Source organism: Aulonocara sp. 'chitande type north' Nkhata Bay, linkage group LG15 (genome assembly GCF_057382095.1).
Source record: "Aulonocara sp. 'chitande type north' Nkhata Bay isolate Kocher_YH1m ecotype deep benthic linkage group LG15, A_spYH_male_GT1.1, whole genome shotgun sequence".
Lineage (NCBI taxonomy): Eukaryota > Metazoa > Chordata > Actinopteri > Cichliformes > Cichlidae > Aulonocara > Aulonocara sp. 'chitande type north' Nkhata Bay.
In genome coordinates, this window is record NC_141358.1 from 13,623,785 (window position 1) to 13,865,675 (window position 241,891).

Genomic DNA, 241,891 nt, shown 5'->3' on the forward strand with positions numbered 1-241,891 from the left:
TTTATTAGTTATTTTTGTTTTTGTTGTTACGTTAATTTTAATAAAAAATAAATAAATAAGTAAATAATTGTCATGGTCCCCGTGCCTGCCCAGCCGGCCTCACAAGGCTACACTTGTGTTTTTTTTCTCTTTCTCCCCCTATCTCTCTGCCTGGGCGGAGCTCACAGCTGGCTCCCGCCCTTGGCTCTCACAGCTGTTGGCGATCAGCTGATTATCCGTCTTCTATTTGAGGCTGGGTCACAGATCCTCTCATCGCGGGATGATTGCGCTACTGACGTTAGTCTACCTTTCCAGCTCCCGTGGTCTTACACCTTTATGCCTTCGTGATTTGTGAGTGATATCTCCCTTTCCCTGTTCCAGCTTATCTTCCCGGACCTGTGACCTCCCCGCGGTACGAACGTGTGTGAGGACGTGAGCGAGCGTGAGAGAGAGAGAGCCTTCCCCTAATCCCCTGGAACCCTGAATTTCCCGTCACTGTATATATTATTGCACGGGTGTGTAAATAAATTGTGTTTTGAGACATCAACCTGCTCTGCGCTTGAGTCCCTGCTTTCAGCCCGTGACAATAATATCTTTATTTTATTTTATTATTAATTTATTTGTTGTTCCCAGAGAGCAAGCCAAACACTGGTCCTGACTATCTCTAGTAGTGGTGCACTACTAGTGAATGACCGGTGAATGTGGGGCGACGGTGGCAAGAAAAAACTCCCTCCTGGAGGAAGAAATCTTGGGAGGAACCAGGCTCTCTGGGAGGACCCTTCCTCCTAAGGGCAATACTTACCAGCGGTCTGAGACGACGGTTGTTCCTTCTCAGCACGATGATGGCTCTAACTTGCTTCCACACCCTGTTTTAGAATGAAGAGAAAAATGATTAACAAGGTAATAGGACATTTCAAAATTCTCTCAGCTGCTGTGTCTTCTTACGTTTCTCTTGTAAAACAGGATGTAGGCAGACTGCTGCTGTTCCTCAAAAACTGCCGATCCAGTTGTGTGGAGCACCCGTGCATCATTATAGGTGAGCCAATGATCTGATGTAGACTGTGGGCTCTCCTCAGGATGCACAGAATGACAGATGTAGTGTCCTAAGATCACATTAAGACAAATGAATCCAACTTCTAAAAGTCAACTGATTCAAGCAAACAGTGGTTTGGACTTAGTGCTTCTTAAAACATCAAAAGCTTTTGTGTGTGAGTCCTTCACTCAAAAGTAGCATTTTCTGTTTGTAACAAGTCAGTTGTTTTACCTGATTCTGTGCCTCCATAGTGACTAATGATGCTTATGAGTTCATAACGGCCATCACCCTGAGAAGGAACAAATCCAAAGATCAGTTTCATAAAGTCTCACATCAGTGCGATAATTAAGCTGATTCTCTGAGATGTTCTGCAGTCTGTTTTTACCTGTTTGGATGACACCACCAAGTCCCTCTGCAGCCTGACGGGGTCATTCACCTTCTGAAGCTTGTGGGTTTTTGTAAAGCCAAACCTCTTCAGGTGAAAGATGAGAACTCTGGCAGAAAAGAAAAAAAAAACCCAAGGTACAAAATAAGAAGAATGAGTGTCAAACACAAACCGAAGATGGGAGAAAATGACTGCTCAAGTGTTGTCTAAAAAACTCTGATGTTTAGTGCGCCACAGTTTGGAAATCAGGTCAGTCGATCAATTCTGATGTGACCTTACTCACCTTGGCAGTGTATCAAAAGACTGCTTCACTTCCGAGGTCGTCCCTCCACAGTCACAGGTAAATTCGATTTTTTGTTCCTAAACAACGGCAAAGAGAAAACAGGCTTTATGGTAGAAAAAAAAATCACAACCTATGCGCACACACAAGATCAGTGATACTACATCTCTACTGGAATTTGTGATCTTACCTTCAAGTATGTCCCTAACATGTCCTCAACAGACCCCTCTGGAACCAGGTCAAGGGACAAGCTTGTAAATTCCTCCTGTTGTGATGACTGGTGACCGCAGCTACACATTTAAGGAGTAACGTAGTTAAAGTAACGATCAAGTAGGTGGAAAAGAGGTATATGAAAATGTTGCAATCAGCCCTGTGTTTCTGAAAGACTGGCTTACCTCTTGCATGTCCTCATGTTTTCCATTTTGAAAACATGATGGTCTTCTACTGGGCAGGTATAACTTCGGCCCAGGAGAGCTGCTTCCCTCTTCAGGTGAGGTGAGAGGCTTTTCACCTCATTGAGGAAAAAGGTTAGGAATTCATGAGCGTCCTGAAAGAAAAACACAGAGGAGATTTAGAACATAAACATTAGAAGGTAAAGCAAAAAACAAAATGTCCAAATAGCTGACGCACTTTCTGTGCACTGCCTTCGTATTCAGGAACCTGTTGGCTGAATGCCTTCTTAAAAGACATTAGGCGGCGTTTTTTAAGGTCATAATCTCTTGATTCATGACAGTTCCTGATGTTCATGAGCCTTCTGTAAAAAGGAAAGGGTAAACAGACATTTCTGGTGTTAGATATCTTTGTTCTTCAGGTTTCTGAAGAAAGTAGAAGGTTGACGTAGCGCACCTTAAGAGCCGAGCTTCTGGGACTGCTCTCCACAAAGTCTCCTGACGGCTGACATCTCTAATGAACTCCTCATTGTTGAAGAGGCTCTGCAGGCAGGAGTTCATGTAGCAGCTGTTTACAATGTTTGGAAACCTGCCACACATACACAAAGTTTACACTATCAGTGTAAAATAACTCATTTCCACTTTGACAAAGAGAGCTTTGGTCCTCGTGCACCACGTGTACTCACCCGAAGCGGTCCACAGTCTGAACTTTATTTTTCTTTTTTTTTCTATCCTTCAAATTTTTCCCTAAACTATTGCAAAAAGGTAAAAACACAAACACACAATTAGGAAAGATGTCAAGAAGCTAAGCAGTGTATGTGCATGTATGCATGAGCTTTGAAGTTTAAACATTTTGGAGGACGTTTTTCTCTTACATGTCAAACACCTGCTCCAATCCATCCTCTTGTGCCAGAAACTCCATAAGCAAAGTGTCCCAACTCAGGTCTGATGGCTCACTATGTTCAGTGGTGTTTCTAACCTGGTTGGAACTTTCACCACATTCCTTATGGGTGCTGCTGCATGCAGAAAGAAGAAAGGAGTCAGGGATGCATAGCAAGCACAACAGGACAACAAACAAACATTGTCTCTCTGGAGAAAAGCATTCAAACATCTAATTCTTATTGTGATCAGCAATCGGCCAAAATATTAAAAGCACTTACCTGGGATTGTCTGTAGTTATGACCTGTACTAGGTCCTCTGAACTGTTCAGTGGAGGCTTGATGTCCAGTTCTTGGCCTTTTGTTTCTAGGCAGTCTTCTTTTGGTGGTGCTGCCTCAGCAAGTGTACAGTCCTGCTGCAGGTTCTTTAATCTGCAAAAATATACAAATATATAGAAGATTAAGTATCAAATCTGCAACCAGAAGGATCCCAAAAGAATTTTTCTTTAAAGTGAGAAGATTAAAGTTTCCCTTACTTGTCACTCTTTTTATCAGGTTCCCCTGTTGTTTCTGGAGCAACCAGTTCTCGACCTTTTGTTTCTAGGCAGTCTTCTTTTGGTGGTGCTGCCTCGGCAGGTGTACAGTCCTGCTGCATGTTCTTTAATCTGCAAAAATATACAAATATATAGAAGATTAAGTATCAAATCTGCAACCAGAAGGATCCCAAAAGAATTTTTCTTTAAAGTGAGAAGATTAAAGTTTCCCTTACTTGTCACTCTTTTTATCAGGTTCCCCTGTTGTTTCTGAAGCAACCAGTTCTCGACCTTTTGTTTCTAGGCAGTCTTCTTTTGGTGGTGCTGCCTCGGCAGGTGTACAGTCCTGCTGCAGGTTCTTTAATCTGCAAAAATATACAAATATATAGAAGATTAAGTATCAAATCTGCAACCAGAAGGATCCCAAAAGATTTTTTCTTTAAAGTGAGAAGATTAAAGTTTCCCTTACTTGTCACTCTTTTTATCAGGTTCCCCTGTTGTTTCTGGAGCAACCAGTTCTCGACCTTTTGTTTCTAGGCAGTCTTCTTTTGGTGGTGCTGCCTCGGCAGGTGTACAGTCCTGCTGCAGGTTCTTTAATCTGCAAAAATATACAAATATATAGAAGATTAAGTATCAAATCTGCAACCAGAAGGATCCCAAAAGATTTTTTCTTTAAAGTGAGAAGATTAAAGTTTCCCTTACTTGTCACTCTTTTTATCAGGTTCCCCTGTTGTTTCTGAAGCAACCAGTTCTCGACCTTTTGTTTCTAGGCAGTCTTCTTTTGGTGGTGCTGCCTCGGCAGGTGTACAGTCCTGCTGCATGTTCTTTAATCTGCAAAAATATACAAATATATAGAAGATTAAGTATCAAATCTGCAACCAGAAGGATCCCAAAAGATTTTTTCTTTAAAGTGAGAAGATTAAAGTTTCCCTTACTTGTCACTCTTTTTATCAGGTTCCCCTGTTGTTTCTGGAGCAACCTGGTTTCTTCTCTGTAGAAAGAAACCAAAAGACAGGACATAGCTGTGTGCTTCATTGCTCTTAATTGCTCCCATTTCATTGTGATGAATAAATGCTTGATGATAGTGACTCTTTCCATAAAACATACCTTCCAGAATTTGAAAATAGACCAGCGGGACTTTTTCTGTGGCTTTACAGTGGGGGTCTCTGCCTCTGTATCGCTGTCAGTTTCCTGTAGAGAACGAACAAACATAATGTTATTAAAAAAGAAAAGTCACTTAAAATTAACAAATACATTTTAAGGAAAATATGCATTTCATATGTCTTCTGTAAAAGCAAACCGAGAAACAGCAGAAGAAGTGTCTCCATTTTATTTTCTTCTTCTTCTTTATACCATTTTCATGGTTAGGTGTTGTGGCAGCAACAGAAGCATCCGGGACGCTGATCGAGGACAAAAGTGTAAATGTTATTTTTCAAAGTGGAAATTTTTAACAAGGAGCGCATCCTGGATATTGCAAATAAAAAATAATAACTGTTATGAAATACCAAAATGAACAAAATCATGTATTTTGTACATTTACACTCTATATTTTCAACTAATCTCTGAATCGATATAAATAATAGACAAAACTAGAAGTAGTAAAAACGATATAAACACACAAGGCGGAAGAAAAACAACAATAAAAGGGAAATAAAACAGCTCACACTAAACCACTGCTATAAATATCTCCGGCAACATTGGATTAAAGAGTCACATTTCTTTACCTCTGTTGAGACGTAGAAGGAATTTCCTTCTCTGCCACGTTTTGGTTTTTTGATCTCTGTTTAGAAAGAAGAAAACCAACATCAGTAATGGCATAAAACAAACATTCCAAGGGAGGCTCTACATGAAAAGTGTCCAGTTAGAAAATTTGGTATTATTTTAGATTATTTATCAATTTAGTGAGCTATCGACTCATGAAGTGGACCGATATGAATATGTTTAAATAAATTAAAAACAATTTATTCATGCCTCAATTTGAGTTTTAAAGTTTATGGTATGAAATACAAAATACTTCATTTGGTTCAAAATTCAGTTTTTACAAAAATCATCTATGAAGCTCCATTAAAAGCTTCAAAATGCTTATTTACTGTAAGAAAATATACAGAGAAATGTGCTACAAGTCTCGTCAAACTTACCTTTCTGAGAAAAAAGCGTTTGAACATCTTTGAACCTAATTTGATCGCAGTGAAAATCTTCTGTGCTATGCAAAAGTTCAACTGAAAACAAGTTCAATAGTTGTATATTTATAAGCTTTCAGCATAGAATGTTCATACCCTGAACATATGTCATCATAATGTATGGGGCTAGTTTGCATATTTTGGAATGTATGCTCATTGGAACTGTGTGGTACTCGTCTCCAAGCAACCCCACTGTACATGCTTGAAATGTACAGTGCAATGTGCAAAAAATTGCAAAAATAAACAAGACAAGACAGTGCAATGGATATGTGCAAAATGCTGAGTATTGTGCAAAAGTAACTTGGTGTGTGTGTGTGTGTGTGTGTGTGTTTTGGTTAGTTTAGTTAATGTTTTACTTCACTCAGTTGTGTTGGTGTTCAGCCATGAGTGTATTTGATGACTTACCAGCAGTTTCTGCTTCTGTTTATGTGACATTATGTACAAGTGGTAGTTCGCTAGCATAACAGATTTGTTTACTAATTAGCTTCTAGGAGAGAGATTCGTTGTTATCGTGTTGTTGATTCTGTGCTCCGTGTAACAGATGATAAACCAATGTACAGTTGCCTTCAGTGCATAGTTGTATGCGGTGTGTTAATGCATAATGTCTGACTTTAAGTTTATGTAACCAGGCTGAAGTATAATGTCAGCTTATTTAGCTATATACTGTACTTGAGTACACCTCAGTTGTATCTTTATGTTTATTATGTAATCTGATTCCTAATTGATTGTATTATTATGCTTTGTCTGCAGAAACCACACATACACACACACACACTCTATCTCGCCCAGCTGCGGGCACATTCTCAATTGAAAATACAAAGAATGACAACTTTATTCCTGGACTCTGCCTGTTTGTTCCTCTCACATCTGAACATTTGCAAGTGTCCTGACCCGACACTCTGAAGTGATTGCTGCCAGCTCAGATTTCTTTAACCCTTCTGAACACCTATGGTACAAATTTGAGCAAACTAGGTGACTTCCTTCCTGTCACCAAGTTGTAACATTCACAAGATTTTCAGAAAACTTGACCTTTGACCTTGAGGTCAAGGTCACTGATATTCAAACTGAATATCAGTAGATGCACCATTGGTATTAATTCAAAATCCTATGCCTCTTGTTCTGGAGTTATTATCTTGACCAAGCTGAGTATACAATTATGAAAGAATTATTTTCCATTTTATTTCACTATCTGTAAATACGGCAAATAAACAGTATTTGTGACAATTACTAGTAAAGCGGTTAGTGAGAATCCACATCTGATTACAGTATAATACACTGCTTATTTATGTAAAATCATCATCAATAAATGTGTTCAAAACAGAAGCTACACTGGCTTTAAAAGTTTTTGTTAACTCTGGCTAGGGCTAGGGCATATCATACCGTTCACAGTAATACTGGTATGATGTTGGGCAACAACAAGAAAATGAAATATCGCGATTAGGGATGGGTACCGGTGTTCTGACATAAACGGTAGTAACCAGACCGAAAAGCAGCGCACATTTCGGTGCTTTATTTCGGTGCTTTTTTTTCCTGAGCTGTGATACACTTCTAGCCAATCATTTTACGTTTCCGAGGATAGTAGGCGGGGCCAGGTACGTACGTTCTTTTATGCAGAGCTACAGATTAAAAATGTCCAAGGCGAAGCGGTCAAAAGTCTGGCTGTACTTCATAGCAAAATATGCAAACTCAGCAGCCTGCAACAAGTGCTTTAAGCTGATACTGTGATACTGTCAAAGGAAGTAACACCTCGAATCCGATGAAACACCTGGCGACGCGTAGCGTTTTTTTTTTAAAAGCCGAGAAATGCGCCGTATTTGATGGCAGCAGCAGCCGTTCTTCTCTGCGTGAGTAGCTTAATGTTGTTTGTGTGTAATTTACGTTGAGTAGGCTAACCACGTTATTACATTAATGCATGTAAGGTGAACTAGCAAACATCATCATAGCTACATGCGGCTGTCTTCTTGGTTGATGGCAGATACTCCCTTCACCCTGGCCAAAAAGGCTAAAATGACCAAAGAAAAAGTGGGAAACAGCTAAACATGAGAGGTTTTTGGACAAGGTTTGTATTTTTTCCATTGTTTAAGCACTGCTTCCAGCTAAGAGTGATACCATATATGCCCCATAGCTGCAGAAAAGGCTAACATTGTTATCTTTTTACAAAAAACCAGCTGAATATGAGAGGTTTTTGGACCAATTTTGTGTTCTCCATTCTTTAAGCACCGGTTTGAGCACCGTTTGAGCACCGGCACCGTTTCAAAAGTACCGATTTGGCACCGGTATCAGATAAAACCTAAACGATACCCATCCCTAATCGCGATAGAATATGGGTAAAACGCGCATGTGCGGTACCTTTGTTTTCATACGCACATGGTGGAAAAAGCGTGCTGGCGACGGAGAATGAGAAGGGCGAAAGTGGATCGCTGAATGAAACGGATGAACCAGAATTGGTTTGTAAAAATGCTGCAACCTCAGTGGTGTGGAACTGGTTTAGCTTTCGTCCATCAGATACACAACAAAGCACATTTTTGGTAGAGCATGCTAGCAGGCCGTCGTTATTACCGTGTTTTTTGGAAAATACGGCACACTTAAAATCAATCCTTTGATTTTTCTAAAAATCGACAGTGCCCCTTATAATCCCGTGTGCCTTATGAAGATAATGGCACTATGCAATTCGCCCTTTGATCAAATGATGAGAGCTGATAGTCAAATAGTGCGCCCTGACATTTCCACATTTTGTAACGACAGACCATGTTGAGCGTGTCGTGACACTTGTAAAATGGAAGAACACATCTACTTGTTGGTCGCAGAAGAGCCACTGAGAAATGATTTTTTTAGGTGGCTCGTTACAACTCGATGGCTGGTCACCTGGAATAAGATAAGACTCTGGACCCAAAAATTGACCGATTTTACTGGCCAAGAATCTGTTTGGATGTGCGCTGATGTTGTGCGTCCAGTGGTGTCAGCTGGTGAACCAGCTGGCCATTCCAAAAGTGCCTTTATGCCCTTACTGCCCTTAATGGAGGTACCATTTGAGCACATTGGCATGGACCTCATCTGACCATTTTATCGACGAGAAAAAGTAAATCTTTCGTTCAGCTGTTGTTAACTGATCTTGACTTTGTTAATTAAACGTTGTAAACCTGCTTTCAGTGTGTCCTGTACATGAGTTCTTTCAGTAAACCACAGCACGGTGTGTTTTTTGAGCTGATGAAGTTAAGCCAAAACAAGAAACATGCAGCAGGAGACAGTAACTTGTTAAAATGTTTGTGGCGAGAATAAGGCACGGCGGGACCACGGAGTATCATTCGGAGCCATCTTTATTTACATCTCACCACAACAATCCCCAAACCCCCGAGTCCCCGTGTTTTTAACTAGGCGGGCGTGATTAAGGATGCCGTGCAGGTGCGTCCGCCCTCCCTGCACGGCACCGCAGACCACGCCCCACCACATACCCCCATCGCCTGATTGAGGCTGGGGAGCCATCCGGCCGAACCTACTCCCCCACCGCCAGTGGGAGAGGGAATCAGCCCGGACAGCTGGCGCCCCCAGGCCCCGGCCAAGCGACGGGGAGGTGCGAGTTCAGGTGGCCGCCCGCGAATCCAGCGGTGCAGGCCAAGCTGGTTCGGAAGTCGGACGCGTGGCGTGTGCACCCGGCGCGGCCGGCACAGTCGTGAGCCCCAGCTCACAGGTGGCTGGGCAGAGGTGTGGCGTGTACTGGCCTCTGGTGGTGGTGAGGCCGATCTGGTGAGCACGGCGATCTCAAGCGTGGCACACGCCTCGCTCGCCAGTTCCACTCGAGCAGGCTCCCCTGGCACGGGGACCTCCAGCTCCTTGCGCGGTCCATCCGTCACTGCCGTCGCTCCCCGCTGGAGCAGCCCATCGCGCGACTCCTCCGTCACTACTACTCCCTCCGCCGCCGCCTGCTCCCGCTGGGCGGCCGCCATTTCGGCCACCATCTGGGCCAGCTCCTCCATTCCCTGGCTCCGATACGGACCCGCCGTGCTGCCTCCTGGGTTTCGGCACCAATGTGGCGAGAATAAGGCACGGCGGGACCACGGAGTATCATTCGGAGCCATCTTTATTTACATCTCACCACAACAATCCCCAAACCCCTGAGTCCCCGTGTTTTTAACTAGGCGGGCGTGATTAAGGATGCCGTGCAGGTGCGTCCGCCCTCCCTGCACGGCACCGCAGACCACGCCCCACCACAATGTTATAAAAGGTACAATTAAAGATTTTCATGGATTTTTCAAGGATAAATGTCTAATTTGATCAAAAGTTCTATATGCCATTTCTGGAGAGAGTGCAGTGGAAATGTTGTCACTTTTGGACTTTGCTACTTGCAGCTAAACATTTGCAGCTAAATAATGTATAATGTAAGCAGAAACTGCAACTGAATGAGGGAATATTTGTCTAAAAACTTAAACTGAACTAGAAGGGTACCAGTGCTCCAGCTTACCATCTTTACCTGAGTAAATCTGTTTGTTGAACAATCTAAATGGTTGATTCAGAAACTTCTGTGACATCAACTTAACTGAGACTCATTACAAATTTCACAAAACACAGTTGAATACTTAGTTAATTAGTTTTTATTAGTTATTTTTGTTTTTGTTGTTACGTTAATTTTAATAAAAAATAAATAAATAAGTAAATAATTGTCATGGTCCCCGTGCCTGCCCAGCCGGCCTCACAAGGCTACACTTGTGTTTTTTTTCTCTTTCTCCCCCTATCTCTCTGCCTGGGCGGAGCTCACAGCTGGCTCCCGCCCTTGGCTCTCACAGCTGTTGGCGATCAGCTGATTATCCGTCTTCTATTTGAGGCTGGGTCACAGATCCTCTCATCGCGGGATGATTGCGCTACTGACGTTAGTCTACCTTTCCAGCTCCCGTGGTCTTACACCTTTATGCCTTCGTGATTTGTGAGTGATATCTCCCTTTCCCTGTTCCAGCTTATCTTCCCGGACCTGTGACCTCCCCGCGGTACGAACGTGTGTGAGGACGTGAGCGAGCGTGAGAGAGAGAGAGCCTTCCCCTAATCCCCTGGAACCCTGAATTTCCCGTCACTGTATATATTATTGCACGGGTGTGTAAATAAATTGTGTTTTGAGACATCAACCTGCTCTGCGCTTGAGTCCCTGCTTTCAGCCCGTGACAATAATATCTTTATTTTATTTTATTATTAATTTATTTGTTGTTCCCAGAGAGCAAGCCAAACACTGGTCCTGACTATCTCTAGTAGTGGTGCACTACTAGTGAATGACCGGTGAATGTGGGGCGACGGTGGCAAGAAAAAACTCCCTCCTGGAGGAAGAAATCTTGGGAGGAACCAGGCTCTCTGGGAGGACCCTTCCTCCTAAGGGCAATACTTACCAGCGGTCTGAGACGACGGTTGTTCCTTCTCAGCACGATGATGGCTCTAACTTGCTTCCACACCCTGTTTTAGAATGAAGAGAAAAATGATTAACAAGGTAATAGGACATTTCAAAATTCTCTCAGCTGCTGTGTCTTCTTACGTTTCTCTTGTAAAACAGGATGTAGGCAGACTGCTGCTGTTCCTCAAAAACTGCCGATCCAGTTGTGTGGAGCACCCGTGCATCATTATAGGTGAGCCAATGATCTGATGTAGACTGTGGGCTCTCCTCAGGATGCACAGAATGACAGATGTAGTGTCCTAAGATCACATTAAGACAAATGAATCCAACTTCTAAAAGTCAACTGATTCAAGCAAACAGTGGTTTGGACTTAGTGCTTCTTAAAACATCAAAAGCTTTTGTGTGTGAGTCCTTCACTCAAAAGTAGCATTTTCTGTTTGTAACAAGTCAGTTGTTTTACCTGATTCTGTGCCTCCATAGTGACTAATGATGCTTATGAGTTCATAACGGCCATCACCCTGAGAAGGAACAAATCCAAAGATCAGTTTCATAAAGTCTCACATCAGTGCGATAATTAAGCTGATTCTCTGAGATGTTCTGCAGTCTGTTTTTACCTGTTTGGATGACACCACCAAGTCCCTCTGCAGCCTGACGGGGTCATTCACCTTCTGAAGCTTGTGGGTTTTTGTAAAGCCAAACCTCTTCAGGTGAAAGATGAGAACTCTGGCAGAAAAGAAAAAAAAAACCCAAGGTACAAAATAAGAAGAATGAGTGTCAAACACAAACCGAAGATGGGAGAAAATGACTGCTCAAGTGTTGTCTTAAAAACTCTGATGTTTAGTGCGCCACAGTTTGGAAATCAGGTCAGTCGATCAATTCTGATGTGACCTTACTCACCTTGGCAGTGTATCAAAAGACTGCTTCACTTCCGAGGTCGTCCCTCCACAGTCACAGGTAAATTCGATTTTTTGTTCCTAAACAACGGCAAAGAGAAAACAGGCTTTATGGTAGAAAAAAAAATCACAACCTATGCGCACACACAAGATCAGTGATACTACATCTCTACTGGAATTTGTGATCTTACCTTCAAGTATGTCCCTAACATGTCCTCAACAGACCCCTCTGGAACCAGGTCAAGGGACAAGCTTGTAAATTCCTCCTGTTGTGATGACTGGTGACCGCAGCTACACATTTAAGGAGTAACGTAGTTAAAGTAACAATCAAGTAGGTGGAAAAGAGGTATATGAAAATGTTGCAATCAGCCCTGTGTTTCTGAAAGACTGGCTTACCTCTTGCATGTCCTCATGTTTTCCATTTTGAAAACATGATGGTCTTCTACTGGGCAGGTATAACTTCGGCCCAGGAGAGCTGCTTCCCTCTTCAGGTGAGGTGAGAGGCTTTTCACCTCATTGAGGAAAAAGGTTAGGAATTCATGAGCGTCCTGAAAGAAAAACACAGAGGAGATTTAGAACATAAACATTAGAAGGTAAAGCAAAAAACAAAATGTCCAAATAGCTGACGCACTTTCTGTGCACTGCCTTCGTATTCAGGAACCTGTTGGCTGAATGCCTTCTTAAAAGACATTAGGCGGCGTTTTTTAAGGTCATAATCTCTTGATTCATGACAGTTCCTGATGTTCATGAGCCTTCTGTAAAAAGGAAAGGGTAAACAGACATTTCTGGTGTTAGATATCTTTGTTCTTCAGGTTTCTGAAGAAAGTAGAAGGTTGACGTAGCGCACCTTAAGAGCCGAGCTTCTGGGACTGCTCTCCACAAAGTCTCCTGACGGCTGACATCTCTAATGAACTCCTCATTGTTGAAGAGGCTCTGCAGGCAGGAGTTCATGTAGCAGCTGTTTACAATGTTTGGAAACCTGCCACACATACACAAAGTTTACACTATCAGTGTAAAATAACTCATTTCCACTTTGACAAAGAGAGCTTTGGTCCTCGTGCACCACGTGTACTCACCCGAAGCGGTCCACAGTCTGAACTTTATTTTTCTTTTTTTTTCTATCCTTCAAATTTTTCCCTAAACTATTGCAAAAAGGTAAAAACACAAACACACAATTAGGAAAGATGTCAAGAAGCTAAGCAGTGTATGTGCATGTATGCATGAGCTTTGAAGTTTAAACATTTTGGAGGACGTTTTTCTCTTACATGTCAAGCACCTGCTCCAATCCATCCTCTTGTGCCAGAAACTCCATAAGCAAAGTGTCCCAACTCAGGTCTGATGGCTCACTATGTTCAGTGGTGTTTCTAACCTGGTTGGAACTTTCACCACATTCCTTATGGGTGCTGCTGCATGCAGAAAGAAGAAAGGAGTCAGGGATGCATAGCAAGCACAACAGGACAACAAACAAACATTGTCTCTCTGGAGAAAAGCATTCAAACATCTAATTCTTATTGTGATCAGCAATCGGCCAAAATATTAAAAGCACTTACCTGGGATTGTCTGTAGTTATGACCTGTACTAGGTCCTCTGAACTGTTCAGTGGAGGCTTGATGTCCAGTTCTTGGCCTTTTGTTTCTAGGCAGTCTTCTTTTGGTGGTGCTGCCTCAGCAAGTGTACAGTCCTGCTGCAGGTTCTTTAATCTGCAAAAATATACAAATATATAGAAGATTAAGTATCAAATCTGCAACCAGAAGGATCCCAAAAGAATTTTTCTTTAAAGTGAGAAGATTAAAGTTTCCCTTACTTGTCACTCTTTTTATCAGGTTCCCCTGTTGTTTCTGGAGCAACCAGTTCTCGACCTTTTGTTTCTAGGCAGTCTTCTTTTGGTGGTGCTGCCTCGGCAGGTGTACAGTCCTGCTGCATGTTCTTTAATCTGCAAAAATATACAAATATATAGAAGATTAAGTATCAAATCTGCAACCAGAAGGATCCCAAAAGAATTTTTCTTTAAAGTGAGAAGATTAAAGTTTCCCTTACTTGTCACTCTTTTTATCAGGTTCCCCTGTTGTTTCTGGAGCAACCAGTTCTCGACCTTTTGTTTCTAGGCAGTCTTCTTTTGGTGGTGCTGCCTCAGCAAGTGTACAGTCCTGCTGCAGGTTCTTTAATCTGCAAAAATATACAAATATATAGAAGATTAAGTATCAAATCTGCAACCAGAAGGATCCCAAAAGAATTTTTCTTTAAAGTGAGAAGATTAAAGTTTCCCTTACTTGTCACTCTTTTTATCAGGTTCCCCTGTTGTTTCTGGAGCAACCAGTTCTCGACCTTTTGTTTCTAGGCAGTCTTCTTTTGGTGGTGCTGCCTCGGCAGGTGTACAGTCCTGCTGCAGGTTCTTTAATCTGCAAAAATATACAAATATATAGAAGATTAAGTATCAAATCTGCAACCAGAAGGATCCCAAAAGAATTTTTCTTTAAAGTGAGAAGATTAAAGTTTCCCTTACTTGTCACTCTTTTTATCAGGTTCCCCTGTTGTTTCTGGAGCAACCAGTTCTCGACCTTTTGTTTCTAGGCAGTCTTCTTTTGGTGGTGCTGCCTCGGCAGGTGTACAGTCCTGCTGCAGGTTCTTTAATCTGCAAAAATATACAAATATATAGAAGATTAAGTATCAAATCTGCAACCAGAAGGATCCCAAAAGAATTTTTCTTTAAAGTGAGAAGATTAAAGTTTCCCTTACTTGTCACTCTTTTTATCAGGTTCCCCTGTTGTTTCTGGAGCAACCAGTTCTCGACCTTTTGTTTCTAGGCAGTCTTCTTTTGGTGGTGCTGCCTCGGCAGGTGTACAGTCCTGCTGCATGTTCTTTAATCTGCAAAAATATACAAATATATAGAAGATTAAGTATCAAATCTGCAACCAGAAGGATCCCAAAAGATTTTTTCTTTAAAGTGAGAAGATTAAAGTTTCCCTTACTTGTCACTCTTTTTATCAGGTTCCCCTGTTGTTTCTGGAGCAACCTGATTTCTTCTCTGTAGAAAGAAACCAAAAGACAGGACATAGCTGTGTGCTTCATTGCTCTTAATTGCTCCCATTTCATTGTGATGAATAAATGCTTGATGATAGTGACTCTTTCCATAAAACATACCTTCCAGAATTTGAAAATAGACCAGCGGGACTTTTTCTGTGGCTTTACAGTGGGGGTCTCTGCCTCTGTATCGCTGTCAGTTTCCTGTAGAGAACGAACAAACATAATGTTATTAAAAAAGAAAAGTCACTTAAAATTAACAAATACATTTTAAGGAAAATATGCATTTCATATGTCTTCTGTAAAAGCAAACCGAGAAACAGCAGAAGAAGTGTCTCCATTTTATTTTCTTCTTCTTCTTTATACCATTTTCATGGTTAGGTGTTGTGGCAGCAACAGAAGCATCCGGGACGCTGATCGAGGACAAAAGTGTAAATGTTATTTTTCAAAGTGGAAATTTTTAACAAGGAGCGCATCCTGGATATTGCAAATAAAAAATAATAACTGTTATGAAATACCAAAATGAACAAAATCATGTATTTTGTACATTTACACTCTATATTTTCAACTAATCTCTGAATCGATATAAATAATAGACAAAACTAGAAGTAGTAAAAACGATATAAACACACAAGGCGGAAGAAAAACAACAATAAAAGGGAAATAAAACAGCTCACACTAAACCACTGCTATAAATATCTCCGGCAACATTGGATTAAAGAGTCACATTTCTTTACCTCTGTTGAGACGTAGAAGGAATTTCCTTCTCTGCCACGTTTTGGTTTTTTGATCTCTGTTTAGAAAGAAGAAAACCAACATCAGTAATGGCATAAAACAAACATTCCAAGGGAGGCTCTACATGAAAAGTGTCCAGTTAGAAAATTTGGTATTATTTTAGATTATTTATCAATTTAGTGAGCTATCGACTCATGAAGTGGACCGATATGAATATGTTTAAATAAATTAAAAACAATTTATTCATGCCTCAATTTGAGTTTTAAAGTTTATGGTATGAAATACAAAATACTTCATTTGGTTCAAAATTCAGTTTTTACAAAAATCATCTATGAAGCTCCATTAAAAGCTTCAAAATGCTTATTTACTGTAAGAAAATATACAGAGAAATGTGCTACAAGTCTCGTCAAACTTACCTTTCTGAGAAAAAAGCGTTTGAACATCTTTGAACCTAATTTGATCGCAGTGAAAATCTTCTGTGCTATGCAAAAGTTCAACTGAAAACAAGTTCAATAGTTGTATATTTATAAGCTTTCAGCATAGAATGTTCATACCCTGAACATATGTCATCATAATGTATGGGGCTAGTTTGCATATTTTGGAATGTATGCTCATTGGAACTGTGTGGTACTCGTCTCCAAGCAACCCCACTGTACATGCTTGAAATGTACAGTGCAATGTGCAAAAAATTGCAAAAATAAACAAGACAAGACAGTGCAATGGATATGTGCAAAATGCTGAGTATTGTGCAAAAGTAACTTGGTGTGTGTGTGTGTGTGTGTGTGTGTGTGTGTGTGTGTGTGTGTGTGTGTGTGGAGCAGGGCGATATGACCAAAAATATTTATCACGATATACATTTGAAAATTTGCGATAACGATATAACTGACGATATAACTGACACTAGACAAAATACTTTACAACTCCACGACTTTATTAGTGCAAAAAAACCATCAATGTATTTTCACTTAAACAAGCAGCTGTTTTTATGTGCATTAAAGTTATATAAAAATGTAACAATGCAAATTCCTTGCTGACAGTTTAACCAAAAGGCATTTCCAGTGGAAATTGGCCGACATATCCTGAGCATAACAATGTATAATATCCACTAAACTTAAAAAGAGGTTATACACACACAATACAGTAATATTATGTTGAAGCACAGTACGTATCACTCCGCGAGGCGCCTGCCTAATATAGCCGTAATGCTCCACTTTCGCTCTTCTCATTCTGTGTCGCCGCCATGTGCGTATGTAAACATAGGCACTGCGCATGCGCGTTTTACCCATATTCTATCACGATATTTCATTTTCCTATCGTTGCCCAAAATTACACCGGTATTACCGTGAACGGTATGATATAGCCCAGCCCTATATGTGTGTGTGTGTGTGTGTGTGTGTGTGTGTGAGATACTGCAGATAAGTGCTTGGTAGCGATGTGTGAAGGTGTGTGTGTGTGTGTATCAGTCCAGTCACTGAGTGTTCAGGAGTCTGACGGCTTGCTGGTACCTCTTTCGAGAAGGCAGCAGGGTGAAGAGTGTGTGAGGTCCTCCATAATGCTGGTGGCTTTGCGGATGGAGCGGGTGCTAAAAGTGTCCATGATGGAGGGGAGAGGGGCTCCAATGATCTTCTCAGCTGCTCTCACTATTAGTTGTAGGGTACTGCGATCTGATACGGTGCAGTTACCATACTAGATAGTGATGCAGCTGCTCAGGACGCTCTCGATAATCCCTCTGTAGAAGGTGGTGAGAATGGATGGTGAGAGATGGGCTTTCCTCAGCTTCCGCAAGAAGTAGAGATGCTGTTGGGCCTCCTTAGTTATGGAGCTTGGGTTAAGGGACCAGAAAAGGTTCTCCGCCAGGTGGACATCAAGGAATTTGGTGCTCTTGACGACCTCCAAAGAGGATCCAGTGATGTTAAGTGGGAAGTGAGCTCTCTGTGCTCTCCTGAAGTCAACAATCATCTCTTTTGTTTTGTCCACGTTCACAGACAGGTTGTTGACCCTACATCTCTACAGATGGCCCCTAGCGCAACCCTTCAGCCTACTAGTAATTGCACCTATTGTACAAAAGGGTTAGGGTTGTGTATGGGATTTCCTATGCCCCCTGAATGCACCATCGGGGTGCATGTCCGCAACTTTAGTTCAGAGACAAACGGCAGCCAAACAACGGACAGTGTGTGCGTTCATAAGACCGTAAGTTAATGTTTTACTTCACTCAGTTGTGTTGGTGTTCAGCCATGAGTGTATTTGATGACTTACCAGCAGTTTCTGCTTCTGTTTATGTGACATTATGTGTGTTGGTGGCCAGGGAAGGAACGTGCCCTCCGGTTGTTGCAAGTGGCTGCCATCAGTCTCTCCAGAAGACCATCACAGCAACTTTCATGGGGCAAATGGGGCTGGAGGACCAGTCCTCTGCCTAAACCAGGTGGCTGCAGCCTGGCCCCACACTTAGAAAGGCTGGATTGCTGAAAATGGTAGTGCTAGAGAAATTTGTGGGGGGGGGCTACCGGCCAGGACAGTGAAGTGAGTCTGCTATCACTAGCCGGTGAACCTCGAAACTGCCATCACCCTGGCCAAAGACCAGCTGGCGACCTGTCCGGCTCAGTCATGGATATTCACAAATACCCCATAGTACTGGTGGAAATGAAAGATCGGGGGGAAATGCATAGAGTAACGGCTGCGGTTAGCTGGCGGCTAGCATACCCCTTAAATCTCAAAACTGATTGGTTGGGGTTTGGTAGCTCAATAGGGCAGTATGCTGGGCTGCACACACAGCCAATAGGGACACGTGGCGTTTGGGCCACGTTCAGCTTGCCGGTTCCAGCAATTTGCTACACAGAAGATAATGGCACTATGCAATTCGCCCTTTGATCAAATGATGAGAGCTGATAGTCAAATAGTGCGCCCTGACATTTCCACATTTTGTAACGACAGACCATGTTGAGCGTGTCGTGACACTTGTAAAATGGAAGAACACATCTACTTGTTGGTCGCAGAAGAGCCACTGAGAAATGATTTTTTTAGGTGGCTCGTTACAACTCGATGGCTGGTCACCTGGAATAAGATAAGACTCTGGACCCAAAAATTGACCGATTTTACTGGCCAAGAATCTGTTTGGATGTGCGCTGATGTTGTGCGTCCAGTGGTGTCAGCTGGTGAACCAGCTGGCCATTCCAAAAGTGCCTTTATGCCCTTACTGCCCTTAATGGAGGTACCATTTGAGCACATTGGCATGGACCTCATCTGACCATTTTATCGACGAGAAAAAGTAAATCTTTCGTTCAGCTGTTGTTAACTGATCTTGACTTTGTTAATTAAACGTTGTAAACCTGCTTTCAGTGTGTCCTGTACATGAGTTCTTTCAGTAAACCACAGCACGGTGTGTTTTTTGAGCTGATGAAGTTAAGCCAAAACAAGAAACATGCAGCAGGAGACAGTAACTTGTTAAAATGTTTGTGGCGAGAATAAGGCACGGCGGGACCACGGAGTATCATTCGGAGCCATCTTTATTTACATCTCACCACAACAATCCCCAAACCCCCGAGTCCCCGTGTTTTTAACTAGGCGGGCGTGATTAAGGATGCCGTGCAGGTGCGTCCGCCCTCCCTGCACGGCACCGCAGACCACGCCCCACCACATACCCCCATCGCCTGATTGAGGCTGGGGAGCCATCCGGCCGAACCTACTCCCCCACCGCCAGTGGGAGAGGGAATCAGCCCGGACAGCTGGCGCCCCCAGGCCCCGGCCAAGCGACGGGGAGGTGCGAGTTCAGGTGGCCGCCCGCGAATCCAGCGGTGCAGGCCAAGCTGGTTCGGAAGTCGGACGCGTGGCGTGTGCACCCGGCGCGGCCGGCACAGTCGTGAGCCCCAGCTCACAGGTGGCTGGGCAGAGGTGTGGCGTGTACTGGCCTCTGGTGGTGGTGAGGCCGATCTGGTGAGCACGGCGATCTCAAGCGTGGCACACGCCTCGCTCGCCAGTTCCACTCGAGCAGGCTCCCCTGGCACGGGGACCTCCAGCTCCTTGCGCGGTCCATCCGTCACTGCCGTCGCTCCCCGCTGGAGCAGCCCATCGCGCGACTCCTCCGTCACTACTACTCCCTCCGCCGCCGCCTGCTCCCGCTGGGCGGCCGCCATTTCGGCCACCATCTGGGCCAGCTCCTCCATTCCCTGGCTCCGATACGGACCCGCCGTGCTGCCTCCTGGGTTTCGGCACCAATGTGGCGAGAATAAGGCACGGCGGGACCACGGAGTATCATTCGGAGCCATCTTTATTTACATCTCACCACAACAATCCCCAAACCCCTGAGTCCCCGTGTTTTTAACTAGGCGGGCGTGATTAAGGATGCCGTGCAGGTGCGTCCGCCCTCCCTGCACGGCACCGCAGACCACGCCCCACCACAATGTTATAAAAGGTACAATTAAAGATTTTCATGGATTTTTCAAGGATAAATGTCTAATTTGATCAAAAGTTCTATATGCCATTTCTGGAGAGAGTGCAGTGGAAATGTTGTCACTTTTGGACTTTGCTACTTGCAGCTAAACATTTGCAGCTAAATAATGTATAATGTAAGCAGAAACTGCAACTGAATGAGGGAATATTTGTCTAAAAACTTAAACTGAACTAGAAGGGTACCAGTGCTCCAGCTTACCATCTTTACCTGAGTAAATCTGTTTGTTGAACAATCTAAATGGTTGATTCAGAAACTTCTGTGACATCAACTTAACTGAGACTCATTACAAATTTCACAAAACACAGTTGAATACTTAGTTAATTAGTTTTTATTAGTTATTTTTGTTTTTGTTGTTACGTTAATTTTAATAAAAAATAAATAAATAAGTAAATAATTGTCATGGTCCCCGTGCCTGCCCAGCCGGCCTCACAAGGCTACACTTGTGTTTTTTTTCTCTTTCTCCCCCTATCTCTCTGCCTGGGCGGAGCTCACAGCTGGCTCCCGCCCTTGGCTCTCACAGCTGTTGGCGATCAGCTGATTATCCGTCTTCTATTTGAGGCTGGGTCACAGATCCTCTCATCGCGGGATGATTGCGCTACTGACGTTAGTCTACCTTTCCAGCTCCCGTGGTCTTACACCTTTATGCCTTCGTGATTTGTGAGTGATATCTCCCTTTCCCTGTTCCAGCTTATCTTCCCGGACCTGTGACCTCCCCGCGGTACGAACGTGTGTGAGGACGTGAGCGAGCGTGAGAGAGAGAGAGCCTTCCCCTAATCCCCTGGAACCCTGAATTTCCCGTCACTGTATATATTATTGCACGGGTGTGTAAATAAATTGTGTTTTGAGACATCAACCTGCTCTGCGCTTGAGTCCCTGCTTTCAGCCCGTGACAATAATATCTTTATTTTATTTTATTATTAATTTATTTGTTGTTCCCAGAGAGCAAGCCAAACACTGGTCCTGACTATCTCTAGTAGTGGTGCACTACTAGTGAATGACCGGTGAATGTGGGGCGACGGTGGCAAGAAAAAACTCCCTCCTGGAGGAAGAAATCTTGGGAGGAACCAGGCTCTCTGGGAGGACCCTTCCTCCTAAGGGCAATACTTACCAGCGGTCTGAGACGACGGTTGTTCCTTCTCAGCACGATGATGGCTCTAACTTGCTTCCACACCCTGTTTTAGAATGAAGAGAAAAATGATTAACAAGGTAATAGGACATTTCAAAATTCTCTCAGCTGCTGTGTCTTCTTACGTTTCTCTTGTAAAACAGGATGTAGGCAGACTGCTGCTGTTCCTCAAAAACTGCCGATCCAGTTGTGTGGAGCACCCGTGCATCATTATAGGTGAGCCAATGATCTGATGTAGACTGTGGGCTCTCCTCAGGATGCACAGAATGACAGATGTAGTGTCCTAAGATCACATTAAGACAAATGAATCCAACTTCTAAAAGTCAACTGATTCAAGCAAACAGTGGTTTGGACTTAGTGCTTCTTAAAACATCAAAAGCTTTTGTGTGTGAGTCCTTCACTCAAAAGTAGCATTTTCTGTTTGTAACAAGTCAGTTGTTTTACCTGATTCTGTGCCTCCATAGTGACTAATGATGCTTATGAGTTCATAACGGCCATCACCCTGAGAAGGAACAAATCCAAAGATCAGTTTCATAAAGTCTCACATCAGTGCGATAATTAAGCTGATTCTCTGAGATGTTCTGCAGTCTGTTTTTACCTGTTTGGATGACACCACCAAGTCCCTCTGCAGCCTGACGGGGTCATTCACCTTCTGAAGCTTGTGGGTTTTTGTAAAGCCAAACCTCTTCAGGTGAAAGATGAGAACTCTGGCAGAAAAGAAAAAAAAAACCCAAGGTACAAAATAAGAAGAATGAGTGTCAAACACAAACCGAAGATGGGAGAAAATGACTGCTCAAGTGTTGTCTTAAAAACTCTGATGTTTAGTGCGCCACAGTTTGGAAATCAGGTCAGTCGATCAATTCTGATGTGACCTTACTCACCTTGGCAGTGTATCAAAAGACTGCTTCACTTCCGAGGTCGTCCCTCCACAGTCACAGGTAAATTCGATTTTTTGTTCCTAAACAACGGCAAAGAGAAAACAGGCTTTATGGTAGAAAAAAAAAATCACAACCTATGCACACACACAAGATCAGTGATACTACATCTCTACTGGAATTTGTGATCTTACCTTCAAGTATGTCCCTAACATGTCCTCAACAGACCCCTCTGGAACCAGGTCAAGGGACAAGCTTGTAAATTCCTCCTGTTGTGATGACTGGTGACCGCAGCTACACATTTAAGGAGTAACGTAGTTAAAGTAACGATCAAGTAGGTGGAAAAGAGGTATATGAAAATGTTGCAATCAGCCCTGTGTTTCTGAAAGACTGGCTTACCTCTTGCATGTCCTCATGTTTTCCATTTTGAAAACATGATGGTCTTCTACTGGGCAGGTATAACTTCGGCCCAGGAGAGCTGCTTCCCTCTTCAGGTGAGGTGAGAGGCTTTTCACCTCATTGAGGAAAAAGGTTAGGAATTCATGAGCGTCCTGAAAGAAAAACACAGAGGAGATTTAGAACATAAACATTAGAAGGTAAAGCAAAAAACAAAATGTCCAAATAGCTGACGCACTTTCTGTGCACTGCCTTCGTATTCAGGAACCTGTTGGCTGAATGCCTTCTTAAAAGACATTAGGCGGCGTTTTTTAAGGTCATAATCTCTTGATTCATGACAGTTCCTGATGTTCATGAGCCTTCTGTAAAAAGGAAAGGGTAAACAGACATTTCTGGTGTTAGATATCTTTGTTCTTCAGGTTTCTGAAGAAAGTAGAAGGTTGACGTAGCGCACCTTAAGAGCCGAGCTTCTGGGACTGCTCTCCACAAAGTCTCCTGACGGCTGACATCTCTAATGAACTCCTCATTGTTGAAGAGGCTCTGCAGGCAGGAGTTCATGTAGCAGCTGTTTACAATGTTTGGAAACCTGCCACACATACACAAAGTTTACACTATCAGTGTAAAATAACTCATTTCCACTTTGACAAAGAGAGCTTTGGTCCTCGTGCACCACGTGTACTCACCCGAAGCGGTCCACAGTCTGAACTTTATTTTTCTTTTTTTTTCTATCCTTCAAATTTTTCCCTAAACTATTGCAAAAAGGTAAAAACACAAACACACAATTAGGAAAGATGTCAAGAAGCTAAGCAGTGTATGTGCATGTATGCATGAGCTTTGAAGTTTAAACATTTTGGAGGACGTTTTTCTCTTACATGTCAAACACCTGCTCCAATCCATCCTCTTGTGCCAGAAACTCCATAAGCAAAGTGTCCCAACTCAGGTCTGATGGCTCACTATGTTCAGTGGTGTTTCTAACCTGGTTGGAACTTTCACCACATTCCTTATGGGTGCTGCTGCATGCAGAAAGAAGAAAGGAGTCAGGGATGCATAGCAAGCACAACAGGACAACAAACAAACATTGTCTCTCTGGAGAAAAGCATTCAAACATCTAATTCTTATTGTGATCAGCAATCGGCCAAAATATTAAAAGCACTTACCTGGGATTGTCTGTAGTTATGACCTGTACTAGGTCCTCTGAACTGTTCAGTGGAGGCTTGATGTCCAGTTCTTGGCCTTTTGTTTCTAGGCAGTCTTCTTTTGGTGGTGCTGCCTCAGCAAGTGTACAGTCCTGCTGCAGGTTCTTTAATCTGCAAAAATATACAAATATATAGAAGATTAAGTATCAAATCTGCAACCAGAAGGATCCCAAAAGAATTTTTCTTTAAAGTGAGAAGATTAAAGTTTCCCTTACTTGTCACTCTTTTTATCAGGTTCCCCTGTTGTTTCTGGAGCAACCAGTTCTCGACCTTTTGTTTCTAGGCAGTCTTCTTTTGGTGGTGCTGCCTCGGCAGGTGTACAGTCCTGCTGCATGTTCTTTAATCTGCAAAAATATACAAATATATAGAAGATTAAGTATCAAATCTGCAACCAGAAGGATCCCAAAAGAATTTTTCTTTAAAGTGAGAAGATTAAAGTTTCCCTTACTTGTCACTCTTTTTATCAGGTTCCCCTGTTGTTTCTGGAGCAACCAGTTCTCGACCTTTTGTTTCTAGGCAGTCTTCTTTTGGTGGTGCTGCCTCAGCAAGTGTACAGTCCTGCTGCAGGTTCTTTAATCTGCAAAAATATACAAATATATAGAAGATTAAGTATCAAATCTGCAACCAGAAGGATCCCAAAAGAATTTTTCTTTAAAGTGAGAAGATTAAAGTTTCCCTTACTTGTCACTCTTTTTATCAGGTTCCCCTGTTGTTTCTGGAGCAACCAGTTCTCGACCTTTTGTTTCTAGGCAGTCTTCTTTTGGTGGTGCTGCCTCGGCAGGTGTACAGTCCTGCTGCATGTTCTTTAATCTGCAAAAATATACAAATATATAGAAGATTAAGTATCAAATCTGCAACCAGAAGGATCCCAAAAGAATTTTTCTTTAAAGTGAGAAGATTAAAGTTTCCCTTACTTGTCACTCTTTTTATCAGGTTCCCCTGTTGTTTCTGGAGCAACCAGTTCTCGACCTTTTGTTTCTAGGCAGTCTTCTTTTGGTGGTGCTGCCTCGGCAGGTGTACAGTCCTGCTGCAGGTTCTTTAATCTGCAAAAATATACAAATATATAGAAGATTAAGTATCAAATCTGCAACCAGAAGGATCCCAAAAGATTTTTTCTTTAAAGTGAGAAGATTAAAGTTTCCCTTACTTGTCACTCTTTTTATCAGGTTCCCCTGTTGTTTCTGGAGCAACCTGGTTTCTTCTCTGTAGAAAGAAACCAAAAGACAGGACATAGCTGTGTGCTTCATTGCTCTTAATTGCTCCCATTTCATTGTGATGAATAAATGCTTGATGATAGTGACTCTTTCCATAAAACATACCTTCCAGAATTTGAAAATAGACCAGCGGGACTTTTTCTGTGGCTTTACAGTGGGGGTCTCTGCCTCTGTATCGCTGTCAGTTTCCTGTAGAGAACGAACAAACATAATGTTATTAAAAAAGAAAAGTCACTTAAAATTAACAAATACATTTTAAGGAAAATATGCATTTCATATGTCTTCTGTAAAAGCAAACCGAGAAACAGCAGAAGAAGTGTCTCCATTTTATTTTCTTCTTCTTCTTTATACCATTTTCATGGTTAGGTGTTGTGGCAGCAACAGAAGCATCCGGGACGCTGATCGAGGACAAAAGTGTAAATGTTATTTTTCAAAGTGGAAATTTTTAACAAGGAGCGCATCCTGGATATTGCAAATAAAAAATAATAACTGTTATGAAATACCAAAATGAACAAAATCATGTATTTTGTACATTTACACTCTATATTTTCAACTAATCTCTGAATCGATATAAATAATAGACAAAACTAGAAGTAGTAAAAACGATATAAACACACAAGGCGGAAGAAAAACAACAATAAAAGGGAAATAAAACAGCTCACACTAAACCACTGCTATAAATATCTCCGGCAACATTGGATTAAAGAGTCACATTTCTTTACCTCTGTTGAGACGTAGAAGGAATTTCCTTCTCTGCCACGTTTTGGTTTTTTGATCTCTGTTTAGAAAGAAGAAAACCAACATCAGTAATGGCATAAAACAAACATTCCAAGGGAGGCTCTACATGAAAAGTGTCCAGTTAGAAAATTTGGTATTATTTTAGATTATTTATCAATTTAGTGAGCTATCGACTCATGAAGTGGACCGATATGAATATGTTTAAATAAATTAAAAACAATTTATTCATGCCTCAATTTGAGTTTTAAAGTTTATGGTATGAAATACAAAATACTTCATTTGGTTCAAAATTCAGTTTTTACAAAAATCATCTATGAAGCTCCATTAAAAGCTTCAAAATGCTTATTTACTGTAAGAAAATATACAGAGAAATGTGCTACAAGTCTCGTCAAACTTACCTTTCTGAGAAAAAAGCGTTTGAACATCTTTGAACCTAATTTGATCGCAGTGAAAATCTTCTGTGCTATGCAAAAGTTCAACTGAAAACAAGTTCAATAGTTGTATATTTATAAGCTTTCAGCATAGAATGTTCATACCCTGAACATATGTCATCATAATGTATGGGGCTAGTTTGCATATTTTGGAATGTATGCTCATTGGAACTGTGTGGTACTCGTCTCCAAGCAACCCCACTGTACATGCTTGAAATGTACAGTGCAATGTGCAAAAAATTGCAAAAATAAACAAGACAAGACAGTGCAATGGATATGTGCAAAATGCTGAGTATTGTGCAAAAGTAACTTGGTGTGTGTGTGTGTGTGTGTGTGTGTGTGTGTGTGTGTGGAGCAGGGCGATATGACCAAAAATATTTATCACGATATACATTTGAAAATTTGCGATAACGATATAACTGACGATATAACTGACACTAGACAAAATACTTTACAACTCCACGACTTTATTAGTGCAAAAAAACCATCAATGTATTTTCACTTAAACAAGCAGCTGTTTTTATGTGCATTAAAGTTATATAAAAATGTAACAATGCAAATTCCTTGCTGACAGTTTAACCAAAAGGCATTTCCAGTGGAAATTGGCCGACATATCCTGAGCATAACAATGTATAATATCCACTAAACTTAAAAAGAGGTTATACACACACAATACAGTAATATTATGTTGAAGCACAGTACGTATCACTCCGCGAGGCGCCTGCCTAATATAGCCGTAATGCTCCACTTTCGCTCTTCTCATTCTGTGTCGCCGCCATGTGCGTATGTAAACATAGGCACTGCGCATGCGCGTTTTACCCATATTCTATCACGATATTTCATTTTCCTATCGTTGCCCAAAATTACACCGGTATTACCGTGAACGGTATGATATAGCCCAGCCCTATATGTGTGTGTGTGTGTGTGTGTGTGTGTGTGTGAGATACTGCAGATAAGTGCTTGGTAGCGATGTGTGAAGGTGTGTGTGTGTGTGTATCAGTCCAGTCACTGAGTGTTCAGGAGTCTGACGGCTTGCTGGTACCTCTTTCGAGAAGGCAGCAGGGTGAAGAGTGTGTGAGGTCCTCCATAATGCTGGTGGCTTTGCGGATGGAGCGGGTGCTAAAAGTGTCCATGATGGAGGGGAGAGGGGCTCCAATGATCTTCTCAGCTGCTCTCACTATTAGTTGTAGGGTACTGCGATCTGATACGGTGCAGTTACCATACTAGATAGTGATGCAGCTGCTCAGGACGCTCTCGATAATCCCTCTGTAGAAGGTGGTGAGAATGGATGGTGAGAGATGGGCTTTCCTCAGCTTCCGCAAGAAGTAGAGATGCTGTTGGGCCTCCTTAGTTATGGAGCTTGGGTTAAGGGACCAGAAAAGGTTCTCCGCCAGGTGGACATCAAGGAATTTGGTGCTCTTGACGACCTCCAAAGAGGATCCAGTGATGTTAAGTGGGAAGTGAGCTCTCTGTGCTCTCCTGAAGTCAACAATCATCTCTTTTGTTTTGTCCACGTTCACAGACAGGTTGTTGACCCTACATCTCTACAGATGGCCCCTAGCGCAACCCTTCAGCCTACTAGTAATTGCACCTATTGTACAAAAGGGTTAGGGTTGTGTATGGGATTTCCTATGCCCCCTGAATGCACCATCGGGGTGCATGTCCGCAACTTTAGTTCAGAGACAAACGGCAGCCAAACAACGGACAGTGTGTGCGTTCATAAGACCGTAAGTTAATGTTTTACTTCACTCAGTTGTGTTGGTGTTCAGCCATGAGTGTATTTGATGACTTACCAGCAGTTTCTGCTTCTGTTTATGTGACATTATGTGTGTTGGTGGCCAGGGAAGGAACGTGCCCTCCGGTTGTTGCAAGTGGCTGCCATCAGTCTCTCCAGAAGACCATCACAGCAACTTTCATGGGGCAAATGGGGCTGGAGGACCAGTCCTCTGCCTAAACCAGGTGGCTGCAGCCTGGCCCCACACTTAGAAAGGCTGGATTGCTGAAAATGGTAGTGCTAGAGAAATTTGTGGGGGGGGGCTACCGGCCAGGACAGTGAAGTGAGTCTGCTATCACTAGCCGGTGAACCTCGAAACTGCCATCACCCTGGCCAAAGACCAGCTGGCGACCTGTCCGGCTCAGTCATGGATATTCACAAATACCCCATAGTACTGGTGGAAATGAAAGATCGGGGGGAAATGCATAGAGTAACGGCTGCGGTTAGCTGGCGGCTAGCATACCCCTTAAATCTCAAAACTGATTGGTTGGGGTTTGGTAGCTCAATAGGGCAGTATGCTGGGCTGCACACACAGCCAATAGGGACACGTGGCGTTTGGGCCACGTTCAGCTTGCCGGTTCCAGCAATTCGCTACACAGAAGATAATGGCACTATGCAATTCGCCCTTTGATCAAATGATGAGAGCTGATAGTCAAATAGTGCGCCCTGACATTTCCACATTTTGTAACGACAGACCATGTTGAGCGTGTCGTGACACTTGTAAAATGGAAGAACACATCTACTTGTTGGTCGCAGAAGAGCCACTGAGAAATGATTTTTTTAGGTGGCTCGTTACAACTCGATGGCTGGTCACCTGGAATAAGATAAGACTCTGGACCCAAAAATTGACCGATTTTACTGGCCAAGAATCTGTTTGGATGTGCGCTGATGTTGTGCGTCCAGTGGTGTCAGCTGGTGAACCAGCTGGCCATTCCAAAAGTGCCTTTATGCCCTTACTGCCCTTAATGGAGGTACCATTTGAGCACATTGGCATGGACCTCATCTGACCATTTTATCGACGAGAAAAAGTAAATCTTTCGTTCAGCTGTTGTTAACTGATCTTGACTTTGTTAATTAAACGTTGTAAACCTGCTTTCAGTGTGTCCTGTACATGAGTTCTTTCAGTAAACCACAGCACGGTGTGTTTTTTGAGCTGATGAAGTTAAGCCAAAACAAGAAACATGCAGCAGGAGACAGTAACTTGTTAAAATGTTTGTGGCGAGAATAAGGCACGGCGGGACCACGGAGTATCATTCGGAGCCATCTTTATTTACATCTCACCACAACAATCCCCAAACCCCCGAGTCCCCGTGTTTTTAACTAGGCGGGCGTGATTAAGGATGCCGTGCAGGTGCGTCCGCCCTCCCTGCACGGCACCGCAGACCACGCCCCACCACATACCCCCATCGCCTGATTGAGGCTGGGGAGCCATCCGGCCGAACCTACTCCCCCACCGCCAGTGGGAGAGGGAATCAGCCCGGACAGCTGGCGCCCCCAGGCCCCGGCCAAGCGACGGGGAGGTGCGAGTTCAGGTGGCCGCCCGCGAATCCAGCGGTGCAGGCCAAGCTGGTTCGGAAGTCGGACGCGTGGCGTGTGCACCCGGCGCGGCCGGCACAGTCGTGAGCCCCAGCTCACAGGTGGCTGGGCAGAGGTGTGGCGTGTACTGGCCTCTGGTGGTGGTGAGGCCGATCTGGTGAGCACGGCGATCTCAAGCGTGGCACACGCCTCGCTCGCCAGTTCCACTCGAGCAGGCTCCCCTGGCACGGGGACCTCCAGCTCCTTGCGCGGTCCATCCGTCACTGCCGTCGCTCCCCGCTGGAGCAGCCCATCGCGCGACTCCTCCGTCACTACTACTCCCTCCGCCGCCGCCTGCTCCCGCTGGGCGGCCGCCATTTCGGCCACCATCTGGGCCAGCTCCTCCATTCCCTGGCTCCGATACGGACCCGCCGTGCTGCCTCCTGGGTTTCGGCACCAATGTGGCGAGAATAAGGCACGGCGGGACCACGGAGTATCATTCGGAGCCATCTTTATTTACATCTCACCACAACAATCCCCAAACCCCTGAGTCCCCGTGTTTTTAACTAGGCGGGCGTGATTAAGGATGCCGTGCAGGTGCGTCCGCCCTCCCTGCACGGCACCGCAGACCACGCCCCACCACAATGTTATAAAAGGTACAATTAAATATTTTCATGGATTTTTCAAGGATAAATGTCTAATTTGATCAAAAGTTCTATATGCCATTTCTGGAGAGAGTGCAGTGGAAATGTTGTCACTTTTGGACTTTGCTACTTGCAGCTAAACATTTGCAGCTAAATAATGTATAATGTAAGCAGAAACTGCAACTGAATGAGGGAATATTTGTCTAAAAACTTAAACTGAACTAGAAGGGTACCAGTGCTCCAGCTTACCATCTTTACCTGAGTAAATCTGTTTGTTGAACAATCTAAATGGTTGATTCAGAAACTTCTGTGACATCAACTTAACTGAGACTCATTACAAATTTCACAAAACACAGTTGAATACTTAGTTAATTAGTTTTTATTAGTTATTTTTGTTTTTGTTGTTACGTTAATTTTAATAAAAAATAAATAAATAAGTAAATAATTGTCATGGTCCCCGTGCCTGCCCAGCCGGCCTCACAAGGCTACACTTGTGTTTTTTTTCTCTTTCTCCCCCTATCTCTCTGCCTGGGCGGAGCTCACAGCTGGCTCCCGCCCTTGGCTCTCACAGCTGTTGGCGATCAGCTGATTATCCGTCTTCTATTTGAGGCTGGGTCACAGATCCTCTCATCGCGGGATGATTGCGCTACTGACGTTAGTCTACCTTTCCAGCTCCCGTGGTCTTACACCTTTATGCCTTCGTGATTTGTGAGTGATATCTCCCTTTCCCTGTTCCAGCTTATCTTCCCGGACCTGTGACCTCCCCGCGGTACGAACGTGTGTGAGGACGTGAGCGAGCGTGAGAGAGAGAGAGCCTTCCCCTAATCCCCTGGAACCCTGAATTTCCCGTCACTGTATATATTATTGCACGGGTGTGTAAATAAATTGTGTTTTGAGACATCAACCTGCTCTGCGCTTGAGTCCCTGCTTTCAGCCCGTGACAATAATATCTTTATTTTATTTTATTATTAATTTATTTGTTGTTCCCAGAGAGCAAGCCAAACACTGGTCCTGACTATCTCTAGTAGTGGTGCACTACTAGTGAATGACCGGTGAATGTGGGGCGACGGTGGCAAGAAAAAACTCCCTCCTGGAGGAAGAAATCTTGGGAGGAACCAGGCTCTCTGGGAGGACCCTTCCTCCTAAGGGCAATACTTACCAGCGGTCTGAGACGACGGTTGTTCCTTCTCAGCACGATGATGGCTCTAACTTGCTTCCACACCCTGTTTTAGAATGAAGAGAAAAATGATTAACAAGGTAATAGGACATTTCAAAATTCTCTCAGCTGCTGTGTCTTCTTACGTTTCTCTTGTAAAACAGGATGTAGGCAGACTGCTGCTGTTCCTCAAAAACTGCCGATCCAGTTGTGTGGAGCACCCGTGCATCATTATAGGTGAGCCAATGATCTGATGTAGACTGTGGGCTCTCCTCAGGATGCACAGAATGACAGATGTAGTGTCCTAAGATCACATTAAGACAAATGAATCCAACTTCTAAAAGTCAACTGATTCAAGCAAACAGTGGTTTGGACTTAGTGCTTCTTAAAACATCAAAAGCTTTTGTGTGTGAGTCCTTCACTCAAAAGTAGCATTTTCTGTTTGTAACAAGTCAGTTGTTTTACCTGATTCTGTGCCTCCATAGTGACTAATGATGCTTATGAGTTCATAACGGCCATCACCCTGAGAAGGAACAAATCCAAAGATCAGTTTCATAAAGTCTCACATCAGTGCGATAATTAAGCTGATTCTCTGAGATGTTCTGCAGTCTGTTTTTACCTGTTTGGATGACACCACCAAGTCCCTCTGCAGCCTGACGGGGTCATTCACCTTCTGAAGCTTGTGGGTTTTTGTAAAGCCAAACCTCTTCAGGTGAAAGATGAGAACTCTGGCAGAAAAGAAAAAAAAAACCCAAGGTACAAAATAAGAAGAATGAGTGTCAAACACAAACCGAAGATGGGAGAAAATGACTGCTCAAGTGTTGTCTAAAAAACTCTGATGTTTAGTGCGCCACAGTTTGGAAATCAGGTCAGTCGATCAATTCTGATGTGACCTTACTCACCTTGGCAGTGTATCAAAAGACTGCTTCACTTCCGAGGTCGTCCCTCCACAGTCACAGGTAAATTCGATTTTTTGTTCCTAAACAACGGCAAAGAGAAAACAGGCTTTATGGTAGAAAAAAAAATCACAACCTATGCGCACACACAAGATCAGTGATACTACATCTCTACTGGAATTTGTGATCTTACCTTCAAGTATGTCCCTAACATGTCCTCAACAGACCCCTCTGGAACCAGGTCAAGGGACAAGCTTGTAAATTCCTCCTGTTGTGATGACTGGTGACCGCAGCTACACATTTAAGGAGTAACGTAGTTAAAGTAACGATCAAGTAGGTGGAAAAGAGGTATATGAAAATGTTGCAATCAGCCCTGTGTTTCTGAAAGACTGGCTTACCTCTTGCATGTCCTCATGTTTTCCATTTTGAAAACATGATGGTCTTCTACTGGGCAGGTATAACTTCGGCCCAGGAGAGCTGCTTCCCTCTTCAGGTGAGGTGAGAGGCTTTTCACCTCATTGAGGAAAAAGGTTAGGAATTCATGAGCGTCCTGAAAGAAAAACACAGAGGAGATTTAGAACATAAACATTAGAAGGTAAAGCAAAAAACAAAATGTCCAAATAGCTGACGCACTTTCTGTGCACTGCCTTCGTATTCAGGAACCTGTTGGCTGAATGCCTTCTTAAAAGACATTAGGCGGCGTTTTTTAAGGTCATAATCTCTTGATTCATGACAGTTCCTGATGTTCATGAGCCTTCTGTAAAAAGGAAAGGGTAAACAGACATTTCTGGTGTTAGATATCTTTGTTCTTCAGGTTTCTGAAGAAAGTAGAAGGTTGACGTAGCGCACCTTAAGAGCCGAGCTTCTGGGACTGCTCTCCACAAAGTCTCCTGACGGCTGACATCTCTAATGAACTCCTCATTGTTGAAGAGGCTCTGCAGGCAGGAGTTCATGTAGCAGCTGTTTACAATGTTTGGAAACCTGCCACACATACACAAAGTTTACACTATCAGTGTAAAATAACTCATTTCCACTTTGACAAAGAGAGCTTTGGTCCTCGTGCACCACGTGTACTCACCCGAAGCGGTCCACAGTCTGAACTTTATTTTTCTTTTTTTTTCTATCCTTCAAATTTTTCCCTAAACTATTGCAAAAAGGTAAAAACACAAACACACAATTAGGAAAGATGTCAAGAAGCTAAGCAGTGTATGTGCATGTATGCATGAGCTTTGAAGTTTGAAGTTTAAACATTTTGGAGGACGTTTTTCTCTTACATGTCAAACACCTGCTCCAATCCATCCTCTTGTGCCAGAAACTCCATAAGCAAAGTGTCCCAACTCAGGTCTGATGGCTCACTATGTTCAGTGGTGTTTCTAACCTGGTTGGAACTTTCACCACATTCCTTATGGGTGCTGCTGCATGCAGAAAGAAGAAAGGAGTCAGGGATGCATAGCAAGCACAACAGGACAACAAACAAACATTGTCTCTCTGGAGAAAAGCATTCAAACATCTAATTCTTATTGTGATCAGCAATCGGCCAAAATATTAAAAGCACTTACCTGGGATTGTCTGTAGTTATGACCTGTACTAGGTCCTCTGAACTGTTCAGTGGAGGCTTGATGTCCAGTTCTTGGCCTTTTGTTTCTAGGCAGTCTTCTTTTGGTGGTGCTGCCTCAGCAAGTGTACAGTCCTGCTGCAGGTTCTTTAATCTGCAAAAATATACAAATATATAGAAGATTAAGTATCAAATCTGCAACCAGAAGGATCCCAAAAGAATTTTTCTTTAAAGTGAGAAGATTAAAGTTTCCCTTACTTGTCACTCTTTTTATCAGGTTCCCCTGTTGTTTCTGGAGCAACCAGTTCTCGACCTTTTGTTTCTAGGCAGTCTTCTTTTGGTGGTGCTGCCTCGGCAGGTGTACAGTCCTGCTGCATGTTCTTTAATCTGCAAAAATATACAAATATATAGAAGATTAAGTATCAAATCTGCAACCAGAAGGATCCCAAAAGAATTTTTCTTTAAAGTGAGAAGATTAAAGTTTCCCTTACTTGTCACTCTTTTTATCAGGTTCCCCTGTTGTTTCTGAAGCAACCAGTTCTCGACCTTTTGTTTCTAGGCAGTCTTCTTTTGGTGGTGCTGCCTCGGCAGGTGTACAGTCCTGCTGCAGGTTCTTTAATCTGCAAAAATATACAAATATATAGAAGATTAAGTATCAAATCTGCAACCAGAAGGATCCCAAAAGATTTTTTCTTTAAAGTGAGAAGATTAAAGTTTCCCTTACTTGTCACTCTTTTTATCAGGTTCCCCTGTTGTTTCTGGAGCAACCAGTTCTCGACCTTTTGTTTCTAGGCAGTCTTCTTTTGGTGGTGCTGCCTCGGCAGGTGTACAGTCCTGCTGCAGGTTCTTTAATCTGCAAAAATATACAAATATATAGAAGATTAAGTATCAAATCTGCAACCAGAAGGATCCCAAAAGATTTTTTCTTTAAAGTGAGAAGATTAAAGTTTCCCTTACTTGTCACTCTTTTTATCAGGTTCCCCTGTTGTTTCTGAAGCAACCAGTTCTCGACCTTTTGTTTCTAGGCAGTCTTCTTTTGGTGGTGCTGCCTCGGCAGGTGTACAGTCCTGCTGCATGTTCTTTAATCTGCAAAAATATACAAATATATAGAAGATTAAGTATCAAATCTGCAACCAGAAGGATCCCAAAAGATTTTTTCTTTAAAGTGAGAAGATTAAAGTTTCCCTTACTTGTCACTCTTTTTATCAGGTTCCCCTGTTGTTTCTGGAGCAACCTGGTTTCTTCTCTGTAGAAAGAAACCAAAAGACAGGACATAGCTGTGTGCTTCATTGCTCTTAATTGCTCCCATTTCATTGTGATGAATAAATGCTTGATGATAGTGACTCTTTCCATAAAACATACCTTCCAGAATTTGAAAATAGACCAGCGGGACTTTTTCTGTGGCTTTACAGTGGGGGTCTCTGCCTCTGTATCGCTGTCAGTTTCCTGTAGAGAACGAACAAACATAATGTTATTAAAAAAGAAAAGTCACTTAAAATTAACAAATACATTTTAAGGAAAATATGCATTTCATATGTCTTCTGTAAAAGCAAACCGAGAAACAGCAGAAGAAGTGTCTCCATTTTATTTTCTTCTTCTTCTTTATACCATTTTCATGGTTAGGTGTTGTGGCAGCAACAGAAGCATCCGGGACGCTGATCGAGGACAAAAGTGTAAATGTTATTTTTCAAAGTGGAAATTTTTAACAAGGAGCGCATCCTGGATATTGCAAATAAAAAATAATAACTGTTATGAAATACCAAAATGAACAAAATCATGTATTTTGTACATTTACACTCTATATTTTCAACTAATCTCTGAATCGATATAAATAATAGACAAAACTAGAAGTAGTAAAAACGATATAAACACACAAGGCGGAAGAAAAACAACAATAAAAGGGAAATAAAACAGCTCACACTAAACCACTGCTATAAATATCTCCGGCAACATTGGATTAAAGAGTCACATTTCTTTACCTCTGTTGAGACGTAGAAGGAATTTCCTTCTCTGCCACGTTTTGGTTTTTTGATCTCTGTTTAGAAAGAAGAAAACCAACATCAGTAATGGCATAAAACAAACATTCCAAGGGAGGCTCTACATGAAAAGTGTCCAGTTAGAAAATTTGGTATTATTTTAGATTATTTATCAATTTAGTGAGCTATCGACTCATGAAGTGGACCGATATGAATATGTTTAAATAAATTAAAAACAATTTATTCATGCCTCAATTTGAGTTTTAAAGTTTATGGTATGAAATACAAAATACTTCATTTGGTTCAAAATTCAGTTTTTACAAAAATCATCTATGAAGCTCCATTAAAAGCTTCAAAATGCTTATTTACTGTAAGAAAATATACAGAGAAATGTGCTACAAGTCTCGTCAAACTTACCTTTCTGAGAAAAAAGCGTTTGAACATCTTTGAACCTAATTTGATCGCAGTGAAAATCTTCTGTGCTATGCAAAAGTTCAACTGAAAACAAGTTCAATAGTTGTATATTTATAAGCTTTCAGCATAGAATGTTCATACCCTGAACATATGTCATCATAATGTATGGGGCTAGTTTGCATATTTTGGAATGTATGCTCATTGGAACTGTGTGGTACTCGTCTCCAAGCAACCCCACTGTACATGCTTGAAATGTACAGTGCAATGTGCAAAAAATTGCAAAAATAAACAAGACAAGACAGTGCAATGGATATGTGCAAAATGCTGAGTATTGTGCAAAAGTAACTTGGTGTGTGTGTGTGTGTGTGTGTGTGTTTTGGTTAGTTTAGTTAATGTTTTACTTCACTCAGTTGTGTTGGTGTTCAGCCATGAGTGTATTTGATGACTTACCAGCAGTTTCTGCTTCTGTTTATGTGACATTATGTACAAGTGGTAGTTCGCTAGCATAACAGATTTGTTTACTAATTAGCTTCTAGGAGAGAGATTCGTTGTTATCGTGTTGTTGATTCTGTGCTCCGTGTAACAGATGATAAACCAATGTACAGTTGCCTTCAGTGCATAGTTGTATGCGGTGTGTTAATGCATAATGTCTGACTTTAAGTTTATGTAACCAGGCTGAAGTATAATGTCAGCTTATTTAGCTATATACTGTACTTGAGTACACCTCAGTTGTATCTTTATGTTTATTATGTAATCTGATTCCTAATTGATTGTATTATTATGCTTTGTCTGCAGAAACCACACATACACACACACACACTCTATCTCGCCCAGCTGCGGGCACATTCTCAATTGAAAATACAAAGAATGACAACTTTATTCCTGGACTCTGCCTGTTTGTTCCTCTCACATCTGAACATTTGCAAGTGTCCTGACCCGACACTCTGAAGTGATTGCTGCCAGCTCAGATTTCTTTAACCCTTCTGAACACCTATGGTACAAATTTGAGCAAACTAGGTGACTTCCTTCCTGTCACCAAGTTGTAACATTCACAAGATTTTCAGAAAACTTGACCTTTGACCTTGAGGTCAAGGTCACTGATATTCAAACTGAATATCAGTAGATGCACCATTGGTATTAATTCAAAATCCTATGCCTCTTGTTCTGGAGTTATTATCTTGACCAAGCTGAGTATACAATTATGAAAGAATTATTTTCCATTTTATTTCACTATCTGTAAATACGGCAAATAAACAGTATTTGTGACAATTACTAGTAAAGCGGTTAGTGAGAATCCACATCTGATTACAGTATAATACACTGCTTATTTATGTAAAATCATCATCAATAAATGTGTTCAAAACAGAAGCTACACTGGCTTTAAAAGTTTTTGTTAACTCTGGCTAGGGCTAGGGCATATCATACCGTTCACAGTAATACTGGTATGATGTTGGGCAACAACAAGAAAATGAAATATCGCGATTAGGGATGGGTACCGGTGTTCTGACATAAACGGTAGTAACCAGACCGAAAAGCAGTGCACATTTCGGTGCTTTATTTCGGTGCTTTTTTTTCCTGAGCTGTGATACACTTCTAGCCAATCATTTTACGTTTCCGAGGATAGTAGGCGGGGCCAGGTACGTACGTTCTTTTATGCAGAGCTACAGATTAAAAATGTCCAAGGCGAAGCGGTCAAAAGTCTGGCTGTACTTCATAGCAAAATATGCAAACTCAGCAGCCTGCAACAAGTGCTTTAAGCTGATACTGTGATACTGTCAAAGGAAGTAACACCTCGAATCCGATGAAACACCTGGCGACGCGTAGCGTTTTTTTTTTAAAAGCCGAGAAATGCGCCGTATTTGATGGCAGCAGCAGCCGTTCTTCTCTGCGTGAGTAGCTTAATGTTGTTTGTGTGTAATTTACGTTGAGTAGGCTAACCACGTTATTACATTAATGCATGTAAGGTGAACTAGCAAACATCATCATAGCTACATGCGGCTGTCTTCTTGGTTGATGGCAGATACTCCCTTCACCCTGGCCAAAAAGGCTAAAATGACCAAAGAAAAAGTGGGAAACAGCTAAACATGAGAGGTTTTTGGACAAGGTTTGTATTTTTTCCATTGTTTAAGCACTGCTTCCAGCTAAGAGTGATACCATATATGCCCCATAGCTGCAGAAAAGGCTAACATTGTTATCTTTTTACAAAAAACCAGCTGAATATGAGAGGTTTTTGGACCAATTTTGTGTTCTCCATTCTTTAAGCACCGGTTTGAGCACCGTTTGAGCACCGGCACCGTTTCAAAAGTACCGATTTGGCACCGGTATCAGATAAAACCTAAACGATACCCATCCCTAATCGCGATAGAATATGGGTAAAACGCGCATGTGCGGTACCTTTGTTTTCATACGCACATGGTGGAAAAAGCGTGCTGGCGACGGAGAATGAGAAGGGCGAAAGTGGATCGCTGAATGAAACGGATGAACCAGAATTGGTTTGTAAAAATGCTGCAACCTCAGTGGTGTGGAACTGGTTTAGCTTTCGTCCATCAGATACACAACAAAGCACATTTTTGGTAGAGCATGCTAGCAGGCCGTCGTTATTACCGTGTTTTTTGGAAAATACGGCACACTTAAAATCAATCCTTTGATTTTTCTAAAAATCGACAGTGCCCCTTATAATCCCGTGTGCCTTATGAAGATAATGGCACTATGCAATTCGCCCTTTGATCAAATGATGAGAGCTGATAGTCAAATAGTGCGCCCTGACATTTCCACATTTTGTAACGACAGACCATGTTGAGCGTGTCGTGACACTTGTAAAATGGAAGAACACATCTACTTGTTGGTCGCAGAAGAGCCACTGAGAAATGATTTTTTTAGGTGGCTCGTTACAACTCGATGGCTGGTCACCTGGAATAAGATAAGACTCTGGACCCAAAAATTGACCGATTTTACTGGCCAAGAATCTGTTTGGATGTGCGCTGATGTTGTGCGTCCAGTGGTGTCAGCTGGTGAACCAGCTGGCCATTCCAAAAGTGCCTTTATGCCCTTACTGCCCTTAATGGAGGTACCATTTGAGCACATTGGCATGGACCTCATCTGACCATTTTATCGACGAGAAAAAGTAAATCTTTCGTTCAGCTGTTGTTAACTGATCTTGACTTTGTTAATTAAACGTTGTAAACCTGCTTTCAGTGTGTCCTGTACATGAGTTCTTTCAGTAAACCACAGCACGGTGTGTTTTTTGAGCTGATGAAGTTAAGCCAAAACAAGAAACATGCAGCGGGAGACAGTAACTTGTTAAAATGTTTGTGGCGAGAATAAGGCACGGCGGGACCACGGAGTATCATTCGGAGCCATCTTTATTTACATCTCACCACAACAATCCCCAAACCCCCGAGTCCCCGTGTTTTTAACTAGGCGGGCGTGATTAAGGATGCCGTGCAGGTGCGTCCGCCCTCCCTGCACGGCACCGCAGACCACGCCCCACCACATACCCCCATCGCCTGATTGAGGCTGGGGAGCCATCCGGCCGAACCTACTCCCCCACCGCCAGTGGGAGAGGGAATCAGCCCGGACAGCTGGCGCCCCCAGGCCCCGGCCAAGCGACGGGGAGGTGCGAGTTCAGGTGGCCGCCCGCGAATCCAGCGGTGCAGGCCAAGCTGGTTCGGAAGTCGGACGCGTGGCGTGTGCACCCGGCGCGGCCGGCACAGTCGTGAGCCCCAGCTCACAGGTGGCTGGGCAGAGGTGTGGCGTGTACTGGCCTCTGGTGGTGGTGAGGCCGATCTGGTGAGCACGGCGATCTCAAGCGTGGCACACGCCTCGCTCGCCAGTTCCACTCGAGCAGGCTCCCCTGGCACGGGGACCTCCAGCTCCTTGCGCGGTCCATCCGTCACTGCCGTCGCTCCCCGCTGGAGCAGCCCATCGCGCGACTCCTCCGTCACTACTACTCCCTCCGCCGCCGCCTGCTCCCGCTGGGCGGCCGCCATTTCGGCCACCATCTGGGCCAGCTCCTCCATTCCCTGGCTCCGATACGGACCCGCCGTGCTGCCTCCTGGGTTTCGGCACCAATGTGGCGAGAATAAGGCACGGCGGGACCACGGAGTATCATTCGGAGCCATCTTTATTTACATCTCACCACAACAATCCCCAAACCCCTGAGTCCCCGTGTTTTTAACTAGGCGGGCGTGATTAAGGATGCCGTGCAGGTGCGTCCGCCCTCCCTGCACGGCACCGCAGACCACGCCCCACCACAATGTTATAAAAGGTACAATTAAATATTTTCATGGATTTTTCAAGGATAAATGTCTAATTTGATCAAAAGTTCTATATGCCATTTCTGGAGAGAGTGCAGTGGAAATGTTGTCACTTTTGGACTTTGCTACTTGCAGCTAAACATTTGCAGCTAAATAATGTATAATGTAAGCAGAAACTGCAACTGAATGAGGGAATATTTGTCTAAAAACTTAAACTGAACTAGAAGGGTACCAGTGCTCCAGCTTACCATCTTTACCTGAGTAAATCTGTTTGTTGAACAATCTAAATGGTTGATTCAGAAACTTCTGTGACATCAACTTAACTGAGACTCATTACAAATTTCACAAAACACAGTTGAATACTTAGTTAATTAGTTTTTATTAGTTATTTTTGTTTTTGTTGTTACGTTAATTTTAATAAAAAATAAATAAATAAGTAAATAATTGTCATGGTCCCCGTGCCTGCCCAGCCGGCCTCACAAGGCTACACTTGTGTTTTTTTTCTCTTTCTCCCCCTATCTCTCTGCCTGGGCGGAGCTCACAGCTGGCTCCCGCCCTTGGCTCTCACAGCTGTTGGCGATCAGCTGATTATCCGTCTTCTATTTGAGGCTGGGTCACAGATCCTCTCATCGCGGGATGATTGCGCTACTGACGTTAGTCTACCTTTCCAGCTCCCGTGGTCTTACACCTTTATGCCTTCGTGATTTGTGAGTGATATCTCCCTTTCCCTGTTCCAGCTTATCTTCCCGGACCTGTGACCTCCCCGCGGTACGAACGTGTGTGAGGACGTGAGCGAGCGTGAGAGAGAGAGAGCCTTCCCCTAATCCCCTGGAACCCTGAATTTCCCGTCACTGTATATATTATTGCACGGGTGTGTAAATAAATTGTGTTTTGAGACATCAACCTGCTCTGCGCTTGAGTCCCTGCTTTCAGCCCGTGACAATAATATCTTTATTTTATTTTATTATTAATTTATTTGTTGTTCCCAGAGAGCAAGCCAAACACTGGTCCTGACTATCTCTAGTAGTGGTGCACTACTAGTGAATGACCGGTGAATGTGGGGCGACGGTGGCAAGAAAAAACTCCCTCCTGGAGGAAGAAATCTTGGGAGGAACCAGGCTCTCTGGGAGGACCCTTCCTCCTAAGGGCAATACTTACCAGCGGTCTGAGACGACGGTTGTTCCTTCTCAGCACGATGATGGCTCTAACTTGCTTCCACACCCTGTTTTAGAATGAAGAGAAAAATGATTAACAAGGTAATAGGACATTTCAAAATTCTCTCAGCTGCTGTGTCTTCTTACGTTTCTCTTGTAAAACAGGATGTAGGCAGACTGCTGCTGTTCCTCAAAAACTGCCGATCCAGTTGTGTGGAGCACCCGTGCATCATTATAGGTGAGCCAATGATCTGATGTAGACTGTGGGCTCTCCTCAGGATGCACAGAATGACAGATGTAGTGTCCTAAGATCACATTAAGACAAATGAATCCAACTTCTAAAAGTCAACTGATTCAAGCAAACAGTGGTTTGGACTTAGTGCTTCTTAAAACATCAAAAGCTTTTGTGTGTGAGTCCTTCACTCAAAAGTAGCATTTTCTGTTTGTAACAAGTCAGTTGTTTTACCTGATTCTGTGCCTCCATAGTGACTAATGATGCTTATGAGTTCATAACGGCCATCACCCTGAGAAGGAACAAATCCAAAGATCAGTTTCATAAAGTCTCACATCAGTGCGATAATTAAGCTGATTCTCTGAGATGTTCTGCAGTCTGTTTTTACCTGTTTGGATGACACCACCAAGTCCCTCTGCAGCCTGACGGGGTCATTCACCTTCTGAAGCTTGTGGGTTTTTGTAAAGCCAAACCTCTTCAGGTGAAAGATGAGAACTCTGGCAGAAAAGAAAAAAAAAAACCCAAGGTACAAAATAAGAAGAATGAGTGTCAAACACAAACCGAAGATGGGAGAAAATGACTGCTCAAGTGTTGTCTTAAAAACTCTGATGTTTAGTGCGCCACAGTTTGGAAATCAGGTCAGTCGATCAATTCTGATGTGACCTTACTCACCTTGGCAGTGTATCAAAAGACTGCTTCACTTCCGAGGTCGTCCCTCCACAGTCACAGGTAAATTCGATTTTTTGTTCCTAAACAACGGCAAAGAGAAAACAGGCTTTATGGTAGAAAAAAAAATCACAACCTATGCGCACACACAAGATCAGTGATACTACATCTCTACTGGAATTTGTGATCTTACCTTCAAGTATGTCCCTAACATGTCCTCAACAGACCCCTCTGGAACCAGGTCAAGGGACAAGCTTGTAAATTCCTCCTGTTGTGATGACTGGTGACCGCAGCTACACATTTAAGGAGTAACGTAGTTAAAGTAACAATCAAGTAGGTGGAAAAGAGGTATATGAAAATGTTGCAATCAGCCCTGTGTTTCTGAAAGACTGGCTTACCTCTTGCATGTCCTCATGTTTTCCATTTTGAAAACATGATGGTCTTCTACTGGGCAGGTATAACTTCGGCCCAGGAGAGCTGCTTCCCTCTTCAGGTGAGGTGAGAGGCTTTTCACCTCATTGAGGAAAAAGGTTAGGAATTCATGAGCGTCCTGAAAGAAAAACACAGAGGAGATTTAGAACATAAACATTAGAAGGTAAAGCAAAAAACAAAATGTCCAAATAGCTGACGCACTTTCTGTGCACTGCCTTCGTATTCAGGAACCTGTTGGCTGAATGCCTTCTTAAAAGACATTAGGCGGCGTTTTTTAAGGTCATAATCTCTTGATTCATGACAGTTCCTGATGTTCATGAGCCTTCTGTAAAAAGGAAAGGGTAAACAGACATTTCTGGTGTTAGATATCTTTGTTCTTCAGGTTTCTGAAGAAAGTAGAAGGTTGACGTAGCGCACCTTAAGAGCCGAGCTTCTGGGACTGCTCTCCACAAAGTCTCCTGACGGCTGACATCTCTAATGAACTCCTCATTGTTGAAGAGGCTCTGCAGGCAGGAGTTCATGTAGCAGCTGTTTACAATGTTTGGAAACCTGCCACACATACACAAAGTTTACACTATCAGTGTAAAATAACTCATTTCCACTTTGACAAAGAGAGCTTTGGTCCTCGTGCACCACGTGTACTCACCCGAAGCGGTCCACAGTCTGAACTTTATTTTTCTTTTTTTTTCTATCCTTCAAATTTTTCCCTAAACTATTGCAAAAAGGTAAAAACACAAACACACAATTAGGAAAGATGTCAAGAAGCTAAGCAGTGTATGTGCATGTATGCATGAGCTTTGAAGTTTAAACATTTTGGAGGACGTTTTTCTCTTACATGTCAAGCACCTGCTCCAATCCATCCTCTTGTGCCAGAAACTCCATAAGCAAAGTGTCCCAACTCAGGTCTGATGGCTCACTATGTTCAGTGGTGTTTCTAACCTGGTTGGAACTTTCACCACATTCCTTATGGGTGCTGCTGCATGCAGAAAGAAGAAAGGAGTCAGGGATGCATAGCAAGCACAACAGGACAACAAACAAACATTGTCTCTCTGGAGAAAAGCATTCAAACATCTAATTCTTATTGTGATCAGCAATCGGCCAAAATATTAAAAGCACTTACCTGGGATTGTCTGTAGTTATGACCTGTACTAGGTCCTCTGAACTGTTCAGTGGAGGCTTGATGTCCAGTTCTTGGCCTTTTGTTTCTAGGCAGTCTTCTTTTGGTGGTGCTGCCTCAGCAAGTGTACAGTCCTGCTGCAGGTTCTTTAATCTGCAAAAATATACAAATATATAGAAGATTAAGTATCAAATCTGCAACCAGAAGGATCCCAAAAGAATTTTTCTTTAAAGTGAGAAGATTAAAGTTTCCCTTACTTGTCACTCTTTTTATCAGGTTCCCCTGTTGTTTCTGGAGCAACCAGTTCTCGACCTTTTGTTTCTAGGCAGTCTTCTTTTGGTGGTGCTGCCTCGGCAGGTGTACAGTCCTGCTGCATGTTCTTTAATCTGCAAAAATATACAAATATATAGAAGATTAAGTATCAAATCTGCAACCAGAAGGATCCCAAAAGAATTTTTCTTTAAAGTGAGAAGATTAAAGTTTCCCTTACTTGTCACTCTTTTTATCAGGTTCCCCTGTTGTTTCTGGAGCAACCAGTTCTCGACCTTTTGTTTCTAGGCAGTCTTCTTTTGGTGGTGCTGCCTCAGCAAGTGTACAGTCCTGCTGCAGGTTCTTTAATCTGCAAAAATATACAAATATATAGAAGATTAAGTATCAAATCTGCAACCAGAAGGATCCCAAAAGAATTTTTCTTTAAAGTGAGAAGATTAAAGTTTCCCTTACTTGTCACTCTTTTTATCAGGTTCCCCTGTTGTTTCTGGAGCAACCAGTTCTCGACCTTTTGTTTCTAGGCAGTCTTCTTTTGGTGGTGCTGCCTCGGCAGGTGTACAGTCCTGCTGCAGGTTCTTTAATCTGCAAAAATATACAAATATATAGAAGATTAAGTATCAAATCTGCAACCAGAAGGATCCCAAAAGAATTTTTCTTTAAAGTGAGAAGATTAAAGTTTCCCTTACTTGTCACTCTTTTTATCAGGTTCCCCTGTTGTTTCTGGAGCAACCAGTTCTCGACCTTTTGTTTCTAGGCAGTCTTCTTTTGGTGGTGCTGCCTCGGCAGGTGTACAGTCCTGCTGCAGGTTCTTTAATCTGCAAAAATATACAAATATATAGAAGATTAAGTATCAAATCTGCAACCAGAAGGATCCCAAAAGAATTTTTCTTTAAAGTGAGAAGATTAAAGTTTCCCTTACTTGTCACTCTTTTTATCAGGTTCCCCTGTTGTTTCTGGAGCAACCAGTTCTCGACCTTTTGTTTCTAGGCAGTCTTCTTTTGGTGGTGCTGCCTCGGCAGGTGTACAGTCCTGCTGCATGTTCTTTAATCTGCAAAAATATACAAATATATAGAAGATTAAGTATCAAATCTGCAACCAGAAGGATCCCAAAAGATTTTTTCTTTAAAGTGAGAAGATTAAAGTTTCCCTTACTTGTCACTCTTTTTATCAGGTTCCCCTGTTGTTTCTGGAGCAACCTGGTTTCTTCTCTGTAGAAAGAAACCAAAAGACAGGACATAGCTGTGTGCTTCATTGCTCTTAATTGCTCCCATTTCATTGTGATGAATAAATGCTTGATGATAGTGACTCTTTCCATAAAACATACCTTCCAGAATTTGAAAATAGACCAGCGGGACTTTTTCTGTGGCTTTACAGTGGGGGTCTCTGCCTCTGTATCGCTGTCAGTTTCCTGTAGAGAACGAACAAACATAATGTTATTAAAAAAGAAAAGTCACTTAAAATTAACAAATACATTTTAAGGAAAATATGCATTTCATATGTCTTCTGTAAAAGCAAACCGAGAAACAGCAGAAGAAGTGTCTCCATTTTATTTTCTTCTTCTTCTTTATACCATTTTCATGGTTAGGTGTTGTGGCAGCAACAGAAGCATCCGGGACGCTGATCGAGGACAAAAGTGTAAATGTTATTTTTCAAAGTGGAAATTTTTAACAAGGAGCGCATCCTGGATATTGCAAATAAAAAATAATAACTGTTATGAAATACCAAAATGAACAAAATCATGTATTTTGTACATTTACACTCTATATTTTCAACTAATCTCTGAATCGATATAAATAATAGACAAAACTAGAAGTAGTAAAAACGATATAAACACACAAGGCGGAAGAAAAACAACAATAAAAGGGAAATAAAACAGCTCACACTAAACCACTGCTATAAATATCTCCGGCAACATTGGATTAAAGAGTCACATTTCTTTACCTCTGTTGAGACGTAGAAGGAATTTCCTTCTCTGCCACGTTTTGGTTTTTTGATCTCTGTTTAGAAAGAAGAAAACCAACATCAGTAATGGCATAAAACAAACATTCCAAGGGAGGCTCTACATGAAAAGTGTCCAGTTAGAAAATTTGGTATTATTTTAGATTATTTATCAATTTAGTGAGCTATCGACTCATGAAGTGGACCGATATGAATATGTTTAAATAAATTAAAAACAATTTATTCATGCCTCAATTTGAGTTTTAAAGTTTATGGTATGAAATACAAAATACTTCATTTGGTTCAAAATTCAGTTTTTACAAAAATCATCTATGAAGCTCCATTAAAAGCTTCAAAATGCTTATTTACTGTAAGAAAATATACAGAGAAATGTGCTACAAGTCTCGTCAAACTTACCTTTCTGAGAAAAAAGCGTTTGAACATCTTTGAACCTAATTTGATCGCAGTGAAAATCTTCTGTGCTATGCAAAAGTTCAACTGAAAACAAGTTCAATAGTTGTATATTTATAAGCTTTCAGCATAGAATGTTCATACCCTGAACATATGTCATCATAATGTATGGGGCTAGTTTGCATATTTTGGAATGTATGCTCATTGGAACTGTGTGGTACTCGTCTCCAAGCAACCCCACTGTACATGCTTGAAATGTACAGTGCAATGTGCAAAAAATTGCAAAAATAAACAAGACAAGACAGTGCAATGGATATGTGCAAAATGCTGAGTATTGTGCAAAAGTAACTTGGTGTGTGTGTGTGTGTGTGTGTGTGTGTGTGTGTGTGGAGCAGGGCGATATGACCAAAAATATTTATCACGATATACATTTGAAAATTTGCGATAACGATATAACTGACGATATAACTGACACTCGACATGTGCAGTAGTAGCAGCAAGCAGGTGAATTCTGTACATTAATATGAATAGACATCTGACTATTTTACAGGATAGACAATATAAACATATTTAAAATTAAAGGAATTGAAATGTACATTGTGCCTTGGTTTAGAGTGTCTGGAAGAGAGTCCTGTCTCAGTCAATTATAGATGATGTGAGAGGGCGGGTGTGTGTGTTTAGGGCACGGATGGCTTGGGGATAGAAGCTCATTATCGCAAATCTTCAAATGTATATTGTGATAAATATTTTTGGTCATATCGCCCTGCTCTAACTCGGACTACCTGTCCGCTCTTACCTGTTTCTTTTGCTCTCTCTGCTGTCTTCATCCTACATCCAACTTTACAGCTATTGTTTGGGATGATATGATGAAACTAAAGGGTGGCTGGGCACCTGGAAAAAAAAAAAAAGAGGTTGGATGAGGCTGCAGCTCGTGTCCCAGCCTTACTGGCATTGCCCCTCAAACCTGCTGCACCACCCCTTCCCTGCAGAAATGACAAGAAAAGAAATGACAAATGATGGGTCTCTGATGGGCAAAGACAGACAGACAGACAAAGTCCCTAGAGACACAATTTCAGTCAGTTCTATGCCAAGTTGTTGTGAATAAGGGTAAGTATGGAATTGAGTGCCTTTTTTATGTTTGAATAATTCATGCTGGTGTTACAGGGCTTAGTAAACAAAAACTAATTTTGATGAAAGAAGCCAAGTACAAGGACCTCAAAAAAGCCTACAATGAGGTGTGCCTTTTGGAGAAAAAATACAAAGAAAGTCAGGTTGGCTCAAAGCATTTGTACAGTACTGTATCCGAGGAAATCGATGATATTAAAGCCAAGTTCATAGAAACTTTATATAGCTTACAGTGAAATTATCAAAGAAACCTCAGCTACTTACCTGCTTTTGACTAACAGTTCTCTGAGTTTTGCTTCAAAGAAAGTTTTTTGGTTTATTTCAGCTGTTTTCAATTGATATTGACTTTGTTAGTTAAACATTGTTAACCTGCTTTCAGTGTGTCCTGTACACGAGTCCTCTTAGCAAACCATGACATAGGGCTGCTCGATTATGGCAAAAATGATAATCACGATTATTTTCACTGAAATTGAGATCTCGATTATTTGACGATATTTATTTAACCCTTTAAGACCTACTATAGAACCAAGTCCGCCAGAGCTTATATTATTTTTTTACATGTTGTAGTGCCATTTGTGGGAGCATTTCAAGTTGCTATACAACTGTTATAGCCCATATTTTAATAATATGTATGCATTAAGTCCATAGTAACTACATTAATTGCAAAAAAGTGCAATAAACTACAAAAAAAAAATTGAAAATCGTTTTTGTTTGTTTTTTACATATATTTCTACTTGGAGAAATTTAAGAGGCTTATCCCTCAAAACTTTAAATACAAAAAAGTTGCAAAAAATAGTTTACAACAACAGGAAATTTATTTTGAGTGTCTTCAAAGTTTTATTTTGGAGATACAGCAATTTTTATATACACTGCAGGAAAAACGAAAAAACAATCCTATGATGCAAATTTGCAAAGAAAACAGCATGTGCATCAAAATAAACTATTTCCAGCAGCGCAATTCGAGTTCTAAGCATCCCAGGAACTATTCCGAAGAGTCAAACATGACCAGTATAGGCTTTTAAGGCCTACAAGTAAAAAACTACATTTTCCGCGAAAATGATGTCACTTCCGGTTTCGGCCAGGGAATGGCGGACATGTGATCGTTCGCGCTGACGTCTGTTTCACTGTGGGAAGTGTTACGAACAGCTGATCGGATCGGCAAAGCCTGTTTCTGGAATATTGTGTTTTTGTTCCTGCAAGCGCTTTTTATGCAGTTTTTGCAAAGTTTTATGTGGAAGGAAACCGTGACCGAGGACAAGCTGATGGCATCAGATGTAAGTACAACTCCTCTGGTTTCATATGTAAAACAAATTATTGCGCTAGCTTACACAGTTCAGGTTCTACAGGGATTTAAAAATAGTTACACAAAACGGAGCGTGCTGCTCTGACCGGCTTTAAAGGGTTAACAATGACTTTAAAAAATAATGTAAAATAGTGTGCAACACCACTGAAGTTTTTTTTTTTTTAACCTCTCTTTTCAACCAACAGCAGTCACTCTCCTCTCCAAATAACTTCTGCTTAGCTTTCCGAGCTTCCCTCGGGTCCTCTTAATCAGCGGTCTCCAACCTTTTTTGCGCCACGGACCGGTTTATGCCCGACAATATTTTCACGGACCGGCCTTTAAGGTGTCGCGGATAAATGAGGGAGGGGCTAATAATCGGCTCAGTCATTTTTAATGATCGTTGAAAGCCCAGATCGTAATCGTGATTAAAATTCGATTAATTGAGCAGCCCTACCATGACATAATATCTTTTTGGAGCTGATGAAGCTAAGCTAAAAACTATGGAGGACCACAAGAGCCACGCGCATCGAAATAAAGAATTCTGTGCTTAAATATTGAATTGTAGAATAAATTCTCCATTTGTAAATTCATTTTTGAATTCCAATTTAATAAATTGCATTTCAAAATCCATTTTTGATTCCTGTTCGCTCAGGGATTAACCTTTGGATTAGCTGTTGGATTAACAACTTCATTTTAAAAATACTGCAGCTATTCAAATTTGCCACACTGTGGGATGTAAGGAGCTCTCTGATTGGTCCATCTCTGAGGCCGTCTCTCCTGCATGAAGTCCAGGCGCTGGTTTTCCAGTGTGTGCATCTGTCACACCATCAATGGCTGCAGTATGGAACAGATGTGGGTGTGTCCTCATCTCCCAGAGGAGTCCAAATCATCATCAAACAGCCCTACAGACAAAAACAAGAGGAAATATAAACAACCAGACTATCAGCAGTGATTTAACTACTTTAAGATCTCTGAGAAAATCATTTACAGTATATATCACTGAATTTAAGGCCTTTAAAATCACAGAGCATACAGAAAAAAGTACTAAACTGAATCAATTTCGGCTTTCGTTTTTCATGATGTATATTGTATTAATAATTAAATTTCATTATCTGTGTCTTTACCACACATTTGCCACACAGGTTTAGATACTGTAGGTTAAGTGAATGCTTAAATTGCACTGATTAGAATATACTGGACATTCAAAGCTAAGATTCAGCGCACTGTGTTAGAGGCTGGGATTTGATGAATTTATCATATATACAACCTTTGATCATCATTTATGTCCAGTTGAGAATGAATCTGTGCACTCACATATTAAATGAACTGAAATCAGTAGTGTGATCTCCAGTCTTGATATAAGGAATGAGAGAACTGACAGCTGTTATTTTAATCTGCCTGTCTCAGTTGTTTTAACTCTAAGTATCATAAAGTAATGTGGTAACATCTGGACTGACGAGTTTACTGTCAGCATTTTAATCGCTAGTTTAAAGGCTGTAGGCTGCAGCCATTGCTCTAACACTGTATAAACGTAACAGGCCTCAGTGCTGGTTCTAATAGTCTGAGCTGCTTCCAGCTTTATTTGTGAAGAGCACAGCAGCTTACAAAATCACGTAGCTAGCTCGTACAGCTGCCACGTAAAAATTTCATAAGCTAAGATGACCTTAAAATAATGGGGCTAAGTGCGGTGATGCTAGCGTTAGCCATGTTAGCACGTTACCTTCAACAGGTGGTCAGACTGCATAAACAGGCACTCAGTCAGAGGTTGCGCTCTTCATTTTGCTGCAGGGTCCCTTCATTCTTCACATATCCGTGTTGAGCCGAGTGTAAATCCCGAGGCTGAACGGCCTTTGTACAAGTACACACGCTTAGCATGGCGAAGCTATGAGCTAGAAAAATCCAGGCAGACAGCCTGTGTCTGTCCAACCAATCAGAGAGCTCCTTACATCCCACGGTGTGGCTAATTTGAATAGCCACAGTATTTTTAAAATGAAGTTGTTGATCCAACAGCTAATCCAAAAATTTATCCTGAGCGAACAGGAAAGGGAAATGGATTTTGAAATGCAGTTTATTAAAGTGCAATTGGAAAAAGGGTTTTGAAATGAAGTTTATTACATTGGAATTCAAAAATGTTTTTTGAAATGAAGTTTTTAAAAAGCATTTTAAAAATCAGTTTATTAAATTGGAATTCAAAAATGAATTTACAAATGGAGAATTTATTCTACAATTCATTATTTTGGCTCTTGTGGTCCTCCATAAAAAACAGTCATCATGTAGCAGGAAGCATGAAGTTAAAATCTTTTAAGTGGTACAATAAAGTTTTCATCCTGAAGTGATATCATTGTTCCAGGATAAATGTCTTGTCTGAACAAAAGTTGCCGCTAGTCAGGGAGATGCTAACCAGGTGCTGGGTTAGTTCAAATCCAGCCTAGAGCATTTCTATGTGAGATTTGCATGTTCTCCCTGTGCCTGTTTGCTCTGTGTTCTCTGGTTTCCTCCTACACTTAAAAAATTATTTACAGGTTAGGTAACTGTTCATTCTAAATTGGATGTAGGCGTTCAATGCTTGTCTGTCTCGCTGTTTTATCTCTGTGACATGTGTACCGGGCTTGCCCCATGACATCTAGGTTAGGCTACAGCTACTCTGTGGGGGAAAATGAATGGATGGTCTCGTCTAAGTCATGTACCCAGATTAATTTTGGGGTAAATTATATAATGCTATTGTTTTTCTCAAATTATGGAGCCAAGAATCATAAGGATGATCACCATGTTAAAACTGAGGCTTCAGACCACATTACATAGGTGGTCCATTTTATTATACAGTATTTAGTTCAGCCACAGTTAAACAGAGATGACAGATCACATCAGATTTTCCTCAGTCCAGCATATCACTGATTTATAAAGCTTTACTGAATGATTTCTCAGCATAAAATTATTTATTACAACATAAATGTTTATGCCACTCTGTCTAAAGATCATTTGCGCCAGACTGGATCCGGTTACAGGCTTCCCAGGTGAGAGTTCTTGTCAAAAATTTCTAAAAAGAGCTAGAATGTCACCAATACGCTCTTCTACATCTCCCTCCCTACTTTATACATAGCGGACAGATGGAACTAGGCTATCGGTTTGCTAAAGTTAGCCACGCAATTAGTTCACACACTAATTAGCTGTGAGAGGCAGAGGCACACCAGATTTCCCCAGTGTCTAAAACCCGTTTCCCAGCCTGAAAAAGAGTAAATGAGGTCCTGGCAAAGACAGCAGAAAATATCCAGAAAGAAAAACATGGCAGCTCATACAACAACATTTATCAAAGAGTGGCGTTGTTATGGGAAATGTGAATGGAAATTTTAATCCTTCTTTGTGGGAGAAACAAATATTCCACATTGCCTAATCAGGAGTAACTCAAACATCTATATCTGTTTTATATAATATCATAATATATATATCAGCGGGAGAAAAAGAAAGAATTTAGATGGTGTCTAAACTTTCCATGAACCCTCCCCCACTTTTGTTTATCACCAAATAATCTTGTAAAAATTAGACCATCTTAGGGCTTTAATTTCATGTAAATATCTCTCATCCTGCCCTCCTTGCTGCTGGGATGAACTGTGGTTTCACTTTAAGGCCAGGGGTTCTTTAAAAAGCCAAATTCCCACATGCTTCTATTTGTTTTTACTGCTAGCCAAATGTTTTACTTCACTGGAAAGAGAAAATAATGTCTGGTGAGTGTTCCTGCAATGTGTGGGCATGTGTGGAAGCACATGTGTATGAGTGTATACTGAGGGGAAACTGCACGCCCGAGAATGTGGAAGAAATACAAAACAATTAAAGCTCTGTTAAGAGAGTGCAGTGCTGGCAGGCATCTCATATCAGGTGCAGCAGAGACCCAACAATGGAATGCTCTGAGGTGGTGAGCAGATCGATGTCAGACGTCTCACTTGTCATGAAAAAGGCCCAGATGCTTCACTTGATGGACAGTCTGGACACATTAGCCATTCAAAATGGACACAAGTCATGAGAAGGTCAACTTGATGCCTTCAACCTTGCATGAAATCCCTGCAATTTCCCTGCAAAGTCTTTGATGAGAATCATTACTGTTTGCTCTGATTTTTTTCTGGCCTGGTTCACTGATCAGGTCACGCAGTAAGAGCCAGTTTTATCATTTCTATTTATGGTAATGCCTCCAACTAGCACAGCTATAGTCTTTAAACCAAATCTCATTTTCATCAATGGCATCATCTCAAAGCACATTACTTTTCAGTTTCAACATTTGACAAAAGTAGCAGAAATCACACATTTTCATCATCTGGGCCTTTTGTTTTAGGCAAAGAAGGAGGGAAATATTTGAAGCTTCCCATTCCAGGGAACATTTTGTAACAATCAGGTTTCTGAGCAGTGTCCAGCAGACTTCACATTGTTTCTCTAAGGGGGAGAAAAAAATTCTCTGGCATCATATGAAAGCGGGGGAGGCCTGATTGGAACATTAGCTATTCATGCACTTGTACTTCCCTGGGGGGACGGGATCGGGAATCCCACCCATTTACCAGAAAACGAGAACGTCTCAAGGAAACTGATCCCGATCTGATGGATCTGGGTGGAGCTCTGTTAAGCTGTTTTTCCTTTCACTTTTAGACCAAATCTTTTTCAGAATGTAACATTCTAAAAAGAAAAAAAAATACTTCTTTCTTTTTAAGATATTTAGCTGAAACTCCTTTACAGAGCTGACTGACAGTTGACTGACAAGTCAAAATTTAAATTAAAAGAGAGAAAAAAGTTCAAATCTAGTTCTTTTCCCTTCTTGATTTTTTTTGTATGATCATTTTCATCTACAAAAACCTAATTAACCAGCCGATACATTAAATAGTCTGTGAAGACAAATACAAACAAAGCATATATTTAGTATTTATTCTGTTTCCCACACATCAAGCGAGCACAGAGTAAAATGAACATTCATTCAGGGTTGGGCTCTGGATGTACCTCTGTTTCTCTTTTTGGTACTGCGCATGTTTGCATGCATACGAGTTAATCGGGGCATTTACTGTATCCTTCTTCAGTTGCTTGCTTGTGAGTTGTTCATCATTCAGTTTTGTAGTCAGTAACTGAAAAGCATGCTCTGTTGTGTTGAGATCAGGTGACCCACTTGGTCACTGAAGAATATATCATTTCTTTGTCTTGAGAAACTCCTGCTTTTGCGGTATGCTTTGGATTGTTATCCATTTGCAATGTGAAGAGTTGTGTTCTGTTTTGCAGCATTTAGCTGAATGTGAGCAGAGTATAACTCTGTACATGTCACAATTCATCGTTCACATCATCAACAGCTGTTTTATCCTCTTTGCAGACCTCTTTCCATTCATGAAGCCTTCTAGATCGTAAACTATGATATGTTTAGCTCCTATAAAGCATTCTTGATTTGTTGTGAAGCAGTTTTCCTTAACCATGGAAATAATTCTGTCATCATCCACGTCTGAGGTATTTCAGTCCTTCTGGTGTTGCTGAGCTGACCACTTCTTTTTAAGAATGTAGAAGATTGCTGATTTGGCCGCTACTGAATCTTCCAATGAATAGCCATGAAATGCAAGTTCAATATGTGGAATCACCTCCATTTCTTTTATCTGCCTAATTTGTCATGGAATAATGAGAGAAATTGCCCCTTTTGCCGTGAATTGTCTAATTACATGTTAGCCTCTGAAAAATGGGCCCTATGTCTAAAAATGGCCATATATTTCTGGCCCATTTACACCAATGAGGTGCCATAAATAGTGTAGGAATTCTGTGTGTCAAAGACCCTGAACCCTACAAGGCCCTAAGGACTGAAGGCATGCGTGAGCCACTACCTCGTAACTTTCCTTTTTCTTCAGTGACAGAGAGCCTATTTATGCCCACATTTTGAGAATAAATCACATTTGGGAAACATTTTCATGAAACTTTTTCTTCCTTTATGAGCAGTGATGATAGCGGCCTCTCTGAAGGCATATGCAGACGAATCCAGAGTTTGTGTTCAGATTGTTTGTGCAAATCCAAGCCAGTGAGAGATAAGGACAGAGACAGAACGGCTGAGACAAATGTGCGTCCACATAATCCACGTAACTGTTTTACCTAGACTGAATTCTAGACAGATAGATGAATGAACAAGGTGCCAGAAAGTCCCAAGGTTTTGAAAACTGATATTATCACCACCACCTTACTTGATAAACCTCAGCCACCTAATGCTCAAGGTAAACAAAATCAGCCTTCAGGAATTTCCCCGTTCCCATAAACTTATTATTCAAACCAGATCAAATCCACTTTTTTGTTTCTTCCTCTTTTATTTTTTGTTTTTTAATTTTAATTTTAATTTTCATAGTTTCTTTGTGGTTTACTTGCAATTAGTGCGCTACCAATCCGTTAACATAAGCCACATACAAATGCTATGTTAATTGATACATTTATATACTGTTGTAAAGAGGGGTTCAGCCACGGTCAGACATCTGAAGGGTCAGGGGGTTGTTGCAAGTAAGTTTCTGTTAAACCTCCAAGAGTGATTCTATTTTCTGAGGCACCTCTGACACTCATCTAGACCTCAACAATGCCCCCTTTCTCCTGTCTGCCTCACGCTTGGCTGGCCTCTCTGAATACGACCCAGGGTGAAATAATCCATACTCCTGATCCCCCACACAGCACTTACATAAAGAGCACCCACCTAACCACAAATGCAAAGCTACACATTTTAGTCCTTAAATGTTTTTAGGAGCTCATTGAAACACATGCATAACCTGTATAGAGTTGGCAGCCGCCTGCAACTTTAAACCTCAACAAACTATAATTGAGAATTCACATTTGCAAAGGACAATAAATAAAGCACACATAAAAAACGAGTTGGTGCACATAAAAGATACAGAAAAAGTGTATCTCAACCTTCCTAGCTTCCACAGAAGTGTATGGAAAACTTAGCTAAAAGCGCCATCATGTGGAAATGTTTGGAAATACACAGGCTTTACCATCAACACTTTCAGCATTACACACACGCACACACACACACACACACACACACACACACACACACACACACACACACACACAAAGAGATAGATAGATAGACCATAGTATCTAGTTTCTTTGGATTATTGTAAAGTAAAAAAATAAATAAATAAAGGTGAGGGTGCATTAGCGCACGCAGCATGGGTGTCTTACACATCTGTGATGTTTCATTCAGATGACATTACCAAGCCACTTTCTGCATGCATTACATTTTTATGGCTCCAGAGTAAGGATCCGGGTGCTCTGGAGCATTATATGAAATGCCAAAGGAGACCTGAAACTCCTGAGCAGCTGAAATCTTACACCAAGCAAGAATGAGAAAACATGTTACTGTCAAAAATAGAGCTTAGTATTTCGCATTAACAGTTACAGAAGGGTTTCAACATTTCATATGCTGTCCCATTTTAAATATAGGGATCACCGGAATTTGAAATCATTGCATTAAATTTCCACAAACCATTATGATTTTACACGGTCCCAGCATGTTTTGAAAATGTGGTTGTGAATGAAGAAATGAACTAAAATAAACTGCAACATGTTCATCATGATGTTGCCTCTGAAAAGTAAAAGGTATCTGTCCTTTACAACTAAATGTTCTGCGTTGATAACGTACAGCAGGGTTTAGCCCTAAATAGCACCATTGTGGGCATCATAGCACAGAGGGAGTGAGTTAGGAGGAGGGCAGGCCTGCTGCACTCTGGCTGGGATCCATACTTAACACATAATCTATATTATCTTTAGTCTGCATGTTGACACATTCCGGATACGCTCAGTAAATAACCACAGAGACAAGTAAGACTTCATTTTCTTGTATTTCGCTGATGGGAAATTTTTAAAGTTTATTGATATGTTTTGTTGAATACTATAATGAATACTTTGCTTGATTTTTGTTTTATTGATCGGTTTTTGTCTGGTTTTGTCTCTTCGTGCTTTAGTGAAGAACTGATGAGGGTCTTTTTCCTCCTGATCTGTCATACCAGTATTTTTTGTGAGCTTTTGCTTTGAAAAATTAAATCTGCCACCTCATAAATACGAAGCAATATTTTTTGAGTAAAATGCAACTCAGATATTCAAATACATGAAATTAAAGGTTTATTTATTCAAATAATTGATCATTAAGGCAACTGTACTTGGCATAAACTGTATGTGTACAAGTGAATGTAATTCGACCAGATTCCATTAAATGTAACATTTTATATTGTACTTATGCAACAAAATTACATCAGTACAAAAAATTTACATGTAATGTAACTGCTTAAAGTCTTACACACACACACACACACACACACACACACACACACACAGCTGCTGTCTTTGTTGTCTAGGTAATGTGTCCTGAACCGATTCATTAATAATTCATTACTTTTCTTTTGAAACTTACACCCTTGTATTTTACACCACTTTCAGAGTAAGGGTATCCCCCTGACATTGGCCTCCATCGAGCAAGTTGTCATGTTTTGATAAGAGACCGAGGGTGGTGAGGTCATCGTCTAGACTCCTTATCTTTACAGCCATTTAAAGGGTAGGAACCTTTGGTGGCTCTTTAACACATTTTTGAAGATTTGGATTTTGTCACTGTTTTAATGCATTTAACTATTTAATTCTTTAAAGACTTTAAAATTGATTGAGTGTATATTTTAAAAATCGAATCTTTTAAAAAATTAAAAATAGGAAAGAATACTTTTTTTTTTTGTTTGTTTTACAGCACTAATTGAATATAAAAATATTTTCGTATCCAAAGTCCTATTATTACTTTCCTTGTGTTTTCACCTGTCTCATCACTTTTCCCTCCCTTTTCTACGTAGCCCTTGTGGTTTCCCGTTCTTTTCCCCGTCACCTCTGTTTATTGCCAGCATTCTTTGGATCTTCTCTGACGTTTGCGCCAGAAAACTCCGGGAAGATGATTATACACTGTTTTATTTTAGGCTGTTTATTTTTGGGATAACCAATGTAAAAGAATAGTGGCGATGTCTTTGGTCCAGGCTGTGAAACGATCACTTTACACTTTTAGAGAGGTCCCAAAAATTCATTGCATTGACAGCACGCCGGTGCATTAGTGCATACTGTTGGCCTGCTCATCTGTAAAGTTTCCATTACTACTGAACAATATGCAGTTGTTAGAGTAACTGCTGGCATTTGCCTGTAATTCCTTAATGTAAAAGAATGGGCCAGCCACATTCTGCATTTATCCAAATGGCATGTGACATTTCAAACTGACTTGCAGTAGTATAGCTCCACGTGTCTTCAATAGTTCAGCTTATATTATAACATGCATATGACTGTGTGCATGTGTGTCAAGGCAGAGGACGAGGTTAATCCATCTGCTCAGACAGCCGAAGGAGTAAATAGTCTCAATTTGGGAGGAGGGAAGAAACACATAATCTCATGTCCCGCCTGCCCCTCATCGAAGCCGGCAGTAATTTGGACTAGGGGGTGTGGGTGTGGGTGGAGTAGGGGGTTGTAGCTTGGTATAGCCATGTCAGTGAAAGGGCACTTGGATACACATAAAACACATACAACTATACACACATACACCCAGGGCCGCCTCCAGAAATTTTTCATAGGGGTGGCCATATAGGAGTCACTGAAAATATTGGGGGTGGTACACCAAAAATAGCATTTTCAGTTTTATTATGCTGTTGTCAAATATTAATTACTTGAAAAATATAGCAAAAAACAGAGTAAGAAGATAATGATATGCCTAGTTAATTTCCTGCTATTAAAGTTGTTAGATAGAAATGCATTTTTCATTCCCTGTGAAGAGCTTAGATCTGCATCTTTGACATTTCTCACCCAAATTGAATAATTTCTTTGCAGTTGAACCTATCACAGCTATTGGCTACAGCTAAATGCTTCCCTTTTCTTCCAGAAAACTGCTATACTGAAGACTGACTTGAGTATCAGGTGACTGAAAGTTGCTACAACACGAGGATGGAGACAGAACCAAATCCAGAAGAAGGAGCCAGCACTCCAGACAATTCCAAGGAAGAAGGAAGTCTGGACACATCAGGGTTTGAAACAACTGCTGAGTGTCTGGTGGAGCTGATAAACAGCATGGAGGTGATGCTTTTGGACGTGGAGCAGTTGAGGACCACCTGCAGCGAACAGGTTTCTGAGCTGACGCATGCGGCAGCAGACCTCAGGAAGCAGCAAGAGGACCTTAAAGAGAGCTACTCCGAGCTGTCCCGAGAAATACAGGAAATCGTGGAATCAATGGACGACCTGTTCAGCACCAAGAGTGCCTTTGAACCTCAAGAGAAGCAAACAGAAGCTGAACCAGCAGCTTTGAGGGACAAAAAGTGACTGGCAGATTTAGCTTCTCTTTGTATCGTGTTTGGGATTGTGGTTTTGAGTTTGGATGCTTACATTTTGAATGGATGGGTCGGTGATGGGGCGAGATGCTGAAGTTTGACATCGCTGAATCGTGCTTTATTGTCTTTGTTAAGGTTTTTGTCATTGATTGCTAAGTCTAGCAACAACAATATTTTTTCTTATTTTTATAATATAATATCACTGACTTTATGTATATATATATATATATATATATATATATATATATATATATATATATATATATATATATGAATGCTGGATTTTCCCTTAAAATAATAGTTTCATTCAAACATTAACAATATGAACCCAACAAAGGCACAGTTTATTGCCTTTCTTTTTTGTTTGATTGCTATGTACTTGCATCTTAAAGGCGATGACAAGAGACTATAACGGCTCCTCTAGTATTGCAGCTCATTGGCACAGGAACGTTGATGTTCACTGATTCCCGGTGTTCCTTGTCCTCCATGCTACGTTCACATCCAGGCCATGCTCCACTGTGGTTTCTTGCTAAAAATAAAACTAAATAGAGCTTTAAACCTATGTTTACCTCCCACTAGCTCCCCTGTTGTGATTTACTCGTCTGTATTTAGTGGTTACAGGATGTGTGAAGGAGACAATCAATGGTGAGACACTTCAGAAAAGGCAATCAATGGAAAATTCTCTTTCACACTGAGTCACGTTTTAGTGCGCTTCGCAAATAATACAACTTTAAGATATGTTGCAGAGACGTATTTAAATTGCACGTGATGACACATGTAACCTCCTTTATATTATGAAATGAACCAAACTTTGATGATGTTCCATTTCTGCATGAATCTATATATTGCCTCTACATTTGCATAATTTCTGTACCTCCAAAACATTTGTGTGAATAAAAAGACTTGATGTAAATTAACAACATGAGTCTCGGTACGTGGAAGTTCTAACTTCAGACATTCTGCTCCAGCAAGAAACATATTTACGATCAAAACAGAACAAAAAAAATAGAAAACCAGTGTTTCTCTTAGTGGTTGAAATCTGACACTTTATGGGCTGTGGTGTCAGTAAGCAGTGAGAGGGTGATGGAAGAAGAAATGCTGGGTGTCGTTGCCTGCTGTCACTGCTGAAGTGCACATCCCACCGTGCAGCTTGTCAGCAAGCTGGGAATTCACTTCAATCAGGTAATTCAGTAATAAGATTTTACATGTTTTTTTTATCCAGCTTTTCATTTGTATTTGCATGGAATAGATACTTGTTAAGACATTAGCAGGGGTCCTGAGGGACTCAGGTTTCATCTGATACACGTTAATCTGTTAATGGATGAATGAACTGCACGCACATCATTTGTGTTAAATGGAATTTCTTGCACTGTAAGTTGCGTTAATTAATTGCTATCCTCGTCAGTAGTTCAGCAGTGGCTTCAGGTGAACATGAATATCCTGCAAGTCCTGGGACTCCTACAGCTGCTGGCTGTACCTGCTTTTACAGTGAGTTTTTTTATGTTAACAATATTAATAGTATTGTATTATTACAGATTCATATCAACAGTACCTTATGACACAGGAAAATATTCCTTTGATTTTTTTTTAAGTGGTAAATGATTTATTTTCTGATGTGCAAGCATGATTAGTTCAATGTGTCACAGAACAGGTTTGTAAAAATGTTGTGTAATGTATAAGTGTTAGTTTGTGGCTAAATGCTATATTTTTTTAGTGCGTCTTGCATGCGTTTAGTGTGTGAGTTAGGGATTTGTGTCAGGTCCTGATGTCCCATGTGGGAGCACAACATGTTCCAGAGCCTGACTTTGAGTTTCTCTTATTTGCTTAGTTGACACGTTCGACCCACGACTACTGGGGTGAGTTTGGAGCCTATGGACCCTGCAGCCGCAGCTGTGGCACAGGGGTGGCAGTGAGAACCAGGAAATGTATTACTTCAAGGTAGGGCAAAGAAATGCATGAAGTAAAGAGCCTCATATTTATATTCATTGCTATTGTGTTTTGAATATGTGAACTTAAGGTAATTTTGTATTCATTTGTAACATTACAAAAGACTCTTTGTTAAGTCTAATTGTTGAATGTTGCCATTGTGTTTCTTAAATTTGTACAGTCTTAGTTCAAGCAGTAGGATCAAAGCCATTCCTTTAATCCTGACCACCTCTCCAACCACTCTGTGCTGGGGGAGGTTTTATTGTAGATACATCCTATCTGAAAGATCTGTTTCTTTTGATGTAAGCTTCCTGGGTTTACGACCCTTTGGTCAGCAGGAGGTCTGACACACACACACACACACACACACACACACATTCTCACATAACACACACACACACACACACACACACACACACACACACACACACACACACACACTCTTACAGAAGTTCACACATATACATAAAATGCTTTGTCTTAGAACCAAGGGGGCGTGGCTTTGTTCTGACGTGTTTTGTGTGAACTGTCTCTCAATAAAAGGTAGCAGGAGGAGGTCAGATCTGGGGGTCATTTTCGTGGTGGACACAGACGAGGCCTCCCTTGCGCAAATAATCGATCGATCGACTGTCTTGTTTTCTTCATGATGAATAAGTCTCTAGAATTAGCGGGGCTTGTGGAAACACAGACCCAACACTCTTCTTATATCGTTTTTAATTTGTGTCTTTTTTAACACTTGAGTGTGCAAATGCCATTTATTTCATTTCCTTCTGCAGGACAGATGGTGGACATAACTGCATAGGATCCTCCAAATCATTCCGCACCTGCAATACACATGTAATTATCCTTTAAACCCATTTAAAAATACTTTCACAAAGAGAAAACGGATAGTATCTTGTTTAAATGTTCGATTTCCTGTCATGCAGGAATGCCCAGTGAGCTCAAGGGATTTCAGACAGGAGCAGTGCTCCCAGTTTGACAGAATGGACTTTAATGGCAAACGCTACACATGGTTGCCTTATTGTGGAGGTACATGTACAATATGTACAACAATATTTAAGTGTTTTTAGGTTTGTGACTCCCTAACCTTTTCTAGCAGCTAATCCATGTGAGCTCAACTGTGTCCCGAGAGGAGAGGATTTCTTTTACCGACACAGAACTGCAGTGGTAGATGGGACCCCGTGCTATGTGGGCCGCAGTGATATCTGTGTGGATGGTGTCTGCAGGGTGAGATTTGGAGCTGCAGATTAGACCTATGCATGTGACTCTTACTTAGTTTGAATATTTGGGTTTCAATGTACCAAATAATCCAAGAGCAGGGTGTGACGCTAGAATAGAGCATAAAAATGAATCTAAATAAGGTTGAAAGATCGTCTGTATAGTTTTTACTTTTAAAGATGCAGATTGTTCAAAGCAAAGAAGTTTTTTCTTTATTGCTAACTCTTGTTTGTCAGCCAGATTTAGAAAAAAAGATTGTTGAAGTTAAAGGTAGAAAAAGAATACATAAGATATTTCTGTTGTTATCCTCCCTTTCTTTGATGCAGTCTTTTAGTTTTGTTTTAGTCACAGAGAATTTTACTCTCCTAAAAGGCGATTTATAGGACTCTTTTCACTTTTGTAATACCTGTTGGTTCTTTTTCTTATAGTTATTTCCTAATAATTTGTCTTTTTTTTTTAGATACTGACCCGTGGAGAGTTTATGGGCTTGGATGAAGACACTAACTCAGTACACTCCTCTGCTCCAGTTGTTGTTGCTGCTCCTCGTCCAACAGAGACATTCACATATGTCTATAGAGCTAGTGTGTTTGGCGAGTGCTCTGCCTCGTGCAGCGGAGGCATGCAGCATCGTAGTGTGGAGTGTGTAGTTGAGGACTCAGTGAACCCCCATGTGGTCGACGAGACTTACTGCATTGCCCAGCGCCTGCAAAGGCCACCGAGTCAGCAGGCCTGCAACATGCATCCATGTACTGCAGAGTACAGCGTGTCCAGCTTCAGTGGAGTATGTCTCCTACGGTTAAAAACTATCATATTTGAACTATCCTAATGATATGAAACAGTTATGTCTACTTAGACCATCTTTGCCATTTTAATTTTTTTTTTGGCTGATACAACACCTATCTTGGATAAAGTATGACCTTGTTCATATGATTGTTACACTGCTTGTATTTATCAACTCAAATCAGTTAAAAATATTAACTAAATTGTTGCATTTGATGGTCAGTGTTCAGCAACCTGTGGAGAAGGACAGCAGACAAGGGAAGTTGTTTGCGTTGGACCAGGAGGCGAACATCTGCCTGATCATGCATGCAGTGGACTGGTTCGACCTCCTTCTGTCCAGGCCTGCCGCAGACCTGCCTGTTACACACGCATAACCTGGCATATGACAGAGTACGGCCTGGTAAGGGAACAGAAAGCAAAAAAAAGCTTTAACTGTTATTTTCCTTTCAGCGTTACTAGCTTTGTTTATCTCGCAGTGTTCGAGAAGTTGTGGTGGTGGTGTGAGGGAGAGGAGAGTTGCCTGTTTTGACACTGATTTGAACCCCTACCCTGAAGATCGTTGTGGGTTAGCTCACAGACCACATTCTGTGGAGGAATGCAACACGCAGCCCTGCCCTGGGGTGCAAAGTGAGTGACATCTGAATGCAGCAAGTTCTGATCATTTTTACTTTTATTTATTTATTTTATATTGTCAACCTTGTTTCTTTTCCAGCGGCCCCAAGTGTGCAGGACCCAAGGCCAGGTGGAAGCACTATTAGAGGATTTGTGCCCCATATTCCAGAAGAACCTTCAGGTATGATGAGTGCGGAAATGTTACCATCTTTCTTTGCATGGTTGAGCATGCAATTTCTTTATATGTGGCACTACAACATAAGATCACCCTTGTGTGTAATAGAACCTCATAGAATCATATCATCCCAATAGAGCACTTTTCTCTCAGACTGCAGGCTTGCTTGTAGTTTCTAGAGATTTTAAAAGCAGAATGGGAGGCAGAGCCTTCAGCATTCAGGTCCCAGTTTGGATTTGGGGGAAGTTTACTTTAAAGACTAAGCTCAAAATGTTCTTTTTTTGATGAAGCTTATAGTTTAGGCTGGGTTGGCTGACCCTGAAGCAGATTGTAGCTATACTGCTATAGGGCACAGACTGCTTCAGGAACTTGTCTACTCACCTCTTTTCATTGCCCACATGTTTACACACCACTGCAGCACCAAATCTTTGTCTTCTCTGTCCCGTAGTCTGTATTTAGTCCTGTCTCTATGCTCTTACCCACTATTGCAAAATGGTTGTTCATATGGGGTTGTTTGATTTTTGGGGTTTGCCTTATAGTACAAAGCTCCTTCAGGCATTTTTTCTTGTGATTTGGTACTACTGAATTGAATTGAACTAATTTGAACTGAACTGATATTACAGTGCTGAATAATGAATTAATGAACATTTAGAGACACTCACCCACACAGACATAGCAGTGTTTCACAACTCAGAGTGCATTTTATATATGTGAAATCAAAGCCACTGTAAAAAAACAAAAAAAACCCAAACGTTTCTTAAGACGACGCAGACAGTAATTTTAGTATTGTAACACAGTTGAGGGTTCTTCACGCAATAAAGATAATGTACGCTTTCGGCATGTTGTAATTGTTGCTGTCTAGACTATGACTGTGCTGCCCTCCCATTGCCTTCTTGTATTTCATAGACAAACAGAAAATTCCAAACTTGTTTTAGCCTAATTTCCAACTTAGATAACTGGAGGTAAGCCACAAGCTCAAACACAGCCATTTCTTTTTCCTTCTACGAAGCGTTTTCTGTATTATAAAAGCTGTTTTGTTTTTTTTAACTAAAAACAACAACAACAAACTTTTCATGACTTATCTTTTATTACCTACAAAGATGACTGAGAACCTACACAGACTTATTAAGAAATGTTAGTCAAAAGCTTTTAAAATTAGAAAGGAATGCATGCATACAGTATATTTGACCTCATTTGTTTACTTGCTTTAGTTTCAAGGCCAGCTACAAACAGTGTGTATGACTCTTACCCTAATGAGGTGAGACCTCACTGTACGCAGTCGCCTTACGGCTGCTGTCCTGATGGCCGTACCTCTGCCACGGGGCCCAGGAACCTGGGATGCTCACAAGAATGTGTCCGCACTAGGTAACATGAGTACCTCTAAACACTATTTTGCAGAAAATGATGTGAAAGTGTAGAGAAATCTTTTCCCCATTTTCAAACTGAAATTAAAAAAGAAAAATCATCGTCTCTGTTTTAGGTATGGCTGTTGTTTGGATGGGGTGACACCCGCTCAAGGATTCGGACAGGCTGGCTGTCCTGAGTACCAGACTGTGGTAGGAATCACATTATTAACTAATTTTATGAGCCAGTCACAGTTAACCTTTCTGAATAATATAACAGCTGTGTATATAAATCTAGTGATGACCTTCACTTAGTAACAAAGTATTTGCCAAGTTTACTAAATTTGAGTGTTCACCAAAAAGATATGGTCAAATAGAAGCACCACAGGGATAAAATATCATGTGTTTTTAGAGCATTATTCACAATAACAACCATAAGAAAGTATCTTTGTCTCTGCAAAACAATTATATAATCATATATGTAACGCTTAATATTTCTTTCACCATTTAAAATGTCTAACAATTGCAGCTCTTTTTCTGCAGACCACACTACAAATATAATGTATATATTGCTTTGTTTTCTCCTATATCAGCAGCACCCATCACCCACTCCTCCATCCACTGGCAATTTGTGCTCCCTGCCTCGTGATGAGGGCCCCTGTGAGACCTGGACGGTCCGGTTCTGCTATAATCCTGCCACTGCCAAGTGTACCGAGTTCTGGTATGGAGGCTGCCAGGGCAATCCCAACAACTTTGTGTCCCTGGAGGCATGCCAACGAGAGTGTGGAGGTGTGGCGAGGGTGCCTGTATCCACATCTCCAAGAGAAACTACAAGGAGAGCGACACTCAGGGACCTTCTGAGAGCAAGGCCATAACCACACATGTCACTGATATCTCCAAAAGTGCCCAGTCATGCTCTCTGTTTAAAGAAAATCAAGTGATTTTGGTACACAAATGTAGCCTATAGTATACACACCAAATAAAGAAAAAAAGAACAACAAACCACATTACATATTTCATTTAAAAATATGATTTGCCATCACAAATATTATAGCTATTTTTCCTGGTTTCACTGTCTTTCAGTTTGTTTTTGTGATCTCCACTATGTCAGTGTATGTGTTGTTGCCCTGTAGGTCGGGATTCAAACAAAAAATTATTTCATTGTAATTACTCAAATTAAATCATATATCCAATTAATAAATGTTCAGCTATGTTGTAATTTTGAAGAAAAAAAAATGCTTTATTTGCATCTTCATTTCTTGTAGGGCATCATTACTGACATGTCAATACACGAGCAGGATAATAGTAAAAGCTACTCAGAGGTGCTCCCAAGTTCACAAGGGGTCACCACAACAGCTAGCTCCACTTGTATGCTGGATGTCTTTCTTGATGCAGACCTGAAGGGTTTTGTGTGTCCTCCCAGGGATGAACCAGAGATCTCTCTATGTTAAGTGAATGTGTAAACAGCAAAACAATATAATGACTACAATTTAAATTTACATTTTCCCCCATTAAATAATCAGCAAGTGAGTTCACAAACTCATTAGAAAAGTAATTTATTGGGGGGCCGTTTTCCCACAAACTTCTGTACAACTAGAAGTCTTCTATGCAGGAGCCTTGCAGGGGCTGACAAAGCGTTCAGCCCCTACTGGCTATTAAAAGTAAGGCAGCTTTAGAGCGCTTCTCTGCTGGCTACACTTTTCAGATGCACAACCTGGGTCCATTTAAATAATGTCTATGATAATTAAAAAAAAGAGAATTTAGAAAAAATAATGTGTACCTTTACAAACAAAGTCTGCTGAAAAAAAAATCACATTTTAATCATTACTGTTGCATTATCGGACTTTTATTTTGAAGCAAAAATTATACTTTGAAGGGACTCGATTTTACAACCGGAAGAGGTCTTTTTCACTTCCTCTAAATTACTTTTAGACCAAACAGCTACATCGCACGGGGTTCTGAGAAGTTACACCGAATACGAGTTTTTTCAGTTTTGCATAGCCAGTAAATAGCGAGGCTTTGGGTTGAAAACAGAGATGGTAAGTGTGTTTTATTTTACATCTAAAGAGCTAATAATTCTCAGTTTAGGCCACAACTAGCTTGTGCTAATCACACAGAGCTAAGCTAATAAGCTTCGAGGCTAACGCTTTGCTATTCTTATCAAACACGCATTTTTGCCCACCGCTTCGTTGTTTCTTAAAACTTAATTTCACCATCTAATCAAATTACATATTTCTATTAATGTGAGATGTGGCTGAAGTAACGTTATGGTGGATGTTTTGTAAAAGACTGATGAAGTCGGTGGTCTGCAGCTGAATGACCATCCTTACACTGGTGTTGGAAAATGTCTGGGCAGAAGGTTACACAAGTCTCAAAAACTCGCAAAAAACTCGCATCAGCTGCCCAATTAAGGTGCTTTGGTTTGACACAGAGAAACTACGTGGTGGTGTGTATTAAACATTATCAATCATTTTACAGTCGCACACAATTTTGCTTGTCCAACCAACCAAGAGACCAGAGGGCCGCACATACGCTGACTATGAGTCAGTTAATGAATGCATGGAGGGTGAGTCTGTTTAATGTTTTCATTCATAAATCATCTCGCAGTTTTTTTAAATATTTACTTTCAGTGTAGTAGTAGCAGCAGATGCAATTTTATTGAATTCATCATCTATTGTGATTCCTCATTCTTTTAAAGGATATTTTTCTCATAGTAAATACATACGAATGATAGGCCAGTGAATAATAAATTAATCCTGGTACCAAGTATTGTCTGTGTATGGGATTATGTGGTTCATCTTAATTTGTGGAGAAAAAAACAAAAACCCAGACTGACAGTAATCACTTTCTAGTTTCTGGAAAGTAAAAAAGAAAACATGAGAAAAGACATATATATTAATTATGTGACTCTCTTTAAACTATGGACTCAGGAAACAAAATTCTTTTATGTCAACTAGGGCTGGGCCATATTATACCGTTCACGGTAATACCGGTATAATGTTAGGCAACGATAGGAAAATGAAATATCGTGATAGAATATGAGTAAAACGCGCATGCGCAGTTCCTTTGTTTTCATACGCACATGGCCGATTGTTGAGTGAAACAAATGAACCAGAATTGGTTTGTAAAAAATGGTGCAACTTCAGTGATGTGGAACTGGTTTGGTGTTTGTCCGTCAGATACACGACAAAGCACATTTTTTTGCAGAACATGCAAGCGGCTGTTGTTATTGTCGTATTTGTCGGACTAAGATGCTCTTAAATCTGGGAGTAATCTGTGTCCTAAACTCCGTATACTTCAGGTCAAACAACACTGCAGCATCACTGAGAGTTAAAAACTGTCTAAATTCTTTCATCTTTAATAAAACGATCAGCATTGCTGCTTTACCAGGTGTAACTATGAAGTTTAACTTCCAGGCATCCATGAAAACAAAATTTATTACATTTAACGAGTTAGAAGTTAGCAGGAAGTTAGCTAGCGGAAGTTAGCTCGCTAGTTTCGCTAGTTACCTAAGCATGATATTGCATGTTCTGACTGAGAGATTTCTGAAAAAATTCAAACGTACAGCTCTGCTATCACTTCCAACATAAATGAAGACAGGAAACTAAACAGCAGTGACATTTGTAGGGTTACTGAAGTTGGGCTAGCTGGTATATAATGATGTGCTACGTGATCGCTAGCGACACAGCTATGTTAGCATAACATAAACAGTGAAGCTGGAGGACGAACACTAACACTTTTCCACTTATAAAAGTTAACGTTAAGGTTCCTGATAGTTAGAGACAAATTCAGTCGCATGGCAGGATGCTGTAAACGGACCAAACTTCAGTCAGGAGAACAACTGAGATAATCCATCCGCAATACGAGGTTAGTCATTAATATACTGCAACAACATGGGAATAGAGCAGCTGCCAGAGAATTCAACATTAATGAATCAATGGTACAGAAGTGGAGGAAGCAAGAATGAGTTGAATAAAGTTTGATTTATCTGACTGCTTTGTTTCGCTTAATGTGCCTTATAATCCCGTGCACCTTATGGTCCGAAAAATACGTACTGCACACTGCAGTTTAATGTTGCAAAGCACCTCTTTTTAACTTCAGTGGATATTATACATGGTTATGCTCAGGATATGTCAGCCCATTTCTACTGGAAATGCCTTTTGGTTAAACTTTCAGCAAGGAATTTGCATTTGCACTGTTACATTTTTATAAAGCTTTAATGTACATAAAAACCAGCTTCTTGTTTAAGTGAAAATAAATGGAAGGTTGTCTTTTTGCGCTAGTAATGTTGTGGAGTTGTATTTTGTCTCGCATCAATTATATCGTCGGTTATATCGTTATCGCAAATTTTCAAATGTATATCGTGATAAATATTTTTGGCCATATCGCCCTGCTCTAATGTCAACATCATTTTTATATAGCACAAATAACATGTAAACTTGTGCTTACTATAAAAGTTTAAAAATAACATCAAAAAAACTTAGTAAAAAAATAAAGAATTCAAAGGTTTTATACCTGTTTTTGAATGTTGACACAGCTCTAATTGACCTCAGGTCAGCAGGCAGCTTGTCCCAAAGAACAGGGTGACTGTGACTGAAAGCGCTCTCAGCACACAGACTAAAAGTATACACTGGAAACCATTTGCTTTACATTAATGGGTTTTGAACTGCAGTTGAGCTCTATTGAACAGAGATTAATCAAGGTTCACTTACACAAAGAATAATCATTAGTATGATATTCAGAACTGACTGCGATTAAAAATACGTACATTTACTCAAGTTATGCATTCCGTAGTAATGGGGTTATCATATACCTTTTAATGCCTTTATTATCTGTAAAGTAAGAGTTGTTTACAATTGTGTTGTGTGTCTTGAACTGCAGTATACACTTTTCAGATTCAGACTACTGTATTAATCCCAGAGGAAATGATGTGGTCACTGTTGCTTCAAGACAGTAAGACCAGTAAATAACAGATTAACGTACCAGTTAAATATAAGGTATTTCAAAATAGCTCTAATAAATACAGATACAAATACAGAAAGTGACGCCAAAGGTTTGTTTGTTTTCACTTATTACTTTATTCCCTTTATTAGGGCCTCTTTATTTATCTTGTCTTTCTCTTTCAGTGATTACTGCACACTGTAAAGTCTATGTAAATTACGCTTGTTTTTTGCTGTTTTAGCTTTTTCCTGTGGATTGCATTTTGTTGTTGTTGTTTTTGCTTCCATTCAGCATGTCATTTGCCTCTTCCCCAGGTGTTTGCAAAATGTATGAAGAGCACCTCAAGAGGATGAATCCAAACAGTCCCTCCATTACTTATGACATTAGTCAGTTGTTCGACTTTATTGATGACTTGGCAGATCTGAGCTGTCTTGTGTAAGTATAATTAGCTGTGTATGAATTTGAATGCAACACAACATTCCCTTTGGATGCATTGGTCACGTTTCAATAAAATATTTTACTTTTTATACAGATACAGAGCTGACACTCAAACATATCAACCATACAACAAAGACTGGATTAAGGAGAAGATATACGTCCTCTTACGGCGTCAGGCTCAGCAAGCTGCAAAGTCAGTTTGACAGGGGGAATTATTTCATATTGTACCAAACATGAGGAAGAGAGATTGGGGGGGAAAATTGGGGGATGTGAAAAAATTTGGGGATTTTCTTTTTGGAAATGTCATCCTTGGCAGCATGTGTTTGTAATTTTTAACGCAAAGCCCTTTTCAGACATGGTTCCACCACTGTGCTTAAGTGACGGCACTTTTTCCATTCAGGCCACTTTTTGCAGTTTCATTCAGACACGTAAGCTCTTTTCACATGTGCACTGCAGCCTGAAGTCTTTCTTGACATTACCTGAGAGAGGTGCATGTAAGAACACAAAGGTGTGATGCAGTTGGATTGGACATTGAATGGATTTCAGCCAGGAACAAAATTCATGTAATTTGCATAGGAACTTAGTCATATTGTGTCCTTTCTATAGGATCATGCAGCTCCCTCACCTAAACCACATGGAAGGCTTGCTTTTGTGTTACATGTGAGAAAGAAATTTACACAATGTCCTGATGTGCCTGTTCCAACATTTTAAGTTTGTGTGTGAAAACAGCTATACTGGCAACTGTGGCAAAAGTGTCATTGATCTCGCAGGACATTTGCCATACATGAATTCATTCGTATTCATTACCTTTTGGAAGTAATACATAAAAAAATCTGATGAGGTTAGTAATTTAATTATGAATCTGATGTGTGCCATCAAAAAAGACTACATGTATGAAAAGGGCTTCTTTTCTTTTTCTTTGTAAAGACTGCATTGCCCATTTTAACAAAGGGAATGTTTTCACATTGTTTTCATTGGCAAAAGAGGTTTGGAATAATTGGGGTGAAACTGTACATTTTGGGCTTTATACTGAAAAATTGGGTCATGGTTGGGAACCTGCATGTTTAAGTTGTTACACTATGATGGGAAGAATGGAGAAATACTCCACGAGGTAGAAAAACTTTTTTTTTGTGTGTGTTTTTCAGTTTCCCTAAAAGTTATGTGAATTTTATTTCATTTTTTTTCCTATGTACATTTTCCTGGGTGGTTGAATTTCAAGACGTTGTGGACTTTGAAAGCAGCCGTTTTATTTTTGAAGTAGATCAGTGGCTGAAGACTGATGATCACATGATGACCCAGGATATTTGTTACTATAATTAATGGACGTTTTTGAGTTTTCATTATGTTTTAAAAGCCCACCATTGTGATATAAAACGTTTTTGTAATTCTGCTGTGTTGCATAACAACTGATTTCAACTCTGCATTTCTGTTTTCTTTTATTGAAACAAAATAAACGATTGTTTCTGACTGGTGTCCACTCGTGTATATGCGACCATTAGTGCGATGAACACTGAATTTTTATACACAATGATAGTGTGACTGGCAGGTGAGTATCGCAAAAGTTAGACCCATTCATGCTGGACGTGGCCTCAAATACAGTTTATTTTCTCTGTTACTGTCTCTTTAAATGTGGCGGGCTGCCCTGTTGTTGCCGTGCTGGAAACCCCGTACTGACTGTGAAGGGACCCAAGATGGCTGAATACTCACGGGGGGCACTTAGCAATTATCTGAGCAAGACATCGGCAATGAATGGCAAATAGCAGTATAATGTAAAGCGTAACCTTCAAGTAATTATACGACTCCAGTTTGTTGGTTTGCACAGTTTTGGGGATGCATGAGTAAGAGTAAGGAGAGAGTGGTCTCTCCGCGGCCCCGAGCCAGAACATGGCGGAACACTTGGGAAAGAAATAGCAGCTAACGTTAGCTAGCTGGCGTATTATTTAAAGAAGAATAGAAACATTGTTCCAGGCTTAAAACGGGTGTCTGTTGTCCGCAAGTATAAAGTAATGTTATCGACAGCTAACTCTATAGTTAATCTGCTTCAAATGGTAGTTTAACATTGGATATGTGGAGCATAGGTACTTAGCGTACTAGCTAGCGAGTTAACTCGTAAGGGTTGATAGCTAACGTTACCTGTAAGCGTACAAGCTGTACATATAAGCAGGAGTGTTTCGTGAGCCAGTCATCGTAATATCTGCTTCTTTTTCAGTACTCTGTTCTCAGCTGTATATTGCAGTGACATTCGTTGTTTTGTCGTTTAACGCGTAAGATAACGACGTCCTCCGCTCTTTAATTTTGTCGTTAGCTTCCTACAATGGTTTGTACGCGGAGTCTGCGTGGCGCCTTGCCTATAGCGCTGGCAGTGTAAGTTTTGAGGCAGCTCGTCAAGAAATGCGAGATATTGCAGTAGTAATTTTAACAATTATTGCGGAATCCTGCTGGAAACTTGTTGAGGCGATCCACTTTTAAGTTGCTTTTAGAACTTATCCTAAGTGACCCCCCGCCGATTCATATTTAGTTAATACTCTTGTAGAAGTGAGCAGCTGTAAAAAGTGAATTGAAGTTGTGGCGTTACTAGGTGAAGAAAGCACCCCGTAAAAGGCCCGGAAGGGGAGAACGGGTTACAAGAAACTGCCAGGATGACGGACACTCGTCGGCGAGTCAAAGTCTATACCCTCAATGAGGACAGACAGTGGGATGACCGTGGGACCGGGCACGTCTCGTCGGGCTATGTGGAGCGCTTGAAAGGCACGTCTCTCCTGGTGCGAGCAGAGAGCGATGGTAAGCGAACGCAGGAATACCACACGAAGATTGTAGTAGCTCAGTTATTACTACAAAAACAAGACGTTCCGCACTCATTTTAACCACCTGTATCACCTGAAATTTGTACACGTATTACTTATTTGAAGCAAATGCAGTAACCTACAATTTTGGGCTACCTTTGTTTTAAACCTGACAGGTTCCCTTCTGCTGGAGTCCAAAATTAACCCAAACACAGCCTACCAGAAACAACAGGTCAGTACATAACATGATGAACATCCAAAACTGATTTTTTCCCCCCCCCATTCTGCTCTGTTTATTGTAAATTGGCTTTGTTTTTCTTTTGAAAAGGACACATTGATAGTGTGGTCAGAGGCTGAAAATTATGATCTAGCACTCAGTTTCCAGGAGAAGGCTGGCTGTGATGAAATCTGGGAGAAAATATGCCAGGTTAGTGTACTTAATTTGTGTGGGTTTGAGTTTTTCATCTCCATTAGTTTGTGGGTTTGATGCTATTTGTGTTCCTGGTGATCCCTTATGTAGTTACATCCTGAGGTGCTAATATGTTTGTCCGCACTTGTGTTTTATTAAGGTGCAGGGAAAGGACCCTTCAGTTGACATCACACAGGATGTGGTGGACGAATCGGAGGAGGAGCGTTTTGATGACATGTCATCCCCAGGTTTGGAATTACCACCATGCGAACTGAACCGTTTGGAGGACCTGGCCGAGTTGGTGGCCTCTTCTCTCCCATCACCACTGCGGCGTGAAAAACTAGCACTGGCTGTGGAGAATGAAGGCTATATTCGCAAGCTCCTGGAATTGTTCCGTGTTTGTGAGGATTTGGAGAACAGAGAGGGACTGCACCACCTGTATGAAATAATGAAAGGCATCTTCCTGCTGAATCGTACTGCACTCTTTGAGGTGATGTTTTCTGATGAGTGCATAATGGACGTCATTGGTTGCCTGGAGTTTGACCCAGCACTCCCGCAGCCAAGGCGGCATCGTGAGTTTCTCACTAAAACAGCCCGGTTTAAGGAGGTGATCCCCATCTCTGATCCTGAACTGCGTCAGAAAATTCACCAGACATATCGGGTGCAGTATATTCAGGATATGGTGCTGCCCACGCCCTCTGTTTTTGAGGAAAACATGCTGTCCACCTTGCACTCCTTCATCTTTTTCAACAAGGTGGAGATTGTGGGCATGCTACAGGTGAGATAAGCAGACATGTAGTAGTATGATCTAACAGTATGGGGTTGTTGTTTTTACTTTGTATAAACACTACATTTTAAACAAATGGTTTAATTGAAGCAAGTGTTATAAATAGGTAAACTTGTGAATATACTGTAATCCTCACAAAGGAGAATTTCTTTTATGAAATGTTAGTGAGCCTCAAATTACAGTAATTATAGGATTGTACATTGGTTTTATTTTTGACTGATTGTACTTTTACCCTGTCTGAGATTGTCTGGCACCCTTTTATGATCATGTGACCTTTGTGTTTTTATCCTGTGTCAACTCAGCATTGTTTATGTATGGCTGTCTCCATGGAGGCACAGTAGTGTTGTGTAAATCTGTTATGCTGCGCTAGAGGAAAACTGAAACGGGCACATTGTTGACTCTGGTGTTCTTTGCTATATCACGCTCTGAAGTCAAACACTACAGATATGAGTCTTTGCTTCCTTAATTAGCATAAGGCAGGCAAGCTTAAATCAAACCGTTCACTAACCAAGGTTTTAAAAAATATTTAAAGTGGTAGTAGATGTCATTGAATGAGATGGTGTTTTCAGCATAAACATATCAAAAGTATTTTTATGACCAGATAGATCACATTGTTTATGCTCCAAATTTCTCATTGACAAACATGATGCAATTCACTTTTGTTTTCTGTGTAATTATGTTGGACTTGTACTATTGTAAACCAATAACAGCTTTGTAACTTGTGAAAATTGGGTGTCTGTTATACATTGACATATTAATCATACTCTTAATACTGACTTCTAAAATCTCATCTCCCTTTTTTGATGTCAGGACGATGAGAAGTTCCTGACAGACCTCTTTGCACAGCTAACAGATGAGGCCACAGATGATGACAAAAGACACGAACTGGTATACCAGAATTTAATAATTTATTTATTTAAAGTTGTTGCAGTCACAAACTCTTAAGATCTTTGTTTTGTTGACCTCTCTTTGTTTATTCCTTTTAGGTAAACTTCCTAAAGGAGTTCTGTGCATTCTCTCAAACATTACAACCTCAAAACAGGGATGCTTTCTTCAAGACATTATCAAACATGGGCATTCTACCTGCACTAGAGGTTATTCTGGTAAGTCCAGTGGCATTAATCTCAGATGAATAGTTTTGTGGTTTTCTCGCACTAAAATAATTTGTCTGTTGACGTCAGTAGCTTTGGTGATGTTGCAGCCTTTTGCATTTTGATCATGGATGATGCCTTCAACTTTCTGATGCAATAAAATTGAATTAAGGGACATACTAGTAGTATGTCCCTTAATTCTATAACAACAAAATCTTCTTTTTTTGTTATAATGATCTATAATTATTCTATTAAAAAATAACTGGAACATGCTAGTTTGCTCATTACATTTATTTTTTGCTGAACAGTACTTGAAGGTTGCCAGGGCATACCACAGGAACACCTAGTTGAGAAAGCAGAATCAGACTCCAGCATGTGATATCTGTAGCATTAAATGTGTTGTGACTGAGAAGATAGCACATTTCTTTTGTATGCATCCCTTGTCAAAAATAAATTTCAATTAAGTTTTATTTTTTCTTTTAGTTAACTCGTGTGTTTAACTTCTCACATGGAATTTGAGTTTAAATGGGCTTAAAAGAAGTGCTATGTGATAAACACTGAGGCTTAACATACATTGAACATGCATGCAGTTAGTCATCAAAGTTGTGGTTTCAGGGCATGATGGGCTTTTTGGCTAGTAAGCTAATAAGATTTTTTTTTTTTTGGTGGTGGTACAATTCATATTATCTGCTTGTAAAGTGTATGTGAGGAAGGTCAGGAAAGACCTTCTGCTCATATAGCCATTGGGTTAATGGGGATTCACTGTCCAAAGAATTTGTTAGACATTACAAGAACTACTAAAGTGCAACCATGAGTCAAACTCGAGCTTAATGATTACTATTGTGAGTTAAAGCAAGGTCAGGCACTAAAGCAGAGAGATTTACAGATTTTAAAGTGTTTTCTTGGGGAATGGGGGAAAAAAAGGGGGGTGGGCAACTTGATTAACTTTACATGGGGAAACCAGTTTAGCACCTCACAAAATGGCAACAATAATGCGTAAACGTGCAATTGAGGTGTCCTTTCACTGTATGGGTCTTTTCTCTATAATTTGCCACTGACCTTTTTATTTTTGTTATGTTTAAATCGATAGTTTTTGTTCTTGAAATCTTGAGTTGGGTTTTGAATTGTTTGCTCTCACTATATCGATACAATTACATGTACTTCTTAAACCTGTGCACACAAGCTGATTTTGAAGCTGATCATGACTTTTGTTTTCATTATATCACTCTTGATTTTATCAGAGAGAGAAACAACAAAGGTTGTTCCTTTTTTAAAAGTTATTACTTTTGAACAATTTTAAAGTACATTTCAAAATTTCCTGGCGTGCAAATCAAAAATCTGCTGATAAATATAATAAATAGATTTATTTTGAAAAGGGAATGGACGATGTTCAGGTGCGTGGGGCAGCCACAGATATCTTCTCTTATCTGGTGGAATACAACCCCTCCATGGTACGAGAGTTCGTCATGCAGGAATCACAGCAGAATGATGATGTGAGTATATACACAAAGGCAACATGATAAATAGGAATGATGTCCATTTATCACAATGATGCACATAAACTAAAACTTATTTGCCTTTCAGGACATCCTCTTGATCAACCTGATCATAGAGCACATGATCTGTGACACAGACCCAGAGCTTGGTGGTGCAGTGCAGTTAATGGGTCTGCTGCGAACTCTGGTGGATCCAGAGAATATGCTTGCTACTGCAAATGTGAGTGTGAATGCTGCTTTTACATAGTTTCCACTATGTATGTATGTACTATTTACACTGACTGTAAAACAAACAAAAATCAAAACAAAACAAAATAAGTCCATTGCGCAGATAAGAGTTGGCTTTCAAAATGTGTAAGTGCTTAAATACAAAAGAGAACAAATGTTATGTCTGTGGGTTCTTGCGCTTTGGACAAAGACAATAGTCCTATCAGTAAAAAAAAAAAAAAGAAGGCAGATTTCCTTGTTAATCAAGTTACTGTCTAGTAACTGAAAACATCACTGCCACCAATTCAACAGGTTGGCCAGGATATCTGCAGCTTCACTTTCTTGCTTGTAATTCTTTTGAACTGGAGTGAAAAGCTCAAGTACATTTTAAAAATTTAGCAATTCAGCAAAGTATCTGTTTCCTTATTTTTATTTTATTTTTTACAGAAAACAGAAAAAACTGAGTTTCTGAGCTTCTTCTACAAGCACTGTATGCATGTTTTATCAGCTCCACTACTGGCCAACACCACGGAAGAAAAACCTAGCAAAGGTACCGAGTTTTTGTTAGATTTCTTTTTTTTAATCTACAAGTTTTTATGTTGCTAGCTTTCTCACGTTCTTTCTTTCCTCCTTTAGATGACTTTCAAACATCCCAGTTGCTGGCCTTGATTTTGGAGCTGCTAACATTTTGTGTTGAGCATCACACCTATCACATCAAGAACTACATCATCAATAAGGATATTCTCAGGAGGGTATTGGTGCTCACAGCCTCCCGGCATGCTTTCCTGGCTCTATGTAAGTCACAGTTCTTCCAACTATATCTGTCAAAGTAGAGAACGATACAATTAAAGTCTGTTTGACAAATAAGGACATCTATTGCTTAATATTGAACATTGTGTTTCTCCCTGCACAGGCGCCCTGCGTTTCATGCGAAGAATTATTGGTCTAAAGGATGAATTCTACAATCGCTACATCATGAGAAATTTTCTCTTTGAACCTGTCATCAAGGCCTTCCTCAATAACGGCTCACGCTACAATCTCATGAACTCTGCTATTATTGAGATGTTTGAGTATGTTCGTGTGGTGAGTATTTTTCATACCAAAATTTAATAGGTAAACAACAGTATATATTTAACACAAAAGAACCTTGAGCGACATGATCAGCATATAAATGATGTCAGAGCGCCATAATAGCGGTCTGTACATCTCATGGTTAACTTGGTTTGGGAAGCTGGAAGGAAAAATATGTTTGGTTTCACTTGTGTTACTGATTTTTGTTCCTGTTTTTTATTGCTTCTGCTTCTCACATTTGAAGAGCCTGAAAAACCTGTACTGAAAAAACTGGTCATGTCTTACAGGTTTAAAAAACCAATGTATGGCTAACTGATGTGCAAACATAGCTGTAATTATTTGTTAGGCATTAAAAACGTATTCTCTCTATCTTAAGTGATTTTATATTTAATCAGAGGAACTGATATGTGTACGATGTCAAACTAAATCCCTAAAAGTTTACAAGTATTGAGTCCATTCAAACCAAACTGTGACGTGTTTTAAGGTTGTTTGGTTCTGACCAAAACAACCATGCCCAAGACTTTTGAGTAGATGGTGGTGAAGTTGGCTTGGGGTTTTGTCAATGCAAAAACAAAGCAAACAACAGAAGAAAAAGCTACAGGTTTACAAACTCATCACCTGATTTAGACCAGAGTAAAGGAACTATAGGTCTGAAAATGCTCAGTCCAGTTGTTATGTGTGCATTCATTAGAATTAGTTCTAATCTGCCTTTTGTATTTCCCTCATTGGCTTCTTTCCAACTTTTTTTTTTCCCACTCTGCTTTATCGAAAACTGTAAACTGCCCATCTTTTTCTCTTTCCATACTTTCCCCCTCTGCTACCATTTCTGTGTTCTCCGCTCCCGATTGCCATTGCTCCCAGGAGGATGTGAAGTCTCTAACGGCTCATATAATAGAGAACTACTGGAAGGCTCTTGAGGATGTGGACTACGTCCAGACATTTAAAGGCCTAAAACTGCGGTATGAACAACAACGAGAAAGGCAGGACAACCCCAAACTTGATAGGTAAGAAGATTTTGTCTTGACTGCTGCCTTTATCTAATTATGTATTGACAGACAATGTTTGTCTGACACTAAATGGAAAAAGTGCGTGTGACATCTTGAATGACTAATTTTGATGAATTTTTTTTTTTCATGAATTGTTTTTTTCTGAAGGCAGCTTTGTTGAGTCATACTGCTATTTTGAGCTGCTGTGTTGTAAATCGTGCCCAGTTTATATTCTTTTGAAACGCATCCTTACACTTGTATTTCACCAACTGTACAAAAGCAAGTTTCCACTTATAGAGAAGGTTTTGCAACTTAACGCAGTCTAACCGTTTATAGTTAAGCAATAGACCAGTTGATCATCTATGACTCTTAAAGCGAAACTGGATGGGTTTGTTTTGTTAATCTGTAATACTTCTGTTAAATTTCATGTTATAAAATATCGACTTAATTTTTAAACGAATGTGGTGTATGTTTTATAACAGCTTCTTGGGCTATGTGTATACTTCATGTGTATGTGTATACTAATGCAAACCACATGTTTGTGGATTACATTAGTTCTGTAAGAGGAAATTTGACTAACTAAGAGCTTTCAAAGAATAGAAAATCTTTTTTTTTTCCTGATTGCTGAACTGTGCATTTTCTTTGACAGCATGCGCTCCATCTTGAGGAACCACCGCTTCCGACGTGATGCACGGACGCTGGAGGATGAGGAGGAGATGTGGTTCAATGCAGATGAAGATGACCTTGAGGATGGCGAGGCAGTTGTTCCTCCCTCTGATAAAATGAAGAGTGAGGAAGACCTCATGGAACCAATTAGCAAGTTCATGGAAAGAAAGAAATGTACGTGCAAGGAAACTTGTGATGTTTGGTGGGAAATTGGGGTTGGAAAGAATCCATTCCTTTTGTTAATTATATAAATTAATGTTACTAGCTGATTATTTCTGAAAACGAAGCCCCTGTAAATTTGATACAAGAATAGATTTTATAAAGGGTATTTCAGGGTTATAGATGTAATGGCAAATTTTAGGTGAAAAATACATTGTAATTGGGTTGTCTCGGTTACATTGATAGCTTTAGGTGTAGTCATGGGGAAATCACCAGTGTATATGGTTCTTACACTATTCCTCCCCAGATGAAAGTTGTTTGTTGTTTGTCAGCAAGAAGCAAAAACTACCAAACTGAATTTCCTGAAATTTGCTTGTAAGGTGTTGCAGAGCCAAGATAAGTTAATTTTGATTTTTTTAAAATGGTGCATTGGGCTTTGCACATAATGTGTTCTGTTATTGTCTTGTATGGCATTTTGTAAGGATTCACTCAAAGAAAACTGTTTTCATTTGGTTCAGCATAGCGGTGCCACTCAGAACCAGTTTTTACATGCTGGCTAGGTATATTTATAAGTAGTGAGAGACGCCTAAGAAGGAAAATATGTCTTGCAAAAGCCTGTCCTGATTTCTGAGGAGACAATTATATTCACCCCTCCAAAATTTTAAAGAATTTTAATGAGAGAATGACCTTTTCTTTATCACCTCATCATGTTGACCCACAGTGAAAGACTCAGAGGAGAAAGAAGTATTGGGAAAGTCGAGCTTGTCGGGCAGACAGAATCCCAGTTTCAAGCTTTCCTTCTCGGGCTCCACTAAAACCAGCCTCTCCAGCCCTCCTTCATCTGCCTCACTAAACCCAGGTTCTCCAGGATCGCCAGGGTCTCCAGGCTCTCCAGGCTCAGGCGCACGGAGCTCACCCTCCACCACAACTGTAACCACAAAGGTACCTGTCAACATTTTTTTTTTCTTAATGAGCAAAGTTAAAAAAAAAAAAAAAAAAGATTTGCACAGTGTTGGCAATGCTTTAAACACTTAAGTGAAGGATTTAGTAAGAAATGAGATTTAGCTATGAATCTTCACACTTATACTGTTAAATTTCTCACAACTCCCCCTCTATTCTTGTTATATAATACAAAAACTGGACATGATAACCATTGTGCCACTGGACTAGGATATTTTTTTCTAGCTGACTTTATTTACATGGTGGAAAAATAGAGGGGGGATGGAGATTATCAGAAAGTGTGTTATTTATGGATTTAATAGATTTCTAAAAATGGAAGACTCGCTGCACAAAATCAGGACAATTAACACCAAATTATATACAAAAATGGGGGGAAAAAATGCAGTGAGTTTAGTAGTTGTGAAGAATTGCATGCAATATTGACATGTATGTGTAATGGGCATATGATTGCTAGTTATAAAGAAAGCAGTGTTGAAACATGTCTGCAAATAATAATTGCAGTTTCTGCAAACTGGGTGTCTCGTTTCTGCTTCAGGGAGGTTTGGTGGGACTTGTGGACTATCCTGATGATGATGATGACGAGGAGGAGGAAGAGGAGGAGGATGGAGAGAGTAAAGAAGACCCTCTGCCACCCTCAAAGAAGTCCAAGCTGAGCTCCTAAAGAAGCGTCACTGTCTCAGCTTGTGCACCGCTCAGGCAGTCTCAGCGCATAGACTTTACACAGGAACGATCAAACTTGTAAACAAATTGAATGAATGAAAACCACCGCTCAGTGTCAACGGGTGGCCACATGAGGAGCAGACTGTGAATGGATCTGAAGGCTCCTCACACTAGTCCAATTCATACAAGTGCCAATCAGGAGACCAGGAGTGGAAAAACCGTCTGAAAATGGGAAGAGACGATTGAAAGTTTGGAGAGGGGAAAAAAATTTCACTCAATAAATCTTCAACGGACTCAAACAGTATGAGCCATGAGTTTGGTAATTTAGCAACTGGAGGAAAAGACCACATACAACACAGACAGAAATCCCAGAGAGCTCGCGGGCTTGGACCATAACCCACTGACCCCCACCTGCCCCCCACTCAGGGAAGGACATCACAGTGGCCCAAACGGGTCGGCCAATTCAGACCTAGAGCCACCACTCGCACCCCCGTCCCCTCCTCAGAATCCACTTCCTTCCTGTTCCTTTCTCCTTCTTTTCTCCCCTGCTCTCTCCCTTCTCTTTGTCTGTTGCTTTTTCTCCCTTTTTAAGTTAGCATATAGGACCAGATGGGAGGCAGCATGTGGCAAAGCGCTGTCCTTGTTGTCATTTGATGATGTCATCAGTGTCGCCGTTCCTCAGCGGACGTTGTTTCTCCGAAGAGGAAAAAAAGCCAGCAGTTTCTTCATTATTTTCTTTTATGTTCTGTATTTGTCACAGTCTTTTTCTTTTTTCTTTTTTTTTTTGTAAATGACTACAAAAAAAAGACCTGCCTTTAAATGTTCAGGACGTTTTCAGTCACACTTGAACAGGTTTTTAAAGACCTCAGTAGGTGAGCTAGTTTTACCCTTTTTGCCCTTTGAAACTGCAGATTTTTTGGAGAATTTGTAATCCCGTCTTGATTAAAGATTGAGTGGAATTCTAGATGTGATGAATTTTGTCATATCTTTTGTTTTTCCTTTCTTTTACATGAGTGTACACTAGTTGTTCAGAAAATTTGGGACCATTAAAATGATCTTTGCTGTAAGATGTCCTACTACCCTTTGTTCTAGTAATCAAGTGTTCCTGGCTGCATCTACTTTACTATATATTACAGTTTTTGGCTCCTTGCTAGAAGATGGGTGCCCCTGTTTCTGTAGCGCAGACAGTTCTTTTTGGTTCACAATGGTTCCACAAGCTAGAAGGTCAAACTGAAGAAAGATCTGTAATTCCTGGGACTAAAGTATTACCATTATGTTCCAACTAGCAGACAAGGTATCCCAAGTTTTTTGGGGGTGTACTTGGTTGCTGATCTCCTAATAATCCACCAGATGGCATCCTTGGTCCATGAGAGAATCAACTATGTGAATTGTGGGTTATTTCAACTGTGCTTTGCAGTCCTTACAGAAATCAGTCATTAACTCCTCCACAGAGAAAGTATTAATACCTTGCTGTTGTTTTTAAAATACTGTGTATTACATGTGGCATTTTTTAACTTCTTTGTTGAGACGGTAATGTGTGGAACATGGGTGCTTGATATACCACACTGGGGACAAATTGTTAAAGATGTATTTAAAATTATGTATTTAAAAGCAAGGTCAGATACACAACTGCAATTTTGCAAGTAGACTCCATTAGAACATGTTATCCTGTTGGTATTATACCAGTATGATTCATTCTGCCAACTCATATAAGTGACTAATATGAGGTTATAATTTCTTTAATCAGTCTTAGAAGAGGTATTGCTAATCATCTTCATAACTGAAAGCACTTTGCAGCACTTGTAGCCATGCAAGTGTTTTGTTTTTTTTGGAGTGGGGAAAAAAAAGTTGATGAAAAATGTCAGCACCCTCCCGTTTATGTGGTCACCTCAGTGGGAGTCTGAGTACAACTCAAAAACAAACAGCATCAAGGCCACCAAGAAGTCACTGTGTTGTCCCTCCAAGTGCATTGTGGCCTTCAAACATTGTTTATTAATTAAAACCCAACAGAAGAGGATCACTCGGTGCTCAGCGGGCAACGAGAGCCGTCGCACAACGCCTATTAAGGCCTCCATTCACATGAAAGCCATCTCCAGACAACAGCAGCTTTTGAAGAGCAGCCCTCCCTGCCAGCCTCCGTTTGCTCCTCAGCAGGAGTGTGGCAGAGTGTGTGTATATGTGTGAGATCTCCCTCTTTGCCACTGGAGAGGCCAGCTTGGTCTTGGTGCCAGCCACTTCTTCACCAGAATGCCAGCTCCACTTCCAGTGCCAAGTCGTTCACCCGGCTCTGCCCGCCTGTATGTCTGCCAGGCTGAAGAGCCCCCATCAGGGACGCTGCTGTCCAGCTTCCTACTGGGCCAATGAAAAGTCTCTTTGACAGCTGTCTTGATCAGCTCCACTCCTAAAGCATACTGTCTGCCAGTTGTCAACTTTCTATACATTGATCACATTAGTATATATCTATGCAAATGCTAAAAGTAGCAGAACAAATGATAGTATAGATGAGGCTCACTACTATACTGTGTGCATACTTTCATAAGAAACAAAAAAAATGGTGTATTTCAAACAAGGTTGAAATTTATGAGTTATACTTCCTGCCACCAAATATATACCTCCCTGACAATGTGGTGGTTTTGATCTGTAGTGATTGCAATCTGCTTTTAATGCTTCGCTTTATTCCATCTGGCCTCACATAACATTTGTTTTTTGTCTGTACACATACCTGTTTATAGAGCTTTTGATCTTATCACCTTATTAAGTTTGCTCAGCTGCTCAGAACAAAATGTCCTACCTGTCAAGAACCCTGGAAACGTGTCCACCAACTCCCTGTTCTGCAGCAGTGAACATTTTTATTACAACTGATGCAGATGCTGTGATACAATCAGGAGCATCAGAGAAACAAGCAGTGGAAGCAAGGGAGGGAAGTTACGAACATACGAAAGTCACGTTATTTTCAATTAAAACGATCAATTTAGTTTATAGCCTAAGATAGCTATTACAGACCACTTTAGCAGCCAGTTTCCCAAAATGGTCCAGAGCATGCAAAGTGCAACTTTTGGACACTCTCAGTTATAAATAGCAAGGTGTCTGACATTTATGGCTCTCTTTTAGGGCTATGATTTCTTTGCTTTAACGAAACGAGAGCAGAATCAGTAGGGGGCGGTAGAGACCACTTGTGGATGCCAATCAATGCATAGATTTATAAACGTAGAAAGGTAATCAACCTTATTATGTGCACACGTGTTTGGTTTCCTCCATGCCATTTATTTATAAACAGACTCATTGTTTTTTTTTTAAGTTTTTGAGAAGCACCTTTAATTGATCAGTGAGGGATGGGGAAGGAAAGGGGAGTTATTTTATCCCGTGTAATCCTGGTAACTACATCAGGATATATGAAAGAGGAAATGTGGCACACATGCAGTTTTTGGAAGCCTGGCTGAGCTTGTCTAAACACTCACACAAAGTCCACCTTTATGTCTCCCTACCGGCCCGGGCGTCGTGGCAGACAATGACCTGTATTTCCCGGCACAAAGTGCTCTCTGTGTCCGCCGGAGCTCCCCCGCTTTAATGGAGGTGATTGCCCGTGTTCAGTGCAGCGCGTCCTCCGCTGTGCGTGATTAATCACCGTGTTAAACGCTGGAGCTGGGCGTCCCCCGGGCGGAGAGAGGGCCGGTAGGCCGACGTGGAACCCCGGGGGCTGGGGGGCAGCCGGGACGGCCTCGGGTCAGCATCCGTCGGCAGCGAATAAAATAGTGGAGAAAAGTCCTCATCCGTCACATATGGTTGACATTAAAGCAGAGGTGAGATGCAGTCACAAACAGAAGTCCAACATACTGTGACCTAAATGTTTCTGAAGTGGTGGCAGAAAAAATATGAGGTCTCCAAAGTTACATCTATATATCAAGATCATTTCAAATAACGGACTTCTTGGAGATTGTCCCTCCTCTCCTCTGGATCATGCTAACAAGCTTGCATATTGCTGTAATGTTATTTACCCCGAAAACTCCATCTAGAGCTGACGTGTTGATTTACAGTATAGTGACATCTGCTGAACCTGATGATGATAATCTGATCAAAGCCCATAGTGTTTATTGTAGTGTTATTGGTATGTTTTGGGCCAAATATTGAAACGGGTAATTTGTATTTTATTGTGAAGTAATGAAAACCAATGACCTCTACATGCAGTCTTCAACTACAGTAGTTATTTTCTGTCATCCTGAATGATTTAAAGCAATATCAGGAGGTGAAAGCATTTTCCAACATAAATTTTAGACTAAAGCATACATAAATAAATAAACTTTTTTGGCGTAATTGCTCTTTAAATCTCTTCTATGACCCATGGACTCAGGTCGGGGATGCTTTCCACCCCTCAGGTTGGAAACTGCTGTCATATTCCTTCTGTCTCTCCTCATAACTTGCATCCACTGCAGCTTAACAGTTAAGTTCAGTGCAGCTAAAATGCCTTCTAAATGTGCACCATAAACCAGCAGTAAGCCCGTGCTTCCTTTGTTTCTCGGTAGCAGACCGTGGCCCCTTCATAATTCTTGTCACTCTAAATCAGAGATAAATAATGAGCTTTCCCATGGAAGCGATGGAAAGTGGAAGAATTTGGGGCTGATCTGCTATTGCTAAATGTTAAGTGGTTGTTATTGTGCCTCGGCATGGGTCACAGGAAACATGGATGTGAATGTACGAGCTGCTGGGCTGCGTGTTAAATGGAAATGTCACAGTGATAAAGAGCGCACCTTCCGCGCCCAAGAGCGTGTGCTTGTTTTTGTGCGTGCATGCGTGTGAGAAGACTTGGTGGCATACTTTGCAGGCGCACTGTAAATCCACAGCATGAGCTGCAGATAGCTGCACGCTCACTGACACACACGCACACAAACACCCACACTTGAATCTATTCCTACTTTCCAGGAGTTTACATCTAATGCTGCTCCAGTAATGTGAGCTCACACGTCGGAATCTAGCAGATAAAATCCCCACCCGCATAAATTTCTGACCCTATTAAAAGCACGTAAAACTCACACTGAATAAAATAAAACCGACTTCACCGGCCCTCTGGGCACGTATAGTGTCCCAGACTGAAGGTGTTGAAGAGAAATTAGGCTGAGCAGCAGAGCGCTGGGAAACAGCAGTTTCTGTGAAGGAAAACGCTGGGAGGCGCAGACATCCAACATGTAAAAATCACCCAGGGCAAGGAGGTGAATGGGCCAATCATGATGTCTGAGATATTGAATTTACCTCACGTAATGTGGCATGAATGAAGCCCTTAAAGGTATCAGTTTTCAGCCAATAAACAGGGAGAATCAGACACATGGTTCAGTTGGAGTTGAACATGTGAGGCCAGTCACAAACACCCACCCACCCACCCACCCACCCACACACACACACACACACACATATAGCCAATGCCCCGGTCACCCAGTCAGGCTGCTACTGTGAACATTAAAATCACCATTCGACTTAACAAATCAAACCTTTCGCTATATGTTAAGGTCTTGACAAGCTTTGATTTCTGTCCGTAACCCAAAATTAACCAAACAGAACTGTTCCAAAATACAGTAGCAGTCGAAATCATGCTTGACATTCACTATTTGAGTCCGCTTTTGTATTTCCACAGACTGAAAGCCTGTGCATTACCAAAACGCTTATGTTTTTTTCTGCTTCTTCTTCCTCCATTCAGCCAGGCCTGATGGCTCCTGCTGCTGGAGTGTCTGAGACTTTGATGGCGGCTCTGTGTCGTGTGGCGTTGGCGTCCGCGCTGTGCCAGGCGGCGTGTGTGGTCAACAGGCAACCGAGAAGCTGCGGGGAAGCGAAAGGGCTGTGGGTCAAGGCAGAAGCCCCTTTGGTTCGAGACAGGGCCTCACCATGTATCTCTTCTCCGTCCGCTCTTCACGCCTTCTATTCATCTTCAGATTTCTGTGTCTGTCTCCCTGGCTGACCTTGAATAACTCATACCTACAGTACGCATGGCATATGCCTCTTTCACAATTTTCTGCATCCTGCAAAGACTTATTATATCCTTCTCACACACTTACACCTCATCTTTCTCTCCTCCCTCCCTCTGTGGCCTAGGGGCATATGGTTTGGCTGGGCAAGAGATAAGAGAGACGTGTCAGCATGAGGTACTGAACAAACACATCTTTCATTTCTTCCTTTCTTCTCTCCTGCTTTAAGTCCACTTCCCTGTCCTAGTCCTTTCTCCTCTCCTCTTTCGTCCCTCCTCTTCTCTCCCGATCTCCTCACCTCCTTCGTCTCTGTGACGGCTGGGTACAATTAGGAGCAGAAAGCCTTTCGTCTTGTCAGGGAGAGACTTTTGTTATATTTGCGGCTGATGGAGAGGGGAGCGGAGGGAGAGAATGGGCTTCAGATGCTCTCTAGGAGTGAAGATGAGGGGGAAATGAAGGGCTAGAGGAGAAGAGACAGATCTCCTCATGCTGAATGAAAGGCCTTCTTTCCTCTCTGGTAGGGCACATCAGAGACATGCTCTCCTTCACTTTATGGAGGGGAAAGTGGTTTCCACCAAACTCTGCTTCCATTTATCTTTGGCTCGCTCGCCCTACTCGCTGTACACACACTTCCTCACGTGTTCACATTTGTACGGCACATGCACGCACATGCACGTTCTGCACGCATACTGGATTTGCTTTGATTCCTGATTGCTTTGGTTTCTGCGGTGGCTTGATCAGGTTACTGTTTAAACTCTGTGCCAAGCCAGTGTGTGTGTGTCTGTCTGAGCCTCTGTGTGTGTGCGTAGAAGTGTGATGATGGTCCCTCAGTCAGTGGTGGGAATAGCACAGTTTCAGCTGCTATTATTAGCCCTCTGTTCCACAGGCCTGATTCTTTTCCCTGTCTCTTGTCTGACACCAGCATTTCATTATTATCTGGCTCAAGCGCAGGAACATCCATGCTCCCAGTGCTAGCAACAGCTAGGACGCTTTCATTCCAACAAGGCTTTTTATAGGCTGCTACTCTCGTATACATTATGTCCTTTATTGTGTGAAAGACACAGGGTAGACAGAAATGGGTTAAAGCATCATTTGGTGGGTGCGGGTACTTTAAGATCTACTACAGCAGTGTAGCGGTCACAAAAACACATAATTTGTTCATATTTCAACAGATGAATCGATGAAAAATGGCAATGATAATGCATAAAAGCATAAAATTCAATTTTTGCACCAGTTTATGAAAACTTGGAAGTGTGCAGTCTGTACTTGAAAAAACATTGAGCTGAACAGGCGGAGGACAGAAGAAGTAGTGGCAGGCTTGTCAACTATCTATTGCAGATGAATAGTATCTGACACTTATGTCCTTAATAACAAAAATCCAGCAAAGACTTGGGATGCCTCTAAACCCTGAGTGGACCCATCTGCTGTTTGCTGAAGCTTTGTCCAAGATTTCTTCAGTAGAAGAGTGACTGTTCTTAAGGAAGGGAAACAGGGATAAAAGGCTGATGTATGATAAATTACACAAGAAATGGACTGAAAATCAGAAGCACCAGATCTTATGGAGTGATGAATTCAAATATGCATTATTTTCCTTCAAGAACCCTGGAGAACTTTTCCTAAAGACTACTTAAAGGAAACTACAAATAAGCTTGCTCTAAGAGAGTTTAGGCTACGTCCAAGACTAAAGGCAATCATACCAAATACTGGCTTTCAAGCTCATTAGAATTATACAAACATGGTTTTACTGGTTATACATGGGTATGCTGCACTCCCATGCATGTTTACATGCTTCAATAAATTGCTGCACCTTTTCCCATTTTCATATCAAAAACATAAAGACTTGAGGAGTGACTCGAGACTTTTGCACAGTACAATACATAAAACAAAAAAACAAGCTTAGTATTATTATTATTTTTATTATTATTTAGTGTTCAGCCGCCCATCAGAGTGCTGTTTCCAGCCCATACTAACCCCTTGATGTACTAGTTCCCAGAAACAGGTGACACACTTACTTTGCCTTTTGTTGCGCACTCAGACACCAGCAGACAGTTGACAGATGCACCCTTGACCGGTGAGCATTTCAAGGACACAGTCCTCACACTTGAATAATTTGAGCACAGTCACTGCTCACACATATGAAGACAAATGCATACACACACTTGCTCGCAGTACCCAGCGCACAACCCCCCACCACACTTACCAGTCTCACAGAGTGGCTTCCATTACAGATAAGTGCGGCACTGCTATTGACAGGGTCATGAAGGACCCTAGCTGTTGTGACCTTTGAGACTACTATCTGTTTGACCAGCCAGATGGTCAAAGTGAGAGAGGCTCAGTATTTTGAAAAGAAAAAAAAAATGCCACAACAGGGTTTTTTTAAAAACACCTTGCACTTCAGAGAAAGATTTCAAAAGAGAAAAGCCCCATTAGTAACATTTCTAATATGCTTGTATGATATAGTATGAATGAAAGAGGAATTTCCCTGTTAATCATTCATGTCTGTGTTTATGTTTGAAAGTGTGCGCGGGCAGCTCTCTCTGGATGTTTTCTCTGTATGTGAGCCGTGTGGCTCTCGACAAAAATAAACTTCCTGTGAGAAGCGCCTGCCACAGGCCAAAATCATTCTATAGCCCCTCTTTTCTCTTGTGTTTAATTCCTGACCCGAGACCAGTGTGATGTTAGTTTAGCAGTGCTTAAGATGCGTCCCTCGAGCGGCGAAGCCAACCAGGGGCAAGAGTGCTGTGAGTTTAGTGTACATGAATGACGAGTCCTCTGTGGTTTTTAACTTTAACTTCGAGTTCAGAAGTTCAGTCTGTGAACGTAGAAAGTTAAATCTATGAAACTGTCTACAGGGCTGTCCCTGACATTTCAGAGTCGTGAAATTGAAGATATTTTGGGTTAAAATGTCTTTGAACTTCTTTTTTTGTTTCTATAAATCAGTCAGTGAGTGATGTCCAAATATACGAGGGATGAACTCTAAATTTGTCTCTTCCTGTAAGAACATCTGGGTCTCTCTTTCTCTCATACTCACACACACACACACACACACACACACACACACACACACACACACACACACACACACACACACACACACACTGACGTCCCCCAACCGACACACAGATTCATGTATAGGATATAAACTGTTATCCACAGTTTCCCTTTGTCATTTCATCATGATTTTGGGTGAGAATTTATGTGAGATAATAGCAGTAAAACAGCAGTGTGATGTCACGTCCACAACCACAAGACTTTATGCTCCCACATTGTTGCGCAGTTAGTTTGATTTAATCAATTTTGGTTTGTTGTTTTACTACACATCATGACACTACATTGTATAATAAATGATGGCATGCGCAATTGGTTTTCAGCTGTTTTAAGCCAAAGGGCCAGCAAAATGGACTGAACCATCGTCTTTGTCCACATGGGTGAGAATGTGGTTTCTGTATATAAGATTATTTATTGCACCTGTGGCTAGTATATAGACTGAGCTGTCTTTCATTGAGTTAGGTCACTTTGTTTAGGTTTTGTTAGGCATTGTTTTCGTGTAGAGTTCTAATCAGTTGACCTCTTTTTTTTTTTTTTAGACTGACATATTTCTTAAAATAGCCTATTTAGGATTATATTTCTTGATATTGTCTTTGTGTTTATGGGGTATAAAAAAACCCACATTTTAAAAATTATACCTATGCCTGGGCATCCTTCGACTGCTTGGTCCCTTACAAGCAGGAAGGAATCTATGAGAAACCATATTTCTTCTTCCTGTTAGAGTACCAGGCTTTATGATTGAGGAGGTGGTGATGGCGGTGCTCTTGTGGTTTAGTTAAATCCTAGACCCGCTGGTCATGTTGCTCACGAGGTGCTGAAGCTTGGGGATCTGATGCTGGCTAATGGGCTGAAACGGCTCACTGTAAATGTCGCTGGCTTCCTGGGTGGTCATCTTTATCAGGTGGGGTATAAACCTAAGTGGTACTGAAAAGGTTTTGACTCAAGTCCAGAAAACAGTCCTTAGCTGACCACTTGGAAAAATGTGAATAGCCAGAGAATTTGTAGATTTTCTCTCTATGGAATTCTCAATTGATACAGAAGACCTGTTGTTGTTTTATTTTTGCTTTTTTCTCTGCTTGGAGTTGGTGTCCTTGCATCGGATTGTCAAGTGTGTGCAGGCTTTGTGGTCAGTTTTCATAAACACACACATTGCTAATGTTGTATCTGTCGTATCTGTCATCTATCTGCAGATCTCAGTGTTATCTGTCCTATAGACACCCTACCCAAATACCACAAGCTAGATCCCACACTGGAGAGTCAAAGTTCACCTGGTTGGGATCTGACCCCTGTGTGACCTCTTCTGATGTGATTGATCACTAACACAAAAGAGTCCCAGTGGTCAGTGGTCACTGAGGTCCCGGGCCATCCGTTAGCCACAGCAGGGGGAGATAGGGGAAAGGTTTCCGGGTCAGGGGTCAGGGAGATGCCACATGCTCGGTCGTCTGTCACATGGTTTGGCCCTCTTGGATGACACTGGACGGCTTTGAGAACCCAGTCCAGTCTCCCTGTAGTCCACCCTTCTGGATAGATGTGATTCATACAGGCTATCAGTTCCCTCTGATGAGGCCAACATATGACTTATGGGATGCACCAGACTTTACAGAATGCTTAGATGCCATGTGGTTGTAAACCAGGGCAACAAAAAGAAGCTCATTTCGGGCTGTCTTATATCTATGTGATATACCATGGAAGTAAGTTATTTGTATGTGGCTGTTGTTTAGTCTGTGTAAAAAAAACAAACAACAAACAAACTTAAAAAATTCAATACCACATTTTATGTTTTCCTGTCTTTGTACACATGCACATGACCCTCCAGCCCCCAACATCCCCTCATTCAACACACACACACACACACACACACACACACACACACACACACACACACACACACACACACACACACACTTATAAAGTGGAGGTGACCCTGTCCAGACGGGATATGAGGCTCAGTTCCATGGCAAAGCGCTGCTATTACTGCCGAGGAGGGGAAATGTGAGCCAGCTTACTGTCCTAAATCGATGGACTCGCTTCTGCTGTCCCAGGAGTCTGCTCATTCTCTATCACTGTCACCACAGCCCGTCTATCTCTCTTCCTCCACATCTCCCCTCTCAGTTTCTTATGCTCTTTGTTGCTTTCACGCCACCCCCTCCTCCTCTCCCCTCTGTTTTAGTGTTTGTATCTACAGTTTATCTCTTCTTATCTCACAGTAACCGATATGCAACATGAAGAAATCTGATGGACAGAAATGAAGAAATGTGAAGCCCACAGCAATTAATACACAACAGTTTGCCTGATGCAACATGTCTGATAGCACCAGTCATTATCCTGTGTAGCCTCTTCCCTCTATCTTCCCTTCTTGTCTTTCCTTATCTTATTTTTTCTTCCGCTGAAACTTTAATAAGTGTTCGTCTTTCTGACTTATCGATTCACAGCGGAAATCACTGCTCTATCTTCCTGCTGCTTTGGAGGAATGGCAGATCAGCTTTTCATTTCAGTTCAGTTTAATTAGTGTGTGGTGGGGGTGGGGATAACACAAGATGTTTAGGAGATGCGGGATGAGGAGGCAAACTGTAACACCCACTGTAAATAATGTTTGTTGCTGTTTGTTTCATTGTATACGCAGGCATGTACTGTACATCTTTGTTAGTTTTCACATGTGTAAACACATTTAAGCTATAAAGACAGGGAGTAGGATTGTGTGTACAAATACATCCTTCAATGCGTATATATGAGACTTTGTGTTGTGTTTGCATGTCTCTGTATACTTGACAATGAGGTTTCTTATACTTCCTGTATAGTTAGGACCAGCTACATGTTCAGATCCTGAGAGTGTGCTCCTTATTTTAAAGTTGCTCTGCCGGTAAGACATGATATTAGGGAAACTTGGCCTACATTACTGTGCAAAATGTTTAATCCACTGCTAACTCCTTTCAGTTTGGTTCCAAGAAGCCAAACTGTTGTAATCATTTTTCAAAATGGTCTTGAGCAGCAGTGCTACAAAAGCTTCTCTGAAGTTTTTAGAAGTTTGTCTTTAGATATTGGCTGCCTTTTGCTCAGTTTTAGTCCGGCCCTTTTACCTGACCATCTCTAAAAGGAATTTTTGGTTGTTTATGTAGGGTTTTTTTTAAGCCACGTAACACAGACCCATGAATCATTCAGGCATATAAAAGTCGCCTAACTCAAGGAGTGAATCAGTGTTCATCCCTTGAGTTAGCAGTCTACAAATAACAGACAATTTAGCAAAGAGCCCATGCTAATCTAACAATTTTAAATTCTATTTTTAGGAACTTTGTTGCCAGTGACAAAAAGGCTTAAAAATAGTATTTTTAAACAACAAGGCAATTACCCAAGAGCTAATATCGGTAAATCTGGCATATCTCTATGTACTGTGCAGTGTGTCCTTAAAAAATCTGGGTAAGTTAGACAAGCAGATGATTTGATTCAACAGTGAGTGTCTACAGCCATCTGTAAAGCACAGAGGAGGATCTTTCATGGTTTGCATATCACTCCCAGACATTACTGAAGCAGCATCGGATAATCTCGAGAAAGAAAAAACAAAAGACAGCCAACATCTAAAAAAGAGCTTTCAATGTCCTTCAACATGCCTGCAGCACTGTTCCAGAAGACTGTTTAAACTTTACCTAAGAGAGTTAGGGTTGTGTTGATAAATGAAGGTGGTCATACCACACCAAGGTTGAATTTTACAAACTGTTTTTGTATTTTTTAAAATATATTTCCATTTATGTTTGCATGTCTGTATTTTCCATTTTCCTACTAAAACATAAAGATTCAAGACTTTTGCACAGTACTGTATATGTGTTAACACTGTGGCTCCATAGTGTAGTGGTTAACACATTTGTCTAACATCCAAATGATTAATGTCTGGAGAGCGGGAGGAGACAAGTCCTTTGGAGGGTTACATCAGGAAGGGCATCAGGCGTGAAAAGCTGCTAAATCAAATTTGTGGAATCATCCATTGTGGTGTCCGCTTGTCAATAAGTCAACAGCCCAGAGGTTTTCACTATTCAGTGACATATGAGGAAATGAAATGGCTTTGCCAATGAGTGTGATGGGTTAATAAACACGTTAACCCATATATACTTGTGGTCAGAGGTTTTTGCACTCATCATGGGCATGAATGGTAATTTGGGTGTTTTAATGATTTCTTTGAACTGTTCTTTTTCCAAGGTGGAATGGCTCTACAGCATACATCTTTAATGACTTTTAAAAAACACAAGTTTTGATTTATTTTGCATTATCTCAATATCACACAGGGTGAAAAGTATACATAGAGTTTCTGTTGTAAACATCTACTAAGGTTCAGTAGTTCAGTCTTGACCTATAAGGTAGTTTTAACTATAGGGCTGTTTTTTTCCAATTTGGATGGGTTGGATGGGCTCTGTCAGTTTCTTTTCTCGTGCTGTCATAGCAGAGATGAGATGGTCAGAATTATGAAAACAAGATTGAAGAATTTTGTTTAAGATAAGGATTAGTAGCAGGGGTAGGCTGAGGTTAGTTTAAAGTTTAGTGTCAGGCATGTAAAGGCCTGAGTCTAGAGATGCAACTCCCAGAAGTACAAACTTGTGTGTATGATGATATGCACAGCTAAATTCCCTTCATTATCACTTGGGGAACACTTTGCCTTTGCACAGCCATGACTGCGACCCTGTGTTTCAATTCTAATATAAAAAAGAAGGCAAATTTCAGCCAGGAGGATTTTCCTGTAAACGTCCTCCTCTGGGTGAGAGCCATCAATCTGCCTCTGGCAGCATTCAGGCCGGAAACAAGGATCACATTCAGTCAAAACAGACCAGTGTTTGGTTTCCACCGTAGAACACGGTTGGACGCCAGTGGCAAGACCCTCACTGTGTGTGTGAGTGTGAGTGAGAAAAGAAGTGAGAACCTCTGGTTTCTTTGACAATTTGAAACACAGGTGAACTGTGAACCCCTTGTATCTAATTTGTTAATTTGCCCGGAAGCGAAGAAAACCTTGACAGCCTTGCTTACTAAATGGAGTGAACTTTCATCTCTCGACACTATAATTGCGTGCCAGTGCCAGTTGGTGAGCTGCACAGGCACACGGAAGACGCCTGGTCTTCTCAACACATGTTACTGTGCTTTGTAATGAGTTGAAAACTCCCATCTGTAGCTTGCTCTCTGTTCTCCTTTCTTCTCTGGGTCAGAGAATATAAGCCATTAATCATCACCTGGGTGTGTGACAGCCAGCGTTTGATTGGAGGTTTGATCCCAGCTCTTTGACAGCCTTCTCTCTCTGGCTGGTGTTGCTAGAGGGGTAAAGGTAGGGAGGCAGGGTGGCAGGGATGTGCAGGGGGGGTTGAGCACACTTCACAGGAAGCATAATTGGCCGTGAGTGAGTGCTTACTGGATCAGCAGCGAGATCCCTGACTGAGCAGTGTGTGTCAGCTGCCCTGGACCCCCTCCAAGAAGCTGGGGATATTTTTAATTTACCTCCTACATCAGGCCTCAGGAATGCCCCCCTCCCTCCCCACCTATAGATTCCATACCCCACCCCCTCTCCCTTTCATTCACTCTTGCTCTGCTTCCCATTATCTTTATTTGAAATTCAGATCTAGATTGTCTCATCAGAAACACATGTTAGCGGCATACTTGTGTATGTGCGGAGCGTACAGGAGCTGCCGTGTGCATGCCAGCATAGGTACATGTGATCTTAAGCACACAGATTCACATTATTTCACTCTGAAAGCTGATACGTGGGTTCACTGTGAAATGGGCCCAAGGTGCACTCCGGAAATACCTGAAAGCAGAGCCAGGATGCATGTTGTTTTATCCAGCACTGCCAGGTCACAAGAGTTCAGACTTTCTTCACAGGCATGCCTTTCTGATTGATCTGGATCGGAACCAATGACTGGTCCTGCCCTTAGGAACAGTAAATCTACTTTGTTACTAATACATAACCAGGTTGCCGTTGTTTAGATGCCTTCTGAAGGGGCCCTGCTGCTACCGCCGTCTTACTTTGAAAACATCACAAGGACAGTTTAAGGGCTTTCTTGGCTTAGTTTTTTTGTTTCTTAACATGGCTGTTTTTCGAATCTTCAAAAGTGATGACACCATGATGTAAACATTTCTGTCTTGGTCTATATCAAGCCCCTCGGTGCCACTACTTTCAAAATACTTAGAAATACAGGAAGTATTTCTTCTCCACCAACTACTTGCTCCCAGGACGGCAAGACCTCTAGGAGGCAACTATGTGGTCACATACATAAACATACAAGGCAGAAGTTTCTGGTTTAGATGTTATGGGAAGTCTGACTTCAGATTTAATTGTTTTCCCCTTTAAGAGAAAAGATAATATGACTGTTAATCTGACACCTTGCTGACAAGGCAGTCCTGTAAGAAAGGCCGAGAACATTTTGAAGATCAGAAGGTGAGGAAAGGTTTCCTTGACTCTCACCATCAAGGTTAGAGGGAGGTGAGCTAAAGCAGGGTTCACTGCCAAGGTCTGCATGTGTATTTCTGTGTGTGTGTGTGTGTGCCCTCTTTTTATGAACGTTCACCTGAGGAGAGGCTGTTTCCGCTGTCACGGTAAATTCCTGTGCAGATCTCAGTGTCAGCACCGGCAGTGGTCTGTCTTTGGGGTGGTCGCACTCAAGAGGCCCCCTGTTTCATAGCTTCTGAGGTCGCCCCCTGCCATGCCTGCCCAGAATAAAGTCTGCCTTTGTGCTCTGGAAACATCATTGATATACCTCAGACAAGCAGCTTATATTTCAGTAGCCAATAGACATTGATGAGCATTTGTAATTGTGGACAAGAAGAAATCTTTAATTATTTCTGTTAATTTGTACACTTAGGTGTCCTATTCTTATGTAAGATTAAATCATTGGTTGTTCTATTACAGTGCTTAAACACTTAAAGTTAACAGTTACCTAGAATCCTTCTTAAAGGAACAAAAAGCACAGCTCATGTTGTTCATCATAGAAAGAGACTTATTTTTCTTATCAAGGACAAATCTTGTCAGGTTAATTTTTCATACAAAGTTATTTCCAGTACCAGGATATTCAACGTGTTTGTTGCATTGCATTGTTGTCACACTCAAAACCAAAAGTGAGCATCATCACATATAACAAAGAAGATGAATTGAAGTGTCAGTCTTGCTCCAAGTTACTTTATAAATATTTTGCTTAACAATAGGGATTTTTTGCAGCGTACCATCAAGGTGCCCTTAGAAATCCCCAGCAATTCTGAATAGCCCAGTGGCCAATAAAAAAAGACTGGTTGTCTGGGCAGTTCACAGCTGTTTGGGTTTTTGAACTGTGGAATTGTGCACAAGAGAGCCTCATTCATGCCCAATACGTGAGTTTACTATGAGCTCAACTGTCTCGTAAATTCACTGAGAGATTCCGTGAGTACGTTTCATTCAAATCATGTGCTCTAGTTTAAAAGCATTGTGCATCCCATTAGACAGTGATAATAATCTCCAGCCAATTAGGATTGAAGAACCAGATAATTAATGATGTTCTTTTGTCACTGCTTTCATTATTCCGATCTTGGCTTGTGAAAAAGCCACCGACTTGCATATGTGTGCAATAAGTGTTTTATTGTTTTTGTGAACTGGGCTGTGGAGGGGGATTCAATGTGTGTGATGAGGGGGAGGAGGGAGGTGGGGAGGATTTGTTGTTATCTAATATGCTATGTTCAAGCTGATTTTTCCACCTCCAGGTGTAACAAAGCAGGGGAGGCAAATGAGGGAGGAGCCTATGTAAATTAATTTCCTATTGCTGTTTTCTTTGTCTCTAACCCTTTCTGCTTTCCAGTCCTATGTACTGCGCTTACGCTGTTTCCTGCTACACCCCACAGTCAGTGTCTTTCTCCACATCCCTCACTGCCTCCCATGGTTTTGCTTGATTTTTGTTCTTCAGTCTCTTTGTCTATACATCACTAATGCTATAGATACATGACGTCACTCTGGTGCTTGCACTCATTACTGTAATAGCCCAGCGTGCTCTGCTTGGGGAGGGGAGTCCAGACAGATTTTCCTGCTGTACTCTGCATAGGTAGTGCATCATCTCCCTTTGTCTGTCTTTCTCTATCAACCCCAACTCTCTTTGTGCCTTTGTCTTACAATCCCACCTTTCTTTATTGCCCCATTCCTGCCTTTGTCTTTTGTTTCTTTTGTTTGAACTGTGACACTCCATTTATTTCTCACTGTCTCCCTCTTTTTCTGCCTCCCCCTCCTCCCCTCTTCTTCAGCCTCCTAATTCCCTTTACACTTTGCCACACACTTCCCGTGTCTCATGGCAGTTAGTTGAGCGTAAGTGTTGGAGCCTGCTCTTTGTCGTAAAGTACACTAATAACGATGACCCTGCGGTCTGATGTGCAGGATGTCTTCCACCACCACGACCCCTCTGGGAGGTGTCAGTAGCACTCTCTGATGGGGAACGTGTATATGCGCATATGGGCCCTCATGCGTGTGTGTTTCACTGGTAATGTAATGTAAATATCTATCACAGGAGAGGAGAAAATGGAAGATCAAAGCCGATAGGATGTAGGAGAACAGACAGCTGAGTCTAAATATGTTTGCCCTGCAATATTAGCTATGGGTCTGATGTGTTTAGAGATGGAAGAAAATCCTAAGAGGCGCTGATTCCTCAAATATGAACTTAATAGATGCAGTTGATGCAAGCATTAGTCTGGCTGCTATTAGTCTGGCCATGTGGAGTGGGGGGTGGTTGTGGAGGTAGAGGGGATTGTCCACTAAGCAGAAGGTCAATGGTTTCGCTACTCCAGTCTGCATGCTCAAGTGTCGTTTGTGTAAAACATTGCTGTATGCTTGGATGTGTGTGTGAATGGGTGTCAAGAGTGCTTTGAGTGGTCCACAAGACTGAAAAAGTGCTCTGCGTAAATATACACCACTCCATTTACCATGTGCTTCTGGAAATTTCAGGACTGCATCATCAATTTTCATGCATCTGTCAAGTTTTACTGTGATATCGGAGAAGGCAGGAGAGCATCTGAAAAGAAAAATGTGAGTCGAGCTCCTCAAGTCTCAACGGGGCAATGAGAAATGATGGGTGGTGACAATACACCCTTCAACAAAAAATGCGCTTCCTCTTCAGTAGCCCTTCCAATCGTGTCCCCAGGCCTCTCACAGCTGTCTGTACCACGAAGCTCTGGCTTGAGAACCTTTGAGGCTCCAGGAGGCCACCAAGCTGCCCTCCCCAAACTGTCATCCCGGCTGCTTCACCCTGAGCCCTTATGCTGGGCCTCTGACCAGGAGCCAGGGGAAAGCATAGGGCAACTGCACTAATCTTTTCATATGATGTGGCCTGTAGAAAGGTCTTGATATGAACTGAATGTGACAACAGCAAATTACAGCCAACAAAGGGCACAGAGGCCTGAGGGAAGCTATCACACAGTGGACTCCACAATGACTAGTACAAAGCTACTGTCCGCCTGCATTAGCTGTGTCTAACTTTTATTTTGCTTGCTTTCGCCATCTCTTGGTCTCTTCTTTCCTCTTTTACTACTGTCATTACCTCTGTCCAACTGAATGAAGTTGGACGATGTCAGTTAAGTGGACACGTGTGGACAAACTGTCAGCCACTGATCTAGCATGTGAACTCATTTTGTATTTACATGTGCTCATCCTAAACGAACTGGATTTAGGTTCTGCTTTGCTCATACCATGCTGAGATGGTTGTTTGTCTGCTATTGATCACAGCCACTCGTAATCAATCCCTGCGGTCTTGCTGCTGCAGAAAAGACGCATAAGTAATTTGAGCATTGCAAGAGATGTGACCAGGAATAAGCCTGACCCCGTCTGCTCCTCCACAGTGTATTGATCCTGCGTTGCTTTTGGCAGATGTATGATGCCAGTTGCTTGCAATCTCATCAACGTGGCAGTAGTGCACACCGGCCCTGGGTGGTCACTGTGGCAGTTTACGGGCATTACGTAACCCCCCACGGATGGAGTTGTGATTGGAGACTGATAAGATTTTGTGATCCCTGTAGAGGATTTAACACACGCCTCACTTCATCCCTGATCCCCCTTCCACTCAGCATAAAGCAAATTACTAGTAACAATCTGTAGTGACAGTAGCGCAGGCTTCTAGTACAACAAGGACAATGCCTCAGCTCCCTCCCTCCCTTACTCCCCCAACAATTATAAGTACCCCACTGGGCTCAAAGAAGGCTGTCGGCCTCAATTTCACTAAACTTTACACGTCTAAACAGTGTACTTAGATGGCAGTGAAAAGAAAAATGTTTTTCCTTTTTTGTCTTCCCCCCCTTTGTCCCGGCAGTCCTCGATTGTTTCTAATTGATCGTGCTATGAGGTTCATATTCATTGCAATTTTCCCATGCATTTGATGGCCTGTGTGCTCATTGGATGGACAGGGGTCTGGGAAGGTGCTGACATAAACAAACACATGCCAACATGACCACCTATGTGAGAAGTAACATGATTTGACAGCTGAAAATGAACTGACAGTCCAACTTTGATTAAGGCATCTTGCAAAAAAGGAGGAAAACAGTTTTATGGGATTTTCATAACATCACCATAGAAAGGTAGACGTTCTCAGCCGTACCTCTGTACATACAGAAAGGAAAAGACATAGGCATAGGAATCAATGTATGCATGTATGCCACTTTCTGTTTCCTGAAGGTCACCTCAGCACTGACTGTATTAGTAGAGCAGGAGTGGGGGTGGAAGTATAAGAAGTAAGTGGAATAAGACAGAAATGAAGAGTAAGCACAAACAAAGGAGACAGGAGCGTGTTAGCTCCTAATCAGGACAAAGACACCTGATCAAGAATAAAACTGAATATCCACTTTTTGAAATCTGAAGAACATTTCTGACCTTAGTTCCTGCTTGCATTATAAAAAGAACTAACTGTCAGGAAGCACAGCATTGCTGTCTCCTGTGAACCCTTTGGCATAACATTCAGCCTTCATCAATGTTTTCTTATGAGTTGTGTAACGCCACCCTAACAGTACTGGCTCGCCCTTGACTGTCACTCTCATCATCTCCATCACTCCTTAAAAATGGATATTGAGTGGAAACCTGCAATGAAGAAACGCTGTACCCTTAAAAAATGCCTGAGCCACTCTGTTAAGGTCACCTTGTGTTTCCACAAGTGTTTCCCTTTGCACGCAATGCATTGTCCTCCTTTGAGCTAACACTCGGTGTGTTGAGAAACAATACAAATTTAAATGAATTTGCCCTGCAGTTGACTATTTGCATATCTATGTAACTAAGGATGCTCTCACCATATTTCATCGATTAACATATCTCGAAGCTGTCTGCAACAAGATTAATTAAAGCCATTTATCTCCTAAATGTCCCTGCTGTGCCTAAGGACATCACTATTTGTCTTTGTGATGATTACTGTTCAGGGCAGTAGTCTTCACTGGAATGCCATCTAAAGAAAGTAATCACCACTATTGGAAACAATAGAGCTGTGAAAAATCATCCCTACGTGCATTGGCTGGCTTTAAGGCGCCAGCGCTGATGATATTCTGTACATCATCCCACTGAGTCGACTATCCTCGCTGAACCTCCTGTTGTTTGCATCGATTCTCTCTCCCTCCCTTCGCTTCATTCTCTTGCATAATAGCAGCCGTGAGCTCGTAGTAGCAGCAGTGAGCTCACAGCGGCTCATCCCGCCCACCCAGCCCGGCTCGGCTCAGTCGTTACTGAAAAGCTTCCAGTATTTCATCATCCTCTCTGTCTCCCCTCAATGACCCCAGCTGCAGCTATACTCTCTGTCGCCTCAGGGTGGCAGCGAAAGCATGCATTTTTTCTTCCCTTCTCAGCACAGACACATTGTCCTCATTGACTCTGCGTATGTGTGTGTGTGTGCGCCTAACGGCTGGCACAAATACCAACCGCCCGGAGTCTGCAGTACTCTCTTTCTACAACAGTCTGGCACTGGCTAACACCAATAGACACAAGGGAGGAAGAGAGCGAAAGAGAGAAAGGAGACCGAGTGAGGGAGGGGAAGGAGAGACACTGCAGGGAGAGAGAAAAAAAGGACAAAGAAAAAAAGAGAGAGAAAGGGAACGTTTAATGCAGAGAAGGAGGAGGAAGAGGTAATGTATAGAATGATGAAGTAAGTGGTAAAGATGGAGAGAGACACAATAGGATGCTCTGGGACGTTGAGGGGTTTAAGAAAAGGATTTAAGAAAAGGAAATGGAGTGGGAAAGAAAAAAATACAAATGTAATATAGAAAAAAAACAGACAAGTGGCTGATAGGAAGAAAAATGAGGTGAGAACACAATAGGAAGGATATAAGGGGAGAAGAAAGTAAGGCAGAGAAGGTAAAGAAGGGAGACAGTGATGAAGTACCTACAGAGCCTAAAATATAGTTTTTTGTCTATATGTCCCAGGAAAAAAATGTATCTGCAGTGCAGAGGACATTGGTCTACTGTTATGACAACAGCTGTCCATTGATATGTAGGTATATCTGTGTGTATGTGCGTGTCCTATTTCATATAGGTGTAGCTTCAGAAACACATATTCAACAGACTGGTCTGGCCACAAGCAGGATGGTGGCAGAATATGCTGTAGTACATGTAAAGGGGGCATAAGTGGGTGTGTGAGGAGGAAGAAGAAGGGCTCTTAAGTCAGCACCTGTCGTGTGCTGACCCCAAAGGAATACTCTGTGTGTGTGTGTGTGTGTGTGTGTGTGTGTGTGTGTGTGTGTGTGTAATAGTAAAAGGGAGATGTATTGGAATGCTGCCGAATCCCCTGAGGGCCCCACCACACACACACACACACACACACACACACACACACACACACACACACACACACACACATACACACATATGCGCACAGTGTGCCCACCATTCCCTCAATGAGTCTTCATAGCGCAGAACCCTGTGATCCCGGCACTTATCACATAGGCAGGCGCAAGAGGAATACACAAGCAGATGCGTACAATATGCACACTGCAAAGTGCGGGAAGGTGCTGGAGGTGCTGTACACACAGGATGGAAGACATTGGCTGATGTCCAGTTGAGGATTATATCACTTCCCCACTGCTTTCTACTTGAATACAGGGAAATCTAGTGGAGCCCCAACTGTGCCAGCGCTTCCCCTTCCTCTCGCTGGCACCTCTGCACCGCCAGCTGCACTACAACTGGGGATTCAGGCGTGTTAGTAATTTACACAATCTTAATCCAACGGCAAATTCCATCTGTAACAATAGAATATCCCTGTGTCCCGAGGAGTGTTTTGTGAAGAACACTTGCTCATTTTCATCCCCATTAAGTTTTGCATCCATAAAACACTTACACACACAATTGAACCCTTCCTTGTACAGTACCATTGGGAATTTTGAGGCTTAAGTGTGTTGCTCAAGTACATGTTAAGGGCTATTTAGGGGAAAGTTATTTTATATATCTATTTTTAATAGTTTTCACATTTTTACCTCTTAAATTGCTGTAAATATTCATGGTCACATATCATTTTTATGTCCTGGAAGTGTGCGGTAATTTCCTGGTGCTGTAATGGCAATAAAACCATTTGATTCCAAAAATGATAGGTATAATTTTTCAGACATTAACCCTATAAAACTTAAGGATCCCCAATAAAATGCATTTAAGTGAGCTGTCTGGACACCATTGCACTGTGACCTCCTGCCATGACCTTTAACCCACAGAGTGTATACACAATGGGAAGCAATGAAACAAGGGATATGGTAAAGTAGTGGAACTCCCCAAGGTCAAAGACTTTATGGGCTAGGAAAGAAAAAAAGAGGAAGGGATGAGGAACAGGAAGGGAAACAGGACAAGACAAGAAAGATGACAGGAAGTCAAGCTAGTCTGAAAAAATAGTTTATCACTCACTGGCACATTAACATATACCATGCTCCACATATACCTTCATTCACACACACACACGCACATACACAGTAGCCTACTTCCCCAGTGTTTTGGTCAAAGCGGCAGAGTTAAGATCCCCAAAGTAATTATGAAATTTAATTACAATTCCTTAGGGAACAGTATGGAAATGAGCTCTGTACCAAAAGGCTGAGAGTTGCACAGCACAGCACAGCAGCTAAGTCAGGGACAACGCTGGAAACACCAAGCAACGTCACGACAGCTGAGGGATTACACAACGGAGCTGACATTTAACATGGCACCTGTGACAGGAGCGGCAGTGTGTCGCTCACACTTTCAGTTTGTCTGTCAGTATTCCGGGTGTGAACTTCAGACACAAAACTTTACATCTGTGGTAGCATTTGATCCGAATACAGAATAGAGGCTGTACTGGAAGCCATAGTATAGATTGCATTCTGTCTGATTGACAAAGTGTGATAAGATGTGAAATCCGCGGGGGTTGAAAATAGAAAACACCCAACTGAACCGCGGTCAACAAGCCATTAATCCTGCCTGGCAAACACACAGATGTGCGGAGAGCAAACACAATCCAATCACGTCTCCAAGCCATGGAATGTGGACAGATGCAATAACAATATATGACATCAAAGCATGCATGGTTGTAAGCTCCAAGGGGTTGAATAACCCCTCAGATTAGTCCTGTAAGTCATGGCAGCCCCCTCTGTTCACAGACCCAGACGTCATAAATGTCCCCAGACACTGAGAACCAGCGTTCGGGCTTGGCCTCACTAACCCTAGGTGGATGCCGGTGGGTTACTTAGATTTGTAGTCATCTAGCTCCCAAGTTTAGTCTTCCAGTGTTTCACACTCAGCGTTCTAACAGCACAGGGGTTATGTCTTAGATGATGAATCCAAGACCAGGGATGACCAGAATGAATCAGATCAGCTGCCTGGGGGATGGTTGGGTGGGGGTGCACCCATGAGTTGACATTTTCCAACAAAGGTCCCCATGATCTTGGGCAGCAGAGATGTACTTGACAATGGGAGGAAGTTATTAAGTGTTCAGCATTTTTTTTTATCCTGCATGATTATTGATGTATGTAAATATTGGCCCACTCGAGGCATCCTAATGGCTCAGACAAAAGCAGAACTAATCCCATGTAATTACAGGGCCCTTGAGTCATGTGTTTGTATCGCTTCAGTCTCTCCGCTCTGAATGATCTTATAAATCATGAAATTAGAAGGCACTGGAGCAGCACAAACCGCTGCCAACACTTAAGTAGAGACACCATTCCTAACACTCAACTTTAAATTGATTTCTTGACTGTGAACACAGCGCTCTTATAGCATTCATTTATTTTCTTTGCTTTGTTCTTTTCTTTTCTTTTCTTTTCTTTTCTTTTGTAAGCTTGGCTAAATATAACTATTTATTGTGGCAGTAGTCCTGTACCTGAATCTCAATCCAACTGACACTGTTCAGACATGCCTTGTTTGGCACAAGGCCTATTTCTTTAAAGTCCTCATAAGTTGTAGAGATATTCAACTTCAGAATAAACAGACCAATAAATTAGAGAATTTTCTTTTGAGTTTCAAATGTTTGCACTCATCACTTCAGCTCCTGCTGTCACTACAAATGCTGGCTTCTGGCTTCTTGGCAGCCAATCTTTCTGAACCTGTCTCGCTGTACATGGACGAGACGTCTGTGCTCCTGTTCTGCTAACAACAGGTGTGTCTCTGAATTGAAGGCCACCCTATGGGGAAAAACACGCTGATAGAAAACACACAGAGGCATGCACACACACCCAGACACACAAAAGGAGGCTCAGAAAAAAGTGAAGGGCAAAAAGTGGAGTTGGTGAATGAAGCAGGTTTAGATGAAAGAGGTTCTTTTGACATCACCGGGCTGCTGAGCCTCTGCTGGCAGCTACAGTCAGGGTCCGTGCCAACAGGGCAGATGCTGAGGCCCTGCCACCTGATATGGTAGGAAAAGTTTGAAAAGCACGAGAAGAGGAAGAGAAAAGGATAAAAAGGTGACAAGACAATGGAGAGTGGGAGTGACAAAAAAACCCAATGGTGTGTTCAGACAAGAAAAACATCAAGAAAATGAGAGTTTTGTGCCATTTCATCCTTTTGCTTGCATTTTCCTCCACTCTGCTTTCTCCCTGTCTATTACACACACAATCGCACATGCACACAAATTGTCTCACATTAGCATAATCCTGCCCATGAGCATGGGAGTTATGGCTATGCTCCCAGGAAGGCGGCGACTTATGTTGTGTGTTTCTAATCATATTACAGTTAGCCCTAAACTGATGTTCTTGGCACGGTTCCTGCTGATACGCATGCTAAACTCAGCCTCCAGCACTGGACCGCCGGTGTTAAACACTGGCTTGATATTTAAAAGAGTCCTAAAGATTTTTGTCTCTTTTTGTACAGTTGTTGATTCTCTTTATCATTAAACATGTTTTACTGCTCTCCTGGTCCTGCTTAGTGTGGAATTTGCAGATGTTATAGATGAACTTTTCTTCCTGGCTTCATTTCTCAACAGAAGTTAGTCAACTTCAAACAGAATCTCACCTTGTGGAAATACTCCATTTAGTTCACGTGAGGGCTCACCTGAGTTGAGCATGTCGGCAGGTTGAACTCGGCTGCCTCAGACATCTGTGTTTCTCGCGTGCAAGTCTTTTGCAACGAAATGTAACTTAACTTTTATTTGCTATGTGTGTGAGTGCAGTCATGTAGTAAAGCGCTGAAATCACAGAGCGCATTCTTATGCTTTTTACAACACAACCAAAGCAAATATGTTGTTGGACCAGCTTGTCTAAGCTTTAAGGCTCTATGAGGTAAAAATGGGAACAAAAGAAAATTAACTTGTTATTGAGGCTCCGAGTGCATCTTGTTAAAGGCTTCTATTGCTCTAATACCATATTTAATCGAGGTCATGCACTTGTCACCAGGAGGCTTCGAATCGAACTGAGACCAGCTGATAAAAACTGGGGTTAGTTTGTCACCCAAACTGGTTCCTGTCAATGGCTTTTTAGTGAAAACAGACACTGCAGTGGTGCTCCTCAGTGGTTTACACTATGATAAACATTTGTGAAAGAAAAAATGATTAACACATGCTCATCCTATATGATAGCTGTGATCGGTTTATTAGAAGACTGATATAGAGATTATAGAGCAGCTAAAATTAAGACCAGATAAATAAACTCTAAACAAATCTTTTAATCACATTTAAAGAGCAGAGGAAGGAGGTCTGTGTTGACTTAGCAGCACATAGAGATCCCCTTGTTTGCTGCTCTTTAAGTGAAGTGGAACACACTAGTTAAACTCTATCAGATGGCCTGAGTGTTTTATAATGTTCAACATAAGGCTCTCATCTGTTCTGTACCCCACACAGTTGCATAGGCATGATACGTGCGCGCGTGCGAGTGCACGTGCACGTGCGCACACACAATTGTATCGATACTATCATCTCATCCTACACATGCTCTTTGATGGTCTGCACACGTCCTGCGTATGATCCTCAGAGGGTGGAGTTGAAGATGAAGCTTTCTGCAAGTCACAAAGAACCCTGGAGCGGTTGTGGCCTCGTTGCCTCGGAGGCAGGCTGATTCACAGCTCCATCACTGCACAGAGGATATCAATCTTCATCATCAGCACCTGACAAAGAAAGGAATTTGCAGACAGGAAGTCAGCCGTATTTCTAACGGATGCAGCCTTTCTTGAGACCGCACATACACTCGCCATGTGTTCCCGGCTACTGGAATTGGTAGCCGAGCGCACACACAAACACACACACACACATGGGTTGAACTCCTCGGCCCCACATCTCGTCCTGCATGACATCACGGCACCATGTGAGCCTGAGTGACAGGCGGTCTGTTTGTTTTCCTCTTCAAGACGGAGTCTATTTCCTGTGCTCCCTTTGTTTTAGACCTTAGATTAAAAAAAAAGATCTCCCTTTTAAACTCTGTGTTTACACTGTGTGAGCGCTTTGAGGGAAAGCGCAAAGCCGCCACACAGTGGGTGGATTATAAACTTGGACTGAGTTTCAAACAGACTGAATTTATAAACACAGAATTCCCCCACACTCAACTCACGGGTCCCAGCCTGCTAGCATATTACTGCGGATCAAATGCAGACGAGGCCTGCATTTGCACTTTGATGCGTTCGTGTGTGCAGACGCTTGCGTTGGGCTTGCACCTACTTCGTTTTATGCTTCTCACGAGGCACGGGAAGTCATTTTAACGCTTTACCTGGCGTTATCAATCACATCACCTCGGTGTGTTTTATTGGCACTGTTGGCATGACGGTGTTCCCAGCAGGAGTTTGGTGGCGTGATCTCTGGTTGCCACGTGGTGCTGAGGCACGTGAGGGGGGACGACCTGGGATCTCAATGTCCTATCGAAGGACTACAAGTGCCTGAATACCCATTATGTGCCAGCTGTTCAGAATGTGGAGTAATTGCACTGTTGGCAAGGGTCCATGTGGGCCCCTGTGTTGTGCGCCCCGCCACCCCCACCCCGGGCACCCTGCCAAACCCTCCTGTATACTGCCTCCCTGACCCATCCTACCATCACCCAGCGGCACCCCACCCCTCACCGAGGCCCACCCGTAAACCTCACTCCCCAACCCACATCTTCCCCTAAAAACTCTTCCACCCATTACCACCAGCGCTCTGCTCCACATTCCAAGGGGGACACTGGTTAAATCTAATCCCATAATAAGACGCTCAGCTGTCCAGGAAAAGAAAGAGAACTTTCCTCTGGTAAATTCTAGATTTCCTTTTTCTTTTTCCTCTCCCTTCTTTTCACCCCAAGTGGAGGCAAGATGACACTTTGGGCCCCCTTGGCCAGTTGCTTTTGTCTTTCTTCAGGCTTGATTTATCATTTCGTTCACTCCCTAACTCCCTCCGTCTTTTAGTCACTGGTGTAAGGTTGCCTTTGTGCTGGACTGAGAGTCCTTAAACAGATACACAGGAGGGCCACACTTAGTGAAGGGCCACATGTTTGGGTTTTTTTTTTATCGCATTTATTCCAAACACACAGATGCAAGTAATTTTTAGATTACATTGCCAAACCTTTTGCTGTTCTCCTGTGTGTTGCAAAGAATAAAATCTGAATTTGTACCATTAATGTAAAATAAGGTCAATAAGAAAAATATGTTTATGTGTCAAAAAGAATAAATTGTTTAGAAGTTGTTGTTTTTCATATTTTTATTTAGTGCACTTGTAGATATACACACACACACGTATGTGTTCAGATAAACAAAATATATAATGAAATAAAACAAAATCGTCTGACATAATGTAACAATGTTTGGTCTGAAAAGGAGTAGGAAGAAGTATGAACATACTTATTAATTCCTACCCCTGCTCAACATCTTATTGATCCCACATAATTCACCTAATTCCCATCATCACATACTCCACACGATACACGAGGAGAACCTATATAAACTTGGCTACCGTGATTGATATAATTTGGATATAATTTGATATTTTTATACATACAATGGGTGATCATCTTTATCGGTATCATATTCTTCCAAAATCAGTTTTCGAAGTATTTTCATGAACTTACTAATTCCTGAGCATTGCTGTAGATCTATAGTAAAACTATTCCACAGTTTTACCCCATAAATAGTGACACAAAAGGTTTTAACCTTTGACCGTGCTTTAAGAATCCTTAGATTCAATTTCCCCCTCAATTCATAGTCTCCTTCTCTGTCATAGTACATCCTCTGTATATTTCCTGGTAACATATTGTATCTGGCCTTGTACATAATTTTTTGCAGTTTTATATTTTATAAGATCCATAAACTTCAGTATTTTTAATTTCAAAAACATGATGTTAGTATGGTCTCTAAATCCTGCTTTATTAATCATCCTGATTGCTTTTTTTTGAATTTTACATATTGGTTGAAGTGCAGTTTTATATGTGTTTCCCCAAATTTCCACACAGTATTCCAAATATGGCAATATAAGTGAACAATAAAGTACCCGGAGTGATTTGGAAGGCAAAAAATATTTAACTTTACTTAGTACGGAGATGCTTCTTGACAGTTTGGCTTGTATATGCTTTATGTGAGGTTTCCAGCAGATTTTGTTATCTATTATCACACCCAGAAATTTTGTATCCGAGACTTGCTCTATTTCAACATTGTTTACTAATAATTCTGTCAATACATCAATTCATTTTGAGCCTCTTCTAATGAAGGATTGTGGCTGCAATTCCTAATGCAATGTTAATGCAACAGTTAAAATAAAAAAAACAAACAATAAAGCTCTTGAAGGGGCTAAATTGCAAAATCGTATTACTTTCCAAAACCTTATGGACCTAACTCTGTATGTATGTGTTTATTGAAAAGCCTGTGTGAGAATTACCCTGATGAACACACACTAGAGCTTTGTCTTTACTGCCAAATATTAACAAAACCAACAACTGTCAAAAGGTAGCATTAAGCATCTTATATAAGGGTTTATTTATTTACTTCAAACTAGTATGTTATTTCGTGGCTAGTTTTAGTTTCAAACAATTGTCATATTGTTTCCTGCCCTCTTTTTAACAGTTTCTTTTTTTATTCCGTCTTATGCTATTGATCTGACTGACTGTGAAGCACTTTGGTCAACTTTGTTGTATTTTTATGTGCTATAGAAAATTTTTTTGATTTGATTTGATTTACTTCAACCGCATAAATAAACTTTTAAATGATCGTTTTGTATACTTTTAGAAAACTTGTTCAGAACATCAGTTGTTTTACAACATTTGTGCTTTGTGACAACATTTCTACATCCACTTTGCTTGTGAGCTTTATAAAATGCAAAACAACAATCATCTATTAATTTATACAGACTGTGATCTAATTTGACTGTGTACGTTAATGTGATTACAAAGATTACAATGGGGTGTTCATGTAAAGACTGTCTATAGTGGAGTATTATCTTAATCCTGTGGTAATTAAATATGCATTAATTGCTTAATTGTTAATTATTTTTTGCTATATTGATAAATAGGTTCTTCAAAAGAAGAGTCCCAGAATTTCTGTGTGTTTGAGTCAGTCTGTGAAAAACAACAAAATAGTGTGTGTGTTAAATACGTAGTGTGTTCAAATGCGCCTGTGCTCACATGTGGCTAAGTAAGAAGTGTATGTTGAGGGTTTAGTGTATCCATGTAGAAATTGCTAAAACGGATTATTTAGTTTATTCGCCTTGGAAACTGGAATAGTGAAATATAGATGAAGAGAGATAAAGACAAAGGGGAACAGACAGAGAGAGGAAGATAAGTAAGAAGAGTTGTTCGCCATGAACTCTATTATTCTGCTTTCATGGATCAGGAGTTCAAGAGAAAAACATATTTCCTTTTTAGTGATTTCAAAAACCACACTATCTCTTTAAAGTCAGTTGTTTGTTGTGAAAGTTAAGTTAGGGATGTGTGAAATGTACACCCGAAGTACAAAGACAACATATATGATGTTGAAACTAAGCATATCAGGGACTACATGCTTATATACGCTTTTTCCAAAATTACACCTTCTATTGTCTACTTTTTCTTTAAATTGATCCACAGTGTACAAAATGAACACTGTGTTGTATTGCAGAAGACTTTAACCCAGCAACAAAAAACACAAACATATTCAAAAAACATTTACAAAGGTGGGCCATTTTCTCAAAGACAAAGGTAAGAATTGACTTTTTGGAACTAGTGGAGTTGCTTCTTGCTAACCATTAATGAGAAAATTGTGACATTTACACATCACTGCATTGGTTCAGGACGAGTTCAGTAAGTGAGTATATCAAGTGCAAAGAGAAAAATGTAGCTTCCAAAATGGCATGGATAGTTCTGTTGTTTCTGAAAACAAAGAGGGTCATTAATAAACAGGTGATGCAACAAAGGGGTAAACGTGCTCCTGTCCCACCTTTTTGAAACACGTTACTTAACTTTCTTTTGTTAAAAAACACTAAGATCTGATATTTGGTATCTTTATTTCTGTTAGATTAATGATTACAAATCATTTAATTTTGTTTGCATTTACATTTCCGCCCCGACTGTTTTCATTTGGAGAAATGAAGAATGAAGCAGAGGGAGGTGAAGCCTTGCTTGTGGTCGTTATAGAGGAAAAACCAAAACAACAGATGGACTGTGTAGTGTCTGTAACCCAGATTCTGTCACTCTAATCCTGTCCTCACTGCAAGAATGCCCACGCTCGACAAATGACCGTTCGGATTTGAACCTGGCTGATCTGAGGATAAGAAAGTGGCTAAATGAGTGTTGTGTAACAAAGTGGCTAAATAGGTGTTGTGTCTGTCACTGGGAAAGGTTAGGATTACGCCTTGGATGATTACGACAAGACAATAGTCAAGGTCGACTTGTTGATTAGTCTGTAATTGTCACTTAAGTCTAATTTTGATGTTGTAAAATCCTTCAAGGAAATTAAAAATGTATAACCAGAAGGTCTGTTGTTGCACAGTGCACCAGCAGTAATGGAGGCGTATGCAGTGTGCAGTTGGAATGGGGGTCGTCGGAGAACAGGGGACCTAGTCAGCTGTCAGGACCCTTAGTGGGGTGATGGCGCGGCATCCATCAGCTGATTTAGTGGATAGTCAGCTGACAGGATTAGAAATGGGGTGCGGGGTTGGTTGTTGGTGTCTAGGCTGAATCAGTCAGCTGCTGTCACATTGTTGTTTGGCCTTAAAAAAGCAGGTCAGTGATAGGATTACCAAATCAAACCTTGTTACTTACTTCCCATCTCCCTCTGTGGGGCACCGACACCTCTCCGTATTTATGTCTCCTTTTTATTTTTTTAGTACCTGATGCATTTCCACCCTCTTTTCATCCTTAACCCTCTTCTTGGACATTCTAGTCCCTCAACATTCTTGAAATTTATTCTCTGCCCTTTAATCCCCCGCTCACCCAGCCTTTTATTTATCCCTTTCCCCTCCTTTCATTACAACCACAGTTAGGCACCCTTGCCTGTTCAAGGTCAAAGACGGTATGTCAGGACTTTCAAAATCAGGTCTGAGGTATACAAGGTTCTGTGTACAAGGGATTGCACTGTAAATGAGTTGATTAAGAATCCCTAATGAATACCTCTAATCTGTTTCAGGATACCAGTCTTAAGCTCAGCTGTTATGGCAGGTACCGAGAATGAGCAGAAGAAGTCCATGAGGCGTGAGATAAAGGAAATTATCAAAAAAACTAAATGTTGTTTGTTAGAATATGAACTTTGTAAGGGCTGCTTTGTTTTGAATAAAAGAAACCTGCTTGCAGTGGTAAATATCTAATCAACAATTGCTAGACACAGATCAGTCTCTGCATTGATTATATTGGTAATGCAGTAACTTTCGTGACTGTTTTTCAAAAGTTTAATGAAATTATTACTGTTGGCTTACAATCAGTACTGTGAAATTGCCTTTGGTATTGAGTTGCTTTCCACACAACAGAATCACAAAAGCCTAGTATTTATTTTCCTTCACAGTCAATGATGAAAGGTTAGCGATTCTGTTGTTTCTACATGGAATCAATACAAACCCAGTGCTGACGCTGCAGAACAGGAGCCAGACAAGGACTGATTATTCTGTAATAGGATCAGCAGCAGCTTTGCTACAGAATCTTCAAGGTTACAACTCTCACCCAAGGGTGTGATCTGACCAAATCAGCAGGTGTTTGAGATTAGATATTATGTCATCACGAGTATTTAGAACAATTTCTTTTTGAAATATAAAGTTCAAATGTAATCAATACCTGCTTTATTCAACAGACACTTTGATGCATCTCAACCTCAATTCCAGATCAGGTGGGTAATAGTCAATTAAACACAAAGTTATATGCATGTGGTGTTATTGCCTGATTGGATAATCAATGAAAAAAAGTGTCATGGCCTTGATGAGAGGTGAGGCATGAGGGTAACTCCATGCCCTTGAAATTGAGCTGTGACAGAGGTCATGTGCAAATGAAATGGCAACCAGACGAAAGAGGCCAGCTGAATCAGCACACTTTAGGATGTGAGGCCAGAGGTAGAGACCTTATCCAGTGGACCTGTCCTGTCAAGACAGCCATAAACTGTGTCTTTCAGCAGCAGAAACTCTGTAGTGAACCTAATGCCTATCAAAGGTAGAAACAGACAGAAGTGAAGCAGCAATCATTATAAGTGAGTTGGGGGTTTTCTGTTTTTTACATTCTCAGGTGTTTGAACTGCAGTTTTGCCAGAAATAGTATTGTCATTGAAAAGTAATTACAACTGAATTTCACATACATATCTAATGGGAAATGGTGTGATAAAATTTTAGTTTTTTATTTTCAACAAAAGTGGAGTAATTCATTCGCTTGAAATACTAGTAGTACTAGTAGAAAAAGCTATGTCCAGATGAACAGAATACATTTTTTGGGATTCCTTACTTGGATGTTTGAGCATGCATCAAGACACTAGTACTTTGTGTTTCTCCCTATAATGACTAATAATGACTAATAATGACTGTGTGACACTTGACAAGTAAATGATTTTTGATTTGATTACAAAACAAAATTATTATCCCATAAACTTAAACTCTCTTTATTAACCCTTTAAGACCTACCATAGAACCAAGTCCGCCAGAGCTTATATTATATTTTTACATGCTGTAGTGCCATTTCTGGGAGCATTTCAAGTTGCTATACATCAATACAACCAGTATAGCCCAAATTTTAATAATATGTATGTATTAAGTGCATAGTAATTACATAAATTGCAAAAAAGTGCAATAAACACAAAATAGTTTCCCACCACAGGAAATTTATTTTAAGTGTCTTCATAGTTTTATTTTTGAAATACACCAATTTTTATATGCTGCAGGAAAAACGAAAATAAATATTATAATGCAAATTTGCAAAAAAAACAGCATATGCATCAAAAACTAATAATAAACTATTTCCAGCAGTGCAATATGAATCCTAAGCATCCCAGAAACGACACAGAAAGTCATAAAGTCAAACATAACTTTTTAAAACACAAGTATAGGCTCATAAGGCCCTGATGGTAAAAAACTGCATTTCCGCAACATGACGTCACTTCCTGTTCCGGCCAGGTCATGGCGGACATGCGATAGTTCGCGGAAGTGTTACAAACAGCTGATCAGATTGGCAAAGCCTGTTTCTGGAATATTATGTCTTTGTTGCTGCAAGTGCTTTTTATGTAGTTTTTGCAAAGCTATATGTGGAAGGAAACTGTGACTTAGGACAAGCTGATGGCATATGATGCAAGTACAACTCCTCCGGTTTCATATGCAAAAAAAAATATTGTGCTAGCTTACGTGGTTGCAGTGCTACCGGGATTTAAAAAAAGTTATGCAAACCGGCTTTAACGGGTTAATAAGTTGTTTGAACATTTATTCAAAATGTTAACATTATGTTTTGTAGTCAGGACACAGTTGCAGAGTATTCTACTAATATTAGCATAAAGTTAGTTGACTTAGATGCATTATACTATATACTAGATACATGTTAGCCAAATATAATGATGCTTATGATACTAAAAATTGTACCGTTAGCATTTTGGTATTGAAAAATGTCATAATGTCAGTTTGCACAGTTTAACAAACCACTAGACTTCAAAGTATAGATTCTGGCCGTAATACACATCTGGTAAAAACCAAACACAGCATATCATCAAAAACACTCCATACCTATTGTCAAGCACGTTGGTGGAAGGGTACTGATTAGGATGTTTTGCAGCCACAGGGCTTGGACACCATCACTCAGTCAACCATCAACATGGATATCAGAGTATTCAATTCAGTTTGTTTCAAATCACAACAACAGTCACCTGGGTGTGCTTTTTATGTAAGGTAAACACCCTCAATGATACAATAATATTAGAAACAAATGTGAAGCTGTCTTTCCGATTGCTAAATGATCCCGGCACAGCAGGAAATGAAATGCTGTGGGAGGACCTTAAGAGAACTGTGCATAAATTAATACCCACAAACCTCAATAAACTGAAACAATGCAGAAGAGAAGAGTGTGCCAAAATTATTCCACAACTATGTAAGCGATTGATAAAGTCGTAGATAAAATGATTACTCCAGTGATTGCGGCTAAATGTGGTTCTACAAGCTAATTACTCGTGTGGGATACTTTCACAGGACTGTGAAAATTAATTATAGATTGCTATGAAAGATGTTTTTTTTGTATTAATATTTTCTTCCACCCATACTCAATACCAGCAGAAGGAAAGACTGTGTAAAAGTGAAGACGCTTGGTTGGCAGCAGAGATTTTCTGTGGTGCATTTTAAAATTTGTGGATTTCTTGTGTTTTCTCAGCACTCTGGGTGTGACTGGCTGGCAGTTTGCTGAACGCATACAATAAGAAGATGGCAAGTCTAGTTTGGATATGAAATTGTTGTTTGAATCAAGCACACTTTGATGTAGTTGTTCTCTTGTCGCCAACAACTTGAGGTGTTGATGACAATTTATTTGTTGCCTTTCGATAAAAAAGAACCAGAACCGTGTAATGAATAAAATGCTGTTAAAATAGCTTTAAACATTAAAAACTTGACTTCATAAATGAATGTGAACAATAAAAGAGATTGCAGACGATGTTTACTTAGAAATTTATGTTTAATAAGCTGGAGTTTCTTTGAAAGTGACGACAGACTGGTGTGTGACAAACCGCTGAGATACCGCACTTTCAATACAAACCTGTCACTGACTCTCAATCTGTCATCACGTTACTTTAGCACCCTCTATTCTGAGTTCACTTTTAAAACATCTTGTCTTAAAAAGGATTGCTGAAATATTTAAATCAAAAGTTACAGGGCGGGTCACAAGTTTTTTTTTTAAATTTTTGCCTCGGGGGCTTCAGTCTATATTGTTAGAATCAGTCACTAATTCAGTCTAGAGAGCAAAAACTTTACTCAGAAACACAAGACAAGGATAAAAGCAGACAAGATATAAACCAAGTGATGAAATGTGGAACGGGTAAAGAAGAAAAACAAGAACAAGAAGGGTGGTCAAAGACAAAAGCAGTAGGAGAGGGAAAGAGCAGAGAGGGAGAAACAGACAGCCTTGTAGATGGGAGCGTGGGCGTTTTTATGGTGGCATGAGTGGAGAAATCAATAAAAGAGGTGAAAAAAGCCTCTCAGTTTTAAGAGCCCTATCACTGCGGCAATTAAAGGAGTCTTCAAAGAGTTGCTCTAATCAGCAGTTAAATAAAGATAAAACCAGGCGGCGCTTTGGATGGCCTCGCTGCTGTAATCTAACACCTACTGCCCTGAACTCAGAGGCCCCATGAACTCAGTGTGTGTCTATGTGGGTGCATGTCTGGGAATGCACATTCTTGTGCATTTATGTGTCTTTCCTCCGCTCGCACATACAGAGTGCTCAAACGTGTTTTTGACAGCTCTGTGGACTCTTAAAAGGCAGATTAACCTGTATAAGCTTCCTCTCTACATCCTTCTCTGTCAGTCTCTCATGTTTGACCTCTGTCTAAACCAAAGTGAAACAAAGCAGATATGTATGCTCAGCCTATATATTGCAGTTACAGTCTACCCTCTGTACCCATGACCCTTCCGCTTACCTGCCGTCTTATCTGCTGCACCATAGACTCATTCTTCATGTGTGTATGTTCTCACCGTGATAAGGTGCTGACTGGTGAGTCAATACTCAAGCCTTGAGTCTGTCTTTGCGAGCCTCTCCCTGCTTAAAGAGGCACTGTGTGGACCGAGCCCATTCCAGGCGGAGAGAAAGGTTTGCTTTCGGCATGCAGAGGCCCAGACAGATTTTTGATTAGGGCTTTTACACAATGTCATTTGATGTCATTCCACGACATTAAGGTTTACAGAGTGGACTGATTTATTTTGATTTTCCTGTCTGCAGTTGTGTTTATGAACTTTAACGTGTTTTGTGCTGATCGGGGCAAAAATACACATAGCATTGGTTTTCAATAGTCATTTTCAGATTGCCATTATAGCCTGATTTGCTATGCATGGTGGTAAGAAATGCATTATTGACTCTCCTAACAGCTCTTGTACTTATTGATAGTCAGTTTTCTCCAAGCTAGTCTCTGTAACAGGCGAAATCCGATTCTGTGGGGGGAAAAAAAATCAACTCACTAATGTTATAAGAGTATTCCGCTGTCTGAGACTTACGATATGATTACATTCTCAATATTAATGGCACAATATTATGCTCTTTTAAAATGTGCATTGTTCTTCTACTGGCACGCATGGCACCCACATTACTGACAGTGAAACTTGACCCACTAAAGGTTTAGGTGTGATAGTAGTGAATAATGTATAAAGCTATTAGCATTATTCTACAGTCACACTAGGGGAAAACACTTGTTGGAGATCTCTTAGCTGTCATGGTTCTGGGTCATGTTGACCCAGCTTTCTGTTTTTCATGCTTTGGTGTTTTTCTAGATTATGATTTATGATTTGATTTATCAGTGATACTGTTTTGATTATGATTATTATTTAGTAGACTTTGGTCAGTGTCAAGTCTGTCTCTCTCTGTCTAGTCCGTGTCTTAGTAAAGTGTGTTTTGTTTCCTGTTTTACTTTGAAGTTTCTTGTTCCTGTCTGATGTCAGTGTTCCGGCTTTGCTCTCCCTGTCTCGTTAGGTCTTATTTCTCCCAGCTGTGTCCCCCTTCTGTCTCTAATTCCTTGATGACTCCCTCAGTGTATTTAAGCCCAGTGTGTCTTTGTGTTAGTGTTGCGTCGTTAACGGCTGTTCACCCTCACTTGCTGTGTGTTCGTGATTTCCAGTCCTCCTGCATCTCAGTTTAGAGTTTTGTTTGCTTTTGTGAGTTTTATTTTATGTTGAAGTTTTGTTCCAGCAATAAAGCTGCATTTTCAGTTGAAACCTCATTTCCTAAGAGTCCTGCATTTTGGGTCCACCACTCCTGCCTGCCTGCCACACAGCCGACCATGACATTAGCACAATAGTGTGCAATAAACTTGTGATCTCAATGTCTTTGAAATGGTTGCCTGGAAGATTTGGAACAGGTCTGCAACTACTCGCAATCAGCTGCCGACTTTAGAGCGACTTTGGTGCATCAAGATGATAAAAAAAAACCCCAGTAGGATGGATTCAGTCTGCTATCTGTTTGCATCAGTTTGTGCCTGAATGGGGTCAGTTACAGCTTGTTTGTGATAATATGGGAATTAACTATTAACTATAAACTGTTCAAAAAGAAATCCTGATTAACTGCTTATATTCAGAGTCCAGCCAGAACTTTAAAGGCCTGAAATTCCATAACTAGTGGCATAATTGCTGCAGGATGGCCGTTCAACTTCCAAAGATATAGGCACTTGGCAACCTTCCTTTATTATTTAAATATAACCAGAATAAAACAAGCTGGCAACCAACTGAGCAAGCCCCCTATTGCAAAGAGACACGCCACACACAGGTAGCGCTGATTGCAACGTGTTGGTAATCTGTGTTTATGAATTCGATAGTTGCTTGTTAGAGCAATTCAGCCTGAGTTGGACCACAATTGTTTAGAGAGAAGTCTTCACACACTAAGTAAGCTGTCTATTTCATCCAGTTATTATGTTACACAAACCCTATCATACTCACTGAAGTAATTACTTAAACTACTATATTACAAATGCCTATACTATTCTACTATAGTATGGTGTAGACTATACTATAATACCTAACTATAATGATGTACTGTGCTTTAATGTGTGTAAAGCACAGTACACCTTTGTAATGAGGAGTAGAGTGAGAATATAATCATTTGAAATCCTTAATATTTTTATAATCTTAGATTTATAAATGCAAATGTAGTTTTAATCAAGAATTCATAGTTATTCAAAATGCTAAAATGCACTTGAACCTCAGACCTGATGCACATATCAAAGATCACGCTGCTCTACACACCTGTAGCTGTGTGTTCTTCTAATACTTCATTCTGTCTTCCTTATGCTCCCCAAATTCTTTTCCCCTCCTTCCTATTAACCCTGTCACCTTACACCTTGGAGCACATCCCCGTGGTTAAGTCGGCATTATAGGGAGGCTCATTAGGGCAGCATTAGTGTCGGAGATGGACAGAACAATATAGCTCGGCAGCTGGATCAGGGAAGCCAGAGAAGACTTCAAGCTATTTTTTTTAATCTTCTTTTTGGCCTTTCGGTCTCTTCATGCTATTGTTTAGGGATGCCTCAGTTCTGACACAGGAGGTCAGAGGTCACCATTGCACAGGAACCGTCCTGCTCCTTCTCCCCAATGCACTGTCACTACGATTCACCACTCACACGAGTCCCTGTCACTCGGCCTCGACACAGCCGTCACTCACATGGTTGCGAATATGCACAAATATGCTTGCAGGCAGACGCATACTTTTATCCCTGGCAGCTCTCTTTTCTACTTAAAAACCACAGCCCAGGAGATGACAAAACATCAAACAGTATCTGCTATTTAGTAAACGGTTTCACTTTTGAGCTACAATACTGTGCAAAAGCCTTGACCCACCCCTAACTTCTTTATGTTTTGCCAGATGTTCATGTAATTTTTAAAAATGGTTTCGAGCTTTCTTGAAATATTTCTTGGACATCAGCTGCTTTTTCACTCTTTTACAGTCAAGTTCTTGTATCCGACCATTTTCACGGGAATTTGTGTTTTTTGTTGGTTTGTTAAAGCCTCTAAACACTATGAATTATTCAAGCATAAAAAGGAATCTAACTCAAGAGATGTTCAAGTATTTCATCTACTCATAACATTCAATTTAGGAAAGAGACAATTTAAAATTTTTATCTTTAGTTATTTTGTAGCTAGCTGCCTGTTCATAGTGACACTTTATTTGTTCCATTTTCTTTAGTTGAAAAAGATTAGAAAATTTTTAAAGATAACACAGTTTGATAGGAAATAATCTTAATCTCACAAAGACTGCAATGCTTTGCTCTGTATAGCAACCAGAGGTTTGATCCCGGGACCTACACAACATCCCACCATCTATGCACTGCTGCTGATGGATGAAATCCTGCAGCAAATTGTGGCCATGATTTGCTGCAGTAAAGACTCAGTGACTTATGTGGACACAGAGGAACTGCTGATTTATGTAGGGATGCTCATTTTAGATGGTGTTTACAGGTCAAAAAAAAAAAAAAGATTCCAATCTGCAGGGTGCTGCTGCAAGCCCCTCTCATCAGCAAGGGCAGTGTGACTTTTGCCTGGACAGAAAGAGAAGAGCTGGCAGCACCATGTGGAAACCTTACATGCAGAGACCAGTCTTTTTCAGCCAATGTCAGCCTCTGCTCCACCTCAGCTGGAGTCCCTCTTCTTTAAAGAGTTAAAATCCCAAAGCTATAAATAATATTTGATATTTATATTTCAGGCTTAAGTAGTTTTAAAAGACTTTGTTGTTTAAAGTGGAAAAAAATATGACTATATAATACTCTTACAGCCATTTGCAGGAAGATGGCATTTTCTTATCTTTCATTCTTTTACAGTTTTTGTAAAAAAAAAAAAAAAAAAAAATCTGACACTGGCCTAAAAAATAGTAATCCGGTAATAGTAATTCTTGTCAACATGTACGGACAGAGGTTAGGAAAGAGGGACAGCAGTGACAGTGCTTGATCCTAAACCCACTTCCAATGCAATATAAGTGTACTTGGATAGAGAAACACACAGTGGAACATTGAGTGAGTGGCCTCCTCAGAGTCCTCAGCATTATGAACAAAAAGATCCAAAGAAGAACTTTGAATGTTCCTCAAGGAGCCTGGAGAACTATTCATATGTTTATTGTAACTATTGCAGCGTAGTAGCAACTTACAGTGTTACAGTATCTCCAGTCATCTCTATGACACACCTGAAAAAAGCTGTGAATGTCAGGTGAGTTGTTTTATTTGGATGTCCTTCAAATTGGAGTACGAGTGCTGGACGTCTTGTGGACAACATGTAGGATATGGAAAAACAACCTTAGCATGAGAACCTTCTTGTTTAATATTCTTTTGATATGAAGGGTGAGTGAAAGTTTTTTATTTTTTTAAATAATATTAATAATCTAATATTGATGAAGTAATTTTCACACAATAAGGTAAATATTCATATGAAGATCTTTTAATCTATCAAATAAATAAAGCTGGCGATTACTTTTGCTTTCACTTTTTTATCTGATACGACTCTTCAGGTGGCTTATAGTGATTTAGAGTTAAGTTCAGATAAACATATGCAATAGTGCTTGAAGGCCAAATAGAGGTTTCCTTGTTAGCATCTTTTCCATGTGAAGCAAACCAGTGTCATGCTCACAGATAGAGACTTAGCAGCCTTGGCCCTGTGACACAGATAGCACCACTTAGGAAACCACTGCCCACATTCCCATCACCAGCAAATGGGTCCCCTTCTAATCATTAACACACAAATGGACCGTGTGTGTGTGTAAATGTGTGTTAGCTGAGCACTTTGTGCTTGACATAAAGCTATGATAGACTCAAAAACCTGAGACCCACTTAGAGCTTAGGTTTAAATTTAGCAGCACATGATACTTGCAGTCATGTTTGCAGTCTTTCCCTTTGTCCTTCTTGTGGATTTCTGTGTACCAGTGTTTACTTGTGTACTTAAGAGTGGATGTTTGAATGGGTGTGTTTCTCTGTAATTGGGAAATGTCAATTGGCCTCATCTTGCAAAGGTGCGATAAGTTTTATGATACAATAAGAAGTGTTTGATCTTTGCAGCAGTACGTAGGTGTCTTTGTGTGTGTGTGTGTGTGTGTGTGAGTGAGTGAGAGAGTCAGGTGAGAGAGAGAGAAAGACCAAGATTAGAGATGTGCTTCAAAAAGTGCTCCCTTTGCATTTATATCTTCTAAAAACTACTACAACATACAAGGATTTTTCTCTGTGGCTCCTTAAGACTGTTGAGTCCAAAAAAAAGTGAAAGCGCAAAAGAGAAAGAAAATGAAAAGAGGAAGTAGAGCAGGTGATGAGATGAAAAGCAAGTAAACGGCTTGCTCAACAGTATCAGGTGTTCAGTTGTGTCCGTGCAGAGGTGAAAAGGTGTGTGTTTGTGTGTAAGGGTGCGAGAGTGAGTGCAAAAGGGTCTCCCACATGGTTCCAGAAGTGATTGTTGGCTTCACCTCTGTTAGGCGACAGGCGCCTTTAGGCAACAGGTGAGGGTCAAAGTTCAGATCACAGAGACCCAGGATCTTATCTGGGTCAGCAAAAAAAAGGATTCAACAACACAGATAAACAGAACACATGCATGCACAGACCAAAACATTAAAACAACAAGAGTAACAGAACATTTAAATTTACTAATTTGAACACAAATGCAAAAATAAAATTAAGTCTTTGTGTGAATATATAACAATATTAAATGAATAGCCCTCTCTAGATCGCCCAGGCATGCTGTTTTAATGATTGTTAGTTATATCTCTAAAGACAGCCCGTCCATATATTTTATTAAAATAATATTTGTGCATGTATATTTATAGATATCAATAATTAGATATGTAATTATTGAATAATGAAATGCAAGGAAATAACCAGTTTCTTTTAGTTTAATTGTACTGATTGACAGCTACAGATCCCAAATATGATCTGTCAGAGAGAAATAGTCAAAAGATTCTTACACATGCAGTATTAAAGTGTGTATATATATATATATATATATATATATATATATATATATATATATATATATATATATATATATATAAAATATGATTAATTATCTAATAATATAATCAGCAATGCAACTTTGGTGTGAGGATATGAATCATGCACAGTATGTAAGCCTTTATTTGTTATTTCTCTTCTCTTTAACTATCAGTTTTACTGCACATATCAAAGAAAAGGAGAAGCAGGGAGTGGTGCTTTTGGTCTGATTATAAGAATGAATGAATAACTTCCTGCTGCTCATAGAGAATGCATTTGTTATCTAGCTTGGGTGTTTTTATCAGGATCAAACAGCAGCTCAGGCATTAGCTCCAGAGGACTCCGCTCTTTTATCTGGCAGGGATAATAATTCTATTCATGCAGAAAGCAGGAGCAGCGGAGCTAGGCTATGTTCAAGGAAAAATTGTTAAGGCGGGGGATTTGGTGATGGGAATTTACCCACATAAGTCTCACGCGACACATCTAAAACATTTAGATGCAAGCTGAGCTTCTTGCCCTGCTCAAGAGAACCTTGGCAACCATCACTGGAAGAGAGAACCTGTCTATCAAAGGTTTGTGTACATGGAAGTTGAACAATTACTCTACAGTCCCAAGTTTTCTTTCCGTCGGGGTACTGCCACCTCTTTCGGAAATTTTCCATTCTGCTCTATTTCAAGGGGTAGATGTACACTTGTTCCAAACTGACTTCCAAAAAATATCCCAATGAATTTGTTTGTTCCCACTTAAAGGCGTATTCCATGTGTTTATGTTCCACAATAAAGGAAGTTGGAGTCCATGAGAAGCTGAAGCAAGTAGGGTTGTTAAAAAAATAGCAACAGTTTATTGTTTTATCCAAGGTTTTGTCCTAGTCTATATCTATATCAATTCTAGTTGCCAGAAAATTAGTAATGTTTTTGAACTTTTTTTGTGTGTTGTGTGTTTTTTTTGTTGTTGCAGATTATAGGGACATAAAATGGGTCATTCTATGTTCATTGGTCATGAGTTTTTTTGGGTTGCTGTTAGGCATATTTTGGACAAAACCAAATGTCTAAGTCTCGTCTCTCCTCTCACAGAGCTCCTAGGCTCTGGTGTTCTGCAGTTTTAGGGGACTTCCGCTCTCAGATGAGGGTGGCCCCACTCTAGACCTAAGTCGGCTCAAAGATCATCTTGAGACAGACAGAGCGCGTATGGATTAACATAATCCACCTAAATCAACTCCCTGGATGACAGCCAGACTGAACACTGTACACAGACAGTACACCTAGACACATACTTTCTTTCTCCCCTTCCCCTCCTCCTCCCAGTTTGTACGAGAAAATCTCTGACATGATAATTACAAGAGTTGCCCTCTTACTTATAAAGCAAACTATAAATAATATGTTTCTCTTTTACTAGCTGAACACACCCGCACACACACCTGATCATCCCTTTCAACCTTGGGCAAGCACAGAATGCAGAAACACACCCATCAATTTGGTAATATTGCCCCAATTGAGGGTCGAGTGCAATGGAAGACGTACCCACGGTGTAAATTTTCATTGCGTATTAAATCATTGCCTTCCCACCCTGACAGTGTCTTTGAAGTGTCAGGGAGCATGCATTTTCTTTGTCAGATATATGGATTTCTTGTCCAACCCCCTTAATTTTAGTACAACACAATGCAGAGTGAGCGACAGGGAGGAGGGCGGTGGGAAGTGGGACCGTGTCGTTTGATGTGTTCTTACCCTATCCAAAGTAAAATATCCCTCTAGCTTTGATGTGTTACCTTAAAAGCCCTCCCCCTCCTCTTTGGTTCCCTTGTGAGAAGCTATAGGTCTATAGGTGATCATGTGTACACAAATGCTTGGTTCCTGGCCAGGTAGATGTGCATGCATGAAGGTTATGTGTTTGCATGCAGCTATGGATGTAGCGCTGCTTGCCAATGTCTCTTTATTTTAGACGTGGTACTGCCGGGATTCGACAGACTTTGGGAGATTTAATCGCCCTGGGAGTTTGAGTGAGCAAGAGGAAATACCCTTAACAAGCAGAGTCAGAGTGTGATTAGCGTTCATTTTTTCCTTAAGTCTGTTAGTTTATGTGTGCGCCGGTCTGTTCTGGTGACTCACATCCCTCAAGTAATGACACATTATCCTTCAACACACACGGTAAGCTCCCGCTACTTTACGGGCATGATCAAAAGCAGTAGTCATACATGTTTCATCACTCTTAACCACAAACTAATGCCAATCTTTGCTTTTATGACAAACCTCAAACTTTAAATCCAAGTTGTTGCTTTTAAGATAAATCCTGCAGCTATGTCACAACCGGTGCCTTCATTTATGTTGAACCCCCTCAAATGTCGAAGGCCCAATCCTGGCTTTTCGTGACAAATCTGAAAGTTTAATTTTCAGTACTCTTGCATTTATACTAAACTTTTAAGCCCAGTAGTTTTGTTTATGATGAACTTCTAACCTTAGCCAGTCAAGATGGCTTAGTGTTGGTACTAGTTTGGTTCGGTAGTAATATGGTTCCCCCCTGTGCCCTCCCCAGTTGGACACTAACGAGACGCCGTACACTGACCTCTGCAACAGCTCAAATTAGATGTAAATTGTGCCTGATTTTTACGGGGGTCCCTAACGCGATCCAGATCCCCCGCCATTGCAGCCAGCGGGTCAACGCCGTGAGAATGTCTCGCTCCCTAACGACATTTGGAGTGGTCGATGAGAGGGGTCGTGGGTAATGGTGACCTCACTGGCCTACACTTCACTTCCTTCTAATTAGAGCGCTGGGCCAGATCAAAGGAGCCAACCGCATCGCAGCGGGAGGGCTACTGAAGAAGGAGGGCGGGTAGTAAAGACGAAGAGGAGGAGGAGGAAGACAAGAGGGCAAGAGGAGGGTGAGGTAGAAGACTTTTCTATAAGTAATGGGGTGCCGTGAGGATGGGGGAGAATGTAAGAGTTTTTTTCATTAGTCTTGGAGGTCAGTGGGGCACTCAACCTGTGTGCAAAGGTATGGCCGCTTTTCTATAGGTGGCAGGAGTGCCTTAAAGAGGAAAGACTAATAGAAAGGTAGTGGAGGGAAGAAATGTATTTGTGTGAGAGGTATAGAAGGAGGAGAGGGGGTTAGGGTTAAGCTCAGGAGAGAATAAACCATTATTACATGGCCTTTCAGGAGAGCCATGCACTTCAGTGCTGGCCTGCTCTATGTCTGACCACAGCTGTGGAGACGGACCCAGACATACAGGAAGTTGAGAATTTAGCACTTCCTAACCCGAGGACGTGTGTGGTTACAGCCCCCAATTTGAACATATGGATAAATACACATATTTACACAAAACACGCACACACAAACTCTATCCATCTCTTTGAAAGCTGTGGATGCACATAATGACAAGAACCAGATTGCATCTGTCTCCACGGTTACAAGGGAGAGCACAAGCAGGCTGGGTTATTACATATATCTAAAGCTTTAAGTAGCAACATTTTATTCAATGAGAACAAAGTGTGAAAGCACATGGTGGGGTCATTTTCTTGGAAATCATTGCTGTAGAGGTAATAATGGATTTCTGTAAAAATTTGATGCAGTGTAAATTGTTAGGGGAAAAACTCCCTTTTAACAGGAAGAAACCTCCGGCAGAACCAGGCTCAGGGAGGGGCGGCCATCTGCTCCGACCGGTTGGGGTGAGAGAAGGAAGACAGGATAAAAGACATGCTGTGGAAGAGAGACAGAGGTTAATAACAGATATGATTCAATGCAGAGAGGTCTATTAATACATAGTGAGTGAGAAAGGTGACTGGAAAGGAAAAACTCAATGCATCATGGGAATCCCCGGCAGCCTACATCTATTGCAGCATAACTAAGGGAGGATTCAGGGTCACCTGGTCCAGCCCTAACTATATGCTTTAGCAAGAAGGAAAGTTTTAAGCCTAATCTTAAAAGTAGAGATAGTGTCTGTCTCCCGAATCCAAACCGGAAGCTGGTTCCACAGAAGAGGGGCCTGAAAACTGAAGGCTCTCCCTCCAATTTTACTTTTAAATACTCTAGGAACAACAAGTAGGCCTGCAGAGCGAGAGCGAAGTGCTCTAATAGGGTGATATGGTACTACAAGGTCATTAAGATAAGATGGGGCCTCATTATTTAAGACCTTGTATGTGAGGAGCAGGATTTTAAATTCAATTCTGGATTTAACAGGAAGCCAATGAAGGGAAGCCAGAACAGAAGAAATCTGCTCTCTCTTTCTAGTCCCTGTCAGTACTCTTGCTGCAGCATTTTGGATTAGCTGAAGGCTTTTCAGTGAGTTTTTTGGACATCCTGATAATAATGAATTACAGTCGTCCAGCCTGGAAGTAATAAATGCATGAACTAGTTTTTCAGCGTCACTCTGAGACAGGATATTTCTAATTTTAGAGATGTTGCACAAATGGAAGAATGCAGTCTTACATAGTTGTTTAATATGTGCGTTGAAGGACATGTCCTGGTCAAAAATCACACCAAGGTTCCTCACAGCATTACTGGAGGCCAAGGTTATGCCATCCAGAGTAAGAATCTGGTTAGATACCATATTTCTAAGATTTTCAGGGCCGAGTACAATAACCTCAGTTTTATCTGAATTAAGAAGCAGAAAGTTAGCGGCCATCCAGGTCTTTATGTCTTTAAGACATTCCTGCAGTTTAACTAATTGGTGTGTGTTATCTGGCTTCATAGATAGATAGAGCTGGGTGTCATCTGCATAGCAGTGAAAATTTATGCTATGTCTTCTAATGATGCTGCCTAAGGGAAGCATGTATAGTGTAAATAGAATTGGTCCTAGCACTGAACCCTGTGGAACTCCATAATTAACCTCAGTGTGTGAAGAGGACTCTCCATTTATATGTACAAATTGGAGTCTATTAGATAGATATGATACAAACCACTGCAGTGCAGTACCTGTAATACCTACAGCATGTTCTAATCGCTCTAATAGGATATTATGGTCGACAGTATTGAACGCTGCATTGAGGTCTAGCAGGACAAGCACAGAGATGAGTCCACTGTCAGAGGCCATAAGAAGATCATTTGTAACCTTCACTGAAGCTGTTTCTGTGCTGTGATGAGCTCTGAAACCTGACTGAAACTCTTCAAATAAGCCATTCCTGTGCAGATGATCTGTTAGCTGTTTGACAACTACTCTTTCAAGGATTTTTGATATGAAAGGAAGGTTGGAGATTGGCCTATAATTAGCTAAGACTGCTGGGTTTAGAGATGGCTTTTTGAGTAAAGGTTTAACTACAGCCACCTTGAAGGCCTGTGGTACATAGCCAATTAGAGATAGGTTGATCATATTTAAGATCAAAGAATTAATTAATGGCAGGACTTCTTTGAGCAGTTTTGTAGGAATGGGGTCTAAAAGACATATATTCTAACTATATGTGCTAAAGCAGCAGTCCCCAACCTTTTTTGCGCCACGGACCGGTTTATGCCCGACAATATTTTCACGGACCGGCCTTTAAGGTGTCGCGGATAAATACAACAAAATAAAACTAGTACCGGTACTGAAAAAAAGAAGATTTATTCATAACACACCTGAAAAGACCCAGGAAAACCGAGTTAACGATAAAAACGATAACAAAATAACGCTGAAAACCGATAAAAACCCTGAAAACCATACATTTCACACCTGAGCCTCAACTCTCTCGGCCCGGTACCAAACGACTCACGGACCGGTACCGGTCCGAGGCCCGGGGGTTGGGGACCGCTGTGCTAAATAATAATAATAATAATGGATTGGATTTATATAGCGCTTTTCAAGGCACCCAAAGCTAAAGTACTGAGCCAGCTCTTATTTCTTTTTAGTTTTCTTCTAAGGAGCCAGACATTCTTGTAACTTTTTTAAGTGGTCTTGAACAATAGTTCTCCAGGCTTTCTGAAGGTCTTTTGACATTTTTTCATTGTACATTTTTAAAGGAATATGTTTTGTTTCTTAAGCTACTTATGACTTATTCGAGCATTAAAAAAAGCACCCAATTTAAGGCATGAGCCACTATTTGTGTCTACACATAACATAAAACTTAGCTTTAAATTTGCATTTTAAATTGTATATTTAGCCACTTGTCTATAGAGATGCATCTAACCCTTTAGCTGAAGGGTTGTGTTCATTGAAGCCTCATCAGAAATTGTCTCAGTGTCAAGAAGTCATTCTTAAGGAAGGAAAACAGGTAGAAAAGGCTGAGGTATGCCAGACTACACAAGAACTGGATCGAAAATCAGTGACAACAGGTCTTCCACAGTAAGTCCACAGCCATGCGCAAAAGATTGTGAAGACTTTGTCCTGGAACAAAAGGCAGCCAACATCCAAAGAAGAGCTTTGGAATGTCCTTCAAGAAGCCTGCAGGACTACTCCTGAAGAGTACAAAGAGAAATTGCAAGAAAGGTTGCCTAAGAGAGTTCCTTTGTGTCACAAGTTTCAATTAATTGTGCAATATAGTTCCCATTTTCTTTTATGAGGAAATTAGGGGTGGTTAAGACTGTTAAACAGTACTGTAAATTATTTAATGACTTTTAAAAAATGTTTAGAATGCAGTAAATTCCTGCAGATTAAAAATTTAAATGCCGGTTAAGAATTTTTTTCAGGTATTCATTAAAGGGAGAGTTTAACCTAAACTCTAATTTCTCTTTTTTCCCCCTATGTGCTGTTTCTCCATGTAGATTTTTTTTGCTATCACCTGGAAGGATATAACTCCATTCCCTTGAAAATAATGCAACTAAATGGAATTGTGAGACAAATGCAAAACACATTAGAAATGTGCAGCTAAAATTACAGCTTTACCTAATTTCATATAATCAGCCTGAGCCTTTCTGGACAGGTGTGATTTATTTTGCTCCTGAGTTTTTCAAAAAATCTTTTGGTGCTTTAAAGTCCACAAGGCAAGTGCCATTTAGTTCCAGCATATCCAAGAGCAGTTGTATAAATCTAGATGTGATATTTTGAAAACTTATTCATTATTTGTTTCAAAACTATCTGGACAATTAGAGCTATGATCAAGAGGAAAATTATATAAGTTTGATTTTGGAGAGAACTGCCCCTTTAAAGTTATGTCACGTTATGTTTCAAGCTTACCGTATTTTCCACACTATAAGGTGCACTTAAAATCCTTAAATTTTTTAAAAATCGTCAGTGCGCCTTATAATCCGGTGCACCTTATGCATCAATTCTGGTTGTGCTTACTGACCTCGAGCCAATTTTATGTGGTACAGGTGCTCAGAAATCTGTCAAAAAATGTTTTAGTACAACTTTGGTAAGCTAAGAAGCCGCACCGATTGATGGATTACAGCTATCGTAGTTAGGAGCCTTGCGGAGTAATCTGGGTCCAAAACTCCATCTGCTTCAGGTCCCAAAGTCAAACGAACACTGGGGGATCACCGAGAGTTAAAAACTGTCTAAATTCTTTCATCTTTGATAAAATGATCACTGTTGTTGCTATACCAGGTGTAACAATTAAGTTGAACATCCAGGCATCCATGAAAACAGGATTTTTTAATTTAACAGAGTTAGAAGTTAGCAGGAAGTTAGCTCGCTAGTTTTCACCTAAACATGATATAGCATGTTCTGACTGAGAGATTTCTGAAAAAAATTAAAAACGTACAGCTCTGCTACCACTTCCAACATAAATGAAGACAGAAAACTAAACAGCAGTGACTTTTGTACTGTTACTGAAGTTGGACTAGCTGGTATATAATGACGGCTACGCGATCGCTAGCAACACAGCTATGTTAGCATAACAAACACAGTGAAGCTGGAGAATGAATGCTAACTTTTTTCCACTCAATAAAAGCTAACGCGAGGGTTCCCAAATGTTAGGGAAAATCCAATTGCATGGCAGGATGCTGTAAACGGACCAAACTTCAGTTAGGAGAACAACTGAGATAATCCATCCACAATACGAGGTTAGTCATTAATATACTGCAACAACATGGGAATAGAGCAGCTGCGAGATAGTTCAACAGTAATGAATCAAAGTTAGGGAAGTGGAGGAAACAAAAACAATGAGCTGAGTAAAGTTTTGTTTCGCCTAATGCCCCTTATAATCCGATGCGCCTTATGGTCCGAAAAATACGGTATTTGGTAAGAATAAGTTTATTAATTTCAATCATACATGATAATAAAACATAGGAATCCAACTACTACCAATAAATACACAGAGTCGCTAACATAACGTGGGTTACTGACCTGGTAGCCTGGCTGCCCCTGGGTGGGTCCGGGATGGGGGTGAGGTTCTGGGGGCGCTCCGTCTCTGGGCTGGGGCCATGGCCGGGGGCTTGGGTTCTGGTTGGTGTGTTGCCGGGGTTGTGAGCGGGTGGGTGCATGGGGGCCCAGCCCTGGCGCAGGGTGCCGCCGGTGCGTCGAGCCACCTGGGGGGCTCTTCAACTGGTGGGGGAGATTGTCGCATCTTGCAGGAGCTTTCCTCTCTTCAGGAACTCTCTCTGCAGGAAGGGGAGATACAGGAGAGGTGGAGGAAGATCTCAGCCTGGGCGTCTATTGTCTCATGTAGTCTGGAAGATGAGTGGAAGGTGGGGTGGGTGCAGTTTTCTCTGTGGTGGGGTTGGGTGGACTGTCCCGGGCTCTGTGGGGCTGGGAGGCGCTGCTGCACTGGGCCCCGGTCTGGATGGGCCTGGCCCCCCTTTCCCTGGCGGGTCGTGGAGTATGGGGGTGCCTACTGGGGTCAGCGGGGGAGCTGGCCCCAGGGAGGGGTCACTTGCCCCTCCCTTCCTTCCCTCCCCATCTCCAGCTGCCTCCCTCTTCCCGCTCCACCACAACCACCCACACATGCAGGGCCTTGGAGTAGGGGTATGTCACCAGGGTGCAGAGTTGGCTGTCCGACTGCGGTCTGGAGTGTGGGGCCTCCCTGCTGCTGCGGAGTCGGGGCGGTCTGCCTCTCCCCACCGCAGGGAAAAGGGTAACACCACCTGGGTCTGGGTGCAGTTCCCCCCCTCCAGGGGCAAGGGTACCTAGACCCGGTTTGTAGAGTACGCTTGGGGAGTGTGATCGTGTGTACAGCGTCTCTTTATGTCTGTCTCCACGTTGGTTGAGTGTGGAGTAAGTGCATATGAGAGCATGAGGGTGGGAATGGATGTTTGTATCTGTGTGTGCCTGTATGTCTGTGTCTATATGTCAGGTTGGGTATCAGACGCCACCTCTCTGGGGACATCTCAGGCCCTCCAAGGTTTGGAGGTCTATCTCCCCCCACCACCACTTCCCCTGCCAGTGGTGGACTCCCTCAGATATCGGTGCGTTGGTGGTTCTTTGTGTCTGGGGATGGGCATCCAGGTACACACCGGCTCACTCCTTGGTGGCCGCTTATCGGGGCCTGGAGTCTGGGGCTCGCTCGGGCCACTTCGGAGGTGGGGTGCCCCCGGCCTCTCGGCCTGGGGCTCGGTCACTCAGGCATGGCTGGCTGCCGGCAGAACTCACGGGCGCGTCACTGCAACCCCCCCTGGCTTCTGCTCCGCGGCTGCTGAGTGAGCCCTCATCTGGGACTCTCCTCAGCTCTTTCTGGGACAGTGGCGCGGCTGCCCCTCTGTTAGTCTTCCTTGGTCTCTTGTGTTCTGGGGGCCTCTGGATGTCTGGAGTTTTGATCTCCTCCATACCTACTTCATGCCCTGGAGGACGGGGCTGTGGCCCCCCCACACCCTCTAGCAGATCATTACATGAAGGAACCTTTAAAAAAAAACAAAAAACAAGCACGTCCATGCTCACAGGTGTACACACGGGTGATCACACCCACAAACTACACCCTTTTTGGCTCCTACCTCAAAGCACACTGTGTTCTGTTGATCTTATGTGCTGCACAATAATGTTTAATATTTAGTATTTACTGTCATATTCCCATATATCATTGTGATGTTGTTTATTCTATTACTCTTGTTCTCTTCTGCTTGTTTTCTTTTTTCTTTCTCAGCAGGTGATCCAGGTGATCGATATATGCATTTTTTTCTTTTCTTTCTTTTTTGTTTCTTCTGCCCGTTCTGTTGGTTTTTGTTTTTTGCCCTTCTCCCCCGTCCCTCTTCTCAGCTGTTTCTCTTTCCCTCTTTCTTTCTCCCCTTCTTTCCTCCAGTCAAGTCTGTCCCGTATTCAGCAAGTGAAAATAAAATAAACAATAAAAGGTGAATCAAATGGACCATTATGGCAAGGCTGGGATGGTCAATTTGGTAAAGTAAATCCGTTGGGCATCTTTCTTTGCCTTTAGACAATAATTCTGATGGCAAAAGAGCCAAACGGGACAGGCAAAAAAAAAAAAAAAAAAAGTTTTGTGGTTTTTAGACGAAGTTCATGTTGTTGACTTAATTCCATTCTCTTCCTGGCAGGCTCAGGAATGAGAGTCCACTTTTTTATAATTTGGCAAGGTAATAAGTTAAATTCAAATTTCTGTCTTAACTGCATAGCACAACAGAGAGGTAAAAAGAAGAGAAAACAGGCCTGAAATGGATGAAAAAAGCATGACTCGTGACATGTGAACTCCGGTTCTCTTTGAAACTTTCGTTACTAGGATATGTCTTTTTTTGTATGTATCATACCAGTTTCATCAGTAATACCTATGTCTGAATAATTGAGCATTTTTTACTACAATAATAATAATAATAATAATAATAATAATAGTGATAATAACTTAGATTTGTATAGGGCCTTTCAAGAAACACAAGGACGCTTTACAAAAGAGTATAAGTAAACAAAATATATGAATAAACAAAACTGCTTATCATTAAATCTCATTGAAATTTAATTATTGCTTACTATATGTTTCGATGCTTGTGAGAGCAAGTCAGCAAAACAAGCTTTCTTCTGTTTCAACTCTGAAAAACTTAAGTGCAGGCCCAGGGTAGTTCTGATTTTCCTTACATGTTCTTGAAGGCACACATGGGATAGAAATAGTTGAATTTCTGTATGTTGGAAGCTATGTGTAAGGGATAAGCAAAGAGTGAAACTTCAGCCTGGGATGTTACCGGTTCTTTGATGGAGCCAGAATTCCAGGAGACTCTAGTAATACTGGGATAAGGCTGTGTCATCCCTGTCACTCACCTGGATTTATCAGCAGGAAATCTTGAAATGAGACGGCATTCCTGTCCCCTTCAGGAGCTCAGACAAGCTGAAAAGCAGACAAAGAGGGCCACAGTCGCAGATGAGATGTGACTTGACACTGTGCAGACTACCCTCTCACACTTTGTCAAAATATATATAATCTTTCAAGATATGTTTTTTTATGACTTTAAACAAACCACAGAGAGATTTTGTTAAAACAAACTTCATAGATCACAGTGATTAAAAACCTGTTTGTAAAAGTCAAAATGAGACCTTTTCCTGCCAGCCCACTAGATCCCTCGGGGCGAACCAGTGAACTATGTACAGCCCCCTACTATTGATGTTGACATGTTCACTGACCTAGTCTATCAACACACACATGCATACACATACACATAATTGGTCTGCCTCTCTCGTGCTAACCCGCACTGATATCATCTGTGTTGTCTGATATGCTCTGATCTGACCTCAGTATATGCCTTGGCTGCCCTCTGGTTCTGTATGTACCCATCAGAGCACAAGAAGCCCTGGAGGCTCACTGACCCCTGTGATGAGCTTCTCCCCAGGATGCTGCAGGATAGAAAGCACTCCTTTCATTTATGGGCTGTAAGACCAACCACAAAAAACAGGGCATAAACTAAGTTTCCAGATTATGTGAATAAAAAAATATTTCATAGACTGACAAAGAGCCACATTCATGGAAACTCATGTTGATGAATGAGTCCCTGAGTATAGGAATTTTTCTTCTATTTCCTTTTATGACAAACCACTGAAAAGACTAAAGTTATTCAATGTTATGTCTGTAGCTATAGATTGGGGGGGGGGGGGGGGGGGTGTCAAAGAACAGTGACTCTGATCAGTTTTAATTACTAAATAATGAGGGAATTGAAGTGAAGTGACTTCTGAACATCTGGACATTTGTCGCTTGAACCAGAACATATCTGGCTTATTTTCTACTGTATGAAGATGCATGAATTATCTCTTGATTGATTAATGGATTCATCAAATAATCATTCCACAGCTTTAACAGTGCAATTTCTTATAATAAATATACCATTAAATTTTTTACAGTTTTTCAGATTTTAGGATCATCTGCTTTTTCTTTGGCTGTTTATTGTATATATACAAAAAAGAAATGTTAATATAAAATAATTCTGGATAAAGCCCTGTGTCCTTAAGTGGGGACATTAAATTTTGATTATTCTACATGTTATGCTGTACAACTGCTCAGCAAAATGTTTTAGTTATTTAGAGTCTGACATTGGTGACTTTAATTCATTATGCAGTAAAATAACCAATCATCCTCAAATGAGGCCTTTAAAGGTTAAAGAAAAGACAAAACAACCCAAAAAACAAAACAAACAAAAAAAAATGCTAAAACTGGATGTGTGGTTAAAAAGTACAGAAAACAAGGATAAAAACTTAAAACCAAAAACTAAAACCACTTTTTGTTGCCTGCTATGAACAGTGGTGTAAAATAGGAAACAAAAAGTTTTATCTGCAGGAAACTATTCAGTCCTCTTCAGTCATCTCCCTCAAAACACTGTCACAAAATGTTAAACTCATCAAAAAAGAATTCATCATTAAAAAAATGTTTACTGCATATATCAGTATTATAATAATCTTAGATGTAACATGATAGCGTGTGATTGTTTTCTTTTTTATTTTAAGCCCTGGCATGTTGGTGACAGATGCCTTTATAAACACGCGCAGGAAACATGACTGCGCTGTACTGGTGCTGCAGAAAACACACCTGTGATGTTTCACTAAGAGTCATTCAGGCATGAAAATACGATTGCAAACACGCCGACTAACAGCCAGCTATCCACACCAGCTCATTATGGCAACAATTAGTGGGGTAATCAATTGGCTAAATTATACACCAATAACTGAGACAGTATTGTCTGAAGAGAAACACAGTGCCCTTCATCAGTGCTGTCCAGCTCGAATGCATCATTTTGGGCTTGACCCTTAGGACCCCTTGAACTCCTTTGCGCTCTTCCCCACCCCTAATACCTTCCTGTTTCCATTAACAGGCTGTGGAGGTCACCCTGTGTAAAGGTCAGCGTTTAAGGGTCACGCTGTCACTTAGGCGGGAGCAAAAAATAGGTGCCGTGTGATTTTTAACCAGTGAAGACCTGAAAGCTTCAACATTGTGATGAGTTATGTCTCCACATCATTAACTTCCTTTACTCCAAAGCACCCACATGTATACATTAGACTATGTCATACTATATACTGACTAAACAACTGTGCAGATGTCCCAAATACCAAGTTCATTGTTCAGAACTCAAAAGCAAAGTAACTCTAAGAAAACAGTCCTTTAAACTAGCCCACAGGAATCCAGTGATAATAGCTGTGAGGAGAGGTGGCCAGGTTGTTAAAATGCTGGTAAAATCCTTGAGGTTGGATTTAGCGCTGTATACGGGGGCTCTATGACGGATGTTTGCTGGCACAGACACAGGCGTCGCTCACGATACTAATAGTGCAATGCAAATCAGAGATGCTCTGTTAGTGCTGCAGCATAAATCTGTCACATGCCTGCTACCACCGTATCCAGGAGCTGAATGGGCCTGCATTGTGGGTTGCATTTTCAAACAGGGCCTTACCTGCGCTGTCTGGGCGATGTGACTGTTATGGCTCTGGTGAATAGGATGAGGTGATATACCTCTTTATCTGACATGCAGATGACAAATGGTGCACTGTACTGCAAGTGTGGGATGGTGTTTACAGTTATTTGGTAGCTAAGAGGTAATATTTTACCTTACAAGTGTGTTTATGCATGATTGCACAATTAACATCCGCTTCATTTGCCTTGGAAGTAAGTTCAAAACTCATTCACATTTAAAACCCTTTTAAGAAACAGAGAATGTAGAGCATCCAAAGTCACTGAATTTCCAAACATCAGCCTTTGTGTCTTTTATGACTCGTAATACAGTAAATGAACAAATATTTGAAAGCGTGTTGGGGCAGATAACTTGGCACTAAGGTTTTATTTGTTTTAGAACTTTTGGCCGTTTTGTGTTGGCAGGATCAATGAAAGGTAATGCCTCACACCAGTTACTTTGCTCATCAGTAAAATGAACATTTGGGTTCTTGTTTTCATTCCAAACTAATGCACACTAAAACCATCATTCATTAGCCATCAGCGCTAAATGTTTTTCACTGCAAGATGGGGGGGGGGGGGGGGGGGGGGGGAAGCTGTTTGACCTCTCACAAGAAGGAAAAATGGTAATAAATCACACCTGTGTGAGGCTGTCTTCCTCTTTGCGAGAATGTGTGGCTTTGGAGTTGCCCGTATCTGCTGCTATAAAGATTCTTGCCTCCTGACCCGGAAAGGAAGGCCTGTAATAAGAGCCATCAAATCATGTGATTGATCGCTCAACAAAACCGAGAGGTGAGGACGCAACAGGCTGGATGGGCCGCTGCTTGCCAGCATCAGGGATGGTATGTGGGTGTGTGTGAGAAAAAAGTGAAGCTGAGAGAGGGAGCTAAAGAGGGAGAGAGACCTGTTTAATAGGCTGGGGGAGCGCATTTTCTCTTTTCAAGAGCGAGATGACAGATGGAAAGAGCGTCTTAGAAGAGGCCAGGGGAAAAAAAGTGGAAAAATGAGACTAAAGAAGCTGACATCAAGAGGAAGAGAAGGTAGGATGAGTAGAAATGAGAGGGATCAACGACAGAGACCCCATTAACCTGCAGCCAGGTGTAAATCACACATAGAGCTGCCAATCTGGGTCTGACTAAATGCAAAAGGAAATTATTTGTTCCTCTCACTTATCGATTCCTGTGCTGTTTCTCGTCAGCTTTGTCCCAAGGTAGCTAAACGAGAGCAAGGTGACATCAACATGATAGATGTCCTGCATGCACAATAAGCAAAGAGGAACAGGGAGTGGTGGAGTTGAACAACTGTTCATCTTCCATTGTGCATACCTGATGTCATACTGAAGTATTTCCAGCTCAGTTTGCTCAAAGCCATTAAAGATAATTGGCTGCACATGTCCCTTTGAGTAGGTGCAAGCTCATACTGCAGGGTGTCCTTGTATTTGTTAAGTTTATCGTTGTCATTTTTTTTGTGCGTGTAGAAAAGTGTCGCTTTTTCACACAGAAGCTGTTACATGCTGGTGTTATAATCTCATCTAATCCGATTAGATTCAAGTATAAACGTCTGTCCTGCGGGTGTTGAGGGACAGGGAGATAGACTCACACTTATTCCAAGACCTCATCGCACCTGGACTTGCTGACTTCCAGACGTCACACTTGACTGAACGGAAGTCTGGTCCCTGATAAGGATCGCGGGCCTCGAGGATCAGGGTTTAACAGACACAAGGAGAAGAGAGTGAAAAGATGATAGACTGAAACTGTGGGAAAATCAGTGATGGTTAAAAGCCGGGTCGGTATACATGTGTTTCAGGATGGTGGGTGAGTGAGGGATGCAGGGTTTTGAGCTTGGATGGGGTGAGTGACAGAATGATGATGGGGGCGGATTGGTGCCTAAAGCTGTTTTGTTTTTTTCTTTTAAGGTCGGAAGAGCTGATTGATTAACGTTTTCAAGCCCGCGGGGGAAACTTCTGTTGAACTTCCTGTACTTTTCTCAGTTATTGCCTCAAACTGAACAAAATTTTCCTCTAAGGAAAGAAAAATTAACAATACTTTACATTGTGCACTCATATTTTAGATTGACTCTATGAAAAAGGAAGCATTGTATCTGCTATATGCAGAGGTCATATTTGAATTTACATCCTGGAACTATGACTCATATAAGCTGCCTTACCCTCAGGATGCACAGGCAGCAAGACGGTGCACTGTAAAAAAAATCTTTACGCATGAGTCAAAACTTACAGGAACAATAGAGTTTTTGTGAACAACTTGTGGAGCAGCAGGGGTAAGAGACGGAGAGCCGAAGAGTGGTTCGAGCAGAAGTTGTTGTGCAAGTTGAGAAGGAATGCAAAGTGTTTGAAAAGATATTAGATAAAGCTGGCAGAACATTCTCTGTGTTTGGCTGTGAAGCACCGTTACGAACGCCAAGCCTCGTTCCTCCGACTGGGCCCAGTACTACAATTGAACAGAATGCCTCATAACACACAGTGTCTGCTTGTGCACACACACACACAAACATTGCCCAAGGGGCCGTTAACAGGCTGCAAAGCAAGATGAGGTCTGGGGAATTTAGTCACTGTGTGAAATTGGTTTCATTAGTTTGTGATTGGTGGATTATATAACAACAGTTGCAAGAGGATTTGGACGTCTGGGTGCTTCCTATTTTAGTGCATCTTATCAGTGCTGTGAAAAAGTCAGTCAAATAAGATGATGTCATTGTAAAATATTCAAAAATGTTAAGAACATGCATTTTTTTTCAACACTTTCCATAGTACTTGAAAACTACCTTTGGTGTTAGTTCCTGCTAAAGTGGGCCCACATTTTAGGATCACATTTTCCAACAATGACAGATATATGAACACATAAACAATCCGGTCGTTAAGTGATGACGTGACGAATCCTACTTCCGGGCCTAAAGTAGTCTGCGTTTAATATGGCTTTTGTGTTGTTAACATGTTTAATGTTTTGTATTTTCTTCTATTTAATCTCAAAAAGCTCCTAAAACAGTCAGAGATCACTGTTGACCTCCCTCGGCTTTTATTATCGCTAATCATTTATTTAAGCTCAGTTTTTAAAACCTTAGGATGTAACTACAGCCTAGCCCATGCAGCAGTATATGAATGACTAACCTCGTATTGTGGATGGATTATCTCACTTGTTCTCCTGGCTGAAGTTTGGTCCTTTTACAGCATCCTGCCATGCGATTACATTTGTTCCTGACCACCGAGAACACTCACGTTAACTTTTATCGAGTGGAAAAAAGAGTTAGCTTGTTTATATTATGCTAACATAGCTGTGTCGCTAGCGATCACGTAGCACATCATTATATACCAGCTAGCCAAACTTCAGTAACCCTACAAAGGTCACTGCTGTTTAGAGCTGGGCGATAGAACGATAACGATATGTATTGCAAAATAACTTTTCCTCGATAGAAAAATTAAACTATTGCGATAGGCCTCATCTCTCTTGTCCTCTTAAAAAAAAAGAAGAAGAAGAACAGCCAATCCAAATTAACTAGCGCAGAGCCGAACCAATCACTGCCGCAGCGTCACGTCACGTGACTTGTTACGTACAGGACAAGCGCCAAGCCGCACATGTGTATTTGTTTGGGAAGCAGCCAGCCGCCGTGCCGCCCGGGTAATGGAGGAAATGAGTGTGCCGACTAGAGAAGAATCAACTGAGAGCGTGACCGAAGGTTACCGAACAGAAAACAGATGATGGTTCCAACGCCAGAGAGATTGTCGAATGGAAGAGCCATAGAAGTTCCGTAGTGTGAAGGTATTTCGACTATTTCAAGTCTGACAAAAAACAGAGTAGCGCGTAGAGCAGGGCGATATGGCCAAAAATATTTATCACGATATACATTTGAAAATTTGCGATAACGATATAACTGACGATATAATTGATGCGAGACAAAATACAACTCCACAACATTACTAGCGCAAAAAGACAACCTTCCATTTATTTTCACTTAAACAAGAAGCTGGTTTTTATGTACATTAAAGCTTTATAAAAATGTAACAGTGCAAATGCAAATTCCTTGCTGAAAGTTTAACTAAAAGGCATTTCCAGTAGAAATGGGCTGACATATCCTGAGCATAACCATGTATAATATCCACTGAAGTTAAAAAGAGGTGCTTTGCAACATTAAACTGCAGTGTGCAGTACGTATTTTTCGGACCATAAGGTGCACGGGATTATAAGGCACATTAAGCGAAACAAAGCAGTCAGATAAATCAAACTTTATTCAACTCATTCTTGCTTCCTCCACTTCTGTACCATTGATTCATTAATGTTGAATTCTCTGGCAGCTGCTCTATTCCCATGTTGTTGCAGTATATTAATGACTAACCTTGTATTGCGGATTATCTCAGTTGTTCTCCTGACTGAAGTTTGGTCCGTTTACAGCATCCTGCCATGCGACTGAATTTGTCTCTAACTATCAGGAACCTTAACGTTAACTTTTATAAGTGGAAAAGTGTTAGTGTTCGTCCTCCAGCTTCACTGTTTATGTTATGCTAACATAGCTGTGTCGCTAGCGATCACGTAGCACATCATTATATACCAGCTAGCCCAACTTCAGTAACCCTACAAACGTCACTGCTGTTTAGTTTCCCGTCTTCATTTATGTTGGAAGTGATAGCAGAGCTGTACGTTTGAATTTTTTCAGAAATCTCTCAGTCAGAACATGCAATATCATGCTTAGGTAACTAGCGAAACTAGCGAGCTAACTTCCGCTAGCTAACTTCCTGCTAACTTCTAACTCGTTAAATGTAATAAATTTTGTTTTCATGGATGCCTGGAAGTTAAACTTCATAGTTACACCTGGTATAGCAGCAATGCTGATCGTTTTATTAAAGATGAAAGAATTTAGACAGTTTTTAACTCTCAGTGATGCTGCAGTGTTGTTTGACCTGAAGTATACGGAGTTTAGGACACAGATTACTCCCAGATTTAAGAGCATCTTAGTCCGACAAATACGACAATAACGACAGCCGCTTGCATGTTCTGCAAAAAAATGTGCTTTATCGTGTATCTGACGGACAAACACCAAACCAGTTCCACATCACTGAAGTTGCACCATTTTTTACAAACCAATTCTGGTTCATTTGTTTCACTCAACAATCGGCCATGTGCGTATGAAAACAAAGGAACTGCGCATGCGCGTTTTACTCATATTCTATCACGATATTTCATTTTCCTATCGTTGCCTAACATTATACCGGTAGTCTCATGTTCCTTAAGTACATCTACTCTGTTGAACTTATTATGGGAAATAAATATTTAAATCAAAACAAGCTGCTGATTATTTCACATTTTACTTGTGAGCAACGGCACATTTAAATCTTACAAATGTAGTTATTTGGCTTATATCTTGATATATATCATTATCGCCTGAAATGAAAAAAACATATCGTGATATGAAAAAATCTTATATCGCCCAGCTCTACTGCTGTTTAGTTTTCTGTCTTCATTTATGTTGGAAGTGATAACAGAGCAGTACGTTTTAATTTGTTTCCAAAACCCCGCAGTCAGGACATGCTATATTGTATTTAGATAGAAGCTAGCGAGCTAACTCCCTGCTAACTTCTAACTCCGTTAAATGTCATAAATTCCGTTTTCATGGATGCCTGGATGTTAAACTCAATTGTTACACCTGGTAGAGCAGAACGCTGATCATTTTATTAAAGATGAAAGACTTTAGACAGTTTTTCAACTCTCAGTAATGCCATAGTGATCGTTTGATATATGGACCTGCAGCGGAGTTTAGGCCCAGACACGGCTAGTGACGGCAGACTTAACGAACGGATAGAAGCTACACTATGTCATCTGTAATCATCTTTAAAGTCTTTAAAGGGAATCCAAATTCCACTGAAATAAAAAAAAAAAGCAATTACAGTCACGTGGTACTTTTAATGTTACACAGCAGCAGTAAGAAATGGATGTTTTTGAGCCGGTAGCTTTCCTCACTATTTATAGTAATGTAATTGTGAGTGCTGACTATTTCAGTAATATTTTTGGACTTGTTTGTGGGCCAGGAACCATTACAATGTTTTTTTTGTTTTTTTTTAACTTGAGTACATTTATTTTCTTTTGTTTTTAACTGTGACATTATGCAACTTGAATTTATGTCACCTTTGAATTCAAACAGGTTTACTTACTCTGCATATCAAGTAGTATGTCTCTGTTTGAAGGTGAATTTTGCAATTTCTTTTTTCCAGAGTGTGATGCAACTTATGATATAGCTACCGGAACTACAAATGTTAGGCCTGGAATGTAAGTCCTTCCACTTGGGCATCTTAAGAGAAATGGTTTTTTTTTTGGTTCTTCTTTTTTCATTATACCACTTCAAACTGACCAATTGCATTGTTGAAGGAGAGAAAAAGGGAGGAGAGGCTGGGGTATTGCACAAAAACTGGACTAAAAATCAGTGACAACTGGTCTTGTGGTTTAATAAAATGAAATGGAAACTTTTGATTCACCTTAAACAGAAAGGTGAGTGTCTACAGCCATCTGTAAACCACAGTGGAGGCTCTGCCATGGTTTGGGACGACATTTCGGGCAGTGGTATTGAAGAGCTTGCAAACTGATTGAATTATGAACTCAGAAACAAACTGTCACATTTTGATCCACCATACAAAACAGAGAAAGAACAAAAGAACGTAGCAAATGGATGCCAACATCCAAAGAAGAGCTTTGAACGCCTTTCAAGACCCCTGGAGAACTGAATACTACTTATAGGAATTATGAGAAAGCTTGCCTAAAAGTGTTCAGGCTGTGCTAAAGAACAAAGGTGGTCGTACCAAACATTATCTCCCAAGCTTGTTAGAATTTTTATGATATTTCCATGTATGAAAGCAGTAATACAGTCAAAGGATGATAAGAGAGAAAACATAAAGTCAAATGAAGAAAAAAAAAAAAGCATGGTGATGTGTTTTTCTGACCTCTGAGCGGAGACATAGCCATGGGAGTAAGGGGCTAGTGATGCATGTTAAACTAGTCACTCACCATCCACGCAGGGAGACTCCGGACCACAGAATGTCCCGACGCAGCGTTTTTCATTTTCCATACATTGCATAGAGAAAGCTCAGAGGCTGACAAGGGCAAACACAAACACACATACACAGTCGCACTAAGGCTCTGGAAATCTGCTGACATGTCTGCTTCGACCAGGCGGCGCTCAGTCTGTGGTGCTGCCGAGCGGTTCAGCTGTGACAGCGACGGCAATGACACTCCTCACCCAAGGGTGAGCAGAGGACAGAACCAGGCTTACATGCAGTGGTTTATAGATGCAGCGAGGATAGGAAAATACAATTAATCACAGAGCTGTCTGCTGAAAACATGCCAAACGACTATACGTCAAGTGTAAAATGTATAAACCGCCAGTTCATCATGCTGTCTGGCGTAGCTATTTTTAATCCTCTGAATATTTTTGCCTTATTTTATTCAATTTACATTTTTTAAAGTTGAAAGGATGCTAATAAAATATTTCTTCAGCTTCATCTTCATTTTGTTTTTTTGCTGACACACCTTCAAAACTCCTAGACTGGAAACCAGACATCAGCCTTTTTGCTGTTGAGTTGTTTGGGTTGAGTAAGGGAAAGTGGGTCACTCTGAAACACCCTGGGGAAGCAGAGGATAGATGGAGGGGTACACACATATGTGTGTGTGTGTGTGTGTGTGTGTGTGTGTGTGTGTGTGTGTGTGTGTGTGTGCGATAGAGAGAGTTGTTTTTGAGTTGGGGGAAAGAAGAGATGATAGTAGACTTGAAAAGGGGATTCAAGAGACTCGGAGGATTCTGTTTACTGTTAAACCCCCTGAATCTTACTTCAAAATCCCCTGTATGTCAATTTACAGTGTTTTTCTTTTTGGCATACACATTTCTACAAATATTAGTGTAATTGTGTCATAATTTAAATTTTTTGCTCATTAACAGGAGTTTTTTTATTTTATTTTTTTAGTTCTGTAAACAAATTGTGGTCAGTGATAAAACGTAAAAGTCTCTTTTTCACATCATGTGCTCAGCAGTACTTCTACAATAATACAGGAGGGGCGCTTATGGCTGTGTGGAAGGGCAGGTAGTGAGCAAAGGTAGTGTTGGTATCAGCGATGCATTGACTCTAATGTTATTGAGTATACAAACAAAAATTCAAAAAGGTAATTTTAATAAAAAGAAGAAAATATTAAGACATTAATTATTAAGCTGCCCATGCTTGACTTGCCCATGAGCAGATGTGACAAAAGTGGTAAAGGAAAGACAAAAAAAAAGGGAAGCAAGGGCGAGAGGTGCAGACCGAGGAAGGAATGAAATAGTAATGAGATGGGCATGCAAAGGCCACTACTTTTCACTCTCCTTCTCACACCCCCTGCTGTGATAACGTCCTGCCTTGTCTCATCCTCCCTGTCTTGCTCTGTCCTCGCATCCCCAGCCTCCTGTTCTGTGAGTTTCTCGCTAGTTTAACTTCTCCTGTTTCTGTCATCTACAGCAGGGGAGAAGTAGCCAGGAGGGGTGAGAGACACTGAGAGAAATGTGCGAAAGAAGGAACACTTTCTTCCAGTCTGTTGTATAAAGCCATCAGTGTCCCTGTTAAGCCTTGCCATTCCCTGCGCCGTCTGTCCTCCTCACCCTCTGTCTAGTTATCAAAGTGTTTATTCAGCTTGGCGTTGTTTCCCCTCTCCTCATTTTCAGAGAAAAATCAGTTGGCAGAGTGTGAGTCACTGCATTCACAGGAGGACACTGGGAGCAACTGAAAATGAAAAGACATTTGAGGGGTGGAGGGGGTGAAATGCACCCTTTGCTTCATAGTCACCAGTGGGAGGGTATGAAGGCTTCCATGCCAGCGAGAGGTGGTGCAGGAATTGAAACAGGGGCCTCTCCGGACCGTGCCCCTGCTGATTGAGATGTACCCCACACAGGCGCGCCATACTTCGGTGTAGATCCGCAGTGCAAACGCCCTCTGTAGCCTCCACGGCGCGCCAGTCCGAGTCAAGAGCCTGCTGCGAAGCAGAGTGTGGGGGGATGAACTTGACGTGCTGCTGGATGGACTCTAAAGGATCCTGCGGGTGGAGGGAGGAGCAGGGTGGATGAGAGGGAAGGCTGAGGCGGGCGCAGGGTTGGGATGGGAGTACCGCTCTGTGCCAGGGTTGCCCGGGTTACAGGCAGACAGAGGAGGCATGATATTCTCTCAGTGTCTTAGAAGATTTTTTGTGTGTGATGCTGTCTGCTTTTGTGTCGCTACACCGCTGTGAGGATGCTCCAATCCCCGCCGCTCCAGTGTCTTCACTTCTGCCCTTTGATGATCAGCGAATACATATATACATAGTTTTTACACACAATCGCGAACACACACACACACACAGACTGGGGGAGAGAGAGAGTGAAAAAAAATCTCCTCTGTACCACGTTTCTTTGATGCTATAGGACAGACAGACGCACACTCAGATTACACCGTGAGATGAAGTTGCTCAGTAATGTCTGGCAATTGGTTCTGTTCAGTTGCTCTTATGATGGCCTAATCACAATAGTCTGAGAAATTATGGCCAAGCCGACAGATTGATTGTATGTGCAGTGAGGTGCAGTGTGTGAGTGATTATGTGGGTCTGGTCTGTATTAAGGCTCTGTCAAGGGATATAAGGCAGTTACTGTACTATGAGCTACTGAGATGTTCTGGTATCCATTTGGATGAATCAGCACTGATGACTGAACTGTACAAAGAGACGGGGTGCAGTCAGATAACTACTGCTCGTCCCTGATCAAACAAACCACCAGCAGAGACCTCTTTTATGTGCTCTCTCACTATATTATCGCTCTTTTCCTCTCTCTGATCTTTTTTCTTCACCTCCCTCTATCTCTTCTCACATTCATAAGTTTAGGATTTTTTTTTTTCTTCCTATTGCTTTTTTGCCCTTCTTCCCGGCATTACATCCTCGCTCCTATTTAATTGCCATCTGCCACTTGCAATCAGCTTTATTCAAATACCCACAATTTCCAGTGTCACAGACGGCAGGTCGGGAAGATAAAGAGAAAGAGAGGAGATGAGAGGAGAAATGATCCACGATTCATCAGGAGCTTAAGAGAAAGAGGAAGCACTTTCCTCCCATGTTTTTGGAAGCATCAAAAATGATTCAAGTGGAACTTTAATAGAGGAAATGTTATACCGGCGCACATATGTAGAGTGACACAATGAGAGATGAGGGGGATCAAAGGTGGCCTGGCAACAGAGGAGGCCAGATAATCACCACAAAACCAATTATTAGCCAGGGCTCACTTTACACAGGTAAGAAGTATTTGTATGTGCGTGTCCTCGATCATGCTACATGTACGCAGAGAGCTGTTTTTTTTTTCACCACGTGGATCAATGGTTGGTGTTAGAACCTGAGCCTGTTTAGGGTGCGCTTTGATAGGGAACACGGAATAAAGACGTGGAAGGCAAAGACACAAGAGCAAAGTTGGCAGGTATTGGCAGGAATGGGATATTGTGCAATGTTGCAGTACATAGAGTTTCTCTATCTTTAACGAAGGCCTCAGAGTGATCTAAATGTTGAGTAACCCCGCTCTGGGAACCAAAACGAGTCCACTCCCTTCTTCAGAATATAGGAATACAGCTGAACACCGTTCCAAGTGAACGTCTGAATTTAGAATGTATCACTTATGTCTGAAATAACATTAAACTGATTCTTCCAGTCTGATAAATTAATTGATTTCCCTATAAAAATATAAATAGCCTTTTACTGGCTGCGAATGATCACTGGAAGGAGGAGGAGGATCTGACTGCTTACAGTAAAAGCAAAGAGTCTGCTTTATTTGACAAAAATCTATTTCTGTTGAATTCACAAATCTAATTGAATCAATTCACTAGTTCAATGAAGAGATTCAGTGCAGATAGAGGGGGTAAAGGGAGGACCGAAGTGGAAGAGAGGAGATTGACGGTCTTAATCCCTCCTCGGTGGCCTGGCTTTCCTTCTGCACAACAGGTCCCATAATTACCCTCTCTTCTGGCAGCTCACACTCACAGCTCTAGCAGCAGGGAACTGGCTAATACTCTTCATCCTCATCTCACACACATAGACTTTGGTCTTGGATCTGTCTTGAGTTGGTGACACGCAGCAAGAGGACAGACAGAGGGGACAGTGTGGTCCCTCTGACACTTGTCCAAAATCCGTAAGAAAATCATTTCGCTGGCAGAAGGTGTAGTCAAGTGGCTGTCGGGGTCGGCCACATTTATTTTTTCTGTCTCCTCCTGTCTGTCGATCTCTCGCTGCCTCTGTGTGCAGCTCAGCTAATTAACACAGTCACACAGCCAAGAGCGGTTTGGCGGGAAAAATATAATGGTTTCACTGTGGGTCTGACAGAACGTGAACGAGAGCAGCGCCTTGTGTGCGTCTGCTTTAAGGCTACTTAATACTGAAATAAAAAGTAACACGGGGTTTAGAGAGATTTTAGGTCACAAATAAAAATACTAAACTTAAAGTGAAGAAAACAAAGTAAATGAGCAAACCTGATTTGGAAATGAACTCAAACTGACATGAAATGAAAACGCAAAATGTGAATGAAGAACTTTTAAACTAATCATTTTGGTGTGTTTAAGCTTTTCATAACAATTTGAAGATAGCAGCAATTAGAATACATAGTGCAACAAAAGGATAGGACATATAATACAATACAAAGTTTTCTGCACCTAAGGGCTTTAAATTCTTTACAGCGTGCTTTAACACGAACCAGATTTATTTGCCAGTTTCACAGTGACCGACAAAGTATAAGCAAAGTCATAAATGAGCTTTTTTTTCCATCAAGAAGAACAAAAAGTCCTGCAACAGAAATGATCAGAGGCCTGTTTTCAACAAAATCAAGCCTGCATGAAGTTTAAAAAAAAAAAGAGAGAGACTGAGACAGTCTAAATCCACAGGAGCAGCGCTATGTCATTTGCTCCACACACTCGAGACACCTGAAGGAGGATTTGTAAATAGGCACAGGATACACACGATCGTGGTAGAATGCACCAGAGGAAGGAACGGGCAAGGAATTAGTAAGCACTCTTCAATGAACAATAACAAAGGTCAGTCCTAGAGTTCTTTTGTGTGGTTTCACCATCATATACTGTTTGTACCTCCTCAAAGTCTTGTTTAATTGTGATTAAAATCCCCTAAAGCAAATTTACTGACATCTTGGAACATTTATGCTTTGCATCAGCTTTGCTGCTGCTGCTGCTGCTGCATTGGTTTGTGGATGTACACTGGCTGCCTGGAAAATTACCTCTAAGAAAACATGAGGCTAAGGGTAAAAAAAGGGGTGGTATTGTCAGGAATATATACCAGGATCCTTTCAGTCAGCATTGCATTACTTGAGATGGAGAGGTGATGTAGAAATATATTTACTGCAATAAAGTGCTGGATCTCAAATTTGAACCATTTGAATTCATTGAATTCATTTATTTATTTGTGCATGTATCTGTATAGTTGCAGTTGCATAACAACCACACACTTTTTTCATTATGGTTTCCCTTGATGGTTGTATTTTCAATGCTCAGATTTACCCTTGCCTCCTGCATTACTAGATAAGTGTAACAAGCTGCATGTTGTAGGCTGTACTGTAGATTTTATATGAGTACAAAAGTGTTTTTTCCCCTCTAAACCTTCTTGCAAATAAAACAGAAACGCCTTAGCCTTCTTTTCACAAGTAAATACTCGGAGGCAATGTGCCACAACATTATCTGAAAACTCCGCTTCCTTTTCTGATTTGTCTGTTATCTGTATGTGGGCTCAGAAGATATTTTCCAGACTGAAGTCTGGTAGTGAAACATGAGCTGGTGAGTCTGGCTGCATGACAGTCCTGCTGTACAGTTTAGTCAACAAAGACAAAGAGCACTTCCACAGATGCACTCAAACTGCTGTTTGGCTGTGCATCTCCTGTGATAGCCTAAAAAAGAAGAAGGAAAGCAGAGGTGTGGAAGTAGTCTGATCTAAGCCTAACTGTAATCTCCTAATTTAAGACCAGCCTTCTGTTTAAAGTGTGATTTTTTTTGTGATTTTTAGATATTAAATAATTTCAATACTATGTGCATTTTAGCTCATTATTCTGATTTTATGCTTCATTTAAATTAAAAAAAAAAAGTGTACTCTTATTTAAATTTTCGGCAGCTTCTTTTATGTTTAATGAGGCGACCATGAAGAATTGCTCAAGCCATTAATAATACATCAAAATTGTCTAGGTCTTGATAGCTTCTGAACATGATGTCATGACGTGTTCCTGAATCAATAACGAACACTATGCACTTGAGTCATACATATTTTAGCGTCAGCAACGTATTACCCTAATAGCTCAGAGCTCTCTTCCTGTCTTTAATTCTTTTCATTATAGTTTCCTCCAGAGTAAATGATGATCACTGGCCATCTCCTTGCACCTCCGCAGCCATATGTGTTCACAAACTTAGCAACTTCACGTGTGTGAGATTTTAAATTCACAAAGGTTTAATATTATTCAGTAAGATCAATGGGTTTTTGTTCTTTTTCAATAGCGTTTAAATTTAGTTGTCATTTTGAATGTAACTCTGATTTAGACATTTAATCTCAATTGGCATTCATTTCAGATGAAGCACTTCCATGGAAGTTTTTATTCTAAGGTTCAGGCCGTTATCTGCTATTGATGATATTGTCGTGTAACTTAAAATTTGCATATCAAGGCAAATACTTGAGATTTTTGGCATCGAGTGAAGCGAACCAAGTCAAATCCATCTCTCTAGTGAAGGCTAGGGTTGAGGTTAGGGGTTAAGTTGAGTGTGTGTGTGTCAGTGGGACTGGGGTGCAATGGCGTGTCAAAGAATGGCCATTTAAAATAGATATGAAGATTAATTGAATGGTTTCCCAATAATTGAGCTTATTGGTGAAGCATAAACCTTTGTGGAACTGTTAGTTTGCTTCCCATTGGCCCAACATTTTTCATAATATACACGATCCTGGATAAAATGTATCACGGTCCAGTGGAGCTCTCTCATCCTCATCGCCATCATTCTGTAACTCAGTTACTTCTGGATAAGATAACCGAGATCCTTAGTTATGCAGCCAATGCTCCCCTCCCTTGTCCCACCCACCTCAACCAACCATGACCCCCCCATGGGGGTCATACAATGACTGTCATGCATATCATTATTGGTGGAGGCCCTCCTTCCCCTCTGGGGGTCCGCTCATTGACCTCCCGACAAAAGATGAAAGTGTCCCGTCTGGGGAGGGGGCTGACCGGGCTGAGGTTGAGGTGAAGAGCTCTGCGTCCTCGTCCGGGTCAGGATAAGACCCAGCAGGGCTTTCTTCACACTAATAGGCACGACCCCTGAACCCCACACAAAGAGCATCACTTCAGGAGCCATGGGCACTCAGTGTGGGAGAGCAAGGAGGAACCAATAGGAGCAGGGTGGAGACTCTAGGTGCCTTTGAGAGAGTCTGACCACTGACTTTACAGAGGAAGAAAACAACAGAGCAGGAAGGAGTAAAAAACACAAAAAGAGAGAGGGGAGATAAGAGGAAGACTTTGTGTTTTTGTTTAAAGGAAAGGGGTTGTTGGAAAGGTTTAAAGGGCTGATCTGTTAGTGCAAGGGTTCCTTTCCCACTTGTATTCTCTTTTTCTTTCAGTCTGTTAATGGATGAAGTTGGAGGGATTAGTGGGCATTTCAGATGTCCTTAATTACCTACTGGAGGTTTGTATTTTAAGTGTCCACAAAATGGTTGCAACAGTGTCTCCACTCATATATAAATACATGAGTACATACAGAGGTGTATGGGAATGAAGATCATGCACCTAAACATATTTAAATGCCTACAGCTATACTCAGATTTAGATCAGGATATTCATCTACCTGAACTTTAACAACTGGCCGGTGAGTGTGTGAAGGACTTTTTCGTTTCTTCAAGGATCTGGAAAGGATCTTGGTATGATCCACCACAATTGTTTCATGTGGCTGTCCAAGCCTATTTTCTGTTGCCAAGCTCACCAGTGTGTTTTTATCCTTTTTTTTTTAAAATGACTGTACGTCATGCAGTGGGCTATAATATCTTTATTCAGTCTCTTGTATTAAAGCTATTAAAGCTAAATATGTAGTTTAAATCCATATTCATCTTTTAGCTCAGTGGTTCTCCGATTTAGTCAAAAAATTTGACTCAGGACAGCACAAGATTGTCAACAAATTCTTATTAGGGATGGGGGGACTTCTTCAGTACAAACCATTCATTCAGTTTTGTTTCACTCTGTTGTTCAGCTGGTCATCCACACCCCACAGTGTCCCCAGCAATGAAGCCCTCCCCTGTAACTTGTTAGTAACTGTGCCATTGTCCACACATAATTGGACCTAACTTAATAGAATTCAAACCTACCTAGAACTGTTGCGAGCCCAAACTTTCCTTCATAACATTTAGACAAGTGTTACACTTGGAGTATTTTAAACAGAGAACAGCAGACAGTACTCACAATTTACTTGAAAAATAACTGAATAATTAATTCAGCTGGTTTTCCCGACCCCTTGTCATTTATGTCCATACCCTTATGTGCATGTTATCATGGAAAGTCAGATAACAGGTTTGGGGCGCAGTAAAGATCCTTTTAGGGATGGTGAGAAGAGACTGCTGCCATGGGGGGTATAATGTGGGAACCAGTAGCCCCTCCTGCCCTTCTTGTTTCAGCTCTGTTGATCAGAAGGGAACCAAGGCGTTGGGGTTACTGTACCTGCAGGGAGCTGGTGTGTGTGTGTGTGTCTGTATGTGTGTGTGTGTGCGTGTGTGTGTGTGAGGGAGAGAGAGAGAGCATGGTCCACTTTTGGTTCTGGTGTAATCCATCTACAATACCTCTGCATATCCTCTCCCTCCCCTCTGGCTACACCTTTGGCCTTCAGGGTGACAAGTTCCAAACAAAAGCTTTCAGCATCCTTGCACAGAAACACATCATTTTAATACAGGCAGGAGGACTGGACGAGAAAGAGAAATGGAGAGTGAAAATTTCAAATGATACCAGGCTCTATAACCTTTCCAAGGTGGGCGAATAGATTTCTTTGATTTGAATTGCTTTTGTGACAATTGCTTGTTGATGTCCACTAACAGTGCCACTTACCGTGACTCTTTTTGGACAACATATAGCAAAAATACGATTTGTGATGGGATGGTGCAGTTAAATTAAATGTCAGCCACTTTGTCTGTTGTCAGTGTCACACACCTGATTACACAGCATCCCCTAAAGATACATCCACTATAGGAGCACAGGCTCTCACACATTTCTGCAGTGCATGGAAAGGATACTTTAGTATTAAGCAATAAATGTGATTCAGAATGAGTTGACGTGGCCTGATCATAACAACTCGATGAAAGATAAAATAATTGAATCCCCTTTTTTTTCTGATCGGCTATCAGCTGTGGAGAGAAACGTTATCACTCCTGTAATTAATGACGCCTTAATTAAGGTGCTGAAATTCTGCCTCAGGTCATTAGCTCGAGGCAGGAATGCTGGTTCTGCCGAAAGCCAATTTCCCCTCAGCTGTTACATCACTCATCAGTGCAAGAAGCTCATCTATGACAGAAAATACAGCAAATAAAAGTTTTATTTTAATAAAATAATAGCGAGTCTTTAATTTCATTTCTTCAACTTCTTTTTCCTGTATGAGTCACTTGTAAGAAGTGATTCAGCTTTAGCTACCCTCTCAAAACAGTTTTGCATTTTCACAGCTTCATACACCTATACTTCCTCCAACTAAAGGTGCTGTACACTAATACATGCTGTGCTCAGTCTGCAAAAAGAGTCACTCACCTTTTCTTAAGAGAGTCTTTTAAAACTTTCTGCATAATCAGTGAAACCCCAAATTTTCACACTTCAATCCAATCAGAAACACTCATGATATATAAAATTCAACATTGTGCATGCTAATATCTTGTCTTGAGATAGCAGACACACACACACACACACACACACACACACCAACATGGCCTGGAAGAGTGTTATGTCAAGTACCTCCCATCATGCTTTGTTCCTGTGTAGTGAAGTGAGTGAAGCGAATGGCAATTCTTCATTCTCACCCGTCCCTCCCACCCCAACTTTCATCCTCTCCTGCCTCCCTTCCTTCTAACCCCATCCTCGCTCTCCCCACTGCACTAATCCGTATTGAGGAAGCCCCCCCCCCCCCCCCCCCCCCCACACACACACACACACCCACACCCTAAAGCTTCCTCCCCCATTTCAATCTCTCCCACCTTAAAAGTCTCTCTGCTTCTCTTTGTTTTCATTTTTATTTCAGGTTTTGTTTTTTGTTCCCCTTCTCTCTCCCCCCCCCCCCCACCCCCCTTTGTTCACTCCCACCATTCTTCTTGTTTGAGCCTTATGTTTTCCATATTTTAAAAATTCAAAACTGGAGACTGTGATTCACTTCAGGGAGCGACTTAAAGCTCAACACGGTCATCCACCCTCTCTTTCTTGCTCTGTCCCTTCAGCAGTACTCACTGTACCAATCAATCAATCTCCATTTCTTACATTCCATCTCTCCTCTCCAGCATCCTATCGTGGATGAGAAACAAAGCGGGCTCCCATTATCCTCCACTACAACCCACCCACCCACCTACCCTTCAGCTTCCGACCGGGCCTGGCTGGTTAATCTTCCCGAGGCGTTCAGTGTCTAACCGACCCCCCTGATGCCAGCAGACAAAGAGAGGGCTCCCTAATTCTCCCTTTCTCTCCTTTACCCTCACCCCTTCACCACCACCCCCCATCTACATTCTCCATCTACAGGGCCCCAGAACCAGCGGAAAGGCTTTGAAGAAGGGAACACCCCCTCCCAGTTTCTGCCTTCCATCCCTGTAGTACCCCCACACCCCTTAAAAAAAAAAAGAAACTGCACCGCTAAGGCTGTCAGGGTGGCCCTTCCTTCTCTACCCCATTGTGGGGTCCTGTGTACCCGCTTTACATATCCCAGAAACTTACTCTACCCAGTCACCCTCCCACCCCCACATCGCATCCAGCTCATGAAAGACCGACTTGCTCAAGAATGTTGTTTTTAGTTCCTTCCTTTTCTCATTGAGTGGGTGATTGGTGATGTGCCCGGTTTTGTTGCCCGTATCAATGGTGCCACTTGATGACAATTTGGCGGGCGAGACAACCATTTTTAATCAGACGTTAATTTATTGCGCTGCACCATTGCTGGCGTGACTTTGGCTAAAGGAATGAGTAGGCTGTTGTGTAGCTTTTTGTTCAATGTTTTGTTGGGGAGTGTGGCTAACATTAATAGGGTGTAGCTGTAGTTCCTCTTCAGAGAGACTTCCAGTGCGACTTAGCCTTGAGACTATTAAAAAATATATTAGCTGACATACACATGTGTACTAGAATCACTTGATCCTGTAACTAGTGAATGACTGACGAGGTTGCAGCATTTTCAAATTGCATAATTTTGAATATTTTAATTTTTGCATGACAAAAGTGCCGTAGACATCTGAAATCTAGTTGGACTAAAATGCTAGACAGTATCAAGAGACAAAATCATATGCCGCTGCCAGCAGTTGGTAAACATCAGAACACGTGTAACCTGCAGTGAAACCTCTCTACACTACTGGTGTTGGAAAAAGTATTCTTCGAACAGATGAAACCAAGATGAACTTTCACCAGAATGGCTAGACAAGAACAGTATTAAATGGGGTGACTGGTGGTGTGAATTGTTGTACATACACACACACAATGACTCTAAATCCAAAACTGAAGCCCAAGAGACCCATGGATAAGAAAAAAAGGGCTTCTTTAAAGAAGGAAACCCAACATTTGGTGATATTCTTAACTTCAGGTATTGATTATACTTCATTCCATGTAGTGCTATATTTATAAATATGGTTGTGCTTTGGTAGTCCAGTCATTTATAACCTTGCAATAACAAAACTGGGAAAAAAAGACCATAGTTCATAAATAGTTAATACAATATTTTTGTTAGACCTTGCAAAATAATGCCTGAAGACTACAGTTTATTCATGTCTTCTTATCTTGATTTGAATTATGAACAAGTCTATTGTGTATCAAAGTCAGAATGACAGTAAGTGTTTAAAAACATGTAGAAATTCAAACAGAAATAGACAGACAAACAAATTGCGCTTTTCACATACCTGCACCACGGTGAGGAACTGACAACTAGAAATCTGAGCTTGCACCGTGACCAAACAATCACTGCCGCTTCTCTCCATCTGTCTTTCTCTATATTCGTAGTGCTTTGCTTAAAGTGTCCAATATCTTTTTCCAACTATAAACTGTCAGCCAGTAAGTCATTCAGTTTCTGTGTTTTTTGCTGCTTTTGTTTGATTCTAAAGGCAAACTTTTCAAGTCCAGTCTTCTCCCACTTTCCTAACCCCATTACCAGTTAAAGTAAAAGGTGGTGGGGGAGGGGGGCAGCAATGTCTGTGGGTGGACACCTGAATGAATGGCATGTGCATGACTAAAAAAATGATCCTACTTCAAACAACAGTATGAATCAGTAAGGTATCAGTAACGTCACCACCCACTCAAAAGCAATAAAACAAGTGTGTCTTACAAGAAGTGAAAGCAAAGTGGTAAAGAAAACGTTAACCATTAACAGAACTGTACTTAAACGTCTTTTCCTGGGTTTTATGAATGAATGTAGCCTTTGTCCTGAATTAAAAATTAAACCGAGCTAGATTGTGTCTCAGTTTGATGCTAAATCTAATTCTGCTGGCCTGCTCAACCCTGCGACTGTCCCAGTTATGTAATCAATGTGCTTCTAGGTGCATCTGAGGAATGCATAGGGGATTTACATAGATTGGGGTGCACCATGAGGGTTGGGTCCTGCGGTCAAATGAGACAAAAAATCCAAGGGTAGGATATGAAGTCAGTACTTGAAAATACCACCATTGTGAAGAAATGCAGGCCTCGGGCTTTTACTGGATACACACAGAAGGTGTGCAAGCCCTTTTTGGATCATTGCCTAAGCTGAAGATATACGATTATAATCCAACTGTGATGAAGACTTACCTACTCATTCATGTGCGTCTACATTTCATTTACAGTAAATGCCCGCAACTTACAAAGAACAGCAATACAGGAAGTGTTTATTGCTATATCTTATCTCTGTAGGGTCCAATAGAGCTCTACAAGGAGCTAAAGTTCTAATTTAACTTTTACAGCCCATTATTTGCAGGGTACCGGTATAAAGAAAGAAAAAGAGAAACGGGAGTTAAAGTGTGTGTACAGGGCTGTATACATGCGATAAAGACTATAATAGAGTGCTTAAACATCGGCAAGAAACAAAGGGAGGAAAAAGATGCAAAGGTGGAATTCAAGAACTCCGTGATCCCTGTGTGTTGTGGGCATGTGCGTCACTGAGTCAGTTAGAAATTTCAGGAAGTTCAAACGGCTGATTTATAAGGTGTCATTGCTGAGTTGATTGGTTTTGGATTAGAAGGTGTAGCAAGACTTTGCCCCAGGGCTACTTGCTTTGTCTGACACTCGTGGAAGAGAAAATTTTGGGGAGTTTTAAGAACTATAAACAAAATGTAGATGGATTGCAGAAATGCGTGGTTCTGTAATTCAAAGGTTTGCAGGGGGAGAAAAGATGCAACTTACCAATTCAGTTAAATGAGGTGTTCGGTGTCAGATGTTTGAGTAAACACAGAGCAAAATATGACAAAATATTACATTCACGCGATCACTCATGCTGAAATTGTAAATGTAGGAATGAATGCTTCAATTTTATTTTCTGTTTTTGTGATGCTACAACTTGCTATGTTGACACAAAACAGCAGACACAGACGAGCACTCTGCCAAATGTGTGTAGCCCCTCTAGTAAAGGAGTCACATGCTCAAATAGATGTCATTTGGCATTGTGTGGAACTGTAATAACACACAGAGTGTTTCAAAATATCTCCCTGAATGGGTACCCCTTGTCCTCTAGGCCTGCAGTGCTGTAATTGCAGTCTCGTAAAATTGTTGTTTATTGCCTTTTATCTCTTAGAAATTAGCTAGCGGCTTATGGAGACCTTCAGTAGTGAAGTGGCTGCTTGTTTAAAACCAGAGACTGCAAATCAGATGTGACCTGGGGAGCCTAAAATCTAATAAATTGGACGCTGTTTTGTAGCCAGAGCTTTCACGTGTTACGCTTTTGCTTGCGATATTTAACGATTCTTTCAAGCTTCTTGCTGGTTGTTGAGAATATTAAAGGCAATGGAAATCATCTGAAACAAGCCCACACTCTTCACCTGCACACTAGATACGGATTACAGTATGCTAATATTAATGTGTTGTTGTGGCAGCAACAATAGATTAATTTTAGCATTTTGGTATTGTTGTCACTAGCAGACCAGATTAACTCTAAGCTGGTCGTTTTTGTGGCTATTCCACTGCATTCAGCATTCATTTCTGATCCTGAACATCCAAATCAAACACTGGATTGCACTAATAGATAAATAATTGAAACAACCAAAGCATTTTACAGTTTTTTTTCATCATCCTAATTTATTGTATTAAATGATAAAGGGACCAACTGCTGAGTTGCTGTCATAGCAGAGCAAACCTGTTTTCAGTTTGTCTGATCCTTAAATCACTAGTTTCTACTATAGCTTTAATGTGGGTTGTCAGAGCACATTTTCCATATCCTTGAACCATGCAAATGAACTTTTTTCTTAAACATGAGGGGGGCAACAGCCATTAATAAAACACTTATTGTAGTTTCTCCATACCTTTAACATCATGCTTTCATATTTCGCTGCCATTCGTTACAGCCTATGTACTCGTGAGGCATATTGGACACTCATGAAACATGAATTTTGAGCCTAATATAAACCTGTTATGTACATAAAATCACAATTTAATGGCTGCCCACATCTAATCTGTAACATTTACTTTGAAAGGGGGAATAATTTCAGGCTTTGAGGATGATAAAGAGTGATGGAGGGTGCTGTATGGAGAAGCAAGCATGCGTTTCCCATATCAATCAAGGCCTATGGATGGTGAGGCTAGTTAGCAGGTCGTGATTGTTTTGAGGCACTTGGCTGGGGTTCCAGTGTATCCCTGAGGCCCGTCCCTTTTGCTCGGCCCAGTGGGGGGCGAGGTGGCGCCTCGGCAGCCTCAAATCCAGCCCACGTTCATGCGTCCGTTCGGATCCATCACTGCAGGGCGGAGTGGTGGGGCAAGGGCCAGTCTTTGTCCAGCGCTGCATTCTTTGGCCCTTTGTGCACAGACCACAACCATTTAGGGATTTTAAAGGCTCGTTTGCACAATTCCTTTTGTCAGCGACCCTCTGCACAGAAAAGCAGTAGAGGGGGGAGAGGCCACTAGTTTTTCAATGTAAAAGGGGAAAAAAGATGGAAAAAACTAAATGAGAAAAGGGAAAAGGAATAAAAGAGGGGCTAAAAAATGGGGTTTGTTGATGTTCTTTTTTAATTACATGGTGTGGCAATATAAAAAATCGGGGGCCCTTGGCACAATAAATATGCCCCATTTACCCCTCCATTTAAACACTGTCTCACCGTGTCTTCATGAGAGCTTTGGAATTTTTCCATCAGCAACAGGCAGGCATACTTTTCTCATGGCACCGAAGTACATGTTGTAATGGGAATCCAGATACCAGCTCAGACACATCACATGTTCTCATTGAGTAAAACAAATACTAAGCAAAACACGATACCGCGGACCCCTCCTGGCTGTCCATAAGAAAACAGCTTCTTATCAAAGCAGAATATTTTCCCTGCTCTCTACATTCTTTTGAATGGGACAGGCCTCCAAGAATCCTTGGCTGGTTTGTTTTGACTGTGATAAACCTTGTGTATGCGTGTGTATGCTTCTGTTTTCTTACCCAAACCTAGTTGAGTCCTTTATGACGTCATAGATTTGCAATGAATCAGTGATTTACTTAGTTAAACATGCAGTACCGCAACACTTATATCGACAGTAACATGCAACATTGTATTTAGGCATATTAAAACACTACCATTTTTTCAATCTTGTTTAGAATAACCAATATTTATATGTATTGGATCAATATAAAAATTGATCCTTTAATAATCGCAATGTTAGTTCAATGGATTTCCTTTTCAGTACGAGAAGTAAATATAGTAAAAAGGCATTCAGCATACAACAAGTCACTGACAAGTAGTGAAAATGTATTTAAATGTACTATTTGACAGATTCTGCTCATCCATCCTGACTCAATGGTGATTCTGTTGTGTTACAATGTATCAAATCAGAGTTTTTATGTGGTATCAACTACTTCCTTACCCTCAGATGTATTTTCTAAACCAAACTAAGCATTTCTAGTATTGAAGAGTGGCTGATGTGAATTATACCCTGCTCTTGACTATATTTGAGATGGGGCAACTTTGGACCTGACTCCAAAATTCATGTGTAAAAAAATTTAAAAAAAATCCTTAAGAGTGTGTACGCTCTGGTTCAAAGCCTTCATTTGGTTTTCAGTACGCACAAAGCCAATTTTAAGGTAAAATATTTACTTACACATCTAATAAATGCTAGTCCTAATAGACTCTCCTAACGTTTTTTCATTTGTAATCAGCTTGCTGATAAATGGGATGCGTGGAGGTGATTTTAGATTTTAGCAAATGTGAAGAAGGTTTTGTGTTTATGTTTGTGTTGTTGTTTAGCGGTCAGTTAGCATTACATTGCACATGAATAGGTGGCCACAGGGGGTAGATGGCAACAAGCTAATCTGATGCTATGGCGAATCCTTAAAGACTCTTCTAGTCCTTTAAAGCACATTGTTATCATCCTGATTGGGTTTAGCACCCAACCAGAAACCAACGCATTCCTTCCCATTGTGTTTCATTCACCAGAAAAGCTGGAGAGAAACAAAAGAGGCTGAGCATCACAATCTGGCCCTATTGTTGCTCATACAGTGACCGGCAGAGTCTGTTAGAAAGTTTTATTGACTGACTTAACACTTGGCTGTGAGGAATTTCAAGATTCAAATACTATTTATTTTTATTCGAGGGGCTTTCTCTGAGTGGGTGCAGATCCTCTGAATTGGGAGGAGAATCAGTAAGGGTCATTACTTCTGGTTCAAGAGGTCAAAGTTGAAATGACATCCAATGTGGTGATGAAGCAAGAGGAAAAACAAAGTGTTGCTAAGCAACGAGCAAATGGTATTTAGGTTAAGATCAAGCTTTTTAGACAAGCTTTACAGGTGGTCTTGAAAGAAACTTCTGTCGTGCAAATTTGACAGAAGGTTACTCAAGATGTTTGAAATTACAAGTCTGGACAGATGTGACTGGCTTTTCTTCTTAATCTATAGGGACATACGTTTTCTTCTTTGATGTATTCTGTGTCTTTTACCACTTGGACTTTTACCTCATCTTTTCTCAAGATTGTAAATATGCTCTGAGCAGCTTACTTGCACAGGCGTGTTCTTGCGGGATTCCAAGGACTCTGTGTAAAGAAACAAAATGCCGATTTCTGCAATGCGTCGACTGATTTTGTCTTGCAGTATGAGTGAATCTGAACCTGTACAAAAGTAGGGCTCAAGTTTGTCAGCAAGCACCCAGATCTATATATGGATGCACGATGGCACAGCTTTTAAGGAGAAGATGACCTCTGGCTTCTGTAAGCACACATCCTGACCCTGCTACCTCAATATTCATCCCAGTTCTCAGCTGTTGCTTTCCTAGTTCTCTCTTACTCTCTGTTTTTTATTATTGTATGGAGCTGGCCCTTCCAGCAGCAACCCACAGGAAGTCATTCACTTCCTAATTTTCTGCACATCAAACAGGGGTCACCACGGAGACGCAGACCATAAATTCACCCCACCCCTCCCCTCCGATGTGGTGTGATAGTGCAGTAACAGCTGCCTCTAATTGGGGCTGTAGGTTCAAACTGCTAACATATGACTTCCCTCCCATTCAGTAACACACTGTCTGCCACTGCCAAGGCCGCAACACACAGACCAGATCGCCGGCACAGAGAAGGATGAGGTTTCAGACAGAGGAAGACAGAGAGAGTAGAGATAGTACGGGAAGCTTGGTGTGGTTTTGGGATGAGCTCTGAAGTGGTCCAATGTTTCCCCATCCAACCTCAGAGACCCTCTGTTCAATGGGAGCTCACCCAGATTGAAAAAGAGAAAGAGAGGGGGATGAAAAGAGAAACAGTGGCAGACTGTGATAACAAAGGCAACCACAGTATGGTTTTGTGATGGCTCCCTGGGCGAAAACCAATGAATAGTGCGATCTGGCTGGGCCACGTGTTGCGTGGTCACTAAAATATGGAGTGCTTCTATGAATCTTTTCATGTTTAAAAAAAACCCAATTATTATTTTCTTGCTTTCCTCCAACTCTAGGTCTGGCTATAGGATCAGTTACCAAATAGGTTTCTTTTTTCTGCCAAATGACACTTTAATATATGTACAGATAGATAGATGCTCAAACTGATGTTCATGTGTTAAAGCCATTGAAACATAGTGAGCTATTTGCAACACATGACCATGGGAGAGGTGTCAGAAGAGGAGTCTATAATCCAAAGGGCTCAAGAGGCTTTAGTACCTGCCACTGCAATGTAAATTGGTCCCTCAGAAAGTGAACGAGTCGGCCTATTGTCTCTAATGGCCTCTTGTTAGAGATGCTGCCTGCAGTGTGAATTTGAGTTTGTATACCCGCTCCAGGGTACGTGCATTTGCACTTCCTAGCTTCCCTTAAGTTTACTGCATTTAGCAGGAAACACAATTAGCCCAATCAAAGTGAAAGGAGGGGGTCGGGAGTGGAGGGAGGAGAGTACGTTTTATGAACATGGGTGGTGAAACAGCAGCATTGTGAAGGCAGAGGATATGAGGTGCTGGGCGGCAGCTTTTTGATGTAGAGGAGTCCTTAGCAGGCATCTGACTCTTGTTAAAGTGCACCGACGTACAATTAAAGATATATGGTCCGGGACAGCCGTGTGATTTGGATACATTAGAGGATGAGATTTTAAAGGGAGCTGTTTAAAGGATGGCCAGTAAATACTATTCAGCACTAATGTGTGCTCTGATGTATGCCATGAATTAGGTATTTTTTAAGAGTGCCATTTTTAAAAACATGTTAATGGATGTCTATTAAAAAAAAGGATGTTAGGGGGATTAATTACAGGTCCACAAAATGTTGTGTGAGCAGATTTTCATTAGAGGAACAAAGCTACCAATCCAGTTTGTCTTTTATTCTGCCTGTCAGGTTTTCTTGTTTCTTTCCGCACTTCATTTGCTCAAGATACAAAACCTCATTGCTTAAATTCCATAGACATGTTCAGTGAAAGTGTCTCTTGAAACTAACAGGATGTCCTGTTAGTTTCAGGGAACACAAGATTTTAGAGAATGGCTGCCTCACTGTGACATTAAGTCTGCGCCTTGTCTGAATCTAGCTTAGCAGATTAATATGAATTTTGTTTTAATATTTCTAAAAGTTACCTGAAAACAGAATCTTAAAACAAACAAACAAAAAAAAACAACAACAAAAACAATAAATATTTAAAGGGTAGAAATAAAATCAAAGTATTATACGCTGAACAAACAACTCATTCCTGAAGAAACTGATTGTTAGACACGTTTGACGCTGGGATACTCATTGGCTGCTGTCCTAAAGTCATTCCAGGTTCCACTCCTGTTGGTTAAGAACAGAAACTGAGGCTAAAATCTGCAGATGCTCGCCAAAACTGGAGAGTAGAAGACTGGAAAAATGTTGCTCGGCTTGATGAGTCTCGATTTCTCCTTTGACATTTAGATGGTAGGGTCAGAATTTGGCTTAACATGAAACGACATGGTGTGAAGGATATTTTTTGGCACAGTTTGGGATGTGTTGGAATAGGACATTCACATCATGGATGTGCAGCTGACAAATTTGCAGCAGCTGTGTGATGCTATCATGTTATCATTGACCAAGAATCTATGAGGAATGTTTCCAGCACCTTGCTGAATCTGTGCCACAAAGAATGAAGGTACTTCTGAAGGTAAATGGGGCTTCAACCTGTAGTAGCAAGGTGTACCTAGCAGGGTGTCTAGTACAGCTTCAGTATAGATGTCATGTCCTGGCCAGTTTAGGCCATCTGCCAGACTGGAGGTGTGAGGATGTGAGTGGGTGCTGTTTGAGGTATAAAAAGGCAAGGGGACTAGCTATTTAAAAAGTTAGTGAATCAGGAAATTCCTCAAACACTCTTGGGGGAGGGGGTGGAGGGTGGCTTAAGCTGACCCTCTGTTTCCAGCGCTCTCATACCCTTATGTGGACTCAAAAGTGGGCTCACTGGATGTCCCTTAGTCAGCACAGGCAGGGGGTGCAGACAAAAGACCCATTCTGCCAACAAAAGGGGGCATTTAGACCGTCACATACCCTGGTGGCTCCAAGGGTGGGGATGTCGGGGGTGCTAGGGAAGCCAAGAGAGCAGAGATAGGAGAGTTTGAAACTTCAATGGAAAAAAGCTTGGTATAGAAAAGGGTCAGTGCTGTCCAAAAGCTAAGCTTACCTATGGGCAGGGACAAAGGTCAGGGAATAGATACACAGAGGAATCCCTGTGGTAATGCTGAGGGAAGCAGAGCCAAAGGGGGCTGAGCCTAATGACTTAAAGACTGTGTTCAATAATTCAGCCTCTTTATTTGTTTCAATTATAAGATTACTTGGCACAGTCGGGCCAAAAACAGCAGGGTCATCTGGCTCATTTGGCAGCACACTTCTCCGGCCAATCAAATAAGCACAAGTGCACAGCCCAGGTAGAATACAGTGTAAGGTGGGTGGTGTGACATTATGGTAATTACCTGAAACAGTTCCATTTAAACTGCTGTTCAGCATCTTTGTGTTAAAGACCTTTAAAGGACCTTTAAAGTTTTTAACCTTGTTTATTTGTCAGTATGATGTAAATGATGAGGGTGAGCATTTCCACCTTGGAAGTGTAGTAACAGTTTAAAAAATTCTGGTTCAGACAGCTAGCATTTTAAACCAAACATCCCTGGGAATCAATCCTGTCAGCTTGCGCTGTGATGCTAACATCTCAAACTGGCAATAATGTTTATAATCATCTATACTTTTCTGATGTTGTTGGGATTGATATGTTAATTTCCATTTAGATACATGATCTTCTTATTGTTCTTCAGAATCTGAGTATTTTAACTGTGTTTGAGTAAAGGTAGCTGCAGGCTACAGCCTTGTTGAGTTAGCCATTTTGATTAGCAGAATGGATTCGTTTCAGTTCACATCTACACATAAGCGCAAACTCCACGAAAGCAGTGGAAGTTATACAGTGTTTCGAAATACGGCACTACTTTTAAAGAGTGACACCCTTTGATCAAGTGCTTGCCTAACATATAGTGTAAATATGCAAATTGTGCTAACCTGCAGCAACTTCAAAGATCGACTTCCATTTAGATAAAGCACACACAAGCTCAAGGGGAAAGTAAAAAAAAGGCACTTTCATCCCCATCGAATGGAGGACATTTTTTTCCTATCCTTATACAGCTCCCAGGTGCCCTGTGTGCCCTCCCTTCCCTTTCTTTGGCCCAAATCAAAGGCTGATACTCTAAATGCGATGAATGACATTGATCTTAATCTGTGAGGAGTAAGGGTAATTTCGATGGGTGTGTGTGTGCGAGTGGAACAGAGAGAAGGTCAGGGGGTCTGTGGAGAGGGGGAAGATGATCTCTGTGCTCCAGCAGGGCACAAAGCGAAGGGCGCAAGCTACAGGAGCACCCTCCCGTACAATGCACCCTGAGGATCGTTAAGTGATTGTGTTACAGAGAACAGGTGAACTGCGTCTCTCTGCCTCGTCTTTTATATTTTCCTCTCTATTATGATTTACAGGGCTATTCTTCTCCCCCTGCTGCCCCACCATAACTTGTGCTGTTCTTTTGAAGGCAGGCCTGATCACTGCTATTGTACCTGGCCGGCTTTGAAGTGCCTAAGTCTTAAATGATGATGAGACAAGGAGAATGCTTTTCTCTAACAGCCAGGGTAAAAGAGGCTCTTGTTTCTGACAGGTGTCCTTTATAGAAGGGAGTGTGCTGGACTGGTGTTTTGTTGGGGATCGGGTTCCACCCTTCTCCATCACCTGCTAATTGAATAGCATTAGCTTGCCATCTGTGGAGATTTACTGGAAATGACCTCATTGTTGTGTTTAGATTACAGATTAGTCAATAATGAGGAAAGATGTGCATTGTAAATAAAATCCACTGTTGTGGAATAATAAAACAAAATAATTTCCGGCTTGCTGGTGACAAATTCTGTTATTGTCATTTCAAAATAATCATCCATCTGAGCTTTTGTAAACGGTTTTTACTGACCCAAACAAATGTCTTACTTGATATGATAACTCATCAAAATGTTGCTTTTCCCCAGGATTTGATTGAAGATTCACAGTTTAGCTTATTTACAAATTGTCTTACAGTCAGTTTTGAACTCAGGTGTGAGACTCAAGCCATAATTCATACCATGTATAGGTAGTTATTTTAAAATACATTGATGTGGAAAAGGTCTGTTCTCTAGGCATGTTACATTTTTTGTTGTTCAGAATGGAGAAAGCCTTTGAGACTGTAGAAGGTTTATGATTATTGATGATCCATGTCTTATATATAATCCATAGTTCGGTCTTACTATCCCATCTAGTTCCCTTCAAGATTTATACACTCCCATGTTGCATGCTGGGGTTTGTTTTACAAACTGTTATTAAGTACACTGATAACTACTAGCCACCCTTCAGTCTCCTTTCCTCAACGAGCTAATCTGCCAGTAAGTTATATTTTCTGTAAGGACCTCAGAGTATCTCCCAATATCCTATCAGATATCATCAGATTTGTATTGAGGTTTCTCACGTGGCGTCATGCGCACATTGCTCATGAGTCGTCTGACATACTGGACTTGATACAAAAACTGTTTGCTAGGGAAAAATGTGCATTCCTCAATTCGTTGTCACTGGCTCCTGGAAGTTGCTTTTACTTTGTTTGTAGATAAGTCTGTCACTTCCATCCATAGCAGTCAGTTGAGAGATACACATTTTTTCCTAGCAACAGGTGGTTGCCATGGGGTCGCTGGCCAATCCGTAGGCCTGTGTGACTTTAGCAATAATTTTTCCAGTCGGTAAAACTGAATTTTGGCTGTAGGCCTGTGTGACTGGAACCTTATTCCCTTGATCCTACATTGTCACTATGATAGTGCCAAAATGGCACATTTTTGGTCTGTGGTCATGTGCCCACAAAATCTCAACACTAATCTACAAAACCTGATTATTATATTTTATCCATATCAAATTTAATGTATCATCATGTTGTCTAGCAACCACCTATCTCCGAATCTGGCCATATCTAGCATTTATGCACCTGTAACACCTTTTAAAAGAGCAATATTATTTAAGTTTCACGACAGAAGTTCTAAGTTCATTGTGTCAGGTATAATCATTCACTTGACACTGCCCTCGCTGTGAACATTTATTACCTAATTTATGCTACTTGGCTGACAGTATGTGGTTTTACAGATCCTTTAAATACAAAGAGATAAAAGCTCAAGTGACATTGTTGATATAAATGAACTGCCAGAGAACAAGCACATAATCCCAAAAGATGCCAAGGACTTTTTCATGGTGCAAAGAGGTGATTATCGCATATTTAATCTTAAAACTTGTGGTATGTAGGAAATGATTCCTTGTGAATCAGCTGAGTTGAATAAGATCAGAATCAGAATCAGAATCAGAATGGGGTTTATTGCCAAATGTTGAGCAGGTTTACAACATTAGGAAATTGCTGCGGTGCTTCAGTGCAAACATAGTGTCATAAATAGCACTTAAATAGACATGGAAAAAAATAAAAGTAGGGATAAGAATTAAAAGTGCTACGTGGGAAGATATGTGCATGAGATATACATGAGATATATACATGAGAATAAGAATTAAGAGTGCTACGTTGAAAGATATATACATGAGTGCAGGTGGTGATCAGTGCCAAACATGGAATGATGCAGTGAACACAGCGTAGGGTCATGTGTTAGTGGTGGCAACAGTCATACGGTTATTGTTCATGTGTCCAACAGCAGAGGGGAAGAAACTGTTCTTATGGCGAGAGGTTCTGGTGCGAATGGACCGGAGCCTCCTGCCTGAGGGGAGCAGGTCAAACAGACTGTGTCCAGGGTGAGAAGGGTCAGCTGAGATCCGAGCTGCACGCCGCAATGTCCTGGAGGTGTACAGGTCCTGCAAAGATGGGAGTCTGCAGCCAATCACCTTCTCAGCAGAGCGCACAACACGCTGCAGTCTCTGTTTGTCCCTGATAGTGGCTCCAGCGTACCACACGGTGATGGAGGAGGTGAGGATGGACTCGATGATTGCAGTGTAGAACTGCATCATCGTCCGTGTTGGCAGGTTGAATTTCTTCAGCTGCCTCAGGAAGTACATCCTCTGCTGGGCTTTCTTGATGACGGAGGTGATGGTGGGCTCCCACTTCAGGTCCTGGGTGATGGTGGTACCCAGGAAGCGGAATGAGTCCACAGAGGTGATGGGGGTGTCAGTCAGGATGATGGGGGGGAGTGGGGCTGTGTGCTTCCTGAAGTCCACAATAATCTCCACTGTCTTCTGGGCATTCAGCACCAGGTTGTTGTGGCTGCACCAGGACACCAGACGTTCAACCTCCCTCCTGTAGGCAGACTCGTCCCCGTCCGAGATGAGTCCAATAACGGTGGTGTCATCTGCAAACTTGATTAGCTTGACAGACTGGTGGGTGGAGGTGCAGCAGTTGGTGTACAGGGAGAAGAGCAGAGGAGAAAGAACACAGCCCTGAGGGGAGCCGGTGCTGATGGTCCGGGAGTCCGAGACATTCTTTCCCAGCCTCACATGCTGCTTCCTGTCCGTCAGGAAGTCAGTGATCCACCGGCAGATGGGATCAGGCACATTCATCTGGGAAAGCTTGCCTCGGAGATGGTCTGGAAGGATGGTGTTGAAGGCAGAGCTGAAGTCCACAAACAGGATCCTGGCGTAGGTTCCTGGGGAGTCCAGATGCTGCAGGATGAAGTGTAGGGCCATGTTGATGGCGTCGTCTACAGACCTGTTGGCTCTACATGCAAACTGCAGGGGGTCCAGGAGGGGGGCCGTGAGGGTCCTGAGATGGGAGAGAACTAGGCGCTCAAAAGACTTCATGACCACAGATGTCAGAGCCACGGGTCTGTAGTCATTTAGTCCAGTGATCCTAGGTTTCTTGGGGACAGGGATTATGGTGGAGGACTTGAAGCAGGCAGGCACATGACATGCCTGCAGTGAGGAGTTGAAAATGCCAGAAAACACTGGGGCCAGCTCGTTTGCACAGTGTCTGAGGGTGGCAGGAGACACATCGTCTGGGCCGGGAGCTTTTCGAGCATTCAGACTCTTAAACTGCTTCCTCACATCTGCTTCATGAATATGAAGAGTTGTGGTGGGAGGAGGTGGTGTGAAATCCTCTTTTGTGTGGGGTGAGGAGGGGGGTGTTGTAGGTGAACGGTTTGAAGGTGGTGATGGCTCTATGGAGGGGGGAGAGGTGGGGGAATTAGTGTCCAAAGTGTCTCTATTGTTGGGGCCGTTGGAGGTGTGAAGGCTGCCTGATGGCTCGTCAAAACGGCAGTAGAAGTCGTTTAGGGTGTTGGCTAAGAGCAAGTCATCAGTGGAGTGGGGGGTTTTAGGCTTGTAGTTTGTGATATTCCTAAAACCTTTCCACACAGAGGCCGAGTCATTCTCTGAGATCTGCTGCTGCATCTTCTCAGAGTGCTGATGTTTAGCAATGTCCACTTCTTTAGTGAACCTGTACTTGGCCTCTCTGTAGCAGTCCCTGTCTCCGCTTCTGAATGCCTTTCTCTTTTCCAGCCACAGCTTTTTGAGTTTAGGAGTAAACCAGGGTTTGTCATTGTTATAACTCACCCTGGTGCGTGATGGCACAATGCTGTCCTCACAGAAGTGGATATAGGAGGTGACAGTGTCCGTAAACTCGTCCAAGCTGTTAGAAGCAGCCTTCAATGTGTCCCAGTCTGTGGTCTCCAAACACGTGCGAAGCTCCTCCACAGCCTCGTTGCTCCACAGTTTTTTAGTCCTCACGACAGGTTTGGAGAGCTTCAGCCTCTGTCTGTACGCGGGGATTAGGTGGATCATGACGTGGTCAGAAAGTCCGAGTGAAGCGCGGGGCACCGCGCGATAGGCCCCGCTGATCGTGCTGTAACAGTGGTCCAATGTCCTCTCCTCTCTGGTCGGGCATTTAATATACTGCTTATATTTTGGAAGCTCATGGCTCAGATTGGCTTTGTTAAAGTCCCCAAGAGCAATGATGAGAGAGTCCGGGAATGTCCGCTCCGTGTGGAGAATCTGCTCCGCGAGTGCGCACTGAGCTGCCTGCGCATCTGCGTCTGGCGGGATGTAAACAGCGGCCAGGATGAATGAAGCAAACTCCCGCGGAGAATAAAACGGTTTGCAGTGGATAAAAAGATATTCCAGAGAGGAAGAGCAGTGCTGAGCAATCACTGTCACATCTGTGCACCAGCCACTATTGATGTAGAAGCAGAGACCTCCACCTTTGGACTTACCGGAGAGAGCGGCCTGCCGGTCCGCGCGCAGCAGATGGAAGCCCTCCAGCTTGAGCGCGCAGTCTGGGATGTTCTCACTGAGCCACGACTCCGTAAAACATAAGACACAGGAGGAGGCAAAGTCTCTGTTCATGCTTCTCATCAGGGCCAGTTCGTCAATCTTATTCCCGAGTGAGCGTACATTAGAAAGGAAGATCCCAGGAAGAGCAGTTCGCAGTCCGCGTCTCCTCAAACGCACGAGTGCGCCGGCTCGCTTCCCTCTCTTTCGGCGTCTCGCTTTCCTGGTCAGAGTCAGCAGTAAATCTGCTGCAGATGCGACAAATATTGGAAATAAATCCACAGGCGTTGTAGTCCTGTAGTTAAGGAGCTCTTCTCTGGTGTATGAGTATCCAGAGGAGTGCCCAGACACAGAAGAAATGCACAAAAACAAAACAAAAGCAACGCACTGAAGCACCAGGGCGACCATCCGCGGCGCCATCTTGGTTAGAAGATGTTCAAGGACAGATTTTTTTAATAGCTTCTTTTAACTCATGAACACCAAAGGTAGTGTATGAAATCAGAAATATCAACCAGAATGGAACCCTGACAGACTTAATTCATGTGCAAACAAATTACATCAGCTGTTATCTCTTCATTAACTCCAGTCTAAACACTGCATCCTTGTTTGGTGTGTGTGTGTGTGTGTGTGTGTGTGTGTGTGTGTGTGTGTGTGTGTGTGTGTGTGTGTGTGTGTGTGTGTGTGTGTACTGATGTGTGGGTGACACTGCAATAGTTGGAGTATGCATAGCGGTTTGTGCACAGTAGTGCATGAAGGCACTCATATCTGTGTCTGTGCGTGTTTGTGTAACACAGTTTTGCATCAATGATTCCAAATCCAGCCTCGAGTGCACATTCAGATAGAGGCAAAACGCAGGCCGCTGCTGGGCACGGCCATCTGGGCCCAGCCCCGGGCGGGTATTCTCTGGAGTGGGGGGTGTTTGAGCTGTTGTGGGGGGTGGAGGTTTCACGATAGTATTACAGGATGGTTAGTGTGTGATTAGGAGGTAGAGTAGAATAAATATACCCCTCCTCCATTCCATCCTTCCGCCTCAAGCTTGCGGTATGATGGAGAGGGGGAGACTGAACACACAGCTGTCCTCAGCCATTATCAGTGATGGATGAAGCCAGAGCAGAGCATCAATGGCATGCTGCACACTCACTCGAATGTGTCAGTGTATTGGGCTGTGTATCTTATTTAACTTTGTGTGCACAAGAGAGATAGAGGAAGAATGGAAAGAGAAAAAGGAATTTGGATAACGTACTGGAAATATCTTGATGATGTAATTAATCACTCATTTGTTGTAGATGGCAGAATAAGTGAAACAAATGAGGAAATATAAGCCTGATACACCTTTTACAGCAAATCGTGTATTTTGAGTTGCTGAGGTGTTATCTCTGACCATGATATCCCATTTTCTTCAGCAGCAGGTGGTTGTAGCAATGGTTCCAGCACAAAAACTGGAATTTCCAGTGCTTTTATTCAGTTTTTCCCCACAGAGTTTTACAGTGGCAGACACATAATTGCAATATTAACCAATTACATTTGAGACAATGGAAAGCTGTGGTGTCCAAAAAGGAGGAAACTATTGTACATTTAAAATAGTTGCAGACAATTAGGAGGAAGAGGTCAATTGTACAAATGCATATTCTTATTAAACGATGTGATCTTTTCAGCAACCAAGCTTGAAAACTGTTTTGCCCATTCAGGATTGATGAAATCAAATCAAAACATCTGAAAATAAAAGGATTAATAAATGCACCAACATAGATAAAAAGGACAGACTAGAATTAGGTCTCATCTAGCTTGCGTGCAATTGACCAACCAGCTTTGCAAGACAAGTGGAAATGGTTTTATATAACACTTTTCTAGTCTTGCTGACGACTGAAAGAGCTCTACCGCGCATCCATGGCCAGTTGAGAATCATCTCACTCAATCTGATAACACTAATAAAGGAGCACTTTAAAGTGCCATTTTTGGCCGTAGCTTTGTCCTTATATGCGCTTGTATTTATCAATGAACAGCTGTTTACCTGCCAGAAAACCTGAGAAAAACCCCTGACCTGAGTATTTTTCTGAGTTCAAATCAATATCAAACAAGGACAGATTGGAGGACATTGGACATTGAAATGTGTGTGGAGGAGTTGTAAAATAAGACATTTGTTTGATGTATAATCCCAGATGGATGTTAAATGTTACCAATAGTGCAAACGTCCAGCAATAACCAGTGCACTGGTGGATTGTATCTGAAGTGTCTCTTTGAGGGAGGGGGCATTAAATCAAATCCAATAATGTTCCCTGCTCCTGGTCCACCAATTAAAGTAATCAATGCCATGCCTGAGTTACCACAGCATCATAGTCTCAGGCTGTTCTGTAGACCTTCATTCCCATCAGCCCGGCTCGTGAATACTACTGCCTTACTCTTACGACCGTTAAAGCTCTCTCTGAATCTGATTCTTCTGTAATTAACCCCTGTGTGTAATCCTGAGAGCTTGCTGATATCCAAAATGCTAACTCGATCCCCAACCAAGGTTTCCCTGATTAGATTAGCGTGCGCTGACTCATATTCGAACAATGCTGTCGTCTGACTCAACAGCTGTCAAACACAAGAGATGGGCATAAGCCGCCAATTAAATATGCTAATGTATTTCATCCTCTTAGATAGGCGAATTATGTGTGTGAATAGGCTGGATTCAGGCTATTTGTCCTAATTTTCTTCAGTAATTAAAAGCTTTATTTCACCACTGTCAGGTTGTCAGTGCATACCTTTCAAGAACGGTAACAACTGCAGGAAGAAAGGGTGTAGCTGTGGAGTGAATTTGTTTTAACCAATTTAATAAGACGCGGTGATTTGCATCTGAGTTGAGTCTGCGTGCAGAAGCAGGCTGGTATTATTAAAATTGAGACTGGTGGTTCTATCTGAAGCTCACTGATCCATCGAAAAGAAGTGACAGCAAAGGCAGACAAGCCTGTAATGGACTGGTCATGGACCAAAGGCCCACCAGAGAATATCTTCTTACAAAGACACAAAAGGGCTTGTAGAGAATGCATACAGAAGGAAAAATAGCTAAACTATCAAATTTTCACATGGTTCTTAATGGTCAGAGTGAATCACATAACATGATGTCTTACAAAAAGAGACAGACCCATCTTTTATTTCCTTCAAAATTGACCGTGACGCTTCAGTAGCAGTTGCTTTGTTTTACACACATCTATGATCTATTGTCTGAAATCCTTTTCACAGGTCCAGATTTGCCACCTACTGACCCCCTCATCTTTTTCTCTCCCCATGTTGTGCAGATGAACACTGGTCCAACTGATAATGATGGGGGATATTGAAAGACGAGTAACCCTGCCGTTTCCCTCTCTCTACGATTCATTAACCCGATTTCCACTGAGCTCTGTCCCACATGTGTCAGCGCCTGCTGAGGATTCTGCTGACCCGCGCGGCCCCTGTCCTCTGCCCTGTCGCACACCAGCTCGCCATCAAACCGACAGATAACTGTCGAGAAGCAAGCAAGGTCGGCCCTGAAGTGTTGATAGCCTCCATGCATATCCTATAGCCACTTTCAGGTCCCAGATGTAGGATAGCAAATCTATATTGCTTTATGTTAATTCAGGCAATTATTTTAAAGTGAGCAAAGAAGGCATCGATGCTGTTTGTAAGAAGAATACATGAAAACATCAGGTATCTAAGCTTGTAGCACAATACAAAAGGTCACGTGTGGCTCCCAAAGAACAGATTGCAGCAATCACATGTCATTGCAATTCACTATTAATATCTAAAATAGGCATTTTGGACTTGAGTTGTTTTCATAGTAGTAGTAGCACTATAGTTTCTCTTATGTATTCCATTTCATGCTGCAGAGATGATTAATTAGACTTTGCAAAAGTACTCGCATGCTTGCTAAAGTAGAGAAAATAAATCACAAACTCTTCATGCCTTACATGTGTGAAACAGAGGGAAAAGAAAGAATAAATGAAGTTCAAAGTGGTAGACTGCACTCTTTTAGATTCAGTAGTATCAAAAGCAACTGCTACACTCTCGTGCTGTTTTACACAAGCTTTAATCCAACTACCCTTGTTTGAACTTAGTTTTCTTTTTAGAGCAACAACAAATCCAAGTTTAATGTCTGTATTGTTTCCTTGTTGGCGGTGTGGGGGCAGGCTCTTGCTGAAAAGGCAAAACACTCCTAAACCACTCGCACTACATCCCCGTACATCCTGTTCTCACCCCCAGTCCAGACCTTGTGCACAATCAGTCAACAGCACTTGTTTCCAAAACAATTCTGGTTTATCCAGATGTTCCCTTTGCAGTCTTCAGTGACTTTTTAATTAGGTAAGGTGTCTTCCCCTGACTCTTTTATATATTAAGTGTGTCCACAGGGCATCAGCACACTACAACCATACAGAGGTTTGATCTTTCTTTTTTTACCCAATGTACTTCTCATTTTTATGACAAGTACATGTATGTTATTCACAATGTCTTGATTTCAAACGTTGATTTGATTGGCTAGTAGCATCACTTATCAACTCTTCAGTGCAAGCAGTTCAGTTTGGCAATGTTATTCAACATGAATCTTAAAGATTTAAAAATATTTGTCTAATATGTTCACATAGAGTCTAAATATGGACTATATTAGTCTCTGTTGGTTTGTCCACTAATTGGAGTTTCTGATAAAGCACTTCACGTTTAGCACCCATTTTTGCTGTACTGATCGTGCGCTTTTGACACAGCTTTGAAGTAGCTGGCAAACCTTGCCCCAGTCAAACACATACTCATTGATTGGCAGCAAAGCCCGCAAGGGAGTCTGGGAGGCTTGATCAATACGTCTCTCACTGAGTTCTACCTTAGTACCAGAGAGTTTCCCAGCCAGCCATCTATTAAGCATGTGTTGGTGCATGCAGAGGATGGTTTAGTTTACTCTAATTTGTTTTACAGGCAGAGGGTGTTTATTGGACCAGAAAAACATTTGTTATCTTTTTCCTCTGGAGGAACAGTCATGAATCAATCTCACTTCAAATGTACAAACACAGAAGCGCCCCGGTGATTACCCCAAATAAACACACGTACAATGGGATAAGTGTACACACACGTATGCACAGAACAACATGGGGATTGCGCAAATGCACACAGCATTCCTTTGGAAAGATATACATGGAGAAAAACATTCTTTGAAAGCCTCGTAATTAGTTTAACACATAGGACATCATGTGTTTTTGTTTCCGCTGTATATATTCACAGTAGTTGTATTAGGTGGCTTATTTATACTAAACACAGCACACTTTATGTTTCATCTTGTGCCCCACCCATATGTAAAAGGATTTGTATAACAATGATGAAATGCCGGTGCTGGTGACTCTTATAAATCAAGCAGTAAAACAACGGTTACACACAGCAGGCTAGTAGTAACATGGAGCTCAAAGGTCAGTAGTTAATTCCTTTACAATTACTCGTTGCAACACAGTTATACTGAAGACAAAACAACAAAAACAACTTGTGTTTAAGTGTTCTGCAAACAAGTGTCTGTGACAAATTAAAGAAGGTCTTTACTTGTCCAGAGATTGTGTGTATAGATTGTGGTATAGATTCAAGAAACATTCCTCAGAGATTTTGGTCCATCCATGATGCAAATCTCCCACCACATCCCAAAAGTACTCTACTGGGTTGAAGTCTCACAACTGTGAAGGTAATTTGAATACAAAGAACTTGTTGAAATTGACATGTTTAAGACCATTTGAATGTCACTGCAAAAACTAAGAATCATCAGACCATTTTTCCAATTTTCTGTTGTCAAACTTTGGTGAACCTATGTGGACTGTAGCCTCAGTTTCCTTTCCTAAGCTGACAGGAGTAGCACCCAGCTTGGTCTTCTGCTGCTCCAGCCCATGAGACTCAAAATTCGTCATTGTCCATAGTCAGAGATACTCTTCGGGATAACCTGGTTGTTGGTTTTCCCAATATGTTCTGCCGACCAGAAATTACAGGAATACGAGTGGGTGGATCTCTGATTAGTTTTTAAACCCCGTTTACTATTGCCAGTGTCACTCAGTATAAATCAGACCACTCATTCTCCTCACGCCACCGGGTCAAAAGACAGGTTTTTAATTCTCGGCTACCCCTGGATAAGAAAACACAATCTCCACATCGACTGGTCAGGACACAAGGTTACAAGCTGGAGTCTATTCTGCCTCACTTTTCTTCAGCTCTGTTCTCAGGAACATCAGAAGCATCTCCTGCTGTACCTTCACCACCAGATCTCACCTCAGTCCCCAAGGAATATCATGACCTCCAGGAGGTCTTCAGTAAGGATAAGGGGTTGTCCCTTCCTCCCTACAGAGCGGAGGAAAGATGCAGTTTGCATGTTCTCCCCATGTTTGTGTAGGTCCAGGTACTACAGCTTCCTCCCACAGTCCAAAGACATGCAGTTAGTGGGGATAGGTTAACTGGAAACTCTAAACCTCCCATAGGTGTGAATGTGAGTGCGAATGGTTGTCTGTGTCTATGTGTTAGCCCTGCGACAGACTGGCGACCCTGAAAAAGAATAAGCAGCAGAGAATGGATGGATGAATGCTAAGAAAGATAAGACACTCCGTCCGTGTATTGACAATAAAGGTTTGAATAGGATCACAATTAAAACCAAATACCCTCTGCAGAAAAACTGTCCCTGCAAGAATTTAAGCCTGAAGTGAAAGGCCCACTCCCACATTCCAAAAACACCTTCGGTGGTTCCCTCAGTTTCACTAACTTCTGCCGTCTCTTCATTCAGAATTACAGCCAGATAGCCACATCAATCACTCATTTCACTTCCACCCAGATGCCATTTATCTGGTCTCTTGATACTGAAGCAGGCTTCATTAAATTTAACTTGTTCAGTTCCACACTCCTTTTGATTCACCCCATACCACAAAACCATTCATAGTGGAAGTAGACGCTTGGCTTGTGCCTTCTTCTTGCCTCCCTCCAGCCAAGAGAAATTATGATGTGGGTGACGAAGAACTGTTGGAATCCAGGCTCCAGGATGTCAAGCCCAATGCCTTGTCCCGCCAGTTCGTCACCAACACTGACCCACCTGAGACTGCCGCATTCCTTCCTGCCACCTGCAAGGTGCCTTTCGACTCCTAGGACGTCGAAGATGCCAACCGCGAGGCCCTTTAGGATGAGCCTGACCTATGTACCAGTCCACCTGATCGCTGCTACGTCCCGACTACAGCACGTTCAGCAGTCATCCATTGGGCTCACACCTCTAAATTCGCCACCCTGGAGTAGGTAGGACAATTTCATTAATCAAAAGTCACTTTTGGTGGGAAAGTGTGGAAAGAAGTGTCAAAGGCTATGTAGCTGCTGCACCATCTGTGCACTCAATGACCATCAGGTTTGCTACAACAAGTAACAACCCCATAGCTTTAGATTTTGTTACCAGGCTGCCTGTTTCCTCCGCAAAGTCCGTAATTCTTTCTTTTATTGATAGGTTTTCCAAGTCAGCCCATTTTATTGCCCTAGACAAACTCCTAATTGATCATGTATTCAGGCACCACGGCATCCCTACGGCAATTGTCCTCAATCCACTTCACAGGTCTGGAAGACCTTCTGTACTGCTCTTTGAGCCAAAGTCAGCCTCAGCTTTGGATATCACCCACAATCTAATGGACAGACCAAGAGGCTCAGCCAGGTGTTGGAATCAGCCCTCCACTATGTCACCACACAAAACCCGGTAATTTGGTCTCTGAATCTTCCTTGGTTAGAGTATGCACAAATTGACTTAACTCATCTAGAGCCTTTTGAAGCCTCTCTGGGTTATCAGTCATCCCTGTTTCATGAGAATGATGTTGATCTTACATTTGCACTCCGACTTAGGAAATGGTACTAAAGGCTGTCGCTACACAGATGAGAACTAAGAGCACCCACTTCAAAGTACACTCCAGGCCAAAAAATGACTCGCTGCTAGGGACGTTCCCCTCAGGCCATTCACCCACAAGCTCACCCCAAGCTACACTGGACCCTATGAAGCTGAGACTGTCACCAGTCCTACGGCAGTTTAACTTAAACTCCCTGCATCTATGTGCATACATCCCACGTTCCATGTTTCCCAAGTCAATCCCGTGGACTCTAGTCCCCTGCCCCCGCCACATACTCTTGTCTTGTATTTGCTTCTCTGTGTTAATAATAAAGCTTGTGAAAACCTTAACACTGTTCCATTTGTGTCTGCACTTGGGTCCACTCCCACATAATGGCCTCCGAGCCCTCTTGACACTAGTAGCTTAATATTCTTTTAAACTTTTAGAAGTTCAGCAGCTGACAGCAAGTTCAGGCTGGTTTGTGGCATTCTTGTGGCTTTAACTGTTAGATGTCATAGAAGCTGAGGCAGTTGGCACAGCTGGCTAATTGTCTGTGGCTCATAACAATGACTTGAAAGAAATATGTAACTTATGTAAGAGGAAGGCACTTAAATGATCAATACCCCCTAAACAGCTACATTCAAGATCAATATAGTGTAAGGATTTGCCAGGGGAATGGATTAATGGAGGAAGTGTATAAATGTCAGCGTAGACACATCCCTGAATATATGTGCATTGGATGAGTGTTGAAACAAAATTTACTGGCCCAGAGCTGTTTGCGTAAGTACTGATGTGGTAAGGCTTTTCCTCTTTGTTTTCTTTCTATTGTTGCCACTCTCTCTCTTCCCATCTTGTCTTAATCATTACCTTTTCTTACTTTTTATCGCTCTTTCTTTTTCAGTCTTTCTTAACTGCCCTCCTTCACTTTTGCTTTCTTGTTGTAGGTGCTGTGTTGTGCAGCCAAAGCCGTTTCTTCCTCAGAACGCACTCTTGAAAGGCTATTCATGTATTCTTCAATGACACCCTATTACATTTGTGTGAGAGGCTGTGTGTGTGTGTGTGTGTGTGTGTGTGCGTGTGTGTGAGTGAGAGAGAGAGAGAGAGGGAGAGAGGGAGATGCAGAAAGAAAAATAAAGAGAGAGAAAGGTATTCCAGGGGGGCCATGCTACAGTGCCATCTGTATGCAAATCTCCTCAGACTTTGGTAAACTTTGATCAAACACTCAGGCCTTCTTTTCTCTTGCTGTACTCCCTCCCTCTTTTCCTCCCTCCCTCTCTTGCTTAGCTGTCCACTATGTGTTCTGCAATTACTGTAGCTCCACAGCTCTTTGTCACGGCTGCATATTACTCAGCTAGGGCAATGAGTTCCCTGGAGGAACTGCCTCCACCACGCGCACACCTCCATGTTTTCTGCCCCAATACCCCCCGATACCCTCCTTGTTTCAGGCTGTACCTACAATAAGCCCAACACACACCATTTCTGAGCACCTGCGACCGTGCTGGACTCCATAACAGATGGTGACACCCCTTCACCCCCATCCCCTGCCCCTTACACGCATGCACGACACACACAGATAAAGGGGCTCTCGCCATACGGAGCTTATTGTGGCACATGTGTGATGGGCATGCCATTGCGCAGAGCTTGGCCACATTTCATGCACACACACACACTTGTGCATGGATACATACGCTATTGTATTCCTACATTTAGGAAGGTTAATATGTTGAATACAGATCTGGTGTCCAACAGCACAATGGAAACGTTGTGGCTAGTCTTAATGGCGGGGGTAATGAAGATCTCAAAGTAGATGACACAAACCCGCAAAATGCCACACCATCTCCTGTGTAGCTTTAATGCACATCCATCAGTGGGGTCTAAGCCCATTAGAGTTGCATCGTGTGTGTGTGTGTGTGTGCCTGTGTGTGTCTGAGCAGTTCAGGCCAGGCAGTCAGCAGGCAGAGAGATAATGGATATTAATCAGGCAAAAGCCATGGCCATATGTCTGTTTAACGCAGAAGATGGCTACTCCCTTCTAAAACAATTAGCCTCATTTTAGAGAGCAGATAGCTTAGCAGGGAGCGTGAATGGCTGTCTGTTGCTCTGTGTTAGCCCTGTCATGGACTGGTGACATGTCAAGGGTGTACCCTTAGTCTCGCCCAAAGTCAGCTGTAATATCCACCCCACTAATGTCAGGTTGGCTAAGTTGTTAAGGGAAAAGGTTGTTAAATTGCAACTGGAACATGTGAGATTCAAGAAGAAGCATGTAAAACAATGCATGAGCATATCTGAGCCAGTCAGGTTTATCTGTATTGGCAGGGGGTTTGGTGCTGAACACTATGAGGTGAAATTAAAGTTAATCTTACCATCTGAACCAAACAACTTCTCTCTGCTGTGATATGTTGTTTTTCTTTTTACCCCCATTTATTTTTCTGCGTTATTGTCTATGAGCTTGTTTTTATCCTATAACCAGACAGGATAAGTCATTAGGCAGATGGTAAGGGGAAGTCCCATGAGAGGACACACACATGCACGCACACACAGGGTCTCCTATCCTGTACGCACACATGTACAGTTAGTATGCACAAAGACACCAGACCCCTGTTATGTAATCCACCAGTGCCACTCCCCCACTGAGAAGCTCAGTGTTGTACTGTCTCAACTCCCAAACAAAGTCATCTGTCTTCATATACCCCTGTCTCTCACATAGGCCTCATACCTTAGGACCATCTTGGTTCTGCAAGTAGCTAAATGACAATTGTGCTTCTGAAAAATTAAACGCCGGAGTGTTCGTTCTAGAAAGGAAGTAATATATCACTTTTGGTGAAAGAGAAACAATCATTGATCATGTTGTCCTATCTATTTTTTTAAAGGGATTACTGCAATTCATCAGCAGTGTGTATTTTATGTTGTATTAGTGCACTTCTCTCTTTCTTATACCCTCTGTGAGCACACTGCTGTGCTAAATGGCTATACAGACCGTGGCAACAGATTTCTCTTTCAGCCATCTCCAGAGAGCGCCTGAACAGGCTCGTGAAAGGCACATATTTGGGCTAAGGCCCAACACAGGATGCACAGAGGGAAGGAGGAGAGAGAAAAAGGGGAAGAGCAGGTGGGGAGGGGCAAAGCCATGTGGCCTATGTTGGTAAACAGTATCCAGCCTTGTCCTGGCATCGTGGCAGGCAGCGCACAACACCGGAGATATCAGGCGCCGGGGCCACACACAGACCACAACAAAAGGTAGACACACATTTGCATTCATACACACACACACTCGGGCAGAAATACACAGACTACTAACAGACAAATAAAAGCCTCACTCTCGTGTCTGCCACTCAGCAGCTGCTCCAGTTTCCATAGCAACAGCCTGAACAATGTAGTAGGAAGAGCTGCGCTGGTGAGAGAGGAAAATAGAGAGGTGTGTGTGTCTGTGTGTGTGTGTGTGTGTGTGTGTGTGAACTGAAGTGAGTGAGTGTGTAGGTGTGTGTGTGGGTGGGTGTGAGAGGCTATGCAGGGGGAGGTAGCTGCAGGGTGCGGAGACAGAGAGCATTCAGAAGACACTCGCTTTCTTTGTCAGGATGAGTCTTTGAGAGCAGCACAACAAATACAGAAATGTGGAGGCAAACAGGGAAGTAAACAGATTGAGGCAGATATGAAAGGGTGACGAGGTTAAAAAAAAAAAAAAATCCACAAAGGCAAAGATGAAGATTTTATGATATCTATTTATTTTTCAAAATGAGGTATTTCAAAGTGCTATGAGTTGCAGCACTAAATGTACATTTTAAATTGAAAAAAAAAAAAAAAAACAAACACAAAAAAACAAACATCTTATATCTGTTTACCCAGTTCTATGCACCCGATAGCAAATATAAACAAAAAAAAAAGGAAGAAAGAAAAAAAAAGGCCAGGTACATGAGGATAGAACACATTTTCTGTACAAAAGAATTATTTGAGATAGAAGAAAAAATGACGAGATAAAGTGATATCTACCAGGAACTCATTTTCATACGAAAATATAAGTATCAAATTTAGTATGTATCAGGTTCACACTAAAAGCATAAAAGGTGTGTTGAATTAGTAATATAATACAATACAAAGAAAGGGAAGAGAAAGAAAACAATATATTGTTATATTACAAAGTTTCATGACTCTCAAAATTGAGGCCTTACAGTACTTTTAAAGGTATATAAACTTCCAGTCTAAATGTTGGCAGCTTTCTGACATGTGTATATATATATAAAAAAAGAACAAGGACAAACTGTATTACAAAACAAGGCAGATCTGAGTGTATTTTGTCTGTACACTATTGTTATATACAAAAGTGTCGGCTAGCAAGGTGCGCAGTTATACATCCACTGACTTGGTTTGAGCACCAGTGTGAGAAGAGTGAGGGAAAGAGGACCTGTAGTGGCATTGTTTATGTGACACCTCAGTCATCAGTCTTTTCAGTTTTGCAGTGGTGAAGGCAAAGTAAGTGTGCACTTCTTCTTGTACATGAACTCTCCAAGCAAAGTGCCCTCCAACACCCGTCCCTGTGGGAATAACTAGATTCCAGGCTGGTGTCACAGTGAGTACAAAAAAAGTACAAATAGAAATTATATTTTTTCAAAAACAGAAGAAGGGAAGACCAAAAAAAGTGTCCTCTCTCCTTCCTCATGCTTTTTTGTTTTTTTTGTGTGTGTGTGTGTGTGTGTGTGTGTGTGTGTGTGTGTGTGTGTGTGTGTGTGTGTGTGTGTGTGTGTGTGTGTGTGCGTTTTTAATCTTTCTTTAATGTGACTGGATTGAAAAAAAGTAAACCCTAAACATTCTTAACGTCAACAAATGTGCAAAAAAAGTGGCGGCAGTGAAAGTCCGAGCATCCCCCCGCCCCCGGCACCCCGCCCCTCCAAGGTGTGTGTTGACATCTGAACATAAACATCCTCTGAGATGTTGTGTTGGTGTGTGCACGTGTGCAACAAATATGAAGGCCTCTGTGTGCATCTTCTTGTGTATCAGACTTGAGTTGATGCAGAGGGGTGGGGGTGGGGGGGGTCGTCCAGGGTATATTGTGAGTGTTTGTGTTGTAGCACTTGTCTGTTAGCGAGTCCTTGCGTGCTCCAGCCTGCGCATCAGCTGTTGCCTCCGGACCTGGAGCCTTTCTTTCTCTTGCTGGAGCCTCATCTCTTCCGTCTCTAGCGAGTTCACATATTCAGTGGCCTTCTTAAGGATGAGCACCTTCGCCGCCTTCTCATTGTGCGCCAGCTCCGGCACGTGGTCGCGCAGCGTCAGGAAGCTGGATCGCAGGTCGTTGCGGCGCTGGCGCTCCAGGATGTTGTGGTTGCGTCGGCGCTCGCTGTCCTCTGAGTCGGAGCTGCCTCTCGGGCTGCTGTCCCCGCTGGAGCTGCGCTTGCTGCGCACCCCTGATGTGCTGGTGACTGAACTGCAGGATGAGGAGGAAGATGAGGAGGATGAAGAGATGGTTCTGGAAGGAAGGCGCGGGGCATCAGACATCTTTTGCTTCTTTGGAGGCGGGGTTGGGTCATCGTCTGAAGCATAGGGTGAGGGGGCTGCGTAGTTATGTTGCTGCTGGTGGACTGAACTTCTCTTCAAGATGAGCTCCTGAGGAGCCCGGCTGACGAATCGACTCACCACACCGGAACCGGACCCTGAGACAATTCCTTTTGCATCTTGACTTTTGGGGTGTACAGAGATGGTGACAGTGCCTGACGCCATGGGTGATGCCTTGGTGATTGTAGAGCGCCTCTTCTCTACTGTGACTACATCAATCTCCTCCTCATCTTCTTCTTCTTCTTCCTCCTCCTCCTCTTCTTCTTCTTCGTCTTCCTCTTCTTCGTCTTCCTCTTCTTCGTCTTCCTCTTCTTCATCTTCGTCTTCCTCTTCTGAGAAAAGAAAACAACGTGAGTGATTAATTGCTCTGACACAGCACTATTCCATCTGTGTGTGCCAGCAAGTGGCAGGTATACATGTGAGCGAGATCAAGGTGTAGGAGAAAGAATGTTGCTCAATACTGTTTGCACAAGCAGAAACCTCTTAATGCTTAGTGTCAGTCATTTGGTAACTAATCTATTCTGCAGGAATTGACACGTTCAGTGTCAGCGCTGAGCAGACAGGCTGGATTTCTGCATTTCATTCTCCCTCCCTTATTCAAAACTTTCTTAATCTTCTCTGGAGATAAGACAGCTTTAGTCTGGTGCTTTCAGTCTATCGGCACACCTCCACTCACACTGAAAGTGTGCCAGTAGAATCAGATGCATTAAGAACTTAGGTTTAACTCTGACCTCTAAAGTTAAAAGCCTCATTTCCACCTGAGCTCTTGATCTTAATACATGTGCTAATGTTGAGATGAGCAGGTGACCCTTATCATCCACGGGTGCTTTTGGAGGTGACAAGAAGTGACCAACCAGAAGCAGAGCGTGAGACCCCATTAAAATGCCTTTGTTATAATGGCTCCCATTATCAGCTCAGGAGCATCTGAGGAGTGTGGCATTTTACAGCTTATGGTAACCCACTTCAGACACTACTGCACCAGAATGTCTGAACACATGCTGCACACACACACACACACACACACACACACACACACACACACACACACACACACACAGATGTTATTCCTGTCATCACAACAAAGCTGGCCACAGCTGGCTGGATGAGGGGGTGTCCCTGATTTTGCCACATGTGTGGCTGAGATTTAGCTCTTGTTGTTTGAAATTCAGAATGGAACAACTCTTTAATTGAGGTGGAATGGAATATAAAGAGAAGAAAGTCAATTCATCTCTGAGCAGATATTAGTTTCAGTTTGTAAACAGGAAAATGAAGAGGAGCAGTGCCTGACCCTGCTTTTCCTGCGAACTGCTTCTGTTTTTTGTTTGTTTGTTTTTTTAAATGGGGGTCCTCACAGTTTATCTTTTAGGGTCAGTTTCCCCTTAATGTAAAAGTGCAGAAGGCGTGCTGCACAACGAAGAATGGGTCGCTTCAAACGCCAGAAGCGCATCGGGGCGGCAGTGTGCGCTGGACGGTGGGGCGGCAGGCGATCGGATCACCAGCCTTTAAGCTCCAGACCTGGAGGGGCGCCAGGGAGACAGCTGTCGAGATGGAGCGCTTGTTCAAAGCTGTCACCCCCCTCCCACACACACACGCACACACACGCCTAAAAGAAGCTCTCCTCCGTCCTCTTTTATTCGCTGTAGAGGAGGTGTTTGGCAAGGTTGGCTGAGTCTATCCTCTGTGCCAAGCTGGGGGGCTTTGTACTACAGTTCCACAACGAAAACACGCTGATAAGGGCTGGTGTTTGTTTAGGGAACTTATAAAAGACCGGTGATGGAAGTCTTAGTTTTTAAGTACACATAACATTCATTACCCAATCTAAACACATCTAACATTATGATCCTGACACAAATCCCGTATTTCCGTTTTAGACATTATTTCTTGTTTTCTCTTTCTGAGTATTAATTTTAGATATCCCCTCATGTCGGGCGGCAGTTGGCTCAGACTGTCTGTCTCAGACTGTGGAGTAAGTGTCAGTTTGTCACCCACTGTGCGCAAATTGTCCCTCAATTCATGCGTAATGAAAGCGTTCACGGTACCGTGAACCTGACACTTTATCAGCTCATCGCATTATTAAACACCTTTTCATCTCCTCCCACAACCTGGTCTGACTGTGTGTGTGTGTGTGTGTGTGTGTGTGTGTGATGTCTTTTTGTTTTGCTCAGATGCCAGCTGAGTTCAGTAAGTCACAGAATTCCCCATTTTACCGCCATCTGCCGGATGGAGACCTTGTTGATTACATAAACCTCGTTCACTGTGTCACTACTCCACTGCGCGATCGTGTGTGTGTGTGTGTGTGTGTGTGTGTGTGTGTGTGTGTGTGTGTGTGCGTGTGTGTGTGTGTGTGTGTGTGTGTGTGTGTGTGTGTGTTATGTCTAACGAGGTAATCCGATTCTAGACCAGTCATATGAACAATCTGCACTCACTCCGATTTGTTAGGGTAGGGGCTTACAACAAAAACAACAGCAACGACAACAACCAACACAATACTACTACTGATAATAATAATAATAATAATAATAATAATAATAATAATAATAATAATAATAATAACAACGTCTTCAAATCCTTACCAGAGTCACTAGGCGCGCTCCCGTGCACCGTGGATGTTTTAATGGTCCCAGATGAGTCCCTGGTGCTGTTTTTCTTGTTGATCGGGAAAGGGAACACTACTGTGGGGTCCACACACTCTGACATCGAGTTGCGGCTCACCACCTCCTGCGCCTTGACGCACACACTCCTGCTGCCTGCTGTCGCCGTGGAAATAGCTTTGCCGAGTTTCTCCGTAACCACCCGTTCCAGCTTTTCCCTGGCAGAAAAGCCACTCCACATACAGTCCTGGATGATGATGCTGTTGGGATTAGAATCCAAAGCGGAGCCGAACAGATCGTCGGATGCTCCCCATATATCGTCCCCAGGCAGGAGCAGCAGCTCGGATGCCCAGTCCAGTGGGTCCCCTAACCCGAAGCCAAGGGGGTCTGCTTCCAGCGAGGCAGTTGCCGGCTCTCCCGGTAGCGCGGCGCGGCTTGGAGAGAGGGGCGGAGTGGGCAGCAACTCGAATTTCTTCCAGATGTCCTCCCCCGGTGGCGCAGAGTCGGGACCGCAGAAGTAGAAGTCCTCATCCGGATAGAAACACGGTTGTAAGGAGTCAAACTCCAAATCGGAGTTTTTACTTATGATCGCCGGCATTCTATCCCACAATCGAAAAACCTGTGAAGAGACAAAAGATGATTTAGTCCTCAGTGAAAGAGCGTCTCGTCACATTCCTTCTCTCCTCTATCACACCTGAAAACGGCACTGTAGAAAGAGCATGAGCCAAAGCCCACACACAGACCCAGTCTGCTTGACTGAATTCCGCACTAACTCTTTTGTGGGGTTTAAAAACCACAAAAATCTCAGAGGAGAATGTGCGTAAATGTGACCATGACGCACAGGCGGTGCAAAATGACTTTTGACGTACGATTCGCTAAAGACCCCCCAAGAAAAAAGATTAAGAAACAAAAAGCATGCTTACCAAAAAAATCAATCAATCAAATGACAACAATGAAATCGAGCAGACACTATGTTTTGCCTAAAATGGGAGAGAATAATAACACTCGTACGTTAAGCTGCTGAAGTGTTAAGACACTCACCTTGTCCTGGCTTGGGATGATGTACGAAATAAAAATTTCTCGTATCTCGCAGTCAGTAATACAGAGACCAGAATGTGAGCAGTCATCTACTTTGGGAGCAAACACAGTCCTCTGACACACTTTCTGGATGGCCACAGAGTGTTATACACTCAGTAAAGCTCTAGGAAGCTCCTCCCTCTCAAAGCGGGGGTCGGGCTTTCGTTTTGATGGACGCGGGAGACAGGAGCTTTCTTTCAAGGTGAATGGAGAAAACAGCCTAAACATCGTGAGCAGGAACGAAAGCCGGGGGGGATGAAAAAGGTTAAAGGATGCAAAAGAAAAGTGTAAATGAGAGAGTATTCTCATCATGCATTATTGATACACTCAGACAAACTGTCTTATCTGTTCAATGGGGTGTCACAGGAAACTGAAGCAGAAGCAAAACAAAGTGCAAGCTGGTGTTAGTGAGCTTTACCCCAAGTGTTTTATCTCTGTTTAAAATTAATTAATTGATTATTAATTGAGCTTTTGAGTTGAGAAAACAAAATAAAACAAAAGAAGAAACATTCTGGGATGGAAGTAACAAAAACCAACATAATACATTAATCTTTTATAAAACTCATTTTAGAACAGGGTAAGACTCAGCTTTATAAATGCAATCCATGTGTTTATGTATTTGTTTAAGTTGTTACGAACACGAGTCAGTAATTCAAAATTATGTTAAGAGATGTTTTCCTGCACAGCAAACCCTCCTGGCCGTGTAGCTGTCCTGTAGAGCTCTAAATGCCATCTTCTCTTTTGTCTGTGGACCACCAGCATCTCAGGATGAAAGACAAAGTAGGGCTCACTGCGCCCTCACACGGACACACCCCAAAACAACAGTGGAAACGCGCTCTAACACGACCGAGCGAGCAAGACAAAGACATAAAAACACCAGATCGGGTTTTTTTTCTCTCCGCCAAAATTAAAGACAGAATGCAAGTCGGGAAAAATACCAAACTTCTCCTGGGTTTGAAGGAGGAGCATTTTCAGGGACAACCGGCTGTGCAAGAGAGATTTCAGCTGTCTCCGGGATAAGACAAAATTCAAGAAGAGCTTGTTACGTAACCCCAAGCAGTGGTTGTAGTTGGAGTCATTCCCATTCCCTTTTTAATGACAGCTTTAGGAAGAATGGCGCATCTGTAATTATGCGCACAGGCACAGGCGTACACACACAGTCCTGATACTGACTTGCAGAGAAAACGTTTACAAAGCAGATTCCGGTTCAACGCCAGCTGTGGGCAGGAAGAATGACGGCTTCCAGTTATTTTCAGACAAACAATGGAAGATGATAAAAACAGCATTTAATATTTTGAGATTCTATCCTTTTTTCCTCTTATGAACAATTGATATTAATCATAAACGTGACTGCAATGATATATTTCTTAATGAATAAAAAAAAATGATGTTTTAAATTTAGAGCTACCAGACATTTCATAACAGAAAAAGTCCATTTTAGTTTATCAACAAACTTTTTTTTTTTTTTTTTTTTGTGAGGGGTTGAGGTTGAGTTCAAAGGACTAAAGCCAGCGAAAAGTGAGAATCTGCAGCTGTTTGGTGTACGGAGTAGTAGGGAGTTTCCTGGGACTTTTTATGCAACTCCCAGGAACATGGAGAGATGGGGGTTTGGAGTAAGAAACGCCATGAAATCATGGTTCTTGCCAGTTAGATCCTTTTTATTTCTCTCAAACTACTGTTGAGCTTGACCCTTCGGCAGCTTCCTCTGCTGTGAAACAGGGCAGCGAGTGGGAGTGAGAACAGAAGGGAAAGGGGTTTTTTTGTATTTATTTATTTATTTATTTATTGTCCACTGTGGATCAGTTGAGCACAGGAAGCTGTTTACTGCTCCTATGGACCAAAAACAAACAAACTGTCAAAGAAAAGTAATGCTGGTTTCATGGTGTTATGAAGTGTCTTGGCATAGAGTTAAAACACTTGCTGAACCAGATGAGATGAAGAGATGCACACACACATTTCTTTGCATTGAAATTGCCCAGATGTTCTTAAAATGTTATCACCTGTTATTTGAAGTATAACAGAAGAAAGCTATTCTCATTCCCAGCCTAAATAAGATAAAGAGGCAACTCCAGCTCTTTCCCTGAAGTTGTCAACTATAAATTAATGTGTTGCTTAATATGTAGCTCACTAGAATCCATAATTACATAGACAAAAAGACAGATTTGCCAGAGGTGGAAAAATGCTGGAGGAATAATGCTTTCCTTGTTTTTATGACAATTTGCATGCCCAGTGCCCCCTCCCAGCATTCACCACTGGACCGGGACATGGATGGTTAAGCAATTAGGCCAGTTTTGATAAAAGATTCATAAGTCACCCCAGTGGATAGCGCAAATACAAGCATGTTGTGAGTAAATTCTACTGCTTTGACAGGCTGTGTACGGTCAGAGAGCACTCATACGATATTAATATTTGAATTGTGCGCATCAGAATGTGTGTGTGTGATGGCTGCGTACGTGTGTGTTGATTCTTACTGATGTCACATATCATTCAGAGCAAACATTCAGTGATGTAGTGGACTTGAAGATATAGTATACGTGATCACATCACCATGACTTGCAAATATTCACAAGCCTTCCACGGTGTATGTTCTCCTTGAGTGTTTTGGAAATGAAATACAGACTTGTTTACTTATTTAAAACATTGTATACATGTATGTTAGATGTGTATGATTAAAACACATGGTTTATTGACTTTAAGTCCTAATTTAAACTAGGCTTCTGTTTTAAATCACTCCTGCCCGGTGATATTGAAAATCTGTATGTTTCATATGGGTATTTCAGCATGTTTTTGCAAGTATCTACATCTTTAAGGTGTATTTAGAGTCGAGACAGTCGTTTCACAGTGTCATCACTAGAAAATCCTTGTACAAATCCAGCAATTTCAGGTCATAAATTAACCTGTGCTCTGCTCAGTCTGTGTAAGGCATTGAGTCTCTTTTTCTGTAATCGTGTCAGGTTGCACAGTGGCAATCCTCTGCTAAAACAAACCAATTCCAAGAAGAGGCCGTATTTGTTCTCGATCCACACCATTAGATTTCAGCTCCAGCAAGTCCCCCATCCCATAGACCACACCTAAACAGCAGAGCCTAGACACCCACCCCTTCCCCCAACACCTTCACATTTACCTAACCCCCCCAAGGTAAAATAGGTGGTAACCTTATCCCTAAGGTCCACCTGAGGAAGCAGTGTCTGAGATCTAGTGGCATCTAGTGGTTAGGGTTACAGAATGCAGCCAGAATGCCCTTCGCTTCACCCTCCCCTCACAAATGTTTTAAGGAAATTTCACTAAAAATGCACACATACACAAACACACACATGCAGGAGACTCTCTTTAGAGCCAGTGTTTGGTTTGCCCATTTTAGGCTACTGTAGAAACAAAGAGGTGCAAAATGTAACGATTCAAGTAAAAGGGCCTGCTACATCTGTAGAGCTAGAATAGATTGGGTGGAGGAACAGCTGGGAGACGATATGGGTATATCAGTATAACAGTCAACTCCAATAAGGCTGATTTTTTTGAATGCCTTCAGAGTTTGATGATCAACCTGCGGAAACTGTATTTAACAAATATAAACTCATTTAAAGGTTTTGGCTCTTGATGTAACTTTGAGCTTTGGTGCTTTTTTTTTTTTTTACAGATTTCTCTTTAGTGTGTGTGTGTCCAGAAGTCAGGATGTAAAAAGCAACTTAGCTAAGTCCCCAAAAGAAACATAAGGCTGCAACATGCCCTTTTTCAAATGCCTAGCAGTGAAACAGCCAATCACAGCCATTTACCAATAGCTTGATCTAGGAAAGTACTAACCCCTTTCTTATTGCTTATAGCAATCGATCCCCCTGCACACTGCACCTTTAACAGAAACCTTCACAGAAATCCAACCGCTTCAGTCTCATTTGAAGTTACTGATTCACCCTTTTTTTCTTTATTTCTTGGCACTGGTTCAAGAGGACAGTGTAATATATAATTTATGCTTTATGAGTTTTTAATCCTCTTTAGAGTCAAGCTAGCATGCAGTTTAAGGCCAGCCAAATGTCATGCATGGACACCGTGGTTGATTTTCTGTTAAGGAGCACGCGTGTCTCTTCCAAAAGTCCTGAGTGGAATCTGACCGTTCACATGCAGCAGATGATGATTCAGGTTAAAGGAAGCCTTTTATTTTTAATGCTGCCGCCAGTTATGACTTCACCAGGATTTTGTAAGACACTTAACTTTGTAAGGGAAAGAAGGAGCGAGTTGCAACAAAGCCCTGAGGAATTTCTATGAGATTTCTATTGCCATTCCTCGGTGAAAAACCCCGCCAAAAACATTTTTCGACCATTAGAAAGCCATATAAACCAATATGACAGATATGCTTGGAAAAATGTTTGTTTTCCCATGTCTATTTTTGGTCCTTGTTTTCCCATCAGGACTATTTTGGGAAGAATAAACTTGCTGAGGAAGTAGTTTGGCCTTTAGATATTACATTTTGAGAGTGCCAAACGTGTGCCTGTGTGAAGAAGTGTCTTGTTAGATCTTGCCCTCAAACTGTGTCTTAAGTATGCCTACAGGTCTACCTGTGCAATTAAACTCGGCACATCACATGATTCATGAAGCATGTAAACATCACTTTTTCCACTTGAGTAATGCTTCTGAATATTATTTTCAGGTTTTCTACTGCAATCTATTCCACCCAGGTTAATGCTTCCTTTGTCGTGCTCCAAGATCCTTGAAGGTGCGAGAGAATACAACAGCACACTGACCCCCTGGGAGACATTTCCACGTAAAGTCTAGAAAGCCACAGAAAATATTTTGCAACATAAAAGCAAATTTGCATGACTATGTTTCAAAAGCAAAGCCATTGTAACTACAGGTAATGTCATCATATCTCAGTGTGAGAAAAGATACAGCTTGGCTTCATTGAAGGTTGCTGCCAGGGGAGTACAGAAACACATCAACTGTTAGGATCTTTACTTGCCAGTGTCAGCTCAGGAATGCATAAAAAGATGTCATGCAAATGATGAGCAGGCATCCAGCCACAGTGTGGGAGCTTATTCAGAGATAAAGTGATATGAGTATCTACTTTTTTTGTTTGGGTTTTCACCTTTTTTTGATGATGTTAAAGAAAAAGATTTCAAAAGGTGTTTGCACTGAGGAACAATCCCATTGTGAAAGTGGGACCAGATGTTACCTACATCGTAGATCTCCCGTATCAGGGAGTTGTTTATTTATTCATTAAATTGATCAGTTCTGGTTTTCAACAGTTCCCATAAAGCGTAAAATAGGATGCAGAATTGGGTGTAATTGTCCATCGCTGTTGTGGCATGGATCACATTGCAAGTTATGGATCAAGTCGCGACCGTAAACCAAACTCCAGGCCTCCCAACGATGCACAATTGGAAATCAATATGAGATAAATTAACAGCATGGGTCACGCTAATGTGATCCACTGAGTCTGATCTGATCTTTTCACAGAAAGGTGGAAAATTTATCCATCACTCCATCACTTGGACACTATCACAGGGAAAACGCGCGCCCACGGCCCCGCTGCACCTATTTACACAAAGCTCGCCAGACACAGCCTGGGAGCAGGGCTTAGCCGTTTAAAGTGGTGAGTGTAAATTCAGTTTTGCCTTGACAGCTTTATAGGCCCATTGTTGCTCTCTTGTGGAAAAAAGGGAGGATTTTGGTGTGTTTGTGGAGCTGTGAATCAGGGGAAGGAAGCCTTATTTAACTGATATTGGTGTGGGTATCAGTCACACGCACACAGAAAAACCACAGACTGTTAAATAAATTCCAGTCTGATAAGAAAAGCCATACAATAAGCAACTCTCCGATGCCTGCTCATTAGAAAGAGAGAATGGCCACCTGACTCAGCAGTGTCTTTCAGCTCGTTGTTGTGTTTTTAGACAGCAGTGTCACTGTTTTAGTTCATTCTGAGCATTCTCATCGGGGTACATTTGGCTGTAGCACACACCTGTTTTTTTGGAAAGAGCTGGACAAACATGGACCACCTGCTTAGGACAGACACATTTAGAAACTAAGTAGTGAGCTTCTTAGAGACACCCCAATAAATTCCAGTGGAGAATAATCCGTATGTAATGAATATGCAGATATTTGTAAGATGACAAGTTTTGTTTCTGGTTTTTGTTTCTCTTCCAAATACTGTTGACCAATCACATCTGAGCAGTCTTTGGTTGCATGCAATTAAGCAGTCCACGTGAAGAGCAAAAGAGGGAACGTATACAAAAATGCATTCTTAAAACCAGTGACAATCATCTGACAACAATTTCGGTTCTTATTTGTTTCTTTTTCGAATTCATCAGCTTCTTAAAGAGTGTCCAGCAGATTAGACTGGAATGAATGACAAACGTCCGGTTCCCAGATGAGTTGGACAAAATCACACCTCCAATTGAACTTTAATAATGTTTGCTATCTCCCGAATATGCAAACAGGCAGCTGTTTCAAATACGTTTACCACAAACACTCTCAGTGCGGTGTTTACACCTGCTTTCTGCTTCTCTTACTATTAAAAAGGTTAAGGTTGCTGCCAGAATTCAACCCAAAATACCTCAGATTCACCACTCTCATTTTCATTTTGTGCACATCCTACAAATACAAATATAAACAAATATATCCTACAAATATAAACTTTCCTTCTTCAGTTTTTTGCAGCAGCAACCACAATAGCCTTGTTTAACACAGCATTTCAACACAGGCTATCTTAAAACATTAACGGATCTTGTTTTGTGTGCTAACAAATCAGCAGTACACGTGCTGAAAGTGACATTCATGACTGCGGGTGACCTCCACTGACTGGTTAGTGCAGCTGTTGCTTAGTTTTGATAGCGGGACAGATAAGGCATTATGCATTTGTGTAATGATAACATTACCAGCTTGACTGTGACTCAAGATAAACGGTCATGTGGGTTTTGAAGGGGGAAATGGAGCTAGATAGCTTTACGCTAAGTGACTTGTTTATTGATGAACACCGATGGAGACAGCGATATCAAAAGTTTTTGTTTGGATTTGTCTTTACCTCACACATGCAAGCACTGCATGTTCCCTAACACCACCCTCATGTCTATGAACAGGTATTAAAATCTTTCACTTCCCCTCCATATTATGTATATTCATAAACAGATAATCTGCACAGTACCAGCTCTTGGCCCCAGTGAAACTGGGAAAGCTCTGATGGAGGTCAATGAGCTCTTTTTAGCATCCCCCCCTCCTCCTCGGCCCGTCTTTATCTCCTTGCGTTTGTTTTGATCCTCAGGGGTCATTAGCAAGACTAAATGTTTGTCTGCTCACAAAGGGAGATGGTTAATATGTTTCAACGCATCCATTTGTCAGGCTTCTTGCCTCTTGCTGCACAGTGTGTGAAAGGAGAGCTTAGCATCTCAACTGGCATTTCAAGACTTGCAAGCATTTCAACACCTCCGGCAGGAGAGGCCCACAGTGCGTCTGCGTGTGTGTTCACATGTGAACATTTGTTTATGCACGTATGTGCGTGTCTAAATACATTCCTCCTCGAGGGTTGGGTTCCCAGCCTCCTGGTCTATATATCACCCTTGAGATCATCAATGTGCAGTTTGAAGAGACTGAAAAAAACCGAGAACTTTTTGCTTCCTGCAGACATGATCCATCCTGTCGGTCTGCTCTAGTCAGATTAGTGTGACTTACGAGAATTAGGAAGGGGTTGAGCAGAAGAGAGAAAATGAAGAAAGGAGAAGAAGAAAGACAAAAAAGAGAAGAGAAGAAAGAAGAATTATTTGCTCGCAAAGGCAAGCAAAGGAAACCAATGTAATAAATTTTAAGTGAATGGTTGTGTTGACAGGAAGTAGTGTCGTTAGCACCGTTTTAATGATATCATTGGTGATTTGTTGAACTCTGGCCTAAACAGGAAGTCGGCCGTCCAGAAAAATGTCTGTGCTAGCAACGTCCAGCTATCAGTGGGCAAAGGATCCATTTGTCTCTGCGATGAGTGATTCTTTCCTCCTGTGCTGGACCCTCCGACAGTATTCAGAGCTCATAATTTTAACCACCAAATGTTAGGTCTGTTGAACTGCCACCACACTAAGACACATAAGGTAAGAATATTGAACGATACATTATGATAAATTATTTGGTAAAACTGAAAATTAAAACTGCATAATTGAAGCTATAATGAAATGTAGTAGAGATGCACAGTCTGGAAAAACCTATAAATGCATGAATGTCTAATGATTACATTACATACAGTAACTGGCCACTTCATTAGTTACATCCATTCATCAACTGATTGACAAAATCTTCAAATAAAAAAAATGCATTAGCTATCTAATGCATTGAGGCATGTAGACATGGTCAAGGCAACCTGCTAAAGTTCCAACCGAGGATCAAGATTAGGAAGAAAGGGGAGTTTAGTGACTTTGAATGTGGTATGGTATATGCCAGACAGGCTAGTTGGAGTATTTCAGAAACTGCTCCTCTACTGGGATTTTCACACAAACAACCATCACCAGGATTTACATGAATGATCCAAAAAAGAGAAAATATCCAGTGACAGCTCTCTGGGTAAAAATGCCTTGTTGGTCCCAGAGGTCCAAGGAGACTGGCCAGACTGCTTCAATCTGATAATGAGGTGACTCATAAAATCCACTTGTTACAACCAAGGATTGCAGAATGCACAGCATGCGAAACCCTGAAGCAGATGTGCTAAAGCAGCGGTCCCCAATCTTTTTTGCGCCACGGACCGGTTTATGCCCGACAATATTTTCACGGACCGGCCTTTAAGGTGTCACGGATAAATACAACAAAATAAAACTAGTACCGGTACCGAAAAAAAGAAGATTTATTCATAACACACGTGAAAACACCCAGGAAAACCGAGTGAACGATAAAAACGGTAACAAAATGACGCTGAAAATCAATAAAAACCCTGAAAACCATACATTTCACACCTGAGCCTCAACTCAAGACCGGTACCGGTCCGAGGCCCGGGGGTTGGGGACCGCTGTGCTACAGCACCAGAAGATCACACCAGGTGCCATTCCTGTAAGCTAAGAACACAACACTGAGGCTACAATTTACAACAGAAGACAAGAGAAGATTAAAGAAACTTGCCTACTCAGATCAGTCTCAGTTGTGCTGCAATATTTGGATGGTATGGTGAGGATTTTAAGCAATATTAAAGCTTGTATCCTGCCTTGTCTCAACAGTTCAGCCAGCTACTGCCAGTAATGGCGTGTGGGTATATTTTCTTGGCATATTTTGGGTTCTTTTAGTACCAGCTGAGCACAAGCATTTTTTAAATATCTCAGCCTACCTAACCGTGCCCATCCCTTTTTAACCACAGTGTGCCCATCTTTTAATACATACTTTCAGCAGGCTAATGTGCCATGTATTGGACTAAAAACTGGTTATGCCTAATGTATGAAATACAATAAGAGTAGCATATACCAGTAGCATGTGTACGGTATGGAATAAGCGTGTGTTTAAGCGCCTCGTTGCTAAACGGCAGCTATTTCCTAATGAGATGTAAATGACTGTAGGAGGTGGTCCCCCACTCACTCAGTGGGACGCCTTTCCACTTTTGAAGTCCTGATTTTGGGGGTCTAGGCGTTGTCATAGTGATGCTCCCACTGACGGTCCCCGATGGTCTCTAGAGAATTGGCTTCGGTTGGAGTATTGACAGGCATGTGGCAGCCTTGGTTTATTTCTTCTCTTTTCCTCTCCTCCCCTCACTCTCACATCATCCTCCCTTAAGCTTTTAATATGAAAGCATGCCTGGCACACAAAAATGATTGTTGTAAGCAACAAAAAATGTCAATTCCCGTTGGCATTAGACACTTAGATTAAAAATGTGCAATGTATGCAAAGCACATTATATATAGAGGCTTTGTTTGCATGATGTGTTTTGAAGTTTATGAAGTTTGAAATGAAAGCTGGGGATATAAATACCTCACGTGAGGTAAAAGAACAGAAGAGCATTAGTATGTAGCTCCCAGTTGCACATTTCTTTCTTTCTGTGCATTCAGTGACTTTGAGTCTCCTCACAAAGGACAGTTGCGCTGCAGGAAAATGAACGTAGAGGGCATCGAGTTCAGTTTGACCACCAACAAGGTAATATGCCAGACATACCATGCTGTTCCATCTGTTCATGGTTTAGTGCGCATGGAAATTAAAGGCATGCCACCTGCTGGAATGCAATGCTCATTTGTTTATATGACACATGGATGTTACGCACAGAAATGCACATACTGTAAGAAATGGACAGAAACACACTGTGAGATGAACAAGTGGCAGACATAATCAGAGAAAGAGATAATGGGATGATTAATATTCAAGATTCAGGGACACTGTGTTACCACTACAACCCACTGACCCATCAGATCGCCCTGTCTTGTCATCATTGATCATCCTTTGCTGTCAATTGATGTGATTGTGTTGGAACGGAAGGTCTTTGCGGATGAATTCCTGACAGGCACCAGTAGCCTACAGGCCTGTGACCTTTATGCCCTCCACAAGGTCAAGAGCCTCACCCTTCCCTTCTAAAAAAAACTTTCTCGACAGCCTTCCCCCCTTCCTCCATCTTTTCTGACTTCCATCATGTGATTCACTAATCAATTAAGCTGCATTTTTGTGTGAGGTCATGCCAACGTTTCCTCCTCCTTTTTCCTCTTTAAGTGCCTGTGTTCTTTTTAAGGTATGTAATTAGCAATCTTTTATATATATTCTCTCTCTCTAAATATATATATGTATACGTATATTTATATTTATCAAACTGTTATGACAAACTGTACCTGGACCGAAAAGAAATCAGTTTAAGGTGGAAGTCATGGTAAGGCAGGTAAAAAAAAACTGATGAGACTGAAGGAAATACATTTTTAATAGCATCACGTTTTCTTTTTCTTTTCTTTATTTCAGTGTAATTTTTCAGTGTAATCTTTAGATTAGAAGAATCTTATCAATATACTTGTCCTGTATAAGATCTGGTGCTTGATTGGATGTTATTGGTATTAGTCATGGTCATGTGGCTGTTCTCAGGCGATTTAAGATGATGCTGCCTGGTGTTACCGTCATGCAATAAATAAGGAATTTGTAATTCTGCTGTGTGCAAACTATTATTTCTCTGCACCTTTCCCACAAGATGAGGAGGATGTGTGAGGATTGTTTTTTGTTCATTTATTGAATATGCAGAGTATGCATGTCCAGCAAATGGTAAATGGACTGATCCTCATATAGCACTTTTTTACTCTCCCGGAGCACTCAAAGCGCTTTATACAACATGCCACATTCACACAAGCACTTCTATGCTTTCTAACTAACATTCAGACTCCAATGGATGCATCGGAGAGCAACTTGGGGTTATTATCTTCCCCAAGGATATTCAGCATGCAGACTGGGGGAGGCAGGGATAAAACCACCAACTTTCAACCAGCAGATGACCTGCTCTACCTCCTGAGCTGCAGAAGGAGTTGAAGAAAGAGTTGTTACAGTATATGGACAAAAGTACTGGGCCACCTATACATTGCACTTACAGGAGCTGCTCAGCCAATCGAAACATCCCAACAAACTTTTACACATTATGAGCCTTACCACTCAGTTACACTTTACAATAATACCCCTTGCAGCCGATCATCGAATATTTAGAAGAAATGACATTTCATGACTTGCTGCTGTGGTGGCATCCTATTTATAGTACCACCCGCCTGTGGCAATGGGACTGGAAACACTGGAATTTACCAATTAGCAACTGTGTCTTACAAAGAGGCTTGATGGGACTGTGCCTCTGAAACAATAATGATATGCTGTTATGTTGCAAACAAATAATATGATATTGCAATCAACTGAAGTTTTGCCAGAACTGAAGAATCACCTGGTTCCTTTGAAAAGAGATGTGATAAACTGTTGTAGCTGTATCTTATAATCGGCATCTCTGACTGTTACATTCTTGGACATTACACTTCCATCTTTTCTGACCATACAAACTCACATCCTCCAAGCAGGACCGGTGTGTGTGTCTGTATGTATGTGTGTGTCCCATAAGATTTCCACGAGGCCACCGAGGCCCATTATCTCACTTAGTAATCACTGTGCTAAATTTAACATGGGGGATAAGGGGAAATCAGGCCCAAATCAAAGGGCCTGTTATCTGCTCAGTGCTTATAGCGCAGATTATGAAACATCACGGTGATCTGATAAACATATGGGCAAAGAGCAGGGCACAAACATCTGCATGCCTGCTGGCCACACAGGAACAGGGAAGACTTTATCCCACTGCAAGCCCCCAGTGAAAAAGAGGAAGCTGGCCAAAAGGGAAGTGTAGACACAATATTAGAATGTGTATGTTTGTGTGTGTGAGAGAGCTAGTTTCTAGTAAACCTCCTGGCAATGACATGCTTGGCAAAGGGTTGAGGAAACAGTCCCTAAGTTACCTTTGGACTGATTGTGTTTGAGTTGCGGAAAGGAGGGAGGGAGTGGGTGTTTTTGGTAGATGGGTGGGTGGTGAGGACTTGGATGGAGGAGAACAGGAAGACAGATTGCCTATGGCGAGCAGGACTTCCTGTTAGATCCAGGTCAGTAAGTTGCAGCATGACACTAGGAGGGGAAATGGTCTGTAATCGCAACAATCAACGTGATTAGCGTGAGCAAGCTGCAGTGCCAGACCTCAGTCTGCCACCCAGGTTGTTGCTAGCCTGCAAGCACCCTCAGCATCGCTGCATGGGAATGGTCAGGGTGGGAATGCAGGAGACTGGATCCCTTTTCACACCTCAAAGTGTCACAATTTTATAATAATAATGGATTGCATTTATATAGCACTTTTCAAGACCCTCAAAGCACTGTACAATTCCACTGTTCATTCACACACTGGTGGAGGCAAGCTACAGTTGTAGCCACAGCTGCCCTGGGACAGACTGACAAAAGCGAGGCTGCCATATCGCGCCATCGGCCCCTCTGGCCATCACCACTAGGCAGTAGGTGAAGTGTCTTGCCCGAGGACCGAGACTGTCCAAGCAGGGGCTCGAACCGGCAACCTTCCGATTACAAGGCGAACGGCCAACTCTTGAGCCACGATCACCACAATTTTATATTTGATCCAGTTAATTTTGATATATTCCAAATGCAATTTTGCAAGCATACCTCAGCAATCTATATGGCATAGATGCATATGCTACCTCCTGTCATCATCACCCATGAGGGCTTTAGTATTCTGGTTTTATACTTCACATTAATTTGTTTAAAGATGGGACAGGTGTGTCTGCCACTGTAATGTCATATCTGCTGCAAGCTTTACAAGAAACATGTATGCGTGCGTCTTTTATCTTTTTTTTTTTTAATCTTTCGTCCTCTTCAGTCCCCTCTCCTGTTATTTTCAAAAACACCTAAAAAGTGTTGTCATGTTGAGTATACGTCTTTGTTAGACCTTATTTCAACCTTCTTTGCAGAATGTGTTGCTGCAGCTCATAAATCTTGTAATTACTCCAAAAGCTAAAACCCTACAAAAGGTTTTCAGACTTAAAATGAACTAAAACATGCCTCATTCTGAGTGTAAAGACGCAAGAAAACGTCTGTGGCTAAAAAGATGGAGAGATCCCTTATCCCTTAAGCCATTAGTTCAATATTTTGACCTTATTTAGAATATGAATTGTGGGAAAAAGACAACAACTTCCTCTTTTATGGGGTCAGAAAAGAAACCAGTGTTATGTCAGAAACAAACAGCTTGCCTTTGGGAAAGAAATCCCCAATAGTGTATACTAGTTGTTTTATGTTACAGCCCACTTTTGAACAACCAAGATCAGGGTTAGGCAAATATATAATGCAATCAAATGCAAGGACATGAAAGGTCAAGGTGGATAGGTAGAAAAATGTCACAAATCTCATTCCTAAAGTTACAGAGTTACTGGCCCGATGGAAAAGACTGCCACAAATCACAAAATTTAGGCCCAAGATATGAAAATAAACATAAAAAACATAAAATGAAAGCTCTTTTGTAGTTAATTAAGAGAACAAGAAAGCAGCCTTGTGCCCTGCTGCATCTAGTGAGTGCTCGTTTGTCTGTGACTTAGCATTCCCAGAGTATCCATCTCTTTGTGTCTAAACAGGCTGTCAATCACCACGCTGGCACTTCCTGTTTACCTGTCCCATTGACCTCCTCTTTGGAGAGTCACCGGTGCTGAGTGCTCCAGGCAGCCCTGAGGACATGCACTCACATGGCCAGCTTCAAAGTTAAGGCAAAGTTTACCCAGAGTTGAGCTTCCACAGGCTGCCCCGCTGTTCACTGGGGTTGTGTGCTCAGATAAGAAGGCTGCTTCCTGGTCTAAACATACACAGACAAAGAGAAAACAAAGAAGAAGGACAGGCAGAAAGAAAAAAAGAGGAGGCTTGGAGGCAAACAGCGAAGTCTTATCGCAGGTATCATTTGTTTGAAAAGTGAATCAATAATTTAGAGAGAGTGTGGATGTGTAGACGTTTGGTTTATGACGATATGTTGTCCAAGCTATCACATGAAACTTGACAGAATCAAATAGAATCGATGGGGCGTGGGGAGTTTGTAGTTTTAGGTCTTTTTCCACTACAAAAATATTTGTACACCCAAGTCATTACATTTTATTTATATAGCACCAAAACTAAACGACAGTCAGCTCAAGGCGCTTTATATTGTGAGGTAAGGACATCAGAAAATTAAAACACAGTCTTTTAGGTTTTCATTACATTTTTTGCACCGTTTTTTAATGTTGTTTGTTTTTTAAAACTCACACTTTAAATTGTACTCAGGCTTAAGGTTACGGTGAGGCCACTTTGAGTGATGGTTGTATATGAAACTGGCAGCTGTAGCTGCTAGCTAATGCTGTGCCTCACCTCAGCTAATTTTAGTCACTGAACTCCCCCTCTTGCTATGTGGTTAACTATGCTCAGCGTTTCCGAAGAGGTCTTTGTTAAGGTTTTTTGTGAGTGAAATTGAAGTATTTTTTTGTAGGTCACTTAGGAATAATTAGCATGGGTCTGTGTGGCCTGTGTATGGTCACTTCTGGCTGCAAAAATAACAAGATGTGATGGCCACAGTGCTAAACTTCAAAAGGAGGGATTCGGAAACACCATTTACCCTCCTGTTGTATTAATTACATGGCTGCAGAAGCAGTGTTTGCTGTGGCATTAAACCATACTATCACAACAGTCATCTGGCCTAAACCACCAGGAATAAAAATATTTAGGAGAAAGCAAATAGCATTATGTAAATGATACACAACAGCAACAAAAGATATGAAAACGGAGACGGACAAATTCGAAAAGTTCCAAATTTAAAATCTTATGAGTATTATGTAACATCATGAGGAGCTGTGTTTTATTTTGCCTGAGCAGCTCTCATGGATGAACAACATGCCACCATCATGTGGTGTTCTTCATAATTTAGCATTAATTGAGACTACAGCAATTCAGCAGCCCAGCACGTTCCCGTCGTTAGACGCAGTGCTGACCGCACAGTGAACTAGGAATATAATGGCTGTTCTGTTCCTGCCATCTCTCAATGTAATGGTACTGTAAACTAACAACTCAAAAGCCCCTTGAGCCACATTGCCTTGCTGCCGTGGTATTTCTACAACAAATTAGAGGCAAACTTAAATATTGGGCCGCCTGTCAGCATGATGGGTGAAAGGAAAAAAGAGGCAATTAAAGGCTAATGTATTTCAATTAGTGGCTAACTTTTAAAGGAAAAGCGGACTTCCGCATGGAACAAGTCCAAACATGGGTCATCAGAGAGTGGGTTGCTTTTGGTGTTTGGGGTTTAGGGGCAGTGTAAGCATCAATAAGGCCATGTAGCTATTAGCAAATGAGAAGTAATGTCCCCTGAATGATGGTGGTAATGATGCTGTGGACAAAACATTGGATTTTGATTGGCCTCTCTCTGTGAATAGGTCCCAGTACACACAGGAAGTGCTTGTTTGTTCCAAGCAGCACTATTTCCTGTCGGACTGGCTGTGTGTGTGTGTGTGTGTGTGTGCGGGGGTGGGGTGGGGGGAGGGTTTCCACTGTGATAATCAGTAGAGGGATATGTGCGTGCATGCACCTTACTTCTCAATTTTCCTACTTTAGTTGGCGGTTCAAAGAGCCACTCCTCGCCAGGGCGGAAGCTCCTCTCAACCTAGAATGAGATCAGTGTGCATCCAACAAGGGACTTCCTCCCCACACAGGAAGTGGAGGTGCAGCTGAGAGGGAAAGGGCTCTTCCTCTGCCACCCCCGTTCCTCCAAGTCCTGCTCCTCCCTCGTCCTCCTCCATGATCCGTGTTTTGTCTCAGAAATAACATAAAGCATTGCTCACGCTCACTCCCTCTCCCCTTTTTCTGACCAAGCAGGAAGTGCAGCCTGTTATGTTTACATAACAGAGGTCCTCTCTCCCGCCAAAGCCACCCAATGGCCCCTGGGAAACGGGAATCCCCAGACTTCATCTGCTCACATTTGTGAAGTGGACATCCATCACAGATTGACAGAGAAATGTGTCTGCATGTGTATATGGGAGAGAGGCTTCCGGTGGGAGCAAAGAGAGAGAGAACAGAAGAGCATCTGTGTTAATGTTGATGATCCTTTCCTGAGAAGGTTTTCCTTTTACTTAAGTTGACCCCTGCTGCAATGGAAGAAGAACTGGATGTGCTCTTGTTCAAGAGCCCCCCATCATTTCCCATTGTGCCATTTGGCTTTGGCACTTATCTCTTTGCACATGATTTCAATAGTGAAGATTTGCACTCAATGTGCGCTTGAAGCTGGGAGATATGAATGCCATCGGTGATGGATAACACACTATGTCTGCCTTGTTCTGGGGGGAGATGTGCACACTCATGAGGCTCATGTGACTAGCAATGGGTCGACAGAGAGAGGGTCTATCCATCTGAGGCCCCCAGAAAACTGCCCGTTGGCCATTATGGAACAAATGAAGACTTTTGAGTGTGTGGAAGGGAAGTGGATATTTAGTTCACTGGTGGCAGGGCTAGATTAATGTGTTTCTGTCCATGGATTTAATTGTGTGTAACAAAAGTCTTGATGTGGTGTTACAATCAAATGTTCAGATCATTTTTCTTTCATTATAAATAAATTTGAAAATTTACAATTCCCTTTAAACAGAAACACCTCAGAGAAAAGTCTTAAAAATAAGAATACAGCAGAGAGAAAAAATGGCAGATGCCTTTGCAAAACTACAAACTTTCTGACTTTTCTTTTTTACGTTTTTGTGTCAACTGCAGAAACAATTGGCCTCGTAGAAGAGCAATTTTGGATCCTTGCTCAAAACAGATTTATCTTGTTTTTCAGTCTAATTATCCAGATTCTTTTAACTGTGCAAACTTGCCATAAATCATTCATTTCAGACTAATGAATCCCACCTGTTCATAAAGAGGTGAACGTTTGTGACTCTTGAGTGGTTTAGGCTAGATGAAGTTAGATGTTTTCAAGGCAGGGCAGTGTGTGCCTAATCACTGAGTATTTGGAAATAGTTCAGCTTGTTTCAGGTAATGTTACACTGTCTTCAGACAGCATATAGACTCGGACAGCTGTTGGCGCAGCACAACCAACTGCTAGAATATAGACGCTCCTGCAGATCTATTTGTTTGCTTGAATAAAAGGATTTCCTGTTTTGCTTTGATAAATTGCTGCCAAGTAACTCTATCCCATTTGTTTTTGTTGTTTTGTGGATTCTATTCAGTGCATGTGTTCACGTACTATATCTATGCCCGTGTTTATCCACACATTTGTTTAGAGTGTGAAATGCTTCTACGCGTCCTGCTGTTGAAGAACTTGTCCTTGGCTCTGCAGATCCACTCACAGAGTGGAGAGTTTGAGTAGCTGCCATGAGGACTTATGGCCTCAGGACCTGTTGGTGGAGGTCAGAGAGTACAAGAGGCGACAGCTGTAGAAATGTTGAGAGCCCGGTGCAGCATGAATACTGCCGGTTATAGCCAGCATCGCACGCACACACGGATACATACACACCCACACACTCAACACACACAGCGATCAGATCCTTATCTAAAAGATACATTGTTTGGAAGTTGCTGGAGGACCGCCTAACAGGATATAGCCCACTGTTAGAAAGTGTGTCTGTGTTTGCGCGTGTGTTACACAGGATCGTATAGGACGTGATCAAAAAAGCTGAGGCCTTTTATTGCAGTTTTCGCCAATCTGCAGCCTGTTTGAATGGATTTCCATGATTTTTGTCAGTCTTTGAACTTGTTTGAGTTGTTGATGTGGTCATTCAGTATCCAGGAGCCTCTTTTGTCTTCTATAAGTCAAACTGCTACTATCAAAACTGTAACAAATAAAACAGATATAACTACACAGAATCTTCTAAAGTTTTTGGTGCCAGCTAACCCTGCAGTGGTCGAGAGAGTCTCCATCAGATCCAGGCTCAAGAGGGGGCAGGAAACCGCCGTGGCCAGTTTGGGCTTAAGAGGAAAGAGAAGAATAAAAAGAGGAACATAGAGAGGCCACCAACAATAAAAATAGAAAAAGGAAAACTATGGGAGAAATTGTAGATAATCACCATTAATAGTGGCATGTAAAGGCATCAGTAATGAAAAGAGCTGAGTGAAGAAGTGCTCAGTCCATCACAGAAAACCCCCAGCAGCATGAGTCTATTGCAGTGCAACCAAGATTTGCTCTAGGATCAGCTGATCCCGTCCTAATGTCACCATATTCAAAACCTGCCTTTTTCAGAGAGGAACGTTTTAAGCCTAAAATTAGAGGCGGTGTCTGTCTGCTGAACCCAACTTGGAACCTGGTTCAACAGGAGAGGAACTAACAGCTGAAGACTCTGCCTCCCATTCTACTTTTAGGTAGTCTAGGAATCTCCAAGAACAAAGTGCTATATTTAGATAAAAGAGTGCTCTGATGTATTTTAGATACGATGGGGTCGCATCAGGACTCTGGACTTTGTATGTGAGGAGAAGTGTTTAAATAGGAATTTAGAATTTAAGAGACACTAAGACAAAAGGCATTTAGTACTTTTGCTGCTGCATATTACACTAACTGAAAGTATTGCATCATCATATGGACTTAAAATAGTCCAACCTGGAAGTAGCCAAATTAAATATTGTCCCTATAGAGACAAACAGATTAAATAAATAAGGGGGTCTAGCATTCATATTCATGTAGTCACCTAGCAAATGAGCATTGTTTTACTAAATGATTCATATCACCTTTTCTCATTGTTGGAACCAGTCAGTGTTAAATGAAGCAGTAATGAGCAATCAGCAAGTTAATACATTAAACACAGCAAGCAAGATAATCAAACTGTTAATGGAGACTTCAAACGCCATAATTACCTTTCAATTTCTGAAAGTGTTCTTTTTTAAAAACAGCTGCTGGAAGCAGCACATTTAGGTTAGCGTTTAGAGTATCGCTTGTTTGAAGCTAATATGAACGGTTGCTTAATTTCTAGAAATTTCTGAATGTAGTGGGATAAAACTGTAAGGGACCTTTCCTCATTGAAGACCAGAAGGTTTTCAACATTTGGCTATATGTTATAGAGTTATTTAGTGTCATTTTTGTAACTTAACTATGACATGGTCATGTGAGCTTCAGATACAGATGTACCTGCCAATCTGCTGATATCAAGACAGCTATTGTTAAAAAATAAAATAAAATAAAAATTGTATTGATATGTTGTGAATTTGAATCTTTTGTCACCAAATTGCTATCCAGTAATTTATCCAGTAATTAATTGTTTCTATTTACTGAAAGGCCATTTTGGCCCCTTACATGCAAGGCCCTCTTCTCTCCAGCGGGGAGTTGGATTGCTGACCTGGATGCCCAGAAAGAGGTGTTGCAGCTGGAGCTTTACTCTAGAGAAGATGCTGGTGCTGGTGGGAGCAGCTGTTGTGTGTTAGACTGTCAACACAGTAATGAAAAGGGAGGGGTGGAGGGTGTGTTGGGGGGGGGGGGGGGTTAAATCAGGCACAAGGAGTTTTGGTTGAAGTTTGTTCTCATTTTACATTAGTATCTGCTTTGCTTTACTTAAGAACGTTTGATTACAAGTAACATTAATCCGGCAGAAAAATAATGCCAGACACCCCCAGAGCAGTTTGAGGGGATTGTGTTTGCATAACAATCTTAGCCACATTTTCTGAGGTTTTTCCGTGTTGAACATCTTACGCCCCAGCCAAGCCCACCGGCATGTCAGAACACTGAAGTCCACTTCAAGCCCTTCTTCGCCATCATCGTCAGGGTCTTGGATCACTGAACCGCCCCTGTTCCTGTTCTCATGGGAACTTCCCCTCCCTTCAATGAGCTGCCTGGTTCACCTCTCAGCACTGCCTGCTCTAGGGTTAACTCCACAGGTCAAAGGTCACAGGATCACAGGCTCCACAATGCCTCAGATTGTTGATTGTTGATCCTAATGCTGGTGCTGTGAGGAGGGGTAGGATTGTGCGTGTGTGTGTGCAAGTTTGCGTTTGTTTGATTGTGTGTATATGTTTCTATTTGTGCATGTGACACAAGTGCCTCTGTGCATGCGTGTGTGAGCGTGTTAGTTTTTGTGTGTGCATCCGCCGATGTTTGCATGTGTGCAAAAAAGGAGAAACCTGATTGGCTGGACCACCGTAGCAGATGAAACTTGATGGACTGCAGGCTCCCTAAGCTCCTGTTGATGGGGATTTGGAGGCCTGTCTTTGAGGGGGGAAATTCAATTTCCTCCCCCTGCTCACCAGAACTGTTTGGATAGCTTGGCCTGGGATTGGAGAGGGTGTGTGACACTCCAGATTACCCACTCACTGAGAGGCAGCCGGGAAGGTGGTGTCTGATCTGCAGCATGGCATGACTCAACGCAAGAGGAATGTGGCACAACAGAGAGCTGTCAATCTGTCAGTGTTTTTAGTTTTATTTATTTCATCTGTTTCTAAGTGCGCTACAACACATCCTAAGAATTTTCATGTGAATATAAATGCTTTATTTAACAGTGGATCCCATGAGTGCAATCTGTATTCAAATTAATCCATTATTGACATCTGCTTTATTGATTGAGCATGATCAATAGTTTTGTTGAAAATAGTTTTGTTAAGAACAGTTTAGTGATAAGTCCCACAGATTAATTATTCTTTCTTCTAGATTGCTACTAACAAAATTGTAAGATATGAACAGGATATAGCTACACAGTTACTGCAACTTTCTACAATTTTTGCATCAGTCAGCTCAAAAAATAGTTCTTTTTTTGTTTTTTACAGAGGATCCCCATGAACATGCATTTGGCAGGGGTGGAACAGATCTCCAGCAGAACCAAGCTCAAGATGGGCAGGACGCAGGAAGAAAATAGAAGAAAGAAAAGAAGAATATAGAGAGGCTACTTAAAATGAAAAGAGAAAATCACAAACTATAGGAGAACAGAGACAGTTTATATTAAGTGATATATTTAGTAGTGTACATACCTCAGACTTAAAGAAAAACTCTAAAGTATTTGTATGCACTTGCTTTGGTTCTTGTTTTGTTACTTTCTGCTATCCTGTAAGTTCTCTAATAATGCCACACAAAACGTACCTCGAATACAGCCATGCAAAAAAGAAGGTTTTCACAAGACACCCTTACTGCTTCCATAAGAATTTAGAGGGTAAGTAGCAGACAGGTGCTTTTACTCAAATGCACCTGATTAAGTGATCATCAGCGAGTATGACCACCTTTGCAAAAGCGTAACTTTTGACTGTTTGCTGGTCTAAAGCATCGAGGTGTGTGTTAACAAAATGCTACAATCTTCCCAGGAGCAGATACTTCATCTGATTCAACCCCCAACTGTGCAATGCTCGGAGAAATTGCAAAAAGTCCAAGACCTACATCTCATACTCTAAAGGCCTTAGCTAGCATTTAAAATGTGGTTTGTTTGGAAGCATTTGCATCCCTCTAAAAATGCAGCTTAGGTTTGAAAGGTTGGAGCTGAACAAACCTCAAGAGTTCAGGAACAATGTCAAGACCAAAGTGGAGATATCAACACAAACACCTCGCAACAACCGCCAAGCGCGGTGGTGGAGAGGTGATGATTGCGGCTTGTTTTGCAGCCTAAGTCTAGACTTCAGTCTCACTAAAATGCGGTTGGCCCTTAGCACTTTCCCCCATAAAAACAACACTTGATCACCTCCCCTGTACCCTTTATGACAAGCTCTGACTCCTCTATATATATCAGTAAAGACATGCTTGGATGACCATTAGAATAAATAGAAGGGTTTTTCCAAGGGTAGCCAACTTCCATATTTGCAACAGACTACTTCCTGTGACAATGATGACAGCAGCAGAGAACATTTCCCTAGTTTCAGTAAGATTATTTCAGCAGTTCAGAGACGTTTGATGAAAAATGACGCTAAAAGAGTGTCCAGTGCAATTTATTGGTCCTAACCTGTCTGTGTGTGACGAGACGAGAGTGAGAGCAGGCTGTCATTGCAAGCATGAGGTAACGGCTGTCTTCATGCAGCTAAACCTTTTTTCATTCTTGCTGGTGTTCTGTGCAGGATAACTTATATAGGCTTCTTTTTTGCTTCTTCCACATCCCCATCGCTTCACAAAATTATTGTTGGAAAATGATTGCATTTTATATCATTGAACAGCTGGGTATAGTAATGCACTGACAAAGCTGTGCTAAATAACCAAACTTTAAATCATGTATTCCCACTTGGTGCAGCTAAAGGAATTTTCTTTAACTGGTCATACTGGACATCTAGTGAGCCTTTTGACTGATAACATGATTTCTATACTGCACCGAGGGACTGCACAGACTATGCATACAAACACACAAAAGAGCATAAATACAAACCTATTGGGGATTATGTTCCACCTCATAAGGAATGTCAATTACCTCAGCTTTGTGTTGACTGTTGCTGTTTGTTTGCCCCCGCCCGAAAGCTGTGATAGAAATCAAGAAGGTGGTGTTGTGCCGATGACACTTGAGCCGTTTGCCTCCTCATTACCTCCGGCCGTCCCTCTCTCACCTAGCCGTAAAATGGAGGAATGTCTTTAAAGTCTCATCCAGTTTTACTGGAGTGCTGACCATTTCATCACATGCAGATGTTGCCATATGTGTTGTTTGCACACAGATGTTTGTGTGTGTGTGTGTGTGTTCCGTGAGGTAGAGAGACCGAAAGGCTTATATGCACTTCATGGGTCATAGCATGTTACCACTCTTGGAAAACCCTTTTGTTGGATAAGTGTGTTTTGCTTGAAGTCTCAATTTATTGCCAGAACAAGAGGGAAGAGTAAAGAACAGGAAGAATAAAAATAAATAAATGGTGGGTTATATTTCAAAACATGCAATGTCATTAAAAAAAAGTCATGGTGAGGAGCAACAATGGAATAAGTAGCAGTGAACTTATGTTATAGTCTTTGGTCATTTTATTTTGTTAAATACAGGCACACCAACACACACATTACAAGAAGAAGCACCGTGATTGTTTATGTAGTTATTCTAACACATCTTTGAACACGACTCAGCCTGTCAGAGTCAAAGACGAGAGCCGGCATGACTAAGATTATTTCAGTGATTATTGGAATGAAACTTCAGAGATAAAGGGGGGTGGCGAGGAATGTGTGCCTACTGTAAACTGGCTCTGTTTTCAGTATACACACTGTAATACCTTAAAAAAAAAGAATAAATTAGACACAAAAATGCCAGTTGTTAAGGCAAAACGGATGAGAAGTCTTTAGTTGGGAAACAAAAAGAGTTCACAAACAGCAGGCTAACTCAGGAGCTTGACGTCTGTATAATACTGCAACAGTTTAAGTTTCAGCTCATGTCAGGTTTAGCAGAATGTAAGTAAGGAAACCAATCAGCAGATTAATTTTCTGTTCATTCATTCTTGCCTCTCTATTGATCTATTGGTATTGTTAAGCACAATACATGAAATACAATTAAAATCTGAATAAATTCAATTAATTCAGACACTAACAAAAATGGTTGAAAACTATTAAAATGATATTTGGTTTACTTGAATATTAGACTGATATCTAATTAACTTGCAAGTATTTTCATAACTTATTATTATTAATAGGCAAAAAAAGGAAACATTTCTCTTGTTTCAACTCCTCAGATTTACATATTCTCTCATTTTCTGCTTTTAACTTCAAGTTTAATGTCTCTCTGAGTGTTGGTCAGGAAAAAGAGACATTTGTGGAATTTAGAAGTGTTCTTTCATTTTCTTTTTCTTGTCAGTTTTCTTTGTCAGTAAATTTGTACCCCTAATTAAACAGCAATAAAAAATGCAGTGTCATATCAGGGTGACCAGCCAGATAAGCGTAGTTTGCTTTACACTGGCTTTCCTTTCCTTTCCTTTCGTGTTCCATCTCATTTCATCTGTACTCATCTGAACAGCTCCTGTAACTAATCAGGTGTAAACCACACGTCTGGGCAGAAACCGGATGCCACTGGTGTTTCAAGTATCCCTCACACTTTGTGACTTCTGCTTCTGTGAGAAGGAGGAGGGGGAAAAAAGGGGGAGAGAAAAAAAGCGTGTGCAGATATGAAAGACTTATCAATGTCTTTGATCTGTATTAGTTTATTTGGCTATATATCAGTCAGCCTTCACTAGCCTCCTCTTGTCTTCCGGCCGTGACTTCCTGTTTCAGATTAGTTCACCATCCTGCCCACCTCAGCGTTTCATGCAACAGCACTCGGGGATCACAGGTCAGAGGGTAAAGGTCGAGCAAAGAACGTTATAACAATGTCCAGACTTTGAGCAACTGACCAGTGATTTGAAAGAGTGTGTGTGCATATGTGACGATAATGAAATGGTTGAAAGGAAACTGTCCGTCAGTGGGAAATCTGAAAACAATTTGACTGCATTAAGGCATTTAAAGCGTCTCCACTGATTTCCCCATTGGCTTCTCATCAGTACCCCACGCACACAAACACACACACACACTGTGTGCAGTCAGCCTTACACAATTAGGCATTCACTTGTCTTTTTGCTTCTTCATTTACACATTTGTTTATTCATGTCCTGATTTACTGCCGCCTTTGCTTTGATCCAGCTGTCACCTGCTTTGTGACAGATCTTTTTTCCCATGTGTCACTGTGTATGGATGTACAGATTTTATATATTGAAGTAGCTGCAATGGTGTAAGGATGTCTTATAGTTAACCGACCTCCACATAGCCAGAATCTGCTTCCCCCCTCTAATTTACTCATCTGTCAATTGCCCAATAACACAAAACACATGATTTATAACCAGCTCATTTTCTGGAAATGCAAAAGCTCCTGTAAATCTGCATCTTTACATTTTCAAAAGTCTGGACTAAAGGCTGAGCAGCATACTTTTGGCGCGAAGCAACATCTGCCTATTTGCAGAGTATAAAATGTTTATGAACACTTTCTCTAAATGCTGCTCCTGTTGAATATGAAAATATCCCTCTGTTTATGCATCCCCACCCACGTTTAGCATATGTTCATGACTAAACCATTCCACAGCTACCACCAGGACAGTGTGTAAGCCTCTGTGCTCCATAAACAAGGCCTTTTCTCTGAAACGCCAAACCATTTGCCTTCGGATCGCTTTAGTGGTTCCCATAAAGGAGCCCGCTGATGCCTCTTTTAATTGCAGCATGTAATCTGACTTAAACACAAGGCTGATAATAGTACTGTCTATGAGGAGGTTAGGATTAGAAAGGCCCCTGATTCCTACCAGCTCTCTTATTATCCTCTCAGCCCTGGCCGCAAGGAACCGAATGGCCGACATGCTTGTTTCAAGCAGTGCCAGTTTCTCTGTGACTCATCTAGGTTGAGAACCATTTGAGGAGAATGGAGCCCCTGTTTTGGTGTGTCAGCGTGCTGCTTGTGGCTCTCTGACAGATTGCCGTGAGACGTGAAGGCGAATCTGCCTCCACACTGTGCGAGTATGGAAAATACACACGTCTTCACCTCAAGTTATGCAGCCTGACCAAACTCTCAGGGAGCTGCTGTAACTGTTCAATTTAGACTGCATATTTGAGGTCAGTGGAAGTAAAAAAAAATACACAGTGAGGCATTCTTAAAGGTGGAGATGACATTTTTACTGTCACTGCAGTGCTCGGCATTTCCCAAAGACATCAATATCAAGCTCTATTCTTCAAACATAGAAAAATAGAAGATGTGAATAATCGCATCTCGCATCCTCCTATCATTTGATGTATTGCAGGAAAGAACTGAGACGGTTCCTATTACATATTGCTTTGGAACTGCTCCCTGGATTGAAAGGGTGTTTGAGTGAGAGTTCTATATATGGCTGCAAGTATGCTTTATACTGTGTCTAGGACTACTTTTCATTTAATTTTGATTGTAATAAACACAAATATGGTGAGAAAATCTATGTTAAAAATTGTCTGGTTGAAAATTCTGTACCTTTGACCTTTCCTCTGTGACTCCTAACCCTGTCTCCTAGTTTTCTATTCTCGTCCTTCTGTCTATATGACAGAAGGACGCCAAATTGGACACAAAACTGGACTGAAAACCAGTAGCAACAGCACTTATGGAGTAATTAATCCAAATTTTAAATATGGGTTGGGGCTGCATTGCATCCTTGTCAATATTGATAGAATTATGAACCAGAAAAGTACAGTTTATTAGTTTACCATCCACAATGCATCCACTTTCTGGAATGTTATCTAGTTTTTCAATATGAGAATAATTTTCAACACACTGTCAATATTAGAAAACCATACCTCAAAAAAAAAAACACACACACACACATTAGAAGACTTTGAGTCATGGATTTGCCTCCCCAGACTTCAGACCTCAACAGTATTGAAGCAGTGTGGGATCACAATCTTAACAGAAACCAGAACAAAAGATAGCCAACATCCAAAGAAGAGGTTTCAATGTCCTTCAAGAGGGAAAATTACCGTATTTGTTTTCCCACACTATAAGGTGCACTTAAAATCCTTTAATTTTCTAAAAAATTGACAGTGCGCCTTATAATCTGGTGCGCCTTATGTATGAATTTTGGTTGTGCTTACTGATCTTGAACCGATTTTATGTGGTACACGGCGCTCCAAAATCTGTCAAAAATGTTTTTGTATGACTTTGGTAAGCTACGAAGCCGTACTGCTTGATGGATTGTCAGAGCATTACGGCTACCATAGTCAGGAGCCTCGTGGAGTAATCTGGGTCCAAAACTCCGTCCGCTTCAGGTCCCAAAGTCAAACTTACACTGCGGCATCACTGAGAGTTAAAAATTGTCTAAATTCTTTCATCTTTAATAAAATGATCAGTTTTAAATGCTGCTTTACCAGGTGTAACGATTAAGTTTAACATCCATGCATCCATGAAAACAGAATTTATTAAATTTAACAGAGTTAGAAGTTAGCAGGAAGTTAGCTCGCTAGTTACCTAAACATGATATAGCATGTTCTGACTGAACGTACAGCTCTGCTATCACTTCCAACATAAACGAAGACAGAAAACTAAACAGCAGTGACGTTTGTAGGGTTACTGAAGTTGGGCTAGCTGGTATATAATGATGTGCTACGTCAGGGGTAGGCAACTCCAGCCTTCAATCAGGAGAACAACTGAGATAATGGTAAATGGTAAATGGCCTGTATTTGTAAAGCGCTTTACTTGGCCCTAAGGACCCCAAAGCGCTTTACACTATACAGTCATCCACCCATTCACACACACATTCACACACACTGATGATGGCAAGCTACAGTGTAGCCACAGCCGCCCTGGGGCGCACTGACAGAGGCGAGGCTGCCGGACACTGGCGCCACCAGGCCCACTGACCACCACCAGTAGGCAACGGGTGAAGTGTCTTGCCCAAGGACACAACGACCGAGATTGTCGGAGCCGGGGCTCGAACCGGCAACCTTCTGATTACAAGACGAACGGCCAACTCTTGAGCCACGATCGCATAATCCATCCACAATATGAGGTTAGTCATTAATATACTGCAACAACATGGGAATAGAGCAGCTGCAAGAGAATTCAACATTAATGAATCAATGGTACGGAAGTGGAGGAAACAAAAACAATGAGCTGAGTAAAGTTTGACTTATCTGACTGTTTTGTTTTGCTTAATGTGCCTTGTAATCTGGTGCACCTTATGTATGAAAACAGACCCGTTCATCGACAGTGCGCCTTATACTCCTTATACTCCTTATGGCCCGAAAACTACGGTGTTCTTGAAGACAACTTAAAGAAAAAAGGAGGTCATACCAAAAATTGACTTTCAGCTTATTACAATTGTACAAACTCTATTTTTGTTTTATATATGCTGTATTATCATGTGTTTTTGCAAATTTCAAAAATCACTGCGCCTATTTCCCATTTTACTAATAAAATATAAAGAAATTAATATAAAGAAAAGACTTTTGCACAGTACTGTATTTTAAGCACTCATTTTCTGTGAGTTATTTTATATAAAAGTAGCAGCTAATCGAATACATGCAAATATTTGTACCCTAATTCCTAAATACTCTTATAGATTTATAGATTAGTTTTTCATGTGCTCGAACACCGATGCACCAGGGAATATTCACCCCAAACTCTCTAATCAATGAACATGTTTAATTCTAATCATCTGCTACAGTCACCCGCCATATTGATTCTCAGTCCCTAGACTCGGAATTGCACCAGCTTTAAAAGAAGCAGACTTTGCACATGCTAGATGTCCACGCTGCCACACTTGTGTATTCAAACACATAGATTGGAGCTGTTTGATGATGGCAGGAGGAACCTTTGTGTTTATTGATCCTCCTTTGTTTGAAGGACAAGGTCAGCGGGTCATCTGTCACAGAGCTGGAGGCAACAGTGACACGCACACACACTTCAAACAGAACTGACGGCCCATACAGCGGACAGACGTATTTGGTTAATGGGGGTCATCGGGGAGTTTAGGTTGTAGTTAGGGCACAGCTAACATTGTTAGACATTTGATCACGTTGGATCGGAGATCACGGAGGTTACAGGAGATAATTCGAACTACAAAGGTTGTCTGTCCTGTCAACAGGTTCCTAGTGATTTCTTCACCTTTTGCATCATCTAGCTTAAACCCTGCAAATGATTAGACTGTGGACGATGTAAGTATCTGGAGTGGTTAAGCTGAATAATCAGTATCTAATAACTGGGGGTGAGTTACACACGACAGCAATCAAGACTCAGTGCACAAATATTTGGGTATTGAAAGAAACTGAGAAGGCCTATTTTAAACCCACATCACTTTATTCCTGTTATATCAGCACTTGAGCTGAAATGAGAGAGCGCGTTACTTGAGTGTGTTACTGAATGTGAAGCACGCCGCTGACACAGCCTGAGAAGCATTCCTGCTATGCTTTATTCTGTTTCCGCGCCACTACATCCTCACTTTGACATTTGGCTGTGATAAGAGGAAAGCCTTGAATCCCACACATATCCACAGTGAATTCCAACCACTGGATTCTAACTCCACTCCCACACTGCAGCATACAGTAAAACTGCTGCGTAGTCCTTGGACAATGCTCGGATTCAGGCTGTATGCATGAGGCCTTTTCTCATTTCCTATCGCTAGCATCTGCAATGCTAATGACTGGCTGAGTGTGTTTCTCCCTGGCAGAGAGAGGTTGCATTTTCTCTATACAGCCCTGTCTGCAGATTTCTTTTTTTCGTGCAGATGCGTAGGCAGCACAACTTAAGCTGCATCAAAGCTCTAGACGTCAAAAGAAGCCGTATGTCTCAGCTGAGCGCAGAATGTTGCACAATCTTGGTAGTGAATTGAAAGATCACTTACAGCACGTCTTTATGGTTGTTCCATTAGATATTCATCGTGCAGAGAAAAGCAGTACAGTTTTCACTGTGTGAGCTGCAGCTGTGGGACACTTTGTTGTACTTTCTCAGATGTGCAGCTTGATTTCCCTTCAGGTTCAGATTCCACCTTGGTATTAAACACCTCCTTGTAAAGTCATAGTCTACTCCCACCACAAGTTCATAGGAACTCCACCGGATTTACTCAACCTGAGAAAGGTTCCCAATCATTCTTGACCATATCCTCCCCTTCATGCATTCACTTCTCCCATATTTTCAAATGTCCCTCTCCATCTCTCCCTCTAAATGCTCCCCATGTCTCTCTCCACCGCTTTCAGATTTACACACACAATCTGAGCGGACAGGGAGATTTTTTTTCTCCCTCTTTTTTTGAGCCCATAGACTTTGTTGTATCAGTGTCAGTTTTGACTTTCCTTCCTCAGTAAGGAGGATTGCTGGTGGCGGAGAGCCGCGCTGGAGGTGACTTCCTGTTTAACAGCTGGGCCCTTGTTCGGCCGAGGCTTCGGCTGCACTATGATAATCTCCCATGAGTCTTTCCACATGGGCAGAGAAGCCGCCTTGTCGCACCACTGTTTTTCCTGCTTTCCAACAAAGAAGAAAAGGTGATTGTGTTAAGACCTCTCAGCCCCTTCTTGGGGTCCAAATGTTTGTGTAGCATGTGTGTCTGTGAATCATTTTGCTACCGGGATGAATGCATGAATCAGCCTTTCAGTAAGTATGTAAAACAGTGGCTGGCTGAGGTGTACGGATTTGGAGCATTCAGCTGTCACCAGCTGACCTCACCACAGACACACTTTGTGCTCAGACACAGAGGAAACAGGGCTTCTCTCTATCCCAGTCCCCCCTTTGGAGAACACTTACACCCCAGTTGGTTATCCTTCTGTGCTCTGTGTCCATGTTGGTTGCAGGCAACTACCATCCTTTTAAAAAAATCTTTTTTTTCCCAACATTCTCTGCACCCCCCCTTGCCATGACCTTTGGCCAGTCACAAGCCACAGAGCGCCCCTGGGCACAGGAACTCACCCGCGCAGAGGTCACCTGAGGTCGCCTTACTCTGCCTGGATCCTTGTGTGCACTGATAGGACTTTGATGGCTTATTAGGGAATGTAATGGTAGGTAAAATGGTGGGAGTCCCAGCCTCCGTCACCTGCTGGGAAAGTTGACTATCAAGGCTGTTATTAGAGGAATTACAGAGGAAGTAAGAAAACACAGATCCAGACTTTTCTTAATAATTAAAAGTAAGGATCTGGGTTAGTTTTTAGTCAAAGGATGTTTAGATTTAAATCTGTGCTGGAAAGTAAATCGGCTGTACTTTTTTGAAGCTGTAGAGTTTAGTTTTATTCTTGGATTTACCGTTCTGTTTAATCCAAGTGATGCTTTTGGGGTTAATAAATAAGTCCTGTTGTACAAGAAGACACATGCAACCAAAGAGTCACACTGCTGGTTTCACACAGTGCTATTCTGAACTTCATTTCCAACTGAAAGGCAGATGACACACGTGCAGCTATGATTGGACGAGACAGCTGCTCCCAGGATGTACAGAGGGCTTTGACTGGCCTTGGCAGCTGCCCACGCCGAGCTTAGTTTTAGTGCTTGCTAAGTGTGTGTGTGCATTATCAGTGAGGTCACCGTTTTACCATACCGCACTAATGCTTTTGAGCTGATGTTTATCCCGCTAATCAAGTAAAGGCTTTGACTGCTGTGGCCATCACTGAAAGGAGGGTTGTTCAAAAAAGCTGAACTGTGCGTTTGTGTTCAGCACCTGATTTAAACATTAATGAACCGCACTGTGCTCAGTGAGTTTCAATTCGCAGAAGTGCTTGATTTTGATGCGATTTTTTGTTTTCAGTCTAAAAAGTATAATTGTATATTTCAGCATTTTTGGGGGCTCTGCGTCAGAAGTCAGGAAAATGTGCTCCAAACAGAGTCCAGCGGCCATCGTAGCTCACTTGCAGAGAAAGAGGTGTTGTGAAACATCCACTTACCAGTTGTCGAGAACAGTGTGCTCACAGTAGATCCCTAAAACACACAGGGAATGTGAGAACTCTGAACAGACGGAACCCCAAGAATGCCAAACATCTACACGCACACACACACACACACACACACACACACACACACACACACACACACACACACACACACACACACACAGTTATTCTTGATCACAAAGTGATACAACACCAAAAAGTCAACAGCTCCCATCTTTCTTTTTGTCTGCCGTTTGGTTAGAGATGTGACAACAGCTGAAACAGATTACATAATCGTCCCGATGCTGTATTGCAGTGCCACCGCAGCAGAAGGAGAAGTGCCACCGTCGGCCCCACTACAGATGGCAGTCCCGACTGCCCACACCTGTGAATCATTATGATTCAAACTGTTTATTTGGCTTTTCTTAAGTGCTACCAGTGTTTCCTCTGCGCATTTGTGTCCCCCCACTGAAAAGGAGAGACTCCCACCACCTCCCACCACCCCACCTAAACAGTATGTCCCTTTGGGCGATGCAAAGTTTCGACATGACCACCAACAAAATAGTCCCAAATTAACCCACAGGACACGCTCCATCTTCCACCCTCACCCCAACCCCCGTCTTTTCCTCAGGCTGTCCACTTCTAGAAATACTCTGGCACTTTAGCACAAATAAAGGAGTAATTCAAACAAGCCTTTGAAAAGAATATGCTGGCCTGTTGTTTGCTTGGGTTTGTTGGGGGGGCAGTTTCCTTTTTTTTTTTTTTTTGCCTTTTTTTAAGGAAAATCTCTCTCTATGCTATTTTTAATTTATTTGTGTGTTTGTTGTTGCCAACACAGAAGAGGAGACTGCTATCTATTAAGTTAAACATTGCTCTCACTCATCCAAACAGCAGCGTTCAGCGGGTGACTCAAGCCTGTGGTCAAAATTTATGGCTGCACGCTCCAGCTTTAAGTTGGTAGGATGATACACCCGAAGCTCTGGCCTTGGCTGATGTCGTCCGTGGTGATAAAATTATTTTCCAGCCCCAGCCCTTTTCAGACAGATTTATTTATTTGAGAGTAGAAATTCACCCAGAGTGGTTCAAGAAAAACTGGAGCACTAATGTACCTAAAAACTCCATCTCATTAACAAACAGCGCAGTGCCAGCACCATCCTGCCGGTGCTTGCAGGTGCTAACGAGGTCCACTCAATTTGCTAATGAGATAATAAGCTAGCTAATGAGGCCCTGAAAGAAGGTCATGATGTAATGGAATACCCAGCTCACACCAACACAGCAATATCAAAGATGAACTCTTCTGGGGAATTAAAGAGCTTAAAATGAATACGCAGTAAAGTGGTCTATTATAACTCATCCCTGATGGGGATGTTTCTTAATAGGAGCTTCGATAGGAATAGTCGCTAAGAGCTTATGATAATAAAATGGGATAAAACAAGAGGGAGGGAAAATTGCCTAACGTTTGTGTTTGCAAATTGTCTGAGACACTGTGAATGATTAGCTTATACAGATATAAAGGCAGCTGGTTACAAGGAAAATTACAGAATGACAAAATCTTTTTTGTAATCAGTGTGGACCTGACAATAACTAAGCTGATCCATTAATCTTATGACAGTTTCAAACTTGTGTCAAGGCTCTGATGTTGTTTTCATAAGCAGCCAGGGGTGAAATATGTGTGTACAATAAAAGTGTTTAGCCCATATTTGTTAGCGGAGTGGGTGGGGGGTGAACCACTAAAAGAAATGTACTAACTTACCACAGTAATTTTGCCACACTCAGGTGATTACTGTATTTCTTCTGCCTATATGTCTGTGTTACCCCATGCTTTCCTTTGCACATAAAAGTGCACACACACTATATAGCACATAGGGTTTTCTGTGAATACATGTGTGAGCAATGTTCCCTTTGATCAGTTTTTCTATGATTCAGTGGAAAAATTCCCTGATTGCTGTTGTGCTGCTTTAGAAAACGTCGACGCTGGTTAGCAGACATAATCCTTTGCGCCTCTCGTTGCACTGCCTCCCCATCAAAAGAGCGCTGATTATTTGGAACTCCGCTGGGAAAAGGAATGGAAGATGGGAAGTTGGTATGGAGGAGGCGGAACAGACACACCCACTTAGAAAAAGGAAAGTAACCAGTGAAGTACGGCTAAATGAAAGAATATGTGTGCTACTGGTCTTCGAGGCAATTAAGAGCACCCTAGATTCCAATCACAGCCCAGGTAAACAGAAAAAAAGTTTAATAAATATTAAACTTTCATAATTCATAAACTTTTGGGGTCTACAAACTTATTTATTTATTCACCTAAAACATTTCAAGAGCCCAGAAAAGCTGAACTATAAATCTACTATATAAGCCTCTACATGTAGGGGAAGCAGCACTATAGATCAATGAGCTGATTCAATAATTTCATGCAAGCAGCCACATCTAGGTACATTTTGCTAACATCTGCATATCCCTTACAAACTAAATGTTTCATTGTAGAATATGCAGCTTGCATTTAATTGCATACTACTCCTTGGATGCTTTTATTAAAGTGCGAGGGAACTGACATTGCATTATATGATTCCTCATATCGTATAACCACAAAACAGACTTGATGTTGTTTGCAATATTCATAATAATAATAATAATAATAATAATAATAATAATAATAATAAAGCCAGATGACCTGACTCACTGATGGCAAAGCATTCTTAGTGTGACGGTGTGTGCGTTTGGAAATCCCAAAATACATTAGGGAGTGTATCCGCACATTCTCTACTCATGTTTTCAATCTTCCTGTCCATTTGTCCATCATGCAGCAGTGTAGCGCTTCCTCTCTGTTTCGCTGTGGTGATGAGTGCAAAGCCAATAAAAAGTCAAACAGGAAGCTGAGCAGAGACTCTCTGATTGTTATTGAGGTGTCTGGACCAGGAGTCCCAATTGCACATCCGCTGTGCTTTTTCCCCTTTTATTAACACACACACACACACACACACACACACACACACACACACACACACACACACACACACACACACACACACACACACACACAAAGATAGACAACAGCTAAAACAAAGTAAACAGAGGCGTGGAAATGAACTTGTTCCAGTCGTTATGCAGACGTTCAAGGAGATGGAGCACGCAATCATTTTCAACCAAGTCCCCACGTTGTCGTGCACAAAAATATGCAAACATATATATATATATACCCTGTGGGCTCATGATGAGTGTGGAAGTGAGTGGAGGTGACAATACAGAGACAGGAAGACCTAGCTGCTGAATATGTAATGGAAACATCCCAAGTGTGAGCCAAGAATGACTGGAACATTAATGTTTTGTTATTTCCTACACAGCATGCTCAAAAGGGTGCGGTGTAGGAATGGCGCATCAAAATCAAGATTAATCACATAGCCAGATTAAATAATGGAAGGGCCTCAAAGGGAACTGCACACAGTAAGTTTAGGTGGTCTTGTGTCCCTGACAGGGTGGGATGTGAAAGGCTGGTGACCCACCAGGAGCCACCCGGTGAAAGGCCAAGGCCTGGGCTGTAACCCTGGAAGGAAGTGTAGGTTCTGCAAAGCATATGAGGGACAGGATGTGTCAGGGAAGTCCCGAATAGATTGTTTCATTTGCCATTATTGTTATTAAGGTTAAAGAAAGTGTCTTTATCAACTTCTTATATATTCATTTCCATTCTTTAAACAATATATGTTTATACGTATCCCTATGGTAATAAATTAAACTGCAAACTCTTTTAAATATTTTTTGGTTTTTTTTGTTTTTTTTTATTTGATTGGAGATATTTGAACATCCATCTTTACTTTCTATAAAACATTAAGGCTAGGTGAAACTAAGGATGCACTTTGTATTTCTTTTGTTGATGCTATGGAGAATGCCAATATCAACATAGTGTGATATGCATTAAAGAACATTTTTGTACCAACAAGCTGATTTCCAAAGAACTATTTGCATAATGTATCTGGCATGGTGCTCAATGGAAACCTAAAACTTTTGAGGAAACTGGAAAAGCATGGTGGAGGCTGTGTCATGATTTGGGCTACACGTCAGTCAAAACTGACAAATAACGAATGAAGAAAAGTATGATCACATTTTGATCCACCGTGCAATACCATGTAGAAAGCATCTGATTGGCGGTAGCTTTGTTTTCAATGTGACAAGGATCCCAAACACAATGCCAATGCAGCAAAAGCATACCTGGGAAGGAAAGATAAATCACAGTGTAACACTATCAGTCATGGATTGGCCTCCCCAGAGCACAGACCTCAATATTATTGAGGCAGCAAACATCCAAAGAAGAGTTTTGAATGTTCTTCAACAAGCCCGGAGAACTATTCCTGAAGACTACTCAGGAAAATTACAAGACAGCTTGCTTAAGAGAGTTCAGAATTATCGCATTTATACCAAATATTGATTTTCAATTTTGTTAGACGGTTTTTGCACAGTACTATATTCTGTTGAAGTCTACATCGCATACCACTAGCAGAACTTTACATCTCATCCTACAGGGAGAGCAAATATATCATAGGGTGTGCAAACAACAAGCTATTTTTGCTTATTTGTGACTTAATTCTGAGTTAACAGTAAAGAAACACATTTTCAAATGAGTCAACCATTATAGAAATACTTTCCCTGCTTCTCTCATTCTTTTCTAAATTCTGTGAAATTAAACACTGGGGTGTCCTTAACTCTCTTAATGTTACCTTCACGTTACCTTAATGACAGCAAAATGTGGCGGGGAGAGGGGGTTCCTGAAAAAATCTTTACATATAGGTAAGATTTTGTACATGGAACTGAAGCAAACGCTTACCATATACCTCAGCATTCACTCAGCTGCACTGACATTCCAGCATCAGTCCCATTAGCACCAGAGTGTGTGAAAGCATCTTTTGTATGTTTCTCACTCCCTCATGCTGCTGCACCCTTTTTCACTCTCTCAGTGTGTTGTGGCTCCAATAGCGTGCTTCTCCCTGCTTTTACGCAACATTCAGCGTCACATGCGACCTTGTGCCAGTTTCACTGCAATGTGCCAACCTTTTAGGCAGCAGTACGATCCCTCCAGCCTACAGTATGGACATATATTGTGCTCTCAACTACATTCAGTTGTGTTTGCTGCTAATTACATGCATATAAAGTGCATGTGGGGAGGGTTTGGGGGGGGGCCCAAAAGCAATTACTTATTTCCACACTCTCTGCATAATCTGTTCGGTCATACACACCTCTGTACACAAGCACACACCCTAATGTGTCTTCATAAGCCAAAAACAAGCCGCTGTTTTATGGCCTCTGGAATATGTTTATATCATAAGTGAGTTTATAGATTTGAGAGCATCATAAAAAGTGAGTGAGTATAGGAGCTGCATGCCAGACCTCAAGCTCGGTATAAACAGCTCAGTGTGTCTTAATTGAAAGTCTCACAGACACACAACTTGTTTTCTCTGGGAATCATCTGGGGAGAGGCTCTGGGGTGTTGCTGGATCAGCAGCTACATGCAGAAGCTTGTGCAAAAAAAGCCAGCAATTATGGACAAATGGTTGAGATTTAATTTAGTTTCAGTTCAAATTTCTCACTTCGTTCTCTCATGATGTCAGCCTGTAAAACCCTTGAGAGCGGTGGCTCCAGTGAAATAGGTCACAACATGCAAACTAGAGGTTTGTGTCATAATCAATTGGCCAAAATCGCTGACTCATTCTTTTATAAAACCATCAAAGTGATGGTGTAAATTATCGTCTGTGTGATCTGACAAAACCACTCTGCTAACTGAATAAATCAGGTGTAAATAAATGAGGAATGATAATCGGCGACATGTAAACAGGCAGGTCTTGACCCGGTCGTTGATTTTGGAGCACATTCCCATGTTATCCGTGGAACGCCATGACCTGCAATAATAAATGAGCGGAGTTTTCTAATTTGGCTTGGATTCTGTCAAAGGTCAGAGAGCACCGCCTCTGTGCCATTGAGCCCTTTCTTGGGGGTCAGTGGAGGTGAGGGAATAGCCACAGGCAAGAGCACACAAATGCAAACACTCATGCAAATACATGAATGCACTCTGCTCGTTTCCAGCAAGGTCAACACATAGTTGTTGGTGCTTTCAGTCATTTGAATTCATATGGGCTGGACTTCAGAGGTCATAGCAAGTGTCAGCTTTATTTCTTTTAGTCCGCACTGCTTGGCACTGTACTATAGTTGTATATAAGAGAGTCCAATTCAGACATTGCATCTCTGGACAAAGGCAAGCTGAGCAGATCAAAGCTGTTCCTTTTGCTCTGGGTTTTTTCATTCATGCTCACACAGAAAGGCGGCACCCCTCTTGGCCCTCTGACCCTATGAACTGTGCGTGTACAGAGCCAAGGCGGAACTAAACGGGTGGCTCCGGCGGCGTCATGAGAAGAGTTCGCCGTCATCCATGCAGAATGCGTGTCAGGAGATTGGGTAACTCTGCCAGGGGAATAAAAGGCAGGCAGCACACACTACACACATTGTTGAAATAGAAGACATCTCACTTACACGAGACAAGTTCATAGTGTGTGTGTGTGTGTGTGTGTGTGTGTGTGTGTGTGTGTGTGTGTGTGTGTGTGTGTGTGAGATGGGTCCTGTGTGGATAAACAAAGAGGCATCTGCACATTTGCATTCATGAGTATTTCCCTATTAGTGTTTATGTATTACTGTGTATATAAAACTGTGTGTGTCTGTGGACATGTCTGTTATTGCGTATGTTCAAGAGATTATCTATATATACTTCTGTGTAAGGGTGTGGTTATGGCTCTGGTACTAAGCCATCTACAAGCTAAAAATATTTAGCTGATGCAAATAAGTTCTCATTGCTCAATGAGCCACAGTTAGAGTTGCACTTGTGGGTATGTGCTTCCAAGCGTGTGTGCATCATTTATCATCTGATCTTTGTTTTTCCTCCAAACCGTGTTTGTGTTTACCTGTAGCTCTTATCTGATCTTTGACCACAGGCCAAAGCCACAGTAGGATTCTGTTTAGTTTATCTGAGAGACTAACTGCTGGGGACCGACTCACGTGTCCCAGTGGGGACCGAAACAAAGGCAGAAGAGAAGAAAATGTGCCATAGACATCACAGTGAAGTATACAGACATAGCTGAAACATTCCTGCCTTGAGTTATTATTCAGGAAAAGCTTCTGGTTTGCTAACTATGGCTGGTCATGATGGATGTGACTTTGGCCGTTTCTCTCTGTCTCTCTCTCACTTGTTAATCCAAATCCCAGCATCACCCTGGAATTGCTATCGACTTCCCCACCAGAGCAGAGGCAGCTCAATGCCACTTGAAAATACAGTTTTGCAGAAGAGGTGGAGGAAGATCTCAGCCTGGGCGTCTATTGTCTCATGTAGTCTGGAAGATGAGTGGAAGGTGGGGTGGGTGCAGTTTTCTCTGTGGTGGGGTTGGGTGGATTGTCCCGGGCTCTGTGGGGCCGGGAGGCGCTGCTGCACTGGGCCCCGGTCTGGATGGGCCTGGGCCCCCTTTCCCTGGCGGGTCGCGGAGTGCCTACTGGGGTCAGCGGGGGAGCTGGCCCCAGGGAGGGGTCACTTGCCCCTCCCTTTCTTCCCTCCCCATCTCCAGCTGCCTCCCTCTTCCCGCTCCACCACAACCACCCACACATGCAGGACCTTGGAGTAGGGGTATGTCACCAGGGTGCAGAGGAGGCTACCCCCCCCCCCCCCCCCCTTCTGGCTGCCTCTGCCTCAATTTTATCCCACAACTTAGACATTCACATTACTCACACTCTCATTACGCATACATATAGGATCTTGGGGGTGGGCACGATACACGGAATCCAAAGTACCATCAGGGTGTACACCCCACCCCTGGCGTCGTTGCCCACCTCTCAATTTTGAATACACGTAGACATTGAGGGCCAGCAGGAGGGACCATGCGCTTACCTGCTGCTCTCTGGCAGGTAGCTCCATGCCCTCCTGGGTTTTAAATGCACCTTAGAACACACATGCATCAACACTACAATGAGCGGGTGGAGGGAGGTTTGGAGTCTTCTCTCACCCCCATTCTCTGCGACCTGCTGGAGCGGGGGGGCTAGGAGGAGTTGGCTGTCCGACTGCGGTCTGGAGTGTGGGGCCTCCCTGCTGCTGCGGAGTCGGGGCGGTCTGCCTCCCCCCACCGCAGGGAAAAGGGTAACACCACCTGGGTCTGGGTGCAGTTCCCCCCTCCAGGGGCAAGGGTACCTAGACCCGGTTTGTAGAGTACGCTTGGGGAGGGTGATCGTGTGTACAGCGTCTCTTTATGTCTGTCTCCACGTTGGTTGAGTGTGGAGTAAGAGCATATGAGAGCATGAGGGTGGGAATGGATGTTTGTGTCTGTGTGTGCCTGTATGTCTGTGTCTATATGTCAGGTTGGGTGTCAGGCGCCACCTCTCTGGGGACATCTCAGGCCCTCCAAGGTTTGGAGGTCTATCTCCCCCCACCACCACTTCCCCTGCCAGTGGTGGACTCCCTCAGATATCGGTGCGTTGGTGGTTCTTTGTGTCCGGGGATGGGCGTCCAGGTACACACCGGCTCACTCCTTGGCGGCCGCTTATCGGGGCCTGGAGCCTGGGGCTTGCTCGGGCCACTTCGGAGGTGGGGTGCCCCCGGCCTCTCGGCCTGGGGCTCGGTCACTCAGGCACGGCTGGCTGCCGGCGGAGCTCATGGGCGCGTCACTGCAACCCCCCCTGGCTTCTGCTCCGCGGCTGCTGAGTGAACCCTCATCTGGGACGCTCCTCAGCTCTTTCTGGGACAGTGGCGCGGCTGCCCCTCTGTTGGTTTTCCTTGGTCTCTTGTGTTCTGGGGGCCTCTGGATGTCTGGAGTTTTGATCTCCTCCATACCTGCTTCATGCCCTGGAGGACGGGGCTGTGGCCCCCCACACCCTCTAGCAGATCATTACATGAAGGAACCTTTTTTTTAAAAAAAACAAGCGCGTCCATGCTCACAGGTGTACACACGGGTGATCACACCCACAAACTACACCCTTTTTGGCTCCTACCTCAAAGCACACTGTGTTCTGTTGATCTTATGTGCTGCACAATAATGTTTAATATTTAGTATTTACTGTCATATTCCCATATATCATTGTGATGTTGTTTATTCTATTACTCTTGTTCTCTTCTGCTTGTTTTCTTTTTTCTTTCTCAGCAGGTGATCCAGGTGATTGATATATGCATTTTTTTCTTTTCTTTCTTTTTTGTTTCTTCTGCCCGTTCTGTTGGTTTTTGTCTTTTGCCCTTCTCCCCCGTCCCTCTTCTCAGCTGTTTCTCTTTCCCTCTTTCTTTCTCCCTTTCTTTCCCCCAGTCAAGTCTGTCCCATATTCAGTAAGTGAAAATAAAATAAACAATAAAAGGTGAATCAAATGGACCATTACGGCAAGGCTGGGATGGTCAATTTGGTAAAGTAAATCCGTTGGGCATCTTTCTTTGCCTTTAGACAACAATTCTGATGGCAAAAGAGCCAAACGGGACAGGCAAAAAAAAAAAAAGAAAAAAAAAAAAAGAAAATACAGTTTTGCTGCAGTTTGTGACATGCTGTGCATTAACCACAGACTATAGAAAAGATGGATGTAGCCACCCTGATAGCCCCTATTAATTTGTCTGCTACCGCTTTGAAGCCCCAAGTCTGGCACCTTGGCTTTCCCCATCTTTCAAAAGAGGGTAGAGGTTCGAGCATGATAAATCAAAACATCCACCAGGACTGTTAGTAGCTGAGGTATGTTGCGGGTAATGCAGGTACCAGTTTTTAATGAAAAGAAAGTGAAGAATAAAAACAGAAGCTATCGCTCTTTCTGCTGCATTAATACAGCTCTTTTAAAAGTCTGCTGTGAGTCCAAATGTGAGATGACTCTACACGCTGTATGAGCACTTAAGCATAGCCAAAAATAAAAGCTCTTTTAATAAATGCATTTAGAGATGTGTTTAGTATCATATTTCATGGTAACCATTAAAATTTTTCCCCTAATATCTTGACATAAAATCAAATGTCATCCATGAAATTCACATCAAAATATATTTGATGTCGCAAACCACTAATTTAAAGATATAAGAGATGTAGGGATTATGCTCCCTAGCTGTTTCTGCTTTAGTTGAAAAGTCTTTGTTCTTTTTTATATCTTCATCATCATCATCATCAATGTCGATACCATGACGTCTAGCCGTATCCTTTTCCTCTGTACCTCGCAGTGCTAAAAAACAACAGTCATCCAGACAGCGCACACAGTCTGTCCCATTATGGGTTTCCTGACTCACATTCCTGCCAAACGACCCAGCCGACTGATGCCCGGTGCAGGACGTGCATTCCCATCCTCACACTGATCCGCATACATGCTTCAAACCATACCCATACTATGAAAACATCCGGGACCTTAGTGGAACGTCGCCTGGCGACCCCTCATGTCTCTCAACCAGCTGCCTCACATAATCAGGAGCTTTGAGGAGACACCCGGGAACAGCGGCATTCCCCTGGATATCATTCCCATTCTCGCCAGTGTTGCTGTCAGCATGGGTAAAAGGGGCTCAGGTTCGGCTAGAGCTACAGTAATGGGATGGACAGATGTTTAGATGTGAGGGACCGGGTCTCCCCGGGGACCCTTACAGCAGTACAGTCTGACAGAAAGCAATCAGCTTGATGTCGGGGAACAGAATACTGCACTGTACATTTACAGAAAGAACTGCAATATGAGCCAGGGCAGAGATTAAGATATAGGGATGGATAAGGAGAGAAACTAGCTGAAAAGTGAGCAAAAAGAGTGGAGGTATGCAGCCCAAAAAATGACTGAGCCAGGGACCAAAAAGAAAAAGAAAAGAGTAAATATGTAAAAAACCAATGGATTTAGCAAAAGCAGGAAATATATAAAAGCAAGAAGCACTGAATTAGGTGCAAACATTTTTGAATAGGCATCTGAGTTAGACTGTGAGTATGACAGAAAAGGGTAGAGTAAATGGAAGTGAGGGAGGGGGGAGCACAGATAAAAATGAGTCATGTTCACAGCAGTGCAAGGGGAAACAGCTGAGAGATTTTGGGGTGCGTCTTTGGCTCTGATCATACTTTTATTTTGGCTGAAGTAAGGTGATACTGAGCAAAAAGAGTCTCTCTCTCTCTCTCTCTCTCTCTCTCTCTCTCTCTCTCTCTCCCTCTATCTATTTCTTCCTGCCTCTCTCACCCCCACACACACACACACACACTCCTTCTCTATTTCTCCCACCCCTCCTCCCATTCGTCCATGCCAAGTTTTTCATCCCGGGAGGTGAAGTGAGTGTTTCCACATGTGGTAGGCCAGTGCTACCAGTTTGGCATGTAACACTGACTCAACACAAAGCCCCCTTATAGAAACACAAGAACAAACAGGAAAGAGGGAATGATTACCTCATAGCACTTCACTTTTAACTTGAAGGCTCGGATTAACAAGAAAAAGAAGCGGTGAGAAGGAGAGCAGAGACAGGTCAGAGTGTCCCTGAATATGCCACAGTATTTTAATTCATGTTATCTTAGTGATCCTTTTTTCTTCGGTCCAGACATCCACTTTAAAAAAAAAAAAATCTAAAGATATCATCTTTGTTCCTAAGGATCATTAGCATGACTCAAATAACAGTAATATCAATCCGCTAGCAGCTGCAGTTTAATGAACACTGACAGAAAGGATGCGTGAGGAGTTCAGTTTCTCTTTTCTGTTCGGGACAGCACGGCTTTGTTTAGACTGGAATGTTTTTTTGACAGTGAGATATTTATTTCCAGTTACTTTGTAATTCTATTGCAAGATGCTTTGTGTGGATTTTGTGCAGTTTTTTAGAAAAGACATTTTAAGATCTGCTTCAATTTAAAAAAGGAACCAGAAATCCTCTTGTGATGTGATCAAACCAGCCACAATGCCAATAAGTTTTCAGACCACACCCATTGCTGTCCTCAGCCTTTATTTTGATGGCTTTGTTGTGACACTCTGATGTTGAGAAAATCTGTCCACAGACAGACAAACAGCGTATAAACTCCTGACGAAGCAGACAAAACCATCTTTGTGTTATTCCCCATATAGTTCGTGTCCCCAGCACCACATTTTGCCGAATACACACACACGCACAGTCTCATAATGTGAAAACAATACGAGCTACGCTATCATTGCCAGTAAATATTATATGTTTGCCCACCACTTGATGGTACGTCATACGTGAGGTTACAAATATATGAAAACGTAAAATGAGTGTGGAACAGGCACATCTACCCATCAATTTCTAACTTGGCCTACATTTTCATAACGCAGCTGCAGTATTCAAGAGCACCTTTCAGGTAGTTCCTGCAATAGTAGTAGTTTTGAGGACCACATTTTGCAACATTGACACACACAAAAAAAATAACCTTACAAGGTGAAGCCACTACCACACATCCTGATAAAAAACAGAATGTACTGATTTTCTTACTGTGGCGAAATGTCTGCAGCCACTTGTCCTATTTAGAACATGTGTATTTCCTTGAGATGACTTAATATTTTCATGCTTGTTCTATTTCATTTTGTCAGAATTGGAAGAACAAGAAAAGCTCTCTATAATTCCAGCTTGGAACTCTGCCTTATTTCTTGGTGGCATAGATTCAACAAGACACTGGAAACATTCCTCAGATTTTGGTCCATATTGACACGATAGCGTCACACAGTTGCTGCAGATTTCCCCGCTAAACAGTCATGATGCAAATCTTCTTTTCCATCACATCTCAAAGGTGCTTTATTGAATTGAGATCTATTGAGTGTGGAGGTCATTTGAGTACAGTGAAGTCACGATAGTCAAATCAAGAAACTTTTTCGAGTTGATTTGAGCTTTGTGACGTGGTACATTATCCCTCTGGTGTCATGTTTCGGCCGTGTGGCAGGCAGGATGAGGACCCAAATTGCAACTCACACACACGGGGGATAAACTCAAAATGCAGCTTTATTGCTGATAAGTGATAAACAATAACGATGATACAAAAAGCAATACAAAACTACACTAAACTGGGAAAAGCTAAAGTAACATATACTGGAAGACACGGGGAGAACCACACACGGCATGAGGGAGAACGCGACGCCGAACAGAGGAAGACGCAGACAGAAAACAAAGGAGCACAGCAAACACCGGAGCCCAAGAAAAACAACCCAAAACACAGTGCAGTTCAGGGGGCCGACCGTGCGGACGGGAACGGCGGAGACGTGGAAACAGTTCAGGGGGCCGGCCGTGCGGAAGGCAGCGGCGGCGGCGAAGGAGACGACGGAGCAGTTCAGGGGGCCGGCCGCGCGGAAGGCAGCGGCGGCTCTCCAGTGTCAGGCGTGCTGGCCATGGCCCGGTGGGCACAGGACCAGACGAAGCACAGGCTGAAGGCTCTGAGGCTGCTGCAGCTGACGAAGGCTCTGAGGCTGCTGCAGCTGACGAAGGCTCTGAGGCTGCTGCAGCTGACGAAGGCTCTGAGGCTGCTGCAGCTGACGAAGGCTCTGAGGCTGCTGCAGCTGACGAAGGCTCTGAGGCTGCTGCAGCTGACGAAGGCTCTGAGGCTGCTGCAGCGGACGAAGGCTCAGAGGCTGCTGCAGCGGACGAAGGCTCAGAGGCGGCTGCAGCGGACGAAGGCTCAGAGGCTGCAGCGGACGAAGCACAGGCTGGACCAGGCGTAGCAGAAGGTGGCTGAACGGGCTCCTCGGACCCTCCAGCAGACAAGGCGTGAGGCTGAACGGGCTCCTCGGACCCTCCAGCAGACGTGGCATGAGGCTGGTGCGGTTCTCCAGAACCCCCAGCTGACGAGGAAGGTTGCTGAACGGGCCCCTCGGACCCTCCAGCGGAGACAGGAGGCTGGTGCGGTTCTCCAGAACCCCCAGCTGACGAGGAAGGTTGCTGAACGGGCCCCTCGGACCCTCCAGCGGAGACAGGAGGCTGAACGGGCCCCTCGGACCCTCCAGCAGACGTGGCATGAGGCTGGTGCGGTTTTCCAGAACCCCCAGCTGACGAGGAAGGTTGCTGAACGGGCCCCTCGGACCCTCCAGCGGAGACAGGAGGCTGGTGCGGTTCTCCAGAACCCCCAGCTGACGAGGAAGGTTGCTGAACGGGCCCCTCGGACCCTCCAGCGGAGACAGGAGGCTGAACGGGCCCCTCGGACCCTCCAGCTGACGAGGTAGATGGCGGCGTGGGAGCCGCGGAGTCCTGGGTGAGCTCATCCGAGCTCCCAGCAGGAGCTGATGCAGAGCCAGAGAGATTTGAGACCCCTGGCTGAATGTGAAGCTGACCAGCGGACCATACTGCTATCGGGGACTGGGCTACAGGAGCTACTGGGGCCTGCGCTACAGGCGGCACTGGAGCTACTGGGGCCCGCGCTACAGGCGGCACTGGAGCTACTGGGGCCCGCGCTACAGGCGGCACTGGAGCTACTGGGGCCCGCGCTACAGGCGGCACTGGAGCTACTGGGGCCCGCGCTACAGGCGGCACTGGAGCTACTGGGGCCCGCGCTACAGGCGGCACTGGAGCTACTGGGGCCCGCGCTACAGGTGGCACTGGAGCTACTGGGGCCTGAACTGGGGGTGACACTGGTGTACTGGGGTGAAGGCAGCGAGGATGCAGTCTCTCTCTCAAGGGAGGATCGAATGATTTAGCGATAAATCTTGACGGGAAAAGATGCCGATGCTGAGAATACCAGGCAGCGGGGGCTTCCAGGAGGGTAGCTGACTGAACTGAGGATGGCTGCGAGGGAGCTAACTGAACTGAGGGTGGCTGCGAGGGAGCTAACTGAACTGAGGGTGGCTGCGAGGGAGCTAACTGAACTGAGGGTGGCTGCGAGGGAGCTAACTGAACTGAGGGTGGCTGCGAGGGAGCTAACTGAACTGAGGGTGGCTGCGAGGGTGCTAACTGAGTTGTGAGGGGCTGCGAGGGAGCTAACTGAACTGACCTGGGAGGAGAAACACGAGCAGGAAAAGGAGCAGGCTCAGAAAAAACTGTCCGAGAAATGGCAGGCTCAGGGTCGACAAAAATAGCTCTATCAAAGATGAACCCGCCGTCCACTTCATGTTTTGTAGTCTTAGCATTGTCCGGTTTATGGCGGCGGGCGCGCCGCCTCCTTCGAGCAGAGGAAGCTGGCGCGATGGGCGCTGATGGCGCCAACACAGAGGGTGACGTAGTGGTGAGTTCCCCGTCGTCCGCCCCCATCCTTGCCAGAAATGAGGCAGGCGAAAAATAGCCTAAGCGGATCGGAGACGGCGAGCGGCTGGTAGGCTGTGCAGCAGGTGAGAGGTCCTCCTCCGGGATGAGCCAGGGTTTCCGCCGGAGCTCGTCCTCCCGATAAGCCCGTAACACCTGCTGCCGCTCTTCCTCGCCAAAGTCTATGGCTTCCGTTGTCTCCGTGCGCCACGCCGTGCGGCCAGACCGCGGTGAAGACGCGGAAGCCGGCGGGGTGCGGGCGGAAGGTGTGTCTGTGGCGAGCCTCACCGTTCCAACTCTGACCGCTACTGGCTCATGAGACAGCGGGGAAACGGCGCAACGGCACGGCTCTGGTGAAGGTGCACGCCCACCGGGCCGCTGCTCCTGCGGACGGAGTTGGAGGGTGGAGACGAGAAAGTCGCTGACGAGGGGGTGCAGCGTCTCCCATAACCAGGGGAACACAGATACGCACACCCCTACTTGGCGGGCGAACTCCTCTCGTTCCTCCTCACTGGAACAGTGCAGCCACTTGTCGCAGAGAGACTCCACTGTCCCGACGATCCCCCTCCTCCGTGTCGCTGGGTCCGACATGTTCGCGTCGTCCTGGAGGTCCGCGGAGGGGTTGTGAACTGCTGGGTCCATGTTGTGGTCGCGTTCTTCTGTCATGTTTCGGCCGTGTGGCAGGCAGGATGAGGACCCAAATTGCAACTCACACACACGGGGGATAAACTCAAAATGCAGCTTTATTGCTGATAAGTGATAAACAATAACGATGATACAAAAAGCAATACAAAACTACACTAAACTGGGAAAGGCTAAAGTAACATATACTGGAAGACACGGGGAGAACCACACACGGCATGAGGGAGAACGCGACGCCGAACAGAGGAAGACGCAGACAGAAATACACAGAGGGTTAACGAGGAAAGTGGGAACACACGGGGAACACAGCTGACACAGATAACCATAACGAGACAGGGCGGGGTGACATAACACTGACGGGTACAGGCACAGAGGTTCAGACAGGAGGAGAGAGAGCACGGGGAAAACACAGACATAACAGGCTGGGGAAACATGAAACAACCACAAAGGGAGACGAGGGCTCATAAATACATAGAGGGCACACAGGGGGGAGAGAGAGCACGGGGAGAACTTAGACATAAAGGGCAGGGGAAACATGGAATAAAACATAAGGAGAGACGAGGGCTCACAGATACACAGAGGGGCACACAGGGGGTAAAAGCCATGAAGGGAAAACACTTAGGGAACACCACAACAGGGCAACTCAGAAAACATGGTCTAAATAAGGAACGAAATACAAAAATACATGGAAACTAAGAATACTGGGCCAACACGGCCCAGGACCATGACATCTGGTAGCAGCCACCAGAAGATATCCTTCAGTAACAATACTCATTTAAGTTGTGGCTTTTAAACTATTAAATGTGTCAAAAAAAAATGCCCCACACCATTGCACCCACGCCAGGTGCCTGAACTGTTCACAGAAGGCAAGATGGATTCACAATTTCATGTTCATGTGCCAAATTCTTAGCCATCATTTTGAATGTCATGTTACAGCAGAAATTAAGACTCATCAGACCAAGCAACATTTTTCCAACCATCTGTTGGTCAGTTTCGGTGAGCCTTTGTGAACTATAGTTGACAGGAGTGACACCCAAAATGCTGCTGTAACCCGTCTGCTTCAAGGTTTGAAATGCTTTACTTGTAACGCGTTACAAGGGATTACTATTGCAAAAACGGTAAGTAGATTACCGTTACTTTCCCGTAGGAACGCTGCGTTACTGCGTTACGAAAACCGTGATTTTTTTGCAAGAATGTCTCATGACAGTGACGTAAGCAAGTGCGCCGTTCGTGACAACAGCTGTGTGCAGATCAACAATGGATAATATATCGAGTGCGGGAGAGAGTATGAGCGTGCAGCGTTTAAAGCGTGGAAGTTCTGACCTTACTTTGAGTTTGATTCCATAAAAAGTGACAAAAATATTAGCGTCCGTTGTGCCTGGGAAGAAAACTTCTTTTTACAGCGAAAAAAACCCCCTAAACTTCCAAGCAAGCACCGAGTGCGCTACAACGTAATGGGAAATTCACAGAGAAACTCGTGGATTCTTCCACTGACCGCTGCGGCACACCTGCACCAGGGTAAACCGCCGCCTACCCTACTCCTGCTTTACAGGTGAAAATAGAGCAACAGGACTGCTAGTCTTTGACTTTATTTATTTTCTGCTGTGTTTTACTTGCATCTATTTGAAAGAGTGAGTGTAAACACACACAAAAAAATATTTTATGTGCTGGAATTTGCAGAAAATAGGTTTAAATGTTAAACTAATTTCTTCCAGTCAGAGAATGTTGCATATAATTAAATTTTTGCTTGATGCATAAAGTTAAAAGATTAAAACTAATAAAACAAGTTCTAAAAAGGGACTTTTCCATTTGATTACATTTTGTATGATGGATTATGCAGAAAAAGTAGAATTGGCCAGACAGATCTATCGCTTTATTACCTATTCAGGTTGTAAATCGTGTTTTTAAAAAGTAACTAAGTAACTAAGTAATTAATTACTTTTGAAAATAAGTAATCAGTAAAGTAGCGGGATTACTTTTTGGGTAAGTAATCAGTAATTAGTTACTGATTACTTTTTTCAAGTAACTTGACCAACACTGTTCACAGTACTCTGTCCATTCTTCTCTGATCTGTGGCATCAACAAGACATTTATGCCAGAGAACTGCTGCCCTCTGGTTATTTTCTCTCTTTCAGATCATTCTCTATAAACCCAAGAGATGGTTGTGTGGGAAAATAAACCCATCTGGCACCAGCCACTACTACCATGTTCAAAGTCACTTAAATCACCTTTCTTCCCAATTCTGATGCTCAGTTTGAACTTCAGCAGGTCATCTTTACCTAAAAGTGCACTAAATTGAGTTAGGTGTCCCTGGTGGCCAGAAAGAGTATTTAATCTGGAAACAGCACTTCCAAAGGAGGCATTTAAGTTGCTATAACAGTAATCTGTTAAAGTGTCTGTTCTTCTGTGCAAGAGCCTGACACCTATGCTTTTCCTGTTTAACAAATGTCCACCCTGAAAACTGATAGCATAGCATTTGTATCCTTTCAAATTCAGATAAATGTCTGAGTCAAAGAAGCGACCTGCAGTTTTTTTTCACAACATTTTTTTTGTACACAAAATAAATAGTAATGTCACTAGCACTTTTGAATTTTGATCATTTATTGAATGAAGGCTCTTAGGACACTGGGAATGGGACCTGAAGGCTGCTATCTGTGATGGAAACTGAGCTTGGTGGAATCGGGGCAGTAGGCCGGGCAGAGGAAGGGATGAAAGAAAGTGAGAGGATAGTGCACACACACACACACACACACACACACACACACACACACACACACACACACACACACAGTTGCCTGCACACACACTTTTCTCTGTTGTCCGTTAGTGCCTGCCACCATCACAGTGGGGGGGCTGTGGCCTCTGCATAGCCTGAGAGTGCTAAAGGCTAATCCTACAGGAATGCTCCAGGAATGTGAAAGTTGAGTCAGGGATCGAACAAGAGAGGGGCGGAGAAAAAGTGGTGGTGGTGGTGGGGGTCAGAAAGAAAAAAAGGGGGGACTTAGAAAAAAGGTTTGCATTCAGAAATAATGAAATGAAAGAGAGAGAAAGAGAAAAGGGGAAGGATGGTGGGAGTGGGGGTGTTCAGAAAGAGAGGTGCAGAGGAGGAGGAGACGCTGAAAGAAAAAAAGAAGAGTCTGATAAAAGAAAATGAGAGTGAAAGGGAACAAAGATAGAAGAGACACAGGTTGGCAGAACGGCTGATTGCAGAGTGTCTGGTTCAAAGATAAACAGAGGGATGCTTTCTTTTTTCATTGAAATAGCTGTTACAGAAACAAGGCCAAGAAAACCTGCTGGATTTTTTTTTAAAGGTATCTTCTGTCCGTCAGTTAAGCAGATCATTCAGATAGTTTCACTGGAAGTGTGTGAGCTTGTCTTGTCATGAAACAAGAAACGAACTTTGTGCATACTTTCATCACAATGGCAGTTAGGCGTCCACCGTTGCTGCTTAGCTGTCAGGATGAGTTTGTACTTGCTCCCACTCTTTGCTTCCTGGTTCCTGCGACAAATATGGTTTTTCCAGCGCTTCGGCGTGCTGTGACGTACCTTTACCAGCACAGAATGGAATGTTCTCCCATGGTCTTTGACACCCTCATAGGTATTTCTCCGAAAGGGTGGCAGAGACTTCCCTATAACATTTTTGGCACAGGTCCATTAACAAAGACAAAAAGAAAGTATCTCTTTGTGTACCACATCCATGCTTGATACTGAAAGTAAAATCACAGCATAAAAACAGTAAGAGGACTGTATTAAATATATATATATATATATATATACACATACTTGAAGGGCAGGTGTGCCCAGGTGTGCTTGTGTAGATAAGCATTTGCATAAAAAGAAAAGCTGTCTACACTGCAGTTAGGTGTTTTCTTTGACTGGTTGCTCTTGTGCAACAGTAATTACAGTTAGGGTTACGGTTACAGTTAAAGTTGCTGACAAAACACAGCAGCCAGCACTTGGGAAATGCAGCTGCTTCATTATCTTTATTTGTGTGCATGGGTTTGTGTACATATAAGCAAAAATGTTTGTGCTGAAAAGAAATAAAAGATGCATTGCTGATAAGACCGTTTAACCATTAATGCTGAATCGCTTTAACATAAACTCTCATATCATACTGAAACTTAAAGTTTTGAACTTTACATGTGTAAAAGTTTTGAAGAACCCCTCATTCCTTTATATTTTGTTCCCAAGGTGTCAGACCGTTTCAGTCCAATCCATGTACCTGGACATTTTTAAGACAAATGTTGTGTTTGTTAAGCACTCAACATTATGAAAACTATGAATCACTGACCTATCGATCGTTCAAGCAGAAAAGGGACCTAACTCAAGCGATGAAGTAGTGTTGTGTCTATACATAATAGTCAACTGAAATTGTATCTTTAGGCAATTTGCTACTAGCAGCCTAACACCGAAAAACACAATTTGTTTCCATTTCTTTAATTGAATCTACAAAAAATGCCAAAGATACTACAGGATGACAGGCATAAAATAGTGTTTTGCACCAACAATGTGATTCCCAAAGAGCTCTTAACAAAATCATGGCATATGTTTGAGGAAATTGGACAAGTGGAGGACAAAAGAAGAAGAGGCAAGCCTGAAAACCTTTCTATGGCAGATGCACAGTATCTGAAAGTCATGTTACTAAGAAAGAGGACAAATTCCTCTCTGGAGGGGAGAGGGAGGGGAAACAGGAGGACAAAGGAGGGAACAACTAAGCTGTAGTGCCTCTTCACCTCACTGTGCAATACCTTTTGTGCAATACTTTTGTAAATAGTCAACGGTGCAATAGACTCAATATTTGAAATGTGCAATTCACTTGTATTTTTATTTTTATTCCTATTTATTCTATTTATCCCCTTCGTATATTTTATTTATATTGTCTCTGTATTTATATATGTGTGTGTGTATAACTCTGTAACTTCTGTCGGTGCTGTGCTTTTTTGGAAATCGAATTTCCCAGAGGAACCCACCCGAGGGATTAATAAAGTTCTATCTTATCTTATCTTAAATTCGGCAAAGACCTAACACAAGACCTGAGAGATGATTGCCCTTCAGCTGTACTGAAAACCAGTGGGAATGACATGGCTCTGATTTCTTATGACGTGATGAAGTCAAATTTTTTCATCATCAGTAGGTATAGTTGAGGTCAGGAAAACAGTGCAATAATGAGTGGCTATATTCATCTGTTTGTTTGTCAACCCCTGACATGGTTTGCAGCTGCATAGTCAAAATTGATGTAATTATGAATGCAAAAAAGTACCATCAGATTTTGACCCACTGCGCAATATAATATGGAAAGTTTCTGACTGGCAACAGATTCCCTCTTTCACCATGAGAATGATCCCAAACAAACATCCAGTCAGTGGAAACATACCTGGATAGTCATAAGTAGGCCTCCACAGAGCCTGAACCTCAACAAGAGAAAACAGCCAACATCCAAAGAAGAGCTTTGAATGTCATTCAAGAAGCCCGGAGAACTATTCCTGAAGACTACTTAGGGAAATTTCATCAAGGAGAGTCATCTTGGAAGAACTGAACATGATTTATTGAGACAGAGAAATGTATTTTAAGATTAGATGGAATCCCAGCAGTGACAGGACTTAGGACAGGACCTCCTGGAGTCTAGACGCTGGTGATGGTAGTGAAGATGAAGACTGAGGATTGAATAGAGCTCTGGCTGATGTGTCTGAGGTGGAGATGGGGAGGAGGTGGAATGCATAAAAGACAGTCTGAAAGGGAGAATGACAGAGAGCAAATATTTAAACCACGCAAAGCGGAGGCTGATTAGCTCAAAGAAGGCTGGCGAGAAGATGATTGGACTAGAGTTGTGATGTCAGTATTGAGACTGACAGCGTGGGAAGCGGTAGACGTGTAAACAGAAAAGTAGCCGAACACCCAGGAACCC

At 42.0% G+C, this 241,891-nt stretch overlaps 9 protein-coding genes and 2 long non-coding RNA genes across 16 annotated transcripts; 5 read left to right on the top strand and 6 right to left on the bottom strand.

Annotated features, from left to right (window-relative positions):
* Positions 1–903: 903 nt before the first annotated feature.
* LOC147312734 (ubiquitin carboxyl-terminal hydrolase 46-like) lies at positions 904–5,967 on the bottom strand. The gene is made up of 16 exons (XM_086264327.1): positions 5,616–5,967; positions 5,202–5,257; positions 4,778–4,877; positions 4,585–4,668; positions 4,413–4,468; positions 3,227–3,376; positions 2,942–3,082; positions 2,753–2,818; positions 2,524–2,655; positions 2,308–2,431; positions 2,073–2,224; positions 1,868–1,967; positions 1,681–1,757; positions 1,398–1,506; positions 1,244–1,301; positions 904–1,082 (listed from the first exon to the last, which is right to left on the bottom strand). The coding sequence occupies exons 1-16, from the start codon at positions 5,640–5,642 to the stop codon at positions 904–906; spliced, it is 1,611 nt and encodes a 536-aa protein (XP_086120453.1). The 5' UTR covers positions 5,643–5,967.
* A 5,181-nt stretch (positions 5,968–11,148) lies between these two features.
* On the bottom strand, positions 11,149–16,462 carry LOC147312735 (ubiquitin carboxyl-terminal hydrolase 46-like). The gene is made up of 16 exons (XM_086264329.1): positions 16,094–16,462; positions 15,680–15,735; positions 15,256–15,355; positions 15,063–15,146; positions 14,891–14,946; positions 13,472–13,621; positions 13,187–13,327; positions 12,998–13,063; positions 12,769–12,900; positions 12,553–12,676; positions 12,318–12,469; positions 12,113–12,212; positions 11,926–12,002; positions 11,643–11,751; positions 11,489–11,546; positions 11,149–11,327 (listed from the first exon to the last, which is right to left on the bottom strand). The coding sequence occupies exons 1-16, from the start codon at positions 16,118–16,120 to the stop codon at positions 11,149–11,151; spliced, it is 1,611 nt and encodes a 536-aa protein (XP_086120455.1). The 5' UTR covers positions 16,121–16,462.
* A 4,892-nt stretch (positions 16,463–21,354) lies between these two features.
* LOC147312736 (ubiquitin carboxyl-terminal hydrolase 46-like) lies at positions 21,355–26,450 on the bottom strand. The gene is made up of 16 exons (XM_086264328.1): positions 26,068–26,450; positions 25,654–25,709; positions 25,230–25,329; positions 25,037–25,120; positions 24,865–24,920; positions 23,679–23,828; positions 23,394–23,534; positions 23,205–23,270; positions 22,976–23,107; positions 22,760–22,883; positions 22,525–22,676; positions 22,320–22,419; positions 22,132–22,208; positions 21,849–21,957; positions 21,695–21,752; positions 21,355–21,533 (listed from the first exon to the last, which is right to left on the bottom strand). The coding sequence occupies exons 1-16, from the start codon at positions 26,092–26,094 to the stop codon at positions 21,355–21,357; spliced, it is 1,611 nt and encodes a 536-aa protein (XP_086120454.1). The 5' UTR covers positions 26,095–26,450.
* Positions 26,451–31,314: 4,864 nt separating this feature from the next.
* Positions 31,315–36,385, bottom strand: LOC147312737 (ubiquitin carboxyl-terminal hydrolase 46-like). The gene is made up of 16 exons (XM_086264330.1): positions 36,034–36,385; positions 35,620–35,675; positions 35,196–35,295; positions 35,003–35,086; positions 34,831–34,886; positions 33,645–33,794; positions 33,360–33,500; positions 33,164–33,229; positions 32,935–33,066; positions 32,719–32,842; positions 32,484–32,635; positions 32,279–32,378; positions 32,092–32,168; positions 31,809–31,917; positions 31,655–31,712; positions 31,315–31,493 (listed from the first exon to the last, which is right to left on the bottom strand). The coding sequence occupies exons 1-16, from the start codon at positions 36,058–36,060 to the stop codon at positions 31,315–31,317; spliced, it is 1,611 nt and encodes a 536-aa protein (XP_086120456.1). The 5' UTR covers positions 36,061–36,385.
* Positions 36,386–41,566: 5,181 nt separating this feature from the next.
* LOC147312738 (ubiquitin carboxyl-terminal hydrolase 46-like) lies at positions 41,567–46,867 on the bottom strand. Its single transcript, XM_086264331.1, has 16 exons — positions 46,513–46,867; positions 46,099–46,154; positions 45,675–45,774; positions 45,482–45,565; positions 45,310–45,365; positions 43,891–44,040; positions 43,606–43,746; positions 43,417–43,482; positions 43,188–43,319; positions 42,972–43,095; positions 42,737–42,888; positions 42,532–42,631; positions 42,345–42,421; positions 42,061–42,169; positions 41,907–41,964; positions 41,567–41,745 (listed from the first exon to the last, which is right to left on the bottom strand). Exons 1-16 carry the CDS (start codon positions 46,537–46,539, stop codon positions 41,567–41,569), a joined length of 1,611 nt encoding a protein of 536 aa, XP_086120457.1. The 5' UTR covers positions 46,540–46,867.
* A 9,737-nt stretch (positions 46,868–56,604) lies between these two features.
* LOC147312739 (uncharacterized) lies at positions 56,605–59,448 on the top strand. Its single transcript, XR_015125023.1, has 3 exons — positions 56,605–56,722; positions 57,338–57,452; positions 58,800–59,448. It is a non-coding gene; the product is annotated as an uncharacterized LOC147312739 (long non-coding RNA).
* An 833-nt stretch (positions 59,449–60,281) lies between these two features.
* Positions 60,282–66,514, top strand: paplnb (papilin b, proteoglycan-like sulfated glycoprotein). Of its 5 annotated transcripts, none has more exons than XM_086264391.1 (13): positions 60,282–60,423; positions 60,647–60,729; positions 61,070–61,179; positions 61,944–62,004; positions 62,094–62,196; positions 62,264–62,394; positions 62,846–63,166; positions 63,389–63,565; positions 63,642–63,792; positions 63,878–63,958; positions 65,164–65,317; positions 65,433–65,508; positions 65,889–66,514. In XM_086264391.1, exons 2-13 carry the CDS (start codon positions 60,673–60,675, stop codon positions 66,168–66,170), a joined length of 1,704 nt encoding a protein of 567 aa, XP_086120517.1. In that variant the 5' UTR covers positions 60,282–60,423; positions 60,647–60,672; the 3' UTR covers positions 66,171–66,514. The 5 variants fall into 5 exon arrangements, with proteins under 5 accessions (XP_086120517.1, XP_086120521.1, XP_086120520.1 ...); XM_086264395.1 differs by having other exon boundaries at positions 65,892–66,514; XM_086264394.1 differs by having other exon boundaries at positions 62,267–62,394.
* A 680-nt stretch (positions 66,515–67,194) lies between these two features.
* Positions 67,195–72,141, top strand: erh (ERH mRNA splicing and mitosis factor). The gene is made up of 4 exons (XM_086264334.1): positions 67,195–67,334; positions 67,774–67,861; positions 70,551–70,671; positions 70,769–72,141. Exons 1-4 carry the CDS (start codon positions 67,332–67,334, stop codon positions 70,875–70,877), a joined length of 321 nt encoding a protein of 106 aa, XP_086120460.1. The 5' UTR covers positions 67,195–67,331; the 3' UTR covers positions 70,878–72,141.
* Positions 72,142–72,325: 184 nt separating this feature from the next.
* Positions 72,326–83,016, top strand: ppp4r3a (protein phosphatase 4 regulatory subunit 3A). Of its 2 annotated transcripts, none has more exons than XM_086264332.1 (15): positions 72,326–73,455; positions 73,634–73,689; positions 73,786–73,884; positions 74,027–74,644; positions 75,464–75,541; positions 75,640–75,756; positions 77,121–77,237; positions 77,329–77,460; positions 77,895–77,997; positions 78,084–78,242; positions 78,361–78,530; positions 79,380–79,522; positions 80,154–80,344; positions 81,051–81,271; positions 81,825–83,016. In XM_086264332.1, exons 1-15 carry the CDS (start codon positions 73,314–73,316, stop codon positions 81,948–81,950), a joined length of 2,472 nt encoding a protein of 823 aa, XP_086120458.1. In that variant the 5' UTR covers positions 72,326–73,313; the 3' UTR covers positions 81,951–83,016. The 2 variants fall into 2 exon arrangements, with proteins under 2 accessions (XP_086120458.1, XP_086120459.1); XM_086264333.1 differs by having other exon boundaries at positions 79,383–79,522.
* A 4,649-nt stretch (positions 83,017–87,665) lies between these two features.
* On the top strand, positions 87,666–176,206 carry LOC147312743 (uncharacterized). Its single transcript, XR_015125092.1, has 3 exons — positions 87,666–87,915; positions 88,028–88,077; positions 174,795–176,206. It is a non-coding gene; the product is annotated as an uncharacterized LOC147312743 (long non-coding RNA).
* Positions 176,207–184,025: 7,819 nt separating this feature from the next.
* mycn (MYCN proto-oncogene, bHLH transcription factor) lies at positions 184,026–188,663 on the bottom strand. The gene is made up of 3 exons (XM_086264340.1): positions 188,510–188,663; positions 187,451–188,087; positions 184,026–185,209 (listed from the first exon to the last, which is right to left on the bottom strand). The coding sequence occupies exons 2-3, from the start codon at positions 188,064–188,066 to the stop codon at positions 184,407–184,409; spliced, it is 1,419 nt and encodes a 472-aa protein (XP_086120466.1). The 5' UTR covers positions 188,067–188,087; positions 188,510–188,663; the 3' UTR covers positions 184,026–184,406.
* Between the last annotated feature and the right edge of the window lie 53,228 nt (positions 188,664–241,891).

Bases quoted from the DNA above. Each gene is read 5' to 3' on its own strand.
- ppp4r3a (XM_086264332.1), top strand. From the start codon at position 73,314: ATGACGGACACTCGTCGGCGAGTCAAAGTCTATACCCTCAATGAGGAC. The intron at 77,238-77,328 runs GTGAGTATATAC...TTTGCCTTTCAG, and splicing joins AATCACAGCAGAATGATGAT to GACATCCTCTTGATCAACCT. The intron at 79,523-80,153 runs GTAAGAAGATTT...TTTCTTTGACAG, and splicing joins GACAACCCCAAACTTGATAG to CATGCGCTCCATCTTGAGGA.
- paplnb (XM_086264391.1), top strand. From the start codon at position 60,673: ATGAATATCCTGCAAGTCCTGGGACTCCTACAGCTGCTGGCTGTACCT. The intron at 63,959-65,163 runs GTATGATGAGTG...TACTTGCTTTAG, and splicing joins TATTCCAGAAGAACCTTCAG to TTTCAAGGCCAGCTACAAAC. The intron at 65,318-65,432 runs GTAACATGAGTA...TCTCTGTTTTAG, and splicing joins CAAGAATGTGTCCGCACTAG to GTATGGCTGTTGTTTGGATG.
- LOC147312736 (XM_086264328.1), bottom strand. From the start codon at position 26,094: ATGTTCAAACGCTTTTTTCTCAGAAAG. The intron at 23,108-23,204 runs GTGAGTACACGT...TATGTGTGGCAG, and splicing joins CAGACTGTGGACCGCTTCGG to GTTTCCAAACATTGTAAACA. The intron at 21,534-21,694 runs GTAAAACAACTG...ATGTGATCTTAG, and splicing joins CTATGGAGGCACAGAATCAG to GACACTACATCTGTCATTCT.
- LOC147312735 (XM_086264329.1), bottom strand. From the start codon at position 16,120: ATGTTCAAACGCTTTTTTCTCAGAAAG. The intron at 13,328-13,471 runs GTAAGTGCTTTT...TTCTGCATGCAG, and splicing joins ATAACTACAGACAATCCCAG to CAGCACCCATAAGGAATGTG. The intron at 12,901-12,997 runs GTGAGTACACGT...TATGTGTGGCAG, and splicing joins CAGACTGTGGACCGCTTCGG to GTTTCCAAACATTGTAAACA.
- mycn (XM_086264340.1), bottom strand. From the start codon at position 188,066: ATGCCGGCGATCATAAGTAAAAACTCCGATTTGGAGTTTGACTCCTTA. The intron at 185,210-187,450 runs GTAAGGATTTGA...TTCTTTTCTCAG, and splicing joins GAGCGCGCCTAGTGACTCTG to AAGAGGAAGACGAAGATGAA.
- erh (XM_086264334.1), top strand. The intron at 67,862-70,550 runs GTGAGTCTGTTT...CCTCTTCCCCAG, and splicing joins AGTTAATGAATGCATGGAGG to GTGTTTGCAAAATGTATGAA. The intron at 70,672-70,768 runs GTAAGTATAATT...CTTTTTATACAG, and splicing joins GCAGATCTGAGCTGTCTTGT to ATACAGAGCTGACACTCAAA.
- LOC147312734 (XM_086264327.1), bottom strand. From the start codon at position 5,642: ATGTTCAAACGCTTTTTTCTCAGAAAG. The intron at 5,258-5,615 runs GTAAGTTTGACG...CTTTCTAAACAG, and splicing joins AACGCTTTTTTCTCAGAAAG to AGATCAAAAAACCAAAACGT. The intron at 1,083-1,243 runs GTAAAACAACTG...ATGTGATCTTAG, and splicing joins CTATGGAGGCACAGAATCAG to GACACTACATCTGTCATTCT.
- LOC147312737 (XM_086264330.1), bottom strand. From the start codon at position 36,060: ATGTTCAAACGCTTTTTTCTCAGAAAG. The intron at 34,887-35,002 runs GTATGTTTTATG...TTCTTTCTACAG, and splicing joins CTATTTTCAAATTCTGGAAG to AGAAGAAACCAGGTTGCTCC. The intron at 32,379-32,483 runs GTAAGCCAGTCT...TTAAATGTGTAG, and splicing joins AACATGAGGACATGCAAGAG to CTGCGGTCACCAGTCATCAC.
- LOC147312738 (XM_086264331.1), bottom strand. From the start codon at position 46,539: ATGTTCAAACGCTTTTTTCTCAGAAAG. The intron at 44,041-45,309 runs GTAAGGGAAACT...ATATTTTTGCAG, and splicing joins CCTGATAAAAAGAGTGACAA to ATTAAAGAACCTGCAGCAGG. The intron at 43,747-43,890 runs GTAAGTGCTTTT...TTCTGCATGCAG, and splicing joins ATAACTACAGACAATCCCAG to CAGCACCCATAAGGAATGTG.